Here is a 244,207-nt window from a genome sequence, read left to right as displayed (position 1 = left end):
GAAATAGATCTTAGTTATTCCGCTTAAAAGTCAAGAATCGCTAGACTGATTTTCACAATTCTAATAAATTCAGTCAGGAATGGTCAATACAATTCAAAATTGTAAGTCAAATTAAAACCAGTAAGGAAAAGTCAAAGGTCGGGTGTGGCCGACTATATAATACTCTACACCACTTTGCATATTTAGTAGAGCTTCAGTAAAAAATAATTTATTTCAAGTAGCAACCTCCTATCAACATTTGGCTTTAGATCAGTTGTAGTTTGCTATAGAGTGCATGATATCACTTCGAAAAGGATAATTTTAAAAAATATATCGGAGCCGAGTTGCACAGAATGGAAACGTACGTCCCGAAATTCACTCCAGTTGGGCTGATATTAGCCATTATTTGCACAATAAACCTGAAATCGGATTTAAGATATATATGCGACCTATATCCAAATCTAAACGAAAATTTGGCAGGTGTATTTCCGAGCTCTATAAGATATCTGGTACTAAAAATCATTGTTGTCGAATGTATATTACGAATTTAAAAGATTTAAGCACCAAATCGGATGAAACATATATATGGGAGCTATAGATATATCTGAACCGATTTTCTCCGAATTTGCTGTACTTGCTTCTAGATTGAATTCGGTCGGATGTACCAAAATTCAGGACATTTGGTGCACAATTAACCCGAAATCGGTTGAGGATATATATGGGAGTATATCCAAATCTGAACCGATCTTGACAAAATTTGATACACTTATTTCAGAGCTGTATCTGATATTTGGTACCAAAGATCATTGTTGTGGAATGCATATTACGTCTGTGAGGGACTTTAAACCCCAAACCAGGTAAAACATATATATGGGAGGTATAGCCACATCTGAACCGATTTTCTCTAAATTTGATTTGCTTGCTTCTAGACTGAATTTGGTGGAATGTAGCAAATTACAGGTCATTTGGACTTATATTAGCCATTTGTCGGATAATAAATGTAATCTTCATTTTGTTCACAAAATACATGGACGGACGGACAGAGGGATTGGCTTGCATAAATCGACTCAGAAAGTAATTCTATGAAGATCCTCAAAAGTAACTATGGGTCTATCTCACTTCCTTCTCCCTGTTACAAACAAACGCACAAAGGCATAATACCCTTACCGCTATGTGGTCTAGGGTATAAAAACCGATAAAGTGGGTGAAGCCGTTATATAGGGGCTATACCAAAACGGGAACCAATTTTATGCCACAAAGATTTTTATCCGCGAGTCCTAAATACCAAATTTGAACCAAAAATACCGAATATCGGTGGGTACCGCTATATGGAAGCTATAGTAAAACGTAGACCTACACAGGAGGTACAAACTGTACATACAAAATATGAAACCTAAATACCATATATCGATATATACGAAACGTGGACCGATATTCTCAACTATTGTTTCAAATTTCCTACGTCAAATAATGTATCGTAATTTCAACAGACAGGCAGACTTTCCTCGGTGTAGGTGTTGAAAGCACTCAAATACATCAAGTCAAACACTCCTGAAAATGTATTTTACACTAAGTAGGGTAAATATATAAGAGGAGGTGTTTAGGCCATAATTTACACTTGGTCAACGTAAACGACTGTTGTTATTTTAAGAAAATATTGTCAAGTTAAAAAAAAAATTACATTTCACTTTTTCATAGAACAAGAATTAAGCTCTAGATCACGGCACATTTACTAGTTAGTATTGTCGTTCAAGCTTAACAATATGTATAAAACAAAAACAGTTTTACAGAACAAAATAATATCGATACAACAAATTTTGCATGTATGATGCCAGGTTGTTGTAAAACAATCATAAAATTGAAATTTAAATTTTAAATTTCTATATGTTTAGCTCTTAACTAACATTTTGTTTGTCTAATTTTGATTGTTTTTATTCATAATATGAAATTATGCAAATATGAAAAACTTTTTATTTTTACTTTGCTGGGCAGTAAGCAAGACAATCGACACAGTATGCCTATACCTTTAAAACACAACTCTAATTATTTTTTTTATTTATTTATTTATTATTTATTTTTTGTATTACTGCCATTTTAAAATATACCTTTTATTGATACATCTTTTCGGACACACTGTTAAATCAGACATCAGACGCACGCAGCATTCTTAATGAGCCTAATGTCTTTTAAAACCGGCAACACCACTTTTTTAGAAAACTATGTGTCTACATACATTCATACATAACATTAATATGTTTCTGCGTTTGTGTAGGTGCATATTTATACAAAATAGCTAAAATGATTACTAAATTTTCTCTTGAATTTGCTATCCGATCAACGAAAAAATGGGTGTAGGTAGGTATATATCATTGTATGCTTTTACATACACTTGAGAAGGGCCTAGACTGATTGTCATTCAAAATTCAAGTTGCCGCTTTTGTACCATGAATTTTTGCCAGCAACACCAGGTGAATTAATAATTAGCTGATGTCGCTTTGCTATTTGGCGAGCGTCTGGGTACAACAATATCGAAGCGGCCTGTTTATATTAATCACAGAGTGCAATAGATAATACATACATACATATATGTTTATCCAATGTTTTATATTTACATATCTATTATCGAACAACAACCGCCTTGAATAAGAATTGATACATTGATACAGAATCTCCTCTATTGTTAAATTGAGAAATGATAACTTTGGGTATTTTAACTGCCATCATCAAACATACTTATAAACAAGTAAGCAAAGGCTACAGTCGAGCGGGGCCGACCGTGGAATACCCTACAACACTATAATAAACGATACAGTTTATATAGGCGAGATACTCGAAAGAATTCCACAAGATATTGTGACAAATAATAAAAGAAAACCATCAGGTTCCGTTCTCTAATTTTCGAATAATAGCAACTTAAACTAATTTGCTCATTTCGAATTTATTGGTAGATTTTGCACGTAAATGGTCTTCCTAGAACTGAAACCAATATTTCCCAAAGACCTATAATCTTTCAGAAGTGGCAAAAGATTAACATTTATTATTGGTTTTTGACTGAAACGCATCTATATGAGATACAGACATTTGACTATATTCTTCAACGAAATCAGCGTTAACGAAATAGTCAGAAGTGCGTCTTTCCTGTATTTGTGTATTCTCCAAAAAGTCACTGGAATGGACATTTTCGTATTTTGTCAACAAAAGTTTAATATTTTTGGATGGCCATCCAAAACTGCTTGGCTTTTGCAATATCCGGTAACCCCCATTCAAATGTGCGTGAGGATCGGGCGATAATAACGACCTGCTGACAATTTTGCAGTTTTTTGGTCCATTTCAACCCCTAAATATATAGCGATCATCTCCAAAAAGAGTAGGCTTCTATTCTGACCCTCATTTTATCCCCATGCAAACTTTCGTAAGGATCGGGCCATAAATGCGATCTGTATATGATATCCTGATATCCTAACTACTTAGATTTGTTAGCTGTAGAAATATTACCAAATGTTTAATTCAAAATGAAAATATGCCAAAAATATGACAAAAATTGAAAAAATATGAGAAAATTTTACAAAATCAATATTTTCATCTTTAGAGAGATATTTTTATGCGATTTTGTTAGACGTTTTTTCTTTCCTGAAAAGAGGCAAAATTAATGAGAACTATCGAAATCAGTTCAGCCGTTCTCGACACATAAGAGATTATTCAAGCATATCTTCTTTGATAAACATATATATCGCACATATTTTGCTATATATCTGATTTATTGGATGTTAACATCAATGTAAAGATCAGAAGTAACCTTGTCATGGCTTTGTGATTTCGCCGGGATTTAAAATATTCGCGGTTTAATGAAAAATTTTGAATTTTTTTCAACACAAACGAAATGGTCTATTTTACCCGCTAAATATTATCCGATGACCACCCAAATTGGTAGGCTTCTTCCCCGCCCTAAACTCTAGCTTCCGCGTCGATTGGTCTATAATTGCGACCTGTATAGCTACTGCAAAATCCGACATTTTTTCAGTATTTGGTCCATTTCAACCCCTAAACATTTGGCGATCATCTCCAAAAGAAATAGGCTTCTATTCTGACCCTAACCCCACCTTCGTGCAAAATTTCGTAAGGATCGGGCCATAATTGCGACCTATAGCGTGATTACAAATTAACATGGACAGACGGACAGACGGACGGACGGACGGACGGACATACATAGCTAGATCGACTCAGCTCGGCGAGCTAGAAAGATCCATATATACTTTCCTATGTGGGAAATCAATATTTCGAGGTGTTATATAATTTTTGGCCCAATCAAACTTATAATACCCGTGTTGTAGGGTATAAACATGCAACAACTTATTTTATAAAACAAACAAGTTAAAAACCCTCAGCCAATGCTCGATCTTTTAAATATATTTTGACTTCTGTTATGATTATTCAAATTGTTTACCCTCTTTGGAGTAGGTTCGGAAGGGATGGGCCAATATTGTCCATTTCGAATCGGTCCCAAATAAATATGATATAAATATTGCGACGTGACAGTTTTGGACTATAATAATTCCTTCACTTTGTATGAAATATGTGATAATTTTTTGATGATGTTGAAATGTGCATATATAGTCGACGGAAGTATTCCATATTCATACTTCATCTTCATATTCAGCATACTTCATCTTCATAAAATTACCAGAAAATCGAACATTTATATACAATTTTATGTGAAATCAAAAATTCCATATACATCCCAGGTGTCTGGCTGAGAGAAATATTTAGTTGAAAAGAATCGCTGACTTGTTTCACAAGTTATGTCAGATAAAAGTATAAGCAATTGTGATCCTTTGTGGGTGTCATCTTTACAACAGATCATGTGTTAGCAAAAATATTTGTATGGGTGAAATTTGAAGAGAGTTGCATGCTTATTTCGATTTATATTGAAACTTATTTGGGGGAGATACCAGAAGAAATGGTCCGATCTCTACCATCTTTATAACAGATCTTGTGCTGGTGGAAATATTGAGATACACCAAGTTTGAATGGAATCCCTTTGGACCAAATCGGATACTCCCTTCGAGAGTTATCGTGCGCACCAGCCAGCAGACAGACAGACGGACGAACATCGCTAAATTGACTCCAAATGTCCTGAAACGGATTTGGTTCAAAGAGACCTAGGGTATAAAACCGGTATTTCAATGAGGCATGTTTTCAAATGATATGTATTACCTCTGTAGCCATATGGCTGAGGGTATATTAGAGAAAAATTCCAGATTTTTCAGGTGATACAGTTTCAGCTATGATTATAAAAATGTTTTCTCATAAAAGATACCTTTGTTCTTGTACCATACTTATGAAAATTTTGACACTTCGTAAAATGATTGTTTGACCTATATCTTCAAAATCAGTTAGAATCTGCTGGCATAGATTCCTCATGCAGAATTCACAACCATCGTACACTGAATACAATATGATAGGATAGGTTTGAGTTAATAGAGACCTATCACTCGGGAGTGAAATTTGAGCAAGCGATATAGAATTTTTTTGACTTGTGTGGGAGCGCTCCCGAGTCACTCCTGTTTAAAAAAATAGAGTGGAACCAGAAACGCTCGAATTAAGAGAAGATAAGGAAAGAAGGGGGTGAGAAATACAACAATGATATGACAAAAACTAAGAGAGAGTTCGGCAAGAGTAGAATCTGCACGTTTTTTAACGAATTTTGCTCCCACTCTAAAATTAACAAAGCATGCTCGCCCTTAATCGAGCGAAACCGAAAAATTGAGTTATGCCCCTTTGTTTTTCCGTTCCAAGGAGTGCTAGCGCTCGACTTCGAAAAGGTTTTTTTAAAAGGCCTGCCTATCAGTATAGATTGCAATGCCAGAAAAGCCATAATCACATATGCAACAAGTTGTTTTGTTTATTTGATTTTTTACTAAATAAACCAAATTTCAAAAACTTGAAGGGCCAAGAATTCTTTTCAAAATCATGTTCCATATATCATTAAAAATCTCTTTCGTTAAAATATAGGTAATTTTTTCCATATATAAATTTCATTGAGCATTTTTGTTATACGTAAATGCGAATATTTTGTAAACATTTTCGTATAATTGAACAAAATGCACACACACGAACATTACATAATTTAACATGATTAGCCATAGAAATAAATAAATTGGATTTGTTGTGTAGCTATGGCATACCTTGAATTCATTGTACTATGTTCAATACTAACGAGTTTGAGGTAGGTACTAGCAACCCTCCCAATATTTACAGAAGATTAAATTAATTTTTGTTTCAGGGTTCCTACTTAAGTGTTGCGTTGCCCAAAAAAAAAAAAATACTCACCCAACCAATACGGTCTGCTGCATGGGTGTATTACGGTCTGCTGCATGGGTGCATGTTATGCTAAGTCCCTATCATGGCAGAAGAATACAGTTAGTCGCATCGACACAGCTGCTGGGACAATAAACTGTCAAACTGTCAAATCAAAAATGCATATCATAACATCCTCTGTTTATCGTCGTATAGGAAAACTACTTATTTTTGAAAAAAAAAAATAAATTTTTGTTCCCATCCGCTGATGAATCTACCTATTTTCTTCTACTATTTGAAACAAACATACAGACTGAGTTGACTAGTGAAGTGTCTATCGTTAGAGCACTCCAGCATTTAAATGAGAATAAATTTCTTGTGTCTCGTACCATCGCTCGTTACCGTGATACTGGTAGCGTAGCCCGACATCAAGGGAGTGGGCGGAAGAAAACTCCAACATCAGCAGAAATGATTCGAAAAGTAAAGAAGCGGCTTGATCGAAACTCGCGTCGCAGAGGGCGAAAAATGCTTCGCTATCGCAATATTCCATTCGGCAAATATTGAAAAATGAGCTCGGGGTAAAGCCATTGGAATTCAAAAAAGTGCAAAAACTTACACCGCAACAGAAAGAAAATAGACTCAAAAGAGCTAAAGAGTTGCTTCGCTTGGCCGAAAGTGGTAAACTGTCGAATTTGGTTTTCTCCGATGAGAGAACATTCGTTGTCCAGCAGTTTGTAAACAAACAAAATGATCGTATTTACTTGCCAAAGAGGTCAATTGAAAATGGTCACCTTCGGTTGGCCACCAGAACTCAAGTGCCGGCCATGGTGATGGTGTCGGCCACCATAACAGCCGATGGTCGCTCTCCGCTCGTATTTATCGACCGTGGCATCAGGATAAATGCCGCAGAAATATTCTGGAGGGTGTATTAAAGTCTTGGTCACGCAAACATTTTGGCCGCAGAACTTGGACATTCCAACTTGACTCAGTACCATCGCACTCAGCACGCGCCACCCAAGAATGGTTACAAAATGAGGTTCCTCGCTTCATTTCCAGCGCACAATGGCCACCAAAATCTCCGGATACCAATCCGTTGCACTAATGTGTCTGAAGTATTTTGAAAAGCAAGGTTGGCACTAAAAAATGCCAAAGTGTCGATCACCTCAAGCAAGCGCTTCGCCGGGAATGGGCCTAAATACCGCAGAGTAACATTCGGGCAGCGTGTGGTGGTTTCATTGGCCGTTTGAAGGCCATAATTCGTGCCAATTCGAACAAATCTAAATTTATTCTAAAATTTGATGCTATTTCCGAAATTTTTTGCTGTCATTCAATAAAATTAAAAAAAAAACAATTTGTAAAAATTATGGCATTAGACTTTGTTGCAGTTTTTTTATCTCACCCTGTTTGTCTTCATCCGATTTTACGTTTATTGTGCATAAAAAGTGTAATATCAGCTCAAATAGAATGGATTTTGATGAATATTGGTTCTGGCACAAATGCCTTTGTCAAATTTAGTAGAAATAATAGAAGCCTGCCATATAATAGTTTTATTTCGGCTTTAAATTATATCTGCCTTAACAATTATAGTTGGTATGTCTTAATTCTCATAAATTCCCCATAAATAAGTCTATTTGTTATATGTAGCTCTTCTATGTATGGAAAGTGGTGTAGGGTACCATAAAGTCGACCCAGTCCGACTTTGGCCTTTCTTTATTGGTTGATTATCGGTTCAGACTTGGATATAGCTGTCATATATAATTTAATCGGAATTCTTGTTTATTTTGCATTTTGAAGATCAGCTTATCAAATACAATGATATTCGGAAAAAGTTTTGTCGAAATCTTGATTTAGTCATTACGTTACGATTTTACATTAATGATGCAACAACTCCGGTTTGTTTGTCTACTTTAGATAATTTTGGATTATGCGATTAAGGTCCGACTACAGTAAATGACATTTGGTACGAGAGATCATATACAGCCTAGAAATCGATTCAGATTAACTTTTTTAAGATTTTTGGTGCAGAACGGATACAAAGTTGTGCTTTCCTCCACCTTTTTACACATAAACATTCAAAAATCGAGATCTTTTGACTTGACAATGTCATATCTTAATAAAACTCTATTAAAAGCTAATAGTATGTTGGGCGATTCAATCTCTAATTCTCTAAACACTAAGTAACTAAATGTAAATCCGCAGAAAATTTATTAAAATGGTCCAAGTAATAATAATAATATAAAACGATCAATTAAACAATATTTTCCGAAAGAAAATCTCGCAATGGAAAATATACGCACTACATATATGTGCCATTGCCCTACATTTTTACTTCAGGTGATATGATATTACCACAGCATTGGTTAGGAAATAATTATATCGACATGCATAATTAAATGTATAAAACAAATAGTGTGTATGTACATACAAATGATTGCATGTATTTGTATTTTTAATAAAGCGCCAGCTACCTGGCAAAGCGTGATTTTCGATATTCAGATACGTTGAACTCAAGCAGACAATTAACACGTTCGGTTTACGCTATTACCGTTAGCTTTCTTTTGGATTTCTTATAGCTACGATAATATGAAATTGATACAGTTAGCTATGATGCTACATATAAACAAGTCTGTCAGACAGCCGTGTCCGATGGGATTTTTCCGTTAAGTGGCACTTAATAAAAATAAGCTTGAGAAATCATTTTAACTTCTCCATAAATATTACATGGAGTTACAAGAATGATATAATGAAAAAAAAAAATATGTTCACATCAGCGGAACGAAAAGAATTCACAGGATTCGGACAATGAAAAACGAACATAATATGTATTATGAGAATTGCTTTTATGGCCATTTATAGGGGTGTCTGGGGAGGATTCTTGTTCTATGAAAATATAAAATGAAAAATATTTTCTTTAAATATTTTTATATTTTTTCTTCAAAATAGTAGTGCATGTTATGACTTTCAGAATACTTAAATATAAAATCGGATGAAACAACTTTATTGAAACAAACAAAAAAGCAGTAAGCTCGGCCGAACCGAACTTTGAATACCCTCCACCATTTGGAACGAATTTGGAAATTTTCAAACGTTAAGAATTCTTTTAAAATCTTAAAAATACCGAATATAGACCGTTATATTGGAGTCTATACGAGGTCTAGCATAGGCAACTTTTGTCATAGGCGATAAAAATATACAAATACGAAACTTGAAAAAATCCGGCAAAGAATGTCGCTAAAATCATCAAAATACAGAATATATAGAGGTATCGATATAGGGGGGCTACACGAAGACCTGGACCTGCATAGACAATTGTCTTTCACAGGCTGTAGTACATATAAGAAACTTCAAATACGATATTTGAAACAATTCCGTTGAATAATGTCGCTTAAATCATCAAAACACCGAATATATGGAGATACCGATATATGGGGGATAAACGAACACGTGGGCCTCCATTTTTTGTCATAGGCTGATGTACAACTTACGAACTCTCATTACGAAATATGAAACAATTCCGGTGAATAATGTCTCTAAAATCATCAAAATACCGAATATAGAGGGTACCGTTGTATGGGGGATATACGATATAGTGGACCTGTATATAGAAAACTCTCTTCCAGGGGGTAAACTAGACTATTCCATTGGAAGATTTGGCTACAATCATCAAAATACCGAATATCGGGGGCACCGTTATATAAGGGCTATATGATATCGTGGACCGTGCAAAATATTAGCTTTCTAGCTTAATTAGTTGTGACTCTAGCCTCTAGACGGTAAGGGCCAAATCGTCTTATCGTTTAGCGCTGATCGCGAATAAAAGTATTATTTGGATGAGTTACAAGCGGAATAACGAACTCAATATACCATCCATACTATATATGGTGGAGGGTATACAAATGTAGCGTCCTTGATGTATTATTTACATTTGGCACAGGTATTTCTGAGCTGTATCTGATATCTAGGACCAAATATCGTTGTTGTGGGGAGCATCTTACGAATGTGGTTTACTTAAACACCAAATCGGATGAAACATATATATGAAAGCTATAACTCTATAACTCAACCAATTTTCACTAAATTTAACATATTTACTTATTGGCTAAATTCGATTTCATATACTAACATTTATCAAATTATGGCTTTTATTACTCATTTAGTGCACAATAAGCCGGAAATCGGGGGTATATATATGAGAGCTATATCTGGATCGATTATCGCCAATATCAATAGCGTTCTGCCCTGGGCCAAACAAATGATCTGCTCAAAATTTCTTCACAACCGAGCAATAAATGCGACTGTATTTTGTCCACAAAAATACATGGACAGCGAACTGACATGTATGAGTCGGACAAGCGAACTGACATGTATGAGTCGATTCAGAATGTGACTCTATGAAGGCAATTAAAAAGGAACGATACCCAACAAATGTACAAAGACATAATACCCTGTACCACAATAAATCAGCATATATTTATAAAATCGCCGGTGTACAGTTATGGTTTCACTGAAACTCCCATATTTTGTACTTTATGCAGGTCATAACTTCTGTGGTGTGTTTTCGGTGATTATTCCCCCACTGGTCTTTAATTTTGAAAGCAAGTGATTGATAGAACCACGAAAGTTAGAAGTTGAAAGTTTTTTAGGTTTTCGACTGTCGAAAATGTGACAGTCAATTATAACAAATATTATTTAGGTTGTCGGAGAAGTCATAAAATTGAACTCAAGCGTTCCATTAGATGTATATGAAACCCTATGTGAATGAAATTATATTCCAAAAAACTTACTTAATTTTTGATGGAAAGATTATGATTACCTTCATGCTGCGGGTGCATTCCACTTTAAAGAAGTTCTTAATATGTTAGTTATTCCAACCAGTGATACATGTATCGAAAGGGGTTTATCCATTATGAATTATGTCAAAGCAAGGTTGGGAAATGAAATCCAACCTGATTTTTTGGATGCTCTTTTGCCAGTCAAAAATAATTTTAAATTTTTTCAAAATAATTCTTGTACAACAAAACAAGATATGTAGATATATGCTATGAAACTAAAAACAAAATAATGTAACAGATTAAGTACGGAAATTTTTACTACCTAGGCTCAAGAGCTAGAGAAACTTTCCAAATGACCACAAATATATATTTTTTGTGAATAGATTTTTCTTAAATACTCATTTAGCTAACATTTTCCACAAACATATCTTAAATTTACCGACTAACTAATTATTACGTACAGTTTCTATTCAACATGAAATTATTGACTTGTACGTAGGCGTTCCTCCGTTATGGGTGTCCGACAAAGGTTTTACTTGTTTGAAAACTGTTACAACACATAACTTTTGAACGCAGATGTAATGATGCAAGGTTTCACATTGTCTGTCAGTCCGACTGCATTCATCAAAATCGTGAAAATAGTGTCAAATAAATACAACGTTTTGCATGGCTTGGACACATCTACTCTCCTCTACAGAGTAGCATTTTATAATTTGCCTCACTATTGTACCATAGGTTAGATGGACTGACCTCCTTTAGGCTGATAGACTGCCTTTTATTAATTGTCATAGCAAATTCCAACCGTACAGGAAACGGCATTGTTGTGACTGTGGAAGAGATTCTAGGTAGCAATACATATCATTTTCACCATCGAATTGCAATTCTTATCAACCAAAATGAATACAAATTACAACAAAAAGCTTGGTCAATTTGATCCGCAAGGACAACACATCTGTAGTTATGAAGTTCTGAATGCGCTGTAAAAATGTCAAGCTACAGACCAACAGAAGATATCAATTTTGGCAGTTGAGCTACTGAGAGTTTGCAAATTCTTAGTGAAAAATGTTTTTTATACCCTCAGCCATTTGATACGGTCAAAACGAGCCTAGTCGAAATAACAGTTTAAGAACCTAGGTCTCTTTGGATCAAATCAGTTTCAGGACATTTGGAGTCGATCTAGCGATGTCCGTTCGTTCGTCTGTCTGTCTGGCTGGCTGGTGCGCACAATAACTCTCGAAGGGAGTATCCGATTTGGTACATATTTTTATTAAACTTAGGTCGATTCGGATATGGGCAATATCGATCCACTCCTTCTGGTACCTCCCCCACAAAAGGTCGAAATTTTCAAAAATATATTTTCTGCACAGAAAGCGAAAGGATAATCCGATGTTGATCCAACTTTGCAAATCCTTATATTTCCTTCAGTGCCTGGTCAGGTGCGAAAATGGTCAATTTCGGTCCACTCCATCAAGTACCTCCCCAACAAAGGGTCAAAATTACAAAATCTGATGTAAGAGTTTGGTTGTCTTAAAATTTCAAACATCGCAATATTTTTATTTAACCAATGTCTTGTGTGTAGATGGAATTTATCAGTCCACTCCGTCTGGTCCCCTTCTGGTACTTCACCCACAAAGGGCGGCAATTTTCAATTCTTATATCTATCATAAATTGCAGGCAAGCGATTCTTTACAACTTGCTATATCTAAATATTTCTCTCAACCAGAAACTCGAGATGAATATGGAATTTATGATTTTGCATAAAATTGAATATAAATGTTCGATTTTCTTGTAATTTTGCCCATATCAAAACTTTTATCTTTATTAGGTGAAGTATGCAATTTAATACTTCGGTCGACTATATCTGGTAACTCATACACATTTTAACATTTCCTAAAAATCACATATGTCATATAGAGTGAAGGAAATAGTCGCTATACAATCCAAACCTGGCACGTCACAATATTTATATCATATTTATTTAGGTCCGATGCCAAATGGGCAAGATTGGCCCATTCCTTCGGAAACTACTCTATAGAGGGTCAACAATTTGAATAGTCATAACAGAAGTCCAAAAATATTTTAATAATAGCACTTGGGCTGAGGGTATACATCTGTCGGCAAATCCGACTAATATTATAAAGTATTGTTTCAATAAAAATTATACAGTATCATCAGTTGATTTTTATACTCTCCACAATGGAAAGGAGGGTATATTAACACCTTCAAATACTCGTTGTAGACCCCATATTAGTATTTTGTCTAGGATGGTTGGTAATGAGAATGAAATATATCGGATCATGCTTTAGTATAGTACCCATGTAGCGGTTCCTCCCCATATTCGGTATTTGCTTGATTTTTACCACATTTTTATATATATTTGTTCCAAATTTGATATTAAAAGTTTGTAACGGGATCTTTCATTTAGAGACTGAAATATTTTGAAATATTGAGGTCTATGTTTTCCTACAGCCTCCGTATTAATATACCACTCGGTATTCCGGGTTCCACATTGGTATTTGTAGTTCGAAACGTTGTATATGTAGTCCCAGGTTCCTTATTCGGTATTTTTATACCCTACACCACATAGTGGTAAAGCAATTATGCCTTTGCACATTTGTTTGTAACATGGAGATAGACCCATAGTTACTTTTGAGGATCTTCATAGAATCAATTTATGCATGACAGTCCGACGGTATGTCCATCCATGTATTCTTGTGAACAAAAAGCTGGTCGCATTTATTATCCGATTGAGATGAGATTTTCCAAACAATATTTGTTTGGCCCAATGACAAATTCTATTGAAATTGATGATTATCGAATCAGATTTATATATAGCTCCTATATCTCTTCAACCGATTGCGGGTTAATTGTGCACCAATGCCAATATAAGTCCAAATGACCTGAATTTTGGCACATATAACCGTATTCAGTCTAGAAGCAAGTGCATCAAAATATTAACTATAGCTCGTATATATATGTTTCATCCGATTTGATGTTTAAGCCCCTCACATTCGTAGTATGCATTCGACAACAATGATATTTGGTACCAGATATCTTATAGAGCTAGGAAATACCTTTGCCAATTTTTGGATTTGGATATAGCTCCCACATATATCTTTAATCCGATTTCAGGTTAATTGTGGAAATAATGGCTAATATCAGCTCAAATGGAGTGAATTCCGGGACGCATGTTTCCATTTTGTGGAACTCGGCTCCGATCTATTTTTTAATATTATCCTTTTTGAAGTGATATCATGCACTCTATAGCAAGGCATATCAGAGTTGGATATGCCTTCCATATATTTGTTCCCTCTGAAACCATACAGTAACTGCTGTAAAGCCAACTGTTGATAGGTGGTATGATCTACTTCAAATAAATCCTTTTGTTACGGGAGCTTTACTAAATATGCATAGTGGTGTAGAGTATCATATAGTCGACCCCGTTCGACCTTTGACTTTTCCTTACTGTTTCGATTTTTCATTTTCTAACGGATTTGTGTAATATTTGGCATTTCTATTTCATATAACCGGTGTGAAAATGTTGTCCATATTAGTTCGCGGTTTCTAACGGTACCCAACGATTGTCGATATTGTGTTGATACCAGTCACATTTCCCCACTCGCAATAGATAACAATTCTTGTGGTATAAAATTGTCTACATAGGTTCCGTTTTGGTAGGGCCCCATATAACTGCTCTACTCAATTTATTGTTTTTTATACCCTCCACCATACATAGTATGGAGGGTATATTAAGTTCGTCATCCCATTTGTAACTCATCGAAATAATAATTAGAGACCCAACGAAGTATATATATTCATGATCAGTGTCAAATTCTAAGAAGATTTAGCCCTGTCTGCTGTAATCACGCTATAGTCAAAGCGAATTAAGATAGGTCTGTCTTTTGTCTTCAGGCTGGTCAAGTTCGAAGATGGGTTATATCGGTCCATGATATCGTATAGCCCCAGAATGTCGGGGGTATTCGGTATTGACATTCGGTTTGATGATTTTAGCCACATTTTTCGATGGAATTATCTGAAATTTTGCACAAAGAGATCTTTGTGAGTACTTTATCCCCTGGGAGAGAATTATCTATATAGGTTCACGATGTCGTATAGCCCCCATATAACGGTGCCTCCCGATATTCGATATTTTGATCATTTTAGGCACATTTTTCAACAGAATTGTCGGAAATTCTACAGAAGGAATTCTATGTGAGTACTTTACCCCCAGAAATAGAATTGTCTATATATGTCCACAATATCGTATATCCCCCATATATCGGCACCTTCCGATATTCAGTATTTTTAAGATTTTAACAGAATTTTTAATGGATTTTATTTTATTTATTTATTTATTTTATTTATTTATTTATTTTTTTTTTTTTTTTTGAAAATTTCCAAATTCGTTCAAATTGGCGCACGGTATTCAAAGATCGGCTCGGCCGAACTTACTTACTTTACTTGTTTTTTTTTTTTTTAGTTGAACTGCAATGTCCTATTAATGTATTGAGGAGTGTATCTGACGGTTTCATCATTTATCTCTTGGCTAATTTAAAATGGCAAACGTTACACTCTGCGTATGATTAATTGCTCGTCAGCAGCCTCCTATACACCCATATGTATGCCAAAATGTACGGTTGTATCAAATTTCAAAAAACGTTCTAAACAAAACATAAAAACTTTACATCAATCATAAAAAACTAGGCATCTTGTTTGAATGGGTTAAAAATAAATATTGCAATATTTTGAAATTTGGTGGTTTGAATTCAATCACATTTTTAAGTTTTGATCGACACTACAGTTTTTTTTTTCCTTTTTTATACCCTCCACCATACTATGGAGGGTATATTAATTATACCCTACAACACTATGTGTTGGGGGTATTATAAGTTTGATTGGGCCAAAAATTATGTAACACCTCGAAATATTGATTTCCCACATAGGAAAGTATATATTTATCTTTCTAGCACGCCGAGCTGAGTCGATCTAGCTGTGTATGTCCGTCCGTCCGTCTGTCCGTCTGTCCATGTTAATTTGTAATCACTCTACAGGTCGCAATTATGGCCCGATCTCCACGAAATTTAGAATGTAGGTGGGGTTAAGGTCAGAATAGAACCCTATTTCTTTTGGAGATGATCGCATAATATTTAGGGGTTGAAATGGACCAAAAACTGAAAAAATTCCTGATTTTGCAGTTGCTCTACAGGTCGCAATTATAGAACAATCGACGCGGAATTGCTCATGGGCGGGGAAGAAGCCTACCAATTTGGGTGGTCATCGGATAATATTTAGCGGGTAAAATAGACCATATCTTTTGTGTTGAAAAAATTCAAAATTTTTCATCAAACCGCGAATATTTTAAATCCCGGCGAAATCAAAAACCATGACAAGGTTACTTCTGATCTTTACATTCATGTTAACATCCATCAAATCGGATATATAGCAAAATATGTGCGATATATATGTCTATCAAAGAAGATATGCTTGAAAGATCTCTTATATGTCGAGAACGGCTGAACTGATTTCGACAGTTCTCATTAATTCAAAATAGCCTCTTGGCAGGAAAGAAGAAACGTCTAAAAAAATCGCATAAAAATATCTCTCTAAAGATGAAAATATTGATTTTCTAATATTTTCTCATATTTTTTCAATTTTGTCATATTTTTGGCATATTTTCATTTGGAATTAAACATTTGGTAATATTTCTACAGCTAACAAAACTAAGTAGTTAGGATATCAGGATATCGCATACAGATCGCATTTATGGCCCGATCCTTACGAAATTTTGCATGGGGATAAGATGAGGGTCAGAATAGAAGCCTACTCTTTTTGGAGATGATCGCCATATATTTAGGGGTTGAAATGGACCAAAAAACTGCAAAATTGTCAGCAGGTCGTAATTATCGCCCGATCCTCACACACATTTGAATGGAGGTTACCGGACATTGCAAAAGCTAAATAGTTTTGGATGGCCATCCAAAAATATTCAATGTGTGAAATAGTTTGCCAATTTTTGTAGACAAAATACGAAAATGTCCATTCCAGTGACTTTTTGGAGAATACACAAATACAGGAAAGACGCACTTCTGACTATTTCGTTAACGCTGATTTCGTTGAAGAATATAGTCAAATGTCTGTATCTCATATAGATGCGTTTCAGTCAAAAACCAATAATAAATGTTAATCTTTTGCCACTTCTGAAAGATTATAGGTCTTTGGGAAATATTGGTTTCAGTTCTAGGAAGACCATTTACGTGCAAAATCTACCAATAAATTGGAAATGAGCAAATTAGTTTAAGTTGCTATTATTCGAAAATTAGAGAACGGAACCTGATGGTTTTCTTTTATTATTTGTCACAATATCTTGTGGAATTCTTTCGAGTATCTCGCCTATATAAACTGTATCGTTTATTATAGTGTTGTAGGGTATTCAACGGTCGGCCCCGCTCGACTGTAGCCTTTGCTTACTTGTTTTGTCATTCCGTTTGTAACTCCTCGAAATATTCATGTCAGACCCAACAAAGTATATATATTCTTGATCAGCGTAAAATTCTAAGACAATTTAGCCATGTCCGTCTGTCTGTCTGTGTGTCTGTTGTAATCACGCTATCTTTCGAACAAATTGAGATAGAAGGCTAAAATTTTGCACACATGTATATTTTCCCAGTAGGCAGGTTAAGTTCGTAAATGGGCCATGTAGGTCCAAGTTATTATATAGCCCCCATATAACGGTACCTCCCGATATTCGGTATTTTGATGATTTTAGCGACATTATTCTTCGTTTCAAATTTGGTATTTGAAGTTCATAATGGATACTTCATCCAAAGTCAAAAAATGAGACATGCAGGTCCACGTCTTCATATAGCCTTATATAACGGTACCCCCGATATTCGGTATTTTAATGATTTTAGCGACATTATTTACAGGGATTGTTTCAAATTTCGCATGTGAAGTTCGTAATGGATACTTCAGCCCATGCCAGAAAATTGTCTGTGCAGGTCCACGTCTTCGTATAGCCCCCATATAACGGTACCCCCCATGTTCGGTATTTTGACGATTTTAGCTACATTATAAACAGATTTTTCTTCAAGTTTCGCATTTAAATATTGTAATAATTTATGACAAAAGTTGCCTATGCAGGCCCAGGTCGTCGTATAAGCATTCGGTATTTTTAAGATTTTAACAGAATTTTTAAGGGTTTTTTTTTTGGAAATTGCCAAATTTGTACCAAATGGTGGAGGGTATTAAAAGTTCGGCCCGGCCGAACTTACAGCTTTTTTACTTGTTGTGTTGTCATTTTGTTTCCTTAATAGATCTTATTAACTTACAAGATGTTACTGAATATTTTGTACGGGAAAAGAATACAAAGAGACAAGTTGATAAATAGATTAAAAGTAAACAAATAAAACTAACTTTTTATTGAAAACAACATATAATCACATTGCCGATTTTAAATGACGACAGGTTTGTAGTAAAATCTAACAAAACCTTCACTCGAATCCAGAAAAAATCAAATATCTCTACTCAATGGCAAATCATATCTTAAATAATTCCAAGCACGATTGTACTTGCTCAAAATAAATAGAAATAATGTATTACGAAGCGCAAGTTGATATCCTGGTTTTGAGGTATGGAAAAATACTTTTGTAGCGCGTGGTTTATCAAACAGAAAAACACTGTGTAATGGAATATATGTATGACAATAATCATACATAGATTGTAAAATCTTTATTTGAAATTACTTTTTAATTCAATTGGTGTAGAAAACTAGCCCAGGAACCCTAGTGAAAGTATGTATCTTTTTTTAAACTCACTCATTTTTTTCTTTAGATGCTAAATTTTATAAATCTCCTCAACCACGCAAAGACAAATTTTTATCACAACATTCGCTTTCTTGGGCAATAATCTTTCGTGACTTAGACAATTATTTGAGGCAACTGCAAATTTGTGGGGTAGTAGCCAACAATAATAAAAAACAACAACAGCAGCGAAACCAAATTCAAGTTTTCATTTTCAACTGAACATCTATCTGCAAGTCAACAACTTGTGTTAGTTTAACTGGCTACCATTTTACAATGCAACTCTAATCCATGGTTTATTTTTCTTTGCCTTGTTTTGCTTCTTCTTCGTCAAACCAGCCAGCCAGAATCAAGCCGTTAGACCCAGTATTTGTTTTTGTCCCATGTACCAATGTTTACTTGTCTATTGATCGGTTTGTAGTGTTGTGCTACAACGTTTGCCGTCGACTGACTGGCTTTCGATGTTGTGCGGAAACATTAGTATCTTGTGTCGGTTCCACCGTTATAGACCTATTCGAACGCGCAACACCGCTTAGACGCACACTGGCCTCGGACGAATTTGTTTCGAATTTAATCGGCATACATTCCAAAAACAAAAAAAAGATTTGATTTCAACGACCGTTTCGCAGCGTTTTTTGTTGGGGAATTTTTTTAATGACTTCTTCGTCTGCGTGTGTGTGGAAACATCCAATAAATAACGGAAAATCAGCCATACGGAAAACGAAACAAACTATCCAACCGACCAACAACAACATTTGTAGTTGGATTGCATAAATTTTACTAAAAAAATGTTAATAATACAAATTGAATAAATTGTTTTGCTGTAAAACCGAAACGCCAAATGCGACATTACATTCCCCGCTTTTGAAGTGAAAGTGAAAATACGAAAACATTTCTCATTTTCTTTGTTCAACCAGAAGAAAATATAATTGTGGGTGTGAAAGTGCGAGTTTGAAGCGAGCAACATGACATCGGATCTTCTACATATGGAAAACCCAATCCGGGCCATTCTACTCTTCCTAACTGATTTACTCATATTTTCCCTCAAATCAATATTCTATATTTTGGAATCAATATATTATGGATTAGTACCAGATCGTTTAAGAAAATTAAAGGTATGTTGAAAAAAAAGTATTAGACATTTATATTCATATCGATGAAAAAAAAGACAGCACACAGTTGATGTCTTCATGCTCAACACAATTGTGTCCTTTGCCAGGATATGTCCTATCTATTTATCAATTTGTATGTTTTTATTATTTTGCCGTAAACAAAAATATTGGGTAACTTCTTGTAAGCGAGTAAGGTCAGTTTGCTAGTCGCTAGAAAATCGTGGAAAAGGCAACATCCCTTTCAAGTTGAAAGCAAACAGCATACATACATAAAGTATTCCACATTTGGAAATTTTAGGAAACATGAAATATAGGAATATATTATCTAACGTACTTTCGGTGTTCCTTAACTGCAAAAAAGTTTCCGAAACATCGCCTTTGGCATTTTGTTAAGTACAACGGTGATTTTTTCTATTCAAATTGCCTTGCAGTGAAATTTTATATCAAAATAGGGTATACCTATTGTATATCAAGAAATGGAATTAAATCACAAAACGTCATATCGAGTTTGACACTGGTATTACTGAAGAGTCAAATCAGCTGGGACCATGGTAGAAGAATATAGGTAGGTGCATCAACGCTTGGGAACATTGATATATCAAAGGTTTTGTAAAATATAAGTAGATTTTTATATGATTTCTTATACGACGAAAATTGGAGGTTGTTATGATATGTATTTTTCAACAATTTGTACAATTTTTTTTTTCATTCAATTTCAAAATCGGTTTGACAGTTCATTGTCCCGACAACTGTGTCGACCTGTGTTCTTCTACCAATATGCTGACTATTATTCGAGGGGGAACCATTATATAGAGATGAGGCAGGTGGACGGACAGAGCTAAATCGTCTTAGAATTTTAACCTGATGAAGAGTATACTACTTTGTAGGGTCTAAATTATTATTTCGATCAGTTACAAACGGAATGATAAACATATCATTGTTCTAAAACCTGCAAGTTGCTCAACTTCGAAGAAACAAAGAAAATGCAACTCTGTCCCGGAGTCTTATAGTGTCAAATATATTATTAAACATGCCACAATTGGTTTCGTGTATTATACTTTTTTTACAAAATTAACATATTGGGAAAAGCCCATAAAATATGAATGAAATTATGGGGTTTTCTCCACAAAATTGAATCCATGATAGATGGACAATGTTGTTTTATCCCAAAATAATACACATACAAACTGTGTATATGTTTTGACAGAATAGGAGCACCAAAAGAAAACAAGTAAAAATACATTAAGTTAACTTAATAACCTCCACCATTAGGTAAAAAAAAAACTTTTTTTAAACAAATGTATCTGGATTCAAACGTGTTCCACTTTAAAGTACATATCAGAGTAATATCGGCAGTAGAATGTAGTTAGAGTTTTCAAAAAACAATATATTGGTTGAAGCCATTATATGGGGGCATAACCAAAACGGGAGCCTATAAAAACAATTTTAAGATTAAATACCAACTTTCGTGGGTAAATGTGGCTATGACTATCAAAATACCGAAAATCGGTCTAAAACGCCATAATTTTTACATTTTTTTTTAATTTTATTGAATGAAAGCAAAAAATGTCGGAAATAGCATCAAATTTTAGGATATGTTTAGATTTGTTCGAATTGGTCACCTTTGGCACGAATTATGACCTTCAAACGGACAATGAAACCGTCACACGCTGCCCGACTGTTGCTCTGCGGTATTTTGTCCCATTCCCGGCGAAGAGCTTGCTTGAGGTGATCGACAATTTAGTATTTTTTACTTACAACCTTGCTTTCCAAATTACTCCAGACACAATAGTCCAACGGATTGGTATCCGAAGATATTGGTGGCCATTGTGCGCTGGAAATGAAGCGAGGAACCTCATTTTGCAACCATTCTTGGGTGACGCATGCTGAGTGCGATGGTGCTGAGTCCTGTTGTAATGTCCAAGGACTGCGGCCAAAATGTTTGCGTGCCCAAGGCTTTAATACACCCTTCAGAATATTTTCGCGAAAATATTCGGCATTTATTTTGATGCCACGGTCGATTAATACAAGCGTCAGTCGTCAGTTCACCACTTTCGACCAAGCGAAGCAACTCTTTAGCTCTTTTGAGTCTATTTTCTTTCTGTTGCTGTGGAAGTTCTTGCAATTTGTAAGGAATTTCAATGGCTTTACCGCGTGTTCGCGGAAGAAATGTACGCACCGTTGGAATATTTTTACTACACTGAATTTATTTATTAAAAATATTTCTTAAGAACTAGTTATGATAATATGACTTAACCTAAATTATCATTAAGTGTAAATGAGAGAGAGATAGATTCTAACTGTACACATGCATATGCACCATGCCACCATAAACCTTAGGAGGAGGTCATACACACACATAGCTATCTTACATGTGGCAAGCAAACATGCTGCACTTGCTTATCAGTCTGAGTAAAGATTACATCCCATAATCTAACTCCACCATAACACATGCAGCAACTGAAAATTCTGTATTATTTATTTCTAAATCGAAGGTCTGCTCACTACAGTTTCTTATCTTATTTAAAGACCCCCACATGCTTGCCCCTTTGGTGTTTGTATTTATTTGTGGACTGTACATTTGTTAACAATAGATTTCCTTTCCACAACTTATCTCCTCTATTCAACTAAAATAATTTTATGAAATCTGTTCACTCATCCGTGAACATCTTCCCCGGGGCTTATTTACCCCCATAATTTCCATCATCTTTATAATCTACTTTCTGTTTCTTCGCGTGGTTTTAGTACATCTAAATTTATCCTAACTAATGCCCTTTTCATTTTATACTTATTTCTAATGTTTAATACTACTGCTATTAAAACGAATGTAAGTACTATAATTAATGACGCCATGCCGCTATGATGATGAAAATCCAGTCCTCTAAGGTTCAGCTTCGTCTTCTTCAACTCAGCGATTTCTTTAAGCAGTCCTTGCATGGTCTCCGTATGGTTAATCCTCATATCATTCAGTGGACCCATATTAAATGCAGTTATCTCGGTAACATTGGTGACCAACATCATCTTGTTGTCCACAATTCGCTCCGACTTCAATTGTACCGGTGCAGAAATTAAAACACCTTTGATACGCAGAGTACATCCAGGTTGCAATTCCACTATCCCTTGAAGCGGCAATTTCATTATCATTTGACCTCCTGGATTACATTGCAGATGTGCCGACGTAATGTTGAAAGAACTAACTAGCCAACTGTTTGATGCATGTAACTTTGTCCATAGATGTTCAAGCTGTGTTGTTGTAAATTGACATCTGTGGCTATTGAGAGGCTTTATCGACGACACTTCACATGAGTTGTCATTTGCGTCTATCCACGGCCATCCTCCTTGACATACATATTTATTTTCTGCTAATCGCTGACATCCGTTTAGCTCCGCTTGTGACATCAAGTGGTAAGCATCCGCATTGTAATTGTATATAAGAAACTGATTCCTCGATGTGGCTATCATCTTCGTTCCTTCAAACATAAACGGAATCGGAATAACTTTGTACAGCTGAGACACTTGGTCATTGAAGAGAGGAATAGATACAGCAATCACCAAGTCATTTTTCAACGTAGTAGCTCTGGCAGTCAACAGTTTATAAATTGTCCGCAACTGATCATCCTTCTTCCCTGGCAGCTTCAAGTGGTCTGGTATATGCTGTCTGATGTGGTTTACTGCGTCTTGCAATTGTGCTGGAGTGAGGAGCGCTGTATTCAATTTCCCGTGGTTTATATCAATCAGCAACTCAATTATTTGCGCCTGAACCTTTTCATTCTCTTCCACCATTAGCTGAAGGTCTTTTGTCACCATGAAGAATTTTATGGACTCTTTATACACGAAATAATTCTCTTTTACGGCTTCCGTAATGTTGTTGATTCTCTCAACCATCCTCTTGAAATTAACATTCACCTCTTCCGTGGTTCTTCTCAACACATTTGTAGTAGATTCGACCACTGATGTCTGCTTTTGGATCAGGAATTTCAAATCATGCTGGTTGTTTAATAGGTTCTTCATATTTTCCTCCATATGTCTTCGATCATCCGCATCCATTGTCCCAAACAACACGTTCTGCAGCGATCCTATGAACTCCAGGGGAGCTCTCTTCACTCGCTGAACTTCCCCGGGGAACAAATATTGATTTGTTTTTTCCATATTTCCCACCTGTCTTCCTATCGCGTCTAGCACGTGATCGCACTGGCTCTCAAAGTCCATTAGCTTTGGACATGATGTTCTCATATCTTTTAAAAGTAACTGTGCTCGTTGTATTAACTCAAAATACGGCTGCATATTGAAATGTACTATTACATTCCACGTTGACGCTACTACATCCACGGAGCCACTGTAGTCCAGGTATAATGCTGCTGAATTATTCAGTGGGGTTATTGTACCGCCAATTTGTGCCGCTCTACTTGAATTCACCGACGCCATCAACAACACCGACAGGAACACTCCAACTGCTGAAACTTTGTTGTCTCAATTTCAAGATTGTTACTGTTATCTGCCACCACTAGTCTATTTTCCGTTTCGTCTTTGAAACAGCTTTCATCTTCAGACTGCATACCTTCAGTTTCAGCGTTTTTCTTTCTCATCTTTTCAATTAATTTGCGGATGTCCATCACCAATTGCGGCATTGATGAGACTACTTCGCTGTTCTGGTAGTCACCGAATGTGCCAAATTGAGTTATTATAACTTCGTGATTTTTACGGAAGTTTCCATATTTTTCCTCGAGCGTCCTTTCCATGACTGCCAATCTATTAGGACGTGTTGGTTCCTCCAACTGGCTCTTCAGATCTGACAGAACGTGGTGGATATCTTTTTGGGCATCGCATAATTGTGTAAATTTCTTCATTTTATTTTATTTTTTTTAATTATTAATTTTCACTGGTTCTTTTTTTAAATTAAGGTTTCGAAGGACCAAACTGTTCGCGGAAGAAATGTACGCACCGTTGGAATATTTTTACTACACTGAATTTATTTATTAAAAATATTTCTTAAGAACTAGTTATGATAATATGACTTAACCTAAATTATCATTAAGTGTAAATGAGAGAAAGATAGATTCTAACTGTACACATGCATATGCACCATGCCACCATAAACCTTAGGAGGAGGTCATACACACACATAGCTATCTTACATGTGGCAAGCAAACATGCTGCACTTGCTTATCAGTCTGAGTAAAGATTACATCCCATAATCTAACTCCACCATAACACATGCAGCAACTGAAAATTCTGTATTATTTATTTCTAAATCGAAGGTCTGCTCACTACAGTTTCTTATCTTATTTAAAGACCCCCACATGCTTGCCCCTTTGGTGTTTGTATTTATTTGTGGACTGTACATTTGTTAACAATAGATTTCCTTTCCACAACTTATCTCCTCTATTCAACTAAAATAATTTTATGAAATCTGTTCACTCATCCGTGAACACCGCGATTTATTAATATTTGCCGAATGTAATATTGCTATATGTTAGCTCACGAGCCATTTTTCGGCCACTGCGATACGGGTTTCGATCAAGTCGCTTCTTTACTTTTCGAACCATTTCTGCTGATGTTGCTGTTTTCTTCCGTCCATTCCCTTGACGTCGTCGCGATGGTACGAGACACAAAAGATTTATTCACACTTAAATGGAGTCCTCTAACGATAGCCACTCGTGGTTTTCCAGCCAAAAATCACCAAAATGCTTTTTTTAACAGCTGTCGGACGTGTGGCTTAGAAATGACAGCAGTCTGAAGTTGTTTGCAGTTTTTTCATTTCACCCCGTATGATATAGGTAAAAGTAGAACTAGATATTCAATGTTCAGCCACCGGAGCTAGAACCCTTTACAAACTAAAAACGTGGAAAAATGTGGCAAAAATTACCAAAACACCGAATATCGGGAGGTACCGTTCTGCCAAATAATGTGGGCTTCGTCGTGGTTTTAACATACAGACATCGTTAAATCGATTTAAAATTTTATGCTGATATATATATATATATATATATATATATATATATATATATATATACATATATATATATATATATATATATATATATATATATATATATATACTTTATAGGGTCTACGACGAATATTTAGAGATGTTACAAACGGAATGACATGGATAATATACGCTCCTTTTCAAGGTGGAGGGTATAAAATTCGATTATCGTAATACCAATAATATAGTCTTCATACTATGTATGGTGGAAGGTATAGATGGCATTCCCTTTCAAAAAAAAAAAACTCACTAAAATTCGGTTTCCATGTAAATAAAAAGAATACCTCGTTTACATAAAAATTATTATCATTATCAATAAAACACATATTTATAAAAATGTACAGTGTTTCAACGTGTTACAAAAGTGTTTTTTTTTTTTTTTTTTAATTTATAAATAGGGAGATTTGTCCATAGCTTTTTTTAATGGCCTATCTACATACATTCAAGGCCACAAAAAACCAGTTAATTTCCAAATTGCCTATCAAAATTCATACGCTTTGTCGTTTGGATTAAAGTACGAAAAGGAAGATCTAGTTAACAGGTCAGCCCAAGACGCGCCGTGGTAACACGTTCAGCCGGCCGCATTCACGAAAAATACAAACAATCCAAACAAATAATAGTATTGAGAATTTTTACGGGTTAGAAAGTATTAGTCGGTTTATAGAGAAGTGTTTTTCCACAGCCAATCCCAGGGTGCAATTACTACAAGGTAGGCCATAGCTACAAATCAATTCTAATTTCTTTATTTTCGTATATAAAATTAAGTTTTGTTTGTGTGTACCATTTTCAATTATATCAATTAATTTAAAAATAGCTGTAAAATGATTATTATTACATCGTATGTGTGGAAAAGACTTTCCCATCACTTGACGAAATAAATCTTTAAAATATGATTTTTAAAAGAAATTTTGATATTTCACTCAGTTTTCGGATGTTTGTTCATTTGCTTAAAAAAATCTAATAAACAAAGCCATTTGTTGGACATGGATTTATGCTAATCCATACACGTACAGTATTGGTTTGTTCCAGAACTGCAAGAATATAAAAGTGTTTACTACGATAACCGATTTTCCCTTTATGATATCGAAACAAGTAAAAAAGACGAGGACCTTCATGTCTCATTTTTTGACTTAGGATGTAGTATCCATTACGAACTTCAAATGCCAAATTTGAAACAATTCCGGTGAATAATGTCGCTAAAATCATCATTTCCGAAGAAGCCAGCCGATGACTTAAGCCAGCCAGATAAGCGCTTTATGTATTCCCAGCTTTAAACCAGTAAAGAAAGTCTTAATGTCGGGTGGGGCCGACTTTATGATACCCTACACCACTTTGCATATTTAGCAGAGCTTCACATGACAAATAAAAGTTTTAATGGGGAATTGAATCATACAAACTATGATTATAGTAATATCTCGATAAAATTTGGCAAAGGTATTTCTGAGCTGTATTTAATATATTTCCCCGAATATCGTTACTACGGAGTCCATATTGCGGCTATGCAGGGCAAATTCAACAAATCGGATGAGCTTTAGCTATATCTGAACCGATCATACCACCATATTTTACATACTGGTATCTAGACTCAATTTGGTCGTAAGTAACAATTTCCATTCTAATTCTAATATTATAAGTTTGGTGCACAATAAAAGGCAAATTGGACGAAGATATATATGGGAGCTATATTCAAATATTAACCGATCTCGATAAAATTTAGCAAGGGTATTTCTGAGTTATATTTGATATATTTCTCCAAATATCGTTGTTACATAGTGCATATTACGGCTGCGGAGGACAAAAATAACAAGTCGGATGAACAATATATATGTGAGCTATATCTATATCTGAACCGATTTCGATCAAATTTGGCATACTTATTTTTTGGTCCAATCTGGACATACGTGCAAAATTCCATACTATTTCGGCTGATATTACAAGTTTGGTGCACAATATCAAATTGGACAAAAATATATATGGGAGTTATACGTAAATTTTGACCGATTATCTCCGATTTCAATAGCGTTCGTCCTTGGGTCAAACAAATTATTTGTGCAACATTTCATCTGAAGCGGGCAATAAATGTACCTGTACTTTGTTTACAAAATTACATGGACAGATGGACGGACATGCATAAATCGACTCAGAATGTGATTCTATGCAGATAATCAAAAGGAACTATGGGTCTATCTCGTTTCCTTTTGCCTGTTACAAACAAATGCACAAAGACATAATACCATGACCACCTTGTGGTGTAGTTGATACCCTACTTTTCATTTTGTTTCTTCAGATTTCATATATTTCATCAGATAAAAATTATTATTAGCTAAAATATATAAGCCGGAAAATTTAAAAATGTATACAAATTAGACACTAAATTACATCAAATATAAAAACTTCTATAATTTTCAGATTTCACAAAATATTTACACATTTATTTTTCAAAAAATTGGTCGAAACACGGTACTTTAATGATAGTTAAACTTGGTATTGATTTCTTTTATAGTTTTACAAGAACTTTTATCGTAAATTGTGATTGTATCGAAAAAAAATGGGATGCTTTACGAAGCATGACTAAATATTATATTTTTTAGGGGCTTTTCAAAAACAAAACAGCAACCTATAGATTAAAAGTGCAAGTTATGCTGAGTTGCCTAGCACTAATCAACACAACTTTTAGTTTTTCGATATCTCGTTTCTTAATATGCGATATTGATTTTAACGAGTATACTCTCTATAGAGACTCAAATTCCCAATGTATGACGAAAAATTTTTATTTGTTTTACAGAAATTACGGCTATTTAAAAAAATAGGGTTTTTCGAAATTGGCATATCATAAAAACGGTTCGAGATATTGAAAAAAAAAAAAAAAAAACCGCACAAATCAACACAACTTTTGTTATTTTATCCCCTCCGCCATACTATGGAGGGTATATTAACTTTGTAACTCCTCGAAATACTCATGTCAGACCCAGCGTAAAATTCTAAGTAGATTTAGCACTGTCCGTCTGTCTGTCTGTTGTAATAACGCTATATTTCGAACAAATTGAGACAGAAGGCTAAAATATGTTTATTTTGCTAGTAGCCCGGTTAAGTTCGAAAATGGGCCGTATCGGTCTACGTTTTCGTATAGGCCCCTTATAACACTACCTCCCGGTATTCGGTATTTTGACCCTTTTAGCTACATTATTCACAGGAATTGTTTCAAATTTCGTATTTGAAGTTCGTAATGCGTACTACAGCCTATGACAGAAAATTGTCTATGCAGGTCCACGTCTTCGTATAACGGTTTTAATGTATTTTTCGAAATTTTTCCAAATTTTTAATTTTCTTCCAAATGGTGGAGGATATTAAAAGTTCGGCCCGGCCGAACTTAGCTGCTTTTTTACTTGTGTTCTTAATTTGTTATTGTACACTTTCATCGAACTTAGTAGTATAAGTAGCTGAGATACTCGCACATTAATTTTGTCATTTTAAAAATGCGATATCAGGCTTGGCTTACTTTCTATCATCAATGAGTTACTACTTAGTGGGACGAAGAACAATATCGTGTTTTAACAACTAAAATAAAATAAAAATGTCAAAATTTTCCTAAATGTGAAAAAATATTGAATTCATAATACAAGAACTATGCTACTAGGAATTACGAATCGTGCCGTATGTGTTTATGCGAACAACGTAGTTTAAATTTCAATCAGAAAAATAAGTTATAAACGAAGATAAATTTAGCAACGGTTATGTTATTAAAATAAACCACTCTGAATTATTTGGAGACGATTTTTGTGAAAACTTTTTTTGTTACATATTTTTTTAAGGATTTTGTCACCGATTCTCTTTTTTTTATTTGAAAACTGCTAATTCAAGACAATTTGTCTTGTGTGTAAACACTAGATAAAAACAACGTTAGCATTTAAAATATATCACTAAGCCTTCACCCTCAAATAACTAGTTCTTTAGAAATCCCAATTTTATTTGCTCTGCCTGAAACATGTCTTGAAACTTCGTTTTGCAACATTCAACAAATTATTTTAGTGAGTTCAATTGGCAAGGTTATTGTTTAGCTCAGAGGGGCTCCGCCGATGGGAATGAAACGCCGAATGCGCCGAGCAGTGGACCGTAGGGGGAAATATTAAAAGAAATGAAACACAAGGGTTTTTCTTAATATAAGTCAACTATTTATTGCTAGTTTGGTTGGTGGTAACGATATTACCTTTGGCAACAATATGCCTCTCTATGCACAACGATATGTGCTTTGCAAACGATATTGCGGGTGTTGTCTGTCCGAATTGACAGCGAAAAACTACTTGATGTCTAAAGGAGGCGGCAAAACAAGTGACAAATAATTAGTAGTTAAAATGTCAAAGGCGCTAGCACAAGGTTGCAATAAACCGTAGCGCGTACATTTTAACGACTAATTAAGGACCAAACCAGGGGTCAATAAATAGCAATATTTTATGCAATTCTAAATTAAACATGCCGACCCCCTTGAAACATCAAAGCATGTTTCAACACAATTAACTTAATCTATATAAGATCCAGTAGTAGGTACGGGTTGTATAGTGCAGTGTGAGCTTTTTTTCCGAACTAAATGTAGGGAATGGAAACGCAGATGAATCGGCAGTAACAGATTCGGGATCCATCTCCGCTACGACTTTAATATGAAGCCGCAGATGAATCTGCAGTAACAGATTCGGACTTCAATCAAGCTATATTTATACACGAAATGTAGTACTTTGAAGCCGCAGATGAACCTGCAGTTACAGATTCGGACTTCAATCGAGCTATGTGTTTCTCGAAACGATATTCGAGGCGGGTTCCAATTGAGACCCTGTGCCAATGCCGGTATATAAACCGCCAGCTGTCGTGAGACCGATTTTACGCGAAGGTCGCTTTACAACATTGTTTTCAAATTTAAACTTCTTTTTATTATTTCCATTGAATAAATTTGTTTTTATAAATTTAATTAAGTTCTCTTTCGACATTTGGTGTAGTGATTTTAAACGAACCATTTCCGATTTTTTATTTTGGACCTCGACAGATGTGGAGAATGTACATTTTGAGGGACGAAAAGCTGGGGCTGCAGCTGACAACGAGCTTGCCTGAGCTTTTGGAGTCAAAACCGGAATCGAACTATTCGGTTTTACTGACTCGCGATGTAATAACATGTGATGACGTTGACCACATTTCAAACAACTATTTTTACTAGTACAATTTACTAGTTTATGTCCCTTTACCAAACAATTTATGCAATGGTCGTTGCGCTTTACGAATGCAAACCTATTTGCGGGGGATAAATTCTTAAACTTTGAACACAAATGAAGCCGATGAATTTTCTCACTACAAAGAGAACACGTTTTTCCAATTGAAGGGGAATACGAACATTTAGAGTTGGACTTGGTAGCGGTATTAAACGAATTTGTATCAGTCGAAGGAATCGATTTCTCTCGATAACTTTCCAAACACAAAAGCGTGTTTATCCTTTCTGAAAGAAATGTGTCTAAATCTTTCCACGAAGAAAGGGCCGATTTGTTTTTAATACCTTGTTCCCATAGAATTGTCGTTTCTTCCGGCAAGCGTTGCAGGCAAAGAAAGACAAGTATCGGATCCCATTGATCTGTGGGAACGTTATAGATCGACATAGAAAAAATGCAACTATTTATTCCCCGTCGGATCTCCTTAAGACCCACTGCAGTTTCTTTCTCAAGAATCGGAAGATTATGCAACGACTTTAGTTGTTGATGAACCAATAATCGAATATTGTTGTATTCATCATTTAATGCTTTCCATGCGAAAGCGAAACCACGATTTGTTAGAGGAAACTGCGAAACGATTTCCCGAGCTTCTCCAGAAGTTTTGTTCAGCAAATAGAACATACGTTCAACATCACTCAATCGAGAGTTATTAATGAAAACGGCACAAAACAATTCCCGAAAGGAAGGCCAAGAAGAAAAATCTCCCTCAAAAACATTAATATCAATTAGTGGCAATGTCATATTGTGAACGATATCACAACCAGAAGAAATATTTGCCGCCATATTTTCCTGCGATTCAGGAACCAAAAAAGATTGAGCCGATTGCTCTTGATTTTTATCCGCGTTTTTAATCAAATTTTTTAACACACAACGAGTTTTTATAATTTTTCTATTAATTGTGGCCATAGTGCTTGAATAAATGTTTAAAGAAGCGTTGTGTTTATTTTCTGCCAAATGCAGATGTTCTTTTGTTACATTTTCCGAATTTTCTAAGTTTCGTAACGATTTATGGACCGATTGCCATAATTTTTCTAGCTTGCTCTTCCTTTCCTCTAATATACTAATATCTAAATCGTCACCTTTTATTGCACCGATTTGTGCACCAAATTCTGTCAGAGCGTCAGATGCTCTTATGAAAGTTTGTAGAGGAGCGAAAGCCATAATTATAACACGAAACGCTGAACAGGTTTGGGGAAAAATACAAAAATAAATAAAATAACAATTTTATTTTTATTTATTTAATTAGCCAAAATGACCGCCTATAGGGTGTATTAATTTTTAAAAGATCGAAAACAACAACAAAAATTAAATACACTATAGTATTTATATTAATTTAACTTTAATAATAACGTTAAGTTTACACCCAATGCCAACTAATATAACAAACCAAAGTGACCGACCAACGTAGTGTAGCTACTCAACCTAAACGGACACGACAGAAAGAGGAATACACAAAAATATTCTTCCTTCGTTTGTTATGTTCGTTCACTGATCTAACAAAGCACAAACAACAAGCGCTGATCAGAGAACAACGACAAAGCAAGCAGTGATGTTGGTGGATGATCCAACAGTGTTGTTGTTGTTTGCGACAAACAAAACAGAAAATGAATTTGACTGTTGTTACAGCGAGAAAAAGAGAATAAATGTAACAACAACAATATGCAATATTAAAGCGGACAGACCAAACAAAAAGAATAATATTGCGATCTTTGCTTTAGGTAGTAAAGCACACCAAACTAAGAATAACAACGACGACGTTTTTGTTGGTATCAACGAAAGAAATATTGAATCTTTTGTTTTACATGAACCAAAACAAAAGAAAAAATAGCAAACGATTTTTGCAACCAATTTATTTTTGATTTTTGTTTTGATTATGATGCTGCCGAATACAAGCATCCAAATTAGAAGCCGACGATTGGCGGGAAACAAAACAAAAGGGAAAGAGGTGACGTTGTAAAACGACCTTTGTACCCAAACAAAACCGATTGTTTTGTTGGTGTCGCGGTAATTTAATAACGCGAGCTCACTTAAAAACAACACTGCACTATACGTACCTTGTAATGCAGGAGTAATGGACTGTATGTTTATGGAGGATCCAAGTATCCATACGCAAGCGATGATCCAAATCTGGCTCGAATTGACCAATGTTTAGCTCAGAGGGGCTCCGCCGATGGGAATGAAACGCCGAATGCGCCGAGCAGTGGACCGTAGGGGGAAATATTAAAAGAAATGAAACACAAGGGTTTTTCTTAATATAAGTCAACTATTTATTGCTAGTTTGGTTGGTGGTAACGATATTACCTTTGGCAACAATATGCCTCTCTATGCACAACGATATGTGCTTTGCAAACGATATTGCGGGTGTTGTCTGTCCGAATTGACAGCGAAAAACTACTTGATGTCTAAAGGAGGCGGCAAAACAAGTGACAAATAATTAGTAGTTAAAATGTCAAAGGCGCTAGCACAAGGTTGCAATAAACCGTAGCGCGTACATTTTAACGACTAATTAAGGACCAAACCAGGGGTCAATAAATAGCAATATTTTATGCAATTCTAAATTAAACAGTTATCGTACAGGCCTTATGTTTATTTAAAATACCGGCTTGTGCTACAAATTACCATGTGTTTAGCTTAATCAAAACAAGTAAAAAAGTATCGGTCGGTTTTGCCGACAGATGTATACCCTCAGCCCTCTTCACCCTATATGGAGTGGGTTTTGAAAGAATGGGTCAATATTGTTCATTTCGTATCGGACCTAAATAAATATAATGTAAATATTATTATAGCAGATGGATAAAGCAATTGTAAAGAATCGCTGAGTTGTTTCGCAATTTATGACAGATACAAATATTGAAAATTGTGTCCCTTTGTGGGTGAGGTACCAGCAGGTGTTCGCAGATATATAGCATCTTCACAACAGATCTGGTGTTAGCAAAAATGTGTGTATGTGTGAAATTTGGAGAGAGTTGGATCCTTATTTCGCTTTCTTTGAGCGTTATATTTTTCAAAATTGGATTATTGTTTTCCTTTCTATGCAGAAAATGTATATTTTTAAAATTTCGACCATTTGTGGGGGAGGTACCAGAAGAAGTGGACCGATATACTCCATCTTTACACCACACCTTGGGTTAATAATGATGATTAGGATGTGTGAAATTTGAAGACAATCGGACTCTTCCATCACATTTTATGAGAGTTGTAATTATTCAAAATTTTGACCATTTGTGGGGGAGGTATTTGAAGGAGTGAACCAATGTTGTCCATTTTCGCACCAGACCTATCACTGATGCAAATATTACGATTTGCAAAGATGGAGCAAAAGCGGATCATCGTTTCTCTTTCTGTGCAAAGAATATTATTTTTTTTTTGTAAATTCCGACCTTTTGTGGTGGAGGTACCAGAAGGAGTGGACCGGTATTGCCCATCTCCGAACTCGATCTAAGTTTTACAAAAATATAACGATGTACCAAGTTTGGGCCAAATCGGATACTCCCTTCGAGAGTTATCGTGCGCACCAGCCAGCCAGACAGACAGACAGACGGACGGACATCGCTAGATCGACTCCAAATGTTCTGAAACGGATTTGGTCCAGAGAGACCTAGGGTCTAAAACCGTTATTTCGACTAGGCACGTTTTGACCGTATCAAATGATTATACCCTCTGTAGCCATATGGCTGAGGGTATAAAAACGTTTTCCACTTACACAAACAACACGTATATACATTCATTTCTATTTATGTATATGTGTTCTTAAGTAAGAAGGACATGTTTGTTTTACGTTTTAACTACCTAATAGTTGCAATAAATGCAACAGAGTGTAAAACAACTGCTGCATTGTGCAATATCTTACAATGTTGCTATTGCTGATCTTGTCCTAAAAATATACATATGTACATACAGGGTCAGATAAAAAACTGCAACAAAGACAAACGCCATAATTTTTACATTTTTTTTAATTTTATTGAATTATGTCGGAATTAGCATCAAATTTTAGAATAAGTTTAGATTTGTTCGAATTGGCGCATGCTGAGTGCGATGATGTTGAGTCCTGTTGGAATGTCCAAGGTCTGCGGCCAAAATGTTTGCGTGCCTAGGCTTTAATACACCCTCCAGAATATTTTCGCGATAATATTCAGCATTTATTCTGATGCCACGGTCGATTAATACGAGCGGAGAGAGACCATCAGCTGTTATTGCGGCCCACACCACCACCTTGGCCGGCGCTTGAGTTCTGGTGGCCAACCGAAGATGCACGATCATTTTGTTTGTTTACAAACTGCTGGACAGCGAATGTTTTCTCATCGGAGAAAACCAAATTCGGCAGTTCACCACATTCGGCCAAGGGAAGCAACTCTTTAGCTCTTTTGAGTCTATTTACTTTCTGTTGCGGCGTAAGTTCTTGCACTTTTTGGAATTTCAATGGCTCATTTTTCAATATTTGCCGAATGGAATATGGCGATATGTTCAGCTTACGAGCCATTTTTCGGACACTGCGACGCGGGTTTCGATTAAGTCGCTGCTTTACTTTTCGAACCATTTCTGCTGATGTTGCTGTTTTCTTCCGTCGACTTCCGTGACGTCGGGCTACACTACAAGTATCACGGTAACGGGTGATGGTACGAGACACAAAAGATTTATTCACATTTAAATGCTGGAGTGCTCTAACGTTAGCCACTTGTGGTTTTCCAGCCAAATATAAAGAAATCACATTTCATCACGAATAACTTTTTTTCTGGAAAATTCTCACCAAAATGCTTTTGTACGCTTGTAGACAATAGATTGAGCTGTCACTTGAATAATTTTAACAGCTGTCGGACGAGTGGCTTAGAAATGACAGCAGTCTGAAGTTGGATGCAGTTTCTTCATCTCACCGTGTATAGCTATATAACGGTAACTTCCGATATTCGGTGCTTCGATTTTTTTTGCCACATTTTTCCACGGAATTTTCCAAAAATACCATAGCTACGGTGGCGTAACATAGTCTATATTGCTCCCGGTATTCGGTACTTTGATGATATTTGCCACATTTTCCAAGGATTTGTCTAAAAATTGGTATTTGTAGTTCGAAATGGGTTCTAGCTCCGGTGGCAGAACATTGTTCCACGTTTTCCTATAGCGCACATATGACGATACTGGTAATAACCAGAAAGAAGGACCCATGGCTCAAAAAGGAAAGAAGCAAAAATCAACTCTGCTCTGGAGTCTTATAGTGTCAAATAGACTTTTAAATATGCAACAGTTGGTTTTGTTTATTTTTTTGTTCACATTTGTTTGTGTTCACAATACATAAAGTAACAGTTCATGACAGAGGCATGTTAATATAAAAACCACAATTACAGAAACAAATAACAAATGATAGTTTGAATAATCCAAAAATGTGGTTTCAAATTTCTATTCCGTAGACCTTTCCAAAAATGTACATATTGTTTTAGCGGTTTAAATCAGTTAACATTGGTAACTATGTCGTTGTGATATCATAACAACACTGGTATCTTCACAAGGTTACCATATTTTGAATCTATCTTATACTATTTTCATCATCCCGATGAATATTTCTATCGACTCCAAATGTTCTGATACGGATTTCATGTTCCGCGTTTGAATGCCCCAGAGTTTCGAGCGGGAGTTTCAGTATTTTTTTCCAAATTGTTGTTCAAAATATTTATTTAGATTTTCGTTCATCAAATTTATTTAAATTGTCAACATGAATTTTTATTTTAAATATGGTCTGTCCCTGCAAGAATCAACGAATTTTGCAATTTTCTCCGATATCATAAAGGGAGAATGGGTTATCGTAGTAAAATCTTTTACTTTCTTGCAGTTCTGGAGCAGAACCATAACAATAATGTTGTTTTTGTTAGTTGTTGTAGCTGATGCATACAACCTTAGGCTGTTTCAGACGATATGTTTTGTACATATGTAGTATCAAATTTTACATATGTAGAAGATGCACACATTTGCACACGATTACAGCGAGCACTATTACATTATTACTATTATTATATAAAATGTGTGGTAATAAGTCATGCATAAAGTATAATAATTTTTTAGAAAATACGCATTAATCATAATGTAACCGATATACGATATTGCGGACCTATATAGACAAATTAATATTAAGGGTAAAGTGCTCACAAAGAACCCCTTGTGTAGAATTTCATATAATTCCGCTGAAAAATACCGAATATCGGAGGGTACCGTTATATGAGGGCAATTCCGTTGAAAAGTGTGGCTAAAATTATCAAAATACCGAATATCCGGGGTACCGTTATATTGGGGATAGATTATATCGTGGAGCTGCATGGACAATTATCTTTCAGGGGGTAAAGTACTCATAAAAAACTCCTTGTGTGGATTTTTAGACAATTCCGTTCAAGACTGTGGCTAAAATCATCAAAATACCGAATATCGGGGGTACCATTATATGGGGGATATACAATATCGTGGACGTATATAGACAATTCTCTTGCAGGGGGTAAATTACTCACAAGGAACTCCTTGTGTGGAATTTCAGTCAATTTCATTGAAAAATTGGGCTAAAATCCTCAAAATACCGAATATCGGGGGTACCGTTATATGGGGGCTATACGATATCGTGGACCGATATAGCCCATCTTCGAACTTGACCAGCATGCAGACAAAAGAGAGATCTGTGCAAAATTTTAGCTTCCTATATTTGATTTAGCTTCCAATTTTGAGATACACACGAAAATACACATGGATAATAAAAGTGACAGCTAATATGTAAAACCCTTATCGTCTAACAGCGTTGTATTTATAGTAATGTTACCCAAATACGTTGAGCGTAAAAATTTCAAAATTGAACATTTTCAACATTGAGAATTGTTCAATTTCTTTATTTGTGTGTTGAAAATAAAAATGAACGAAACAAAAAATGTGAATGTTTGTAATTGGAATATATAACAATATTCATCCAATTTTGAATAGCAGCTTGTTTTGGTCGTTAACTTGCCGAAACATTTCGGTTATTACGGAAATTATAAGCATTTTAATTTCACCGACTTTTGACGGTAACTCAACAATGAGTTAGAGAATCCCACAACTGAGTGATTGGTGCAAAACAACTTGCCTCATATTCTATATGCAAGTAAATTAGACCTGCTTACAAATTTGACGATTTAAGCTCCGACAAAAGTTGATTTGTTGTAATTTTCGCCATGGTACTTCAGTTATTCAAAATTAGACACAACAAGTTGTTCTCAGTATTTCTAAATTTTCTTAATTTTTACAAAAAATTAAATAGCCCAAGATTCATAAACAACCGATGTTTTCTGTCAAACATTTGATAGTAATTCAATTCACACTCAAAAAAAAAAGGTCAGTAATTTTAATAAGTGGCGCACAATGTACGCTTTCTCAAATCATCACGACGCTTTCTCAAACTTTTACATTATTGCAGTTCTGTAACAGAGCCATACGCATGGTAGAACTAAGAAGGTAATGTAATCATATGTTTACAATTTTTTTTCAAATTTATATATTTGTCACATTCAAAATCTATATTCATAAATCCATTGTATACACACAAAGCCAAAGATGGGAACTGTTTTCTATGCATTGAAGTTTGACAAGGAAAATTACAGAAAATGCAGAGTTGGGAGTGCTGATTTGAAATGAGGTTACCTTTATTTATTTGTACCATGGTCATACGCATTATTTAAAAAATTGCAAACATGTGTATTGTAGCAAAAACCTTTACATTCTTGCAGTTCTGGATTTTTCCTTTATGATTTCGAAAAACAGCAAAACTAGTAGATTCCTGCAGATTCAGGAACAGAGCATTGATTAAATGGCTTTACCTTCTTAGTTGTACCATTGGTCCGTTTCTGAACTGCAAGAATGTAAAAGTTTTTATTACGATAACCGATTTTCCCTATATGATATCAAAAAATAATTGCAAAAATGATAGATTCTTGCAGGTTCCGGAGCAGTAAAAATTTAAGCGAAAAGGAATTAATGGTATTAAACCCTATTTTTAGGATGTTTCAAACAAAGTCGTTTTGATAACTGGTGGAGGCGGCGGTGTTGGAAGACTTATAGCTCTAAACTATGCAAAACTAAATGCTCGAGTAGTAATTTGGGATATAAACCATGAGGGTATGTGAACCAATAAAAATACATGCATACATATGTATTAACCAATGATTTTTCTGTCATTTTGTTGCTTTAGCTATTAAAACCACAATTGATCTCCTGGCACAAAATGGTCTACATAACTGCAAGGGTTATGTTGTCGATATCTCCGATCGCGACGAAGTGTACCAAAAGGCAGCCCAGGTCGTTAACGACGTCGGCCATGTCGATGTTTTGATCAATAATGCTGGTATTGTGTGTTGTAAACCTTTCTGGGATTTACCCGAACGGGTTATTCAGAACACCTACAACATTAACGTTATCTCTCACTATTGGACTGTTAAGGCATTCCTGCCGCACATGATGCAAAGCAATAGCGGCCACATTGTTACTGTCGGCTCGGTAACGGGTATGCTTGGAACCTATGGCTGTTCTGATTACAGTGCCACGAAATACGCCTGTATTGGCTTCCACGAAAGCCTTTACACTGACCTCCGAACTCATGGATATGATAATATTGGAATGACATTGATTTGTCCATACTACATAAACACTGGCATGTTTTCCGGTGTCAAGCCACGCATGATTCCGATGTTGGAACCGCAATATGTGGCTGATAAAATTGTAGCCGCCATGCGAAAGAACGAAGTATGGTGTGTGCTACCGAATTCAATTAGAATGTTGACACCACTGAAATGGTAAGTAAACAAATAAGGCTATTCAATCGTGAATCAGACACGGAATGCTCTTGTGTGTAAGACAAGGAAAACCGGCTCTAATTTCGGATATATTTTAATATTCCATATGTGTTGACATTTATGTGCGGTTTCTTTATTACAGTCTGCTGCCGGCTAAAATGTGCTGGGAATTAATGTCACGCGTAGTTCGTGGTCCCGAATCAATGATGATGTTCAAAGGACGTGGTCGTGTCGCTGCTGGTTAATAAATGTACCATCGTAGAAGAATCCCTAGCAATTAAGGCCGCCACGAACAGAATATTTGCAACCTGAAAACAATGACCTTTGCGACGTAATACACTCGCAAATAATCAAAAAAAATAGTCGGCGTTTATTACAGTATAGTTTAATAGAGTTGTCAAAAATCTTAGACTAGTAATTAGACGTATCTTTGGTAGAAAGTTATTTATAGTAAATTTAAATGTGCATAATATAAATGTTTATAAATACATAATAAGAAAAATAAATGTTTATAATATATAAATGTGAAAAAGTCTCGTTTTAATTAATGGGTGGGCACACCCAAATTACTATGTTCTCCTTAACAAGCCGTTAGGGAAAATACATAAAGGGAGAACTACTATATCAGTAGTGGAATTCTCTAACTCATTTTATTAGTTATCGACAAAAGTCGGTAATTAAAAGGCTTATAATTTCGGTAATTAGCGAATTTTTTCGGTTAGCTGGCGAAGTAATCAAAGTAGTCGCTAAGACCCACCGATAAATACCAATGTTGTTAACTTTAACTACTTTTTTATGTCAAAATTTTGGCTTTCAAAGTTAGCGATTTTTCTCGGTAACTCAAATAATGAGTTAGAGAATCCCCGACAGGTCGACCAAGAAAACTACTTTTGATACAAACTTAGTATTTTTCGCACAATTGTGATTTAACTCTCTTTGAATCTTAAATCACAATATGTCATTTGACAGCAAACTTAGTTGTCAGATGGGCTTACCTGCCGTCCTTATATAGGCATAAGTCACCGGATGGCTTTTCCGTAAAACAAGTCCATAGACTAATGAATATTAGCGAACGAAAACAAACGAAACGATTAATGTGCCCCTCACACGAATACACAAACTTTCCACAAACAATAAGATTGCCTAAATGTACTTCAGCTATGAGTTCATTATTCTATGATCAGTTGTGTGATTTGCATGATTGATTCACTCGACTCCGAAAACCGTTAAATATTAATAAAGGTGAGAATACATAAAACGTTTTTTTGCCTGGCTAAAGTCATCGGTTGGCACCTTCTTCCATTCATTAGTGTATGGTAGTGTGGTGTACTCGACACATTTTTTTCAGAATTGCACCTTTTCACTTTGGTTTGCAATAAAAAAAGAAAATTTAACAATAACGAGAGTAGTTGAAAGTTACAAAATAAGCCTACAGTTATCGATATCTTATCCGTTTTACACTTAATTTATGCTAAAACGTTCTTCAAATCTCTTCAATTCAAATCATGACTAGGTTATGTTGCAAATTGCAACTAAGTCGGAATGCTATCCCGACAGATCATTTCAAAAAAAAATACATGTTCGTCGCCTTTCGAAAATGTGGCTTCGCAACTAATAACTAATTGGATTGAAACAGATTTGACTGCAAAGTGGAATTATCGATTAGTCGACAATCGGCCTGCGTATCCCTAAATTGATATCCGACTTACCTTATGCCATAAGAAGAAGAAGAGACACGTCACACACAGCAAATGTCATTCTAGTAAAAAATATTTGCAAATTGGACACATCTCGTTGGAGCATTCGAAAAAAGCTGTAATTTATTAAATGAAGAAATAGAAAGTAGTTCAACATCCATTACAATGAGTGGTCGCAAAAACGAAACAAGGGCGGAACACCGACAGTTGGAGGAACTGAGCGAGGGAAGACAAAATGAGCTTGTCTCTCAGAAAACTACTAGTGTTCACCCCAGTGGCAGCGTGGATGACTTGGTCCAGTACGTTGGACTGTATGTCCGCAACCCCCTATTTTTGAGCGGACTTATATTGCCGTTTGTTCCACTGTATTTTGGGGCATTTTATTTATGGATTGCAGTATACGGCATCGAGGAGCACTATGAAGCCGGTTTGGTTTCAGTGGCCGCTATTGCATTTGTACATATTCTAACTTTGCTGTGTTGTTATTGGAGCGTACATGTGTTGGCATTCCTAAATTGTCGTAAAGTCAAAGTGCCAAAGGCGGGTGTACTGGCCAAAGTAGTACCTACAGCCAACAACGGTTCGTCAGAATTTGTGGCGATAAAGAGCGCCAAGTATGAAGACGACCGTGAGGTATTCTATTTTTACTTTCAAAAAACCAAGTATATTTGGGACGAAGATAAAGCCACTTTCAGAGGAATAGAATTTCCAGTCAATGAACTGCTGAGTCACTACGCCAAGTCACGTGGCCTAGAGACCGATTCGTCCATAACATTGGCTGAACAAACGTACGGCAGAAATGACATGGAAATGGTTGTGCCGGAATTCTTTGATCTTTTCATTGAAAGAGCAACTGCGCCATTCTTCGTGTTCCAAATATTTTCGGTTGGTCTGTGGTGTTTAGATGAATACTGGTACTACTCGCTATTTACATTGTTCATGTTAATTGTATTTGAATGCACCCTGGTCCAGCAACAATTGCGTAATATGTCCGAAATCCGTAGAATGGGAAACAAACCGTACACACTAAATGTGTATCGATACAATAAGTGGAAAATGCTACCATCGAATCATTTGCTTCCTGGTGATTTGGTTTCCATCACACGATCTCAAAATGAGAATTTAGTGCCTTGTGATTTAGTACTGCTACGCGGAAGTTGTATCGTGGACGAAAGCATGCTAACTGGTATGTATTTGCTTGTGAACATAATGTCATTTTATTTTATATTATTACTCCATAAAATGTATATAAAACAGTGATCCCGATAGTCTAACATTTGCCTTTAAAAGAACGCTCTACTGCCACAATAAATTTAAACTCTCTCTTAATGGACTAGTAAAGTCTAAAATTGCATTTTATATTTAAATATGTGTTGTTTTTCAGGCGAATCTGTGCCACAAATGAAGGAATCATTGGAGTCTCTTGACAATTTAAATACAGAGCTTGATGTTGAGGGCGATGGAAAGTTGTTTGTGCTATTTGGTGGTACCAAAGTTGTACAGCATACACCACCAACTAAAGATGCAATGAGAGCTCCCGATGGTGGTTGCATTGGCTATGTGATACGCAATGGGTTCAGCACATCTCAAGGAAAACTGCTCCGTACAATATTATTTGGCGTTAAACGTGTAACGGAAAACAACTTGGAAACATTTGCTTTTATTGTATTTCTAATGATATTCGCAATTGCTGCCGCAGTATATGTCTGGATTAAGGGCAGCGAAGATCCCGAAAGAAACCGTTACAAATTGTTTTTGGAATGCACCCTCATTTTAACCTCAATCATACCACCCGACCTACCAATTGAATTAACCTTGGCTGTGAATACTTCCTTGATGCAACTGTCGAAATTGTTTGTATTCTGCACAGAACCATTCCGTATTCCATTTGCCGGTAAAGTTCAAATTTGTTGTTTTGACAAAACCGGTACTCTAACATCGGACAACTTAATGGTCGAGGGTGTTGCGGGACTCACAGATGATGGTGCAATTGTATCGATGGAAAAAGCAGAGGAAAATACAATACAGGTCTTGGCCACATGTCATTCGCTGGTGATGTTGGATGATGGGTTGGTTGGAGACCCACTGGAGAAGGCAACGTTGACAGCGGTGGATTGGAATTTGACCAAACAAGAAAGTGTAATTCCAAAACGTGGAAAACTAAAGCCATTGCGTATATATCAACGCTTCTATTTTTCATCAGCTCTCAAGCGTATGTCTGTTCTAGCAGGTCACCTCGGTCAGTTTAGCAATGATGTACATTACATTGGTACCGTAAAGGGAGCACCTGAAGTTTTGATGAAAATGCTAAAGGAAGTGCCTAAAAATTATGAAAAGGTATGTTAATAGCGGAACTCGAAGACTAGAAGTTATTTTCACTCATTTTTTCCTTTTAGACTTTCTTGGAATATTCTCGACGTGGAGCCCGAGTTTTGGCTTTAGGCATTAAAGATTTTGGTACACTAAGCTCACAGCAAGTTCGTGAACTAAAGCGGGAAGATGTAGAGTGTGATTTGACATTTGCCGGATTTGTCATCATCTCTTGTCCCATGAAACCGGACTCTAAGAGTGTCATTAAGGAACTTATTGAAGCATCACATAAAGTAGTTATGATCACCGGTGACAATCCTTTAACCGCTTGCCATGTTGCCAAAGAGTTGCGTTTTACGCGGAAAAAGCTCCTGATATTATCACAATCTAAAAAACAAAAGGGTACTTGGCAATGGGAATCCATTGGCGGTGAAAGTGTCTTTGATTTATCAGGCGATTTGAAGGCGACGTTGGCTGAGCATGATTTATGCATAACCGGAGAAGGTTTGCAGTACTTGAAGGACTTTGAATACAAAAAGATGTTGAAAATACTGCCACGCATTACGGTATGCGCTCGCTTTGCTCCCAAGCAGAAGGAGTATGTAATTACCACTCTTAAACATCTGGGTTTTTGTACTCTCATGTGTGGTGATGGCACAAACGATGTTGGCGCTCTTAAACATGCCAATGTTGGTGTTTCATTACTCAGTAATGCTCCTGTTAAAAAAAGTTCTTCGCCAACTGCACCTGGAGCTCCAGCTCCGATTGCTACTTCAGAGAACTCTAATACAATAGCACCATTTAATCAAAGACCAGTTGGTCGTAATGCTGGAGTTGAAAGGGCAGGAACTCGACAGAACAATCAACAACCTCTTTCGCCAAGAGATCGTGCACTGCAACAGAGACGTGAACAGTTAGCTCAAACACAAGCAAGGCTCCAATCTGTTTTGCGTGAAATCGATGAAGATCAAGTGTCCGTCGTAAAACTAGGAGATGCTAGTATCGCTGCGCCTTTTACAAGCAAATCTTCATCTATTATGTGCGGTAAGTAAATGAGGGATATACCTACTAAAAATCTGTATTAACATATGAACACTTCTTCCTAAATTATAGTCAATCATATCATAAAACAAGGTCGGTGTACATTGGTCACAACTTTGCAAATGTTTAAAATCTTGGCCCTAAACGCCCTTATATCAGCCTACTGCCAATCTGTACTTTATATTGATGGTGTGAAATTCAGTGACACGCAGGCTACGTTGCAGGGACTTTTCATTGCTGCGTGTTTCTTATTTATAACAAGATCTAAGGTAAGTACATGTTATATAAAAATCATGCTCCTTATTGCAAGCATTGCATTTGGAAAATATATAACTGATTAAATCTTTAACAATAACAAAAGATACAAACAGTTGAATGTGTGGACGATTCTTCAATTTATATAACTCGGTGAGTTCTTAGTTGAAAATGTTTTGATAGTCTGCATTATTTTGTTCTGATGATTTTTGGGAAAGGCAAAAAGTGGGTGTGATTCTTATTAACTTGCTAATGTTTGACACTTATTGAGCTTGCTTTTGACAAAAGCTGAATAATGTATGTGACCATTCCCTTCAAAGAAATGAATATCATGAGTTCATTTAGAGAACAGAAAATATTGGTTGAATCTTCAATGATCACAAAACAAACAGAGAATTGTTTTCCTTCGATTTTTTATTATTATTATTTTTTTTTTTGGTGAAAAAGAACAGGTCGTATAAAGGAACATTTGACAAATAAGTAAAAACAATTTTGAAATACAACAGGAAAGGTTGGCTGTTACGTTGTACTCCGGAAAGCAACTGTGACCAATAGAGATGCAGCTGTTTAAACCTAATCAATGCTTCTCTTGTACGTTGTTTTCCCAATTAGTATCACCATACGAACGCTTCATAAGTGAGAATCGCACGGACTAGCGCCATATATATCTATTTAATTATATGCAGTGCGTAGATGGGTTCACACGTAGGCCGTTGCCAAGAACGTCGTCAGCGTATGCCACGGCTTTTGTTACAGTTTGAAATACGAATGGACTTAAGAGTGACATTGTTAAACGCCCCTTCCAAGTCGAGAGGGGCTGCCAATGTTAAGCAACCATTCAAGTTTTCCTCGATATAACTCGACGTCATGGTGCGCTGTTTCAACAGATTTGCCTTCCGTGGCGTGTTGAGCAGTGCTGATCGAGGCCGAAGAAAATAGGAAGTGAATAACTGGGGAATGTAAGTGACGGTGACTTTCCTCCACAGTACCGGAATGTGCGATAGATGCAGACAGATCTTAAAGATGAACAGCCACCCCTACTCTACTCCAATCGGCACAATTACCGTCAATGTATGTTGTAGCATGGCGGTAATAATACCATATGATCCAAATGATTTGAACTGTTTAAAAGTGTCAATAGCCCACTTGATTTTGGGAATACTTAAAATTCTGTAAATCATCAGTAGAACGGCAATTTCGTTGATCGAGCTGTCGATCTGTTGTTGCATCTGTGCGGTTTAGGATTAGTGGTGGCTAATAGATTGAGAGTCTCTAGACCGGAGTCAGTCCACCTGCCATCTCTCGTTATAGGTTCAAGTACCATCATCTAGCTGAATGCTGTCTATGGACTTGGGATCCTTAGACAGTATTTCACTCCCTCTATAGACTCACAAAAGTTGGTTCAAAAGAGTTCCAATCAGTACAAAGTTTTGTTTAGTTTTGCTTTGCTTGTAATGTGATATCTTGGCTGCTTTTCAAAGAATAGCAAGATCTGCTGTCCATAAAATCTGTTGGGATTTTCTTCCATGGTAGGTGATTGGAAAATATGTCTCATACTTGAATATTTGAGACATCATTTACTGCTCTCGACGTTACTGTTCTCCTTGGATTCCTATAAGATTTGTAAAAATTGCGCTTCATGTGTGTTATCGGTAAGTTGTGGGATACCGCAAGGCTTAGTTCTGGGTCCCTTGTTGTTTATAATGTATAACAATGATTTGTTTAGTCGTGTTAGATGTAGAAATTGTTTGTCCATTGCATTTGCTGGTTCTATGCAGCTATTTTTATACCCTCAGCCATATTGCTAGAGAGTGTGTATATCATTTGATACGTGTCTCATCGATATAACGGGTTTTGACCCTAGGTCTCCTTGAACCAAATGGTCATTTCGAGTCGATCTCGCGGTGTCCGTCTGTCTGTCTGGCTGGTGCGCACTATAACTCTCGAAGGGAGTTTCTGCTTAATATAAAAAATGCGTATTGCATGCGCTGATAAATTCCAATATTTCTGTACTCTGTATGTTCTTAAACAAAGGAACTTGTCTATTTAACACATAAAAAGTGACAGTGCCAATTTTTATTGTATTCTCGCACCAACGTTAATAACCAATAACTATGTATTTTTTACTCTTTTTAGCCTTTGAAAACCTTGTCTAAGACCGCACCATTGCCAAACATTTTCAACTTATATACAGTTTCCACCATTCTGTGCCAATTTGCAGTTCACTTTACAGCATTGTATTATCTAACACAAGAATCTACTGCCAGGGCACCGCCAAGGTAAGAAAAATGTCATTGTCAATGTCCCTATTATTATGATTGTATGTAATCTGATATTTCAGAGAGGGCAAAGTTAAACTTTACATTGATATGGATGCTGAGGAAAAACAGAAGTTCGAGCCAAATATTATAAATAGTACCGTGTACATAATTTGCTTGGCATTACAAGTATCAACATTTGCTGTTAATTATAAGGTAAATAGAAGTTATTATACGACTGTAGTTTTTGGACTTGACGACTTTATTGTTCATAGGGCCATCCTTTCATGGAAAGTTTACGGGAGAATCGTTTGTTGCTGTATTCAATTCTAATATCAACTGGTTTAGTTTTCATGTTGGCCTTGGGTTTGTCTCCTGAGCTCACCAACACATTTGAAATCGTTGATTTTCCCAGCGAGGTAAGTTTCATTCTACGCCGCAGTTGTTGTTGATCGTTTAATTTATGTCAATTTGTTTTTGCAGTTCCGCCAAATACTATTATATGTGCTGTTAGCAGACACAATTGTGGCGTATGTGCTCGACAGAGTTTGTTCATTCCTCTTCGGCGAGACTAGAAGAAAGTCAAGTATATTGAGTTCTTGAATATCAGTTCATCCCAAAGAATTTACATTTCCCCCATTAAATAGTCAAATAGTAATGATTGACAACGGTGATGATATAAAAATTATAAATATACTTCTATTGGGAATTTAGATTTTTAATGGATTTATGGGTTATGTTACATATGAATGTGTATTAGTTTTGTATTTTAATGCAGAAAAGAATCATTTGTTATACTTTTAAATTAAAATTGAGTCGAAAAATAATAGGTTAATAAAACACATTTAATATTGAAGAAAACATCACTGGCACAATACGCTGATATTTTCTCACATACACAGAAGAAGCATTTGTACGTTAAGCAAATTCATTAATGGGAATTATTTATTTATTCAATTTTTGTTTAATGAAGCAAAGAAATGGTGTACATAGCTTACATTCAATTACTGACATACATAATTCATCTTTATAAAGAACACAAATATATGCTATTTATTTGTCTTGTCTCGCTCATTGAATTGTTTCATTCATTGCTGCTGTAGAGGCAAGTGCTGGTGTAGTAGTTGTAGTTTGTCCTCCTGAATCGTCCAATTTAGATTCTTCCAACTGTTTGAACTGTATTAGTATGACAAGATAAGTTGTAACCGCAGAGAAAATCTACGAAAATAATAAAACTCTTTAGTTATAGGAGAATAATTGTGGTATGTATATTACCTTAAAGAGAGTCGAATTGTCAATAACAAAGAAGCCATATGCTGTAAATTGCATTTCTTGTTTTATGCTTTTTGTTAGAAATTTATCAACCTGAAATTCATTTGATGAGTACATAGATTTGATCACTTTTGTGAAATGTCAGGATACATACAATATTTTGGTATTCCTTTGATTTTTCGTATACCCGCGCCAGGATCTGCGACGTTAAATTTGCCTAAAAAGTAAAATGCGATTACTTTCTCAAAATTAAATAATTAAATTTTCCTAAGCCAGCTAGATGTATTTTTAAATGTTAATTAACATTTTAATCATTACCACGAGCACGAGCTAGTACTAATCTTTTTATTAAAATGCTCTAACTGCGCTGGGGTAGGACAAGACGTCCGAAGAATCTCTTATCAGGCGTATTATTTCAGTATTGTGTTCATTACTTTACGCCTCAATTACAGAATTAATATAATTTCCACTTCTAAGGTATTTTCTTATCATATGATTTGTTTGGATTCCTCATTCTTTCATAACTCTAATGTTGCCATGTTAACACTGAATAATGAGATTTTCGAAGTTCACCAAATCGATCGGAATCTTAAAAAGATAAAACAAAAGCGATCGATGTAAAATACGGAATTCAAACCTTTCCGGTTGGAGTTTGTGGCATGCCTGATCAGCGGACGAAAAAAAAAACGAAACGAATAACGTACTGATCACACGAAGTAACAAACTTTAAATTTTTTCGGTCGTTTTGTACTCCAAACAAAATCACAAACATTTCAATGCCAGAAATACACAAACAATACGATTGCTTTAATATTCTTCGGCTGTGAGTAGCCGAGCTGTATCTTTTGCGAACGAATCGCCAAAAAACGTTTGCTGTGCGAAATGATGACTGCTATACAGGGTGAGATAAAAAAAAAACTGCAACAAAATCAAACGCCATAATTTTTATTTTTTAATTTTTATTTAATGAAAGCAAAAATTGTCGATCATATTTGAATTCACGTTTGAATTCTATCACGAATAACTTTTTTCTGGAAAATTGTCACCAAAATGCTTTTGTACATGTGTAAACAATATTGTTACGAATATAACTTTAGATTTAAGTTAATTTAGATGAATTCCGTTAATTTAAGAATTTGAATTGTAACGTAAATTTCTACTACGCAGTTTATTTGAATAACTTCACAACAACAACTACTGTATAGATTTTTCTACATCCTTCCATTTCCTCTTTCATTTTCTATTTTGTTGCTGACGTACAATTCTTGTTAAACGTCATCATTGATGATCGCTTAATTCCTCTTTCTTTGTTACCCCCTCGCCTGTGTATGTGTTGTTGTTATTGTTCACTCAATGTAAGTTTGTATGTGTTGTTGTTATTGTTCACTCAATGTAAGTTTGTATGTGTTCGTTGCATTGGTAGATTGTTCGCAATCTAGGCGTTACCAGATCGTCTAGAAACTTCTGTAGCGACAGGCGAGGCTCATATAAATAGGGGAAATGGAAAGGCAGTTAGTCAGTTGTGAATCAGATCGCGAATTGAAACCGTCGAGTAAAGTAAAGTGCAAAGTAAAGTTGTGTGAATAAAATCATTGTAATAATCGTAATCCGAAAGAACCCGCGTTTTATTTGGTACGAGCTGTATTGGGAAATAAAACAACGTCTACACGGGATTAAGTAAAATCCAAGAACGTAACAATTGGTGTCGGAAGTGAGATTACGATAATACTACGATGAAGTTTAAGGATCTACGAGTGGAAGACTTGAAGAAGGAACTTAATAAATTGGAATTGTCCTCTACTGGCAACAAGGCTGAACTACAAAAACGTCTGTTGGATGAGTTCGAGCGCCGTGGTATGAACATCGATACATATGAGTTTGACAGTAAGGATGAAGTGGATTTATCGGAAATGGGCGAATCCAACGGTGGGGAAGTCTCGTCAGTAGCTGCCAGGGGTGACGATTTCAGAGAAATGCTAGCCAAAATGTTTGAGGAAAATTTCAGAAGGTTCGAAGAAAATTCAAGAATAACGAACGAGAAACTCGAGTACATTGCAGAAGTTATTGGAAGGAGAGTGGAAACCGTGGAGGTCCAAATTAAAGAGTTGGATAAGAAAGTGCAGTCGGTTGACGAGAAATTTCTGTCCCACGACCATAGGGTTACAAATCTGGAGAAGAAAATTTCGGAACTGGAAATCAAAGGTGGTCCGGTGCGAGTTCCTGATAACACACTAAAAATCAAACCTCCTGTATTCGACGGCTCTACGTCATTCAATGTTTTCAAGTTACAGTTCGAGACAGTGGCTTCCAGAAATTCGTGGAACGACAGCGACAAAGCGGTTGCACTACTTCTGGCATTGAAGGGCAGTGCTGCTGATGTTATACAGAGTATTCCTGTCGCTTCTAGAAACAACTATGAAGATGTTATTGCTGCACTGGAACGTAAGTACGGTGGCGAACATAAACGAAACATCTACCTTATGGAATTAAGGGGAAGAGTACAGAGGGCAAACGAGACGTTACAAGACTTTGCAGCTGAGGTGGAACGTTTGGTGCTAATGACGTATCCAGGAGAGGATCACCCATTGCTGGACCGTATGAAAATCGAAACCTTGTGAATGGCATACGTGACCCTGAGATTAAGTATGCAACATATGCGTCACCAAAAGCATCATTTTCCGAAACTGTGTCGTTTGCCCTTGCCCAAGAGACGGCAAGAATAGTTGTTAAGCCCCAGACCCACAAGATTCGCCAACTGGAGACCGAAGGTTGCGAACCCAAATCTCTCGTTAACTCGATCGAAGACGCCATGAGGCGGGTAATAGAAGAGACAAAGTTAGTTGGGATGACTAAGCCCAGGGTTAGATGCTACAACTGCGATAAAGCAGGTCATATTGCGCGCGAATGCAGAGCTAAGCGCAAACGATCCAGGTCATCGTCACCACCTCCAACGAAAGATGGTAGAAGAATGGCCCAACAGTCCACCAATGAGTCACAGTTAAACGAAATCGAGCCAGTCCAGCGGGGCATGAACTGGCTCCCATCGACGATGGCCCCACAATCTCCATAGCAATAGTACAACAGGAAAGTCACAACCTAACAACAACTGGGTACATCAATGGTGATAAGCGAGTTCTGACGTTAGATACTGGCGCATCAAAGTCCATCGTAAGATCAGATCTGGTAAAGGGAAAAATAACGCAACTTAATGGAGTCAGACTGCGCACAGCAACGGGGGAGCCCGCGGCAGTACACGGCAAGATTACCCTAAGACTAACTATTGCCAATAAATCGGAGAATTACGAGTTTATAGTTGCCGATATCGTAGACGAAGTGATAATAGGCGCAGATTTTATGATTGCCTTTGGTATCAATCTGGATATGAAAGAACGTGTGATGACCTGGTCTAACGTCGAAATTCCGTTAAACGTGGGCTACGATGAAAGTACACCCATTAGACGTCTGACCACGGACCATCCAGAGATAATACCGCCCTGTGCCGAAGCAATAATATGGGTACCAATGAATGGAGATTGTGGAGCCGAGAAGTTGTGGGTGGTGGAACCAGCAGAAAACAGAAGCAGTAACATCCTAATAGCGAATGCCCTGGTGAAAAGCAACAAGGACGGATTAATTCCTGTTAGAGTTTTGAACCTGTCAAACAAGCAAGAGCAAATTTGCCAATTTTCCGATGTTGGACAATGCACACCAGCTGAAGCTGTAGTTAATTTGGAAACTAGCACCGAAAAGCCAGCTGCCATGGAGAAGAAGCACCTCGACGGCTACATAAAAGAGTGGACACACCAATTATCACCTTCCGAGAGGAACAAGGCTAAGCAGCTATTATGGAAATATGCCTCTACCTTTGCGTTGACAAAAGAGCACCAAGGAAGAACATCAGTGGTGAAGCATGAAATCAATACAGCAGACGCGAGACCCATTAAACAGCCTCCAAGAAGTGTTCCCCTGGCAAAAAGAGACGAGGTTCAGAAGCTGATAAGTGAAATGGAAAAGAGTGGTGTAATAGAACCATCGTCAAGTCCATGGTGCTCCCCAGTGGTCTTGGTCAAGAAGAAAGACGGAAGCACCCGATTTTGTGTGGACTACAGAAAGTTGAATGATGTCACCAAGAAAGACAGCTATCCGCTCCCAAGAATCGACGACACATTGGACACATTAGCCGTGACGTCATGGTTCTCCACCCTCGACCTGCAGAGTGGGTACTGGCAAGTAGAGATCGCCGAGAAAGATAAGGAGAAAACAGCGTTTGGCGTAAATGGGGGTCTCTGGCAGTTCAATGTCATGCCATTCGGACTCTGCAACGCCCCGGCTACATTTGAAAGGCTGATGGAGCGTGTGTTAAAAGGGCTGCAGTGGAAGTCGTGCCTCATATACCTGGATGACATCATAGTCATGGGACGCAACTTCGACGAACACATCAAGAACTTAAAGGATGTTCTACAGCAGCTTTCGTCTTCAGGCCTCAAGCTGAACCCAAAGAAGTGCAGTCTCTTCCAACGAGAGGTGAAGTTCCTGGGGCACCACGTGACGCCGGAGGGCATATCGACGGATAAGGAGAAAATTCAAGCCGTCAGAGATTGGCCGCAGCCCCGAAATCTCCATGAGCTGCGAAGCTTTCTGGGTCTCTGCACATACTACCGTCGATTTGTCCAAAATTTTGCCAACATCGCCGCCTTTCTACACCGTTTGACGCAAAAAGGCCAGAGGTTTCAGTGGGGCAACGACCAGGAGGAGGCATTCAGAAAGCTCAAAGACATGCTATGCAGAGCCCCCATTTTGGCATACCCTATACCTGGCGGTAAGTTTGTTCTGGACACAGACGCAAGTGCGTGCGGCATCGTCCTTTCCCAGGAAATCGACGGACAGGAAAAAGTCATCGGGTACTACAGCCGGACATTGTCGAAACCTGAGAGGAATTACTGTGTGACGAGGAGAGAGCTGCTTGCTGTCCTTGAGTGCGTTAAACACTTCCACAAATACCTATATGGCCAGCATTTCCTGCTGAGGACCGACCACGCTGCTCTCCAATGGTTGCTGCAGTTTAAGAATCCGGAAGGTCAACTAGCCCGTTGGATCGAGAGGCTCCAGAGTTATGACTTCAGAATCGAGCACAGAAAAGGCGGAAAACACGGTAATGCTGATGCCCTGTCTCGTCGGCCATGCAAAGTAGAATGCAAGCACTGCTCAAGGGCTGAGAATAAAGAGAATATCGTTGATGTCCGACTATTGCAATTTGAGTCGGGTGAAGATTGGTCGACGGAACAACGAAGAGATCCCATTCTGGGCAAAGTAATTTCGGCCATAGAAACGGGCAAACGACCTAGTCGCAAAGAAATTACCTCCGAAAGCCCTCTTTTAAAATCCTATTGGGCCCAGTGGGACAGTCTACTTATAATAGATGGTTGCCTGTATCGCAAATGGGAAAGTGAGGACGGTAAATCTCACCGGAACTTGATCGTCGTCCCAGACTCCAAAATAAGAGATGTCTTGTCGGAGTTTCACGATGGGCCAAGTGGAGGACATCTTGGCATAGCAAAAACCGCTGAAAAGGTAAAGCAGAGATTCTACTGGGTCGGCTGTCAAAAATCCATTGCCGACTGGATCGCCAATTGTGAAAGGTGCATAAGAGCTAAAGGTCCAACACGGAAGAGTCGAGGCTACATGCAGCAGTATAATTCAGGAGCCCCTTTTGAAAGAATCGCAATGGATGTAGCTGGACCGTTCCCAACAAGCGACTCTGGGAACCGGTATGTCTTAGTGGTCATGGATTACTTCAGTAAATGGCCAGAGGTTTATGCTATCCCAAATCAAGAAGCCAGGACAATTGTGGATGTGTTCAGCAGAAATTGGATTTGTCGCTATGGTGTTCCATCTGAGGTTCATTCCGATCAAGGGAGGAATTTTGAATCAGCGATCTTCAAGGAAATGTGTGACTCCTACGGAATCAAGAAAACCAGAACGACGCCCCTACATACACAATCAGATGGCATGGTGGAAAGATTCAATCGCACCCTGGAAGAACATCTACGGAAAGTGGTGGACAGTGGCCAACGAGACTGGGATGAGCATATTCCCAAGTTTTTACTGGCTTATAGATCGGCCATTCATGATTCCACATCCCGGACCCCAGCCAAAGTTCTGTTCGGAAATGAATTAAAGCTACCTGGCGATTTGATATTCGGTGCTACCCCAAACGACGATGTGAACCAAGATGAAGACAGTCAAAACTCTTTTAGTAAAGTCCACGATGCAGTCCGACATCGAATAAAAATGGTTAGCAACCGCATGAAGGCAAGGTACGATCGAGTGGCAAATACCGATGGGTTTCAAGAAGGGCAACTGGTACTATTGTTCAACCCACAACGAAAGAAAGGACTATGCCCCAAATTACAAACGCACTGGGAAGGACCCTACAAGATTGTCACGAAAATAAATGACGTCGTTTATCGCATCCAGAGGAGCGACAGTCCCAGGTCGAAGATGAAAGTTGTACATTTGGAGCGGCTGACCCCCTACGGAACGGGAACTGTGCCTATTCGGGACGAACAGGCTTAAGCGGGGGGCAATGTTACGAATATAACTTTAGATTTAAGTTAATTTAGATGAATTCCGTTAATTTAAGAATTTGAATTGTAACGTAAATTTCTACTACGCAGTTTATTTGAATAACTTCACAACAACAACTACTGTATAGATTTTTTCTACATCCTTCCATTTCCTCTTTCATTTTCTATTTTGTTGCTGACGTACAATTCTTGTTAAACGTCATCATTGATGATCGCTTAATGTGTTGTTGTTATTGTTCACTCAATGTAAGTTTGTATGTGTTCGTTGCATTGGTAGATTGTTCGCAATCTAGGCGTTACCAGATCGTCTAGAAACTTCTGTAGCGACAGGCGAGGCTCATATAAATAGGGGAAATGGAAAGGCAGTTAGTCAGTTGTGAATCAGATCGCGAATTGAAACCGTCGAGTAAAGTAAAGTGCAAAGTAAAGTTGTGTGAATAAAATCATTGTAATAATCGTAATCCGAAAGAACCCGCGTTTTATTTGGTACGAGCTGTATTGGGAAATAAAACAACGTCTACACGGGATTAAGTAAAATCCATGAACGTAACAATATAATGAGCTGTCACTGGAATATTTTTAACACCTGTCGGACGAGAGGCTTAGAAATGACAGCAGTCTGAAGTTGGTTGAGGTTTTTTTTTTTGCATGACTTTACCTCCTTGATTGTACCATGACAATAACTATATTTCTCTACCAGCATGTGAACACAAGTAAAACACATTGAAGGTGAGGGTACATAAAACGTTTTTTTTTTTTTGACTGGCTTCTTTGTAGAAGAGGCGGACCGAACCTTAAATACCCTCGACGATTGGGTAAAGAAAACATTTTTATATGAATTCAAACGCGTTTCATTTTAAATCAGTAAGGCCGTTTAGATAATTTAGTTAAACTTTTCAAAAATCCAATAAATTGGTTGGGCCGTGGGCGCCATACAAGAACCGGAACCAATTTAGACAATTTTATAATACGAGAATTGTTATCTATTGCGAGTCTTAAGTACCAAACTTGAAACAATTTCGTAGTGTTCACGGATAAGTGAACATGTTTTTATAATAAAAGAGAATAGCGGGGCTACCTAGTGTAGATGAGAGGGATTTGTTAAACTGGGATCTTCTTAATACAGTCCACATTAAATAAGATAAGAAAATGTGGTGAGCAGACCTTCGAGTTAGGAATAAATAATACAGAATTTTCAATTGCTGCATGTGTTATGGTGGAGTTAGATTATGGGATGTCTTCTTAACTCATACTGATAAGGAAGTGCAGCATGTTTGCTTGCCACAAGTGAGATAGCTACGCATATTTTATGACCTCCCCTAGAATTTATGGCGGCATGGTGCACAGGCATGTGTAGATTTGCATCTCTCTATTTCTCTCTCTCTCTCTCTCTCTCTCTTACACTTTATGCTAGACTAGGTTAAGAAAAATTATCATAAGTAGAACTTAAGAATTATTTTAAATGAATAAAAACAGTGTAGTAACAATAGTAAAACGGTGCATACAATTATTCCGCGTACACGTAGGTTAATGTGAATAGGATTATCAATACAGAATATCAGTGGGTACCGCTACATGTGCGCCATGTGAAAACGTGAACCTAGACATTTAATGTTCTGTCACCAGAGCTAGAACCCATTATGAACTACAAATACCACTTTTTACACAAATCCATGGAAAATGTTGCAAAAATATTGAAAATATCGAATATCGGGAGGTACCGTCATATGGGGGCTATACGAAAACGTGGACTTATATGTACAATGTTCCACCACCGGAGCTGGAACCCATTACGAACTACAAATTTCACTTGGACCGATATATCTCATTTTCAATGCCAACCATCCTAGGCACAATATAAATTGTTGTGTTTTGAAGCTATACGTCAAATAATGTGCACTGTATCGTGATTTCGACAAACAGACGGACATCTTTAAATTGACTTGACTTGAATTTGATGCTGATTATGAATATATACAGGGTGAGATGAAAAAACTGCAACCAATCTCAGACTGCTGTCATTCAAAGCCGCTCGTCCGACAGCTGTTTTATTCCAGTGACAGCTCATTATATTGTTTACAAGCATAAGCATTTTGAAAACACCCGAATTTGAATACTTTCTGGACAATTTTTTTTAATATTGAAAAGAATGCCCACAAATAAACAAATTAAGTTGACATATTAAGACATGAAAATAAAAAAATTGCAAGTATAGAGGTCTACCTGTTTAGTTTGCCATGTCAGAGTCAAAAACCAAATGACCAATCAAAACCAAACTAAACAACTTGTTGCATTGATTTTGAATAAATAATTGTAAACCGAAAAATCAAATCAAAAATCATGTTAAAGAGTAATAAGCATTTTGAAAACACCCGAATTTGAATGTTTTCTGAACAATTTTTTTATTATTGAAAAGAATACACACACATAAACAAATGAAGTTGACATATTAAGCCAGAAAAATAAAAAAATTAAAATCATATGGTAGTTCTGCCCTACCTTGAATTCATTGTACCACGCTCTCACTTATATACTTTGTGGAGTCTACGACGAATAATTAGGGCTGTTACAACCGGAAAGACAAAGTTAAAATGCCCTCCTTTTCAAGGTTGATGGTATATAAATATAATGAAATGAAATACAAACCACAACCGCAAGGCTGTTTTGGAAAACATTTATGTGAGTGTTTTCTAAACCCTGGAGTTGCAACAATAGCCGATCTCCCTATTTTAATATCAAAAAATTGTAGATTCTTGGAGGTTCTGGAGCAGAGCATTAGTGTCAAATTCTATACGACATTACGTGTTTTACCCTTTTTGGGTATAAATTATTTTTACACTTTTTCCACTATAAAATTTCCGGTCAGGGCAATTGTTTTCTGATAATAGCAAAAATCCTTGTTATATTTTACAGAACGTGGTAATAAAGCGACACCGAATTTGTTGATATAGTCGTATTTTTATGTTTTCTAATGAATATGTATATTTTGATTTTAATTTGAAAGGGATGTTGTTTTTTCAGGATTTTCTAGTAATTCCTTGAAGTGTTGCAAGATTTGCACCTACAGCCAAAAACTATGCATTCAAGGGAATGATATGAAAGTTTTTTTTTAAACATTTTGGGAAATGCATTTCGTATTTTCAATTCAGTAATCCAAATTTCATTTTGTACATTTTTGAAATCGAACTAATTTAAGGTGGATATAAAATGGGGCATAACTACTACTTTTAACAACAAACTTAAAGAGGGAACACCAAGGTAGATCTACCTTGGGGAACACATAGAAAAAGTTTTTTGTGCCGCATTAAATCATCGGCTAGCTTCTTCTTAATAGAACAATGGAGCGTATGGTGAATAAGTTGAAGTTGAACTAAGCATGGTAGAAGAATACAGGTAGTTGCATCGACACAGCTGCTGGGACAATGAACTGTCAAACCGATTTTGGAATTGAAAATCTTGAATGAAAAAGTATTGCAATTTGAAAAAATTGTTGAAAAATACATGTCATATATCATGTCAACATATAAAAATTTACTCGAAAGAAAAATAGTTTGACTATGTGATTTCATTTCCATCCGTAATAAAATTTCAATTTCTGGCACTACGTGTTGATAAACATATACACACGTTGAACAACATAAAAAGTGTTTTGCACGTATTTCATATCATTTCGAACGTGAGTTTAAATAAATAATGTTGCGAGATGTTGTATCTTTTACATGAATTCTCGCCTTAAAGCGAGAACACATGAACCAAGTTATTTACTGGCTTAAGTCATCGGCTGGATTGTGTGTAAAACAACAAAGGAATGTGCGGCAAACAAGTACCAATTAGGAGCCAAAATTTCCCTCCTTTGTTCGTTTACGAAGAAGCCAGCCGATGACTTAAAAGTGAAGGTACATAAGCAGCTTAGCATCATGGCTGGACATATTAAAGTAAAATTATAAGGGGAAACGACGGCAGGATTCAAGTGTGGCTCTGGAATCCCTTTATAATATGTCACAAAACATGTCATGCAAAGACTTTAAGCTGCTTATGTACCCACACCTTAAGCCATTCAGAAAAGCGTGTCTCATCTTTAAAACAGTAAAAAAAACCTTCTACCTCTTTATGTACATATGACGAATTTTCTGAATTCAGTAAATACACCACTATGAGGTTCACCGCGATAAAGGAGGTTGTACATAAGGAACGTGGCATCACATCATGCCATACTTACGTTTATAACAACCATAAATCGGTAACTTTGAAACACAAAATTCTCATATAATAGTTGATATAAACGTCACAAATGTTATGCCATGTTTACGTTAGAACTTTTTGTAGGGTTAACCTACTTTGAGAGGATTTATTTGAAGTAAAAGTATTGGATATGACAATTTAAATCCAAATCCAGTTGGTTAACCCTCATATATATAAACGTACTGTTAGGGTGGGAATATATAAAGCGTTTATCTGGCTGGCTTAAGTTATCGGGTGACTTCTTCGGAAATTAACAAAGGAGCCTAGGCCCAAAATCGAACTACGTCCTTAAACTCCTTTGTTCATCTACGAAGAAGCCAGCCGATGACTTAAGCCAGTCAAATATGCACATTATGTATTTCCACCCTCAATATTTTCTAGCAAGTTTTATAAATCAAATCACAGAAAAGTCGACAGCAAATTATCGATTAATCGTCTCGTTTTTTTTACTATAAATTCGATAGTCGACTTGCGAGTTCCTAACGGGCACGTGTTTTATTTAATGTCGTTCTCTACATTTATAACATTTATGGACGTGCTTTGCTACGTTTATTAAAAATGAAGCTAAAGTGTTTTTTCACACGCTTTTTAAATTTTTTAAACGATGGAGGAAATGGTAAGACAATTTAAAGCAAATCAAGGAGTGTTTAAAAAAATGTATTTATTGATGATAACTTTGATAGGGACATCTGATATACAATGACGATTTATCATTGTTCCAAAAATCTGAATGATAATTTAATTAATTTGTGATCTACATAAGATAAGCAACGTCTCAAATGTATTTTCTTTTTTTTTAGAATGTAGTCCCGGTGGAATTCCATGACAAGGAATTGCTATAAAATAGCAGGAATATTGGTAATTTGCTGAATAAAAATTTTCTTGGAAAAGACCAACTCTTGTTCCAAAATGGGCTGAGTAAAAGTCGGAACTGTTGCTTACCGTAGGGACATAAAAAATTTGTTTAACACATCTCAAATGCGCTTGTCGTGGGAAGGCAGGGTAAGATTTCTAACTCGTAGCAGTGAATTGTTTATAAGTGCTTTGATGATAAGCTTGATAGGGACATCTGATATACCATGACTGATTTATCATAGTTCCACTATTTCTGATATCCTCAGCTGCAATTTAAAATTATTGCTTCAATTACAATGTTCTAACAAAAATTAACTTTTTTCGTAGGAATGCTTGGACGATTACACTGTTGGGCCTGAATTAATAATATGCAAAATAAATAAAATAATGTAAGTCATGTAACCATATAACCCATAACACAATATGTACACATTGTTTGATGATACTGCTGATAGGGACATCTGATTTATCGTGATAGATTTATCATATATTCTAATAAAATTCTGAATAACGTGCTCAAAAATGTATATTCATTATTCATGGATAACGTTGAAAAGAAGATTGACATAAATTTCTTCGTTTCAGATGGATGGATCTGGAAGGGATGATGTAAAAATTTTTCTCAAAATCGGACGAGGTAGGTTTTTACGGCAATGCAAATATATTTAGAGATTTGTGATGAAAAATTTGATAGGGACATCTGATTAACAATGACAGATTTATCATGTTTACAAAACTTCTGATTTCTTTTTTTATTACTCTATTTTTGACTAATTATTATGCAACTGAAACTGATCAATTTCTTAGTTTCAGGTAGTTGATTGAAGATGGCACACGAACATGATTTAATCTTGGCATTCAAATCGTTGGATCGTAGAAATGCAAAGTGGAAATGTGTTGGTGTTGGACTTGATGTATATAACACAAGGTGAGTGAGATCTCTGTGCGACACAAAAAATATATTTTTTCTAAACAAGAATGGCTGTATGCTATTTTCGCCCTGGTAATGATGAAAATTTTGATAGGGACATCTGAAACTTAGTGAACGATTTATCTTATGTCTTAAAAATCTGATCATAAATTTCGTGATTTATGTGTAATAATTAATTTTTAGCCCAATATATTAACGTTATTTTTATTTTCAGACGATATAATCAACACTTTCATGGACGTGTTTCCCGCTATAACAAACTTAAATTATTTAATATATAATGTTATAAATATTTTCATATTCTTCGATTGTAAAAAAATGTACGCAAGATTATTCCAAAGAAATATTTAACCAAATAAACATATTGGCTTGCGAATAAAATGTTTCATTTCCTTGTTATGAATATGCAGGCATGTCACAGGAACGAATTCCAAACGAAAGTGCCTCAATTCCGTATTTAGCTTCTGCCATTTTGGTTTCAAACCATTTTGGATTTTGCAAGTGAAATTGTATTTTTTGTATCTTTTTATTTAAAATGATTAGCAAATGTAAATTGTTTCCCAATTGTAAACTAAGTATTGCTGCATCATTTTTTCTTGAAAATCGCTTTTTTTCTTCAAAAATTATTTATTTGTTAAAACTAAGCAATCTGGCCTTACGAATGATAAATTAAGCAAAGATAGATTGATATCGTCGTATTTGAGTGGAAGATCTCAGTTTGTTGTGCACAGGGGTGTTCAGTCTGATGTTTGTGCTGTGCGGTGTGGTGTCCCACAAGGATCTGTGCTTGGCCCTCTGCTTTTATTATGTTCATTAACGACGTTGTGGGGTCTGTGTCTAATTCCAGTTGTGAAGTTTTTATGTATGCGGATGACATTCATGTCTTCTTTAGAAGTGCAGATCTCTTTGAGTTGGAAAATGTGGCAAACACTACTTTGGGATTGCTTTCTATGTGGATCTCCTCTAATGGTTTGTCTGTAAATTGGAATAAAACTGAAGCTGTTCTGTTTAATAGTCCTCGTTATGTTCCTACGCCATGCATCCGTGTTGGCTCCTTTGTGGTTAATGTTGTGGATGAGATGAGATGTTTAGGTGTAGTCATTGACACCAAGCTAAATTTTTCAGCGCATGTTGATTCTTTGCTGTCTCGTGTGCGTTTTCAGATGCGGAGGCTATTTAGTCTTCCAGCTCATTTGCCTCTTAGTGTTAGGATGATGGCTGCCAGATCTTTATTAATGTCTCATGTCAACTATTGTTTGGAAGTCATCTCTGGGGCGAATGCTTGCCTAATTCTGCGCGTACGCAAACTTGTTAACTCTATTGTTAGATATGTGTTTGGGTTGCGCCGTAGTGATCGTGTAACACAGTATGTTATTAAGTTTCTTGGACTGTCCTTTGACAGATATGTTGAATATCGCCTGCTTTTGTGTCATTACAGAATTATGAGGAATGTTAATTCTCCTTTATATAATAAGTTTGTGTTTTGTAGATCATCTCGAAATCCGCAATTGCTGTTTCCAAGATTTTCGTCTGTAGTTGGTGAGAAGCCGTTTGTTGTGAGAGTTGCGAGATTGTGGAATCAGCTCCCTCTGACCCTGAGTAATATTACCTGTTGTTTTGATATGTTTTGAATATTTGTCTGTTCATTGGGTTTCTGGTTGTGGGTTATTTTTTGTTATTTCTTTTTAGTTATTGGCTGGGGGCCATTTTTATGGTTGTTTATTTTCCATGTAGTACATAATTTTATTGTTTTTTTTTTCTCTTTTTAAGAATTTTTTTCCTATACTTGTAGTAACTACATTCGCTCGGTTGGAAACGAGTGATGATTAGCGCTTAAGTGTATTGATGCCTCTTGCCTTTTTCCTCTCTACCTTGCTAAACTGTTGTTCAGCTTGGTAGAGGAGTTGTGTCTGAGGGTCTAAATTTAAATTATTATTAATTTTTTGTATGTATATTACTATTTGTTGATAATTGTTGTTATTTATTTAGTTTTTTTAGATTAATTTGGTTAAAGTCTGTTTTTATACTGTTGTATGTTAAAATAAGATTTTGGCCATGTTGGCTTATTTATATTGAATTGTATGAAATAAATGAAATGAAAAAACAAAATAAAGAAACTCAAAAAAAAGGCATAATGTGCAAAATTGTAAGTATTTTGGAGTTATAAATAACATTTTAATAATTCAGAAGGAATTTATTTATAAGTTAAAACTAAGATTGTTATTAAATGTTCACACTACAAAATTTACTTTTCGTACAAAAAACTTAAACAGAATAATTTTCACAAATTCCACTTCTCAGTTTTGAATCATGTGGCATGTTTTGATTCCTCATTCATACCATGGCTTAATAAGAAAAGTTGCTTAACTTCAAAGAAACGAGGGAAATGCAACACTGTTGCGGACTCTTATAAAATAGACACTTCAACATGCAAAAATTGGTTTTGTTTATTTAACATTTTTCACAAATTACAGTATTGGGGAAAACATGAACGGAATATTGGGTTTTCTCCACAACATTGAATCCGTGATAGAATCCATGAAAAGAGGTTCCCATCTCTGATTTCTGTGTATACAATGGATTTACATATGTACATTTTGACAATGAGAGGTTGCCAAATGAATAATTTTCAAAAAGTTGTAAAAATATGATCGCATGACTTTACCTTATTAATTCGACCATGATACGTTCTTTCATTCCTCTAATGTTGCCAAATTTACATTAAGTAATGAGATTTGCTTAGTTTACTAAATCGATCGGAAACTGAGGAATCTAAAACAAAAACTATCGATTTTGAATTACGGAATTCAAACCATTCCGATGTGACATGTAAATGTGTATTTGTTATTAAAGCGACATTTTTAAAGTTGCAAGCATAGTAAAATTAAGAAGGTAAAGTCATTTCAAATAAGCCTATCCATTTCTCTGCATTTTCTGTAATTTACCTTGTCACATTTCACTACATCTCCCATTTCTGATTTGTGTATGTACAATGGATTTGTAAATAAAAATTTTTACAATGAGATGTTGTCAAATGAATAATTTTGAAAAAAAGTGTAAACATATGATTGCATGGCCTTACCTCCTTCATTCTACCATGGTTGCAAGTTCCCATAAAAATACAATTTCACTTGCAAAATCAATAGTGGTTTAAAACCGAAAAATATTTCGAGTTTTCTTCCATATGTTAACACCGCGCAATATTAGGATTTATTTAGAATCTCCAGTATGAACTCCCGAAGATAATCATATATATTATATATTATATATATATATATATATATATATATATATATATATATATATATATATATATATATATATATATATATATATATATATATATATATATATATATATATATATATATATATATATATAAATCGACTTAAAATTTAACGCTGATCAAGAATATATATACTTTGTTGGGTCTGACATGAGTATTTCGAGGAGTTACAAACGGAATGACAAAGTTAATATACCCTTCATAGTGTGGTGGAGGGTATAAAAATCGGGTCTAAGTACACTCTAGAGTCTCGTAGACTGTACACAGATAACCTCGATTACCTCATTTTATGAATTTGTAAATTTAAAAAGGAAGACTTCCACTAAACCTAATGTTTTAAAATTCAAAAACGGAGATTATGTTAATCATAGCAAAATCGCTCAGGTTTTCAACCACTTGATCACTATCCATATCACTTATTTCGACTTGATCAAGTAAATTTTCGATATTTTCTTGATACAGATATATCTGATGGCTTGCGTAGGTTAAAATCAATAAAGATGGCATTCTTAGCATTATACTAAAATTTTGCTTTACCGCCTTAGCCTACCCCACTAACACTATTGTTTAATATTTTTTTAACATTTGCATACCTTCCCGCTCTTTCTCTGAAAGAAATCTTACTTAATTACTTTACATAAATCAGGTAGTTTATCTAACCCACCCCATTTATAGGGGAATTGCAAAATTAAGTGCAATTCCAAAGCTATTCGAAAAATTAATAAATGATATAATTTCACATAAAGTTGAGCTTATTTTATGTCCTTACCAACATGGTTTTCGGACGAGCTGTAATGGGATTTATCAATGGCATGCAAACTGATACAATCTTCACAGATTTTAGTAAAGCGTTTGATCGTCCCAAACACCAACTTTTACTATATAAACTAAATCAGCTTCAGTAATATGTTATTGTCGTGGATAGCCTCCTATTTAATAGATAGGACACAATTAGTTTTATTAGAAGGTTGTCAATCTAAATCTTTTAAAATGTCATCGGGTGTTCCACAAAACAGTCATCTGGGACCGGTCCTTTTTCTTTTATATATGTAAACGATTTGCCGACTTCAATAAAACATTCACAGTTAGTGTTACAGTAAAATATATTAATTATTATATTATATCAATGGTTAATAAAACAAATGGTGTTTTAGGATTCATAAAAAGGTGGGCTAAAGAATTCTCTGATCCAATCAATTATTTGTATCACTTGTTCGGGCAATACTAGAATATGCTTAAGTTGTATGGGACCCTAATTATGCCATCTACTTTCACAAAATTGAATCGGTGCAAAAACAATTTGTGCGTTTTGTGCTGAGAGATTTTCATTGGAACAGTGGCTTTGCAATACCGCCCTATACTAACAGAAAAGTAGACGTATTTTGTTCAATACCATAATGGCATTTAAAATCTTAAATGGTAGTGTGCCTTCGGACTCGCTTATTTCTTTTTTAAGAATTAATATCCCATTTAGATTAAGCAGGTTTTATCAGTTTTCAAACACTGAACTAATAGTTCAGTTCAATATGGGTGAAACCCATACAGGTAGTCGCATCGACACAGCTGCTGGGACAATGAACTGTCAAACCGATTTTGGAATTGAATTTTTTTAAAAATTCATATAATAACAACCACCAATTTGCGTCGTATAAGAAAACATTTAAAAATATACTTATTTTTGATAAAACATTTTAAAATGTTTGACATATCAATGTTCTCAAGCGTTGATGCATCTACCTATATTCTAGGTGAACCTATAAGTAGCATGTGTCTAGATTTAAATTTTTTGTATGGCATCGTAGATTTTGGTACTAGTATTAGGTGTGTCTGGTTACTTTTCCTGCAGGAATTGTCCAGCAACATCTTTCTGAGAGAGTAAGGTAGTTTTATTCTCTTTTGCATGGAAAATACGAGAAGTAAACAAATGGAAATTAGCAATAAAATAAAAATATGTGCAATAAAAGAAAGATAAATTTGATGTGTTCCCCGGAATCCTTTAAACGTGTTGCTAATGGCGTTTGTCTAAAAATATTGAAAATAGTCTTTTATTTTATTATTACATTTTAATATTTACGTTTTTCACATTTTTCACATTTTGTAACGTGGTTCTCCAAAAACGATTAGTCTTGCTAATCCCACAAAAATATTTTTAAATTCAAAGCACAAAAATAAATAAACAAACAATAAAAAAACACCTAATTGAATGTAGAAATTTGTCCAGCAAGAGTTTGCAACCTCTCACTGAAAGAACTGTCAAAATTTCTCTCTCCGACCGCTCTCTTTTGCAGAAGTCTCAGGTTAACAGACGACTTTCAACAACAATTTGTAACCAGACACACCTAATGTTTCCTAAATTAAAACTAACGAAAATAAAAATGAACTAACGGGTTGAAAGTAAAAATTTGTGGGTCCCTGTTTTCGGCTCTAAATTTACTTTTAAGAAAAGTTATTTATTTGTCACACTATCTAAGGAATTGGCAAACTAAAATTAGGTAAATTAACAGGCATACTTAAAGGTTAAATTGGTTTACAAGCGACTCTAGCATTCGCCGGGCTGAGAGGACAGCGAAAGTCAGATTCAAGTATTTAGAGAGCTACACCATGCAAGATCTTACCCAGATTTGACAAAAGACAGACAGTACTAAAATTTACTTTTGTGACGTAGACGCCCGAAAATTTCAAAACAATGCCGCCGAATAGAGACGTCTGTTTATTTTTTTATTTATTTATTTTCAATTAATACAGTTACCCATGGCTCAATAAGGAAGGTCGCTCAACTTCAAATAAACTAGAAAAATGCCACTCTGTGCTGGAGTCTTATAGTGTCAAATAGACTTTTAAATATGCAACAGTTGGTTTTGTTTATTTTTAATTTTTTTACAAAATGTTTGTATTGGGGAAACAAGAATGGAATTTTGGAGTTATTCCACAAAATTGAATCTAAAATGGCAGGGCAATACAGTGTTTCCCATTTACGTCGAAACTATGCTTTTATGTTGCAACCGAATTTAAAATAATTTCAAATGATTGTATTTTTTATTTAAAACAATACACAAAATATTGTTACGTTCTTGGATTTTACTTAATCCCGTGTAGACGTTGTTTTATTTCCCAGTACAGCTCGTACCAAATAAAACGCGGGTTCTTTCGGATTACGATTATTACAATGATTTTATTCACACAACTTTACTTTGCACTTTACTTTACTCGACGGTTTCAATTCGCGATCTGATTCACAACTGACTAACTGCCTTTCCATTTCCCCTATTTATATGAGCCTCGCCTGTCGCTACAGAAGTTTCTAGACGATCTGGTAACGCCTAGATTACGAACAATCTACCAATGCAACGAACACATACAAACTTACATTGAGTGAACAATAACAACAACACATACAAACTTACATTGAGTGAACAATAACAACAACACATACACAGGCGAGGGGGTAACAAAGAAAGAGGAATTAAGCGATCATCAATGATGACGTTTAACAAGAATTGTACGTCAGCAACAAAATAGAAAATGAAAGAGGAAATGGAAGGATGTAGAAAAATCTATACAGTAGTTGTTGTTGTGAAGTTATTCAAATAAACTGCGTAGTAGAAATTTACGTTACAATTCAAATTCTTAAATTAACGGAATTCATCTAAATTAACTTAAATCTAAAGTTATATTCGTAACATTGCCCCCCGTTTAAGCCTGTTCGTCCCGAATAGGCACAGTTCCCGTTCCGTAGGGGGTCAGCCGCTCCAAATGTACAACTTTCATCTTCGACCTGGGACTGTCGCTCCTCTGGATGCGATAAACGACGTCATTTATTTTCGTGACAATCTTGTAGGGTCCTTCCCAGTGCGTTTGTAATTTGGGGCATAGTCCTTTCTTTCGTTGTGGGTTGAACAATAGTACCAGTTGCCCTTCTTGAAACCCATCGGTATTTGCCGCTCGATCGTACCTTGCCTTCATGCGGTTGCTAACCATTTTTATTCGATGTCGGACTGCATCGTGGACTTTACTAAAAGAGTTTTGACTGTCTTCATCTTGGTTCACATCGTCGTTTGGGGTAGCACCGAATATCAAATCGCCAGGTAGCTTTAATTCATTTCCGAACAGAACTTTGGCTGGGGTCCGGGATGTGGAATCATGAATGGCCGATCTATAAGCCAGTAAAAACTTGGGTATATGCTCATCCCAGTCTCGTTGGCCACTGTCCACCACTTTCCGTAAATGTTCTTCTAGGGTGCGATTGAATCTTTCCACCATGCCATCTGATTGTGGATGTAGGGGCGTCGTTCTGGTTTTCTTGATTCCGTAGGAGTCACACATTTCCTTGAAGATCGCTGATTCAAAATTCCTCCCTTGATCGGAATGAACCTCAGATGGAACACCATAGCGACAAATCCAATTTCTGCTGAACACATCCACAATTGTCCTGGCTTCTTGATTTGGGATAGCATAAACCTCTGGCCATTTACTGAAGTAATCCATGACCACTAAGACATACCGGTTCCCAGAGTCGCTTGTTGGGAACGGTCCAGCTACATCCATTGCGATTCTTTCAAAAGGGGCTCCTGAATTATACTGCTGCATGTAGCCTCGACTCTTCCGTGTTGGACCTTTAGCTCTTATGCACCTTTCACAATTGGCGATCCAGTCAGCAATGGATTTTTGACAGCCGACCCAGTAGAATCTCTGCTTTACCTTTTCAGCGGTTTTTGCTATGCCAAGATGTCCTCCACTTGGCCCATCGTGAAACTCCGACAAGACATCTCTTATTTTGGAGTCTGGGACGACGATCAAGTTCCGGTGAGATTCACCGTCCTCACTTTCCCATTTGCGATATAGGCAACCATCTATTATAAGTAGACTGTCCCACTGGATTTTAAAAGAGGGCTTTCGGAGGTAATTTCTTTGCGACTAGGTCGTTTGCCCGTTTCTATGGCCGAAATTACTTTGCCCAGAATGGGATCTCTTCGTTGTTCCGTCGACCAATCTTCACCCGACTCAAATTGCAATAGTCGGACATCAACGATATTCTCTTTATTCTCAGCCCTTGAGCAGTGCTTGCATTCTACTTTGCATGGCCGACGAGACAGGGCATCAGCATTACCGTGTTTTCCGCCTTTTCTGTGCTCGATTCTGAAGTCATAACTCTGGAGCCTCTCGATCCAACGGGCTAGTTGACCTTCCGGATTCTTAAACTGCAGCAACCATTGGAGAGCAGCGTGGTCGGTCCTCAGCAGGAAATGCTGGCCATATAGGTATTTGTGGAAGTGTTTAACGCACTCAAGGACAGCAAGCAGCTCTCTCCTCGTCACACAGTAATTCCTCTCAGGTTTCGACAATGTCCGGCTGTAGTACCCGATGACTTTTTCCTGTCCGTCGATTTCCTGGGAAAGGACGCCACCGATGCCGCACGCACTTGCGTCTGTGTCCAGAACAAACTTACCGCCAGGTATAGGGTATGCCAAAATGGGGGCTCTGCATAGCATGTCTTTGAGCTTTCTGAATGCCTCCTCCTGGTCGTTGCCCCACTGAAACCTCTGGCCTTTTTGCGTCAAACGGTGTAGAAAGGCGGCGATGTTGGCAAAATTTTGGACAAATCGACGGTAGTATGTGCAGAGACCCAGAAAGCTTCGCAGCTCATGGAGATTTCGGGGCTGCGGCCAATCTCTGACGGCTTGAATTTTCTCCTTATCCGTCGATATGCCCTCCGGCGTCACGTGGTGCCCCAGGAACTTCACCTCTCGTTGGAAGAGACTGCACTTCTTTGGGTTCAGCTTGAGGCCTGAAGACGAAAGCTGCTGTAGAACATCCTTTAAGTTCTTGATGTGTTCGTCGAAGTTGCGTCCCATGACTATGATGTCATCCAGGTATATGAGGCACGACTTCCACTGCAGCCCTTTTAACACACGCTCCATCAGCCTTTCAAATGTAGCCGGGGCGTTGCAGAGTCCGAATGGCATGACATTGAACTGCCAGAGACCCCCATTTACGCCAAACGCTGTTTTCTCCTTATCTTTCTCGGCGATCTCTACTTGCCAGTACCCACTCTGCAGGTCGAGGGTGGAGAACCATGACGTCACGGCTAATGTGTCCAATGTGTCGTCGATTCTTGGGAGCGGATAGCTGTCTTTCTTGGTGACATCATTCAACTTTCTGTAGTCCACACAAAATCGGGTGCTTCCGTCTTTCTTCTTGACCAAGACCACTGGGGAGCACCATGGACTTGACGATGGTTCTATTACACCACTCTTTTCCATTTCACTTATCAGCTTCTGAACCTCGTCTCTTTTTGCCAGGGGAACACTTCTTGGAGGCTGTTTAATGGGTCTCGCGTCTGCTGTATTGATTTCATGCTTCACCACTGATGTTCTTCCTTGGTGCTCTTTTGTCAACGCAAAGGTAGAGGCATATTTCCATAATAGCTGCTTAGCCTTGTTCCTCTCGGAAGGTGATAATTGGTGTGTCCACTCTTTTATGTAGCCGTCGAGGTGCTTCTTCTCCATGGCAGCTGGCTTTTCGGTGCTAGTTTCCAAATTAACTACAGCTTCAGCTGGTGTGCATTGTCCAACATCGGAAAATTGGCAAATTTGCTCTTGCTTGTTTGACAGGTTCAAAACTCTAACAGGAATTAATCCGTCCTTGTTGCTTTTCACCAGGGCATTCGCTATTAGGATGTTACTGCTTCTGTTTTCTGCTGGTTCCACCACCCACAACTTCTCGGCTCCACAATCTCCATTCATTGGTACCCATATTATTGCTTCGGCACAGGGCGGTATTATCTCTGGATGGTCCGTGGTCAGACGTCTAATGGGTGTACTTTCATCGTAGCCCACGTTTAACGGAATTTCGACGTTAGACCAGGTCATCACACGTTCTTTCATATCCAGATTGATACCAAAGGCAATCATAAAATCTGCGCCTATTATCACTTCGTCTACGATATCGGCAACTATAAACTCGTAATTCTCCGATTTATTGGCAATAGTTAGTCTCAGGGTAATCTTGCCGTGTACTGCCGCGGGCTCCCCCGTTGCTGTGCGCAGTCTGACTCCATTAAGTTGCGTTATTTTTCCCTTTACCAGATCTGATCTTACGATGGACTTTGATGCGCCAGTATCTAACGTCAGAACTCGCTTATCACCATTGATGTACCCAGTTGTTTTTAGGTTGTGACTTTCCTGTTGTACTATTGCTATGGAGATTGTGGGGCCATCGTCGATGGGAGCCAGTTCATGTGACTCATTGGTGGACTGTTGGGCCATTCTTCTACCATCTTTCGTTGGAGGTGGTGACGATGACCTGGATCGTTTGCGCTTAGCTCTGCATTCGCGCGCAATATGACCTGCTTTATCGCAGTTGTAGCATCTAACCCTGGGCTTAGTCATCCCAACTAACTTTGTCTCTTCTATTACTCGCCTCATGGCGTCTTCGATCGAGTTAACGAGAGATTTGGGTTCGCAACCTTCGGTCTCCAGTTGGCGAATCTTGTGGGTCTGGGGCTTAACAACTATTCTTGCCGTCTCTTGGGCAAGGGCAAACGACACAGTTTCGGAAAATGATGCTTTTGGTGACGCATATGTTGCATACTTAATCTCAGGGTCACGTATGCCATTCACAAAGGTTTCGATTTTCATACGGTCCAGCAATGGGTGATCCTCTCCTGGATACGTCATTAGCACCAAACGTTCCACCTCAGCTGCAAAGTCTTGTAACGTCTCGTTTGCCCTCTGCACTCTTCCCCTTAATTTCATAAGGTAGATGTTTCGTTTATGTTCGCCACCGTACTTACGTTCCAGTGCAGCAATAACATCTTCATAGTTGTTTCTAGAAGCGACAGGAATACTCTGTATAACATCAGCAGCACTGCCCTTCAATGCCAGAAGTAGTGCAACCGCTTTGTCGCTGTCGTTCCACGAATTTCTAGAAGCCACTGTCTCGAACTGTAACTTGAAAACATTGAATGACGTAGAGCCGTCGAATACAGGAGGTTTGATTTTTAGTGTGTTATCAGGAACTCGCACCGGACCACCTTTGATTTCCAGTTCCGAAATTTTCTTCTCCAGATTTGTAACACTATGGTCGTGGGACAGAAATTTCTCGTCAACCGACTGTACTTTCTTATCCAACTCTTTAATTTGGACCTCCACGGTTTCCATTCTCCTTCCAATAACTTCTGTAATGTACTCGAGTTTCTCGTTCGTTATTCTCGAATTTTCTTCGAACCTTCTGAAATTTTCCTCAAACATTTTGGCTAGCATTTCTCTGAAATCGTCACCCCTGGCAGCTACTGACGAGACTTCCCCACCGTTGGATTCGCCCATTTCCGATAAATCCACTTCATCCTTACTGTCAAACTCATATGTATCGATGTTCATACCACGGCGCTCGAACTCATCCAACAGACGTTTTTGTAGTTCAGCCTTGTTGCCAGTAGAGGACAATTCCAATTTATTAAGTTCCTTCTTCAAGTCTTCCACTCGTAGATCCTTAAACTTCATCGTAGTATTATCGTAATCCCACTTCTGACACCAATTGTTACGTTCTTGGATTTTACTTAATCCCGTGTAGACGTTGTTTTATTTCCCAGTACAGCTCGTACCAAATAAAACGCGGGTTCTTTCGGATTACGATTATTACAATGATTTTATTCACACAACTTTACTTTGCACTTTACTTTACTCGACGGTTTCAATTCGCGATCTGATTCACAACTGAATAACTGCCTTTCCATTTCCCCTATTTATATGAGCCTCGCCTGTCGCTACAGAAGTTTCTAGACGATCTGGTAACGCCTAGATTACGAACAATCTACCAATGCAACGAACACATACAAACTTACATTGAGTGAACAACAACACATACAAACTTACATTGAGTGAACAATAACAACAACACATACACAGGCGAGGGGGTAACAAAGAAAGAGGAATTAAGCGATCATCAATGATGACGTTTAACAAGAATTGTACGTCAGCAACAAAATAGAAAATGAAAGAGGAAATGGAAGGATGTAGAAAAATCTATACAGTAGTTGTTGTTGTGAAGTTATTCAAATAAACTGCGTAGTAGAAATTTACGTTACAATTCAAATTCTTAAATTAACGGAATTCATCTAAATTAACTTAAATCTAAAGTTATATTCGTAACAATATGTATATGTTTTGAAAGGATGAGGGCACCAAAAGAAAAAAAGTTGTATTTATGGGGTAACTTTGTTCTACCTTTTGTAATTGTGCCATGCAGTTACCTATCCCATATGGCCATGGACTGTTCCAAAGACTTCTGTACATGACTATATGTGTATATATTTTTTATCTTCTAGACTACATCTTTTGTATTTAGTATTTTTGGAAAATGTGACGAATATAAACGAATAAGTGTGTATGGGACAGAAAAATAGAATAAAGTTAGTCACACCCATGGTAGAATGAAATCAGAGCCAAATTAATTTTAAATCCATTTAATTTTTTAATCCATTTATTTTTATAGATATTTTTAAATATTTTTGACATATCAATGTTGCCCAGTGTTGATATATCTACCTGTATTCTTCTACCAGGTGCAAACCATGGTAGAATTAAGCATGGTACAATAAGGAGGTAGAAAAGTTTCGTAAAACTAGAGAAATACAGCCCTGAGGCTATGATCGCTTCCTGTCGTAATTACTCAAAATTATATGCAACAAGTTGTTTTTATTTATTTCGTATTATTTGTTTATTTTTAAAATGAGTCAAATTGCGCGAAAGATGAATGAAATGATTGGATGTCCTCCAAAAAATATGATCCTAAGTGATCAGTCGATCAACTCATTAATGCGCGCCCCACAATTAAAGTTTCTTCCAATCATTGAAAACGAACGTTTGCGATTGATTTCGATCACTCATTTTGCCGGAAATATATTGTCGATCGGACTTAGCATGGCAGAAGAATACAGGTAGATGCATCAACGCTTGGGAGCATTGATATGTCAAAAAAAAATTAAATGTTTTTTCAAATATAAGTAGATTTTTATATACTTTCATATACTACGTCATTCGGAGGCTATTATAATTCGCGTTTTCAACAATTTTTACAAATTTAAATAATTTTTCATTCAACATTTTCAATTCCAAAATTGGTTTGACAGTTCATTGTCCAAACAGCTTTGTCGACGCGTCTACCTATATTCTTCTACCATGGGACTTAGGAATCTTTCTTGGCTCGTTTTGCCTCTTACAGACAAATGCATAAATCTGATACCACAATGCAGTGTAAGTTAAAAAAAAAAGTTATATATATATATGTACATACCTGGTCAGTGGCTTCGCCCGAACATCGTGACAACAGAGCCAACATAGCTGTATGGGAGAACAAGAGGGCGAAACATATCTGGAGAATATTCAATGACATCTCCAGCTGTGTTGTAATTTGAACAAAGAGGTTGTAAGTTGTTGTTGTAATCGAATAGAACGAGTATCCCATGTAGACGACCAATATTAGACTGCAACTCTCGTTGACGGATTTATAAAGGCGCAGCAACTTATTGTACATGCGAAAGGCAAAGAGAGAATCTTCCGGAAAACTGCTCATAGGAGGCGGCAATGTCGCCTGATCCTTAGTTGGTATGCGAGTACGAAATCTTCGCGTCTTCTGTTGTTCCTTGTAAGTGTAACCGTTGATAATGGAATTCAGATAGGCGAAGCGGACAGATAACAATCGCAACAATATCGACGAATAAACAATGAATATAGACGACAAGGCATTTTGAATGGAGTACACACTAATGATGACGTATGACGTGACAGTTAATGGTTCGTTTATTAGCAAAATCTTCAGGAGAACAATGTACCACTGAAAAATCAAAATAAGGATGATGAACTTAACAGCAAAGCCACAATCGTTGACAATGGTGGCCGAAAATTGTTGTTGTATTTCTTCGTCCACTTTAAGCGTTTCGTTCAGTATCTTTAGAAATGCTTTGGAGTTCTTTGAGCATACAACGACGGTGGTAGTATATGTGACGATACACAACAGAATTTCTATCCAATAGTTGATGTTGTCCGTTTCGCGATACGAATAGAAAAGTTGATTGGAGCCCCCAGTGAACAACATGTACATGTTGAAAATAGTCATCGCATGCACCATAAAATGTATTGCAATGGAATATATTCGATTTAGGATTTTAGGCGGACCCAGCTCATAGGCGGTCAATGTTACATAGAGTGGCATCAATCCAGTGGCCTTCAGGATGACGAGTATGCTTGTAATGTCATTGAGAAAAGTTTTCGATTTTGGGCTACTGCCCATGGAATCGTCCAAGACAATTTCATCGTTCTCTCTTTGTAGTGTCGGTGATTGTTTAATTTTCGATCCTTTCATGCTAACACTTAGCGGTCCGGGGCACATGATGTGTTCGGCGTAGTGAAGTATCCTTTAATGTTGAATTCAATTAACTGTCTACGTTCTAGAGATACCCTTAAGTGTAGAGTAGATTAGAATAATGTATTGTATTGGGAATTTAATAAATAATTAAATATTATTACGTGTATGTATATATGTATGAACACACACGTATGAATTAGGGTGGGTCAAATAAAATGTAGTTGAGAAAATATTCAAAAATCATGAATTATGATGAAGCAAAATTTAATACCATTTCTAATCACTTTTATAGATATAATTTGTGGGTCTAGGGATATCCAAATGAAGCATTTCATTTTTAAATGCCAAGAAGTGTATGAAAACAAGTTGCTTGAATTAACCCTGATAATAGACCAATCACAATAAATTTAAAGTATGTTATATATATTCAGTTTAATTGCGATTGGTCAATTATCAGGTTAAGCTGGGTATTGGAGGTAAATTTTAAATAAAAACGAAAATGAGAAAATGGGAAATTTCTGGAGTTATAAAACTGTTGGCAAACTGAAAGAAGTTGTTCAGGTCATTCACTATTACTCTTCTCCCTGACCATAACTCCACTTATGACAAGTGGAGTTATGGTCAGTGGAGTTATTGTCTATCAAGGTATAGCTATATAAATAAATAATTACAAGATTCATACAAAAAATAAGGGAGAATTAATTTCGAAAGCCCACCAAAACTTTCACAACCAAAGCGATGTCATTCATTTTACCTACGTGTACTTTAAAAACTTCCCAGCTAGTGATCCAACAAGTAAGAAAACGTTAAATTAAGTCGGGCTAAACAGTCAATACCAACAACAATGATGCAAAATACAACATTTATATCTTGATTGATATTGGAACGTGTTCGACTCTAAGTTTTACAATTTTTATTTGAATTTTTTTCTTTTGGTGCCCCTATTCTGTCAAAACATATACACTGCTTGTATATATGTGTGTAATGTTTTGAATAAATACAAACAACAAAATGTGTAATTCTTGGATTCAAATTTGATTTGTGGGTTTTCTCCTATACACTAATTTTGTGAAAAAAAAGTAAATGATTATTAGGGCTCCAGCACAGAGTTGCATTTTCCTAATTTCTTCAGCAACCTTTTTTATTGAGAAATGATAACATCTCTCGAAAATTATCTCATTTAGTATATAATGTTAAATATAAAGTAGAACTGCTAAATATGATTTAAACAGATTGACAACTATCTAGGCATTATAAAGCTAGCTCTTTCAAAATGAATTCGTTCCATCACCACTACCCTTCTTCAAAAAGGTAGAAAAATGCAACTCTTTACTGGAGTCAAATAGACTATTTAAGCCTAATTACACATTTTGTTGTCGGTTAACGTGGAAAATATTCACTTCTGTTGACTCTAAATTTGAAATAATTTAAAATTATTTTCAGTTCTTTTAGTTTAGGGTTTTAAATGATAAATGATGAAGATAAACAAATCGTATACGGTAATTGCAGGTAAGCATGTTATGTGTGCATTTGCTCGGCATACGATTAGGCCATCCGACTGTCACAGAGACTCCCAGGGCTAGGGATCTCAACCCGCCAATCGAATCCAACACACTAACATTGAAAGGGGACTTTACTACAATTGCTCTACTCTACGATATACAAAATAGGAGTCATCATACAGGGATCTCGGTGGATCGATCCCACACTCGCCCACCCTACCTGGATCCAGTATTTCCATTTCTTGCGTTTCTCTGAATCCCCTTGAGCCACACGCTTCGAATCACACACTTACTTCATACCACCTTCCCCCCAAGCTATACAAACTTAGCAACACATATTAGTATCTACTGTTTACAAAAGAATCATTTTTAATTTTATTAAAAAAAATAAGTTAGCTTTAAATATTTTCTTAATTTTTTTCTCTACTATTTTTTTTCTTACATTAAAATTGACAAACTGTATGGTATAAAAAAAAACAAATTAAGAATAATACCGGGCTTTCTTAAATCTATGGCTTTAATTACTCGGTAGAAACCAATATATTATCCTTTGCCTTGCTTTTCCCGCGCAATATTCACGCGTCTATACGAAATTACTAGCCACCTAAAAGAGCTCTCTTAACTGGCCTAATTGCCGCTAAAATTCCACGGCCTAAACTATCAGATCGAATCACAAGGACTCAAGATAATTTTACTGTAACACCTCCTAGCCTTTGAAAATAAACGCGGTATTTTTCCCTTACAGATTGATTATTACTTAAATCCTAAGAACTATAACCTATCTTATTACCAAATTTTTATACTGAATATTATAATTTTTTTTGTTACTCGAAATTTATGATTATTAACTCTTTTTTTTTTTCTTTTAGTTCCAAAAAAGGAGACAGCAAATTTTATGGACGTCACATATATATATATATATATCAAGGACAACACAACGGTAAGACACCTTTTACCTGAGCAGTGATTTATAACGTTATTGATTAATTCTTCTTATCTCTTCTTCCAGTTTACGCTTCTTTCCGGAGGAAACAGATTTTGAACGCCAGGCAAACCCTGAAATGAAGCTGGACTTGTTGACTGGTCCTTTTACAATGCCGGCGTTCTGGGCGGGATCAATAACAGGCACAGCAAAAAGCTCAAAGTTGCAGCTGGCCAGTTTACAATTCAAATCTCCACACCCTCAATGTAACTTTTTTTGGCTTTTTTCTCCTGTGGACAACTTGCCACTACCTTGCGTTACCAAAAAGAAAAGGCAATTTCCCGCCGTTGTGCTGACCAAAACCGGACAATTTTCGGTGCTTCCAAAAAAGCTTGATACACCACCGGGATATTCACAATAAAAAAATCGCAACACACAAATTAAATTTTTCCACTTCTTCACTGCTCTCTAGCTAAGTTTCACCGGTAACGTCTTATTCTTAACTTTCTTTTCTTATGCTCGCAGCCTTTTATACCCCTCTTCTCAGTGAATCCCGCCAGACGCTCATTTTCCACGAAACACCATTTTCCTGAGCCATTTTCAATTTTCATTCCTTTTTCTTTTCAACTGTCAATAGCCATTTTTTATTCTATTGTGAATTCTCATTTCAGCTCACCCCGGAGTAGTAGTAGGTTCCCACCTACTCAGCAATCATAGGGCTGCCTAGTCACTTCTTAGCCTGAGTCACCCTGTCATTCACTACCTTTATAATACTCTTTAACTCAACCCTGTTCGAGCCTAATTTCGTACGTAGCGAACCCTATCAAACCATTTCCGGCATTTTGATCCCATCGCCACCCAGACTACACACCCCGCAGAAATTACAAGCAAATTGAAATCTCGAAGCATCCTCACCATCCTCACTAAAAACCCAAGAAAACTGAGCAAATCCATTTGAGGACCAATTATGGGATGCACTACCAACAGAATTGGGATAATTTCTGCGGTGGTTGTGGACAGGTTTTGCCAAAAAACACGGCCCCATATATTTGTTGCCTTTTTGCGCCGCATGTGAACGGCCTGCAACAAAACTTCAACTTCGGCCACAAAATCGAGGACGGAGGTGATGTGCACGGCCGCATTACTCATTTACGTGGGGACATCCCACTCCCTGAAGGTCTCATGCCGGGCATAAGCTCCGAACAGCAGGCTGGTCAAAGCCCTCCCCCTCATGCTGGTAAATATCCCCCATCGAAATAGAACCACATAAATTAATTTATTTTTCTAATCTGTCCATCAGATCTGTGAAACATGTCTTGCTAGTTCGCCTGATAATTCTCGATCCGACACCCTGAAAATATCGTGTCACTACCAAACATCGATCGAGTTCCGAGTCCGGGAAACTCGCTGGTAATTCCCCTATAGCAGGTCAACATTTGGGAAGATCAAAAACGCTCATAAATTTTACAATACGCATTCGGTTATTTATAAAATCCCGCATTCAGTATTTCTACTAAGACAAGTTCAGAGGAACGGATGGGATTTATCGGCCCACTCCTTTGGGACCTTCACTACAAAAAGGTAAACATCCGGAACAACCCAATAATTCTACCAACCCAAGACCTTGTGTGGAGTTGGAATATATTTGTCCTCTCTGGCGGATCCACACTGGTAACACCCAACAGCTCTAAATGAAAAATTCTCCGATTTCATCAAAATTTCACACATTCTTCTTGGTTATGGATATAATCTTCAAAGTTGGAATCTATACGTACTTTGATACACAAATAATTTGATCAAATTATTGAAATCATGGTACAATAAAAAAGTAAGGTAGATCTGAAAGCTGATTACAATTTTTTTTTCCAAGTGTGCCCGACTTCTGTCATTATTGTGTATTATTTGTTTTGAAAATAAAAAAAAATATTTTCAAGGTCAATGTTTGGAAAAACGAACACTGCGTGGCCGGCGTTCAAAATATTACCCTGTTTTGTCCTGGAATTGAAGGATTAAACAGTTTTGATCACATTTTTTGAAAAAAAATCCGTGCGTTCAATAACGCATTCAAAAAAATAACAATTATCAAAACATTTTGTCGCATACAATTTTGAAGTATTTTGACAGAAAGCGGGCATAGCCCTAGGAATGTATTTCGGTACTTTTTTGTTTGTTTTGAACATTTAATAACTTTCATTCCTTAATAGGTGGTGAAACATTTTGCATGCGGAAATATTTGTGCCTATGCCTGTCTTGTCGTCGTGGTTGCCGAAGAACGGATTTTGTATGCGGTATTTGCTGATGTGATTGATAGGTAAACAAATACCATAATCGTGGTGTCTACGTGATTGTCTGGTAGAATGTAGTTTTATGTATGTTCGCTTTTTATGTATGGGAATCTTTCATTAATTTATGCCGGAATAAACCAGATTGTGCTATTTTTATCGCCACCGGGTGTGTTTGAGTAAAATTTTTTTTTTTTTTTTCAAATTTGTATGTCGCGTAGAATATTTTGTAAAAGAAATTAGACAGCTGTGATAAACGTGAAACTAGAGTCTGATTACTTTGAATTACCCAATTAGGGGAACAGATCAGCTGATATTTTTGAACCTTAATACGAATGAATTCAGTACGAAGGTGATTTTACTATCGTATTTAGTTTCATCAGACACATTTTCTATGTTTTGTTTTGATTCATTCGATTTTGAATTAAACAATTGCTGATAAATGTGATATAGAATTGGTACCAAATGTGAAATAGTTTTTGAAAGTTATTTTAGAATTCTTTTTATAAAAATTGAATTGGGAAAGGGGATTGAACAGACTTTCTTTTCCACTTATCTTTTAAGATCTTTTGCATGACAGATTCCAATCGCCTTTCCATTTAGATCTTCGAGAGAATACATATTATTTCCTATGGGCTTTACTATACGACACTTCGTAAATTTCCGGGCAAACTTAGCATTAAAATTTTTCCCAAAATCGCTAAGAACATAGTTTCTTTTATATACCTCTTGACCCGGAGAGAAAATAATCGTACGAGCCCTTGCGTTATACCTTTTTGCGCTTTGTTGATAAGCCTGATGCATATTCTGTCTAATTTTATTTCGGATTAGTTCCATCTTGTCGTTACGATCTAAATGTATAATTTCATGGTCCGCCAATGAGTGGAGCTTCCGAGCTAATTTATAATCTGAACCATGGGTGTACATACTATGACCAAACAGCGCGAAAAATGGCGTTACACCAGTTGCAGTATGAATCGATGTTCTTAAGGCGCACTCTATGTCTGTTAGATACAGGTCCCAATCTCTGTGGTCATTTTCTAGATATGCCCTAATCGCCGCCAATACTGATTGATTGACTCTCTCAGATGCATTAGACTGCGGAGCATATGGAGCTGTTTGGATATGATTGATTCCATATGTTTCAATCATGTCTTTGAAAGTTTTAGATACGAACTGTGCCCCATTGTCGGAATGTATCGTCTCGGGTACGCCAAACTTACGAAATATATCCTCAACCATAAATTTTACCACATTGGAAGCTGTTGCCTCTTTCATTGCCTTAAGAAATGTAAATTTGCTAAAGTGGTCCACCACTATAAATATAAAGGCGTTGCCACTTTTAGACCGGGGGTATTTCCCGAGGAAGTCAACGTAGAGTTTCTGGAAGGGAAGATTTGTCACGACTTCATTTCCGATCTGAGGCTGAGTATTTTCATTGGTAGGCTTTGTCTCTTTGCAAACAGTACATTTAGACACATATTGCCTAACCTGGGATACCATTAGAGGCCAGTAATATTTTTCTCTTAAACGAAAAATGGTTTTTGATATGCCTCCGTGAGCTGACGTAGTTTTATCATGGGCTTGCTCTATTAAAGAATGGGTCAAAGACTCTGGGACCCACAATTTCCACTGAAACTCTTGTGTTTCTGGGTTATAGGACTTGTGATCTCTTTTAAATACCATATTGTCGACAATCTTTAGATCGGGGAGATTCTCCTTTTTATTTGCTATAATTTCTCTAAGTTGTTTGTACGAATCACTTTCAAACTCGGTGGTCTCGAATTCAAAAACCCGATTCATGTCTATTTCGTCGGCATTGGGTAGGCGGGATAGCATATCGGCGACAACATTTTCCTTTCCTTTTCGGTGCTCGATTTTGAAGTTAAATCCCTGAAGTTGCAATGACCAGCGAGCTAAACGACCACTGAGGTCCTTTAGACTCATCAGCCATTGTAAACTAGCGTGATCTGTTATCACGGTGAATTCCATTAGCTCCACGTAAGGACGGAAAGTTTTGATAGCCATCACCGCCGCCAAGCATTCCTTCTCTGTCACGCTATAATTTCTCTGACACTTATTGAGTTTTTTCGAATAGAAAGCGATCGGATGCTCATGTCCTTCGGCATTCAGCTGAAATAGAACAGCGCCGATGCCATATTCCGAAGCATCACATTGAATAAAAAAGGGTTTGGAAAAATCTGCGTGGCGTAACACCGGTGCGGAAGTTAAGGCCCTCTTTAAGTTTTCAAATGCCTCCTTTGCCTTTTCCGTAATTACGAATTTGGGCGATTTCTTCAGGGTATCAGTAAGGGGAGCCGAAAGTGACGCGAAGTCTTTAATAAATCTTCGGTACCATCCTGCTGTACCCAGAAAACTTCTCACTTCCCTAGCACTTTTGGGAATGCTAATTTTTCGAATTGCTTCTACTTTTTCGGGGTCAGTACGCAACATGCCTTCTCCAATAATAAATCCCAAATATCTCAACTGACGAAAACAAAATTTTGACTTGGTTAACCCGATTGTTAAACTCGCTCGGTCAAGGCAATCGGCTACTTCATTCAATAGACGAAGATGCTCGTCGAAATCACTTGAAATAATCAACAGGTCGTCCAGGTACACAAAGACATTCTCCTTGAGTCGTTGGGGAATGACTTTGTCCATCAGTCGACATAACCTTTGTGCAGCATTACACAATCCAAACGGCATCACACGGAATTGATACAATGGACGACCTGGGACCGTAAAGGCGGTGTACGGCTTGCTTTCTTCGTCTAATTCGATTTGCCAGAACGCATATTTAAGATCCACACTGCTAATGTAATGAGTTTCATCAATGCGACTTAGTATTCCTTCAATGTTTTGCAGGGGGTATGCGTCCTTGACCGTGAGCTTATTTAACTTTCGAGCATCCAGACAGAAACGATTTTTTCCGGGCTTTCGTACGATAGTTGTACGATTGCTCCAAGGGCTTTCACTTTCCTCAATAACATTAAGTGCTAACATATTATCGACTTCTTGGTACGTGATAGCTTGAACCGCTGGAGACATTGGATAGTGGCGGTCTTTAACCGGTTCCGCACCTTCCACGAGCTTAATCGAATGCTTTTCTAAACTAGTACAACCTAGCCCATTTTGTTCAAAGGTCTTGAATTTTTTTACTATGCATTTTAATCGATTCTCTTGATCATTTGTTAACTCGTGAGGGTTGAGTTTGTAGTCGGGACCCGTAGCAGTCATATCCCTGAAAACTTTTTCTATATTAATTTCAGCAGCTCCTATCACATCAGGGGCTAATTCGAATGTTCGCCAGAAGTCTATTCCAAGATATAGTTCTTGTTCCAATTGAGGACATAGATACAGTGTCATAAATTTTTCCTGCTCTTGGTATTTTATGATGGCTTTAATTTTCCCTAAAACATTATACTGTGTACCTCCGGCGGTGGTTACCCTGCTGGACATTGGTATAATTGGAATGCCAAGTTCTTCTATTATCTCTCGGCAATTTTTCCCTAACATAGTAACCGAAGCGCCGGTGTCTAGGAGCCCATTCATGATTTTTCCTTGCATACTGATTTCCGAGAAAACTCTGGGATCTGAGGCAATACCAGTCACTCTCGAAATAGTTTCTATCAAATATCTTCGCTGCTCACGCCACTTCTTGGATTTTTGTCTCAATTCAATAATTTTTTTCGGGATTACAGTAAACTCTGAGTTAAAAATTCTCTCCTTGACCTTAGCATAATTTCTTTGGCGATCTTCTAATGGAATGTAATGCCTCTGACCTGCAGAAAAATTTTTCGATTCTACACTACTCTTATCTCTAAATATATTATCGTTGTTTTTTATTAAAATTCGGACGTTTTTGGGTGCTAATTCTTCCGATTCACAGGGTTCTCTGACGGGTGTGTTTCCCCTGTTACTTCCACACCCCTTCGGGAGTTTCCCTGTTGACAGACAGGACACTTTGGGGTTACTGTGTCCGGCTTCCCACACCTATAGCAGAACAATTTCCGGACTTCTACTGGACAGTCCATAAAAACATGCCCCTTTTCTCGACAGTTCCAGCAGATAATTGGAACTCTAATGTGGCTTTGTATCCGGATAGCTGACAGCTCTTCACCAATATTCTCCTCCGGTACTTCTACATGCTTTTCATAAATTTCATCATATATTTCATTTACTTGGCGGATAGGTCGCTGGGGGAACGTTACAGCTCTATTTTCGCGCCTAGGGAAATTTCTCTCAGCTTCAATACATTCTATTCGTAGCTGTTCAACCGACGAAATGGTCATCTGATATACATGTCGTTTTATATCTTCACGTATATTTCCCCTTAGGATCTTAATCATTTCGTACTCGTAAATAGGTTGAAGTAATCTAGATCGCAAAATTCCCATCTCGTGAAAATAACTATTGATGCTTTCATTTGGCCTTTGTTTCCTTTCTAACAAATCCCTGAGTATGTCGAATTTGGATTGTGGGGTTTGATACTGGCTTATCAGCGCTTCTTTAAGACCCATCCAATCGGTGTAAACATTACTTTGTCTATGCAGCCAATACCATTCTCTGGCTTGACCAGAAACCAGAAAGGCGAAATCCCTCAACACTTCAGACCATGGAATGTTATATTGAGCCTGCATGATCTCTAACCGCTTAATAAAATCCATAACTCTTAAGCCTTTCGGGTCACCACTGAAATTTAAACCAAGTTTATCAACTCGTATTCCTAGTGGTTCCACTCTAAACGTATTCGTTATCGGGCCAGTAAATTGATCTGATAATGGAGTTTGACTAGCACTCGGAAATTGGATAATTGGTGGCATATTCCTATTTACTGCGTCATTATTATTGTTTGACGTCGGATTAGCATTACTATTTGTAATAGAATTAGAGGCTATTGTAGCCGTTGGGGGTACAATTAATTGTTTACGCACAGTGTCGGATAGTTCTCTCATGCCTTTTGATAAAGAATCTATCATTTTCTTCACATCAGATATTTCTGTTTCGACCATTTTTTTAACTTTATCTTCCAATGACTTCTGGACAGACGCTGCTTCATCTTGTACTAGTCCATGTAAGTCGGAAGTAGTTGGACCATTATTATTCAAATTATCACTCACTGTTGGCACATGATTGGTGTTCTGATCTCTTCGCATTATCGTGTCTGCTAGATCGATAAATTGCAAAGCACTCATGTTCCTATCCTCATTCGCCATTTCGTCCGACCCTATTCGTCTTTGCTTACTCTGCTCTGGAAAATAAGTCGATCGGTTTAGGTCAAAATTTTCGGGTCTGTCTCTCTTATTTCTTTTACTATTGCGGGTATTGTAGATCATGACCTATACCCAAAATTTATCTTCTCATTTGTTATCAATTGAATCTCGGACGAAACCTTTTCTTGTAAGTAAGTTTTAAATTCAGTTAACCTTTTTTTTTTAAATATGAAACATTTGCAACACAAATACTTTTTATAAATACATTCAATTACAATTACACATACAAATTTTCAAATTTGATAATTACAACATAGATCTACGGGGGAAGTGTAATTTTCAGAAGCAGTGTGTGTGTGGTTTTTTTTTATTTATTTATTTTTTTATTATTATTATTATTTTTTTTTTTTTTTTTTTTTTTTTTTTTTAATAATAATTTTAGTGCCCTTTATGAGGTGTATGACTTTTCCCTTAGACATTCTTATACTTCTCATAAATTATAGTGCTTTGTTAACTTCGGACCCATGACATATCTATTACATTTCATAAATGAAAGCTCAGGGTTTTTATATGCAATACTAAGATTTTTGCATCTCTCAGATCAAAATCGCTATTGCTGCTACTCGATGTACTTATTCCTGTCTATAATTTATTTGGGTTATTTCACAAAAACAAATTTTAACAGTAGGATTCTCAATACAAATTGTTTTATTCCAGCTCGGAATTACAAGCTATTGATTACACCCTACTTAGAACAGTGGAGAAAACGTTCCCATAATATATTTGATATAGTAATATCGCACTTCGTAACCCATCTCTCTAAAGTTCGGATGCATACTAATATCACAGAATATTATTTGTCAAAAACATTTTCTTTTGTCTATTTAAAATCTACTAGCATTCTATGGCTGTGTGCGTCGATGTTACTGCACAGAGTTACTAACCTAATATCACAGTTTAACACGGCCATGTTTGAGTCGCCATTTTTGACAGTGGTATCAGGTACAATAAAGCTTTATTTTAGAATATTGGGCGCCATCTCTGTTATGTGTGCATTTGCTCGGCATACGATTAGGCCATCCGACTGTCACAGAGACTCCCAGGGCTAGGGATCTCAACCCGCCAATCGAATCCAACACACTAACATTGAAAGGGGACTTTACTACAATTGCTCTACTCTACGATATACAAAATAGGAGTCATCATACAGGGATCTCGGTGGATCGATCCCACACTCGCCCACCCTACCTGGATCCAGTATTTCCATTTCTTGCGTTTCTCTGAATCCCCTTGAGCCACACGCTTCGAATCACACACTTACTTCATACCACCTTCCCCCCAAGCTATACAAACTTAGCAACACATATTAGTATCTACTGTTTACAAAAGAATCATTTTTAATTTTATTAAAAAAAATAAGTTAGCTTTAAATATTTTCTTAATTTTTTTCTCTACTATTTTTTTTCTTACATTAAAATTGACAAACTGTATGGTATAAAAAAAAACAAATTAAGAATAATACCGGGCTTTCTTAAATCTATGGCTTTAATTACTCGGTAGAAACCAATATATTATCCTTTGCCTTGCTTTTCCCGCGCAATATTCACGCGTCTATACGAAATTACTAGCCACCTAAAAGAGCTCTCTTAACTGGCCTAATTGCCGCTAAAATTCCACGGCCTAAACTATCAGATCGAATCACAAGGACTCAAGATAATTTTACTGTAACACCTCCTAGCCTTTGAAAATAAACGCGGTATTTTTCCCTTACAGATTGATTATTACTTAAATCCTAAGAACTATAACCTATCTTATTACCAAATTTTTATACTGAATATTATAATTTTTTTTGTTACTCGAAATTTATGATTATTAACTCTTTTTTTTTTTCTTTTAGTTCCAAAAAAGGAGACAGCAAATTTTATGGACGTCACATATATATATATATATATCAAGGACAACACAACGGTAAGACACCTTTTACCTGAGCAGTGATTTATAACGTTATTGATTAATTCTTCTTATCTCTTCTTCCAGTTTACGCTTCTTTCCGGAGGAAACAGATTTTGAACGCCAGGCAAACCCTGAAATGAAGCTGGACTTGTTGACTGGTCCTTTTACAATGCCGGCGTTCTGGGCGGGATCAATAACAGGCACAGCAAAAAGCTCAAAGTTGCAGCTGGCCAGTTTACAATTCAAATCTCCACACCCTCAATGTAACTTTTTTTGGCTTTTTTCTCCTGTGGACAACTTGCCACTACCTTGCGTTACCAAAAAGAAAAGGCAATTTCCCGCCGTTGTGCTGACCAAAACCGGACAATTTTCGGTGCTTCCAAAAAAGCTTGATACACCACCGGGATATTCACAATAAAAAAATCGCAACACACAAATTAAATTTTTCCACTTCTTCACTGCTCTCTAGCTAAGTTTCACCGGTAACGTCTTATTCTTAACTTTCTTTTCTTATGCTCGCAGCCTTTTATACCCCTCTTCTCAGTGAATCCCGCCAGACGCTCATTTTCCACGAAACACCATTTTCCTGAGCCATTTTCAATTTTCATTCCTTTTTCTTTTCAACTGTCAATAGCCATTTTTTATTCTATTGTGAATTCTCATTTCAGCTCACCCCGGAGTAGTAGTAGGTTCCCACCTACTCAGCAATCATAGGGCTGCCTAGTCACTTCTTAGCCTGAGTCACCCTGTCATTCACTACCTTTATAATACTCTTTAACTCAACCCTGTTCGAGCCTAATTTCGTACGTAGCGAACCCTATCAAACCATTTCCGGCATTTTGATCCCATCGCCACCCAGACTACACACCCCGCAGAAATTACAAGCAAATTGAAATCTCGAAGCATCCTCACCATCCTCACTAAAAACCCAAGAAAACTGAGCAAATCCATTTGAGGACCAATTATGGGATGCACTACCAACAGAATTGGGATAATTTCTGCGGTGGTTGTGGACAGGTTTTGCCAAAAAACACGGCCCCATATATTTGTTGCCTTTTTGCGCCGCATGTGAACGGCCTGCAACAAGCAAATACTATTTATTGAATTAGTCTTTTAATATTAACTAAATATATGTACAGTCCAAACAATATAGTTTATGAGAGCACTACCTTACTTATTATGACACGCAACTAGTTGTTATAAAGACTGCTTTCACAAAAATAAACAAACGTTTAGATTAATTAATTTGGTATCACTTAATCTTTGACCGATGAGCCATTTCGTTACGTGACTTCATTTTGAAATTGGTTTGTTAATGTCTTTGTGTATTTGTTGAAACATTGAGAAACGCTGTAATAAATGTTTGTATGAATTGCACTGTTTTTCATGTGGATACGCGTATTTTATATTGGATTATTACTCGAACTCTCTCTCCTTAAAATAGTAAAATAGGGATATGACATGCCAAATCAAAAACAAAAGGCGCTTCCACAACCAATTTTTATTTTATTATTCCCTACACCACACTATGAAGCAAAGTATTATGACTTTGTGCATTTATTTGCAACAGACAAAATCAATCCCCACAGACCACTATTACCCTTGATAAGCTACATAGAATCACATTTCAAGTCGACTTATGAATATCCGTGCGCATAGCATTTATTCTGTAACAAACGATACAGATTAAGATATAGCTTCAACATATCAGTTTCATGGTAACAGGGTTGGGCATATTGCACTAAATTTGTAGTTCACTAAAAATGAAATAAATAAATAATAAATGGTTAGTGGTGGCGAAAAGTCAAAATTGCACTAATACTAACCATTTAGTGGTATTTAAGAAAAGTTGCACTACTCCTAAATTTCAGTGATAGTGAAATGTTAATAGCACTACCATGGTACAATGATATCAAGGTAGGACTATGATACCATATGATTTTAATTTTTTTATTTTCTTGGCTTAATATGTTTTCTTTATTTGTTTATGTATGTGTTTTCTTTTCAATAACAAAAAGTTTGTTCAGCAAATATTCAAATTCGGGTGTTTTCAAAATGTTTATTTCAACGTATGCATCGACAAAATCTAGAGTTTTTGTAACGACATAATCGTTTAGAGATATATAGTACATGATTTTGAAAAGAAGTGTTGACTTTTCATTCAGTTATCGCGTTTTTCCATTATTTATTCGAAATAAATGCAACAAGTTGTTTGATTTTTTTATTGTTTTGATACTAATTCTGACATTACAAGCCAAACAGGTAGACCTCTATACTTGCAATTTTTTCAAAGTTGACCTACCTTCTCTTCATTGTACCATGAGCACTACCACTAAGTTTAGTTTGAGAAAAAAAAAAACAAATTATAATAAAATGTGTCCATCGCACTTGCATCTGAATTGGATGTCGATAGATGTCGAACCCATCCAGTCTTCGCTTACAATGTCGGTAGATTTCGGACCCATTCGCTTACATTGTCGGTACATTTCGGACTCGTCTGACGGCCTAGGCCATCGCTGTGTAAATGTAAGTAAATGTAAGTCTACCTGTCAAAACTGTCAAACCAATTTTGAAATTGAAAATGTTGAATGAAAAATTATTTAAATTTGTAAAAATTGTTAAAAAAAAACTCGAATTATAATAACCTCCGACTGACGTCGTAAAGAAAACATTTAAAAATCTACTCATATTTGGAAAAACATTTAATTTTTTGACATACAAATGCTCCCAAGCGTTGATGCATCTACCTGTATTCTTCTGCCATGCTTTGGATGAGTCGCACCTACATTGTCGGTGGTCTCTGTTGGAAGATGTATGTGCAAAAAATCCCGCTGGTGGGTTATTGCAATTTCTCTCTCTCTCTGTATGGGGAAAGTAAACAAATTCAAAAAATGTTGATAATGTTCACTGATAACAGATTGCTCTTACAAATTATTGGGTTATTGTTTAAATCTAATGTTGCAACTTTTTAGGTAATAATTTGAACATTTTAGTGTGGAACATGTCATCGGCTAGCTTTTTAGTAAAATGTTTATGTTGATTCATGTTTAATTTAGAATTATTAGAATGTAGAAGGAAATCCACAATAAACATAGAAATTTTGAAGGAAACGTACGTTTACACTTACCCAATCGTGTGGATTTAACTGTAAATTTCATTATATACATGTCAAATTGAAGCGACATTCAGTAGATTTTATTTGACATATACGCAATGGCGTTGAAGTCGTGGAAAAGGCGTTATGTTAGATATCAGCCTTATCTAGAGTGGGGCAGGCGCCACATGGTTCGAAATAGGCATACATTTCATATGTACAAAAATCGTACTAAATAAGGGAATAAAGTTTTATGGAAAGTTGTTCGGTCGGATGAGTGGTGTGCAAATCGTTTGGTTGTCTTGTTGATGGCAGTGATATTTCATTTGTTGATGTCAATAAGAGTGTTCGTTAAATCGATAATTTGTACAAATTTGTAAAACTCTTTACTGCAAGCTGTTCGTTTACTCAAAGATGCAATAAGTGAGGGCGAAATGAGAGAGACATTTCGGCATTTGAAAACTATTTTGGCAACAAAAATGTATTACTAATTTTTAATAAAAAAAAAATATTTAAAAACAAGTAAAACGTATCAAAATATTAAGTGTGCCTGGTTACCCTAAAATTTGTAACAATTGTTGTAAATTGTTACTGGAAGTAGTCTGTTAAAACAAAAGATCCTTAAAGAGAGCGATTTGAGAGAACATTTTTGACAGTTCTATCGTTGAGAGTTTGCAAATTCTTCTTGGACAAATATTTCCTGCAATCACCTGTAACTCTTCATCTTCTTCCGTGATTAATTGCTTTGTTTTGACAAATCTGCTGATTACTTGAAAGTTTCTGCAGGGATTCCGACTGTTTACTTTTTACAGCTTTCTTGTAAAAGAGAAGAAAGAAGTTGCTGGACAATTCCTGCAGGAAAAGCATGGTAGAAGAATACAGGTAGTCGCATCGACACAGCTGCTGGGACAATGAACTGTCAAACTGATTTTGAAATTGAAAATGTTAAATGAAAAATTATTGAAATTTGTGAAAAATGTAGAAAAATCCATTTTATAGCAACCACCGATCTGCGTCGTATAAGAAAACTTACAAAAATGTACTTATTTTGAAAAAATGGGTTCGAAATCTATCGACAACCGATTCAGATGCAAGTGCGATGGACACATTTTATTATATTTTGTTTTGTTCTTTAATTCTAATATGCATTTTGTTCCACAATGTAATAGCAATACGACTAATCTAAATCGGATGCATGTTGTATGCTATAAAACACTGTTATTTCATATTTTCCTATTGCCAAAATAGCATACATTTGGATGGATATTACATTGTAATGGCCAGCGGACTGCTGGGTAATGTTTTTATACCCTTCACCATACATAGTATGGAGGGTATATTAAGTTCGTCATTCCGTTTGTAACTCATCGAAATAATCATTTTAGACCCAACAAAGTATATATATTCTTGATCAGCGTAAAATTCTAAGACTAATTAACCCTGTCTGTCCGTCCGTCTGTTGTAATCACGCTACAAGCTAAACGAATTAAGATAGAAAGCTAAAATTTTTCCCAAATCTCTCTTTTGTCTGCAGGCAGGTCAAGTTCGAATATGGGCTATATCGGTCCACGACATCGTATAGCCCCCATATAACGGTACCCCCGATATCTGGTATTTTGATGATTTTAGCCACATTTTTCAATGGAATTGTATGAAAATCCACACAAGCAGTTCTCTGAGAGCACTTTATATAGGTCCACGATATCGTATATCTCCCATATACCGGTACCCTTTGATATTCGGTATTTTGATTATTTTAGCCACATTTTTTAATGGAATTGTCTAAAATTCTACACAAGGGGTTCCTTGTGAGCACTTTACCCCCTGAAAGGGAATTGTCTATATAGGTCCAAAATATCGTATAAACCCCATATAACAGTACCCCCCGATATTCGGTATTTTGATGATTTTAGCCACATTTTTCAACGGAATTGTCTGAAATTCTACACAAGGGGTTCTTTGTGAACACTTTACCCCATGATAGGGAGTTCTCTATATAGATCCATGATATCGTATATCCCCCATATAACGGTACCCCCCCGATATTCGGTATTTTGATGAATTTAGCCACATTTTTAAGAGGAATTGTCTTAAATTCTATACAAGGAGTTATTTATGAGTACTTTATCCCTAGGTTTGTCTATATAGGTACACAATATCGTTTATCCCCCATATATCGGCACCTTTCGAGATTTTAAAAGAATTTTTAATGGATTTTATTTTTATTTTTTGAAAATGTCCTAATTCGTTCCAAATGGTGGAGGGTATCCAAAGTTCGGCCCGGCCGAACTTATTGCTTTTTTACTTGTTAATAATTCCTTTGTAGTTTAATTATTCCATTTGTTGATGTCAATGCTGTTAAGAACTCTATTTCAGAAATTGGGGAATGACGAATTCCGAGGTTTTACAAGTTTTGTGATTTTTATACCCTCCACCATACATAGTATGGAGGGTATATTAAGTTCGTCATTCCGTTTGTAACTCATCGAAATAATCATTTTAGACCCAACAAAGTATATATATTCTTGATCAGCGTAAAATTCTAAGACGATTTAGCCCTGTCCGTCCGTCCGTCTCTTGTTATCACGCTACAGTCTAAACGAATTAAGATAGGAAGCTAAAATTTTGCACAGATCTCTCTTTTGTCTGCAGGCAGGTCAAGTTCGAAGATAGGCTACATCGGTCCACGATATCGATATTTTGATAACTTTACCCACATTTTTCAACGGAATTGTCTGAAAATCCACACAAGGAGTTCCTTGTGGGTACTTTATACCTCGGCAGAGAATTATCTATATAGGTCCACGATATCGTATAGCCCCCATATAACGGTACCTCCCGCTATTCGGTATTTTGACGATTTTAGCCACATTTTTCAATGGAAGTGTCTGAAATTCCACAGAAGGAGTCCCTTGTGAGTATTCTACCCTCTGAAAACGAATTGTCTATAAAGGTCCACGATATCGTATATCCCCCAATTAACTGTACCAACTGATATTCGGTGTTTCGATGATGTTAGCCACATTTTTCAACGGAATTGTCTGAAAATCCATACAAGGAGTTCCTTATGGGTACTTTATACCTCGGAAGAGAATTATCTATATCGGTCCACGATATCGTATATCCCCCACATAACTGTACCCTCCCCCCCCCTATATTCAGTATTTTGATGGTTTTACCCACATTTTTCAACGGAATTGTCTGAAAATCCACACAAGGAGTTCCATGGGGTCACTTTATCCCTCAGCACAGAATTATCTATATAGGTCCACGATATCGTATATCCCCCATATAACTGTACCCCCCCCCCCTATATTCAGTATTTTGATGATTTTACCCACATTTTTCAACGGAATTGTCTGAAAATCCACACAAGGAGTTGCTTGTGGGTTCTTTATATCTCAGCAGAGAATTCTCTGTATAGGTACACGATATTGTGTATCCCCCATATAACAGTATCCCCCGATATTCGGTATTTTGATGATTTTACCTACATTTTTCAACGGAATTATCTGAAAATCCACACAAGGAGTTCCTTGTGGGTAGTTTATACCTCGGCAGAGAATTATCTATATAGGTCCACGATATCGTATAGCCCCCATATAACGTTACCCTCGACATTCGGTATTTTGATGATTTTACGCACATTTTTCAACGGAAATTGTACACAAGGGGTTTTTTGTGAGCACTTTACCCCCCGACAGAGAATTCTTTATATAGGTTAATGATATCGTATAGCACATATATAACGGTACCCCCGATATTCGGCATATTGATGATTTTGGCCACACTTTCAAATCGTATTGTTTGAAAATCCACACACGGAGTTCTTTTTGAGCACTTTACCCCCTGAAAAGGAATTGTCTATATAGGTCCGTAATATCGTATATCCCCCATATAACGATACGCCCCGATATTCAGTAGTTTGATGATTTTAGCCACTTTTTCAAATGGAATTATCTGAAAATCCACACAAGGAGTTCCTTGTGAGTACTTTACATCCAGACATAGATTTGTCTCTTAATAGGTCCACAATATCATATATACCCCCATATATCGGCACCTTCCTATATTAGATATTGTAAAGATTTAAAATAAAATTTAATGGATTTTTTAATGAAAAATTATTGAAATTTGTAAAAATTTTTTGAAAAATGTATATTATAACAACCTCCTATTGGCGTCGTATAAAAAAGCATTTAAAAATATACATACTTTTGATAAAACATTTGACATTTTTTGACATATCAATGTTCTCAAGCGTTGATGCATCTACCTATATTCTTCTACCATGATTAATAAGCGAAAAATCGGTTATTGTTGTAAAAACAAGCAAAGATTTTTGTAGTGTCGTTAATTAAAGATCTTCTCGGGATTTTGGTGATAGTGGAACCAATACACAATTAAACAGGAATAAACCTTTAATCATGTTTACCGAATCTTTTTATTTTTACAGCACATCATATCATGTTTCAAAAATATTTTCTTGACAAACTGTATCTCAAGCCACTGCACATACGTCTTTACTTATTAAAGCACTCCAATTTAAAGAATTTGATGTAGTCAGCTGATTATATTATCACTTGAATACTTTTTGATTGCATTTTCATAGATGCACAATAAGATGGGTACTGATGAATAAAATTGGCTGTACCTTAGACTATGTTTAAAATTAACACTTCAATACTGCATTTTGCAACTCTTGATAACCATAATCGCTTCGTTTTCGAATAAGCCACCAAAAAATTGTTATAGGTAAAATGTTTCGTTTACGTTTGTGGGCTTTCTAAACTGAACACAATTTTGACATATCAATGTTTCCAACTTTTGATGCATCTACCTATATTCTTCTACCATGCATTATATCTATATATACATAAATTGGAGAGTGAAATTTGACAAGGTAAATTGCAGAAAATGCAGATAAGGATATGCTTATTTACATTTGTCATGATTATATCATAGTAAATTAAAAAAAGAGTTTGTACAAAAATTATTTGTTTTTCGTTTATGTCGACCCACATTAATTTTCACACGTACAACATTTATTTGCGCGGTGGCGATGCAAAACCACAGTAGTATCCAAAGTATCCAATACAGAGCAAATGATGCCCGCTTCAATAGCTGTACTTTTGGGAGCATTGTCTTTGTCTAGTCTGCATCATAATAACAACGGGAATGATAACACAACCTACTATAAGTTTCCCAAATTTTGGACCAATTCTGGACTTTGTCCTCTGGGCGATATAACTCATGAGAGTATTACCAATTACCTCCTTTCGGATGCGATGCGCGGAAATCTTTTACATTTGTCAGCACTACCACGAGGCGCATTGACACATTTGAGAATACACTGGTTATTGGAACTACTGCAATTTGAACAATTTACACAATCTGGTCTTCCCATTTTTGATTTTAATCATTTGGATGAGTTTTTGGTGGATTTGGATGCAATGAATATATATCCGGTGATCGAGTTCATGGGAAACTTTTCAAATTTATTTTTAAAAAATCCCACATACAACGACGTTTTATGGGAAGATGTAATCTATCAAGTTACCAAGCGTTATTTAAGTGAGTGCGCCGCATGTTCACAGCACTAACACAACAATTTTTAAATTTTTACATCATTTCAGATATGTTTGGAGCGAAAAAGGTTTTAAACTGGCGTTTTGAAACTTGGAATGAACCCGATGTTCTGACGTACAACAAATTGAATTTCTCCTTAGAAGGTGATCATTTTATTTGAAATTATATCCGTGAATTTAAATAGAACCATTTCCATAGACTATATGATATACGTCAATTCTACTAAACATGGATTAACGAGAGCTGGAGAAAGATCAAACAATAATCTACATATTCCATTGAGAGGGCCCGCAGGTCTATTTAAAAAGCGCCTACATCATCCCCTATGTTGGGGTATTTTAGAGCACTGCAATACGAACATGCATGATTGTCCTTTTGATATACTTACATTTCACAGGAAAGGCAGTGGATCTAATTCATCTATTATACTTGAGGAATCCGAGCGTTTGCTATCTGATATATACACAACATTTCCCCATATACAAGAGTTATTATTTTCGAATGAGTATGTACCAATTTAATTGACCTTTTTTAAAAGCATCAGATTTTGTCCAATTATAGTGAAGCAGATCCAGAAGCAGGTTGGTCAACGCCGCGTGATTACCAAGAAGATGTCAGATACGCCCTGGCTTTGGCAAATATTGTTCTTAACCACTGGGAAGCTAAATTGAATGGTAAAATATTTGCAAAATTTGAAGATTTAAGCAATGATAATGCTTTCATGAGTTATCATCCATTTGAGTTTTCCCAACGTACCCTACTTGCACATTTTCGTATGAATAACTCAGATCCCCCTCACTCACAATTTATACAAAAACCGGTTTATGCTGCTATGGGAATGTTGTCACGATTAGCAAATATGGCAGCAAGTCCAACGATAATCAAAACAAATATTGGATTACCATTAAATGTTCTAAAAACTACAGCTAATAAAGGTCAACCAATGTATTTTAGTTGGTTAATAGTCCCAGTATTCGAATCTGCATATGATGACGTTATTGTGGCCGAAAAATTCCATTTGTGTGCAAATGAAGTAATTGCATTTATTATTGAAGTTATCGATCAACAACATACAAACCCTGTCCAAATTTGGCGCTCCTTTAACAGCCCTTCCTATCCAAATGCAACAGTAAGAGAAGCAATGCGTTTTCATCAAACATTAAAAGTTCATGATGACGGAATTTTGACTACACGAGATATACACATTAAGCTAACTACTCTAGTATATCCCTGGGTGCTGCTCCTAAGAATTTGTTCAAATCTGAATAGCATACTTGATCCGCCACAAAATTTGCAAATATCTCGAGTAACACAAGGTGAAGTTCTTCTGACATGGGTCGAAGCAACGATCAAGAACGTTTCTGCGCAGTGTCTGAGAACGTATGAAATATGGTTTAGGCCGAATCAACGAGGTGCATGGTCATATATATCCCTTGGTTGGCATTTGCCATTTCCTTTGTTTCAGTATGCACCGCTACAGCAGAATGATAAGAATGTTAATGGTAAGCTTGGTGTGATTGAATAACAAATTAAACAGTGCAAAAATCTGATTTTTCTTTTTTATTTGTAGGCTTTTATAAAGTACGGAGCGTCGATATTTTCAACCGGACTAGTTCCTTTTCCGAAGAAGTGCAATACATTGAAATATAAAATATTTAGGCATTAATTAAATACATTATGTTTTACATAAATTACATGGTACAATAAAAAGGTATTGCCGATTATCAATATTTCACGAAACGTTCTCTGCATATCATACATAAAAGAAATCGACAGATATTGCCATAGATTTGAATAATTAAATAGATTTGAAGAAATATTTCAAACAAGTGAGAAGAACTTGCAGAATGTATTTTAAAATAGTTCAAAAACGGAAGCCTAATGGTTGTACTTTGTAGTTTTTACAAACCTGTTTCCCCTTCTTATTGTACCATGATAAATCACAATTTATATTTAATAATCAACTATTATATTACATTATTACTTTTTGCAATAAACATAAGAAACTTCAATAAAATCAGCGTTACATAAATTATTAAGGGATAGTAAACATAAATTAAAAAAAAACAATAATATTATTAACAAAGTGTCCACACGATTATGAGTCCAATACAAGCCACTTCTCATTTAGATGTTCCATTTGTTTGGTTAAAATAGGATTGCGAACTCGTACCTTGACTTCTAACTTACCGCCGACGACTTTTCGACCATCCATAAGCTGTAAGTTATACAATTGCCGATAAAGTTGAGTTTGAATAGGTTTGAAATTTTTTTTTTTTTTGTTTGGGAAACTTACATCAAACGTATCGTGGATATCACATTTTGTTTCCAGTGGCTGCAATTTTACGGTAACTGTTCCAATTAGAATGTCCGAACGTAGAAATCCTCTGAAACAACATAGGGGCAGTTTACGACTTAGTCCACAACAGATTAAACTGCATCTAACGCATATATAGTAAATAATTTTGATAGTTGTATCCATGGTTATATGTATGATATATTCGAGTTACACAATGGACGAGTGTGCACAAAACGTGCTTAATATTTTAAAATTGACAATACAAATTATGACTTGAAAATGACAATCGAGTTAAAGGACCCAATGTGCAGGAAAGACGAATCAATGAATACAATTATCGGTAAAACGGTTCTCTAACTAATACACAATTTATTTATTTCGTATCTGTCGGTAAGGCAAAAATTTTTTAAATTCCATTCCGGTATATTTGTGAGACATTTGTAAAAATATTAATAATACAATTTGAATTGTAAGGGGCTTATCAATGGATTTTGATTGCATAAAGGTTTATTGATATAATTTAATGAATGTTGCCTATATGCTCTTGACGATGTCTACATTATATTTCATAAAATTGTAAATATATTTTTGAAATTATTAATTTGTTTTTATTTTAAAAATATATTTGCTGATAACTATTAGAAAGCATACCACGATTACACACAAGACGTTTTTAACAAGAACATTGAATGCAAATTTTTCTCAAGCCTGTCCTTTGTTGGTACTGAATTTTTAAACTAATAATGATTTGTTTAGGGAATCTGTGGTATATATTATTACTCAATTTCATTTCAGGCTGCAGCCATCAAAAAAGTTGAAAAAGTCAACAGAAGTGCATAAGACCAAATACAGAGATTAGACAAATAAAAGCAAATGTCACAGGGGCAGTGGCAGCTGGGGAAAGCTATCAATGAATTAATTTGATGAAATGAATAAAAATTGCAAAGAAAAACTTTTTATACTATTACAAAACTTTCATAAGCTTATTCTTTATTACAATACTGAAGAAGTTTTTTTGTACGCTACGTCGAACTTTAGCTACCTCTGTTACCGTAGTGATGGAGAATATTTTTGTACAACACGGCAGGAATTATTTGAATTTGTTCAATACACAACGTATCGAATCAATATAAATTTGAATAATAAAAAATGGTTTAATATTCAACTTAATTCGTAAAATCTTAGTATTTGGTATTAACAAACATGTATTGCATTAACAAACAAAAATGCGTGAACAACGTGTCAAGTGCAAGTGCTTGTAAAACCTGTATACATCGGCACACAAATACTCAACATTCAACTTACCCTCGTGAATATACTTCAAATTTAACACTCTGTCGTTTGAATATTCGTTGAAATTGCCTATTCCCTCGCATGATTTCAATTTTAAAATGTTGATTGTACTCGGGACTGTCAGTGTCTTTTACCAAAGGAGTTTTCGTTTTATATGATTCGTCCTAGAAATAGGAAATTATACATAATATCAGGGTATTTCTCATATATGTGTACGCTTCTTATACTTACATTTAACAGTGGGAACTCCACTTTAACATATGTATCCACGTCTTTTGGATTAGGAACATTATAATTGAGACCGCGCACTACAACAATTTCAAGTTCGTTGTCCGTTAAATCGGTATTGCAATGAACTATATTAAAGCTCCTTTTTTCATAGTGGAATTTTGGTAAAGGAAACTTCTTCCTTTTCGAGTAGCGCACTAAGTCCAAATCTTTCTGAACAGTCAGAGCTAGATTCTCAAAGCGATTCATTCCGGCTATGTCTCCCATTGCCTTATGATGGTCTCTTGTATTTTTACACATCATTAACTGTTTGGCAAGTTGTTCTTCAATACGTATGCCTATATCGGATATATCATCATCGGGATCACATTCCTCCGAAGAAACAATTGCAAACGAAGCCTCTAGATTATCTCGTTGAGACGGTGGGACGGGCAGCTAAACGTATATCAAAATTAATATCTAAATATATGCACAATTTTTGTCACTTACTGTATTCAAATCTACTGGTAAACCACTACTGGCAGCATTTAGGAGGGCATCGAACCCTTTGTATATTTTGAGGTATTCCTTAGCCTGCTCAATTTCGCCTGCTTTCTTCGCTTCTAATGCCGCCATCTTAAATTCTTTCTGGCGTTCAATCAATATTTTCATTTGTTGTTCGGCTAAATTATTCTTGTGTTGATTTCCTGAAGTGCGTGTAGTCAGGTCATTTTGTTGTGGCGACTTCTTTCTTTCAGGCAAAGTGGGAGTTTCCTTCGGTGAAGTTGGAGATACCGAGGGATCTAATGGTACTGGAGCTGAAGGAGCAGATGCGGGAGCTACATTTTCCACTGGTAGAGGTCCAAATCCAGGTGGCACTGGTAATTCATCATACGGCACAGTTCTTCCATTCTTATATGCCTTAATAGCATCTTCGTACTGCTTGACTATTCTTCCGAATCGTCGTGCTTTGCTGGAATTTCCTTCAGCTTTTGCGGCTTCTTCCACTGATTTATATTTTTCTAATCTCTGTTGTAATGCTTCTAACATGTTGCCACTACTTGTAGGTGGCGTTGGTTCAACTGGTGTGACTTCAGGAATGGATGCTGGTTGAGGTTCGGCTGGTTGTTCTGCAGCTGATTGCATTTTCTCAAGGAATTCCTTGAACTGCTCTGGTGGAGGCGGCATATCGCTAAGATCTACTTCTTGTCCTTCTTCACACATTTTGATAACAACATCGAATTGCTTAACTACTTTAAGAAACTGCAATGCAGTAGCTGTGTCGCCAGTTCGTTTAGATTGAAGTGCCGCAGCTTTATATTCCTGTTGGCGTTGTCGCATATTTGGAATTAAAGGATTTGTGAGCTTAGCCTGTTCCTCTTTTGAGGTATCTTGTGACACAGCGACATCCGGTTCCGGAACTGGTGGAGCTTTCCTCACCGGAGCAATAGGAACTTCTTCCGTTACAGATGTACTCCCCTCAATTGCGTCTGCATTGTTTTCACTTTTAGATTTTACACTTACCTCAGGTGGTATGTCCTCCGCTTTAATATCTTTTCCTGCATTAGCCTGTTTCAAAAGATCGTTAAGAGCTTTCAAACCCCGTCCAAAACGTCTTGCTTTGGCACTTTCGCCAGAAGTCTTAGCATTCGATTCAGCTATTCTGTACATTTCTATGCGCTGCTTAATAATATCAACAGTGCTTAAAGTTGTAGTTGGTAAAAATAATTGTGGCTCGTCGGGATTCGAAATTACGCCTTGTTGTGTATTTTGATCGTTTCCAACGTCTTCATTGTCACCCTGTTCTGATTCAATGGGCTCAGCAATTTCGTGTAATTCACCGAGGAGGTCTGTATCATTATCTACGTCGTCGTCATCCTCACTATCAATATCCTTCAAACTGTCAGCTATCATTTTATCCAGATCACTAGGAGCAACCAAAGCAGCTTTAGGCTTGGCTCTAGCCTTCGGTTTGCCTCCTCCACCAGCTATCGCTGCTAACTCGGCTTCCAAGTCACTGTCATTCTCATTATCATCACCACCATCGAATCCCAAACTAGGATCAAAATCATCTGGTATGTCTGTTAGTCCGAACTATAATAGAAGAAAATGAGTCATCTTGGCATTGTTCGTCATAATTATATTTGCTTTGTCTAAACTATATATACCTGCGACAAGTTATGATTCCGTCTCTTTGGTACATCCGGTTTTTTTCGGGCAAACATTTTCTGCTTTTAATTTAATAATTTTAATTATGTTCTGAATTAAATTTATATACAATTATATTATATTCTGATATTCTGACGCATCAACAACTGCATCAACAATGAAGAGCGAATTATGAGAGCGTTGGAAACAAAAATGAAAAACGTCCCAACGAAAGGAATATGAAGGCCACAAAGGAATACCCGATAAAAAATAAACGAAAGCAAAGACTCGGGGTACTCTATTGTTTACGAATGAGACATGAGAAAATTGAACATCTTCACTAAAGAGCGCGGAACTAGTTGCTACCACGGTACAATGAAGACAAGGTAGGCCATGGTACAATGATATCAAAGTAGGGCTATGATACCATAGTTGTGTTCCAGAACCTGCAAATTAGTACTAATTAGCACTAATTCTGCTACAACGCGTTCCCGTACTCCAAAAACTAGCAAAACTTGCAGCTCTCTCGAGAAAAAAATGGCGCTGAGTGGTGCACATTTCTGCTTGTTTTAGCTACATGAATTTGGCCGAGCAGAAATGTGCATATTGTAAATTTGACATTTAATTGGCAGGGCTAACAAGGTTGAAAAATGTATGAAACATTTCAATAAAGAAAATGATCAACTTGAAAACTAAAGAAAAACTAATATTTGTCGTGCAAATAACAAAAAGAGAAAATATGGAGCAACTGATGTATTCACTTTTGGATGATTCCAGCAGTGAAGAGGACTGGCTGAATGAGGAATCAGATTATTAATTATTATTATAAATTATTAATTTTAACTTATCGTCTTCAATACTCATTTTTTAAATGTTGGCGCTCTTTTCAGTAAGGTTTCACCAGTCCGATTTAGGTTGTTTACTTTTGCAATTTCGAATTTTGACATTTTATCGCATTTCTGCTAATTTTCCGTTCCCTTATTTTTTGAGCAAACCTAAATGAGAATGACATTTCGAACTGTTCTCTCTTCTGCTAGTTTTACTACTAAAAAAGTACTGGAACAAAACTCATATTATTTAGTTTTTTTATTTTCTTGGCTTAATATGTCATCTTTATTTGTTTATGTATGTGTTTTCTTTTCAATAACAAAAAGATGTTCAGAAAACATTCAAATTCGGGTGTTTTCAAAATGTTTATTTCAACGTATGCATCGGCAAAATCTAGAGTTTTTGTAACGACATAATCGGTTAGAGATATATGGTACATGATTTTGAAAAGAAGTGTTGACTTTTCATTCAGTTATCGCATTTTTCAATTATTTATTCAAATCAAATGCAACAAGTTGTTTGATTTTTTATTGTTTTGATACTAATTCTGACATTACAAGCCAAAAGGTAGACCTCTATACTTGCAATTTTTTCAAAGTTGACCTACCTTCTCTTTATTGTACCATGGTTGCTACTATCGTTTGCCGAACTCGACTATGGACTTGGGTGAAAACCGAGTACTCGACTATTCATAGTCGATTGTTCGACTTATGGTATGTTCCCATTGCATTTTCAATCACGTTATTCGCTCTCAGAATTAGGTAACGTTCATACGGCAAATTTTTCTTTCTACTATGAATTTTGAAATATCATAATTTATTTATTTTTTTTTTTGATAAATGCTCTCACTAGTTAGGGATGGCATACATTTCATCGTAGTTCTGAGAGTGATTTAAATGTTCGCTCAGAAAATTTTGTGTGGGGAATTAAGTAGATATTTTATAATTAATGGTCGAACGATTGTAGAAAAATATAGTTAGTCGCATCAACACAGCTGCTGGGTAATGAACTGCCAAACAAATTTTTAAAATTGAAAATTTTCAATGAAAAATTATTCAAATTCGTTAAAATTTCTGAAAAATGCATATCATTACAACCTACGATTGGCGTCGTATAAGAAAACATATAAAAGTCGACTTATTTTGGAAAAATAATTTAAACTTTAGACATATCAATGTCCCCAACAGTTGATGCATCTACCTGTATTCTACTACCATGGGTCGTACAATGAGTCAAGAGCGAGTCACGTGCCATGTGAACACAGTGTTTCAATTGGGTAACAGGTAGATGCATCAACGCTTGGGAACATTAATATGTCAAAATTTGTAGAACGTTTTGTCAAAAATAAGTAGATTTTGGTATGTTTTCTTGTACGACGCATATAGATTTTTCAACAATTTTTACAAATTTCAATAATTTTTCATTCAACATTTTCAATTCCAAAATTGGTTTGACAGCTCAATGTCACAGCAGCTGTGTCTATGCGACTACCTGTATTCTTCTACCACGGTAACTCTCATTAATTACATGTGCTTAAATTGTGTCGACTGAGTATGTCGAACTCTGTTATGCACTAACTGAAGTACACAATTTGAATAATAAATGTCTAATTCATTTATTGACACATGCCTTCAAATCCAATTACATTCAAGAACTGCAAGAATGTAACAATTTTTATTAGTAGGAGATCCTTGCAGGCTCTGGAACAGAACTAATGTTATTTCTGGAGATACACTAATCACTTGTACATATCCCCCTTGGGAGTTGACGGGGTAGAAGTGCTATATATGTATATCCACAGGTTAAAAGCTATGTACCGCATTACTTGCTAGATTTTCAAAGGTAACATTTTCATGTATAAAATTAAAAACTAACCAACATTGTTCCCATTGGTAGGTCTTAGGGACTACTTTATTTTCATCGTTAACACACCGGCAGCATTGATATTTCTACCTATATTCTTCTACCATGACTACATCGAAACTGCCAACAGATGCATATGTACCAGCGAATGATCTCCGTCGTTTCAACCTTACAGATCCCAGAGTCAATAAATTGACAATGGAGTTCAACCAGTTGGTACAGGTGCATAAGAGAAAAAAATGTATAAACCATCCAAAGTGTTGCTACATTGCAACCGATATGAATTAACTGTGGGTATGTGTTAAATTCCTCTCGACCTCTTGAAAAAAGAACAGGCACGTGTAACGACGTAACGGTGACGGAGTTACCAACACAGTTTAAGAAATTCGAGTACCTCCTTAAAGTCCCTGATATCAATGCATGATACATAATAGTGATTTCAAACATCCTGTTTGCCAGGAACATTGACTATACTACAAAAAGAGAACTGTTTGCTCAAACTTTAGAATACCAATAGCCAAAAAAATGAAATTCAATAAGTTGTTTTCATTTATTTTACATCATTCCTCATTTTTTGTAAGCGAGTAAAAAAGCGCGAGTGATAAATGAAATGGACTATCTTCCAAAAATATGATAAAATTGTTTAATATTTCAATTCCATTGCAAAACTGCTTAAAATCTTTAATACGCGCCCCACAATGTTCTTTTCATAGTAGAAATCAATCAGGTGGTCTGTTCCAGAACTGCAAGAATGTAAAAGTCTTTACTACGATAAATAAAAAGGTAAGGTTTTACTTCGATTTTCCTTTTATGATATCGAAGAAAATTGCAAAACTCGTAGAATGGAAATCCGGTGGAGATTTTGTCTCGTTTTTTCGAAACACAGATTTTTATTTTTTTATTTAATTTTTCTTAATTAGTTTATAATAGATATTCCCCATTAAAAATCGGCGTTCCTTTCCCAGTTTGTATTTTTCTATAAGTGTTTTCCCGACTGTGAGTCGGAGATCCTTTCGATTAGCGTTTAATTCTAATTCGAGCATTCCATTTGTAAATCAAAACATTTTAATTGTAATTCGAGAATTTCATTGATATTAATTCAGCGACGAATTCGGGTACGGTTAAACTGACTATAGCCTGGCTATCATTTCATAATGCTTAGCAGAGAACTTGTTGCGACGTTGTATAGAAGAGACCGGCCAAGGGTTCCATGTTTCTGCCACGGCGATGTTTTGTTAATCTGTCGACTTAGAATTATACCGACTCTGGATGAAAGGAGTAGTTCTAATTAATTTTTTTTTATTTTATCGCTCTGGAAAAAATACTGAGTTGACCCAGCTAACTTGTACATGATTTTTTGTATTAGCCAAAAGTGGGCTATACAGGAAAGCGGAAAACAGACAAGTCGGAAAGTGCGTTTCGCACAAGTGTTGGTGCAAAAAAAGAAATGAAAAATTACCAAGAGAAGTAGTGATTGTGAAACTTGTCTTTTAGAGTCATCCTTTAAACCTGGTCGGTTGCCACCTGTAACATACAAGTCTCATAATGGAAGAAGTATCTTTGACGGAAACTGAAAGTCGCTATTATGGTGATTTGTTCTTGTGCTGTGATGAAGAAAAAACTGGCAAAATACCGATGCTAAAAGCATCCGAGTTGTTTCGTTCTGCTAATCTTTCTAGTGAAAAAATACTTGAGGTACAATTTTTTAACGTCATGTAAAAGTAGACAAAATAGCACTAAATACAACTTAAATTTCTAGATTATATCTTTAGCCGGTATTCCTGATACTGCCATACATGTTTCACGAGCCCAATTCTATTCTTGCCTGAAATTAATTGCCGCATATCAGGCATCACTGCAATTACGACAGGAATTGATAGCTGCCTCTGTTCAATTACCATTACCTCGGTTTAGTTGGAACGACACTGGCAGTAAGTTGGAAGTTAACAACCACCAACCACACCATCATGCAATTCCGCCACCACCAGTCACCGATCGACGCAACTCGTTGCAACGACGAACGGAGTGGACTGATGCCAACCCAATAGGGTCCCGACGCAATTCTTCATCAACCCATCAACATAAAAGCGATATCTGTGCTGCAAGCTCTGATTTGCAAAGTACCGACTCTGAGGTGGAACAGTGTGAATCTAGTTGTGGCGGAGAAGAGGGCATTGCAGGAAATATGCATTCTAAGGTAATAAACACTATAGGTGCTTAGTGAAATCAAAAACAAAGAGTAATTAAATCCATTAAAAGTGTTCCGATATTTTGAATGAACGTTCGTTACTTTCCCATCTGTCCTAACCGAGGGAAACCGCCTAGTGATTGCCATCATTCGCTTCATGATTCTATTTACAATTCAAGAAATGCATTTGTAACTGGAATTATTCCATTTGAAATTTGAAACAAATTTCAGTTTTTTTGCATTACAAATAAAATTATTTTAATTACAAATGGAATAATTCGAACTTTAAATATAGTTTAAAGAATTAAAATTGCGAATTGCAAATGTAATTTTAAATAACGATAGAAGTGTACTTCACATTTAAAAACTGTTATACAATTGCAATGTTGTCTTGTTGTTGAATAGTTGCTTAAAAGTTATAGAATAGGCCTAATAATCTCATTCTAAAGTCTACTATATATCAAGGTTACTAACTGATTCACTCATTAAATAATTGTCTGGCAAAATTCTGTTTAATAGATTTGATTTTATCTACTATATCTAAAAGGAACTTTAATTCTAATTGCTGAGTTTGAGAATATATTTGGTTCATTGGTTTATATAGTTATTTAAAAATGATACGTAACTATTTGGTGTGTTAAGTGACAATAAGCTGATTTTATTTTTATTTGTAAAATAAATTTTTTGACGTTTTATGTCGTGATTTTTGTATAAAAATAAGTTCGCATTTAGGCTCGTTGACTTGCCTCTGTTTGTAGGAGAGAGTGGTAAGAGGAGTGCAAATGAAAAAAATGCTGGTACTGGCAATTCTTTTTGTATTTTTATATACAGGAATGAAAATTAGACTTGCCGAGTATACTTGCGAAAAATGGTATTGTTCTCTTTTTAACTTGTATCTTGCATTTGTTGACAGAACGGCATAGCAACATCGACTCCAAGTTTCCTGGAACCGATTTTGTCGAACTATTCATTTTTTTCGAAACCCGTTATTTTATTTAGTAGTTACAATAACAGGTATAAATTAAATCTTTAAATATAAATATATTGTATTATGGGCTATTCTGCCACAAAAAAAAAAAAAAAATCCACGCCATATTTCACTTTGTCTTTATATCAATCGTTAATAAGAGATAAATTAGAATTACTAATAACTTATAGAACTACTTCGAAACGCAGTAAAGGGAATAGTAGGAACTGTATTAATATTACATGGTAGGATAAGTTTAAAAATTGTGTATTTTAAAATTTAATTTCCTTTAAAGCCCATTCAGGTTAAAATTATTAAGTTATAGGTGACATTTATCATTTTTTATTTTCTTTTTGTAAAATATATTTTGTGCTATCCAGTAAGAAATGTAATTGTCAATAAACTTTCAAAAGCTTATACACAACACAAGGCAATTCCACTATTGAAAAATGTTGTTGATAATTGAACAACCGCAATGTTTGTAATATGTTTATAGCGATTTCAAAGTCAATATTGCTGAAAACTTGGATCATATTCAATAACTTTTTAATCAATTCACTCATTGTTTATTTTTCAAAAATTTTCTTTGTCTGTTTTGTTTCATTTCATTTATTTCATACAATTCAATATAAATAAGCTAACATGGCCAAAATCTTAAAACAAAAAAAAAAAAAATAATAAAAATAAGAATAAAAGTTACTGAATCGACATACTCTTATAGAATAGCTATTTTGAAAATTTTTTTCCGATATCATGAAGGGAAAATTCGTTTATCGTGATAAAAATCTTTATATTCTTGTAATTCTGGAACAGACCCTATGTCGTTAAGTGAATTACTCAAAAAAAGAAGAAATAAAAATAAATAATAAGTCAATAAATAAATTTAAAAAAGAAAAATAACGACGGTCGCTAAAATTTATTCGCCGCGGATACGTGCATCCCTCAAATTTGAGGAAAATAATGCGCCAACTGTGTTCCGACTAAAGTCTGCCAAGTTGAGCCAAATCGATTCAGATATAACTTAAACTTACGTACTTATGTGTTTTTCATCCGATTTTATATTTAAGTTTTCTGAAAGACATAATGTGCAAACTACAGCAACTATATATAGAGCAAGAGGCCACATACAGTGGCCGTTAAATTTAGTGAAAATCGGATTCAGATTGAAATGTAACTTTCATATGTTAGTTTATCTAATTTCAAACTTAAAGCCATGGTACGACTTACTTCGCACAAATGCTCAATCTTTGAAATTTAAATTTTTTCAATGCAGATAAGCGACAAAAAATATCACATATATTGAATTTTTTCTTTATTTATTTATTAGCACCATCGTGGTGGTTCTCCAGAGGCATGGAGTACCAACAGTGACAGTCCAACTCCTACACCCACAAACACTGAAAGGCCATGGGCCAAGGAAACATTATGGCAAGGTTTATTGGGCGACGAACATCGCCAGCTTTTGGGTACCGAAGAAGAATCTTCCGACCGACATAGCAGTGATGACGACGATGAAGATGATAATGAAACAGATTTGGAAGCAGTTTATCAGATAACACCGGAACAACGTGAATACTATTTTAATCAATTTAAAGCAGTACATCATGATATCAATGGTCTGTTGTCGGGGCAAGCGGCCCGGTGAGTCATCATACAGTTGGTCGATTGTTGGTATTTTCTTATTTACTTTTATACTTTTCAGAGTATTTTTCGAGAAATCTCGAATTCCCGTTGAAGAATTGCGTCATATATGGCAGTTGTGCGATGTTACCCGAGACGGGGCTTTAAGTTTGGCAGAGTTTACAGCCGCAATGCATCTAGTTGTTCTACGTAGAAACAACATACCATTACCGGCCACATTACCGCAATGTTTGCATCCAACTGTTTTAAAGCGTACAACACTTGCCAATCACATGTTGAATCCAGAACCCGCAGAGGCCGATCTTCTGCATTTGGACGAAGACGAGGAAGACAATACCGATAATACCATTGTAGGAATGAACACTGGAATGAGTTTAACTGGAAATTCGACCAGTAGTGCACGGATGCTGAATGAGAACGCGGTTATGAACTTGAGCACTCTTTCAGCATCTTCACAGGTTTGTTTTTAGGACAACTCAATTGTTCTTATTATTATTGCTATATTTTACTTTACAGGCTAGTGCAAGTTCACGGCAAGTTGCTACTACAGCCACAAAAATCCTCATTCCCTTACTCCACCAACCATACCACCGCCGCCACCTGTTAAAAATCGAAGTATTTCAAATTCTCCAAAAGTGGATCAACCCACTGCTTCTCCTCCACTTAATGTTACAAGTTCAAAACCAAGCTATAGCACAAGTAAAGATAATTCGTTGTGGTCAACAACGGTGGGCAATGAAGACCATTCTCAATTTATTACGACAACGGTAAGATAAAGGAATCATGTAAATTTTATTTTATTTGCCAGGTGTTGCAAATCACTTTAAACAAATTATCTGTGTTTTACTTTAAAAAACCATTCTTCCGCAGGACACACAGCCAAGTCAGTGGACCAAATTTAATGAATCTCCTACATCAAACGTATCTAGTCCTGGTCCAAAACCTGTAAATTTTGATATGCAGCGCACAGCACAGGCTGTTGTCTCAGATCCACAAATATTGCATCCAGTGCCATTAAGAGTAACTCCCGTCGGTTAGTTATCTTCTATGATATTTCGCTGTTAAAAATGTTGATTTAATTTTGATTTAATGCAGGTGGCGTTGTAACAACTAATGCTACCGTTGCTCCCACAATTGACAAACTCAATCACGAACCATCGGCAGATAGCGTTCTTGCCGTGCGAGAATCAAGTCCAAAATCATCAATTTTCGCAACAAATAATACTTCACAACATCGTGATTCGCTGCAGAATAATGATTTAAGAGCCATACAGCGTCCGCAAGCTAAAAAAATTCCGCCAAAAAATATTGGCGCAATCCCTCCACCTCCCCAGAGGGAACCCGCAACGGTAGCTATTGCCGCTTCCAACATGGCTTCACATGCAGCCGAAACTAGTTCCTCAAGTGGAGTGAATATTCTTTCGACGTCGATGTTAATCAGTAAAAAAGACCCTCCGCCTTTGCCGCCACCTCGTCCACATCGACATGGCCGCAGCAGTAGTTTGGACCTGAATAAATTTAAAATAGGAACACCAAGTGGAACACAGCCGGAGGTAAAATACTGAAAGTATTGTAATGTAACATTTATTGTAAACTTTTTTCTGTTTCATGGTTTTGTTTTCAAACAAAATGAAGATTATGGCACAAGCTAGTTTTGACCTGCAAACGTCTACAGGTTTCGCAGATTTTGCACATTTTCCAGACGACAATCTAACAGCAAATGTTGTAAGTTCGACGCTTGCGAAATTAATATATTAACTTACCATCTTTTTAGACAATCTAAATTTCCGTTAAAAGTCCATTTGACTATTTCGAAACAAATAATTTGTTCAAATTTTTGACTAATTGATCTAAACCTTAATAATTTTTAATTCAATATTTTAACCTATAGTTGTAGATTAATTCAGCAGTATTTCAGTGATTCAACTCAATTGTTCCCTAAATTGAAGTCGAAATTCAATCAGAATTTGTTTAGTACATTTGAAAAGATTCATCGAATTTTCCAAAGGTTTTTTTCATATTTTACTGTTGGGGCAACCCACATTAACAATATGGCATCTCATGTTGCAACATCCTATACGGCAACGCCCATATAATAGGACGCCGTGCTACCGCCATTTTAGCTTGCTCAGTCTTGTTTTGTCTGTCACTCGAGTCTGACTCACTATATTGTAACTTCTTCATTCTTTTTAAATTAGTAGCTGTGAACGCTCATCATCCAATAAATCTATACACCTTTAGTATTAACAAACATTGGCTTTTATTTCAACCATAAAAGCACAACAAAAGTGGCGACGAGGATAGTGGAAATTGATCAATAATTGCACACACAACAATCCGCAAAAATGTCTCAAGACATAATTCTACAATTGTTAACAGAGCAACAAAAAGCAATGTCGCAACAAACGCAACTGCTAAAGCATATGGCTGATCTTCTTCAAGCACAAGGAGCACCAAATTCACCACACTCACCACAAACATCAAATTCATCCAAAGCAGCACTAATGGAATCACTAGCACAGTCAATGACAGCATTCGTATACGAGCCAGAGAGCGGTCTGATATTTCAAGCGTGGTACAACAGGTTTGTGCATGTTTTCGAAAAAGAAGCAAGCTCACTCGAAGAACATGACAAAGTGGCCTTGTTATGGAGAAAAATGTCGAACCAAGTACATGAAAGATTTGCCAACTACGTATTACCAGCAAAACCTGAAGACATGACTCTAAAGGATACAGTAGAGAAACTCAAGAAACTCTTTGGTAAAACAGAAACACAAGTCTCACAAAGATACAAATGCCTTCAGCTAGCAAAAGGCGACAGCGAAGATTTCAGAGAATACGCAAGCAGAGTAAACCTACAATGCGAACTATTCAAAATGAAAGAACTGAAAATCGACCAATTCAAATGTCTCATTTTCGTCTTAGGACTCAAGTCAGCAAAGGACAACGACATAAGACTTCGCTTACTAAAGGTACTGGATGATGAAAACACTACAATGAACCTAGATCAACTAGTAGACGAAACACAACGAATTCTAGATCTCAAATCGGACAACATTCTCATTGAACATCAATCAAAAATCGTCTGTTCACTCAACAAGCACGCAAAAGACTTTAAGAAGCACAAAACACCCAATTCACCCTGTTGGTATTGCGGAGACCTTCACTACGTCAAATTTTGTCCTTTCCAGAAACATAAATGCACAACATGCAATCAAGTGGGTCATAAAAATAACTTTTGCAACATCGCTAAGACTGGTAAGAATTTCAAATCATCGTCTGAAAACAACCAGAACGAATTCAAGAAATACAGCAATTCAAGGAAATCATTCAAAACTAAGGCAGTTTTCAAAACACACAACATTAACTTCCGCGACTTAAGGAAATACACAACTGTCCTAATTAACAACAATCCTGTAAAACTTCAAATTGATACTGCATCGGACATATCAATTGTATCTATCAACACATGGAAAGCTATAGGTAAGCCTGAAGCCTACGAAACTTTTGACAACGCTAGCGACGCAAACGCAAACTCAATCAAGCTCCTAGCAGAATTTCAATGTGACGTCACAATCGACAAAACATCGAAAACATTAAAATGTTATATAACAGATATAGAAAAACTCAATATCATGGGAATCGATTGGATTCAAGCATTCAATCTATGGCAGAAACCAATAACCTCATGGTGTCATCAAATAAACTTCGTTGATGAAATAGCAGAATTGAAAACGAATTATCAATCAGTTTTGATAACAGTACCCCAGGTCTGTGCAAAACAAAAGTCAACATACAATTATTGCCAAACACAAAAGAAATATTCGTTCCCAAACGACCAGTTCCTTTCGCAGCAAGAAAGGAAATTGAAACAGAACTCCTCAGATTAGAAAACGCAGGAATAATCACACCAAATCCCAATGCACCAGAAGGTAAGTCTCCAGCAGAATCCTTCATCGGAAGAAAAATGAGAACGGTCTTCGACGTTCTAAGGAAGCAACAATCGCCTGAGTATAACGTCAATCACAAATGGAACAGCAGTACAATACCAAACACGGTACCAAAACAGAGAGTTTAGCAACGGAGAATTGGTCTATGCCAGAAACTTCAAAGGAAACAAAAGTTACTGGACAACAGGCGAAATAGTCGAGCGTAAAGGGAAAGTCATTTACAACACTCTAATCGACGTTGGGGACAGGAAAATTCTAGTACGAGCTCATACTGATCAACTTCGACATAGAGAATCGGTAGAGTCAAGCAGTCAAGAACGACAAAAACTACCATTGGACGTACTACTTGAAGAATTCGAAATCGCTTTGCCTAACCATCAAGAACATTTTGCAACTCCAACAGGTTCACCAAACTGGACACCTCAAAGAATAACAAGTCGCAGACAACCAGTCGAACCTATTTCAAGATCACCTTCTCATCTTAAGGAGGGAGATGTTGGGGCAACCCACATTAACAATATGGCATCTCATGTTGCAACATCCTATACGGCAACGCCCATATAATAGGACGCCGTGCTACCGCCATTTTAGCTTGCTCAGTCTTGTTTTGTCTGTCACTCGAGTCTGACTCACTACATTGTAACTTCTACATTCTTTTTAAATTAGTAGCTGTGAACGCTCATCATCCAATAAATCTTTACACCTTTAGTATTAACAAACATTGGCTTTTATTTCAAACTATAAAAGTACAACATTTACTTACGCCAATTCTTCGGTTATTCAAATCTTAATTACTTTCCGATTATTTCTATGGAACATACATTACTTGCGAATTAATCTACACTTTAGAATTATCTAAGGCCCTTCTCGACACACACAACATATTCTTTAATAAATATCCATTATTAATTATTTTCCCTAACTACAGAATTCTGATCCACAACAAATGTATTCCTTGCCACCACAGTCGTCAACGACTGGTCGTGGTCTTCCATCTGCTGCGGTAGCATTACCCCCGACAAGGCTTTCACTTCAGTCTAATCAACGAGTTTCGGCTTTCGAAGTTTATCGTAAACCCAATACGCCACGCAATTCTCAGTCTCCAAAACCTGTGGCTGCTCCAAATTCGCAACAAGTCCCCCCTCCGATTCCACCGCCATTTGGGTCGGGTGGTGCCACAGCATTGACAACACTTCCCAATTCGGATTTGTATGAGAAGAGAGTAAATGCAATCAGCGAAACTCTACGACATGTGTCATTCAAACAGGAAAGCAACAACAATATGACTGATGTGTTGCGACACTTGCGCGAACAGAACAATCTTCTATTGCGACTTTGTAATGATCTCAGCGACGAATTACTTACTGTACAAACGCGCAAGGAAGAAATGAGACTACAGCTAGAAGCTTCAGCCTCACTGATATGTAATGATGGAGTAATTGGATTCCCGCCATCTGCAGCTGCTACAACCACAGCATCTAACTCAAACTTGGGAGCCCCAATGGGCCTATGTGTTCGTACAGGATCTTCAATCTCGGCACCTGTTACTGCGAATGTTACCGGTGGCTCAGGCAGCTCGGGCGTCCATTCTAATGTTTAGGCAGCTTCTATTGTTATCAACAAAGATACGATGTTATAATTTGTTAGATTCGATGTTGTTTGTTAATGAAAACCGATACAAAACGTATTTTAAAAAATAATACAATTATTTAAAAACTTATATGTATGTTTACAATAATAGACTACAAATTAAATGCAACACACACACGCAAACACCCATGTAGAAACATACATCCTTTTACATACACACTACATAATCAAGAAAACACATAACTTCAAAAGTCGTTGTCATCAAGGCTCCAAAGCCTACGCAAGTTAAAATAATAAACACATATAAATACTACATATACGTTGACATGCTGGGTCATCATCATAATTACCATCGGATAATGCTTGTATACGATACGTAGTATCACAAGCCGACAAGCAAACAGGCAAGCAGCAAAAAGAACTCTACCTACGTACATGTAAATGTATAAATTGTTATTTATTCATAATTATTTATTACTGTAATATTATAAACAACTAACAACTCATGCAAAACGAAAACCTAAAGATATCTCTAAAATCAACTCAATTTATGATCCATAACAAACACACGCGCGAAGTGAATATACATACAATCATAATCTTCTTTTTACAAAACCCATTGCGCTGGTATCTCATCTGTTATAATCTGTAAAACGAAGTAGGTGAACGGAAGAATTACATTGTATTTTTCTACTATAACAACAACCAATTCAGATTCCTTATTAATATATATATATATATTTTTAGTATGTTAAAACTACTTATTAACAATCACGAAACAAAAAACTGTCGACACACTGTATTAGGTGAATAGATCTATTCATTCCGGAAATGAAGATTTTTTTTTCAAATATCCACACTTTTGATTTTTTAACTACATAAATCGTAAATGTATTTTAATTTTTTTTATGTTATTTTAATGATAAAAAATAAAGTATGCAATTAAAAACAAACCCGATGTTGTGTCAATCTTCTCACATTAACGGTCCTATTTGAATAAAATTGCGTTTTCCCACTTTAAGTAAACGATTTGTAGTGTTACTCTATACGCCTTTTGAAAGTTGCCGACAAAAAAAGGTAAAATGAGAACGCAACATTTTCGAATAAAGCAAAATAAAAGTAACCAAATTTAGCCCCAGCTGCTTGCCTATAAATTTCTTTAATTAACGAAATTTTAAGAAAATAAAAGTTTCAAGGACGCTATTAACAACCAGGCTTCATTCTGAACGTCGCATTTTCCATAAATCTGGAAAAGCCAGTTGCCAAGAATTCAGAGAATACACCAATCGTCACTTCAGAGAACTGCCCAACCCATTTGATCTTATTAGCTAGCAAATAGATGTTTCCGAGACAAACAAAGCTGCAGCGGCTCGCTACATATATCTGCTGGTCGCATACCTATCGTAAGACCTTATTTCCTAATAAGAATGAGGGAACTGACTCTGAAAATAAATATGTTATTCGTCGTGCATGTGCGGAAAAGAAGCTAGAGCATGTAAAGCATTACAATATCAGTACCGGGTCAAGTTAATTATGAGCAACGGCTATGTCACTCTTGAACCCTTGAAAAACGGATGATCTCATTTGATTTTAACCGCGAGAGACAGGTCAAGGAAGAATTCTACGTAACGTACGATCTCTGAGCCGATGAGATACCATCATAATTTACGATGGAAGATGTTGCACATATCCTCAAATTCCAATCGCTTGGTACTGACGGCATTGAGATTTTCAGATACGCAGATGATTGTACGCCCATGGCGGGACATCTGCGAGGTACATAAAACAGGCATTTTGACGCGGTCACAGACGTTATAAAGTAATACAGAGTAAATACTGTCTGAGTGGTGTAGCCGACTCAATTCGTATTTGGCTCGAATTGCCAGTAATGCGTAGCTCACTTGCCCAACGTGTGGTTCTTACATACCTCCAGTCTCGATATGGACACAGGTAATGCAGGTCTCTTTATTTTTGAACTTGGAGGTAGAAGCTGAGCCCTATTAGGTATTAAATTTTTTCACATTTCGACATTTCCGCATTTAATTCATCTATTTCTTTTCATTTATCTCTCTTTTTTCTCGAGGATTGGTCCTCGGATTTATTTTGTTATCAAATGTTTCTAATGAATTTGGTCTAATTGGCGTTGTTTCATTTGGTATTGTTAACGTGTAGACATTATTTTACGAGCCCAACGCTGGGAACTCCCACACCCTGAAGTTTTATAGCTGGGTAATCAGGTACATTTCTTAGCCTAACATAAAATATAGACAATATCAATAATTTCTAAAAATAATTAAATACAAAAGGCAAGTAAATGGAAACATGAATTTCCCTGTCTGTCTTTGGTGTGGAAATTAAGTAGATGCTTGCCCAGTAGTTCGAACAGTTTCAAGTTCGTACATATTATTACCTATTGGCATGACAATCCTACATTTCAGAAACTTGTTGCAGAATTTTGCATTAATATTATTTTTGAAATCCGACAGAACATGATTTCTCCTAAAGACTTCTTTTCCTGGTAGAATTTTCACCTGGCGTGCTCGCTGGTTATTTCTTTTGGCGCTGGTTTCATATGTCTGATGTATGTTGTTCTGTATCTGCTCGTGCATAATTTTTAGCTGATCATTTTTGTTAAGCTGCTCAATTTGGTGGTCAGTTGGGATTTTTATCTTTTAGCCTGTTTATAATCTGCCAAATAGGGCGATGAATGAGTTTGTACCAGTAGCAGAGTGTTCTCAATACTTGTTCGATTCCTCGTAAAAATAAACCGCAATCCCGGTTGTGACTTTCAACATTGTTCAAATTGCTGCCAGTACGGATTGGTTTACACACTCAGTATTTATAATTTTTGACCAAAATTATGAAAGATTTAATTTCTAAACACAGTTCCACGTTCTGAGCCATTGCCACCTCCATAGCGTGCAAAAATATAAATTTGGTGAACTGACCCACCACAATAAAGGTGTATGTGTTACCTTTTTTGACCGCGGACACTTTCCAAGAAAGTCCACATACAAGTTTTGGAAGGGTCGTTCAGTGATCAATTTCCAAAGGTAGGATTTAGATGTTGGTTTCAGGACTTTGTTTCTTTACAAATGTCGCAGTTTTTCACGTACTATCTCACTTGACCATTTTAGGCCAGTAGTGCCAGGTTCTTAATCGGTCTAGGGTTTTGTTGATGCCTTCATGTATTTTTAAAATTGTGTGCTCTTCTGCAATTCCATTCGAATTCAAACAAATTTCGATCCGTATTGGGCATTCTTTTATAAATTTTATTATCTTCGACTTTCAAATCTGCAATGCTACTTTATTTTCGAGTATACTGTCCCGAAGCTGTATATAGTCCTCGTTCTCAAAAGCTGTTGTTTCGAAGTCAAGTAAATCATTCTCAATATCCATTAACCATATCGGAGTCGACAGGAATTTGTGAATGATTGTCCGCCACTACGTTTTTTTAACCTTTTTTCATGTTCGATAGTCATTAGCCACTTAAGGCTGGCCTAGTCAGTTATGATGGTAAACTTCATAAGCTCTATATATGGTCGGAATCTTTCCACCACTAACACCGCTGCTAAGCATTCCCTTTCTGTTACTGTATAGTTTCTTTGGAAGTTGTTTAATTTTTGAGAATGTTTTTTGAAATTTTAAAAGTCAGGGTCTGTTTGAGTTTTCTAAAGGATTCGATGGCCATCGGAGTCATCGTGAATTTTTGACCTTTCTTAAAGGTATTTTCTAGTGAAGCCGATGTAGAGGCAAAATCCCTAATGAACCATCCGGCCGTGCTGATGAAGCTGCGAACTTCTCTTGGTGACTTCGATACGGGGATTTTTAATATGGTTTTGATATTCTCTGTCGGGTTTTAGGCAGCCATTCCCAATAATAAACCCAAGATACCTCAATTCTCAGAAGAGCGATTTCTTAAGGTCTATTTTTAGGTTTCCCTTTTGTAAACATTCGGATAATTCCTTCAATAATTTAATGTGATTCTCGAAATCGTCAGCTATGATCAATAAGTCGTCCAGATAGACGAAGACGTTTGACTTCAATCTCCCTGGTATCAACTTATCCATGAGCCGGCAGAAACCCGCATTACATAGACCAAACGGCATAACCCGAAATTGGTACAGCGGTCGACCTGGCACCGTGAATGCGATGAGTGGATTTGCTATTTGCCAGAAGTCATAATGGATTGGGTCTATGCGGCTCAGGATACCATCTTTGATTGTCAACGCGTTCAACTTTCGCACAACCAAGCAGAATCGATTTTTGACTGGTTTCCGAACCACACTAGTGCGGTTACTCCACGCCGAATCGCATTCTTCTATGACGTTGAGTGCTAACATGTGAGAGGGGATAGTGCTTATCTTTGGTTGTATTAGCCCTATCTACCAATTTTATGAGGTGTATTTCCAGCTTTGTGCACCCAATCCACTCTCTTCGAAAGTCGGAAAGCTCTTTATGACCTCGTTTAGTTCTATTTCCAGATCCTCGGTTAGTTTATGCCTCTTGGGATTTGTTTTTTTCGTCATCATCATGTAGTTATCTTTGCAAATTTGCACCAATTTGTTCAATTGGAAAAATGTTTGGAGCTGTTTTAAACAGTTCCCAAAAGTCTACTTCAAGATATAAGTCTTGTTCCAAATCGGGGCATTGAAAATGGAGGTGGGGATAGGGTCAGAATACAACCCTTTTGTTTTTGGAAATGATCGCAAAATATTTAGGGTTTAAAATGGACCAAAAACTGAAAAATTTCCTGATTTTGCAGTTGCTCTACAGGTCACAATTATAGACCAATCGACGCGGAAGTTAGCATGTGGCTAGAGCTTTGGGCTGGGCAGAAGCCTTCCAATTCGGATGGTCATCGCGTAATATTTAGCGGGTGAAATACACCATAACATTTGTGGTAAATAAAATTCAAATTTTCCATTAAACAGCGAATATTTTTAATCCCGGCGAAATCACAAATAGACGAACAGGTCACGTAGATGCCGATAGTAAATATATCAGATATATATAGCGAAATATATACAGGGGGATGTCAACTAGAATGCTTATATCTCAAGGATGGCCAGTCCGATTTTGACATATTTTGTAAATCCAGAATGCCATCTTGGCATAAAAGAATAAAATATGAAAAAATCGAATAAAAAGATGTCAATAATTATGCTAATATATATTTTGTAGTATTTTGTGACATTTTTTTCATTTTTTTATCGCATGCGATTTTTTCAATTTGACTTATAATATTGAAGTGAACATTTTGTAATATTTTTTCACCTTACAACACAGGTTGGGATAACTATATACAGATTGCAATTATCGTCGTTAGGCTCCCTTCTGAGCCTAACTATTGTTTTCAAAGATGTCCGCAATATATTTAGGGGTTGAGATGGACCAAAAACTAAATGTATTCCTTAATTTTGCTGCCGCTATAAAGGCCACACATAGAAACCAAAGGACACGAAATCTCGCATGAAGTTAGATTTAAGCATGGTACAACGAAGAGAAGGTTGGTCAACTTTGAAAAATTGCAAGTATAGAGGTCTACCTGTTTGGCTTGTAATGTCAGAATTAGTATCAAAACAATAAAAAATCCAACAACTTGTTGCATTTATTTTGAATAAATAATTGAAAAACGCGATAACTGAAAGAAAAGTCAACACTTCTTTTCAAAATCATGTACTATATATCTCTAACCGATTATTCCGCTACAAAAACTCTAGATTTTGTCGATGCATACGTTGAAATAAACATTTTGAAAACACCCGAATTTGAATATTTTCTGAACATTTTTTTTGTTATTGAAAAGAAAATACATACATAAACAAATAAAGATGGCATATTAAGCCAAGAAAATAAAAAAATTAAAATCATATGGTATCATAGCCCTACCTTGATATCATTGTACAATGGATTTAAGGACAGTGGGTAGAATTGACCACTATTTTTGTGTGAAATAAACCAACAGAGTTAAAGACAGGGAAGAAGTCTGGCATTTTGGATGGCCATTGGATTATATTTAGCTGTAAAATGGACCACAACAACCAACAACACGACGGAGTGCGTAAATATTGGGCAAATGTCTCTGGCCAAAAAGCTAAGGGTAATATCTGGGCCGTGTTCCGTGACATAATTTCAAAAACGAAATCTTCCAAATGGATTTTGGAAGGAAAGAAGTCTAGCATTTTGGATGACCATTGGATTATATTTGGCTGTAAAATGGACCACAACAACTAACAACACGACGGAGTGCGTAAATATTGGGCAAAAAAGCTAAGGGTAATATCTGGTTCGTGTTCCGTGACATAATTTCAAAAACGAAATCTTCCAAAATGGATTTTGACATAAGGGAGCTTCTAACATATTGTAGTGTTGTAGGGTATCACATGGTCGGCCCCGCACGACTATAGCCTTTGCTTACTTGTTTTTTGTGCTTTTCTTTAGAATTTCAGCATACTTTGAGAATCGCTTTGGCGTCTATGACCTTTTCACCAAAAATGCTAGCTTTATTTTAATATAATTTTCTTTCCTGATGATTAAGGGTAAATAGTGGCGGATTCTATGAAAATTCTTTTCATTTTTATTGGCCTGTTTTATTTTGGTGGGTGGCGGGTTGCTTGGAGGAACGATGGTTTTCCGCTGCAAACATGTTCGCCCTCCCGTTTCCCGTTCTACATTCACTACATTTCGGAGTAATGGCGTTTGGTTTCCCACATTTAAAGCAAAATATAGTTCTTTGGAACGCAGTACAGACCCGAAATACGAGCGCAGGTGTTCGACAGTTCCAACATAGTATAGATGTACTTATAGCGAATAAATCAAGAATTTCATCACTTACCTCGAATAATTTACCATCGCCATCTTCCACTTCTTACTGTATCGCGTTTATTTTATATGCTCTGTTTGCGGAATTCTATCACGGGCTTTCCAACGTTGACCTCATTAAACTGATGTTGTGAAAGAAAGCATCGATTGATTCCCCGGGTTGCTGTTTACGTTCCAATAAATCTCTCATATCTTCGAAACAGGTGCGTCGCCTTTTAAATTTTTCTAACAAACCGTGTTTTGTTTGTTGTAACCAGAACCATTTATACCATGGTCCCCATAATAATATATAAAATTTATTTAAGATGTCAGACCATGCCAACATATTGTGCCTTTGGAAATATTCTAGCCGATTAACAAAATCTTCCACTTTGACACCATCGCTACTCGATGGTATGTATTTCTAGTATTCATTTTTATGTTATTTTCCCATTTTGGGGCTTGGACTGATACGTAGGGTTATCTGAATTGTTCGGGTAATTGCTGTTCATGGGGTTATTGTCGAGCTTGAGTCTATAGGTGGACATAGGGCTATGGTCAAGAATAGCATTGTTTGGTACTATAGGGTTATTGGGTTGTATGGAGGAACAGAATTGTTGGTGGTCATATGTTGAGGTATATTGTTGGTCATGGCGTTATCTGTAGGCAGCAAATTATTTATGGGATTTGATGGATGGTCTTTCCACAACTCAATAGATAATTTTGAGACGGCCTCATTTAGTTTGCCTATAACACCGTACAACTTTCCCAGCTCTTTGGCTACAGTGTCTTGTACTAAATATTGCAGATTAGTCTGTGCGTGTTTTAAGCTTCTTGTACCAGACCTCTTACCAAATTGTCAACTTCAACTGGGTGTTTTGGTGAATTTGTTTGAGGTTAATTATTTTGTGGCAATCTAGTTGTTTCACTAGAGACAGGATTGTTATTGATAATGATATTAGATAAATTCCTAATTGATGGGTCAGTATTACCCTTAGGTTGAGGCATTTTGGAATCTCCCTGAGTTTTCTTTTGTTTAGGGAGAGGTGATGAAATAGAATCTCTGCTCAGATCAAAAAGTAATGAGCGGTCTCTCTTGCTTTTACTTTTTCTTGTTATGGCTTTTGAACTCATGAGAATTTAATATCAAATTTAAAGTTTACTTATATTTGGTGATGACGAAATTGGAAAAAATGAATAGTGGTGATTGTTTAGCTTAATAGTAAAAAGAGTTTAGACAGAATCTGACTCTAGTTTATGATTTAAAAACAAAACGAAAACACTGATACAAAAAATAAACATAAACGCATTTCATGAAAACAATACAATCTTTGTTACAATTTACGACATACCCTACTATCCTAATTTTCTAACCTACATATTGCACATTTATCACAGATTATTTTCTAAAAAGGAGCTACAATATACGCTAGCCATAAGGATAGGCGATATTCAGATTATATCTATTACAACCTACTGTCTATTGGTCTGCACTTAGGTGTTATTGCACAGAGTTATGCATGTCCTCGCCATTTTAATTTAGTGGGGATAGGTATTGTATTTTGAATATTTGGCGCCATATTGTTATGTGCCACCTATAACGGCACTCTGGTGGGGTTACGGCACACTCAGTCATGGCATTTCGTTCAGGGGGATTCTCAACCCTTAACACCAGCAGTCATAGGGGCTAAACAACTAGAGAGGGGTTGGTCATAACAAAGAACAAAACAACAACACACCACGCGACCATGACAAGGGAACTAGATGATATCTGTTGCCCGCCCAACCTTGACCCTTTGGTCCGAAAATACACGCGAAACCTACACCCTAGTATCCTCTCTCACAAGCAGAAATTCAGATCATATCAAGGTTCAAACTTAAAACAAACATTTATTTGAGACATTGTCATCGCTACATAAACTATAAACAAATAAACATTTACGATCACACAAACTGAACTACTAATACCGTGGAAACTATTCCAAGTGGTTGAGCGCCTAGCACTGCTGGTGGTAAGGGTTTGAGAATCCCCCCTGAACGAAATGCCACGACTGGGTGCGCCGGAACCCCACCAGAGTGGCTATGCATATCCACGTCTTGGTATAGGCCCCATATAACGGTATCTCCCTATATTCGGTATTTGATGATTTTAGCGACATTATTCACAGGAATTGTTTCATATTTCGTGTTTGAATTTCCTAATAGGTACTACAGTGTATGACAGGTCCAGGTCTTCATATAGCCCCTAAATATCGGTGCCTCTCGATATTCGGTATTTTGATGATTTAAGCTACATAATTCGCCTAGTCGAAATAACGGTTTTAGACCCTAGGACTCTTTGGACCAAATCCGTTTCAGAACATTTGGAGTCGATCTAGCGATGTCCGTCCGTCCGTCTGTCTGACTGGCTGGTGTGCACGATAACTCTCGAAGGAAGTATCCGATTTGGTCCAAACTAGATACATCGTAAATTTTTGTTAAACTTAGATTGAGTTCGGGGATGGGCAATATGGGTCTACTCCTTCTGGTATCTCCCCCACAAAATGTCGAAATTTTCAAAAAATAAAAATTTTTTTGCACAGAAAGAGAAAGGATAATCCGATTTTGCTCCAACTTTGCAAATCCTTATATTTGCGTCAGTGCTAGGTCAGGTGTGAAAATGGACAATATCGGTCCACTCCATCAAGTACCTCCCTCACAAATTTTGAATAATTACAACTCTCATAAAATGTGATGTATGAGTCCGATTGTCTTCAAATTTCACACATAATATTTATATTAACCCAAGGTCTGGTGTTACGATGGAAAATATCGGTTGTGAATGACCAAAACATTTATAAAATCCGGAATAAGCATCAGGTACTCTTTATATTTCACACATCCCATTATTTCCACTAAAAAAATATCCGTGTGAAGATGGGATATATCGGTCCACTTCTTCTGGTATCTCCCCCAGAAAGGCTCAAAATTTTGAATATCCAAAGATGGTAGAGATCGGACCATTTTTTTTTGCTACCTGCCCCACATAGGGTTCAAAATTTTGAAAAACACAACGATCAAAGAAAGCGAAATAAGCAATCAACACTCTTCATATTTTACACGTGCAAAAATTTTTGCTAATACAATATCTTTTGTGCAGATATTATATATCTGTGAACCTTTCTGAGACCTCACTCACAAAGGGACACAATTTTCCATACTTTTATCTGTCCTAACTTTCGAAACAAGTCAGCGATTCTTTTCAACTTGCTATATCTAAATATATCTCTCTTTGCCAGCAACCTGAGATGAATATGGAATTTATGATTTTCCATAAATTGAATATAAATGTTCGATTTTCTTGTAACATTGCCCATACCAATATTTTAATATGTATTTGATGAAGCATGAAAATTGAATACTTCAATTGACTATATCTGGTACCTCACGCACATTTTAACATTTTCTAAAAATTATCACATGTATCACGTAAAGTGAAAGAAGTAGTCGATATAAACCAAACCTAGCACGTCGCAATATTTATTTCATATGGCCAATATTGGCCCATTCCTTCAGAACCTACTGCATTGGCTGAGGGTATACATCTGTCGGCAAAACCAACAGATTCTTTTTAACTTGTTTTAAGACATAAAAAAATATATTTGATTTTTAGATATTTAATTATTAAATAATAAATAATTAAATTTATTAAATAATAAATAATTTATTAAATAATAAATAATTAAACAACAACAAAGACTTCGAGCTCGTTTTTTATTAAATTTACATTTGTAACAAAAAAATATATATTTTTTTTTTTGCTTTGAAAAAGATTTGCTAATAGAACTTGAGTCGAACTTGGCGGCTTTTTGGTATTTAATTCGCATAATCTTAGTCGCAATAAGTTCGAAATAAATACTAATTTCCGGAGAACATCCACACCAAATATGCCCAATGAGCCGTTTAACCAAAGGCAAAACGCGTCGCATAGTGGTGAGTGTGTGATATCTGGCTCTCATTTTCACTGCAAATTTCAGCTCAGTAAGCTCGTCCCGACAGAGAAATAACACATAAGTCGTAAACAAATGATCTTTGTTGCTAATTAAATTTCCAATTTGTCTTTGGATGCGACTGAACCCTTGAACCCTTGATTTAAATTAACATTATTTTTGAATAATTTTCAAGTGTTTTATTTTTGAACGGCAACTATTAAAAGCATCGAACTCAACAGTCACCTTTATTGTGATTGGTTACTTATCAGATTTAATCCGGATAAAGATTTATATGTAAACGTACTGTAATAGTGTTAATGCGTTTGTGTACCAAGTTCACAAAAAGCAATGCGCGCCGCCGGCTAATGGTTTACACCTGATAAATTGCCGCCGCCGAAAAAATTGCTCCGCTTCGTTGTCTGAGTGCGGCATAATTTTATTTTATTGCAAAAGGCAAATATTGCAAAAATCGCGTATAAAATAAGAAAATAGTGTAGCCGATTTGCGTTGTTCATCGTTGTCTTAACGTCTATATTAATTTATGTTTTTCCTCGTTTAAAGAGAATCCCCCTACTTTTTAAGGACGTCAGTAGTTTAAAACAACGCTCGACTTGGTTTTCAATCGCTTTGTTTAATATCTTCATTTATTGTCCGGGCAGAGATTTTGGAACGCTACTAGCCGATATACGAATAAGTGTGGCTTATATTGTAGATGTTGACTGCGCTTCTGGCAATAAACGCAGTTTTGGGGCAAACAGTAAAGACTAAAACTACAGAAAGGCGTGGCATTGAAACCGCTTCGACTAGGACTAAAGCTGCGAAATTTCTGTCTAACAAACTAAGTATAGCAAATCGGCTTTCTACACATAGGCAATATCCAATAAAACATCATTGTATCACCAACAAAACCATGAGTACCGGTCAGCAAAGTTCACCTGCTGCAGAGTGTGCCGAAGGCGGTCTGAAAAACAGCACCTCTATAATGTAAGGCAAATATTTACTACTGTTTTATTCAATCAAAAATAATAATATAAAATAATACAACTTCAATTATTTGACCAATTATTTCTGGTTTTCAGATCTTTTAAACCGGGCGATAAACATTGTTGTCACGATATCAGTACCAAAAATGTTAAAATTATTGCAAATCCTGGTTTACACGATCATGGATCCTCCAAAGTCAAGTTGAAAAACTTCGTCGACTACAAATGGGAAGTGAAAAATTATCCCGGTCATTTGATTGCTGTTCACATTGATGGAAAATACATAGCCTATGTTATTTACGGTAATAATTTTGCATTTGCTATATTAATATATATTAGCAGTTTGCTTTAGTATTTCTATAATGGACACTAATGTACCGTACCATTAAATAAGGATTGACTAGAAAAATGTATTTCGGGTGGATGTGTTTTGAAACAAAAGGAACCACATTCACTGCTAAAAAATTTAATTTATTAACCATGTCTTTGAACATAGCTTATATTTTAGATTACTCTAACATATTCAATACATCTAATTTGATTTGGTTTCTACTCCCTTCTTACAGTTAACAATAAGGTTTCCCGGATGGAGGGTATGATCCGTGTTGTGAATACCGCTAAAGGTTTGAGAGCTTTAATCAAGGGAATGACAGGCGAAGTGTTAGATTTGCAATTTGCCCACATTGAGAAAGAACACATACTTGCATCCATCGATGCCACTTCGCTGTGTGTTCATAAAATTGACATGCTGGAAGGATCATTATTGTGCAATTTAATAATAAAAATTGAAGACCCATTGTCGAATTATACCCCGAAATATGATAAAATATCCTGGTGTCCATTCATAGAAGTCACTGTTGACGACGACGAAGACAGCCAACTGCTAGTTTGGGCCCGCGGCTCCGTATTTCAATGCTTCAATATAAATATTATTGTTGCTGAACATGGGGTATGTTGTGTGTCGTTATCGTTAATATAATTCTAACTATATTTAATTGCAGATCGGGAAATTTCAATCAAAAGATCTGAAATCTGGATATTTAAAGCATTCCGATGAAGCTATAACTATAACCTGGGTAGCATTATCTCCTGATGGTTCAACCTTGGGAGTGGGCAGCACTGATGGTGTTATACGTTTCTATCAGGTTATATACACGACAAAGATCCAAGATGTTTGCATGCTTGGAAGCCTCATAATGGAAAACCTGTTTCTTCGTTCTTCTTCTTGGACAATTTAACGAAAAATAACGAAGCGTAAGCCTCAACGAAATAAAAACAAAATTATCTTAGTTGTTTATTATGTATTTTCTAGCCCATATTGGAAATTTGCAATCACTGGTGCCGAAAATAACACGGAATTCAAAGTTTGGGATTGTGGTACATGGAATTGCCTTCAAACCATAAATATCGCCAGTTCCACAGGAAAACCTCTAAATTTTATTGCCGAGATAGATCGCACCGCATCGTATTTAGTTTTATCCAACTTTGAAACACGCACTTGCTACGTTATGCAAATCATAAATGCAAATAACTTCATATCTGCTCTGAATGGAACCGCTGTTTGTGGTGAAAGTTCCATGAACATGGATATTAGCAGCAACAGCATCGCATCGGTATCGTCTAAATCAAACTCAAGGAATGTGGATAGTGGTGCGGTTGGTACAGTACCAACAACACTGGTCTGTGTGAAGAGTATCTCTGAATTTCCCCTCAGCTCTGGAATATTGTCATTCTCTATAGTTGATGCGGCTGTGCGGCGATATAAATGTGCTAATGAAAACTATATGTGCGATGAGTTGGATGACTATGATGAGGAAACGTCATCTTTGTATTGTGTCGTGGTACACATGTATATTGTGCAATCCAAAAGTATGCAAGAATGTAACATTTTATATCAGCCCACTGTGCAGGAAAATGCTGAAATAAAAAGTACAATGTCAAGTGAGGTTTCCAGTCAAAAGAGAGAACAAAACTCCAGCAATTTGGATATCGCTAGTGATGAGAGCAAACGCATCGATAATGTAGCCGAACGTCACGATGAGGCAGGTAAACAATCCGACGAGAGGGACAATGTAAAGAATATTCATTTAGTGGCAAAAGAAGACGCCCCTGCTTCCAATGAGAAAAATGCCTTGGAACTACTATTGGGAATAACCAATGTAACTAACAGTGGTGGCAGCAGCAATAGTCACACTAACTTGGTTTCAAATACCGGTGGCTCGAATGTAGTTTCGGTGGCAGCAGCTGCAGCCGCAGCTCCAAGTGTTATAGCAACAGAGAGTATTACCGATTCGCGCAATCCTTCGCCGAAAGTATCAGCAAATGTTTCCGCTAAGAGCTATCCCCAGGTGAATCTAATGACACCAGATGCCTTTACATCATCATCAACAAATGGTACTGAAAAAAACATGCAAACACGTAAAGAGTAGTAGACAATTTTGAATAACATTCTTTTTTCTTAGAACGAAAGACACCAGAAAATGTAAGCAGTGAAGTTCTTAATACCATATTGATGTTAGCGGCTGTAACTGGTCAAAATCCATCGGCTCCTCCGAAGCCGGATAGTATGAATCTGTTAAATTTGGTCAACAGCAGCTTAATAGAAGATCAAGAACAACAAAAGGTCCAGATGAAGAGAGACCTCGAATACCAGGAAAAGTTTAGAGGTATGAAATTACAACAAACATAAATGTATAGAAGATGATGTTTCTTTCTTATAAAGCCATCGATAGAAACCCAGGACGCAATATTGGTGAAAATTTGACTAGCGGAGGTTCAAGTCCTAGTCGTGAAGTGCAGGAAATAATGTCATTACAAGACTACGACAAGAGCTCCTTCAGTGGTGATGAATTGCTGGAAGGCAACAATGAAAATGACAACGCAAATGAAACGGATGTTGCAGAGGTGGAAGAAAATAACGTCGAAGAAATATCAGGTAACTAGTTCTACACTCACATACAAATAATTTAATTCTTTTGTTTTAATACAACTTCAATGAACCGACACTCTTCCTTTAGATAAAGATATGTCCAATTCAAATTCAAAAACCAATTGGCCAAAAGTTCCGGACGTTCCTAAGGTGTCTACAAGCAAACACTCAGCTGAACTTCAAAATGCAGCAAATTTAATATCGCAAGCTGTCAATGCCTCATCCATGTCAAATTTGAGTGGCAGCCACATCGTCCCAACTCTAGGAACCACATCCTGCAGTAACATAATGCAAAATGACAATGTCGACAATGCTGCAGGAACGGATTTAGGAGAAATCAACATGAAAATGAACGAACTCATTGGTAAGCTTAGAAAATATTTAAACGTGCATCGAATGCGTGCATCAAATGCATTCAAACGTGCATCAAATGCATTCAAACGTGCATCAAATGCATTCAAAAGCTTTAAAAATGCGCTTTACCTGACGACTTTTTCAGATTTAATAAAAATGCAGTCAGTTCAAATTAACAACCTTCAAAAGGAAATAGCTGATATGAAAAAGACAAATCCTGCAGTTGCTCAGAAGAATATGACCGAACTTGGCTTCAAACTGGAGATGCAACTGTCCAAAATGATGGAAACCTATTTGATGCGATACGAAACTGAACACAATCGGAAACTATCTACGTTCCTGATGGGAAGGTATGTGGAAATTTTTTTCGTTACAAAGATAACACGAAACGGTATTACATATTTGTTTCTTTTTTCAGAGATGTTCAGAATCGTGAATTACGGGACAGCATCATGCAAATTATGAACCAGTATGTCCTTACCCAGTTTGGCGAAATGATTTCAAAGGTACTGGCAATTGAAATACAACGTCAACTAGCTCCAATTTTGGCAGCAAAACTGGATAACATGCAACAGCAGATTCAATTAGATGTTGCACAAAAGTTGAAATCATTCGACATGATGATTAAGGAGAATATTGCACAGGCTTGCAAGAGCAAAGTAAGATATATCTCTCAATTTATAAAAGTGAGGTCGCGTGAGTGATAATAATTTTGGATTACAGAGTATTATTGATGCTTTTGGTAAATCAGTATTAGTCGGTGTTCAAAGCAGTCTGCAAGCAGCTTTTGTTGAGTCCATGTCCAGTACACTAATTCCAGCTTACGAAAAATCCTCACAGAACATGTTCAAACAATTACATGAAGCGTTCTCAGTGGGAATTAAAGAATGTATGTTTGTTGTTGTATCCACTCATCTCTAATACATATAAGTTGTTTTTGTGTCTCATTTATACAGTTATGGAACAATTTGACAACTACTTGCAACAACTACAACCCATGCATGATTCTACGGAAGAGATTATTGGCAAATTTTCAAGCTTTCGACAACATTTGGACTCAATACTTATAAAGCATAGGAATAGTGTTCAGGAAGCCATGCTGGACACGCGTAAAGATATGAAAAGTTTGGAATTGTTGCTCTCACGTCAAATCCAGGAAACGGTCCGAACTGAGGTATTGCCATAGCGTCTATCGTCCGCCTCCCATTAAAATATCGTTATTATATTTAATATTTTCGTAGATACGGAAATCGTTCGAAAGCCAGGCTGCAGTAATTCGTTCGCAAGCAAATACACCCGCCCCAATGTATGATATGAAGGAGACAATTAAACACCTTTTGCTTCAGGGACAAATCAACAAAGCCTTCAACCAAGCATTGCTGGGTAATGACTTGAGTCTCGTGGAGTATACACTGAAGTGTGCCGATCATAATGCAGTGTTCACGCCCGACTGCTGTTTGGAGCAAAAGGTTTTACTATCTCTAATTCAACAGATTTCAGCTGACATGAGCAATCACAATGAGGTCAAACAAAAGTACGTCAAGAGCATAAAATATGAACTGTATCTCAACAAATGTTTTTTTGTTTTTAATTTGAAATTTTACATTTTTAGTTATTTGGCGGAAGCATTATTAGCGATCAATCCTCATGACCCCATTACCAGAGAACATGCTCCAAAAGTATTGCAAGAGCTATTCCGTAATTGCCAAATGTTCTTGATCAACTATCCAAAAAGTCCACAGTGCAGTAACGTTCGAATGTTGATGAAAGCTGTACAGGCGTTTAAAGATCAATTCTAACCAAGAAGTTTTGCCACCCGACACTATCCTTTAAATCACAAAAGTAATGCAAACAACACCCTGCCTAAAGAACCGGGCTTCAGACATTTGTGAAGAATGAAATTCTTATGAATGGTATGACCGTGAGTTTGTGCACTTCAAATATTGTAGCGTTTTAACATTTATTCGATCTCTTATTTTAGTGCATTGTGTTAATTTCAGTACCTTCCAATTCCTTGCTTTCTTCTACATCCTATATTCCTCGAACTTTCGTGTAATGTGATTTTAAAAATGTTTGTCGACGACCATTTATGTTAAGAACTTCTGCAAAATCTCTGATGAATGAAAACGTGCAAGACTTATAAAGCAATTTTTATGAACGGACATTCTATTAAATTATTTTTTCTAATGTAATATTGATAAGTGTTTGTGGCGTAATTTATAAGATAAGTTAAAACACCATGAATGACGCTTGCAGACTTTTAAATACGACTGACTACCGTTTTTATATTAAAGAAATTATAACAGAATGAAATCAAATATGATTTTTCTTTTTTTTAACTTTATTTTTTACCTTACAACACATTTAATGAAAGGCTCTCGTAAATGTAATTTCCATATAAATAAAAAAATCTAAAAGATCTTACGTAAAATAATATATCATTGTTATGATCGTGATGTCAAGCTGACGACAATCGTGCTTAAGGAGTCGATAAATCTGAAACATTTTCTTAATCGTGAGCCACATCAACTGCTTTGAATCACCGTATGGATACGATTACGGAGCAGAAAAAAAAGTAAAAAATACATTTTGACAAATGTTATATGTATTTTATTATTTTTTTTTTCAATAAAAATTTATTTTTTTTTATTTGAATATATAATTATATACACCATTTTTCATAAAGATAGTCTTATTCACTTAAAGCGAAAATAACATTGAATCAACTCAACAATTTCATTTGAATAAAACAAGAGGAATAAAATATTAAACTGTTTCCGTGAATTCGTCTCGCAGCAACCGTAAGAGCTTTCGAAAACTCCGTTTTTTGGTTTGAGTGGATTTTATAATAGTTACTATACTCATACTCATTTTACACATTCCAAAAGAAAGTCAGTTTCTTGTAAACACTGACAGCCACAGCCAGATGCACAGACATTGTGTTTCTAAAAAGACAAGTATAAAGGATGACGGCATCAACATCCAAATTGTTAATACTTACTTCAAACCATTGCTTCATATGCATGAAATGACCACCATGGCCACACGATAGACAAGCATTGGCCGCTCCCTTAACTGGTATTCTACAGAGTGCACAAAAAAGAACAGGCCGTTGGCAAGCTCCGCAGGCGGGTGTGCGTTTTGTTTTATTGCATCCGGAACACTCAGTTACAAATTCAACGCCTTGTCGGGGACATTTGAGCATCACTGTGTGCTTTAAGATCTAATAAATTAGATTTAGTGATGAGTTATTCGAAACAAATAAAAAATGTGCCATGTTCTTACTAATGAACGTGTCGTTAACAACTGCCAGCCGTACAGAATTTCAGCATACAATTTTTTGAAGTGGTCAAATAATGGTATTTTTGAACGACGGATTAGTGATAATGACCACATTTCATTATTTGCGAATTTACTATCCACACAATCTAAGGAATCCGACCAGGAACTGCTTCGTAGTTGAATGGCGTTGGTTGTGCCTTTGTTGGAATTTGAAACGTGGGAATCAATAGGAAGCACGGTGTGATATGGTGATGTATTGGGTGTAAGTATAGGTATTTTCCCATGACCATGTGCGTTACCACTTGGTGCGCCATTAATACTGGCCACACCGGTATATCCATTTGCTACACCAGGATGAAACAAGCATGCAAGAATGACGGAAGTTTGAAGGTCTCCAACAGCTGCATAATGCATTATAAGTGATTCCAATAGAGCTTTCTTAAACGGATCCTCATTAAGAACCATTTTGCTCAGCTTTGTCTTTCTAAGAGGTACATTTGGTGTTGCAATCATCTCAGCCATGGTCCAAATTGGCAAAAGGTCATAGCGGCCCTGATTTTCACAAACAAGGCGGTTTTTTCGACAGGTCGCAATTATGTCTGTTTTGTCCAGCGAGTACTCAGAAGCCATGACTCGGCTGATATTGAGCAATTTGTTACATTCGTATATTTGAACTATGGCCGTTGAATGATTAGCTTTTTGAATTGAACGATTCTTTGAGTGCTTTGAGGTCATGCGGTCCTGCAGATAAAATGATGCATTCGAATCTCTATGTGCATAGAGCATGGGTTGTTCACCCATAACGTTACCCAGAAGTCCACCGCCGTTGGTTGCCCACAATGTTCGTGGTGTAATGTTTTGGTGGCGCAATGTCAGTCTTTTTGTATTGAGAGTTTGTGTGAAACTGCATAACATTCCCACAGAATTGAATGTGGCAGCTGAAGTTCGTGGGAAGGGTATGCAAGCGTCGTGGAGAGCTCCGCTCAAAGCTCCTTCCAATCTAGGTGATTGCAAACGTACATGAGACTTTTCAGATCCTCCACCTGACTAAAATAGTAATAAAATTATGATATCAAATTATTCGCAGGAAAATGTTTTATCTTTACCTTTTTCATTGCAGCTACTAAAGCTCTTAAGCACTGCTCTAAGCATGTACGAGATTTCTTGACACGCTGCAATGCATTCGTTCTCAGAACTTTCAACATAACTCTCGACAAAGGTTCGTGCATTGTTGTGCCGTCACAAAATTCAAATTCTGGACTATTATTTGGACTGGGGTAATCCGTGGGAAACGTTATATGCAAGACAGCCACGTGCCCTCCGGCCGAAATGTTAAACATTGCAAAACGTTTTATTGCATCTAAGGTGTCTACCTCAACATGGGGCATATTTGTATTCAGCAGTGAAAACTCGTGATGAAGTGAGCACGTGGGCTGATCGGTTAAGGATCGCGCAACTGCTGTTTCTTCTCTATATCGATGGGCAGAGGAGCGTGCGGAAGTTGCTATTAATGTTGGTGATCTTGAGATGATAGTGTTGTGCACGTTATCGGCTCTTTCGACGGGCAAAGACACGGCAACGGGCTGCGATCGGAAAACGGGCACTCTTTGAAAGGACGAGCAGTATGGAGGCTGAAATTTTGTTGGAGTTCCGACTCGAGATTGTGTACAAATGTCGTAGTTTTCATTTGTGTCATTTTCGGGTTCGCAACATTTCAGCATTTTATCATCAATTTTCCAAACTCGCAAAGTTCGATCACGAGACCATGTAACTAATTCCTGAAAGTATGTGTGCTATATATCAACTGTATGGTTAACATTAAAATAATTTTATACAATTTCCATTTGATTTTCTCGATTTGGGCGCCAAGCAAAATCTAATATAACATCAGTGTGGCCAACAAATGAGCAAACCGGATCATTTTGTTTGCTGTTGCTCCACAAAAGAAGACTATTTTCACCTCTACCCAGATGAGGTACAACAATGCTGACAAGTCCATTACCAATAGGCTGAAATGCAATTCTTACTTAATGCTAGTAGTCAAAACGGCCTTTTTTTCTATTCTCTCACCGTGTACCTAGCTCTCCACACTGGCGAAGTAGTAGTTATTATTTTTTCTGCTCTTCGGGGGTTGTTTATATCAAAATATTTAACAGTGCCATCTTGACTTGCGGTAGCAAGACATGTTTCCCTCCGATGACTCCAATTAATACCATGTACACTAAATATTTGAAACATTTTCTTTAAAAAAACATATAAACGGACGTTGAACATAAACTTCTATGCTTACCGATTTTGGTGGGCAGTTATGTAATGTATGGGACAGGAACCTTTTCGAATATCCCAAATTCGTAAATCACCGTCGTGTGCTGCTGCTAACAAGTTCCCTGAGACCCTGTTGAAGCCAACTTGAGTAGCACCGGCTTAAATATTAAATAAGTTAATTATTAAAATAAAGGACAACTTCTGGAATGCGACTGGTGTATTATATGACACCATCTTCTTTTCGATTTCACCTCACAAAGGATCACATGGATAAGAATAAAAATCTGATCGCCAATAGCCACATTAGAATTGGTGTACAAGTGTCATTGTATCTCCACTTTTATACCGCAGATATTTATCAACAGAACACACAGACGTATATACTTACACATACATACAGCGCTAAAGGATAGTGTGGGTTTCCTCGAGTCTCGTAAGTCCCAAATATGCGAAAATGTATCGATAGAACAGCTAACCAAAAGGTTCGGATTTTTACCATGCCAATCAATATCGGTCACCATACGGGTATGTCCGCGTAATGAATGAATATATCTTGGTTCGGCAGCTCCCCATGTAACCACATCAATATGCTGGCTTGTCTGAATATTAAAGACATTAATGCTGGGTAATTCTTAATGTTGCTAGTTTAATACGTTACCGCTATGGCGCACGATTCCTTGCTTTCGGGACAAATTGCGAACTCTGCCGCCGATACTTCATATTTGGAGTTCGTATTGTATTTCCTCAAGCAAACCTCATCACCGTCTTCTCCCAGACGCTGCAAAGCCAGATGTCGACGCCCCGCCAAGAGAATCCACTGTCCAGTGTAGTCAACAGTCATGGCAGTGGCCTGAGATTCCCGGTGCTCGTAAACCCTATCGCTTTGGCGAATATAGTTGCATTGTTCATTGCCGCCACCGCGGTCATTAGCACGCAAGGTGTCATTGCTCGGCATTTAGTAAAGAAATATCCAATAAATTTTAATTATATATTTTTTTGTTTATTTTTTTCGTCTGAAGAGGATCTTCTAAGATAAACAAGCGGAACGAATTTTTCGGCGACGTCGGCTCATCAGATGTAAATCAATCGGCTTTGGAATTCTATAAATTCCATCGGCAGCGAAGTTTCGGTGCAGAAGAGAAAAATTAAAAACACATACGTTTACACGTGGTTATTGTAAATAAACCAATAGGTAGACAATATGGCATTGCTGAAGAATACAGGTAGATGCATCAACGCAAGGTAAAAAATACAGGTAGATGCATCAACGCTTGGGAACATTGCTATGTCAAAAAATTTTAAATTTCTTTTCAAATATAAGTAGATTTTTACATGTTTTCTTATACAACACAAATCGTGGGTTGTAAAGATATGCATTTTTCAACAATTTTTACAAATTTAAATAATTTTATATTCAACATTTTTAATTCCAAAATTGGTTTCGCAGTTCATTGTCTCAGCAATTGCGTCGATGCGTCTACCTATATTCTTCTACCATGCATCAACGCTTGGGAGCATTGATATGTCAAAAAAAATTAAATGTTTTTCAAATAGAAGTAGATTTTTATATGTTTTCTTATACTACGTCAATTTTTACAAATTGAAATAATTTTTCATTCAACTATTTCAATTCCAAAATTGGTTTGATAGTTCATTGTCCCTGCAGCTGTGTCGACGCGACTACCTATATTCTTCTACCATGCAATATGGGCTCTTTTCCAGAACCTGCAAAAATCTACTTGTTTTGCAATATCATAAAGGGAAAATCGGTTATCGTAGTAAAAAGTGTTACATTCCTGCAGTTCTGTTATGTTAATATATAAAGGCCGGCTATTATATCTTTCCGATAGAAAAAAATTGATGTTATCGGGCAAATAATGATGATGATGTTATCGGGTTATTAAAAGTTTCATTTAAATATGATCTGTCCGATAAGCCAAAGGTCAGATCATATTTTTTTGGATTTTCTTCTTCCTTCTTGGAAGAAGACGCCAAATCAGTTAATCTTCACTTTATCTTTTAACACAAATTTACTGAATTTATGTTGCCATATTTTATATTAATAATATGACAATGACAGCAAAATTTATTTAAACAAAAAATGGATAACGCAAATCGTTTACTTTATATTAAGGAACTGAATTATAAATTTATTTCACGAAATTAATTACAATTTATATTAAATATTATTTTAAAATAAAAAAAAAAAACTGGTAGTCACTGCAACCACTTACATTTACAAAAACCTGCCATATCTATGAAAAAATGCATATATGTTAAAGGAATGATGTAATAATGAAAACCGAATAATGTAGAAAGTCCTAGGGATAAGAAAATCGGACTATAAAGAAAATATATAAAAACGTGTCATACACAACTTTTGCCAAAGTATGTATTGTTTTAATTTATATATTAATTAATTTTGAAAATTTCTAAATTCAGTTGAAAATTAGATTTATGTTTACAGCACTTTGGAAAAATATTTTATATTTTATTTTGAAAAAAAAAAAAATCAAAATATCATAGGAATCATAAAAGACTATTTCCAACATTTTTAGACAAACGCCATTAGCAACACGTTTAAAGGATTCCGGAGAACACATCAAATCTATATTTCTTTTATTGCTCATATTTTTTTTTTATAATTTCCATTTTATTTATAAAACTAGTAAAATTATTCATTTGACAAAATCTCGTTGTCAAAATATATATATTTATAAATCCATTGTATACACACAAAATCAGAGATGGAACTCTTTTTCATCCATTAAAATTTGGCAAGGTAAATTACAGAAAATGCAAAGCTTGGAATTCTGATATGAAATGAGGTTACCTTTATTTCATTGTACCATGGGCGCTTCCTTTCCTTTAATTCTTTTAATTAGGGACAAATTAGTTTGTTTTGACAAATCAGCTGATTAGTTGCAAGCTTCTGCAGGAATACCGTCTATTTACTTTTCGCATTTTCCTTGCAAAAGAGAATAAAACTACCTTACTCTCTCAGAAAGATGTTTTTGGACAATTCCTGCAGCAAAAGTAACCAGACCCACCTATTAATGACAATTGTATTTGTATTATTACGAACCTCAAATACCAAATTTTAAACAATTCCGGTGAATAATGTCGCTAAAATCATCAAAATACAGAATAGAGAGGAGGTACCGTGATCATCGTTTAAGATCTAATCTATGAACTGTGTCCTGTATAGAAATATTTTTTGTAGAAATCATTTAGTTTGATCCTTTTGTTTCGAGCTGTCACATTTTTATACCCTTCACCATACTGTGGAGGGTATATTAACTTTGTCATTCCGTTTGTAACTCCTCGAAATACTCATGTCAGACCCAACAAAGTATATATATTCTTGATCAGCGTTAAATTCTAAGTCGATTTAGCAATGTCCGTCGTTCTGTCTGTTGTAATCACGCTATCTTTCGAACGAATTGAGATATAAGGTTAAAATTTTGCGCACATGTTTATTTTTCCAGTAGGCGGGTTAAGTTCGTAAATGAGCCATGGTCCTCGTTTTCATGTAGCCCCCATATAACGGTACCCCCCGATATTCGGTATTTTAATGATTTTAGCCACATTATTCACCGGAATTGTTTTAAATTTGGTATTTGAAGCTCGAAATGGATACTACAGCCTAAGACACAAAACTGTCTCTGCAAGTCCACGTCTTCGTATAGCTCCCATATAACGGTACCCCCCGATATTCGGTATTTTGACGATTTTAACGACATTTTTAACCGGAATTGTTTAGAATTTGGTATTTGAAGTTCGTAATGGATGCTACAGTCTAAGACAGAAAATTGTCTGTGCAGGTCCACGTCTTCGTATAGCCCAAATATAACGGTACCTCCCTATCTATATTCGGTATTTTGATGATTTTAGCGTCACTATTCACCGGAATTGTTTCAAATTACGTATTTAGAGCTCGTAATGGGAACTACAGTCTGTGACAGAAAATTGTCTATGCAGGTCCAGGTCTTCGTATAGGCCCACATACCAGTACCTCCCTATTTTCGGGTACAATACCCACCGAAAATTGTGTATGCTGGTTCAGGTCTTCGCACAGTTCCGATATAACGCAACCTCTCTATATACGATATTTTGATGATTTCAGCTACATTATTCACCGTTTATTTCAAGTTTCGAATTTGAATATGGTAATGATTTTTGACAAACAATGCCCATGTAGGTCCACGTCGTATAGACAGCAATATAACGGCTTTATTCGGTATTTTTAAAATTTTAAATACTGGACCATTACCTACTCCATAGAAGGTCAACAATTTGAATAATCATAACATAAGTCAAAATATATTTAAACAAGTTAAAAAGTATCAGAAGGTTTAGCCGACAGATGCATATCATCAGCCAATGTTCCATTATCTAAATATTTTTTGACTTGTGTTATGATTATTCATATTATTGACCCTCAATGGAGTATGTTCCGAAGGATATATATATATATATATATATATATATATATATATATACTCGACGGAAGTATTCCACTTTCATTTTTCATCTAATACAGATAAAATATTGGGATGGGCAATCAAGAAAATCAAACTTGTTTCGCAAGTTATGACAATTAAAAATTTATTATATTGTGACACTTTGTGGGTGAGGTGCCAGAAGGGGATTCGCAGATAAATATTATCTCTGCAAGAGATCTTGTGTTAGCAAAAATGTTTGTATGTGTGAAATTTGAAGAGAGTTGGATAACTTTTTCGCTTTCGTTGAGCGTTTTGTTTTTCAAAATCTTGAGCATTATGCGGGGCTTACCAGAAGAAATGGTCTGATCTCTACCATTTTTATAACAGAACTTGTGTTGATAGAAATAGTAAATCGAATGTTAATTTCGCGTTTTATGAGCATCATGGGTTGACCCTTTTTGGGGGAGGCACCATTAGGTGTGGTAGAAATAATGGGATATGTGAAAAATGAAGAGAATCGGAAGCTTATTTCGGATTTTATGATCGTTTTCGTTATTCAAAACTTTGACCCTTTGTGGGGGAGGTACTTGAGGGATCTTTACCATATTTATAACAGATCTTGTGTTGATAGACATATTGCGTTGTACCAAGTCTGAAGTCGGATGTTAATATATATATTCCAATCACATATTCCATCGATATATTCCCTCTTCACATCAGGCCTTGGGTTAATAAAAATATTGTGATGTGTGTAATTTGAAGACAATCGGACACTTGCATCACATTTCATAAGAGTTTTAATTATTCAAAATGTAGACCTTTTATGGGGGGAGTACTTGAAACAGTGGACCAATATTGTCCATTTTCGCACCTGACCTTGCACTGATGTAAATATTAGGATTTAAAATATGTGTGCCAAATCGGTTTATTCTTTCTCTTTCTGTGCAGTAAATTATTTTCTTTGAAAATGTTGACATTTTGTGGGGGAGGTACCAGAAAGAGTGGACCGATATTGGCCATCCCCGAACTCGATCTAAATTTGGCAATAATATTGCAATGTACAAAGTATCGTGCGCCTCAGCTAGCCAGACAGACAAACGGACGAACATCGCTAGATCGACTCCAAATGTCCTGAAACGGATTTGGTCCGAAGAGAACTAGGGTCTAAACGTTATTTCGACTAGGCACGTTTTGACCGTATCAAATGATATATACCCTCTCTAGCCATATGGCTGAGGGTATAAAGAATAGAATTTTATAAAAGCAACAATAATGGGATTAAGCCTGACTATTTTGCAACAACAAAATACTACGGTATCCCGAACAAACATGCCAACACTGTAAAGAATAGATATATAAATGTGTGTTGTAGAAAGTAGCGAAGTAGAATACCACGTCTGTTTGTGTTCCCTTAATTTTTACTGGTTTTCCAATTACGGCACCACACATTCTAGAACAGAATGTATTGCTTTCATCTTTTTGTTATGTTGCGTTTAGGAACGCGTTTCAAACGCGTCAATTGTTACAGCAGTTGAAGATTCGTGCACATTCGGCAAGTGCCATATATTTAACAACTGGGCGCCATTCTTCACGTCAACACAACAAATAAAACAAACAAAACAATTTAATGTTTATAAGAAATTAGTTTAATGTTTAATGTCTATTAATTTCATTTCTTCAATTAATCTTAAGGCTTCAGTTACACAATTATGCTGTGAAGAAAGTCTTTATGTTTTATATGTTTCGGTACGCATGAATGTATGTATGTATGGATGTATTTATGTGTGAATGTAAATAAAACTAAGTAATGCTACGAATGCGCTTTTAAAGTCAGTTTGGATTTTTTGTTTTGTTTTTTGATTAATCTAACCCAATTTGGGTCATACAATTACGGGGACGATAGTTTCGTTTATCTGTGACAGTAACAAAACATTTTTAAGGCATAATCATCGATGCAGTAGCTCTGACTGCTGTATAGATTTATGCGGCTGATGGTACCGGTTAGGGCCGTGCCGTAATTTGTGTCCAATCGCACTGTGGACTCGAACAAACCTAGACCGGGCTTTGTTTGAAGACGCAAAGGTGATGTCGATGGTGTAGTCGCTTATACCGAGTTCTTTGACAATTTTATGATGGGGCTGGGCCACTGTGGCGTCCATGATCGAATTCAAATACAGCACTCGACATTGGGGATGGTCCTTCAAGCGATCGTTTATTAGTTTGACAATATAACGAGCGGCTCTCTGGACTCGCGCATCGTTTGTTGGCAACTCCTGACGCTGGTGACAGCTGCACCAATGCGATGCAATTCCCGCATGTTCGCAAGTGCGATTAATTGGTATGGGCAGAAAGAGGCTGATGCTACGCGGCAAATTGGCGTCCGGATCATAGAGTTCGGCTGTGCGCTTCTTAAGCCGATTCGGTTTAATTTGGCGTAAATCCAATAGATCGAACATTGTAGCGTGCAAATCGAAGGGTGTCGTCAAACGTTTCGCATTCAATTCCATGTTGGCCACTGCTTCGGGGTACTTTTGCTTGAACCACATCGGATATATGGCAATAAGAAGGGGTAGGCGCTCCTCCATCATGCCTTGATATGTTTTACGAAAGGATCCCCAACGTATACCATGGTCGCTCATCAACAGCACAATGGTACGGTTCAGCACACCGCTCGTCTCAAAAGTCGCCAGCAGTTGCTTGAGGTCTTCGTCCAGCAATATGGGCATATTGAAGAGATCGTGAGTCATTGTGACGGCCCAGAAAAAGGCGAAGAACTTTTCCCTGCTCATCAGAGGTAATAATTTACCAATATATTCGAAGAGCACATCGACAGTGCGACGGCCACCCATGCACAGTGCCACATTCACTGTTTTCTCGCTGGCAATGTAACGTTCCATTTCGAGTAGAATTGGACGCAAATAGAAATCTGTAGGTTTCTTCTTGAATCCGGATTGCTGGCGATTAAAGAGACTTAGGTAGCCGACATCTTCGCCATAGATGGTCTTGTAACCCGCCGCCTTGAAACGCTTCCATATGAGAGAGCACTTGTCATAAACACTAGAACGGCCCTTAGGCGGTCCCAGACAAGAGATGTCCAGTTCTTCAGCATCGAATCCCGTTAGGCTGGGAATTAGATTCGGATATGTATTGTCGCCAACTTTATTGTAACCCCAAAATTCTATGTAGTTAAGTTTGCGATGTATGTAGGAGGCACTTGAATGCATCTGACGCAGAAAGTTGAGATGCGATACGCTGTCTATGCCCAGCATCATCACAGAAATTGGAGTATCGCTCGACTTTTCTTCAGCTATTGTGTTGCTTTTGCTGTTGTCTGCATATAAGGGCTTTTCGTTCGCCTCCACCATATTCTCTATAGGATTTTCGGTATGTCCATGCGTAATGACTTTTGCTTGGGCGCCGCAGTCATACAAGACAAAAAAGTGGAAATCCTTGTAAATGCTCTGGAGTTCTTTGTTCCAACATTCGACCATTATGAACTCCATATTGGATTTAAGAGGTATGCTCCCATTGAATTCCAATTTAAAAGGGACGGGATCCAAGTACTTGTTTCGCTGATCGTCGATGCGCACCACCTCGCTGTAATTGCAAGTGATCTCATCTACATTTTTTACGTCATAGATATCTTGGATCTCTTTTTCGTTGACGTTCAGTTCCAGGCTATTTGTGCCCAAAGTGCGCAGTAAAGCTTTCTTACAGGTAAAATTTCTAGGTCTATACATGAACTGTATTATATTGTCATCGGTTACGGGAAAGTAAGGCATCCGACATCCCGGCAGATCAATGAAATATGCTTGGCTGATATTGTAGTCGGCATCGATGCGAGCGATAAACTCGAAACGATCTTTCAAATTTATTAGCTTCGTCTTCAAATTGAAGTCTATGAAAATGTAGGAGAAGAAGCAAAGAAGGAGTATAACGAAAATTATCTTCTTGAAGTGTTTTCGTTTCTTTGTCATGTTGTAGTAGCGATAATAAAATTGTAGATCTCTTTTTGTCATATAACGTGGATCCAATAGGTATTTTCCCCTAAAACGAAAGAGAGAAAGGGTTATGTTGAAATCTTTTTCAAAGGATTAAAATTGTGTGGAAAGAAAACGGGCATTGCGGATCATTACATTAATACATGATATTAATACCATGGTAGAATTAAGAAGGTTAAATCATTTCAAATGAGCATATACATGTCTGCATCTTCTGTAATTTACCTTGTCGAATTTAACAGCATAGGAAACATATAAAACAGGAAATGGATTTATAAATATACATTTTGACAATGGGATATTGACAATGAATAATTTAAGAAATATATAAAAATATGACTTTGTCTTCTTAATTCTACTATCATTTATGCCATGGTCTTATTGACATTTGAACAACGTAACATAAGTCTTCATGCATTCATGGTACGATATTGATATTTTGCCACCGCGCACAGTGGTCCTAAACCGTGACAAAAAATTAAAAAAAACCGAAATGCAACAAATTTTATTTTAACCTACCATATTTTATTATTCCAACAATTGGTCTGTTCCATGCCAGAACTAAGAAGGTAAAATCATGTTATCATATGTTAACATTTTTTCAAATTTATACATTTGACAACATCTCATTTTCAAAATTTATATTCATAAATCCATTGTATACACACAAAATCAGAGATGGGAACGGTTTTTTATGCATTGAAATTTGACAAGGTAAATTACAGAAAATACAGAGCTGGGAATGCTAATATGAAATTAGGTTTATATTCATAAATCCATTGTATACAGACAAAATCAGAGATGGGAACGGTTTTTTATGCATTGAAATTTGACAAGGTAAATTACAGAAAATACAGAACTGGGAATGCTAATATGAAATTAGGTTTATATTCATAAATCCATTGTATACACACAAAATCAGAGATGGGAACGGTTTTCTATGCATTGAAATATGACAAGGTAAATTACAGAAAATACAGAGCTGGGAATGCTAATATGAAATTAGGTTTATATTCATAAATCCATTGTATACACACAAAATCAGAGATGGGAACGGTTTTTTATGCATTGAAATTTGACAAGGTAAATTACAGAAAATACAGAGCTGGGAATGCTAATATGAAATTAGGTTACCTTTTTCATTGTATCATGGTCTGTTCCAGAACCTGCAAGAATCTACTAGTTTTGCAATTTTCTCCGATATCATAAAGAGAGAGCAGTTCTGGAACCGACTAAATATTTTAGTAGGATGGTTGGTATTGAAAATGAGATATATTGGTCCACGTCTTGGGATAGCCGCCATATAACGGTAACTTCCGATATTCAGTATCTTATTGATTTTCGCCACATTTTTTCACGGATTTGTCTAAAAATTGGCTTTTGTAGATCATAATGGGTTCTGGCTCCGGTCCGTATGTATAGGTCCACGTTTTGGTGTATCCCCCATATAACGGTACCTCTCGATATTCGGTTTTTGATAATGTTTGCCACATTTTTCCACGAATTTTCCCAAAAATTGATATTTATCGCTCCGGCGGCAGAACATTCAATATTTATGTCCACGTTTTCCTATAGTGCACATGTAACGATACCCACCGATATTCGCTAGTTTGATAATCATAGTCACATTTACCTACGAAATTATTTAAAATTAGGTAGTTTAGAAGATTTGATAGATGTAAATCCTTGAATTGTCTATACAGGTTCCCGTTTTGGTATGGCCCCTATATAATGGCCTAACCCATTAACTGCATTATTCGAACGGTCTTACTGGTATTCGTAGTTTAAAGTAGAACACGTTTGAATTCAAATACTTATATATAAAAATATGTATTTATTCCTTCTCTTATTTCTTTACTAAAAAGCCAGCCGATGACCTATGCCAGAAAAACAATCCTCATTAAAACCAGTGTATTCCTGCCGGGTCTGGAATATAGCAACAATAAATACCTCTGTTCTGGAAAATATTCATGTGTACAAGGTTTATGTGCACATTTTGTGAAGCATACATCAGAGTTTTCCCTTTTTTGTGGATTCCTCATAAGAGAAGACTGCAGCCTGAATCCGCCCGATATTATTACATTCGTCATGACCGATACTATCCAATTATTTGAAAAAGGTACACTTCCAGCCAACCTTCCAAATCTATTTGATTATAATTAATATTTCTCACCCAGTAGAGCATAAAGTATTCGAATTGACCGGATTTAACTGCACTATTATTTTTTACTATGTTTCTGGGGCATGGCAATAGTTTAACGTTTTCCCTGTGCACCTTCATATACTTGCAACGAAGTGTCATTGAAAATTTGGAACGCAGCCCTTGGGTATTACATTAGACCCGCGGCAATAACACCCCATTTGTCATATTTGTTTTGTATTTAAAATGCAGAGCACCAGATTTTTCATTCAAAACAGTATTAGCTAAAACAAACATACAAACATAAAAACATTTTGTGTGGTCCACGAGCTATCACTGAAAATACGGTGGAAGGGGGAAGGCCTAGGTCAAAACGTTTTTCATTCATACATATAATGCACACACAGGCCATTAAACTCATTGACGTAGAACACACCTACACACACACACACAAAGCTCCACTATATTATATAGCAATGTCAGCATCGGACAGACATAAAATCTATAAACTCTGAATAAAGGATTCAATATTTGATCTCAAAATTTTCAGATTACTTGGCACGTTTCTCATTCCATTACTGAAAAGTGATTTCCAAAGAATCCCATTAGCAAACATAAAAAATAATCCGTTGAAGAAATATGACACACACACACACAGATGCAAGCAAACTTGTTTACATACTATTGGATTCTGCACACTCTTCCACACATATACATACGTATGTACGTACATACGTAAATCAGGGCTCAAATATGCGAATAGGCATTGGTGTTCGCTTCCTGTGTCTTTACGCTTCCAGATTTACACTTACTCATAGCTTAGATTGATTTCACTGGTGCTCTTAGGTTTAGTGTGAAGCCGCATTTCACAGTTCCCAGATTTTTTGGAATATTTCGAGTTTTTTAAGTTGTTTTTTTTTTTTAAAGGTTGCAATCAGACATATTTCACGGTGCGAAGGTCGTTCTGGGGGAATGTGTGTTTGTCAAAGAAAAATTATCACTGAACTTTGGTCCTGTTTTGTTTTGACAGATGCTGTGAAAAGTCGGCGCATGCGTTAAAACGAAGGGATGCTGAATTGATGCTGGCAATAGCGTACACATATACGTATCTGAGCAGAGTTGATATAACGTACGTTAAATTTAAATAATATTATATCATAGATTAACATAAGATTAAGAGTCGATATAAAGGATTTCCCAAGCACATCAACATTTGGTCATATTTTTGCAGAGGATGATATTGAAATCTTAAATATCATTGCATAATTTTCAATACCTTTGACCTACAGATGCAATTAAAGGTGCAGATCCAATTGAGGCTTTTTTACTGGCTTTAGTCTCCGGCTGGCTTCTTCGCAAAAGAGGGGTTGTAGGTCCATACTTTGTATTTGTTCACCCTACGCACCTGTGTTATTTAACGAAGAAACCAGTAAAGAAACCTCAATCGTATCTGCACATTTACTTTGTTTCAGAATTCTCATAGACCGATATTCCTATTTCATTGTTCAGACTGTTTAAGTAAAGGTGAGAATACATGAAATGCACATTTGGCTGGCTTTAGACATCGACTGGCTTCTTCGCAAAAGAACAAAGGAGTTTTAGGTTGACTTAGTTCAATTTCGGCCCGTAATTTATACTTGTTTAGCCTACTATTTTTTCTTTTACGAAGAAGCCAGTCAAAAAAAAAAAAGTTTTATGTATTCTCTTCTACACTTAAGCGATAAAAGTATGACTGTTTCAGGCCGACTATATGATACGCTACACCACTATGCATATTTAGAAGAGCTCCCGTATCAAGGGAATTTATTTGAAGTAGATCATACCACCTATCAACATTTGGCTTTAGAGCAGTTCTAGTTTGGTTTCAGAGGGAACTAATATATGGGAGGGATATCCAATTCTGAATAGACTTTCACTAAATTAGACGGATACATTTAAATCTTTTATACCAAATAACATCGGAACCGAGTTCCACAAAATGAAAATTTATATAATTTGGGCTGATATTACCCATTATTGCACAATAAACCTGAAATCAGATTAAGGATGTATATGGGAGCTACATCCAAATCTTAGCTGTTCTCGATAAAATTTGTCAAATGTATTTCAGAGCTCTATAAGATATCTGGTACCAAATATCATTATTGTCGAATAAATATTTCGAATTTGAGGGACTTAAACACCAAATCGGATGAAAAATATATATGGGAGCTATAGCTATATCTGAACCGATTTTTACCAAATTTAATGTAGATACTTCTAGACTGAGCTTGGAGGGATGTACCAAAATTAAGGTCATTAGGACTCTTATTTACCATTTGGGGCACAATCAACCCGAAATTGGTTGAAGATATATGGAAGCTATATCTAAATCTTCGTCCTAGGGCCACACAAATATTGTTTGTCAAATTTCATCTCAATCGGATAATAAATGCTACCTGCATTTTGTTCACAAGAATACATGGATGGACTGACATGAATAAATTGACTCAGAAAGTGATACTTCGAAGATCCTTAAAAGTAACTATGGGTCTATCCCGCTTTCTTCTCCCTTTTACAATCAAATGCACAAAGACATAATATCCTTACCATTTTTTGGTGTAGGGTATAAAGATCTGTTAAGAAAATGTGGCTAAAATCACCAAAATACCAAATATTCGGAGGGAAAAGGAATAATGAGCCTACCCCAGTAGTCATTATAAACTCTACAAACTGACTTTTAAACGATTCCCCCTTAAATAAGTGGCGAAAATCATAGGATGCCAAATATAGGAAAGTATTGAAACATAAGGGGCTAGCAAAATGTGAACACATGCAGGCAATGAACTGCCACAGGAGATAGAATCCCTTACGAACCCTAAGTAGCGAATTTCGCGGGAACGTAGACCTATATAGGCAATGTTCTGCCAAAGGAGGTAAAACCCGTTGCAAACTCCAAGTATCGAATTTCTAACAATTCTGTTAGAAAATGTGACCTATATCGGCAAAATGCCGAATATCGGAAGATACAGTGGGACTATACGAAAACGTGATCCGACATAGTCTATTTATAATTGTGCAAAATGTTAGCCTTCTATATCAATACGGACGGACAGGCAGACACATAGACAGGCGGACATCGCTAAATCGACTTATCAAGAATATAAATACTTTGTAGGGTCTGAATGAATATTTCAAGTAAAAATGTCGTTTATGTCTTGAATTATTGTAAGATTTAGTGTAAAACTTGTAAAGACTGAATGTTTGTCTATTTAGTCCTGCTGTGTGATCTGTTAAATTGACCTTGATAGTGGTGTAGTGAATTTAACAGCCGAAAATAATACAGAACAATACCTTTGTTGTCCAACATTATGAAGAATAGTTTACACTCAGCCCGTTTGTTAGCTAATTTACTGGTTATTTATTACCCTACACCATAAGGTGGTCAGGGTATTATGTCTTTGTGCACTTGTTTGTAACAGGCAAAAGGAATCGAGATAGACCCATAGTTCCTATTTATGATCTGCATAAGATAACATTCTGAGTCGATTTATGCATGTCCGTCCGTCTTTTCATGTATTTTTGTAACCAATGCACAAGACGTTTGTTTGACCCAAGGAAATTGGAGATAATCAGTCAAAAATTAGATATGGCTCCAATATATATCTTCGTCCGAATTGCCTTTTATTGTACACCAAACGTGTAATATGGTAATTTAAGATAGTATGGAATTTTGCATATACGACAAAATTAAGCATGGAAATAGGTATGTCGAATTTTATAGAAATCAGATATAGCTATAGCTCTCATATATATTGTTCATCCGATTCGTTATATTTTTTATTTGTTATATGAAGCTCTACTAAATATGTAAAGGGGTGTCGGCCCGTCCAACTTTTAGACTTTCTTTAACTCGGCACCGCCCGACTTTTGTCTTTCCTTATTTAAAATAAGTTAGACCGCTAGAATATCTATTTCTGTAAAATCTGGTTGAATAAATCCTAATAATGTGGGATAATATCGCTAAAATTTTGTATATAAACCATCACTAGAATTTTTGCGAAAATGTTCACAACATTGCTGCCTAAATACACATATCGCAAATGCTGTTCCTTATATCGACACTAAATTGTCTATAACTAGTTGATTAAAAAAAATAAATCCATAATAACATATTTTTTTGTCAAAATATAGGCTCTTCAAAGAGTTTATGTTCCCAAAGATGATATATAACAAAGATGTATATTTTCGTTGCAAACTCAAAGGCATATTTAAAGGGACGGGGAATTTGCTACAAAAAATACATATTTTGTAATTAACATCAAAAGTAAATTCTGGCACAACATCATACATATGTATGTCTAATGAATAAATTATGTAAGGGTGTAATTGTTGTAGTAGGTCAACGAACACCAACTTCATACATAATACATTTGTACAAGTCAGTAATTATGTCGATTTATAACTAGAAGTTCGTGTGGATTCGAAAAACACGGCTAGAACAAGAATGTTGCATTTCCAGAAAGAGATAAACAATGTGGTACGAGTATTTTAACTGATTACTAAATCAAACCGAAATCCGAATCAAAAAAAGGGTATGAAAAAAACTTTACGATTTGAGGTGCTTTAGTGTTTAGTCCTAAGATGCTGCACTTTGGCCAAGAAGAGATAATGGGATATAAAAAAGGTATGATTATATTAAAGACTCCGCCTGGAGGAAAATTTGGGCAAATCTGAAGGAGGATGTGGTCCAGGATAAAGTATATTTCTCAGGTGGCACAGAAAGACCAGCAAGTGCTAAATAAAAACATATCTGTTCAGACAATAATAGTCCTGCATTTTAATTCAAAAAGGTTATTTTTGGTGAAAAAGAGCTCGATAAAAGATCTTGGTAGCATAAAAGTAACGGGATAGTTGTTGGGAACCAAGTCCAATATAATAAGGTAACACAGGAGCTGATATAAGGCCTTAGGATGAGAGTACACGAACGTTTTTTTGACTGGCTTGAGTTATCGGTAGATTTCTTCGTAAAAGAACAAAGCAAAGACCTAAAATGGTAAAGACTAGACAAAATGCATTCTGAGGAACTTGTTTACGACTATACTATTTTGAATAACAGCTTTGATAGAGGCATGTAAATATAAAAGATACAATTATAGAAAATAACAAGTAAAAAAACTCTTAATACCCTCCACCATTGGGCAAAGAAAACATTTTTATATAAAAGTATCTGAATTCCACTTTAAAATACAAATACCATTAAGGCCGTTTGGATAATGCTGTTAAGCTTTTCAAAGAAACATAAAGTGGGCGAGGGCGCTAAATGGTGGCCATACCAAAACGGGAACCTACATATATAGAGAATTTTATACTTCAAGGATTGTTATCTACCAAATCTTCTTAAATTTGAAACAATTTCCTGTATAAATGTGACTAGGATTATCAAAATTTCGAGTATCGGTGGGTATCGTTATATGTGCGCTATAGGAAAAGGAGAACCTAAATTTTCAATGTTCTGCCGCTGGAGCTAGAACCCATTATGAACTACAAATACCAATTTTTAAACAAATCCGTGGGAATATGTTGCAAAAATCATCAAAATACTGAATATCCGGAGATACAATCATGTGAGGGCTATACGAAAACGTGAACCTATACATTATATGTTCCGCCACAGGAGCTAGAACTCATTACGAACTATAAACACCAATTTTTGGACAAATCCGTGGAAAAATGTGGCATCAAAATACCAAATATCGGGAGGTACCGTTATATGGGGCTATACCAAAACGTGGACCTATATATACCATGTTCCGGAGCTAGAACCCATTATGACTAACAAATACCATATACTCTCTGGAGGATAAAAAGAGGTTTCGAGGCGCAGTTTTTGGTACGAAGTAACCAATTGTGTTAGAAACAAAGGTTCAAAGGTTATTTTAATGCTAGGAATCATAGTGCACCAGAACTGGTAACACTTAGCTAATGTCTTATTTGAAAGATAATTAGTTTTATCCTTCCGCTGGACGAATATGATTGTGTATACGCTTGCACAATGCTGGAAAATATTGCAAAACAAAGGTAATGTTGCAGAATGTGTGCGGAAAATTGCGTACGGATTTTGGAAGAAGGGAAACCAAAACGTGGAGTGAATGTTATTTTATTGGGCCATTTAGATCGAATTCATTTTACAAAAATTTAAAAGGAGGATATTGCCAACATTTGCATTCAACAGATGGCGCTACGTGTCACACAGCCAAAACGACACTCAATGTTCTGAGCTCTGTTTTTAAAGATCTCATTATCAGCAGCAGGCCTGATGTCGGCTAGCCACATCGGAGCTGCGATTTGACACCGATTGACTATTATTTATGCTTATGCATTAAAACGGGACCAATCGTGGGGGCTACTGCATTGTCAACCAAGCAGTCATTTTAATTCTTTCTTTTTCCATTATTAATCGGAAGGGTTGTACCATGGTACAATCATGGCACAATAACAGAAGGTAGAACAAAGCTACCCCCTAAATACAATATATTTGGTGTTCTTATTCTGTCCAAAAATATATACACACTTTGGTTTCTGTGTGTATTGTTTTGAATAAAAAATACAATTATTTGAAATTATTTCAAATACGGTTGAGAAATTAATCGTGAGATAAAAAAAAAACTGCAACAAAGTTAAGCGTCATAATTTCTACATTTTTTTAATTTTATTGAGTGAAGGCAAAAAATGTCGGACATATCATCAAATTTTGGAATAAGTTTAGATTTGTTCGAATTTGTCAACTTTGGCACGAATTATGGTCTTCAAACGGCCTATGAAACCGTCAAACGCTGCCCGAACGTTGCTCTGCGGTATTTTCACCCATTCCCGTCGAAGCGCTTGCCTGAGGTGATCGACACTTTGGTATTTTTTAAAATGGGACCAAAATACTCCAGACACAATAGTCCAACGGATTGGTATCCGGTGATTTTGGTGGCCATTGTGCGCTGAAAATGAAGCGAAGAACCTCTTTTATCCTGATGGCCAACGCTTGAGTTCTGGTGGCCAACCGAAGGTGCACATTTTCAGCTGACCTCTTTGACAAGTAAATACGATCATTTTGTTTGTTTACAAACTGTTGGACAACGAATGTTTTCTCATCGGAGAAAAGCAAATTCGGCAGTTCAGCACTTACGGCCAAGCGAAGCAACTCTTTAGCTTATTTGACTTTATTTTCTTTCTGTTGCGGTGTAAGTTCCTGCACTTTTTGGAATTTCAAGGACTTTACCCTGAGCTCATTTTTCAATATTTGCCGAATGGAATATTCCGATATGTTCAGCTCGCGATCCATTTTTCGGCCACTGCGACGCGGTTTTCGATCAAGTCGTTTTTTTATTTTTCGAACCATTTCTGCTGATGTTGCTACGCTACCAGTTTCACGGTAACGAGCGATGGTACGAGACACAAACGATATATTCACATTTAAATGCTGGAGTGCTCTAACGATAGCCACTTGTGGTTTTCCAGCCAAATATAAAGGAATCACACTATCACGCTTGAATTCCATCACGAATAACTTTTTTTTTCGGGAAAATTCTCACCAAAATGCCACTGGAATAATTTTAATAGCTGTCGGACGAGTGGCTTAGAAATGACATCAGTCTGAAATTGGTTGCAGTTTTTTTCATCTTACCCTGTGAAGACAAGGTAGGACATATCAATCGCCTGAATTCAAGTTTTTCTTTTGGCAGTCTTATATTGACATAACATGTATAAAATTTTTGCATGTGTATGTATTGTTTTGAATAATAAAGAAAATAATTAAAAAATATTAAATTTGCTGAAATTTAAATTCATAGGGTAAGTGCGCCTAAGTTCGGCATGTCCCAGTAGTCGGCAGTTTTGAAATTTAAACTTAAATAACTAAAGATCATTTTATAACTTAAAAAACATACATAATCAAGCATTTTTCTCTTATTATATTATTTAATGCCAACATTAGGAACAGAAAAAAAGAGATTTACCAGTAGTCGGCAGGGGGTGCCGATTACTAGAAAAATATAATTTTTGACCTATTTCACCAAAACTTGAGAAAAGTATTAAAAAATTATCCAAAAACTACTCAAATAAAAAAATAGTTTTGAGTCGGCAGTTGCTTTTATTTGTGCTTTTTGACCAACTTTTCTGAGTTAAGAATGTTTTTTTAAATCAGCTAATTGACGTTTTAGGAAAAAGATCAATTCACAAATTCCAAATATAAGAAAGGTACTTTCTTAATTAAATCTCATTTTTATTTTAATTGAAAATCCATACTATTCTTGATTTTCTACCTATATTTGGTGTAGAATGATAATTAAATAAAACACTATTTAAAAACGAAATTAGTTAATTAAACTGTGAATTAGTATTACAGCATCGTTTTATACTATTTGAAATAAAAAAAAATATACAAAATAATATTTTTTAATGAAATAGCATATGCCGACTACTGGCAAATAGACATGCCGAGCATTGGAAAATGGTGCCGACTACTGGCAAAAAACTACTATTTTGGTAAAATTGCAAATTTTGCCAATTTAATAAAAACAAATTCAAATGTTGTTTATTATTTCGAAAACTTAACAAAATATGGAATCTGAACAACTTTATTTTTCTGCAATTGAAAGATTTCACTCAGAATGTCGAAAGATTGAAATATTGAAGAGCCTAAAAGTGCCGACTACTGGTACACTTACCCTATTTGCTTTTTTTCAGTATCTGCAAGAATCTACTAGTTTTGGATTTTTCTCCGATATCATAAAGGGAAAACCGGTTATCGTAGTAAAAACTTTTACTTTTGTCAAGAATGTAAAAGTTTTTACTGCGATAATCGATTTTGCCTTTATGATATCGGAGAAAATTGCAAAACTAGTAGATTTTTTCAGGTTCTGGAATAGACCAATTACAACTTTTGGGAAAGCAAATGTTTTCAATTCAATTCCTGTGGACAATGTCGCTGAAATCATTAAAATACCCAATATTTGGAGGTACCGTTATATGGGGGCTATACGAAAACGTGGATCGCCATGGCCCATTTACGAATTTAAGCCAACTACATATGTGTGCAAATTTTCAATTAATTCTATATCAATTCGTTCGAAATATTATTACAACAGACAGATCAACGGATTTCACTTTATCGACTTAGAATTGTACGCTGATCCAGAATATATACTTTGTATGGTCTAACATGAGAATTTACTCTCCATAGAATAGCGGACGGTATAAAAACTGATTGTTGCATTTTTATTGTTAAATTTGAAATTGCAAGATAAGCTTCAGGGTTGTGTTTTTTAAATTTAGTCATTCGGCCCTACTTTGTAATTATTCTATCATAAATTGCACAGCTTTAAATAAAAAAGTTTTTTAAGAAAATATTCAGTGGTTTTTCTTTTTTATCGCATTTTCAAAAAAACATCATTTGGCGGACCCTGTAATTATAACGTTATGGGAACTTGTATCCTATTAAGAGTATTATTGAAATTATATTTGATTGCTTTAAGATCAAATTCCAGTTGCAATAGTGTTGTCCAATACAAAATGTTTATCTGCTTATTTTGTATATGTTGTTTGCATACTCCGTCAGTTGCAATGACGTATGCAGTTGCATATTCGCAATGTTAATCATACGCAACACATACCCAAGAGCAAAAGAATAAAAAACGCCCTACCTTTTAGTTTTAATTGCCTAACTCACAGATAATCTGCACTACTGGGAAATGTAACAGTCTCAGCAAGAAAACGAGACAAGTAAAATAGAATTTTATTTTTACCGCAAAGCTTTGTGACATGTTAATGAAAATAATCCGACATTGCTCAATATTATCTTCATTAAAATCCAGATTAAAATGTAAATTGGCAAAATGCCGAGAATCAGTTTCATTGCTGTGCTTGTTATGCGATTGAGTGCTTTAACCTTACCCACAAATCTCTAGGCGTTTCCGAGACCAAATGACATACACCCACACCCACACACACATACACAAACTCAACGTCGTATCTTGGCTGTGATGAGAAAGGTGTTACTTAATCTGACATAGCCACCAGTTGAGTGTCGTGTCACTGTGGTGGTACGATGGCTAGCTTAAGTGCTTCGGTATGTATGTCGTCTTGGCCAATAATTACAAGAACATCATTACTGAAGGATTCCTGGATACATTGCAGGACACATGGTGAACACATGTAGCTCTGTTGCTTGCAGCCGTAAAAATTGCCAATATATCAACAGACGATTCCTTCAATAACGACATCGAACCCACAAATCCGGCAAAGTAATGAAGAAAGCATTTCTTTGTAAAGTCACTAACTGCGCGGCTATGAGAACAACGACAACAACAGCAACATAAGGACATGCATGAATGACGGATTTATGGACTTGAAACATGGAAAAATAATTGAAAGTCATCAGTCGAAAATGCCAGACATTACTGGTAACGACTGTTACATATTCAAGCTATAAAAGGACCATCGGTCTACTGTTACCAATTCAGTTGTCGAAATTCCAGCATCGATTCGAAAGCCCGCTAAGCTCACATTTAACTTGCCAAATAGATAAAATGGACCACAGATCGTATCTGGTATCGGCATCAACACGGAATACGTTTTCACACTATTGGACTATATATCTGCTGTTGATAATTATTTTGCAACAAATCCAATCGAATGCTTGCAATCCTCACGAACCTCGTTGGAATTATCAAAAACAACGTTTGCCCACCGACGATGCCAGTGATTTGTTTGTCCCAAAGACGGGTGAATCTTTGCCAGCCGACAAACGCACCTTAACCTCGGCCACCGGAAATGGTGGTTCCCTCAGCCAGCCGGAAGAAATATTTAGTGTTAACGACCAATTGGAATCGAACTATGACGAATACCCAGTAAGTTAAATAAAAAATTCTGTTAGTATTATGGTATTTTTAGACTACAACACTATTTGTTGGGGGTATTATAAGTTTATACCCCCTCGAAATGTTGGTCATCGACTCAGCTGAGTCGATTTAACCATGTGTGTCCGTCGTTCCATGTTAATTTCTAATCACACCACAGGTCACAATTATGACCAGTTCGGAACGATATTTTCTATATAGTTAGGGTTTTGGCTATAATAGAAGTCACCTGTTTTTGGAGATCATGACAAAATATTTAGGGACTAAGATGAACAATAAAACTGATTTTTCCCCAGATTTTGCAGTCGCTATACAGTTCAAACTTAAAGAACAAAAGTTTAGAACAGGTCAGTCGTCTACCATTTTATATGGTCATCGAATAACATTTTGCGGAATTTCAACGGTGAAGTAGACTACAAACATGCAGCAAATATATGAATTATTCTTCTCGCTCGCTTCCTTCAGATCTGAGGATTGCTCGAACTAAGGAACATAATATTGATAACATCCGACCTCGAAAATTAATAATTAATTCATTACCTGTAACCCCTAAAAATCGAGCGAACCTTAGTATTTGAAATATTTATTTATATGTATAGTCTAATAAAGTTCTAATAATATGAGCGAATAATTCAAGGTAGTTAACAAGTTAAAAAGCAGTAAGTTCGGCCGGGCCGAACTTTGAATACCATCCACCATTTGGAACGAATTTCGAAATTTTCAAAAAATAAAATCCTTAAAAAATTCTGTTAAAATTTAAAAAAAAAAAAACAGAATATAGCCGTTATATTGGGGTCTATACGACGTGGACCTACATAAGCATTGTTTGTCATAAGTCATTACCATATTCAAATTCGAAACTTGAAATAAACGGTGAATAATTTAGCTAAAATAATCAAAATATAGTATATAGGGAGGTACCGTTATATCGGAGCTGTGCGAAGACCTGGACCAGCATAGACAATATTCTGTCATAGGCTGTAGCATCCATTACGAACTTCAAATACGACATCTTAAACAATTTCGGTGGGTATTGTACCTAAACTCGTCAAAATACCGAATATAGGGAGGTACTGATATATGGGGCCTATACGAAGACCTGGACCTGCATTGACAAGTATCTGTCACAGACTGTAGTATCCATTATGTAATGTAAGTTTATTTTATTAGCAATATCAACATTTAATGAATTCCAGATGACGAGGATAACTATATTCTAATTGCTAGGAGAAAGATTTTAATTCTCTTTTGCTTTGTTTATGAAGGACTGCGGGAGCCATTGTTAGCTAACTTCAGCCGGGTGGGGGGTTCGGGTCCACATATAACAAAACTACATGTCTACAGAAAATTATTATAGACTCCCTTTTGAATGTTACTGACAGGAAAATAAACACTAATGAAAAAACTGATACCCCACAATTGAAATAACTATTGTTGGTACATAAATATTCAAAATTCCCCATTAAAGAATATATCAGGTGATGTGCGATATTGGCCTCTTTACCCTCCCTAACCATAGTCCTGATAGGCGGAATTTATTCCAGGACCCCATCTTTCAATACCCTAGTTTTGCCTTACCACTTCAAGAAAACACTTTAAAGTTCTTAGTAATTCATTTTAATACACACCGATAATTTCAATTCAGGGCATATTTAGCAAAAACATACTTATTTATCTATGTACGAATAAATTGCAAATAGTTGGATTAATGCATAAAAATGTAAAATACTTTAGAAAAACATATTAGGTAAATAAAATTTGATACAAGTTAAAGAATTAGATATAGCTTAATTTTGAAATAATATTAAGAGACACCCTAATGTATTAATAAGGTAATAAATAAATATGAATGGAAGAACAAAAACACAAAAGCAAAAAAAAAAAAAAAAGAAATTGATTCAAATTATAATTACTTGTAAAATGTAAATATGCAAATATCAAAATCACTCTCAATTGATATGAGTACTCACCAAACTGGTTTTACGTTGAACTTGTTGGAGGCCTCGAAGAAGTTCGTCGTTTTTGTTGTGATCGCTATTTTTGATGATAATTTATTTTACGATGATAATGATGATGGGTGATGCGTTTGATAGTAATTATACTTTGCTTCATTCATAAATTCTTTTGCTTTACTTCATTCCTAATTATTATGTGCGTGCGTGGGTGCACTAAAGGGTGAATCTTAATTTTGTCTACAAATTTTAATTAAATGATTATGCAATGAAATAGCAATAGTAAAATATGATGGAAATTTGAAATTATTAATTATTACACTAACTTATCTAATTTTTGTTTCTTTTTTCTTCTTTAACGAATTTTAATTGAAACTTGAATCCTCTTAATTTTTTTTTTGTTTGAATTGTAATAGGTATCTGTTGATTGCTCACAATTTAGGGATTAGTTAGATAGTGCTTTGTTTCCTTTCAGGTGTTTCTTGGGCTACAGTCCTCAGCTAGGCAGGTATTCAGTATTGTTGTGGATGTGGGAATATCCAGGTGCGATAGTTTTATTACTTGCAACTTAACTAGATGGTATGGTATCGGGAATTTGTTGAACTGGTGCATAAAATGTGGTCCAATTGGGCGATTTGTAACCCTTTTATTAGCGGGTGTGATACCCTCGATTTCGTCTGCGTGGCTTTAGAATCGCGTTTTGTGTTCTAGGCACGGGTAAGTGGTGCTGATTTTCTCAAGATTTAACGCTGATTGATCGAAGCACGTAGTAAAACACATGAGCTAAGAGGTTGAGCCGTCTCCGTACATGTCGACCAGGGCGTAGAAAAAACACCGATGCCTTAGAAACAACCCACGTGTGGGCATATGACGGGGAGTATTTTTTTCTTTCAAGTTGCAATTTATGAAATCTTAAGGTATTTCACTGAATTCTTCTGGGAATTTATCCGATATTTCTCTGTGAAAACACGGTATTTGGTAAAAATATATATATATATATATATTTTGGGCACAATAACATTTCCATTACCTTAGCAGTATTTCAAGATGCAATAAAAATTTATTTTTTCACTCAGTATCTGCACAGATTCTCGAAATAAGTTTGGATTATAATTTTTTTAGGTTTTTCTGTCTTTTATGAAGATTTACTTAATTAGCGGTCTTTACTTTCTCGAAGGCAAAATTGAAAAGGGAAGTTGAAAGTTCTCTTTTGTCCGACGGAGCTCTGTACTAAAAATTGATTACGAAAAATCAAAGGGGATAAAGCGTAATCGTCAATTATCTCCTGTTTGATGTATCGACTAAAAGATGTACGCAAACAATTTTTAGTGTTGCCACTTAGGTTTTTGGTCGGAAATGAATGGTTTGTTTTCTGGTCTTTTTTTTTCGAAGCATATATTACAAACCAAGTAATATTGTCCTTTTAGGATACAATATTAATTGGAGATCATAATCTTAGTTTAAGGACGAATATCCTTTGCGTGGTACGTACCAACAGTTCTTCCGTCCATATCCGTCAAAATGTAATAGTTTTGACCAACTTTTTCCTTTACTATTGATTTAAGAAAGAGGGGTGACAACTTTGCATTGAATGCCTTTTCTGCAGAACTTTGTGCGAAGTTTCTGCGATAAACCTCCTGGCCAAGTGCAAATGATATTGGTCGTGCTCGTAGATTATATTGGGCTTGATTTCTTTTGTAGGCTTCAGTAATATGTTTACGGATATTGTTGCGTAGCAGTGCCAAGTTATCGTCTCGCGACAAAATTGCAGAAGGTTCATCCAACAAGTCTAATTTCCGAAGAAGTTGATATGATGTGCCATGGGTTACCATGTTGAATCCAAAAAGAGCATGGTAGGGGGAATATTTTGTAGCTTGATGCACCGAATTTCGTAATGCACAGCTGATAAGACTTAGATTTTCGTCCCATAACCGATGATCTTTCTTTAAAAAGGATCGAATTCCAGCAATTATGGAGCGGTTAACGCGCTCAGAAGCATTCGACTGAGGCGAATATATGGCTGTATAGATATGGTTTACTCCATATGAAGTTAAAAAAGCGTTAAACTCATTAGATTTGAATTGGGAGCCATTATCAGTTATCAAAGTTTCAGGCACCCCATAAACGTGAAAAATTTGTTTTAACAGATAATCTTGTATGACAGAGGTCGTGAACTTTTTGAGGGGGCAAAGCCAATGAAACTTTGACATGTGATCTAAAACAATTAATAGACCAATATTGCCGTTTTTGCTCCGTGGATACGGACCCAATATGTCAATATATATTCTCTGAAATGGACGATAAGATATTGATTCTTTACCCATTTCAGGTCTCAAATTTTGATTCGGTGCCTTTGTACATTTGCATACATCACAAGACCTTACGTATTCTCTTATCTCTTTCACCATATTCGGCCAAAAGAAGTTTCTTCGTATGAGTTCAAGAGTTTTGAACATTCCGCCATGACAAGCGACAGCTGAATCGTGAAATCTTAAGATGATGTTTCTGCGAAGTTGCTGTGGAATCCACAGTTTCCACGCTCTAGCCTCCTGTTCACAATCCCCTGTGTAATGGTCAGTTCTAATATATACATATTTATCTATTATCTTCATGTCGGGAAATTTAGATTCGTTGCCTAATATTTTGTCTTTTAAAGATTTGTAGTCTGGGTCGAAAAAGTGAGGGGAGTTCAGATCTACTTCGGGTTCTGCAAGCTCTATGGCTGAAATATCATTACAGTGAATTCTTGACAATGCGTCAGGGACGACGTTGTCTTTTCCTTTCCTATGGCTAAATGTAAATTTGAAACCCTGTAACTTAAACACCCATCTTGCAAGACGGCCGGTCAAGTCCTGCTGCTTCATCAGCCATACCAAGCTAGAATGGTCCGTAATTATTTCGAACTCTTGCAGTTCTATATAACATCGGAATTTCCGTATCGCCTCTACTGCCGCCAAGCACTCCCTTTCGGTGACACTGTAATTCCGCTGTGCGGAATTCAGCTTTTTAGACATGTAGGCAATAGGTCTCTCATCACCATTCTCATCTATCTGAACTAAAACAGCCCCGATCCCAAAATCGCTAGCATCGCAATGGATGTAGAACTTTTTGGAGAAGTCAGGGTTGATTAAAACTGGGGCGGTAGTTAACAGGTGTTTGATGGTGTTAAACGCATCATTGGCTTCTTTGGTCCAAACAAATTTCTTTTTTGTGGACAGAAGTTCCGTAATTGGGAATACTTTTGAGGAAAAATTGTCGATAAAACGACGATACCAACCCGACAAACCGAGAAAACCACGAACTTGTTTCAGGTTTTTCGGTACAGGCCAAGAAAGGATAGATTCTACTTTTTCAGGGTCTGTTTTAAGACCACCATGACCTATTAGGTATCCCAAATACTTTACTTCTGTCACACAGAATTTACTTTTGTTAAGTGTCAAATTGGCTTTCTTAAATTCATCAGCAATTCTGATAAGTACAGCTAGATGGGTAGGGAAATCCTCCGAAACGATTATTAAATCGTCTAAATACCCAAAAACACATTTCTTGAGATCGGCTGGAATCAGTTCATCGATGAGGCGACACATTGTTTGCGGGGCGTTACACAATCCGAACGGCATTACCACGAACTGGTATAGTGGCCTACCCGGAACAGTGAACGCCGTAAGTGCTTTTGCCTGATCTTCCAGACCGATCTGCCAAAATGCATCTTTTAAGTCTAGTTTAGATATAATATTGGCTTTTGGAAGACGAGCGAATATTCCCTCTATGCTTGGGAGTGGGTACGCGTCCTTCTTGGTGACAGCGTTTAATTTTCGAGCGTCCAAGCACAACCGAACCTTGTTTGGTTTCAAGACCAATCGCATGGGTGAACTCCATGATGATACGGACGGCTCTATGACACCAAGAGTCAGCATGCGATCAATTTCTTTGTACATTAGGTCTTCCACCGCAGGGGAGACGGGGTAGTATCTTTGTTTGACAGGCTTCGCACTACCAACATCAATTTCATGTTTTATTAAACTTGTTCTTCCCAGACCTTGCTTCTCAAAGTCTGGAAATAAAGCTTTAACTGCGTCTAACTGTTGAAGTTGGACTGTTGTTAGGGGATATTGGTCAGAAGCGAAATCGGACGATTCTTTCTTCGGACAGGCATCGAACTCAACAGCTGAAAATTTAAGTGGAAGTTTATCGGACGGACCTTGCATAACTATGGAATCGAAAATGTCAGGGGCCAGATTGAAAGACCTCCAAAAGTCTAACCCTAATACTAAGCGTTGACTAATAGATGGAACGATAAGGATTCGTAGTTTCTGTGTTCGATTTCTAAACATAATGTCAACATCGAGGTAACCATGGACTTTTTGATGTTTACCATCTGCGGTTTTCACAAATGATTTAAATTCTTGGAATTCTTTATAAGAGGAAAAGTCATGCCTTGCCAAATCCGATCCAAGGCAGCTAACATTTGCGCCCGTATCTAACAAACCTCGTTCTACAAAATCTAAAAAGTAAACTTTCGCATATAGTCTCTGATCCTGTGGATCATTCACTATACTTCACTATTACATATTTTGAGCACATTTTCCTATGTTTATAGTATCTACGCAGACGAATAGTTGATCTTTTACACTTTCTTGTGGTATTGTTTAAAATTGCCGAAGTTTCAAAAATCTCATTTCTCTTTTTTAAATATTCAGTCCATCGTTGATGGTAGGGACGTATGGGAGAAAGAACCGGGTTGTGGCATAAAGATGTACCACTTGTGGTCTTCCTTTGTAAAATTGAAATAGATTTAGCGTCAGATTGTTGTGGACTTACATTTGTATTGGGAAAAGATGTTGTTGCAAAAGTAGCAGCATCCTTACTGCTACTATTTAATGGTTTTTTGTAACGGAATGTTGAGTGGACATTTTCTGAGGTTGGAGCTTCATATTTGCACATCTTTCACAGTTGGGTTTATATGTGTTTTTTGCACCGCACCCATAACAAAATATGGATCTTTCCTTGAGACAATCTATCCACAGATGTCCAGGTTCATCACAATTCCAGCATTTAGATACTGCAGGGACTGTTTTAATAGCGTCGACAAAGATCTGATTATTTATGTCCGAATCATCATCTAATGGGAAATCTAATTCTGCAACACTTTTCCTCGGGAATGAAGTGTTCGTGGTTTTGTTAGTACCAGGTCTTCGATAATTATCCTCACCGAATAAATTTTCTCTCATTTGAATGAGTTTTCTTAAATGAGCCATTGAAAATATAGGTACGTACAACAATTCGTGCCTTATTTCAGGCCGCAAATTCCTTTTGATAATCTCTATCAATTCAAGTTCTTCTATTGGTGTAGACAAGCGATCTAACATGGACGAAACAGAATCATAAAATGATTCAAAGCTTTCCCCAGATTTTTGTTTTCTACTGAGAAGTTCCTCGCGAATGTCGGCATCTGTTTTGAAATCCTTATACTGATAGCGTAAAGCTGCACAAAAGTCTTCCCAGACAATAGTTTGGACTTGCTTTCTGTAGCGCCAAAACCATTCTCTGGCCTTTCCGGATAGGAGAATATGTAAATTTTTGCATATAGCCGAGTAATCATTATCGAAATTATCATCAGTTAAAGACTTCAAACGGTATATAAATTCTTCAACGTCCAAACCTTTAGTTGAACCGTCGAATTGTATATTCCAATTTTTTATAATAGATGTCATTTTGTCAGTTCCAATATAAGAATTACTAAAATGATTAGAAACAGTATTTCTATCATTTGTTGAAACACCATTATTATTGGTACGTTGCGAATCTCGTGCAACTTGACAATAAGGTTGGGTATTTGGATTGGGAAGTATGTTGTTTACATTCAAGTTTTGAAACATTCTTGAAATGGTAGACTCGATCATTTGATTAATTCTATTATAATCCACATCACTTACATTTGGCGATCTACGTTGTGGAGTAGCTGGGTTTCGAGGTGGATCTTCACTTTGAATGTGCCGATTAGGCGTTATACTGCCCTCTGTGTGATCTAATGTATTATCCATTGATTCACTTGGCTGATTATAGTCTAAAAGTAAATTTCTAATTGTGTAGTATTATATTGTTTGGCGTTTGCACCACGACCTCTACCACGAGCAGCATTTTTTGCTTTTGCTTTTTGAAGAGATAGGTTTCTCACGTCAGCTTCTACAAAATTTACACTTTGAGGATTTTCATTTTGTGTATTTAAGTTGCGTAAGTCTGATAATTCGAATGGTTTCTTACATGTTGGACATTCAGAATAAGAAGCAATACAAAGACGATGGAAAGAATGAGCGCATTGCGAAATTATTATACAATCCTGATCTTCGAGTAAAGTCTCTTTGCATGAAGAACACACTGCGGACGTAGAAGGTGTAGGAGATCTTAGCAAAGACATTTTGGTTCATTTTTTTTTTTGTTTTTGAATTTCCAACGATTTGAATTTTTGACTGTAATAATATTTACAGTAAAATTGTATTTTTCAAAGTTGTGTAGGCAATTTAAATCATAAAATATTGTGTTTTCATATTCAGTGGGGGTATACTAGGGTATATAGGGAAAATTATTGAATATCATGGGCTATGGAGATGTTGTTCAAAGATTCAGTATATTGAAGACTTGGCAAACCGAAAATGAAACCTGTAGATTGTACTGTTGGTTCCTTTGACGTAAAATGGACATTAAATACTATTAGCAATTTAATGTAGATCCTACCTAAACGCCAAGTTTCGATAACTAAGCCAAATTCAAAACTCATCATTTGTTCAATTTTAAAACAAGAAGGTTAGAAAATATGTAACAAAAAGCTTTCTAAAGAAAGTCATTAAAGATTTCTAATCGGTCAATATATTCGACTAATAGTACTCAAATAATTGAAGTCCAGAAAAGATCTATAATGTATTCTGAAGTAAGTCCTCTACTACAAAACTTTCAATTTCAACTCATTCCTTGAAATTTACATAATTATGGTATCTAAAAAAATAGGCCGTAAATGTACAAATGTTGCACAAGTTCAGCCCCACGTTGGGCGCCATTTCTGTAATGTATGTTTATTTTATTAGCAATATCAACATTTAATGAATTCCAGATGACGAGGATAACTATATTCTAATTGCTAGGAGAAAGATTTTAATTCTCTTTTGCTTTGTTTATGAAGGACTGCGTGAGCCATTGTTAGCTAACTTCAGCCGGGTGGGGGGTTCGGGTCCACATATAACAAAACTACATGTCTACAGAAAATTATTATAGACTCCCTTTTGAATGTTACTGACAGGAAAATAAACACTAATGAAAAAACTGATACCCCACAATTGAAATAACTATTGTTGGTACATAAATATTCAAAATTCCCCATTAAATTCAGGGCATATTTAGCAAAAACATACTTATTTATCTATGTACGAATAAATTGCAAATAGTTGGATTAATGCATAAAAATGTAAAATACTTTAGAAAAACATATTAGGTAAATAAAATTTGATACAAGTTAAAGAATTAGATATAGCTTAATTTTGAAATAATATTAAGAGACACCCTAATGTATTAATAAGGTAATAAATAAATATGAATGGAAGAACAAAAACACAAAAGCAAAAAAAAAAAAAAGAAATTGATTCAAATTATAATTACTTGTAAAATGTAAATATGCAAATATCAAAATCACTCTCAATTGATATGAGTACTCACCAAACTGGTTTTACGTTGAACTTGTTGGAGGCCTCGAAGAAGTTCGTCGTTTTTGTTGTGATCGCTATTTTTGATGATAATTTATTTTACGATGATAATGATGATGGGTGATGCGTTTGATAGTAATTATACTTTGCTTCATTCATAAATTCTTTTGCTTTACTTCATTCCTAATTATTATGTGCGTGCGTGGGTGCACTAAAGGGTGAATCTTAATTTTGTCTACAAATTTTAATTAAATGATTATGCAATGAAATAGCAATAGTAAAATATGATGGAAATTTTAAATTATTAATTATTACACTAACTTATCTAACTTTTGTTTCTTTTTTCTTCTTTAACGAATTTTAATTGAAACTTGAATCCTCTTAATTTTTTTTTGTTTGAATTGTAATAGGTATCTGTTGATTGCTCACAATTTAGGGATTAGTTAGATAGTGCTTTGTTTCCTTTCGGGTGTTTCTTGGGCTACAGTCCTCAGCTAGGCAGGTATTCAGTATTGTTGTGGATGTGGGAATATCCAGGTGCGATAGTTTTATTACTTGCAACTTAACTAGATGGTATGGTATCGGGAATTTGTTGAACTGGTGCATAAAATGTGGTCCAATTGGACGATTTGTAACCCTTTTATTAGCGGGTGTGATACCCTCGATTTCGTCTGCGTGGCTTTAGAATCGCGTTTTGTGTTCTAGGCACGGGTAAGTGGTGCTGATTTTCTCAAGATTTAACGCTGATTGATCGAAGCACGTAGTAAAACACATGAGCTAAGAGGTTGAGCCGTCTCCGTACATGTCGACCAGGGCGTAGAAAAAACACCGATGCCTTAGAAACAACCCACGTGTGGGCATATGACGGGGAGTATTTTTTTCTTTCAAGTTGCAATTTATGAAATCTTAAGGTATTTCACTGAATTCTTCTGGGAATTTATCCGATATTTCTCTGTGAAAACACGGTATTTGGTAAAAATATATATATATTTTTTTTTTGGGCACAATAACATTTCCATTACCTTAGCAGTATTTCAAGATGCAATAAAAATTTATTTTTTCACTCAGTATCTGCACAGATTCTCGAAATAAGTTTGGATTATAATTTTTTTAGGTTTTTCTGTCTTTTATGAAGATTTACTTAATTAGCGGTCTTCACTTTCTCGAAGGCAAAATTGAAAAGGGAAGTTGAAAGTTCTCTTTTGTCCGACGGAGCTCTGTACTAAAAATTGATTACGAAAAATCAAAGGGGATATAGCGTAATCGTCAATTATCTTCTGTTTGATGTATCGACTAAAAGATGTACGCAAACAATTTTTAGTGTTGCCACTTAGGTTTTTGGTCGGAAATGAATGGTTTGTTTTCTGGTCTTTTTTTTTCGAAGCATATATTACAATTACGAACTTCAAATACCAAAATGTAAACAATTCCGGTTAATAATGTCGCTAAAATCATCAAAATACCGAATATCGGGAAGTACCGTTATATGGGAGCTATTCGAAGACGTAGACCTGCACAGACAATTTTCTTTCTTAGGGTGTAGTATCCATTTTGAGCTTCAAGTACCAAATTTGAAACAATTCCCGTGAATAATGTCGTTAAAATCACCAAAATACCGAATATCAGGAGGTACCGTTATATGGGGGCTATACGAAGAAATGGACTTGCACAGACAATTTTCTATCTTAGACTGTAGTATTCATTACGAACTTCAAATACCAATTTTCAAACAATTCCGGTGAATAATGTCGCTAAAATCATGAAAATACCGAATATAGGGAGGTACTGATATATGGGGCCTATACGAAGACCTGGACCTGCTTGACAATTATCTGTCACAGACTGTAGTTCCCATTACGAACTTTAAATACCAAATTTGAAACAATTCCGGTGAATAATGTCGCTAAAATCATCAAAATACCGAATATCGGGAGGTACCGTTATATGGGAGCTATTCGAAGACGTGGACCTGCACAGACAATTTTCTGTCATAGGCTGTAGTATCCATTACGAACTTCAAATACCAAAATGTAAACAATTCTGGTTAATAATGTCGCTAAAATCATCAAAATACCGAATAGATAGGTACCGTTATATGGGGGCTATACGAAAACGTGGACCTGCACAGACAATTTTCTGTCTTAGGATGTAGTATCCATTAAGAACTTCAAATACCTAATTTAAAACAATTCCAGTGAATAATGTCGCTAAAATCATCAAAATACCGAATATCGGGAGATACCGTTATATGAAAACGGGGGCCATTTACGAACCTAACCTGCTTACTGGAAAAATAAACATGTGTGCAAAATTTTAGCCTTCTGTCTCAATTCGTTCGAAAGATGCGTGATTACAACAAACAGACGGACATCGCTAAATTGACTTAGAATTTGACGCTGATCAAGAATCTATATATATAAATGTAAGTTGTGTTAGTTACTACGCTTATAACTTAAGAACCGCTGGATTAATTTTAACGATTCACACAAATTCGGAGTTGTCTACTCTCCGAAAAGGATAATATCCAAAAAAAATCGCGTAAAAATGTGATATATTAACATTTTCATTTTGACTTTTCAAATGTACAATAGTAATGTTTTATTTTGCATGATTTTTTTCCATTTTGACTTACTTTTTTCTAATGTACATTTGTAGTGTTTTTTTATATTTTATTTTTGAATTCGAATATTTATACCAATTTATTTAATTGACTTGATTTCTTGAGAACTGAAATTGATGGCGGGTTACATGGAAGTGTAGTAGCGAATTATGTGGTGGCGAAACGGAACAGATGATATCGAAATAATTTAACGCGGTCACACCAAAGTTAAAAGATAATTACTTTTTCTAAATCGCTGAAAAATCATGAAAAAGAGATCTCATTGCAAAAATCAAAAAAACATTTTCAATGGAATCGAATTTTAAAGTAATAGTACATTCTATTGACAAACTTTGTAAGGAAGGATCTTAAAACATTTGCTGTAAAAAATCAGCGAAAAAGTTGAAGACTTTTTCAATTTGTTATTCTTTTTTTTGTCAATTTTTTTTTTTTCAATTTGTATTATCATATTGAATTCAGTGGATTTTTTGTGAACAAAATAAAGAATAATTTTTCACTAAAAAAATTAAATAAGTGCGAAATAGGATGTTAACTGACATCTACCTTTCAACTCCAGGGCCTACATCGTGGGTTAGCTGAAAGATGCGAACACATTTAAACAAACAAAAATGACCGAAAAAGCTTAATGGGGCTCATTTCAAAGCGTGACAATGATCCGTCCAATGAGAGCTCAAAATGCAAAATTCTTTGGGAGAATAATAAGTAATATACCAATATTGAAATAAAAGGTGCAAAATAATAGAGCGAATGGGACTTTTAGTAAGAAAAGGTTTTATATCCTTCCAGAAATTCTTCCCAAACATTCAAAATACCTAAAATCACTTTTGCAGGTCTTTATATCGATCATAACTCATGGATAAGGGAACAACCCGATTTCATATTTATATAACCATCTATGATTTAAGTTATTTTTGGGGTCTTGGCCGGCCACTTTTTTCATTTTTTGGTCCTTATTTGACATTTTTGTTTCTAAGGGGGTAGATAACCTCTTCGCATAAAATTTGAAATTTTCAGAGTAGGGCCCATATTGGTATTGACCAAATTCATCAATTGATTTGGCTAAAAAATTTTATTTATGCCACCCTGGGGTAGGGAACCATCATACAGATAATTGCCACATAGGAATTTATTTAAGTAAAGTCCCCACATTGGAGTATCCCCAAGTCCACTTTCACATCTAATGTGTGGTCAGAAAAGAAAATTTTGTATTCTATTGAATTTTTAACCCCCAAGAGAATATTAGTTGGGAACGTAGATTTGGGATGTGCATCCATATGAAATAAATTGTGGAAACATGAAGAAATTACAAATATTAGAAAGTAGCACGGGACCGAATATTTGTTTAATCATCATTGAATTATCCTATGATGAAAATATGGACTTTAAGGGGTCTCCAACTTACAATTTAAATGGCAAATAAAATTAATTCCCATCTTATCATTCTGCCCTCAATTATGAGGTGGATAAAACTATTTTTACTTATTTAAACCACGCGAAATGCTATGACATGCTATATTGTTCTGCTATATTTTTGATTTGGCCTCTATTTGTCATCTTGGATTATAAGGGGTAGAAGAAAGTTTTCAATGTAGGTCGATGTTTCGGAGTAGTGTCCATATAAAGAAGGTACCTCCTAATTTAACCACATTTCAAAGAATTTGGCTAATAATGCGTATTATCTTACACTAAAATTTCAACATATCTACAAATTTTAGAATTTTTATCCATGTTATAATACCCTCTCAAGTCCACCTTTTGGCGGACAAACAGACTGACATGGTTAGGGGGACTTATGAGGACCCTAATGCACAATCTAAGTTGCTAATGGGTTTAAAAAAGTAATTAACTTTGGCTATTCTTAAATCATTCAGCCCTCAATTATGTAGTATACAAAATACAGCAAATTCCAAATTACTGCTCATTTGACTGGAAGATTTTGCTACGATTTTTACCATATTAAAAATTAATTTGATCCCTTATATGGCGATAAGATTGATATATACTTTTTAATAGATTTGTATAGCACATCCACACAGTTGAAGCCCACGGTTTAAATATTGAAGCCCACTGGTTAAAAATGGGTACAGGTATTTTAAAACACTTTAAATCGACCTGTACGTGAACACTTATATCAGTCATATCTGTGAATAATTATGCTTGGGAATATATGCATAATAGACAAAAACTACGGGCCGGCAACGCGGACCGGGCCAGCTAGTATATATATACTTTGTTGGGTCTGACATGAGAATTTTGAGGAGTTACAAAGGGGAAGACAAAGTTAATATACCCTCATAGTATGGTGGAGAGTATAAAAAGGGTTTTACATCTACAGAAACTTTACCGTTATTTATAATGTTATAGGGTAACGCCGACAATCCCTTTCTGCGTGTAGCTTTTGCTCATGATTTTGGTTGTGACAGGGAAGAGCTATAATACAGTGGTTTCTCAGTTTTCTTCACGTCGTGTTGAGAAAAAATATGCAACAGGAAGCTGATGTGAAATTGTATAATAAAAATTATTTTTTATACCCTCCACCATACTATGGAGGGTATATTCATTTTGTCATTCCGTTTGTAACTCATCGAAATAATGATCTTAGACCCAACAAAGTATATATTCTTGATCAGCATAAAATATTCTGTATTTTGATGATTTTAGGTACATTATTCACCGTTTATTTCAAGTTTCGAATTTGTATATGGTAATGGCTTGTGAGAAACATAGGCATTGTAGGTGCACGTAGTATAGGCCCTAATATAACGGCTATATTCGGTATTTTTAAAATGTTAACAGAATTTTTGGCAAATGTTACCTTTTTCGAAAATTTTCAAATTAGGTCTAAATGGTGGAGGGTATTCAAAGTTCGGCCTGGCCGAACTTACCGCTTTTTTACTTGTTTATAATAACTATATAAGGATTTGCTACGAAAATGAAATGGAATAAATTTAATAACAGGCCTTCCTAATACAAGACGTACCGTACGAAATTACTTACCTTCCTGACTATGGTTAAATATTTAGTGCGGGTGTATTCCCCAAATACGCAAGAGATATATCCAAAAAAATAAAGGCAAGGATAACTTTAAAATGGAATATATTCTTCCAACATCAGTCTTTTTTAGTTCCAAACCTTTTCATTTTTACACTCTCCACCTTAAAAAGAAGGGTATATTAACTTTGTCATTCCATTTTTAACATCCCTAAATATTCGTCGTAGACCCATAAAGTATATACATGGTGAAACGAAAAAACTGCAACAAAGTCAATGCCATAATTTGTAAATTTTTTTTAAATTTTATTGAATGAAAGCAAAAAATGTCGGAAGTAGCATCAAATTTTAGAATAAGTTTAGATTTGTTCGAATTGGTCACCTTTGGCACGAATTATGGCCTTCAAACGGCCAATGAAACCGTCACATGCTGCCCGAATGTTGCTCTGCGGTATTTCGGCCCATTCCCGGCGCAGCGCTTGCTTGAGGTTATCGACACTTTGGTATTGTGAGCTGAAAATGAAGCGAGGAACCACATTTTGTAACCATTCTTGAGTGGCGCGTGCTGAGTCCTGTTGGAATGTCCAAGGTCTGCGGCCAAAATGTTTGTTTGCTTTAATACACCCTCCAGAATATTTTCGCGATAATATTAGGTATTTATTCTGATGCTACGGTCGATTAATACGAGCGGAGAGCGACCTCGACTGCTATGGCAGCCCACACCATCACCATGGCCGGCGCGTGATTTCTGGTGGCCAACCGAAGGTGCACATTCTCAGCTGACCTCTTTGGCAAGTAAACACTATCATTTTGTTTGTTTACAAACTGCTGGACAACGAATGTTTTCTCATCGGAGAAAACCAAATTCGGCAGTTCAGCACTTACGGCCAAGCGAAGCAACTTTTTAGCTCCTTTGACTCTATTTTCTTTCTGTTGCGGTGTAAGTTCTTGCACTTTTTGGAATTTCAAGGACTTTACCCTGAGCTCATTTTTCAAATTCGGCAGTTCACCAGTTTCGGCGAAGCGAAGCAATTCTTTAACTCTTTTTAGTCTATATTCTTTCTGTTGCGGTTTAAGTTCTTCCTTTTTTTGGAATTCAGTGTTTCAGTGGCTTTACCCCGAGCTTATTTTTCAATATTTGACAAATTGAATATTGCGATACGTTCAGCTCACGAGCCATTTTTCGGCCACAGCGACGCGGGTTTCGATCAAACCGCTTCTTTACTCTTCCAACCATTTCTGCTGACGTTGCTGTTTTCGTACCCTTGTAAACAATACAATGAGCTGTCACTGGAATAATTTTAACAGCTGTCGGACGACAGCATACAAAAAAGTAGTAAACCTTTAAACTCTTTTTTACGTCCCCGTTTTTTCATACAAATAATAAGTAAAACACACGTGACCGGGCAGTGCATTTCTACAGATCCAAATATTAATATACATTCATATACACACATCCATTCATACACACGTATGTCTTTCACTTGCTGTGCAAAACTTAGCTTGGCATTCAACAAGTGTGGGTCGATGTACGTCATTGGGAAAATATTTTAAATAAAAAAACAAGAAATCGAATACAATTCCGTCGTATTCTCAATTACAAATCGAAACGCTCTGGGACATAACTTTCTAACAATGAATGAATTAAAAGTTATAAAAGACAAACTTTCCCAGTGGATGTTGATATTTTCATTCTCTTGTTGTTTTTTTTTTTTGTAAATTTTGCGAAAAAGGAGAAAAGAAAATAACATAATAAATATCAAATGCTAGAGAAATTCTTCAATTGCCATTGGCTAAGTTCGAAATAAATGTAACAAACGTGGCACGGGAAAAATCCAATTGTTTGGAATTGAATTACAAAGAAGTGAAATGAAATGTCCGCTTGGGGGAGGGTGAAATGAAAACCATTCACCAATGTTCACATGCAAAAGTAAATGTGGTTTTACACAAGGTTAAAATTGTATTTAATGCCAGAATATTTCAAATTTTTGACAATTTTTAGATACGGATGACCACGGCTTGCCAACGCTTTTAATATATTACAAATACAAAAACAACTACGTGGAAGGGCATTTCAATGTATTTTTTTATCTTTGTAAAAAACGGGCATTTCAATTCAGATTTGGAAGCCGTCATAGCCATCGTAATCACTACTGATACAGAAGTGATTGAGCTTCTGCTCACCATTTAGAAATAATTGTAGTAATATTTCTCCAATAAAAAACACTTCATAGAAGATACCTGTCGATTCAAAGATTGTTTTTAAAAATTTTTGATGCATTTTCAAATTAGGCATAATTTCATGAATCAGGATCAGAGGATATAAACCTCCCTGCAGAATATGTTTAAACAAATGTAAATTTACCCTGCTGCAAATTTTGTAAGATAAGTCCAAATCGCGGCACACACCTATTTTTTCTTTCTCCCTGTTTTTTTCTTGGATGCAATTGAGGGTTCTTACCCCATTCGTTTTATATGACATATACGAGTGAGATGAAAAAACTGCAAACAACCTCAGACTGCTCTCATTTCTAAGCCACTTGTCCGACAGATGTCAAAATTATTCTAGTGACAGGTGATTATATTGTTTACAAGCGTACAAAAACATTTTGGTGGCTATCGTTAGAGCACTCCAGCATTTAAATGTGAATAAATCGTTTGTGTTTCGTACCATCGCTCGTTACCGTGATACTGGTAGCGTAGCGCGACATCAAGGAAGTAGACGGAAGAAAACAGCAACATCAGCAGAAATGGTTGGAAAAGTAGAGAAGCGTCGCAGTGGCCGAAAATGGCTCGTGAGCTGAACATATCACAATATTCGGTTCGGCAAATATTGTAAAATGAACCCGGGGTAAGCCATTGAAATTCCAAAAAGTGCAAGAACTTACACCACAACAGAAAGAAAATAGACTCAAATGAGCTAAAGAGTTGCTTCGCTTGGCCGACAGTGGTGAACTGCCGAATTTGGTTTTCTCCGATGAGAAAACATTTGTTGTCCAGCAGTATGTAAACAAACAAAATGATCGTGTTTACTTGCCAAAGGGGTCAGCTGAAAATGTGCACCTTCAGTTGGCCACCAGGACTCAAGCGCCGGCCATGGTGATGGTGTGGGCCGCCATAACAGCCGATGGTCGCTCTCCGCTTGTATTAATCGACCGTGGCATCAGCATAAATGCCGAATGCTGGAGGATGTACACATTTTGTCCGCAGACCTTGGACATTCCAACAGGACTCAGCACCAACGCACTCAGCACGCGCCACCCAAGAATGGTTACAAAATGAGGTTCCTCGCTCTCATACATTCAGAAGAAGAGAAGCACAGACAATCCACAGGCATACATTGAGTAGCCGATACACCCAAAACGAGTCACTGTTTGTTGTGGATTTTGGCCGAGTCATAATTTTGTAATTTTTCTTCAAAAATGAGCATGGAGTGGCCTTTCTATTTTTGGGACATGTTGTACGAATTTTTTTTTTTCCAAAAAATGAAGAGGTTTTATTGGTAACATTTGGTTTCAACAGTTTGGCGCTACGTGTTACACACACAAAACTATACCCGATTTAAAAAAAAAGAAAAATTTCCATTTTCACAACTCCTCTAAGAAATTGCAGGACAATTCCTGCAAGAAAAGTAACTAGACACACATAATTCCTGTTAGGGCAACTCTGCTCGCTGAATATAATTTAAACCAAAAGTATATTAAAATTCAATCATCTGTGTCGTTTTTGTTTTTTTAGATGGTGGTGCCGAAAAGAGCCGCTTTATTGCTGGATCGACTCATGGTGGCCTTACATCATGCCCTGGAAAAGGAACACAGCGGTAGCTCACGCCTAACAGATTTCTACAACAAATATAACAACGGCAAGAACACTCCGACAGCGGATGATGACAAGTCCGCGGTTGACGACGACGTTCACGACGCATCGGACAAAGGTGAAAGCAATCCAAAAACGAATACGATGAATAACCAACATCGTATTTTACCCCGGTTTCTTTTGTCCAATAGAATTATATTTACACTTCTATTCTCTCTCTCGTTTTGCGTATTTCAGATGTCCCCTATTTCACCATGTACAGCGATGACGATCCATCCGTTATGATGGACTACGACTTCAAAGATCTGAACTCGATCAATCGTGCCACCGGTGAAACTGTAAGTTGGATTATTAAAGCTTAGTTGCATTAGAGATTTTCGGCAAGAGTAAGACAATTTCAGTTAATGGCACAGAGCTTTCAGAGAAGAGCAAACTTGGGCTTGGATTTGGGTGGCGATATGGGAATGGATGGTGTCTCATCACTGCTGAGCGCATCGTCGTCGGGACATGGTGGCGGTGGTCTCATAAGTGGCGTGAACAGTGCTGACATTGCAGGCGTTGGCGGCGGCGGTGGTGGTGGTCGCACCAACGGTCGTATGTATTGGCGTTGTTATTTCAATGCTGTCAGTTGTTTCTAAGTCCCCACAAATACCCCCAACAAATAAAACCAACTGACAATGGACAGGTACTTGTATACACTTATCTCTTCCTCACTTCCGCCACCGAATATAAATCAACCTAAATTAACTCTAAGTCGTCCCAATACATTTTAACTTCAAATTTTGATAAAACGTACAAATCATTCAATCTCTGTGCGTGCGTGTGTGTGTGTCTGTGTGAATGTTCAATTATGTACTAAACTTACATCACAAATTAATTATAACAATAATAAACTGAATTTGATTTATTAACCAGACTCGATGACTTTTTATATCAACGATTTATGATGGGTGATTGGCGCCCAACGTCAAATGCAAAAAAGTATTACTCCTGCCTGAATCCAGTGGATGAAAATAGTTGCAAAAAATAAGTATCGTATATCTATGGATCTATGGACAACAGCCAACTAAAATATAGGAATTAATTCATTTTTATACCCTCCACCATAGTATGGAGGGTACATTAAGTTTGTCATTCCGTTTGTAACACCTCGAAATACACATTTTAGATCCCACAAAGTAGGGTAAGTGTACCAGTAGTCGGCACTTTTAGGATTTTTGCGTTTTTAATCGCTCACCATTCTGAGTGGAACATTTCAATTATTACAAAGTTAATTTATTCAGATTCGAAATTTTGTATAGTTTTTGCAATAATAAATAAAGTTTTAGTAACTTTTTTATTAAATTTCATAAATTTGTAGTTTTATTTAAACAATGCTTTTTTGCGTGTAGTCGGCACCACTTGCCAATTGTCGATATGGTATTTTCCAACAGTCGGCATACCAATTCTTTTGTAAGAATAATTAATAATAATAATAAATTAATTCATTAAAATATAATATTTTTGTTTAGTTAAACTGATTCGACGTCTTTATTGTACTTTTCTTAAGAATATGAATTGATGAGGACCTTCACAGACAAAAATTTAATTTTTATTAGAATAATTCATCTTTTCTTAGCGAAATTGTGCACAAAGATAGCTGGCAATATATTTGAAGTAAACAAAATACATTTAGTTATAATAGTTTCTCAAATGTAGTTTACTCAAATGTATGTTATGTCTGCAGGACTTTTGATATTGAAAATGGGCTATGTAGGTCCACGTTTTGGTATAACCCCCATATAACGTTACCTCCCGATATTCGGTATTTTGATGATTTTAGCGAGATTATTCACCGGAATTGTTTCAAATTTGATATTTGAAGTTCGTAATGTATACTACAGCCTAAGACTGAAAATTGTCTGTGCAGGTCCACGTCTGCGTATAGCCCCCAAATAACGGTATCTCCCGATATTCGCTATTTTTATGATTTTATCTACATTATTACAGATTTTTTTTTTAGTTTCGCATTTGAATATTGTATAGCTTATGACAAATGTTACCTATGTAGGTCCATGTCGTCGTATAGACACTAATATGACAGCTACATTCGGTATTTTTAAGATTTTAACGTATTTAATTGTTTTTGAGTTTTGCTAAATACGTTCCAAATGGTGGAGGATATTGAAAGTTCGGCCCGGCCAAACTTACAGCTTTTTTACTTGTTTTAATTCTTTATTAAATATAAATGATAAAAATTATCGGAATTTTAACAAAAACTAAAATTTTAGGAATGTTAATGGAATGCTATGTATCCCAAATGTCGGGCAAAACCTATTGTTTGTGTCAAAATCCGTTATTTCAATTGTTGTAAGAAATATAAAATAAAAAAATGTCCGTTTAAATTGCAAAAAATTGTACCTTCGAGCGAAAATGAGAAAAATATTTGAAAATTTGGGAAACAAAGGCATTGAAATGAAAATAAACAATGAGTCTGCACGTAAAATTGATAAACAGTGGTCATTTTCAGGTTAGAGTCGGCCAATACCGAATTAATGATACCTGACACCACTATATATAATAAGTAGAGCCCTTATCTAAACGATTTAACTATTTATAACCCATTACGATTTTAAATGGGCTTCATTTGGTTTGGAACTTATACAGAGTGTTTTTTATGAGATTTTTTATTATGTTCTCTGACAGCTGTTTTGACAGTTTAAAGTGACGCCTCCACTCTGTATTGTTTGGCAAATCATCATTAATATGTTAACTCCAGAACAACGCTTTCAAATCGTGGAAGTTTATTTTCAAAATCAGTGTTCAATTAAAAATGTATTTAGAGCACTTCGCGAATTCTACAAAACTGTCCGTCTGAGGACACCATAAAGAACGTAATTACCAAATTTCAGTCTACATCCATTCTTTAGGACGCCAAGCCACCGAAAAGAATGTGTACAGAAGATTATATGGCTGTCGTTGAGGCCAGTGTAGAAGGAAACGGTAATTTATCCTTATTTCTTTAAAAATAACGAAGAACAACGCATTACCATGAATAGAAATCGATATTGAATCATGATCAAGAGATTTGTTGTTGTCAAAACTTCAAGATATGGATGTAAACGAAATGTGGTTTCAACACTTGCCATACTGCGGACGAAACAATGGACTTGTTGAAATAACATTTCAACGACAACATTATTTCAAAAAACGGACCGGTGAATTGACCTCCGTGTTCGTGTGATTTGACGCCACCCGATTACTTTTGTGGGGATACGTGAAGGCATTGGTTTACATGGACTAACAAGCAACTATTGTCGCTTTGAAAACCAATATTAAACGTGTCATTGCTGAAATATGCCCTCAAATGTTTGAAAAGGTGGTCGAAAATTGGACGTCCAGAATGACCTTTTTGCAAAATAGTGCGGGTGGCCGTATGCCCGAAATTATTTTTAAATATTAAATAAGAAGAATTTATCTACGAAATAAAATGTTTCATTTGGCCATTTCATAACTTTTTAATTTCAAATCAGCAAGGAAAATCCATGTAGCATGTGACATCTCGCACCAAATATCATTGCTATAGGGAGCGTGTAATGTTAAATATAAAATCGGATGCAACAAATTAATTGGACAAACGCAGAGTCGTTGATGTATTATTTGCATCAAATTGCAAATACATGGCGCAAAAGTAAACTCCCGATATTTTTTGGCTGCAATTTAAGAAAAACAAAACTTTCATTCTTCTTGTGAATTATTTTTATTTGTTCTTTTAGTTTTTTTTTACATCAAGTCGAGAATATGATGTCATGTAAATGACCGCCGCCACAGTCTTTTGTCATTTGAGCCCTTTTAATGGCATTTTCCATCACTTTGGCCAAAACTTCCGGCGATAGGTCCTCACAGTCCTGGCAGATATTGTGTTTAAGAGCTTAAAAAGAGTCTGAAGCTTGTTGACATAAACCCGTTGATCATTGATTTGTAGCGCTCATCATTCCGTCATCACAGTAACCGTTTGGTCCGCAACGTCTTCCTCCAGCGAAAACAACACACCATACATTGACTTTCAGCGGGTGCAATGGGTTACATACGGGTTTTCAGTGTCCCAGAAGCGTAAACTTTGGTTATTTACGTACCCGCTAAGATGGAAATAGACCTCATCACTCATCACATCACATTATTTTTGATGAAAAATCATCTTATTCTTGGTGGTGAATAAGGATGGCTGGAGCGTATGTTACACGCGATTGGCGGTCAGCAGCTTACAGCTGATGCACCATTAGGACTATGTACGGAAACATCTTCTAATCTTGTTCCAAAATTCGCTGTAAAGACCGTCGACTGATATCCATTTGCGTGGCACATCGTCTGGTTGATGTAGACGCTGCTTCCCTGACATCCTCTGCTACAGCAGCAGTATTCTCAACAGAACGGATACTCCGGGGTCTGCCACGAGTGGCTAATCGACGCAGTGATTCACCAATAGGCGATAGACGGCCAGGAAATTTGCGACGAAATCCACGTTGTGCCAAAGTCACCAACCGATTGGTCAAATAAATAGTCACCAACATTCCGCGTTCTGAAGCAGTGTGGCGTAACATTGTTAATTAACGTGTATTTCACGTGCGTTTACTACAATAATGTCAATACAGAACTGACATAAAATATATAGTATTTTCTGATAGGAGGATAACTTTTGCACCACCTTGTATAAATCGGTTGAAACATACATATGGGAGCCATAGTTAAATGTCAAACTATTTTCAACAAATTTGGCATGGTTTATTATTTTTTGTTATTTTTGTTATTGTATTCTATCACTTGATTACTTAAGTCTGGAGTATTCCCCCATTGGCACATTGGTACAGAGAGCAATGTTTTTGAAAACGAAAATGTCATCTTAGCAGTAATATTTTGTTATGGTTATTTTTTCTCTGTTTCTGATTGTTGCATTTTTATTGTTTTTGATTGCATCAATAATCTCTCGAAACAAATCACCGATTTTTCTCAAACCTCGTAAGTCTTAATATTGCTACCACTCATCTGTTATGTTCTTCACAAAAGGTCAACATTTAGATTAAAAAATAATTAAAAAAAATAATTGGCCGAATCTTTTTAAATTTTGTTCATCGCAATATTATGAGGTGTGATGAGGTGTGAAAATATAAAAATTCAATATTTTCCAAAATTATGTACACCTATCTCACATGAAGTGAAGGAAGTAATTGATGTAGTCCAAAGCTAACATGACCTAATATCTTTATATCAAATGATTGCTTAACGAAAACTTGACCTTGACCTATGTATGATGTCAAGTGCGAAAACGAGACAATATTTCACCATCCTTAAGTACATATAGGGTCAACCTCATAATCGGATATAGCCTGAGGGTATACATCTGTCGTAAAAAGCTACCGATACGTACTAACTTGCTTATGTTTAAAATAGTAAACGAGAGAAATGTGAAATTTGTTTTGAAAGAATAGCTTTTATATGAAAGAGGGCGGAAAACTATTTAAAAAAAAAACATGGAAAAACTTCAAAGTCAAGGCTGGTATATGCCAATCGGAAATTGGCGATAATGCATTTTTGGTTACGATTTCTTAAATTTGATTGCATCTTATACTATATTTCGGGTTAGGGAACGGGTTTTTAATAAAATGTACGAAAATTGGCAAATGTGGAAGACTGTTGTACGTAAAGGAACAATGCTTCTATGTATTTATGTCTCTGGAATAGGGTATCATATGGTCGACTCCGCGTGACAATAGCTCTTGTGACTTGTTTAAAAGTAATATGCAATTAGTTCTAAAGTAAATCAAACTAAGTAATACCGCATTTACATTTGCTCCAATATTGGTCGGACCAAAGAGGTTCTGATTATGCAAACAACGTTCTTATTTTTTTCACATAATCATGAAAATGCAACAAAGAGCGTTTAAACGGAATGCTTGAATGTATCGATACTATTAAAAGTTGAAAAATTCGTGTTTGGCATTTGATAGACGGACGGAATGTCAAATGTGCATAACTGCCGTGTGTCCTCCATCTCTATGGCTTCTCAATAATGTTGAGCAGTGGTGCAGCTTGTAATACCTATCGATCACGTTTAATGTTTTGAAACTAATCCGACCATAACTATAACATGACAAGTTTTGCAAAAGTTCGTTGTTGGGCATTTGTGGTGGTGGGCAAAAGTGGTGAAAAATACTTTTTCCTCGGTCGTCATGTATCATTTATGCAGACCGATTGGCTGCAATATGCGGTGAAACGGAATGAATCTAAAGACAAACTGCTACAGGTTATTGCTGGCAAGGGCGGTGTAAACATAGTGCAAATCGATTGCAATTAGATTAATTGTTTAGTCATTCAGATCTGAGTCTATATATCTATAATAGAGGAAAATGTTTGTACGTTTGACTGTTTGTTTGTAACTCATAGAATCAAAAACAGCTGAACAGATTTTCCTGAAAATTTCCAGATATATTATATCATTGCCTGAAAGTAACATAGGCTAATAAATTTTTTAAAATTCACAGTCGTATGTATTTAATGGACCAATCACGATATGCATTTGCAATGTCAATGGAATTTGGAATCTGTAACGGGATTTGGTACAAAAATTGTCAACTTGCCAAATAATACTGAGATTTGTTCAGATCTGATATATAATACACCAATCACCATATGTATGTCCAATTCCAATGAAATTTGGTATCTGCAACGGAATTTGGTACAAACTGTGTTTGCCAAATTGTATTGAAATAAGTTCGGGGTTTGGATATATCTCCAATATATTTTATCGGCCAATTTCATGTATTTGATGCACCAATCCCACTATGTATGCCCAATTTCAATGAAATTTGGAATGTTTGATAGAATTCGGCCTTAAAATTTATTTGCCAATTTATATTGGAATGGGTTCAGATTTGGATATAGCTCCCATATATATTTTCGGCCGATTTCAAATGTCAATACTGAATCACTACTGATTTACTATTGACTTTGTCACCAACTCTACTGGCCAAGTATCGACGAATAATGCTTATTCCTATGAGCTTGTCATTCACTGGTGACTGTAGGCCTTAGATTCACATAAATACATTATTAGTAGAGAATTTTTGTACATTCAATTCACATTTCAGGAATTATTTACTTTATTCCATATCTGGTTGCATTTTTCAGTAAAGTAACTTTAAGGAAAGCTTTGTTAATTTGTTTCAGTTGTATATTTAACACAAAAAAAAATGTTACATTATATACCGTACAGAGCCACCAATCCTCATTAGTCCCTTTGCTTTTTGTCTAAGGATATTCTCCCCCGGAGTTATTTTAAAATTACTTCTATGACAAAAACTTTTGTGACCCAAGTGACGAGATCGTAGGCTCAATAGAAGAGGAACCAAAGAATTGAATTAAACTAAAATTATTTTGGCACTTCTTCTAAATCTTGCAACCGCACTTATGAACATTTCCATCTCTCTCCACTTGTTATGAACATGAAAGTTGGTTTTATCTGTTATTTTCTTCTTCTTCATATTTGCATTTGGTTCGACTTGTCTGCTTGATTTTTTTGCCGTTGTCTGCCGTTACACTAAAAGGTTGCAAAACATCTGGATATAAAAAGAAGAAATAGTTATAAATAATTTAGAAAGAAATCTTTATAATTTTGCCCAGCCTTGCTAACACCCTATTGGTATAAACTAGTTGTTTCTTTATAATTAGTATTAATACCTTTTATTTATTTCTCTTTTGTTCTAATCATGGTACAATAAGGAGGTCGAGCAGCTTCGAAAAACTACAGCCCTGTGTTATTCAAAATTATATGCAACAAGTTTTTTTCCATTATTGGATATTTTCCTCATTTTTATACCATACACCACAAGGTTGTCAGGGTATTATGTCTTTGTGCATTTGATGATCCGCATAGAATAACATTCTGAGTTGATTTATACATGTCCATCTGTCAATGTGTTTTTGTAAACAAAGTACAGGTCGCATTTATTGTCCGATAGGTATGAAATTTTTCACAAATCATTTGTTTGTCCCATGGATGAACCCTATTGAAATTGGAGATAATCGGTCAAAATTTATATATAGAATTGGACCTGAAAATAAGTATGACAAATTGGGCCTGAAAATAAGTATGCCAAATTTGATTGAAATCGGTTCAGATATAACTCCCATATATATTGTTTATCCGATTTGATATTTTTGTCCTCCGCAGCCACAATATGTACGCTGTATCAACGATATTTGGGGAATTATATCAAATACACCTCAGAATTACTTTTGCTAGATTTTTAATGAGATCGGCTCAGCTCCCATATATATCTTCGTCCAATTTGTCTTTTATTGTGCGCCAAACTAGTATGTAAAATTTGGTAAAAATCGGTTCAGATATAGCCATAGCTTCTATATATATTGTTCATCCGATTTATAATATTTGTTCACCACAGCCGTAATATGCACTCCGTAACAACGATTTTCAGGGAAAAATATCAAATTCAGCTCAGAAATACCTTTGCCAAATTTTATCGAGATCGGTTCAAATTTCTTTATAGCTCCTGATTTCAAGTTATTTGTGCACCAAATGGGTAATACAAGCCCGAATTGAAAGCTTTTATAAATATGCAAAGAGGTGTAGGGTATCATACAGTCGGCCCCGCCCGACTTTAATACTTTTTTACTTGTTAAAGTGTGAGTGAAATAGCGCTACAAAATAATGAAATTCTTGGATTTTCTTTCAAAGTATGATCTAAACTTTTCAATCATTCAATCATCCCGCAATGAATGCTTCTTCCAATCATTGATTTTGAAAATATTTTTTTGTCAAGAACTATAAATACTTGCACAAATACTCTGTTCCAAAACCTGTAAGAGTCTACTAGGTTTACTACAATATTCATTTGATAACATAAGGAAAAATTGGTTATCGTTGTTAAAAGTTTGCTTTTTTACTGTTCCAGAGCTGCAAGATTTTTTTCCTCTTTATAAAAATCGGAAAAAATTGCAAAGCTAGTAGATTCTTGCAGGTTCTGGAACAGAGCATATATTAGCAGAAAAATAAAGCTTGTAGACAAAGTATTGAAAAAATTAGACGAAAGCAAATCATCAGCAAATAAAATATTTCTGATATAGTTTTACAAGCGAACGTTAATAAAAAGCAAAATAACCAACAACATCAATTGCTTTGTTTCTCCGAAATCAAGAAAAAATGAAATTGATTTCACTATTTTTCAAATTGAGTAATATTTTTGGTGTCTATCAAAATTTAATCATCACGATGCATTCCACATGATTTGACGTTGAGCTTTGTATTTTGGCACAATGGTTTGTATTATATCTGGAATGGTTGGTATTAAAATGAGGTAATTCGGTCCATGTTTTCGTTTTCAAATTGGGGCATAGAAATCACCTGAATAATTTTTTTCTTAATCAGGCCTTTTAATCTCAAAACATATACACTGATTTTGTATGTGTATGCATTGTTTTACAGCAATACCTAAAATTTGACTAAGCGGACACAAATATTCAAGTTCCCCTTAGGGTAAAAATGTTGTGTACGTCCATATTATACAAACACATTAGGTCTCTGTTTTGAAGGGTTCGACCTTATCCTTTTTTAGGGTTCAGAGATTCTTAAAATAATCCTCAGGCTATTTTCTCTACGCGGTTTGCAAGAAGCATTTGAAAGCTAGAAGTAATTGTTCTTCTTTGTGGACTTATTAGTATTATTCTCTTCATTAGCTTCAATCCGCTTCAATCTTTACCAATTCGTATATGTCCCAGGCTGGTAGCTGGTATCTGTTCGCAGTGAGCTCCACAATGCTCTTACAACGCCCACAATTGTAGGAGATGGGAACGATCGCAGGATGGCGACGGGACGTGATTCGCAGACAGATCAAAGACAACCGTTGTGGGTAATTAAAGACCCGGTTCCGCCCCGACAGTGGGTAATTAAAGACCTGGTTCTGTAGCCCTTTTTATACCCTCAGCCATATGGCTACAGAGGGTATATATCATTTGATACGGTCAAAACGTGCTTAGTCGAAATAACGGTTTTAGACCCTAGGTCTCTTTGGACCAAATCCGTTTCAGAACATTTGGAGTCGATCTAGCGATGTCCGTCCGTCTGTCCGTCCGTCTGTCTGTCTGTCTGGCTGGCTGGTGCGCACGATAACTCTTGAAGGGAGTATCCGATTTGGTCCAAACTTGATACATCGTAATATTTTTGTCAAACTTAGATCGAGTTCGGAGATGGGCAATATCGGTCCACTCCTTCTGGTACCTCCCCCACAAAAGGTCGAAATTTTCAAAAAATTTATTTTTTGCACAGAAAGAGAAGCGATAAACCGATTTTGCCCCAACTTTGCAAATCTTAATATTTGCGTCAGTGTTAGGTCAAGTGTGAAAATGGACAATATCGGTCCACTCCATCAAGTACCTCCCCCACAAATGGTCAAAATTTTGAATAATTACAACTCTAATAATATGTGATGTAAGAGTCCGATTGTCTTCAAATTTCACACATGCCAATATTTATGTTAGCCCAAGGTCTGATGTTAAGATGGAATATATCGGTAAATTCCTTCTGGTACCTCCCCCACAAATGGTCGAAATTTTAACAAATATATATTTTTTGCACAGAAAGAGAAACGATAATCCGATTTTGCTCAAACTTTGCAAATCTCAATATTTGCGTAAGTGCTAGGTCAAGTGTAAAAATGGACAATATCGGTCCACTCCTTCTGGTACCTCCCCCACAAAGTGTCGAAATTTTAAATAATTACAACTCTCATAAAATGTGATGTAAGAGTCCGATTGTCTTCAAATTTCACACATCCTAATATTTATATTAACCCAAGGTCTGGTGTTAAGATGGAACATATCGGTCCACTCCTTCTGGTACCTCCCACACAAATGATCAAGATTTTCAAAAAAATAAAATATATAAAAAAATATATAAAAAAAATATTTTCTGCACAGAAAGAGAATCGATAATCCGATTTTGTTCCAACTTTGCAAATCCTGATATTTACATCAGTTCTAGGTCAGGTGCAAAAATGGATAACATAGGTCCACTCCATCAAGTACCTCCCCCACAAAAGGTCGAAATTTTGAATATTCATCACGCTCTTAAAACACTTGAACACGATTCCATTCCAAAGAATCCGAAATAAACATCCAGTTCTCTTCATATTACACACGTCCCATTATTTCTACTAACTCAAGATCTGGTGTGAAGATGGGATATATCGGTCCACTCCTTCTGGTACCTCCCCCACAAAAGGTTAAAATTATGAGTATCCATGAAGTTCATAAAACGCAAAATTATCATCCGATTCTATTCAAACTAGGATGATGTATTTTATCTGTATTAGATGAAGTGTGAAAATGGAATACTTCGGTCCGCTGTATCTGTTACCTGACGCATATTTCCATTTTCCGAAAAGGTGCACATACCTCATATAAAGTACAAGAAGTAGTCGATATAGTCCAAATCTGTCACGTTCGTAACTCAAGGCTGAGGGTATACATCTGTCGGCAAAACCGACTGATACTATTTTACTTGTTTATTTATAAACCACGAAGAATACTACATTCCCTTGGATGGGCTTAGATGGTCATACGGACCATGTTTTTTTAGAAGTCTAACAGTCTTTGATCATGCCAAGTACAAGGTCATTTTTGCATGTTCTAATATTCATATTCCCCATTTTACAATAGCTTCAAACATATGTGTAGCGAATTTTGTTTGTTCTAACACCATTTATTTCCGTTAGATAGAAAACTTGCAACTCATAGTATTTTGTTTACCATGATATCGTATCCACTTCGCAACCCTGTTCGTTACCACGTACAAATATCCCCGTTGTCCGATATGGGACACGATATATTGCATCTGCAATACGTATTGATTCATTAAAATGGTTAGAATATAAATAAAGCGTTATTATTAGAATGGATTTCAATTATCTATGGGCGTCGTAAATTAAACATCGATTACTAATGGGAAGTACCTCTGAACTGACTGCATCAGGGTGTCCGACCATTAGGTGAGCGACAAGTACACTGTCATAAAATGGTAAATCATGTGGGATTGGCGGGCTCCAGTGCCTTATCTTTTCCAAAGTTCTGTGAGAATTCAGCACTCCCGAAATAGGGGATTTAGATTAGGAAGCAAAAATGTGATTACAACGCTATTAGCCGTTAGCTGAACTACGCCTTGGACGCTGCAATTTGCGTCATGTTTTACATTCATTTATGCTGTTGACTTACATGCTAAGTAACAAGCGTAAATATGTATGAATGCTTGTGCGAGTGTATATTTGAGAGCAATTTCATACATATGTATTTGCATGGCGACACACACACACAAACATCACGCACGCACTCATACACATGTAATTCGTATGAACGGAAATCAACAAGTTGAATGGTGCACAATTTGAATGAAATTCACCACAAATTCAAACAACCTGTCTGTTGCTTCTCACAATTTCCCAGCAAACTTAATGTTAGAAGCGCAGGACTAACTTTTTGTGAATTTTAGGATTTGTTTTCTGTTGTATGTGTTCATATTTGTAGACTCTCTATTTGAGGGAAATGTCTTCATCCAATTCTTAGGCATTTGAAAAGTTATCTTGATTCTATCATGATTTGGATACAAATTATAGTCAATTATGTTTCAATTTCCGAACCAAGACGACAATTAGAATATCCCTTTAGACCAAAATCTATCTTAAACTTTAACTAACGTGGCGGTGGTAAATTTTATCCTCTCTTCACATTTTGTTGAAATTCTCTCTACTGTTTTTACTTATTGTAAATTAAAATATACAAACTAATGCCTACAAGACAAATAATTATATAAATAAAAGTATGTTATGTAAAATTAAGAGGTGTAAAAGTCACCACCACGTCATAAACTACATCCAAAAATTTCACCTTGACGTTTTATGTTGAACTTTCATCGAGGTTTCGTCACAAACAATAAACTATCACCTCTATGACTGAGATCGAACACAAATACTGTCCGAACTAGGACAATTTGGTTTGCTGGACTTGTGTTTAGGTGAAGCGGCAAATGTTGTCAACATGTTGCGCAGCACGAATACACGCTTCAAATATGTATATTGGATTCCAGCTACTTTTTCGTGTAGTGTTCGTTTGCCGATAAACATGAAACGCGCACACACACACACACACACAAACACACAAATAGAAACACTGACACCCCCGCTGTTTAATTGGCTCAAAGATATACGTACTGTGTATATTAGGCATACCTTTGCACCAGAGTTGGGTAGCCAGAATTATTTATTTGATAAAACGTAGAAATGGATTAACATTTTGTTTTACATGTTTTACCACGATTTTAGACGAACAGTACCTTTGTCAACATTATCATAAGAAATTAAAAAAAAAACTTAAAAAGAATCATATAACAATGGATGGCTAAAGAGAGAAAAACATATGACGATTTTTTCTGGATGGATGATCATTTCGCAAAAGAATTCAGGACCAAAGCAAAAAATTAACTAAGACAACAGATTCTTCTTTTTACTTCTGCTTCTACCATTTGCATTGCAACGAAGAGAATATGTTACATGTATATAAAAGAGTAGTGAAATAACTGACTGACTGAGAATCAACGAAATTTTGCACGAGGGTCATTTTTGGTGTGTAAGTGAGTGATAAGACTGGGTTTTGGAAATTGGTACTAAATGGGTAAGTATAAATGCACTAAAAATTTAATACTTTGAATGCGACAAACAAAATGAGCCAGGGCAACGAAAACTTCCAAAACTGTACTAAATTTGTAAAATGGTACCATTTGGTATTATGTGCGAGGATAGAGCTAAAAACTTGAAATTTGGTATGAGAATCAAGTTTGGAAAGTATATTTGATATATGGAGGTGGTTTTGGAAGAGTGTACTAAGTGCGCGAACTGTACTAAATGGTAATAAATTCGGAACAGTTTGGTTTAGGGTGAACTGATGAAGCTGGAATTTTTAAATTTTCTATTGGTGTCCCTGTTGGCAGTGTGTTTGTGAAAAAGAGGTGGTTTTGGATATATACTACATGTGCACGAAAAGAACGATATTTGGTACAATATGATATTGGGTGAACAGATTGTGCTTGAAATCTGAAATTTCGGTATTAGGGACGCTGTTCATGTGTAGCCTGGACATATGGAAGTGGTTTCAGAAATGTGTACTATAATTGTACGAAAACTACTCAATGGTACTCTGCTGGGTATTAGGTGAAATGAAAAAAATAAAATTATGGAACTTGATATTAAAGTCACTCTTGATAACTGAGGTTGAGATATGGATATTGTGTTCAAAATGTGTACTATAATTGTTCGAAAAGTAATAAGTGGTACTAAATTGGGTGTTGGGTGAAGGGATAGAGCTGGGATGCAGAAATTTGATATGGATGTCACTGTTGGTGTCTGGGATTGAGAGAAGGAGCTGGTTTAGGATATGCATTTTATAATTGTACGAAATGGTACTTAATTTGGAAATGAGGGAAATCCTGAAATTTGATATTGAGTCTAGGGTTTACATATGGACACGGTGAAATTGGTTTTGACAGAAATATTGGAATTGGGTCTAGAACTGGACATCCATACATCCATTCTAAAATCATCAATATAAGGAGGTACTATTATATGGGGACTATACCAAAATTTGGACCTGCACAGACAATTTTCAGCCTTAGGCTACAGTATTCATTACGAACTTCAAATACCAATTCCGATAAATAATATCGCTAAAATCATCAAAATACCGAATATAGGGAAGTATCGTCATATGGGGACATTACGAAGACGTGGACCTGCACAGACAATTTCCTGTCATAGGCTGTAGTATCCATTACGAACTTCACATACCAAATTTGAAACAATTCCGGTGAATAATGTCGCTAAAATCATCAAAATACCGAATATCGGGTGTTACCGTTACCTGTGGGCTCTACGAAGACGTGGACCTGTTAGGCTGTAGTATCCATTACAAACTTCAAATACCAAATTTGAAATAATTTCGGTGAATAATGTCGCTTAAATTATCAAAATACCGAATATCGGGTGTTACCGGCAAAAAGACGGACATCGCTAAATCGACATAGAATTTTATGCTGATCAAGAATATATATACTTTGTGGGGTCCAAAATGTATATTTCGAAGTGTTACAAACGGAACAACAAACTTAATATATCCTCCGTACTATGGAGGAGGGTATAAAAACATTTATTCATAGCTATACAATAGTTTCATATCACTCAATTGATCCTCATCGGTTTCCGCAGTTGTTTATTTGGACATATTCAACCCAGGTGCTCTGACATTCCGAAGAGCCACAAGTTTCAAAATTCCATCCCTGGCAGAACATGGTAAGTTTCAATTGCCAACAATTTTATTGCTCCTTATGTTTTGGTTACAATTTCATAATATTTTTATTGGCATTTTCTGTCCTGTTTCCAGCTAAACAACGTATCTCCCTCCTAGTAGGGAACTCGGGATGAATGAAAATATATCAACATGTTGTTGGGTGTCGGTGAAACGAATGTGTATGTACGTATGCATGGGGGATTGTTTGTTCAACTTTCGATGCTGCTGTTGTTGGTTTTTTGCTGGTGTTGGTATTGGTGTTTTGACGCTGTCGTCGTCGTTTTTTTTTTTTTTTTGTTTAGCAGAAAGGTTTTGATGAGCCAAAGATTGTATAAAAAGCAGTGGCCACTCATGAATGATGCCAAGTTAACAACTCAGTTTCCAAGTGCTTACATCAAATTACCGGTGTTGGATTTGAATTCTATTCACTACCACAAAGAATTAGTTTATCGCATAGCAGCCCAAAACAATCAACGTACGTATCACAGTGATTTTTTGATAAAAGTGATGTGTTTTTTAAAGTTTCCTACAAAAATGAACTGAAATAATTTTGAAAAATTTGAAAAACTGTATAAAGTGAGACTTCCATTAATGTTTCTGACAGAAGTGAACAAATATAAAATAACTCCTTTGCTGATTCTGCATATTGAATCATATTGCGATTCGATTCAATAAGGAAGACAGAAGTGTTATTTTTTAAATATTATTTCTATAAAGAAGACAGAAGTGTTATTTTCTAAATGTTATTCCCATAACTGACTTGATGATCTGGATTTTATATAAAATGGGAATGGAAATGGAATCCGTGTTAAAAGTCGGCTGGGGTGTTCTTGGCATGTCCTATGGGGAATCTTTAAATTGCATTAAATCAGTTCTTCTGCAATGATTTTGGGACGATAACTCCAAAACTGTGTTTCCGTATTAGATTTCAAAAATAATTTCTAAAATAATACATGAATACCAATATTTGCCGCTTCGGCTGTTAATTTCAAAACAAATAGCTCAATAATTCCAAAGCTGTAGTTCCATATTAGATTTCAAGATATAAAAACACTTGTGACCAAGATTAAAACACCAATATTTGGCTTCGGTTGGGAATTTCAATACAAATAAAATCGGCCAGTATCGCCATTGGCCAAAACATGAACCTAACTGGACAACTTTTAACAAGGGGATAATCTAACCACTTTGAACCCAAACTAGCAAAATTCTGTAAATGTGTTGGAGATTTTAGTTGAGGCTTTTGTCATACTGAAAATCAAGAGGTATTGCTATATGGAGCCTAATTAATTTGTGGATCTTCATTTTGTTTTTGAATTTTTTAACGTAACTAAAATCTAGAGGAACATAATGTTGGGCTATGCAAAATAGTGGACTAATAACGAAATTGACATTTGTTATTTAGAATTTTAAAAAGCAATTCGTATTACTTTTTGAAAATATCTATCCTAAATATGCCATTAAAATAAAATACGCTACTTACCTGTTTTGAAAAAATTACGAATTTCAAAGTTTGCGCCACGAATTGCTTGGAGTCGACTGAAAATTGGGTTTATTTCGAAATAACATAATATAGAGCATTTTTAAAACATGATATCGTTTTTGTTGTAAATATGTAGGCTTAATCCCATAATTATTGTTTTTTATAAAAAATACGTTTATCTAATAGTGGAGAAAGATGGTAATACTTTCCACGGGGTAAGGCAGGCCAAACCCTGGTTTCGGAAAGAGCCACCAATGCTCATCAATTCCCTAGGCTTTTGTCTGGGGACATTCTACCCAGAAGTTATTTGAAAATAACTCCAATACAAAAAAAAAACACTTTTTTACCCAATTGACGAGACCATAAGCTCAATGGAAGACGGACCAAAGATTTGCATTGAACTCAAATTTTTTCTTTAAGTTTGTTCAAAATTCACACTTTCGACATAACTGCAAAATATTGTCTGCTACTTGGAAGAAATTTACTAAAATTTGTTCGACCTTTGATATTTTAAATTTGAATATTCCAAATCAAAAAATGATATCCTGATTTGGCTTTTTTAGCTCCCAAATAAACTTTTTATACCAGTAAAGAAAGTCCTAAAGTCGGGCGGGGCCGATTTTATGATACCCTACACCACTTTGCTAATTTAGTTGAACTCCACTTAATAATTAAAAGTTTTTATGCGAGAATTCAATCATATAATCATACACGCTCATTCAAAGGACTAAATATGCCGAAGCATTTGTATCTTTTAAATTCGGACTTGTATTGCCCATTTGGTGCGAAATTAATTTGAAATCGGATAAACATATATATGGGAACTATATCCAAACCTGAACCGATCTCGATAAAATTTAGCAAAGGTATTTCTGAGCTGCATTTGATATATTTCCCTGAATATCGTTGTTACGGAGTGCATATTACGGCTGTGGGTAACAAATACAATAAATCGGATGAACAATATATATGGGAGCTATAACTATATCTGAACCGATCTTCACCAAATTTGGCATACTACCTTCGGTCGTATGTGCCAAGTTCCATCCCATTTGGACAAATATTAGACGTTTGGTGCACAATAAAAGGTAAATCGGACGAAGTTATATATGGGAACTATATCCAAATCTGAACCGATCTCGATAAAATTTAGCAAAGGTATTTCTGAGCTGCATTTGATATATTTCCCCAAATATTGTTGTTACAGAGTGCATATTACGGCTGCGGAGGACAAAAATAACAAATCGGATGAACAATATATATGGGAGCTATAGCTATATCCTGAACCGATTTCGATCAAATTTGACATACTTATTTTCAGTCCTAATTTGGTTGTATGTGCAAAATTCCATACTATTCGGGCTGATATTACACGTTTGGTGCACAATAAAAGGCAAATCGGACGAAGATATATATGGGAGCTATATCTAAATTTTTACCGATTATCTCCAATTTCAATAGGGTTCGTCCTTGGGCCAAACAAATGTTGTTTGCAAAATTTCATCTCAATCAGATAATAAATGCGACCTGCATTTTGTTCACAAGAATACATGGACAGACGGCCGGACGGACAGACGGACTGACATGCATAAATCAACTCAGATAGTGATTCTATGCAGATCATCAGAAGGAACTAGGGGTCTATCTCGTTTCCTTTTGCCTGTTACAAACAAATGCACAAAGACATAATACCCTGACCACCTTGTGGTGTAGGGTATAATAATAGCTAGACACCCCTGCCAATTATTGGCTTCTTAACGTAGATATCTCCGAAAGTTGAGTAGATACCAGACCAAAAATTCAGAAAGAGCATTCTCGAAAATCTGAAAAACAACATATGGAACACTTCAGAATCACACCGATGTTATATAAATAAAGAAAGCTTAAATAAATATTAATTTCTGGCAGCGAAATGTTGTTCGTGGCTTACAAAAAGAACATTGACTTTACATTTCAGTGATTGAATTGAGTTCCCCCAAGGGTAGATGGTGGTTTCGGTGTCATCAATTTTCGTTAAAAGATACACCTTGACATGTTGTGTTTTCTAGAAGTGCCCTTTGAACAACTTGTTAACGCTCACGCGCTCATGCAATAATAGTGTAATCGTCACGAAATATCAAGTAGGAATTAAGTTACGGAGGAGACAAAAACTGACATATTCCACGGGATGAGGTGACAATCAAATCAAATGAGTCAAATTGATCTATTTGTTCTTGAGTTGAGGACAATAATTTCATATCCCCGTATTTACTAGTTCATTTTGGTGGCTTGCCAAAAAACACAAATTATGCAAATTTTCATAAAAAAAAAGTTCCTCAAATAATTTTCATAGAAAAAAAATTATAAAAAGCGTAATAAATTATTTTCAAATTGGGCAACATACGTTCACAAAAGCGTAAGAAAAATTATAAAAGATTGGAAGATTTCTCCTGTGAATTGATAGTCATAGAGCCCTGCTCAAATGTTACCCTTAGCGTTTTGATCGGGGGTATTTGCTTAATATTTCCGCACTCCCTCTGGGTGTTAGTATTTAAAACAATTTCACACGAACGTTGAGGAACATTTTACAGCTAAATGTAATCCAATGGTCATCCAACATGCTGGACTTCTTGCCTGTCCTTAACTTTCTCCTCATGCAAAATTCCGTGTCGATTGGTTTTCAATTGTAACCTGTAGAGCGACTGCAAAATCAGGAAAATTTAATTAATTTTTTGGTTCATTTAAACTCCTAAATGTACATAGGCTTTACTTCTGATCCAAACTCTACCCCCATGCAAAATTTCGTGAGGATTGGACAATAATTGCGACCTGTATATAATACCCTCAATATAAAGTGTAGAAAAACTTTAGAAAAATTAAATTTCAAAATTGTAAGACAAATTGAAAAAATCGCATGCGATAAAAAATATGACAAAAATTGAAAAAAAATGTAACAAAAATATTCACTTTTTTATTGGAATATTTTTACGCGATTTTCTTAGATTTTTTCCCTTTCTGAATTGACGAAAATTGCGAAAATCAGTCTAGCGGGTCTTGACTTATAAGCGGAATAACTAACACCAATTTATTTTACATATACAGGGTGAGATAAAAATGCTGCAGCAAAGTCAAACGCCATAATTTTTACATTTTTTTTAAATTTTATTGAATGAAAGAAAAAAATTTCGGAAATAGCATCAAATTTTAGAATAAGTTTAGATTTGTTCGCATCAGTCACCTTTGGCACGAATTATGGCGTCGGACGCTACCCGAATGTTGCTCTGCGGTATTTTGGCATATTCCCAGTGAAGCGCTTGCTTGAGGTGATCGACACCTTGCTTTCCAAATTACTCCAGACACAATAGTCCAACGAATTGGTATCCGGAGATTGGGGTGGCCATTGTAACCATTCTTGGGTAGCGCGTATTGAGTGCGATGGTGCTGAGTCCTGTTGGAATGTCCAAGGTCTGCGGCCAAAGGCTTTTGCCCGTGAACACTCTCAAAAAATAAAAGAAAATAGATTTCTTTGTTTTTTTTTTTTGGTTTCGGTTGAAGTTAATTTTCCCTTTCACAAGATTGAAGATTCACAGCTTCGGGTAACTACTCGACCAAGGTTTACATTCGAACAAATGTTTGTTTGTTTGTTTGTTTACCCTCTAGCCAAATATATTTACAACGTTTATTTCCATCTCATTTGTTGTTTATTATTTCGTTGCAAATACACAAAATGGAACATAATCCATTTTAAAGCTTCCAGCTTTGATATATAATATGAAACAACAATTTTGTATGCAATTTATAGATTTAAGCCCCCCATATATCTAATGCTATCCGGCGCATCGTTACCAATATTTAGATTACTGCTAATTGAAATGTTATCAAATAAACTGCATCAATACATTTTCAACGCAAAGTGTTTTTTGGTTATGATAATTTTGACCAGTGTGGTGACGTAGTTCGTTGTATTACACCAATTACAGACGTACAATGGGAATACAGAATTATTTCATTAATTTTCATTTAATGTATCTCCAAAAATGCACACTTGCAAAATTACCATTATTAAACAATTGGTCTCCTCACTATTTTTAGTCAAAAAGGTATAAAAAATATTTCTTCTAGCTTTAGAACTCACTTTTCCACTATTTTGTTTCGTTTGCAAACCTTGAGGGTTGTTTAAAATCTCAAGCCAAAAATAGAATAAATATTTGAGGTTCCCAAATACCTTTTTTTTTTTTTTTTTTTTTTCTGGTTTTTCGTTTGGCTCGAGGTCAGAATTTAAAAAAAAAAACAGACGAATTTGTTTTTTTATATATTAATTTATTTGTCCGATATTTCGACTATCTTCGATAGTCATCATCAGGGATTTGAATTGGATTTTAACTCTTCTGTATTTTAAGTTCTCTGATGCAGCTTTTCCATCCTTTCCTTTTTACTCGAATTTTCCAACCAATTCCAACCAATAACTACTGGGCGAATTAATTTGAATTTTCGGTCCCAATTCCCCAGATATTGATTCTGTTTAGACTTTACATCAAAAATGTATATTATTTTGGTATGGTTCTCATTGTCTGCCAGCTCTGACTCTCGAACTCACAACGAACTTGTACTTGGCACACACTCTGTGCCGCCATTACCCATTATTTAATAATGAAGAAAATATTTTTTCCTACTTTGTATTTTTTTTCTTTCGAGCCTTTAAGTTACTTGTCGTGAATAGATGAAGTGCGAAAAAATCCAAAGCCAATGCGTGCTGACAAACATCATATTTGAATTGTTTCAAAGGATATACAATTCGTATTGGAAGACCTCGGCTGTCCTACTTCTAATTTCTCTCATTATACCCTCAGCCATATGGCTACAGAGGGTATATATCATTTGATACGGCCAAAACGTGCCTAGTCGAAATAACGGTTTTAGACCCTAGGTCTCTTTGGACCAAATCCGTTTCAGAACATTTGGAGTCGATCTAGCGATGTCCGTCCGTCCGTCCGTCTGTCTGTCTGTCTGGCTGGCTGGTGCGCACGATAACTCTCGAAGGGAGTATCCGATTTGGTCCAAATTGGCTACATCGTAATATTTTTGTCAAACTTAGATCCAGTTGGGAGATGGGCAATATCGGTCAACTCCTTCTGGTACCTCCCCCACAAAAGGTCGAAATTTTCAAAAAATATATTTTTTGCACAGAAAGAGAAAGGATAATCCGAATTTGCTCCAACTTTGCAAATCCTAATATTTTCGTTAGTGCTAGGTCAGGTGTGAAAATGGACAATATCGGTCCACTCCATCAAGTACCTCCCCCACAAATGGTCAACATTTTGAATAATTACAACTCTCATAAAATGTTATGTAAGAGTCCGATTGTCTTCAAATTTCACACATCCCAATATTTGTATTAACCCAAGGTCTGGTGTTAAGATGAACAATATCGGTTCACTCCTTCTGGTACCTCCCCCATAAAAGGTCGAAATTAAAAAAAAAAAAAACATATTTTTTGCATAGAAAGAGAAAGGCTAATCCGAATTTACTCCGACTTTGCAAATCGTAATATTTGCGTCAGTGCTAGGACAGGTGTGAAAATGGACAATATCGGTCCACTCCATCAAGTACCTCCCCCACAAATAGTCAAAATTTTGAATAATTACAATCTCATTAAATGTGATGTAAAAGTCCGATTGTCTTCAAATTTCACACATCCTAATATTTGTATTAACCCATGGTCTGGTGTGAAGGGGGAATACATCGGTCCACTCCTTCTGGTACCTCCCCCACAAAATATTGAAATTTTGAGTACCCATGAAGCTCATAAATCGCCAAATAACATCCGATTCCATTTAGACTTGGCACATCTGTCGAAATATTTATATCATATTTTTGGGTTCGATAGGAAATGGGCAATATTGGCCAATTCCTTCGGGATCTGCTCCATAGAGGATCAAACGTTTGAATAACCTTATCACTAGTCGAAATATATTTAGATAATCGAACATAGGCTGAGGGTATATCTCTGGCGGCAATACCGACTGATACTTTTTAACTTGTTTTTATTTAAATATAAAACATTTTCCATTTTTTAGAAAAAATATATATGTTTATGTCATTCGGATAAGAGTGAATATGTTTTGCTCGATTTAGAGCGGGAGTAATATACACTTGCCGAATGCTCTTTTGGGTTTTGTCAACCTGTTGTTTCATTTGTATATATGTGCATTTTGTCAACCCACAGCTGTAAAAAAAAAAACAAAAACAAATATATTTGTCGCCAATCTCTACCCTTCACTGTAGTATTGAGGGCATAATAAGTTCGTTATTCCTTTTGTAACACTTCGAAATATACTTTTACTATATCAGCACAAAATTCTATGTCGATTTAGAGATTCGTCTGTGGAAATCACTCTAGCTTCCGAACGAAATAAAGTCAGTCGATTAAATCTTACTCAGATGTGTTTTAGGTCTGCAGGACTGTTGGTATTGAAAATGGGCTATATAGGTCCACGATTTTGTATAGGCCCAATATAACTGTAACGACTGATTAAAGGTTTTTTGGATTTTTTAGTCCCAATTTCAACCCGAATGTGTTTCCAGTATGTCGAAAACTGTACCTCCAGATTTTCGGTATTTAAAATATTTAAAATTTGGTATTTGGAGTTCGTAGTGGGTACTACTTCTTATGGCTGATAATTGTCCATACAAATGCAAGTCTTCGTGTAGCCCCCATATAACAATACCTCTCTATATTCGGAATTTTGATGACTTTAGCTACATTTTACAACATAATAATCTCAGGGGTTCCAAATGGTGGAGGGTATTCAAAGTCTTGTTGGCTTTTGCCAATGATCATCCCCAACCCAGGACTTAATCAATACAAGTTTTCTATTAAACACGCACACGAATACACAGATTTAACTTTTGGAGTGACTTTTACTCTATTCCAAACGTTTCAAAAGTAACCCTTATTTTCCAAAACAGTGCGCTCCCACATAAAACAAAAGAGTGGAAAACTTGTACGCTTCGAGCACTCGCTCTCGTGAGTAAAATCGAGTAACACTAAATTGTTTCACATGACATTGTTTGATGGTTTATCGCAACTATTGTTGGTCTTAAAACCCCAACCATTCATGGCTATCATAACAATTTTTCCCCACGTGCAAACTTATGCTAACTTTATAAATAAATACAAGGGTACTCTTACAAGTGTTGTGTGAAAAAATCAAAACTTTTCATGTTGCAATTTTTATTGTTTATCCTCTTTCATGTGACCAAAGGGATTAAGAGATTAAATATTTTATAATTGTTAATAACATCTTCGGTGACAACTAGAAGAAATATGCAACTAGAATTGGACACGTGCCTTTTTTGAAAGTTAGAAGTGGATTAAACTACAAATGTACATTAGTGTAGATGAACGAAAATAAAGATGGAGAGGTGCTTACCTTCGAATATTTTAAGGATGTACCCAATGCAACTTTATGATGCGAAATTATCTGATTCTGATTGGACTTGCTGATGATACATTTTACGTCTTTGAAAACATAATTTTTATAGAACAAGAACTTAGTACCCGGTTACACGTGCAGCACTTGCGAAATATATTTACATGGTGTATACAGGGTGAGATAAAAAAAACTGCAACAAAGTCAAACGCCATAATTTTCACTTATTTTGTTTTTAATTCAATGAATTAAAGCAAAAAATGTGGGAAATAGCATCAAATTTTAGAATAAGTCTAGATTTGTTCGAATTGGTCACCCTTTGACACGAATTATTGCCTTCAAAGGAATATTGCGATATTTTGGCCCATTCCCGGCGAAGCGCTTGCTTGAGGTGATCGACACTTTGGTATTTTTTAGTGCTAACCTTGCTTTCCAAAATACTCCAGACACAATAGTCCAATGGATTGGTATCCGGACATTTTGGTGGCCATTGTGCGCTGGAAATGAAGCAAGGAACCTCATTTTGTAACCATTCTTGGATTGCTGAGTGCGATGGTGCTGAGTCCTGTTGGAATGTCCAAGGTCTGCGGCCTAAATGTTTGCGTGTCCAAGGCTTAAATACAACCTCCAGAATATTTTCGAGATAATATTCGGCATTTATTCTGATGCCACGGTCGACTAATAAGGGCGGAGAGCGACCATCGGCTGTTATGGCGGCCCACACCATCACCATGGCCGGCGCTTGAGTTCTGATGGCCAACCGAAGGTGCACATTCTCAGCTGACCTCTTTGGCAAGTAAACACGATCATTTTTTGTTTACAAACTGCTGGACAACGAATGTTTTCTCATCGGAGAAAACCAAATTCGGCAGTTCACCACTTTCGGCCAAGCGAAGCAACTCTTTAGCACTTTTTGGAATTTCAATGGCTTTACCCCGAGCTCATTTCTCAATATTTGGAATATTGCGATATGTTCAGCTCATGAGCCATTTTTCGGCCACTGCGACGCGGGTTTCGATCAAGTCGCTTCTTTACTTTTCGAACTACTTCTGCTGATGTTGCTATTTTCTTCCGCCCACTTCCTTGACGTCGAGCTACGCTACCAGTATCACGGTAACGAGCGACGGTAAGAGTAACAAAAGATTTATTCATATTTAAATACTGGAGTGCTCTAACGCATTTGAAGGTCTTCACCTCTTCCCACTACTTTATTGTCATTCTATCAATGTTATTTTAAAAAGGTTTTAAAACTGTTTCCAAGCTACTGTGTTGTCCATGTGAATTGTATGATTTGGCGCATATTTAAAAAAAATACATAAAAAAGAAATTTCCTATTTCCGATTGAAATTTTCGAATAATCTCCTCGTTTTCCCAACATTTAATGCGTTATGTCAGGAGATAAAAGACTACTTGCTGTTAGGGTGACGTACTTTAAGTTCAAGTGATATACCTTTAATGCACTATCTGTATGTATGTATGGATGCACGTCCTCAACAATTTTATTATGGCAATAAATTATGTTCTAGTGTTAATTAGAAATTTAATAGGAAAGAAATATAAACAGTTTAAAGTAGTTGAAATGCAAGATATAATCAGCAATATTGTGAGTACAATTATAAATTGTTTGAAAAATCGTAGTGATGGTCAAGATATAACCACGAATACTACTAAACAAATACATGTTTTGGGATTCAACAAATATTTTTTATCCTCTACCACAAGATGAGGCTATAAAAAATTTGTCAATTCGTTTGAAATATCCAGCGACAATCAGCTGATACCCCATTAGGTTTTTGATTTTTTGAATTTTCAACAGAATTTATTGTAATTTGAAATGTTGGATTCCCATTGAATGAAAATTCGATACGAAAATTGTTCGATATCGGTGCACATTTTGAACTTAACCCAATATATATTTACACCCTACATCAAAAGGCGGTCAAGGTATTATGTCTTTGTGCGTTTGTTTGTAACAGGTAAAAGGAAACGAGAACTAAACGAACTATAGGTCTATAGTTCCTTTCATTGGTCTGCATAGAATCACATTCTAAGTCGATTTATGTATGTCCGTCCGTCTGTCTATCCATGTAGTTTTGTAAACAGATCGCATTTATTGTCCGATCCATATGAAATTTTGCACAAGTCATTTGTTTGACCCAAGGACGATTCTTATTAAAATTGGACATAATCGGTCAAAATTTAGATATAGGGCCCACATATATGTTCGTCCGATTTGCCTTTTATTATGCACCAAACGTGTAATATCAGCCCAAATAGTATGAATATGCGACCAAATTGAGCCTGGAAATAAGTATGCCAAATTTGATCGAAAACGGTTCAGATATATCTATAGCTCCCATATATATTTTTCATCCGATTTGATGTTTTTGTCCTCCGCAGCCGTAATATGCACTCTGTAAGAACGATATTTGGGGACATATATCAAATACAGCACAGAAATATGTTTTTCAAATTTTATGCACGTAGGTTCTGATTTGGATATAGCTCCCTTATATATATCTTCGTCCGATTTACTTTTTATTGTGCACCCAACCTGTGATATTAGCCCAAATTGGAAGAATTTGAGCCTAGAAACAAGTATGTTTCAGTTTCAGATATAGCTATAGCTCCCATATATATTTTTCATACAATTTGTTATATTTTTTATTTGACATATGAAACTCTACTGAATATGCAAAGCGGTGTAGGGTGTCATAAAGTCGGCCCACCCGACATTTATACTTTCTTTGCTAGTTTTATTTCCTACATCTTCCTGCCGAAATGGTTGCAATGTGACAAACAATGCGCATGCAAATATTTGTAAAACTTCTACTCCATCATTGCATAATGAAGCATAATATTAGTCTGCCTCATCCATACTAGCGGAACAAGTACTCCTCAGGAAGGTAAATGACATGCATCCACTAAACACCCACCGGATATTCGGTTATCTCCTTAAAGTGTCCACTCATACCCAATGGTATGAGTGCAACATGTTCATGATACAGTATTATCAACATGTTGCTCTAGCCTGTCTAGCTGCAACATGTTCAAATGTCTTTAGTGACTGTGATTAATTACAGTGACATCAACTCCCATCCACTGGAGTTTGGGGCCTGTATTCAAAACAGTACGAAGCCCAAATCAAATTTATTTTTCACACCCAAAATCAACAGTTTTCTGCCTTCTAATGACGACATCTCTGCTAACAACTTAAAACCAAATTAAGTATATCATGTCTTCTTTCAATTTAGAAGAGGTATTAGATTTCTTTTGATGGACTCTCTTTTCGGCGTTTTTCTTTCTTAATTTTTTCTAAAGTGCAGATAGGCAACAAAGAAAAATAAATAAAAAAACAGGACTTCTTAAGCCTTGTGGCTACTTTTGTCATTTATAATGAAACAAGTAACGATGAAGTGGCCACAGCCACAGTCTTGGCCAGACATCAGACATTTGTAACATGCGTAAGCATTCCCATCAACTCCGAGATTCAATTGTGTGCGAGTGTGGGGATAATGCGACATTTAATATAGTCCTGTGCTCGGCGTATTGAAGGTGTCCAATTTCACCTGTTGGCCATTCCATCGATGTGGACAACAAAACTAAAACAAATATTGCGATGCAATTTATTTTCAAATCCCATGGGTGAGACGTGAGGGTATTGCCAATAGCCTCAAAGGTGAATTGCATTTCGTTGTTGCAATCGGTATTAAAACGTAACATATTTTGTAAATAAATATTGGTATTCATTATTGAATGCATATTGCTATGATGCATCCCGAAATGAACTTTGAAGCCATTTTGCAGAGGGGGCAACTTGCAACAATGTAAAATGTATGTCCGAAAGGTAACCATTCCTCAAATAGTTAATGTGAAAATGAAGTCATCCCATTTTTTATTAGACTGGAGCAAAGGGATCGTTACTGGCAATAATTGCTTGTATCCTGTAATTATCATCCTTTAAACGATTGCCATTTAATTAGGAGAATTTTATGTGATTAGGTCGGTGCACATTCTGCGTAATTGCAGGTAAGCAATAATCGTTTGTCGCCGTTGATGGTAATTTTTAAACTTTGCTATTCGTCTGGATCAGAATATGCTAATTACTGATGCCATGCATCGGAGCTAATTTGATTTTAATCCCAAAACCTCACAACAAAATGCAGTTACGTTGTAGTTGTTGTTGTCGTTGATGTTAATGTTTGGTACCTGTTTGCGTCAGAAATAAATACATACATACAAACATATGTATGTAACGACAACAATCAAAGGGGAAAATATGTGTGTATGTTTTTAGTTGGTGGCATGTTTTAAAATGGCCCAGTGTTAGATGGTTATATAAATCTCTTGATTAGGAAAAATGCTTGGATTTGTGTGAACTTAGTCCTCCGATATAAGAAAATCTATAGAATAATCTGGGCAATATCTGCACTACATCATACTAAAGATAATTATGTCCTTGCACCCATTGTTATTCTTTAAAAACTTAACATAATCACTTTCTAAGCCAATATTTGCATGTCCAACCGTCACATTAAGGTACAAAAAAATCACATTTTACTTGCATGACAAAAAGGCAAACTCCACAAAACTTGGTGATTATCTGCACAGATTTCATATAACTTAAACGAATCAAGATAGATTTAAGTGCACAGAGTTAAATTACTGCTAGAATTTAGTCGGTCAGATACAATCTACAAATACATCTGCCTAACTCTGATTTCGATATAGCTCCCATATAATAAGGTGAATTTCTGAAATTTTTGTATTGGACCCACATCCACATTTAAGCATCCGATTCTGATACAAGATCTGTCATAAAAAATGATATATCAGTCCATTCCTTCATGTACCACCCCCACAAAGGAGTCCAAATTTGAAATAATCAAAACTCCCATATGATGCGAAATAAGCATCCGATTCCTCACAAACTTCACATATCCCAATTTTTTTACTAACGAAAGTCAGGTGTAAGGATAATATATAAAAGGGGTCAAGATGTTCAATACTTATATCTCTCATGACTTCTGAAACAAATCAGCGATGCTTTTCAAACGTGGCATATCTAAATATTTCTTTAATCACAGATCTCACGTGAATGTGGAATATATCGGTCCACTCCTTTTCGTACCTCCTCCACAAAAGGTAACAATTTTGAATCACAATCATTCGCTTAAAATTTATGAAAATTGAAGTATCCACCACATTCAAAATCTGGCACGTTGTATTATTTATAATGGATTTAGGTCAGATACGCAATGCACAATATTTCTCATAAAGTGTCAACAGTTTCAATAATCATAACGCAAATTCAAATATATTTAAAACCAGTAAAGAAAGTCTTAAAGTCGGGCGGGCCGATTTTTTGATACCCTACATCACTTAGCTTATTAAGTAGAGCTTCACATAACAAATAAAAGTTTTTATGGGGAATTTGTGAGAATTAAATCATACCAACTACGATTATAGTTACAATTTAAAGTCCAAAGGAACAAATATATGAAAGGAATATCCTCCTCTGAATCGATTTCTACTAATATGCCGAGGCATTTGTGCCTTTTCAATTCGGGCTTGTACTACCTATTTGGTGCACAATTAACTTAAAATGGCTATATCAAAATCTGAACCGATCTCGATAAAATTTGGCAAAGGTATTAATGAGCTGTATTTGATATATTTCCCCGAATATCGTTGTTACGAAGTGCATATTAGGGCTGTGGGGGACAAAAATAACAATTCGGATGAACAATATATATCGGAGCTATAACTATATCGGAACAGATTTTCACCAAATTGAAAATAATTGCTTCTAGACTCAATTTGGTCGTATGTGCAGAATTCCATACTATTTGGGCTGATGTTAGACTTTTGGGGCACAACAAAAGGCAAATCGTTTGAAGATAGCATATATGGGAGCTATATCTAAATTTTTACCGATTTCAAAGGGTTCGTCCTTGAGCCAAAGAAATGATTTTTGCAAAAATAAATGCGACCTGTACCTTATTTACAAAAATACACGTACAGACAGATGGACGAACAAGTGGACGGACATGCATACATCGACTTAGAAGGTGATTGTATGCAGATCATCAAACGGAACTATGGGTCTATCTCGTTTCCTTTTGGCTATTACAAACAACTGCACAAAGACATAATACCCTGACAAACTTGTGGTGTAGGGTATAAAGACGGACATTGGCTGAAATTGTACATCTGTTGGCAAAGCCGGCTTATACTTTTTAACTTGTTTTCTGAGGTGGTTACTGAAAATGGTAAATAACATGTTAGTCAGCCAACCTTAACAGTTGGAACATTTATACGTCTGAAGTATAATTAATGAATCATTTAATTAATTAATGATCTTCGAAAAAGGCATCGATCCACCGAGCAGCTTGGCATCATGGCTAGGCATATTAATGTAAAATTATAAGGGAAATCAGCGGTAGAATTCGAGTGTGGCTCCGATATCCCTTTTTGACAAAATAGTCCATGCGAAGACTCCAAGCTGCTTATGTAGCCACATGTTTAGTTTTTGTCTGGGGATATTTAACAATTCCTACGAAGCTTAATGGCCAGACTAATAAATAAATTTTGTATTTAATTTTGAACAGCACCTATTCGAACTTATCTTGAATAATTGTATTTTGCTTTATTTTCATTGCAGATTAGCAAAATGATGAACGTTTCGAAAATCTTCGCTTTATTTGCCGTTTTCGCCATTGCCCTTTCAATTGCTATTGCTGAGGCCCGGCCACAGAATACAATTGAAACAACCCAGGTAAATACCTAAAATATTCAGAATGCAATAACAATTTTGATTTTTAATTCTCCTTTCTCTCCATTCCCACAGAATATGAGCTTAGACTCGGTTGATACGGATATTGATGATTTGCGTAGCCTGTACTATGATCTGCCAGTGCAACAAAACATTTATCCCAATTTGCCACTGGATCGCTTGCAAATGATGTTCGCCCAATATCGACCCACGTAAGGATGAAGAATACCTTTGGCTTTTTTTAGCATTCCTTTACCGTTTTCTTATTTTTTTCCAGTGCCTATCTGCGGTCACCAATATCCAACGACATTTACCGTTTGCCAGAAGCCAAGCGCCAAGTCAAATACAGGCAATGCTACTTCAATCCAATCTCATGCTTCAAGAAGTAAATTTCCCAGAAAACGCTCGAAATGGACCTTGTTGTAATCGCTCTGCATCTAAATCATGGGAAGATACATACAAACTCGGCGGAAAGAAAAAACCAAAATAAATACAGATTTCCAATTAAACACAGCCCTTAAACTTTCCCGAATCTGCTTCAAGAGATGTTTGCTTAAATTCAAAACTATGTTTCACCATTCAAGCCTCCACACGTCTAATACACATACATACATACTATATCCTTAGATTTAAGCCCCAATGTCAATGGAAACACTTCTTTGTTTTTAGAATTTATTTTGAAGCAACGAATATTCTTCTAATAATTTATTTTGCAAAATATTGAAAAAAAAGAAAACAACCAATCAACAAAAAGAATCAATACTTAAAAATTTAAACTTACTTGGTATGGTATGCATATGGTGTGTGATACACCTTTCTGGCACTACTTACTTATCGCCTTACCGTGAATTGTAAGTTGTACGTACATATGTATTTTAATATTTCACACATATTGCCCTACGTATACATGCATATATATGTTAAACAAAACAAAACAAAAACAAATAAATTAATGAAAAGACAACCAAAAAATATTTGTACAAAATACTTACATAGACACATGAGATCCCATCATCCAAAGTTATCAACGGAACCAAACACATACATACACACATATTGTTGTAAATTAAGTCATTCAATGGAATTACGATGTAATTATAATCATCATTAATAAAAATCATAATAAATGTTTTAAATTTTAAAAGAGTTAATTGTTTATTAATTGAAGGAGACATCATGTCGAACACATTCATAGGTCTAACACAAATATAAATATATTCTCGTTAAGGTGCTATCAAACCATGCCATACATAGAAGTTGCACCTATTGTTTGATACATATGAAGCATTTTTGGATTAGAGCGTGCCTTCTTTCAGAAAAATTCAAGGAAATCAGTAGTGAGATCCTCCAACAATAACATTTAAACGCAGAGAAATAACTAAAAGTTGAAATCATTGCATCAGACTACCGACCATCTGTCGCTAATACTTCCATTCCGTCGTTAATTTACGGACAATTTAGTTAATTACTGAAAACATAAGCAAATTGAAAGTTGATGTTATCGATAAATGTAAATTGTGTCTTTAAGTAGTTTGAAAATCGCATTACAGACTTTGGGTTTGTCTGCTGTTCTGTAAAATTTAGAGCTAACAAGCGGAACTTTGAATACTCTCCACCATTTGGAACTAATTTGGAAATAAAATCCTTAAAAAATTCTGTTAAAATTTTAAAAATATCGAATATAGCCGTTATATTGGTGTCTATACGACGTGGACCTACATAGGCATTGTTTGTCATAAGTCACTACCATATTCAAATTCGAGACTTGAAATAAAGGGTGAATAATATAGCTAAAATCATCAAAATATCGTATATAGGGAGTTACCGTTATATGGGGGCTATACGAAGACGTGGGCCTGCACAGATAATTTTCTGTCATAGGCCGTATTATCCATTTCGAACTTCAAATACCAAAGTTGAAACAATTCCGGAGAATATTGTCGCTAAAATCATCAAAATACCGAATATCGGGAGGTACCGTTGTATGGGGGCTATATGAAAACGTGGACCTACATTGCCCACTTACGAACTTAACCTGCCTACTGGCAAAATAAACATGTGTGCAAAATTTTAGCCTTCTATCTCAATTCGTTCGAAAGATAGCGTGATTACAACAGACAGACGGACATCGCTTAATCGACTTAGAATTTTACGCTGATCAAGAATAGATATACTTTGTTGGGTCTGTCATGAGTATTTCGAGGAGTCACAAACGGAATGACAAAGTTAATATAAACAAGTAAAAAAGCAGTAAGTTCGGCCGGGCCGAACTTTGAATACCTTCCACCATTTGGAACGAATTAGGAAATTTTCAAAAAAGAAAAATAAAATCCATTTACAATTATGTTAAAATCTCGGAAGGTGCCGATATATGGGGGGATAAACGATATTGTGGACCTATATAGACAAATCTATGTCTAGGGATAAAGTACTCACAAATAACTCCTTGTATAGAATTCAAGACAATTCCGTTTAAAATGTGGCTAAAATCATCAAATACCGAATATCGGGGTGTACCGTTATATGGGGGATATACGATATCATGGACCTATATAAAGAACTCCCTGTTAGGGGGTAAAGGGTTCACAAAGAACCACTTGAGTAGAATTTCAGACGATTCCGTTGAAAAATGTGGCTAAAATCGTCAACATACCGAATATCGGGGGGTACCGTTATATGTGGACTATATGATATCGTGGACCTATTTAATTCTCTTTCAATGAATAAAGTACTCACAAGGAACTCGTTGTGCGGATTTTCAGACCTTTTCGTTGGAAAATGTGGCTAAAATCGTCAAAATCCCGAATATCGGGGGATACCGTTATATGGGGTGTACAAAATACTTTGTACATACTTTTGAGTGCGGTTGAGGCACTGGGAAAAACTAGCAATAAACAATCAAAAATTACATATTTCCCAGCCGCCATAAAATACCACATGTGAACAATTCGGTGATCTTGTGCGCTGACGCATACGATAATGCGTCAGATAATAAAGGTTATGACCCACACGCACAGATATCGCTGCGCTCAGTAGATGCACAAGACCACTAGAATGAAATGACAAGCAGCCCTGCAATGTTCTCCATTCAATAATAGAATAGATCAGAATAATTGTGTGGCTGCGACTAGGCTAAGTTAGATTAGTTTCAGTAGTACTTAAGAAAAATATTTTCATAATAAAATTAGAATTGAATCAACAGCCAAACTTTTCGGTGGGTTTTCTCTTTTCATTCATTGGTCCTTCGAAAAATAAAGAATCGACGTCCTAAAATAAAATTGGTTTGAGTTATCCCCCACCAGTGGTATGAAACTCAGAAAAGCCAAAAAAGAAGTAGGTGTTCTTAAAAAGGAGAAGAACTTCTACCAAAAAATTCGGCTAAGGCATTTTATTTATTTATTTATTTATTACAAATTTAACTTATAACTAAAAAAATTACAAGCTAAATATACAGAAAGGGATATGGCCTGACAGCTAAGGTCTTAAGCCAAATGGAACATTAATGGGTATAAAGTTAATTACATTGTTAAAACATCTTAATCAGATTTGTTGTTTTAAGGAAGTTTATCAAATCCGAAACATGTTTATCCTGAAGGAAACTCAAAGTAGATGTTGGTGCAATATTTTTAAAAATAGTCCTTCGAACAGTCTCAAAAAATGAGCAATTCGATCGAAACATATTCGATATTACAAAATGAACACGTTGGTGGAATTGTCTTGTCCATATAATGTCCGTGAGTAATTCTTGTATGACCTAATCTGAGCCGAATCAGTTTGGTAATATCGACTTTATCTAAGTTTTGAAAAATATTATACTTTAGGTAGTCAAATATTGTATTTTTTCCCTCATTTACCTTTTTATAATATTCAGATGTTTTTGTAAATCCTTGTAATAAATTTGTATTCATATCTATTTTTAAGAGTTTTTAACGTCTCTATAATTAAAATTGTCAACAGTTGTTAAAGGTGAATTTAGAGCATTTTTTGCCGTTTGGTCAGCAAATTCATTACCGTTGATACCGCAATGACTAGGTATCCACATAATCTTTATTAAAGGGGCATAATTTATAAGACTACTTCTGATGTGTTTAGGGTAATAGTCATTATTGTTTATATTCTTTATGGCTTTCAATGAAGCTAACGAGTCTGTACAAATGATATATTCTTCTTTTTTCTTTTTGACATAATCAATAGCATAATAAATTGCAATTATTTCGGCAGAAAAAACTGACGAGAAATGATGTGGCAAAAAAGCATTGTATAAAACTGTATTATCTGTAGTTATAGCAAAAGCAGTAATATCGTCCTTTTTCGATCCATCAGTATAGATGAATTTAAAGTTTTTAAATCTGTTTTTAATTTCTCGAAAAGCTTGAATGAACATTTCTTTAGGGGTTGATAATTTGTTACACAGGCTAAGTTCATCTATTATGGATTCATTTAAGTATTTTAAATAATTGTTGGAACTTGGTAATTTTATAATCTTTAAAGGTAAGTCGTTTTTTTCTGCTAAAATCAATTATTCTTTTGTTTGTAGATATTATTCTATTTTCTCTTTTTCTTTTAAGGCACTTTTTAATGGAGTTAGAGTTAGGGGTTTCCCCGCTAAATATTATATTTTTGTAGAGACGTTTAATAGCATTGTCTCGGATATCTTCTAAAGTGGGAGATTTTGTTTCGAAAAGCATATTATTAATGGGAGTTGTACGAAAAGCTTTTAATGCGATTCTGATTGCGCTATTATACAAAGTTTTAATTTTATTTAAGTTTTGTTTTGAAGAAAACCCGTATATGTATATTCCGTATTCAATTTTACCGATTATTAAGGATCTAATTACTGAGAGTATGGTACAAATATTGGATTTAAATTTATTACAGCTTAAACATTTTATAATATCAAGTCGTTTGGGTAATGATGTCAAGAGGTATTCAATATGGGAAGTCCACGTATATCTTGAGTTGAAATAAACTCCAAGAATTTTCATCGATTCTGCTGTTGGTATTGCACATTCACCTGTATTAATTGACATTTTACAATCCTTTTTTCGACAAATGTGCAGATGTTTGCACTTAGTTACCGATAACGATGCACCTGAATAGTGAGACCATTGATTTATATTGCGGATAATTGGGCTCAAATTCCATTCGTGAGCATTCCGAGGAAACTGTTTTAGAATGATAAAATCATCTGCATATGCACAAAACTTTATGTCTTTGAAATTAGATAGAACATTACATAGTTTGTTGTATGAAATAAGGAATAATAAAACTGAAAGTGGCGATCCTTGTGGGATTCCATTATAAAGAGGAAATAATTTTGAAACATTGTTATTAACTCTAACCTTTATTTGTCTATTTTTCATAAAATTAAAAACATATGAAATTAAAGAGGGACCTAGTTTCCATGATTTTAATTGATCAATAATGGCATGTACGCCTATTTTGTCATAAGCTTTAGAAAAGTCCAGTGAAATTAGTGATATATGATTCCTCTTTGATATGGAATCTGTTATTAGGTTATCTACATAAAGAAGATTATCTATAACAGATCTTCCCGGCATAAATCCAATTTGTTGACTACAAAGAAGTTTATTTGTCTCTGTAAACCACCTGAGTCTATTCGCAATGATTTTATCTAAGATCTTAGAGAAACAGCAGTTGAGAGAAATTGGTCGGTAAGATTTCAATAATGTTTTATCGGTTTGAGGTTTTGAGATAGGTACAACAACACTTATTTTATAGGACTGCGGAATATTATTTCTAAAAATATTATTGAATAGGATTAAGAGTCGATTCTTAATTTCGTTTGGCATCTTTGAAATCATTTCGTAGTTAATGCGATCTTCTCCAGGTGTTTTACCCTTAAGCGAATTTAAGACAGAATTAAGTTCAAACAATGAAATGGGTTCCTCTATACTTATAGCCGAATTAGAAGGAATATAGTTGGAAGTAGGACTAGTTCTAGCTTTACTTTGTCTGAATTCTGTAGAAAAATTATCATCTTTAGAATCTTTAGACCAATATTCGGCGAAAGCATTTGCAATGTCATCCTTTTGCACTATTCTAAAATCAGTGTCACATTTTCTTATACAGTGTACATCGTGATTATTATTTAATCCATTAAATCGTCTTATATTGCTCCATATTTTTGAAACAGGAGTTAAGGGATTTATTTCAGCTGTGAATTTATTTATGCTAGACTGTTTTGATAGTTTTATCTCTCTTTTAAATATTGCATTTGATCTCTTAAACTCAATTAAATTTTCTGTTGTCATGTTACGATTGAAACTGTTCCATTTTTTATTTCGTTCCTTTTTCAGAGTCTCTAATTTTCTATTCCACCAGGGAACAGTCTTTTGTTTTCGGTTTGTTATCAAGGGAATAGATTCATTCGCAGCTTGATGTACGATTTTTCTCAAATTTGCTGATTCTTTATTGACATCTTTACTGATAGGTCGAGTACTGCTGTAATGTATGAGGCGATCTCTGAATTTGGTCCAATCTGCCTTTTTAATGTCAAATTTTGGGGGTAATTTAACGCTACCAAATGAGTTTTTAGGAAATAAAGTTATATATACAGGGAAATGGTCACTACCATGGAGGTCTTCAAATACCTTCCAATGAGAGCCAATGGCTAGTTCAGGAGATGCAAATGATAAATCAATGTGTGAGAAAGAATTATGTGTTGAAAAATGAGTGGGGGAGCCGTCATTTAGAAGAATCAAATTAGATTGATTAAAAAATTTTGCAAGCGTTTTACCTCTACCATTGCTGTATATTGAACCCCACTGCTTATGCCAACTGTTAAAGTCGCCTACAAATAACATTGGAGTGGTAATGTTTTCAACGGTTTTTGCTAACTGATCTAAACTGAATTTTACACTTGGGGATATATAGGTTGATACAATTGTAAAATTAATTTTTGATGAAATGTTTGCCGAAATAATATCAAATTCGTTCCCATTCATGTTTACACTATGTTGAATTGTTTTATGAATTAATAGGGCTGAACCACCGTATGAGTTTTCAGTGTTATTCACATTGTAGATGTTGTAATTAATAGGAATTGGAATATGTTGAATCGAACATAAATGGGTCTCTTGCAATGCTATTATATGCGGAGTATGATCTTTGATTAATAAGAGCAATTCATTGTAATTATTTATGTATCCCTTAATGTTCCATTGGATTATTTTTAAAGACATAATTATAAAAGAAAGAGAAATATTATAAAAGAGTAAAGAGAACTAAATATTAAGATTGCTCTGAAAGAAAATTAAATACAAATATTTAAAAATCATCATCTACAATATTTACATCATTATTATTTGTTATATCAATATTCTTCTTTTTACTTTTTAATTGACGTTTTAAACGATTAGAAATTTTTCTAGGTAAAATTTTAACATTTTTATTAGATTTTAAGTTAAGAGAACTTGTTTTCTTGCACGGAATATTACCATCATCCATTAAAGAGTAATCTGAGCATACACCTTTCTCTTGTTGGTTGTTGAGGGAGGATGAGTGCATTAGAGAATTATTCTCATCCGCTGATTGTAAAGTACAATGGTTTTCGTATGTTTGATCCAAACTGGTGTTTTGTGGAGACATTTGTTGTGACGAGTCTGGTGAGGAATTTGAGTTACAGTTATCAGCTATTTCTCTTTCTATGATTGGTATTTGAGTAAGGGGAGGGGAATCGTGGAGGGAAGTGATATTGTTTACATCTTCTTTTTGTTGAATAATTTGAGCAAAAGTGTTGAACGAGTTGTAATTTGTTGTTGTTCTTTTTGAAGGTAATGTTGAGGAATGGCATGTTCTTTGATTAAGTATTTGACGGGCTGTTTTTAAATCTACTTTTTGAATGGTTTTTATAGCTTGTATCTCTTTTTCTCTTATGTAAATAGGGCACTTCTTATCGAGTGAGTTATGAAGGGTGTCATCCAATTTGTAAATTTTACAGTTTGTGCAAATTGTTGTTAGAGTACATTTTTCGTTTTTTTCGATGTCAATGTGGTGTGTATAACCACAGTTTACGCATTTTTTGGTGTCTCGGCAGAATTTAGTGGGATGACCAAATTTGAAATTGAAGCAACGAAGTGGGTTAGGAATGAAGGGTCGGATTTGTAGAAGTTCATAACCTACAAATATTTCTTCTGGAGGCGAAGTAGTCCCAAATGTAAGTATTATAAGACCTGTTTCAATTATTTCTTCGTTCGCCCTTCTCTGAATTTTTCTGACTTCAATGACGTTAAAGATTTTTAATTCATTTAATATTTCTTCTTCTGGTACTCCAATTAATTCTTTTGTGAAAATAACTCCTTTGGAGTTATTTAGGAAGTTATGTTCGGTAACATCTACGACAATCGTTTGTGAAATTTTGGTTAATTGGACCAATTTTTTGGCTTGATCAACATTTTTGGTTTTAATTAGTACAAATCCACTCCTAGTTTTCTTACATAATTCCACTTCTCCGCCGCACGTTGAATCAATCACCTTTTTTAGTAGAAATGGAGAGACTTTCTGTAAGTCTCCACCAAATTTTCTCTTCATGACAAGAAACTTTGAACCTGGGGTTTTGTTTTTAAGTTCTCTCTCCTTACTAAATGATATTGGAGACTCATCTCCATTTGCTTCACAAAACATTTTTTCTGTGTTACAGTTATATCGTAGAAATAAGTTTTTTTTTTTTTGTTTATTTAACAGAAATTATTATAGATTCTTTCTTGGAAATACTTCAGAACTATTAAAAAACTTATATTATTATTGTTTTAGATCGTCTACTTTTATTAACTTTAAGGGTATTTAATGATTTAAACAGAATCGCCTTAATTAGTTTAACGCTTTCAAATATGCAACCGATCACTTCAAACGTTCGAGCAAGACTGCCCGAGGCATTTTAAATGTAAGACCATAGGGGCATTTTAAAAATAGCCGAAGGGATTAATTGAATAAAAAAGCCATTGGGCAAAAACAAAGCAAAAAAGCCACAGGGGCAAAATAAATAAAAAAGCCATAGAGGCAGAATTTAAAAAAAATATATATATACATATTTCAAAAAAAAAGACCCAAAGGGCAAAAATTACAAAACACGCCATAGGGGCAAAAACAAAAAAACAACTTAAAAAAAATAGATAAGAGGACAACATAAAAGAAAAACATACAATTTTGAAAAAAGGACATTAAAAGTCCCAACTGAAAAAAATAAAAGGAAAAAAGCCAAGAAGGCAACGTCAAAATAAACAAACAAAGAAGAAAAATATACAACAACAAAGCAAAAGATGATGCAAAAGAGTTCCAAAAACAAAAACTCCAAGAGGGGGAGCGTGAGCTTCAGAAAGCGGACAAACAACAGCGTCAGGAGGCATTGAGCTCGAAAATCCTGGCATCCTGACAGCAAAAATGCTGCAAAGTTTCGGGCGTTCCAGAGGTGATGCTGCAGGAGCAAATGAAGTCGATTATGGAAGAAATTGAGCAGATGTTCCTAATGCAACACTCCAGCAAAAATAAACAAGTAAAAAAGCAGTAAGTTCGGCCGGGCCGAACTTTAAATACCCTCCACCATTTGAAACGAATTAGAAAATTTTCAAAAAAATAAAATCCACTAAAAATTCTTTTAAAATCTTTAAAATATCTAATATAGGAAGGTGCCGATATATGGGGGGATATACGATATTGTGGACCTATAAAGACAAATCGATGTCTGCGTGTAATGTACTTACAAGGAACTCCTTGTGTGGATTTTCAGATAACTCCATTGGAAAAAGTGGCTAAAATCATCAAAATACCGAATATCGGGGGGTACAGTTATACGGGGGATATACGATATCGTGGACCTATATAGATAATTCTCTGCCGAGGTATAAAGTACCCACAAGGAACTCCTTGTGTGGAATTTCAGACAATTCCGTTGAAAAATGTGGGTAAAATCATAAAAATACCGAAAATCGGGGGTACCGTTATATAGGGGCTATACGATATCGTGGACCGATATAGCCCATCTTCGAACTTGACCTGCCTGCAGATAAAAGAGAGATCTGTGCAAAATTTTAGCTTCCTACCTTAATTCGTTTAGACTGTAGCGTGATTACAACAGACGGACGGACATGGCTAAATCGTCTTAGAATTTACGCTGATCAAGAATATATATACTTTGTTGGGTCTAAAATGATTATTTCGATGAGTTACAAACGGAATGACGAACTTAATATACCCTCCATACTTTTTTTGGTGGAGGGTATAAAAAGGGGACAAGGAACAAGAGGAAAGGCAAGTCGTCGAAGGTGAGAAAGATGACTTGTCCAAACAACTATCAAGTGTAAAAGAGGGACATAATGCTGTTCAACGAAAACAGATTCCAGTCTTGGAAAGTAATTCTGGGAATTTTTTTCCCGCCGACGAGTCCTCATTTTGAGGAACGGAAAAAAGAAGAAGAAAATTCAGCCCTGACCAATGAAGAACCCGAAAAACATAATGATATTGAAGAAAAGGAATAAAGGCGCTAAGGACAGAATGTCGCATCATTTCCAACGAATATGGGAACGAATTTATCGAAGAAGTGGGAAAATCCAAACAAAATTCTCTAGTTCCAGTTCCTTAACTATACTGCCTAAGAGAAATCAATACCAAACCTCCAATGGCCGTTATAACAGAAGATGACAAACCGGAGCCTACCATAAAGCCAATGGCAATAATTTGCTACGTGGGTGATGACGGTCTGCAGCGATGGACTACTAATTCGACAGCATGGAAAATGAAGCCGGCAGACAAAGGTGGTGGTATCGTCAAGAGAGGCTGGATAAAAAAGTGGTTCCGTTTCCTGCAAGCAGTCACCCAGGATAATTTATATAGTATAGTATAATTAGTTTTAAATCTAAATATCTAAACATTTTTATATATATATACGCATTTAAGCCGCCCGGGAGAATGTACAAAATACTTTGTACATACTTTTGAGTGCGGTTGAGGCACTGGGAAAAACTAGCAATAAACAATCAAAAATTACATATTTCCCAGCCGCCATAAAATACCACATGTGAACAATTCGGTGATCTTGTGCGCTGACGCATACGATAATGCGTCAGATAATAAAGGTTATGACCCACACGCACAGATATCGCTGCGCTCAGTAGATGCACAAGACCACTAGAATGAAATGACAAGCAGCCCTGCAATGTTTTCTCTTCTCACTAATGGGGTTTATACGATATTTTGAACCTATATAGACAATTCCCTTTCAGGGGGTAAAGTTCCCACAAAAAACTCCTCGTGTGGATTTTCAGACTATTCTATTAGAGTATCGGGGGGGGGGGGGGGGTACCGTTACATGGAGGCTATACGATATCGTGGACCTATATAGATAATTCTCTTCCAAGGAATAATTTACCCACAAGGAACTCCTTGTGTGGATTTTGAGACAATTCCGTTGAAAAATGTGACTAAAATCATCAAAATACCGAATATCGGGGGGTATCGTTATATGGGGGCTATACGATATCGTGGACCTATATGGATAATTCTCTTTCTGGGGGTTAAGTGCCCACAAAGTACTCCTCGTGTGGATTTTCAGACTATTCTATTAGAAAATGTGGCTAAAATCATCAAAATACAGAGTATCGGGGGGTACCGTTATATAGGGGCTATACGATATCGTGGACCGATATAGCCCATCTTCGAACTTGACCTGCCTGCAGATAAAAGAGAGATCTGTGCAAAATTTTAGCTTCCTACCTTAATTCGTTTAGACTGTAGCGTGATTACAACAGACGGACGGACATGGCTAAATCGTCTTAGAATTTTACGCTGATCAAGAATATATATACTTTGTTGGGTCTAAAATGATTATTTCGATGAGTTACAAACGGAATGACGAACTTAATATACCCTCCATACTTTTTTTGGTGGAGGGTATAAAAAGGGGACAAGGAACAAGAGGAAAGGCAAGTCGTCGAAGGTGAGAAAGATGACTTGTCCAAACAACTATCAAGTGTAAAAGAGGGACATAATGCTGTTCAACGAAAACAGATTCCAGTCTTGGAAAGTAATTCTGGGAATTTTTTTCCCGCCGACGAGTCCTCATTTTGAGGAACGGAAAAAAGAAGAAGAAAATTCAGCCCTGACCAATGAAGAACCCGAAAAACATAATGATATTGAAGAAAAGGAATAAAGGCGCTAAGGACAGAATGTCGCATCATTTCCAACGAATATGGGAACGAATTTATCGAAGAAGTGGGAAAATCCAAACAAAATTCTCTAGTTCCAGTTCCTTAACTATACTGCCTAAGAGAAATCAATACCAAACCTCCAATGGCCGTTATAACAGAAGATGACAAACCGGAGCCTACCATAAAGCCAATGGCAATAATTTGCTACGTGGGTGATGACGGTCTGCAGCGATGGACTACTAATTCGACAGCATGGAAAATGAAGCCGGCAGACAAAGGTGGTGGTATCGTCAAGAGAGGCTGGATAAAAAAGTGGTTCCGTTTCCTGCAAGCAGTCACCCAGGATAATTTATATAGTATAGTATAATTAGTTTTAAATCTAAATATCTAAACATTTTTATATATATATACGCATTTAAGCCGCCCGGGAGAATGTACAAAATACTTTGTACATACTTTTGAGTGCGGTTGAGGCACTGGGAAAAACTAGCAATAAACAATCAAAAATTACATATTTCCCAGCCGCCATAAAATACCACATGTGAACAATTCGGTGATCTTGTGCGCTGACGCATACGATAATGCGTCAGATAATAAAGGTTATGACCCACACGCACAGATATCGCTGCGCTCAGTAGATGCACAAGACCACTAGAATGAAATGACAAGCAGCCCTGCAATGTTTTCTCTTCTCACTAATGGGGTTTATACGATATTTTGAACCTGTTTAGCTCAGAGGGGCTCCGCCGATGGGAGTGAAACGCCGAATGCGTCGAGCAGTGGACCGTAGGGGGGAAATATAAAAAGAAATAAAACACAATAGTTTTTCTTAATATATAGAACTATTTATTGCTAGTTTGGTGGGTGGTAACGATATTACCTGTGGCAACAATATGCCTCCTATGCACAACGATATGTGCCTTGCAAACGATATTGCGGGTGTTGTCTGTCCGAATGACAGCGAAATACTCCTTGATGTCTAAAGGAGGCGGCAAAACAAGTGACAAATAATTAGTAGTTAAAATGTCAAAGGCGCTAGCACAAGGTTGCAATAAACCGTAGCGCGTACATTTTAACGACTAATTAATGACCAAACCAGGGGTCAATAAATAGCAATATTTTATGCAATTCTAAATTAAACATGCCGACCCCCTTGAAACATCAAAGCATGTTTCAACACAATTAACTTAATCTATATTAGTTCCAGTAGTAGGTACGGGTTGTATAGTGCAGTGTGAGCTTTTTTTTCGAACTAAATGTAGGGAATGGAAACGCAGATGAATCGGCAGTAACAGATTCGGGATCCATCTCCGCTACAACGATAATATGAAGCCGCAGATGAATCTGCAGTAACACATTCGGACTTCAATCAAGCATATTATTACACGAAATGTAATATTTTGAAGCCGCAGATGAACCTGCAGTTACAGATTCGGACTTCAATCGAGCTACGTGTTTCCCGAAACGATATTCGAGGGGGGTTCCAATTGAGACCCTGTGCCAATGTCGGTATATACATTGCCAGTTGTCGCGAGACCGATTTTATGTGAAGGTCGCTTTACAACATTGCTTACAAATTTACGTTTTGTTGACTGATTACCTTCCGATAAATTCACTTTTATAAACTTAATAAGGTTCCTTTTGGACATTTTGTACAACGATTTCGAACGAACAAAATTAGATTTAGGATTTTCGACTCCAACCGATGTGGAGGATGTATATTTTGAGGGACGAAAAACTGGGGCTGCAGCTGACAACAACGATTTTGACGAGCTTGCCTGAGCTTTTGGAGTCAGAACCGGAAAAGAACTATTCGGTTTTAATGACTCGCGATGTAGTAACGTGTGATGACGTTGACCACATTTCCAACAACTATTTTTACTAGTACAATTTACTAGTTTATGTCCCTTTACCAAACAATTTATACAATGTTCGTGGCGCTTGACGAATGCAAACCTTTTTGCGGGAGATAATTCCTTAAATGTTGGACACAAATGAAGGCGATGGGTATACTTATGACAAAGACGACACGATTTTCCAATAGAAGGGGGAGACGAACATTTAGATTTGCACTTTCTAGCGGTGTCAAGCGAATTTGAATCCTGCAAAGGAATGGATTTCTCTCTATAATTTTCCAAACACACAAGCGTGTTTATCCGCTCTGAAAGAAATGTGTCTAAATCTTTCCACGAAGAAAGAGCCGATTTGTTTTTGATACCTTGTTCCCACAGCAGTGTCGTTTCTTCCGGTAAGCGTTGCAGGCAAAGAAAGACAAGTATCGGATCCCATTGATCCGTGGGAACGTTATAAGTCGACATGGAGGAGATACAACGATTAATTCCAACTCTAATCTCTTTCAAACCAAAGATTGTTTCCTTATCTAGAATTGGAAGACTAAATAACGAAGACAACTGACGATGTACCAACATACGAGTATTGTCATACTCATCATTTAATGCTTTCCAAGCGAAAGCGAAACCACGATTTGTTAAAGGAAATTGGGAAACTATTTCCCTTGCATCACCAGTAGTCTTTTGCAGCAAGTAATACAAGCGCTGCACATCACTCAAGCGAGAGTTATTTATAAAAATTGCACTAAACAAATCCCGAAAGGAAGGCCAAGAAGAAAAATCTCCCTCAAAAATATCAATATCAATAGGGGGCAGTGTCATATTGTGAACGATATCACAACCAGAAGAAATACTTGCGGCAATATTTTCCTGCGATTCAGGAACCAAAAGAGATTGAGCCGATTGCTCTTGATTTTTATCCTCAATTTTATTTGAATTTCTTGTTAGGCAACTATATTTTATAATTTTTCTATTAATTGTTGCCATCATACTAGAGTAAATGTTAATAGAAACGTTATATTTACTTTCTGCCAAATGGAGATATTCTTTGGTTACATTTTCCGAATTTTCTAAGCGGCGCAACGATTTATTTACCGCTTGCCATAATTTTTCTAACTTGCTCTTCCTTTCCTCTAAAAAACTAATATCTAAATTAGTATCTTCTATTGCACCGATTTGTGCACTAAATTCTGTCAGAGCGTCCAATGCTCTAAAGAAGGTTTGTAGAGGAGCGAAGGCCATAATTAAATGAAGAATACCGAACAATTTTGGGGGAAAATGCAAAAATAAATAAAATAACTATTTTATTTTTATTTGTTTAATTTGCCAGAATTACCGTCTATAGGTTGTATTAATTTTAAAGTTTCCAAAACAACAACAAAAAATAAAATTAACTATATTATTTTATTTTAGTTTTAACTTTCCAATGTCCTATAACAAACAATGTAACTAACAAAAGTGACCGACCCACGTAGTGTAGCTACTCAACTTAAACGGACACGACAGAAAGAGGAATCAACAAAAATGTTCTTCCTTCGTTTGTTATGTTCGTTCACTGATCTAACAAAGCACAAACAACAAGTGCTGATCAGAGAACGACGACAAAGCAAGCAAGCAGCGGTGGTGGTTCAAACAGTGTTGTTGTTGTTTTGCGACAAACAAAACAGAAAATGAATTTGACTGTTGTTGCAATGAGAAAAAGAGAATAAATGTAACAACAACAATATGCAATATTAAAACGGACAGACCAAACCAAAAGAATTATATTGCAATCTTTGCTTTATGTAGTAAAGCACGCCAAACTAAGAACTAGCAACGACGATAATATTGTTGGTATCAACGAAATATTTAATGTTTTGTTGTTTTACATGAACCAAACAACAAAGCAACAATTTTATTTTTGATTTTTGTTTTGATTATGATGCTGCCGAATGCAAGAATCCAAAATAGAAGCCAACGATTGGCGGGAAACAAAACAAAAGAAAGATGTGACGTTGTAAAACTACCTTTGGACCTGAACAAAACCGAATGTTTTGTTATTGTCGCGGCAATTTACTAACGCGAGCTCACTTTAAAACACTGCACTATACGTACCTTGCAATGCAGGATTAATGGACTGTAAATTTTGGATTCCAAATGCGTTCAAGAGGGCTGGAATATCCGGTTCGATTGGACCAATGTTTAGCTCAGAGTAAAACGCCGAATGCGTGGAGCAGTGGACCGTAGGGGGATATGTAAAATAGAAATAAATAAAACACAAGGGTTTTTCTTAATATATAGAACTATTTATTCTTAGTTTGGTTGGTAACGATATTACCTCTGGCAACAATATGCCCTTCTATGCACAACGATATGTGCTGCAAACAATATTGCGGGTGATGTCTGTCCGAATGACAGCCAAATACTCCTTGATGTCTAAAGGCGGCAAAACAAGTGACAACTAATTACTCGTTAAAATGTCAAAGGCGCTAGCACAAGGTTGCAATAAACCGTAGCGCGTACATTTTAACGAATAATTAAGGACTAAACCAGGGGTCAATAAAAACCAACTTTAATGCAATTCTAAATTAAACAGAACCTATATAGACAATTCCCTTTCAGGGGGTAAAGTTCCCACAAAAAACTCCTCGTGTGGATTTTCAGACTATTCTATTAGAGTATCGGGGGGGGGGGGTACCGTTACATGGAGGCTATACGATATCGTGGACCTATATAGATAATTCTCTTCCAAGGAATAATTTACCCACAAGGAACTCCTTGTGTGGATTTTGAGACAATTCCGTTGAAAAATGTGACTAAAATCATCAAAATACCGAATATCGGGGGGTATCGTTATATGGGGGCTATACGATATCGTGGACCTATATGGATAATTCTCTTTCTGGGGGTTAAGTGCCCACAAAGTACTCCTCGTGTGGATTTTCAGACTATTCTATTAGAAAATGTGGCTAAAATCATCAAAATACAGAGTATCGGGGGGTACCGTTACATGGAGGCTATACGATATCGTGGACCTATATAGATAATTCTCTTCCAAGGGATAATTTACTCACAAGGAACTCCTTGTGTGGATTTTCAGACAATTCCTTTGAAAAATGTGACTAAAATCATCAAAATACCGAATATCTGGGGATACCGTTATATGGGGGCTATACGATATCGTGGACCGATATAGCCCATCTTCGAACTTGACCTGCCTGCAGACAAAAGAGGGATCTGTGCAAAATTTTAGCTTCCTATCTTAATTCGTTTAGACTGTAGCGTGATTACAACAGACGGACAGACGGACGGGCATGGCTAAATCGTCTTAGAATTTTACGCTGATCAAGAATATCTATACTCTGTTCTGTCTAAAATGATTATTTCGATGAATGAACGAACTTTATATACCCTCCATACTATGTATGGTGGAGGGTATAAAAAATTGGTGAATAATGTAGCTAAAATCATCAAAATACCGAATATAGAGAGGTGCCATGGGGGCTATACCAAAACGTGGACTTGCACAGACAAATTTTTGTCATAGGCTGAAGCATCTATTATGAACTTCAAATACCAAACAATTCCGGTGAATAATGTCGCTTAAATCATCAAAATAACGAACACTGGGAGGAACCATTATATGGGGGCTACACCAAAACATGTACCTTAATCGACATAGAATTTTATGCTGTTTCGAGGTGTTACAAACGGAATGACAAACTTAATATACCCTCCATACTATGTTGATTGAATACACTCCATCATTTGGGAGGAAGTTGTTAATTTTCAAAAAAAAAAAAAAAAATAAATAAATAAATAAACTGCTAAAATCATAAAAATACAGAATATAGGGTGTTACCGTTATATTGGGTCCTATACAAAGACGTGCGGCTGTATATGCAATTTTTCTCATAGGCCATTACGATATTCAAATACAAACTTGAAACAGTTCCGGTGAACAATGTTGTTAAAATCATCAAAATACCGAATATAGGGAGGTGCCGTTTTATAGGGGCTACAAGAAGACTTGGATTTGTATGGTCAATTTTCTGCCATAGGAGGTGGTGGTGGAAAACTGTGACACAAGTCATCAAAATATCGAATATTTGGAGGTACAGTAATATGGGGTCTATACGAAAATTCGAACCTGTATGTACATGCAAAGAAGTTTCCGACACACTGGAAACACATGCTGCCAATTTACTAAAACACTCAATTGTGACTAAATCACTCAAAAAACCTTAAAACTTTCGGTACAGTTATATGGGGTTTAAAACCCGAACGCGGACCTATATTGCCCATTTTCAATACCAAAAGTCCTGCAGACCTAACACAGATTTGAGTAAAATTTTATCAATCTATTTCAGCCAGGACAGCCAAATAGCAGACTGACGGACGAACGTCGCTAAATCGAAAAGAATGCTAAGGTCAGAAGTGTATATTTCGAAGTGTTACAAATGGAATGACAAACTTAATATACCCTCCATACTATGGTGAAGGGAATAAAAATCACATGGTGGTGTAGGTATAATAATTGAATGAATGCGAAGGTAAAACCTAACTTTTAATAAGTTTTTTTTAAATGTCTAAATTTGTTTAGTTCAATCAAAAATATAGTTGGAACCATGATGCAATAAGGAGGTAGAGCAGCTTCGTAAAACTACAGAAATACAGTCCTGAGGCTATGCCCGCTTCCTGTCAAATTTGCATGCCACAAGTTTTTTTCGTTTATTCAATATTTTTCCTCATTGTTAAAATCAGTTACACAGTCAGTTACATATTTCAAAAATATGATCTAAACAGTTCTATCTTTCAATTCCATGGCAAAATAGCTTTAATGCGCGTCCCGCAATTTATGAGTCTTCTAATCAATGATTTTGAAATATTTTTTATTTTTCAAAACAATAAATACATACACAAAATTGATAGAAATCGGGCACACTTAGAAAAAAATTGTAACCAACTCTACCAACCTCTTTATTGTTGGTTGGAACAAGCTGAACCCGGTGTGCGTCGCTACCCCTTTTGCTTTTATATGCATTTTATAAGCAAATATTTTGTGGTTTTTAAATAAAAATAAATAAAACAAATTCAAGAATTTAAACAAGTAAAAAACATCAAATTCGTCTGGCCCGAACTTTTAATACGCTCCACCTTAGGTCGTTATATGGGGACATACCAAAACGGCAACCTGTGCACACTAGGTCAAATGACCACTTTTTCTGTGCGAAATTAGTTACAACTAAAATATTGTACTATTTCAAACTAAAATGAAGGCAAGCGTTAAAGAAAGTGAAAAATTAGTAAATTAAATAAAAAATACATGATTTAGCATACAAAAACCCAGACTTTTCCGCCAATTTTTTAAATAGTCCTAGTGATAAATGTAGCTGCTCGAGTGGTTTTAGAATACATTGTGCAATCAGTTTGATTTTTGACATTAGTTATTAACCGATTTTTTCTACCACAACTGCATTTTAAAATATCAGCAGTCATCTCCCCCTCCTCCTTAAAATTAGTCACATAATCACCATCTTGAGTAAGTAATGAGAAAAGTACTATAATTTCAGTCTCTTAATCTACTTTCGCGGCGTAATGCATTATATTGGTCCTTTGTAAAATTATTTACCAAAAAAAAGCTAATGTCTCATCTGCAGAAAATAAAATTGGCTTTGTATTTTTTTCAGCACATATCTTTCTTATTTTTGAGGGCCTAGTTGGGCATGCTAAACTTTCTTTTAGAACGATGTTGCTGCTGCACGTACTTGTAAGTTTGTTTCGTTGTTTGTTGAGTTTGAAAGCTCGAATGCTTCTTTTATTTTTCCATATTCACTTTTGTTGCAAAATTGAGCTTTTGGGTGACCAACAGCCGAAGAATTGACTTTTGCAGTTTGCTTTTTAATTTTGAAATTAATTTTATCCGTAAGCCAAACACAGTTTTCCAATATAAATTTGTCAGCATTCTTCCTAATATTTTTCCATATATTTCGTATTTTGATGTTAAAGATTTGCAGAAAAAACGCGTTTTTTTCTTTCCAGAATTTCATCGAATCTTCGGAAATATCGTCAGCACCAATTTTGTTCACGACAAAGTTGACAACAGCTTGCTAAGCTTGTCCTTTTGCGAACATTCATGCAGTCAAACTTCAAACAACTCTCATTTTGTTATAGCATGGTAACCTAGAAAAAACGATTTTTCTTGAAAAGCGCTAAAAGGTGCGGTTTATAGTAAAGTAGAATCAATTAACTACATCTTAATTGAATCATTTCTATTTACTTTTTGTCTGCCGAAATTCGCCGAAATTTGTAAAGCTTACATGAACTCGTAATTTAAAATCACTCAAACAAATTTGAGGTTATGTAAATAAGTCACGATTTATTTTTGTAAATAAACGATATCTACACTTTTTAATACCTGGGACATAAGTACTCACTAATAATTTTGTCTTCCATTTCAAAATTTCCTTCATTTATTTCAACTGGATGAAAAACAAGCATTTGAAACTTTAGAAAATAATAGGCTGCGCAAACAGTCATTCAATAACGTGTTACATGTGTAACTTTGATTGATTGCTGTCAAGCGGTGTTTGACATTTTACAAAAACAAAGTGAAGTTTATGTTATTTTGGACTATTCCCTACATGGTGGCATCAATGATCAGTGTAAAATCGCGCTTACGAAATTCGACTTTCGCACAGAAAAAGTGGTCATTTGACCTAGTGTGCTGTGTAGAAAATGTATTCAAGGATTGTCATGTATCAAATCTTCTAAAATAGCAAATATGAAACGATTTCTTGGGTAAATAGGACTAGGTTAATCAAATAAAGAATATCAGTGGGTATCGTTATATATGAGGTAGAAAAACGTGGAAATAAATATTCAATGTTCTGCCACCGGGCTAAAACCCACTATGAACTATAAATTTCAATTGTTATCAAAACATCAAATATCGGCAGGTACTGTTATATGGTAGCTATACCAAAACGGGGACCTATACGTACAATGTTTCGCCACACGAGCTAGAACCCATTATGACCTACAAATACCAATTTTTAGAAAAATCCGTGGCAAAATAACATCAATATACCGAATATACCAATACGTGGACCGATATATCTCATTTTCAATACCAACCATCCTAGATACAATACAAATTGTTTTACTAAATGTTGACGCTCTACGACAAATAATGTGGGCTGTATGGTGATTTCAACACACAGACGGACAGTCAGACGGACATCGTTAGATCGATTTAGAATTTTATGCTGATTATGAATATAATCATCGAAATAATCATTTTAGACCCAACAAAGTATATATATTCTTTATCAGCGTAAAATTCTAAGACGATTTAGCCATGTCCGTCCGTCTGTTGTAATCACGCTATAGTCTAAACGAATTAAGATAGGAAGCTAAAATTTTGCACAGATCCCTCTTTTTGCTATATCGGTCCACGATATCGTATAGCCCCCATATAACGATACCCCCCGATATTCGGTATTTTGATTATTTTAGTCACATTTTTCAACGGAATTGTCTGAAAATCCACACAAGGAGTTCCTTGTGGGTAAATTATCCCTTGGAAGAGAATTATCTATATAGGTCCACGATATTGTATAGTCCCAATATAACGGTAACCTCTGATATTCGGTATTTTGATGATTTAAGCCACATTTTTCAACGGAATTGTCTGATGATCCACACAAGGAGATCCTTGTAGGTACTTTATGCCTTGGAAGAGAATTATCTATATAGGTCCACGATATCGTATAGCCCCCATATAACGGTACCCCCGATATTCAGTATTTTGATGATTTTACCCAAATTTTTTTAACGGAATTGTCTGAAAATCCACACAGGAGTACCTTGTGGGTACTTTATACCTCGGAAGAGAATTATTTATATAGGTCCACGATATCGCATAGCCCGCATATAACGGTACCCCCGATATTCGGTATATTGATGATTTCAGCCACATTTTTCAATGGAATTGACTGAAATTCCACACGAGGATTTCATTGTGAGTACTTTATCCCTTGGAAGAGTATTATCTATATAGGTCTACGATATCGTTTGCCTCCAATATATAACGGTACCCCCGATATTCGGTATTTTGATGATTTTAGTTACATGTTTCAACGGAATTGTCTGAAATTGTACGCAAGAGGTTCTTTGTGAGCAGTTTACCCCCTGACATATATAGGTTAACGATATCGTATATCCCCCATATAACGGTACCCCGATATTCGGTATTTTGATGATTTTAGCCATATTTTCCTATGGTATTGTCTGAAAATCCACACAAGGAGTTCTTTGTGAGCACTTTAACCCGTGAAAGGTAATTGTCTATAGGTCCACAATATCGTATATCCCCCATATATCGGCACATTCCGATATTAGATATTTTAAGGATTTTAACAGAATTTTTAATGGATTTTATTTTTTGAAAATTTTCTAATTCGTTCCAAATGGTGGAGGGTATTCAAACTTACTGCTTTTTTACTTGTTAATGTTAGGCTTGTACCATAGGAAATGTATGATCTTTGTTCCTTAATAAAATAATATCCGAATCTGAAACGTCTTAAATATAAATTGACATTCATCAAATACATTAAATCGGCCGCAAAAATATATATGGGGGCTATATCCAAATCTGAACCGATTAAAAAATAACTTTATTTTTGCACCAAATTCCGCCATTCATTCCGAATTTTATTGGAATCGGACATATATATCGGGTTTGTTACATCAAAAAATTTAAATCGGTCGAAAATATATATGAAATCTGAACCGATTTCTTATAATTTGGCAAATTAATTTTTGTACCAAATTCCGTCACTCGTTTCAAATTTCATTAGAATCGAATGTACATATCGTGTTTGGTGCACTAAATAAAACAAATCGATCGAAAATATATATGGGAGCTTTATCGAAAGCAGTACCGATTTCAATATAATTTTACAAAAATAATTTTTATACCCTCCACCATACTATGGAGGGTATTTTAACTTTGTCATTCCGTTTGTAACTCCTCGAAATACTCATGTCAGACCCAACAAAGTATATATATTCTTGATCAGCGTAAAATTCTAAGTCGATTAAGCGATGTCCGTCTGTCTGTCTGTCTGTCTGTCCGTCTGTCTGTTGTAATCACGCTATCTTTCGAATGAATTGAGATAGATGGTTAAAATTTTGCACACATGTTTATTTTTTCAGAAGGCAGGTTAAGTTCGTAAATGGGCCATGTAGGTCCACGTTTTCATATAACGGTACCTCCCTATATTCGGTATTTTGATGATTTTAGCGACATTATTCACCGGAATTGTTTCAAATTTGGTATTTGAAGTTCCAAATAGATACTACACCCTAAGATAGAAAATTGTCTGTGCAAGTCCATGTCTTCGTATAGCCCCCTATATAAAGGTACCTCCCGATATTCGGTATTTTGATGATTTTAGCGACCTTTTTCCCGGAAGTAATTTAAAAATTAGTATTTCAAGTTCAAAATGGATACTACACCCTAAGACAGAAAACGATTTTAACGACATTATTCACGGGAATTGTTTCAAATTTGGTACTTGAAGTTCAATATGGATACTACACCCGACGACAGAAAATTTTCTGTACCTCCCTATATTCAGTATTTTGATGGTTTTAGCGACATTATTCACCGGAATTGTTTCAAAATTTGTATTTGAAGTTCGTTATGGGAACTACAGTCTGTGACAGAAAACTGTCTGTGCGGGTCCAGGTCTTCGTATAGGCCCCATATATCAGTACCTCCCTATATTCGGTATTTTGACGATTTTAGGTACAATACCCACCGAAATTGTTTGAGATGTGGTATTTGAAGTTCGTAATAGATGCTACAGCCTGTGACAGAAAATTGTCTATGCTGGTCCAGGTCTTCGCACAGCTCCAATTTAACGGCACCTCCTTATATGCGATATTTTGATGATTTTAGCTCATTATTAACCGCTTATTTCAAGTTTCGAATTTGAATATGGTAATGGCTTATGACAAACAATGCCTATGTATGTCCACGTCGTATAGACCCCAATATAACGGTTATATTCGGTATTTTTAAAATTTTAAAAGAATTTTTTAAGGATTTTATTTTTTGAAAATTTCCAAATTCTTTGTAAGTGTAATACCCTCCACCATTTTCAAAGAATTTGCAAATTTTCCGAATTTACTGCTTTTTAACTTGTTGTACCAAATTCCGTCACTTATTCCAAATTTCAATATAATCAGACAAACATACAATGTTTTGTGCATCAAATATGTGAGATAGGCCGAAAATATATATAGGAGCTATATTCAAATCTGAACCGATTTCAATATCATTTGGCAAATTTATTTTTGTACCGATTTCCATATGCATTCAAAGTTCGGAGACAAAAACTAAATTTTCCGGTGTTACATCCGATTCATATGCTATATCTCCAGTTCTCAGTGGAATTTTAAAAGTTTATATAGCCTACGTTACTTTCAGGCAATGCTGTAGTATGTATGGAAATTGTCAGTATAAACGGTTTAGCAGTTTTTGAGTCTATAAATTATTTGATGTTTATTTAGAGTTAACAAGTAAAAAAGAAGCGAAGTACGGCCGGGTCGAACTTTTAATAGCCTCCAACATTTTAAAGGAGCTTGAAAATGTCCAAAAAGTTCCGTCGAAAAACACCGCTCAAAGGAAAACCGTTACATGAAGACTATACGAGGACGTGGTCCTGCATATACATTTTTTTGTCATTGACTGTAGTGCACATCACGTACTTTAAATACAACATTTCAAATAAAGTATCGCTAAAATATCGGAGGTGGTACAGTTGTATGGGGGCTATACAATATGGTGGTCTTATATAGATAATCCTCCAGGCAGCAAAGTACTAAGAAGGAACTCCTTGTGTGGATTTTCAGACAATTCCATTGAAAAATGTGGCTAAAATCGTCAATTACCGAAAATAATCACAAATCTGGTATAGAATACGCGGACGATATGCGTAAATAGTAAAATAGATATTAAGCATGAATGTATTATATATGACGATGTGAAAGGTCTGACAGGTACCTGCAACAAATTTCAAAATTACAATATCCACGAAATCAGCATGTTAGCCAATCCATCTGTCCATGCCCTTCGCTATGGAAGTACGGTTGTGTGTTCGCCTCTACAAATTCCTTGGCACTCGCTTCTGTTTATCGCTGTGACAAGAGCAGCGGAGAAATTTTTAGGAAAGAAACGATCCATGTCATCAAACCTACGGATGAATCGAATGAAACAAGTTGCAGCAGATTTTGTTTGTTGCAGTTTTTGTAATTGGTTCAGCAGCATTGAACTCAGAAGCCGAAGTCGGCGGTGCTGTGCCATGCAATTCGCAAAAAACAAGTGGCAACCATTTTTCTTTCCTTTTTAAATTATTGCTTCTGCGAAATTAAGTGCAATCTTGCAATAAATGGATGTACGGCATTAGCAAATAACATGACTGAATAAAAAACCGACCGATCGACCAACCGACCGACAGAGAAACGGGCGTACAAAGGCATCCAGCCAACAAACACACTGAAGAACAAAAACAGTTCTCGTTAGAGTACCTGACCACTTATATGGCCGGGACAGCAGGACTTGGAACAAGAATGGTGCTACGTGGCCGTTCTGGTGGTAGGTAGCAAAACTCCATTATCTGACACTAGCCTACCACAACTCATTTTCTACTGGTATTTAGAATTTGTTCGATTGGTCTGGGCCAAGGTAAAACGACTCATTCGAGAACAAAAAGATGCTGGCTCAACAACAGCAACAAGTGGATGTGACCGACAGAGCTACTGCTGGCGGAGCTCCTGTTGCAGAGGTGATGAGCTTTAATTCAAATGCAAGTCATGTCATGGCCGTAAACCGGATCACAAATGAATGGAGAGTGCAAGAGAACAAAATAAAACATTGCTCTGCTTCCATGGCATCAAGAGGGTATCCAAGGGCGGATGGGTAAAGTAGGCAAACAGCTTTGAGAGCCGTTGGAGTGCAATACGGAATTTCATATGAACCAAAGGGCCTTACTATTCATTCAATTTAAAAAGTGATGGATTACTATTGGAAAATATTGAAAATTTCTTTGATTGGAATAAAACCCATCAGAATGCCATTATTACGAACAAATCCATTGCAAATCTGACAAAATAAAAATTTCGAATACCTGGGGGTACAGTTTTAATTTTTCTAAAATTGAAATTGTATAGATATTATTGAGATATTATTGAGATTTCACTAGAATGGACATCCAAGCAAAAGTTTTCGTTACCGACAGGTCAAAAGAAAATCAGATTTTTTTTGAATAGCAATAAAATATGAACATTCAATGGTGACAATTAAATGTAGAATTAATTCCTAAATTAATTCCTTTAAAAGACATAGACTGAAGGGTACAAAAAGGCCCTTTTAGTACCGCTAATGTACCCTACGTTTCCTCCTCTCTTATCCTTTCCCATCGGTGTTATTTTTATTGTTTTTTGTTTTTAATGGGAAGTCGATAAATGTTATGATTTAATGTTCACTAAATAATGCATCGAATGTCCGGAGATGAGAAGGTCAAAAGTTAACTATTCTAGAGAGAACTTATTTCGCAATAATTAAATGAACCAAAATTTTGCAGATAATGCGGAATGGTGTGAGGGTTCTTAGGCAGATCGAAAACTGTCAGTCAAATTGTTAACATATTCTCAAATTCTTCCCGCTCTTAGCACCAACAAAATGCTCTGAGTAATGATTAATAAAGGTCATTGGAGTGTGTTGTGGTGCAGCGACCTGAAGTTACTCACCCCCTGGGCCAGAAACAAGATTTATGAAATGTTTCTTAATATTCCCCGCATACATGCATACCTCATTTCAAGCAGTCGGGTGGATCACATTCTATTGCAGTGTCTTTTCTTCCAAATGATAGGCGACCTGACGGGTCTCGAGCTGAGTACGTCTGTATGGCCAGCAATTTTGTCCAACGATTCCATGGTACTTGTCGATTTTAAAGTTCGCGCGAGTGTGTGTATGAGTGTACATTGTGCCTCGTGTAATCCAGAGCACTCCAAATCCATTCCATGCAAACTGGGTTGGGCAACTGGCATCTACGACTCACGTGATGATCGCACACACCACAGAAGCACTTGTCCTCATGGCTCATGGTGGATGCAGGAACGGCCGAGAGGATTGGATGTTTTATTTTAAGAATTTAATGAAAATGCTTTCAAACGAAGATGGATGGACTAAGGGATCATGCTCATGCACGACAGACATAGGAGCGGGGTGTCTTGTGCGGGGAACTTCTCAATGATGGCAAAGTGCATCATCCAGAAGCCAAAGAGGAAGAAATCAAAGTCTGAACTTGAAATTAAAATCTTTAAAATATTTCCAACTTGTTTCAACACATGTACACTCACACATACACAACCGGCGCATGAGGACGGCATGTAGGAACCAGTACGTACAAGTATCCTGCTCTCCTCTGAAATGAAATAAACAGAATTGAATTTGTGGTCAACTTCTTACTGGCGTTGGCTCGCTGGCAGAGTTGATTGGCCTGTACGGCCCAGGCCGGTCAGTCATTTTTTCTGGAACGCGTTTTTGCACTCATTGTAAATTACATTTTCCAAATGTTTCTTCCTTGTATGGGTAACATGTACTTGTTGATGCCACCAAACGGTCACCAACAAGCCCAACAATGTACAAACATCAGAGCGAGGCTAGCCATGAGTACTTGTAACTAGTTGTAGTCGCCGTCGCCGTCGTCGTTGTCGCTGTTATTATGCAGAGCAAAACAGTTCATCTGTGGTCCATACACCCGGGACAATTGTTAATGGCTTTGAATGACTCCATGCACAAATAGTTCAACGCCTAGTAGAGTTCGTTGAGCAGAAACTAAACTAAACTAAAGCAACTGCAACGACATACAATAACAACTCTAAACTGAATGAAAGCTGGCGAAACTGGCAACAAGATTTTCACGATAGACAAGACCAACTATTATGCGTAGGCTTTGTAAAATATACGATACCAATGGGTTTGCCTTGATTTGTCCTGGACCTCCTGTACGAGGCAATGATGTGTATGGGGAATTCTTTGACATGAGCACACACACACACACACACACGCACAATAATGCTTGCATTAGAATATAACCAGCGAACAAAACTGTCCGAGTTCGGTCCGATTTAGAGTCAAAAGAATTTTTCTATTTTAAATGCGAACCTTCTGCCCGAATGTTATTTGTAGTTTGAAGTATTTGACGACATTCGACCCCAAGCCGGATTTAACTCGCGAGGATATGAATGGGATATTTGGGAGTGAAAGAGGATATAACTACAAACAAAATTTTCTAGGATGTAATATTGAAATCTGGTACATAAACAAAATTCATAAAAATTAAATATTTGTGACACCGTCAACCGTAAACGGTGTTACGAAAGAACAATTTTTCTTAGAGTTGATGGGGTTAAGAAAATACTAATCATTGTGTAAAAGAGTGGCACCCAACGTTTTTCACTTGAAATAAGTTGATATAGGTACTCTTTAAGCCGAAAAAAGAAAAACTTGTATCAGAGTTGATGGAGTTAAGAGAACGCTAAACATAATGAGTTCCCTCAAAATATGGCGACCAGCGTTACACTAAAACAATGCTTTCTGGATATCTTTTAATAAACTTAGCCATATGGCTAATGTGGGTTTGTATCATACGGCCAAAACGTGCCTCATAAAAATAAGGATTTTAAACCCTAGGTCTCCGTTTCAGGACATTGGAGTCGATCTAGCGATGTCTGTCTGTCTAGCTGGCTGAATAACTCTCGAAGGGAGTATCTGATTTGGCCAAAATTTAACACATCGTATTTTTATTATCAAACCTAGATCGAGTTCGGAGATGGGCAATATCGGTCCACTCCTTCTGGTACCTCCCCCACAAAATGTTGACATTTTTAAAAAAAATGCGATGTAAGAGTCGGATTACACAGACCACAATATTTTTATTAACCCAAGGTCTGGTGTGAAGATGGAATATATCGGTCCACTCCTTCTGATAACTACCTGGTACAAAGGGTCAACATTTACATTATCCATGAAGCCCATCGCGAAATTAACATCCAATTCAATTAAGACTTGGCACATCTCAATATTTCTATCAGCTCAAGATCTGTTATAAAGATAGCAGAGATCGAACAATTCCTTCTGGTAGCACCCCCACAGAGGGCCAAAGTTGTGAATAAGCAAAACGATTATAACATCCGAAATAAACATCTGATTCTCTTCATATTTTACACATCCCATTATTTCTACAAACACAACACCTGTTGTGAAGGTGGTATATATCGGTCCATTTCTTCTGGTATCTTTGCCACAAAATTTTCAATATCCATAAAGCTTCAGACTTGGCACATCTCAATATTTCTATTAGCACAAGATCTGTTATAAAGTTGGTAGAAATCGAACCATTTCTTCTGGTACCTCACCACATAGTATTCAAGATTTTGAAAACCCAAACGCTCACAGAAAGCGAAATAACCCCTTCCGGTACCTCACCCACAAAGGGTTACAACATGCGAAACAAGTCAGTGATTCTTTACAACTTGCTATATCTTAATGTTTCTCGCAGTCAAAAATCTGAGATGAATATGGAATTTATGCTTTCGCATAAGATTGTTCGACTTTATTGTGATTTCGCAAATACTAACATTTTTATCTCTATGGTGTAAACATGGAATACTTCGGTCGACTATATCTGGTACCTCACGCACATTTTCTAACATTGATCACATATATCATGTAAAGTGAAGAAAGTAACCAATGTAGTCCAAACTTGGCACGTCGCAATATTTATATAATACTAGCTGGCCCGGTCCGCGTTGCCGGCCCGTAGTTTTAGTCTTTAATGCAAATTTTGCACAAATCTAGCTCATAAAGGTGAACAAATTTTAATATAAATATTGATTCGACTAAATAGAAATAAATAACTATGGAAGGAGGGCAAAATAATTTCTGAATAGTCAAAGTTAATTACGCTTTTACACCCATTACCATAGCACCTCAAATTGCGCATTAGAGTCCCCAAAAAGTCAATGTTCTTGTTCATAGTAAATTCAATGACGATTAAACAATACCCGCGTTGTTGTCCGCCAATCGGTAAACATCACTATAGATCGGCGGGCCTGGGGACTATATGGGGACTGTACCAAAATATTTACGTATGTTGACATTTAGTAATTAAGTAACCTAAATACAGCAAATAATGGCCAAATCAGTTGAAAAACGTGGCCAAGACCACGGTCACAGCTTAAATTTCAAACTTTATGCGAAGAGGTTCTCTACCTCCTTAGAAACAAAGATGCCAAATAATGGACAAAATATTAAAAAAGTGACCAAGACACCAAAAATAGCTTGAATCATACGATGGTTATACAAATATGAAATCGGGTTGTACCCTTATCCGTCAGTTATGATCGATATCATGACCTGCAAATACGATTTAAGGTATCTTGAATGTTTGGGAAGAATTTCTGGAAGGATAGAAATCCTTTCTTACTAAAAGTCCCATTCGCTCTACTATTTTCCACCCGTTATATTCGGTATTTTTCTGATTGTACATTGGACGGATTATTGTGACAGGAAAGAAGTAGTTCTACGCTTTGAAATGAGCCCCATTAGGCTTTTTTCGGTAATTTTGTTTGTTCAAATGTGTTCGCATCTTCCAGCTGAACCACGATGTCGGCCCTGGAGTTGAAAGGTAGATGTCAGTTAACATCGTATTTCCCACTTATTTCATTTTTTGGTGAAAATGTGTATATAGTGAACAATTATTCTTTATTCTGTTCACAAAAAATTTACTGAATTCAATTAGATAATACAAATTGAAAAAAATTGACAAAAGAAGAATAACAAATTGAAAAAATCTTCAACTTGTTCGCTGATTTTTACAGCAAATGTTTAAAGATCCTTATATAGTTTGTCAATAGAATGTACTTCTATTTTAAAATTCGATTCCATTAAATTATTTCGACATCATCTATTCCGTTTCGCCACCACATAATTCGGTACTACAGTTCCATGTAACTCGCCATCAATTTCATTTCTCAAGAAATCTAGTCAATTAAATAAATTGGTATTAATATTTGAATTCAAAAATAAAGTATAAAAACACTACAAATGTACATTAGAAAAAAGTAAGTCAAAATGGAAAAAAAAATCATGCAAAATAAAACATTACATTTCAAAAGTCAAATGAAAATGTTAATATATCACATTTTTAGGGGATTTTTTGGATATTATCCTTTTCGGAGAGGAGACAATTCCGAATTTGTATAGATCGTTAAATCAGTACAGGGGGTTCTTAAGTTATAAGCGTAGTAACTAACACAACTTTCTTTATATATATAGATGTAATTTTTTCCCCGATTTGAGAATTTTTGCAATGAGATCTCTTTTTTCAAGATTTTTAGAAATTTGACTTAAATTTGGTGTGACCGCGTTAAATTATTTCGATAACATCTATTTCGTTTCGCCACCACATAATTTGGTACTACACTTCAATGTAACCCGGCTTCTATTTCAGTTCTCAAGAAATCGAGTCAAAATAAATTGGTATTAATATTCGAATCAAAAAGAAAAAAAATATTATAAAAAACACTACAAATGTACATTCGAAAAAAGTAAATCAAAATAGAAAAAAAAAACATACAAAATAAAACATTACGATTGTACATTTCAGAAGTCAAAATGAAAATGTTAATATATCACATTTTTACGCGATTTTTTGAATATTATCCTTTTCGGAAAAGAGACAATTCAGAATTTGTATGAATCGTTAAAATCAGATCAGCGGTTCTTGAGTTATAAGCGTAGTAACTAACACAACTTACATTTATATATAGATTTATTTAGGTCCGATACGAATGGACAATATTTGCCTATTCCTTCGGAACCTACTGCATAGAGGGTGAATAATTTGAAAAATCATAACACAAGTCAAAATATATTTAAATAATCGAACATTGACTGAGGGTATATACAGGGTGAGATGAAAAAATTACAACCAACTTCAGACTGCTGTCATTTTCAAGCCACTCGCCCGAAGTTTATACCCGTACAAAAGTATTTTGGAGAGAATTTTCCAGAAAAAAGTTATTCGTGATGGAATTCAAGGGTGATAGTGTGATTAGTTTAAAATTTAAAAATGATGGCGTTTGACTATGTTGCAGTTTTTTTTATCTCACTCTGTAACTAACTTGTTTTAAATTTAATTGATGAATAAATGAATGCTTTGGTTTTTCTAAAGTGGTGGAACCACTGCCGACATTAGGACCGTTTTTAACCTATAGTCTGCAGGTCAGACATAATTTAAATTTTGAAGATTTCTGTTATTAAATGTGTTCTTTTGTTTGCTAATAATAAATTTTCCAGAAGGCGGCATCAGAAGAAAATGCATAGCTATAAAAAGTTTACAATAAAATTCTTATCAAAAGAGAACTCTTGGCAGTTCTTTAATGTTTTAAAAAGATCCCGCTATAAACATTGTCATTATTTACATAGTTTCGAGTCTTTTAAGTTTGACTTCTCTACTATTTATACCCTACACCACATAGTGGTAAGGGTATTATGTCTTTGTACATTTGTTTGTAACACGAAGAAGGAATCGAGATAGACTAGTAGTTACTTTGAAGGATTCTCATTCATATTCTGGGTCGATTTATGCATGTCCGTCAAAGTATTTTCCGATTGGGATTAACTTTTCTAAAGAACATTTGTTTGGTCCAATATGCAATCTACAACAATGATATGCGGTGCCACATATATCTTATAGAGCTCAGAAATATCTAGCCAAATTTTATCGGGATCTGTTTAGATTAGTATATAGCTTACATATATCTTCGTCCGATTTCAATTTGATTGGGCGCCAAATATGTTACATTTGTCCATGGTGATAATGGATGTTGGTATCATCAAATACCGAATAAAGGAGGTACCGTTATATGTAGGATATACAAAGACGTGGACCTGCATAGAAATTGTCTGTCATTGGTTGTAATACGCATTACGAATTTCAAATTTTATTCCGGTCGTTAATTTCCGGTCAAAAATGTGGCTAATATCATTAAATAACGAATATATGGAGATACCGTTATATGGGATATACGGGGATATACGGGGATATACGATATCGTGGCTACAATCAAAATACCGAATATCGGGTGGTACCGTTATATTGTGGCTATACGATATAGTGGACCAATAAAGCCCATCTTCGAACTTGACCTGACTGATCTGTGAAAAATTGTAGTTTCCTATATTTATTCGTTTTGACTCTAGTCCCAACCTACATATGGTTTGTTCCAGAACATGTAAGAATCTACTAGTATTGCGATTTTTTTTTCGATATCATAATGGGAAAATTGATTATTGTAGTAAAAAATTAAATTCCTGCAGTTCTGGAACAGTCCAACATATTTCACCACGGTTTGGATCCATGTTGCCCGTTCAGTAACCCAAATCTACGTTTTTCAGCCGTTTTATTCCTCAAATAATTATCAATCCAAAATGTAAAATTGACCCTAAATGTTATTGCATTGCCTGACACAATTTTTCGATATTAGATCGCAACAGACAAAATTCTATTCGTGTGAATTAAGCAAAAGTTATTTTCGCGGTGATCCTAATTAATGTTGAAATTATTCGAATACATACACATATTTTAAAGTTTTAAACTTTTATTTATCACAATTACAAATCAATAATATATCTAGTTTCTGGATATGCTGGATAAGGAGCAACAGCACCGTAGTAAATAGGCCTTACTGGTGGTGCATAGTAAGCACCCAGTGGTGGTGAGAGGTATTTGCCATAGCGTGGTCCATAATGTGCCTTTTATAGAATTTCGGATGTTTGAAGATTCTTGCCTGTGATCCCACTTCCTCATCCTCCTCTAGACTGTTTGATTTTCCACTTTGGAATTCTCATCACTCTGTATCGTATTTGGTCGGCCGTATACATCGACGAAGCAGATGGCAAACATCAGTGCAATCATAAGATATGCCATTGGTCGCATTTTGGTGTAGCTTGTTGATAAAAAAGCAAGAACAGAATACAAAGAGAATATGTCGAACCGACGATTTCTAGTACAATGACATAATTTCCAAACAAATGTCACTCTATAAATAGGGAAAATGACATCACTTTGTTCTACCTGTGTTTCAAGTAGACTAGTACAAAGCGGCCATTTTACCTGTAGGATAATGCGTTTTAAATCCATTCCAGGAAACCCAATTAAAAAAAAACACATCGTGCGGATAATAACACAGTAATATTTTCACATCTGTCTAATCTTTTGGAAAAATATGCACACACCATTTTTAAAATGTGTACATTTCTCTGTTGTTTTCATATTCTTAATGTAATTATACTTCAGTTTTATGACTAAAGAGGACGAGTTCTAGTATTCAAATCTAGTTGACGCGGACAGCGTTGATGGTACATAGTATTACTGTTTAATGCATATTTTTAAGATTATAATATTCTAGAAAATGACCTATTGGAGCTGCAAACAAATAACTTTTCTTTTAAAAAAAAATATTTTTTTGGTAAAAATGTTGGCTTACAGCAGAAGTCAATCTAACAAATTGCTGGTTTTCTTGGTTTGAAGTCACTGATGTTTTCCTCGTTTTTGGGTTATTGCTGTAATCTTTTCAACCTGTGCTGAATGATGGAAATTTTGCTTACATTGATCCTTATTTATGTATATCTCTAATCTTATCTCCTAACGTTCTTCGAACAAACGAGCCCTAATTTGGTATTTAAGGTTTGCAGAAAAATCTTTTTCGGAAATAGTCGTTTTATACTGCGTCACTGCGGTTCATAGCCTCCATTACCATGCATAAATAAACCGAAATAACGGTTTTAGACCCTAGATCTCTTTGCACCCAATCAGGACATTTGGAGACAATCTAATACGATAGCTGATTTAGTCCATACTTACGTCGAGTTCGGAGATGGACAATATCGATCCACTCTTTCTGGTGCCTCCCCCACAAAAGGTCAAAATGTTTACAGAAAATAATATACCAGATAGAAAAAGAAAAGATAATTCGATTTTGTGCAAATGGTGCGAAGATGGACGATATCCTCCAACTCCATCAACATCAAAATTTAGAATTATAAAAACTCCTAAAATGTGAAAGGAGAGTCGACTGTCTTCAAATGAATTCTCTAACGAGTTTTTAAGTTATCGTTAAAAACCGTTAAATTTAAACGTTTATAAATTTCGGTAATTGACCACATTTTAGGTCAGCGACCAAAATAAAGTAGTCGATAAGTTTTACCGATTACAAGCGTGCTGTCAACTTAATTTAGACTTTTCTTTAATTATTTTGCGTTTTAATTTTTTCGATATTTGCCAGTAACTCAAACAATGGATTAGATAATCCCACTACTCGTATTGAGATGGAATATATCGGCCCGCTCATCTGGTACCTTCCCCTCAACGTTTTAAAATTTCGAATAATTATATATCTCGTGACATCGCACACATTTTTATTAAAAAAAAAAAAAAAAACAGTGAAAGAAGACCTAAAGTCGGGGCGGGAGAATTTAATCATACACGCTATGATTATAATTGTAATTTAATGTTCAAAGGACTAAATATGCTGAAGCATTTGTATCTTTTAAATTCGGACTTGTATTGCCTATTTGGTGCACAATTAAAGGTAAATCGGTCGAAGTTATATATGAACCGATCTAAATAACATTTGGCAAAGATATTTCTGAACTGTATTTGAAAATATTTCCCCTGCGGAGGACAAAAATAACAAATGGGATGAACCATATATATGGGAGCTACAGCTATATCTGAACCGATTTCGATCAAATTTGGCATACTTCTTTTCAGGTTCAATCTGATCGTACATGCAAATTCCATACTATTCGGGCTGATATTACACGTTTGGTGCCAAATAAAAAGCAAATCGGACGAAGATATATGGGAGCTATATCTAAATATTTACCGATTATCTCCAATTTCAATAGGGTTCGTCCTTGGGCCAAACAATGTTGTTTGGAAATTTCATCTCACAAGATACATGGACAGACGGACTGACATGCATAAATCAACTCAGAAGTGATTCTATGGAGATCCTCGAAAGTAACTATGGTTCTATCTCGCTTCCTTCTCCATGTTACAAACAAATGAACAAAGACATAATACCCTTACCACTATGTGGTGTAGGGTATATTACCACTATGTGGTGTAGGGTATAAATATTTGGCGTGAAGATGGGTCATGTCGGCCTACCCTTCTGGTATCTTACACACAATTTTCAATATTTATATCTCTCATAACTTGCGAAACAAGTCGTGATGTTTTCAAAAGTTTGACATTTTCAT

At 36.0% G+C, this 244,207-nt stretch overlaps 11 protein-coding genes, 4 long non-coding RNA genes and 1 other non-coding gene across 19 annotated transcripts; 11 read left to right on the top strand and 5 right to left on the bottom strand.

The window, feature by feature from the left end:
• Positions 1 to 19,147: 19,147 nt before the first annotated feature.
• On the top strand, positions 19,148 to 40,489 carry LOC101900159 (short-chain dehydrogenase/reductase family 16C member 6). The gene is made up of 4 exons (XM_005186784.4): positions 19,148 to 19,962; positions 39,198 to 39,315; positions 39,389 to 39,989; positions 40,132 to 40,489. The coding sequence occupies exons 1-4, from the start codon at positions 19,813 to 19,815 to the stop codon at positions 40,232 to 40,234; spliced, it is 972 nt and encodes a 323-aa protein (XP_005186841.2). The 5' UTR covers positions 19,148 to 19,812; the 3' UTR covers positions 40,235 to 40,489.
• A 1,217-nt stretch (positions 40,490 to 41,706) lies between these two features.
• On the top strand, positions 41,707 to 48,624 carry LOC101900334 (endoplasmic reticulum transmembrane helix translocase). Its single transcript, XM_005186785.4, has 8 exons — positions 41,707 to 42,872; positions 43,071 to 44,023; positions 44,083 to 45,040; positions 45,110 to 45,306; positions 47,429 to 47,571; positions 47,634 to 47,766; positions 47,826 to 47,969; positions 48,034 to 48,624. Exons 1-8 carry the CDS (start codon positions 41,852 to 41,854, stop codon positions 48,151 to 48,153), a joined length of 3,669 nt encoding a protein of 1,222 aa, XP_005186842.2. The 5' UTR covers positions 41,707 to 41,851; the 3' UTR covers positions 48,154 to 48,624.
• Positions 48,482 to 76,221, bottom strand: LOC101887466 (gustatory and pheromone receptor 32a). Its single transcript, XM_005186796.4, has 4 exons — positions 75,017 to 76,221; positions 48,977 to 49,039; positions 48,826 to 48,915; positions 48,482 to 48,768 (listed from the first exon to the last, which is right to left on the bottom strand). Exons 1-4 carry the CDS (start codon positions 76,109 to 76,111, stop codon positions 48,622 to 48,624), a joined length of 1,395 nt encoding a protein of 464 aa, XP_005186853.2. The 5' UTR covers positions 76,112 to 76,221; the 3' UTR covers positions 48,482 to 48,621.
• LOC101900615 (uncharacterized) lies at positions 60,108 to 63,382 on the top strand. 2 transcript variants are annotated; one of them, XR_002194900.2, is made up of 6 exons: positions 60,108 to 60,267; positions 60,452 to 60,509; positions 60,834 to 60,895; positions 61,092 to 61,143; positions 61,314 to 61,434; positions 61,652 to 63,382. It is a non-coding gene; the product is annotated as an uncharacterized LOC101900615 (long non-coding RNA). The 2 variants fall into 2 exon arrangements; XR_891639.3 differs by having other exon boundaries at positions 60,452 to 60,653; positions 61,652 to 63,365.
• LOC131807110 (small nucleolar RNA Me28S-Cm2645) lies at positions 61,176 to 61,252 on the top strand. Its single transcript, XR_009344291.1, has one exon. It is a non-coding gene; the product is annotated as a small nucleolar RNA Me28S-Cm2645 (small nucleolar RNA).
• Positions 76,222 to 78,252: 2,031 nt separating the features above from the next.
• Positions 78,253 to 80,958, top strand: LOC131806594 (uncharacterized). The gene is made up of 5 exons (XR_009344099.1): positions 78,253 to 78,529; positions 78,599 to 78,996; positions 79,183 to 79,748; positions 79,812 to 80,344; positions 80,716 to 80,958. It is a non-coding gene; the product is annotated as an uncharacterized LOC131806594 (long non-coding RNA).
• Positions 80,959 to 88,008: 7,050 nt separating this feature from the next.
• LOC131806596 (uncharacterized) lies at positions 88,009 to 88,902 on the top strand. Its single transcript, XR_009344100.1, has 2 exons — positions 88,009 to 88,444; positions 88,631 to 88,902. It is a non-coding gene; the product is annotated as an uncharacterized LOC131806596 (long non-coding RNA).
• LOC131806598 (uncharacterized) lies at positions 88,800 to 90,600 on the bottom strand. The gene is made up of 2 exons (XR_009344102.1): positions 89,789 to 90,600; positions 88,800 to 89,719 (listed from the first exon to the last, which is right to left on the bottom strand). It is a non-coding gene; the product is annotated as an uncharacterized LOC131806598 (long non-coding RNA).
• A 5,129-nt stretch (positions 90,601 to 95,729) lies between these two features.
• On the top strand, positions 95,730 to 98,355 carry LOC101901034 (alpha-L-iduronidase). 2 transcript variants are annotated; one of them, XM_011295577.3, is made up of 6 exons: positions 95,730 to 95,959; positions 96,133 to 96,630; positions 96,693 to 96,788; positions 96,844 to 97,150; positions 97,207 to 98,147; positions 98,216 to 98,355. In XM_011295577.3, the coding sequence occupies exons 2-6, from the start codon at positions 96,162 to 96,164 to the stop codon at positions 98,293 to 98,295; spliced, it is 1,893 nt and encodes a 630-aa protein (XP_011293879.2). In that variant the 5' UTR covers positions 95,730 to 95,959; positions 96,133 to 96,161; the 3' UTR covers positions 98,296 to 98,355. The 2 variants fall into 2 exon arrangements, with proteins under 2 accessions (XP_011293879.2, XP_005186846.2); XM_005186789.4 differs by lacking the exon at positions 95,730 to 95,959 and having other exon boundaries at positions 96,016 to 96,630.
• Positions 98,191 to 102,808, bottom strand: LOC101900743 (coiled-coil and C2 domain-containing protein 1-like). 2 transcript variants are annotated; one of them, XM_005186787.4, is made up of 6 exons: positions 102,613 to 102,808; positions 100,955 to 102,538; positions 100,469 to 100,900; positions 100,250 to 100,401; positions 98,942 to 99,086; positions 98,191 to 98,863 (listed from the first exon to the last, which is right to left on the bottom strand). In XM_005186787.4, the coding sequence occupies exons 1-6, from the start codon at positions 102,667 to 102,669 to the stop codon at positions 98,744 to 98,746; spliced, it is 2,490 nt and encodes an 829-aa protein (XP_005186844.2). In that variant the 5' UTR covers positions 102,670 to 102,808; the 3' UTR covers positions 98,191 to 98,743. The 2 variants fall into 2 exon arrangements, with proteins under 2 accessions (XP_005186844.2, XP_005186845.2); XM_005186788.4 differs by having other exon boundaries at positions 98,942 to 99,032; positions 102,613 to 102,806.
• A 3,716-nt stretch (positions 102,809 to 106,524) lies between these two features.
• On the top strand, positions 106,525 to 116,572 carry LOC101901206 (ralBP1-associated Eps domain-containing protein 2). The gene is made up of 9 exons (XM_059132115.1): positions 106,525 to 106,978; positions 107,043 to 107,480; positions 109,766 to 110,079; positions 110,141 to 110,537; positions 110,596 to 110,846; positions 110,888 to 110,891; positions 110,950 to 111,112; positions 111,175 to 111,632; positions 114,958 to 116,572. The coding sequence occupies exons 1-9, from the start codon at positions 106,829 to 106,831 to the stop codon at positions 115,627 to 115,629; spliced, it is 2,847 nt and encodes a 948-aa protein (XP_058988098.1). The 5' UTR covers positions 106,525 to 106,828; the 3' UTR covers positions 115,630 to 116,572.
• A 10,219-nt stretch (positions 116,573 to 126,791) lies between these two features.
• Positions 126,792 to 132,978, top strand: LOC101901593 (enhancer of mRNA-decapping protein 4 homolog). The gene is given in 16 exon segments (XM_005186793.4): positions 126,792 to 127,378; positions 127,474 to 127,679; positions 127,944 to 128,326; positions 128,379 to 128,523; positions 128,526 to 128,631; positions 128,690 to 129,771; positions 129,840 to 130,043; positions 130,100 to 130,312; positions 130,395 to 130,670; positions 130,806 to 131,010; positions 131,079 to 131,319; positions 131,384 to 131,549; positions 131,617 to 131,834; positions 131,902 to 132,194; positions 132,273 to 132,573; positions 132,642 to 132,978. Coding segments are annotated over 15 exon segments (4,197 nt in total). The 5' UTR covers positions 126,792 to 127,106; the 3' UTR covers positions 132,460 to 132,573; positions 132,642 to 132,978.
• A 265-nt stretch (positions 132,979 to 133,243) lies between these two features.
• LOC101887643 (GATOR complex protein Wdr59) lies at positions 133,244 to 137,284 on the bottom strand. The gene is made up of 9 exons (XM_005186797.4): positions 136,866 to 137,284; positions 136,596 to 136,806; positions 136,233 to 136,365; positions 136,013 to 136,163; positions 135,778 to 135,951; positions 135,049 to 135,720; positions 133,946 to 134,989; positions 133,662 to 133,883; positions 133,244 to 133,605 (listed from the first exon to the last, which is right to left on the bottom strand). Exons 1-9 carry the CDS (start codon positions 137,160 to 137,162, stop codon positions 133,528 to 133,530), a joined length of 2,982 nt encoding a protein of 993 aa, XP_005186854.1. The 5' UTR covers positions 137,163 to 137,284; the 3' UTR covers positions 133,244 to 133,527.
• Positions 137,285 to 142,298: 5,014 nt separating this feature from the next.
• LOC101901763 (uncharacterized) lies at positions 142,299 to 147,806 on the bottom strand. Its single transcript, XM_011295581.3, is given in 3 exon segments — positions 142,299 to 142,732; positions 142,734 to 144,699; positions 147,606 to 147,806. Coding segments are annotated over 3 exon segments (2,190 nt in total). The 5' UTR covers positions 147,659 to 147,806; the 3' UTR covers positions 142,299 to 142,561.
• A 9,466-nt stretch (positions 147,807 to 157,272) lies between these two features.
• Positions 157,273 to 177,665, top strand: LOC101895845 (uncharacterized). Its single transcript, XM_059130904.1, has 4 exons — positions 157,273 to 157,673; positions 176,678 to 176,873; positions 176,993 to 177,093; positions 177,157 to 177,665. Exons 1-4 carry the CDS (start codon positions 157,353 to 157,355, stop codon positions 177,391 to 177,393), a joined length of 855 nt encoding a protein of 284 aa, XP_058986887.1. The 5' UTR covers positions 157,273 to 157,352; the 3' UTR covers positions 177,394 to 177,665.
• A 14,820-nt stretch (positions 177,666 to 192,485) lies between these two features.
• On the top strand, positions 192,486 to 208,952 carry LOC131805824 (uncharacterized). The gene is made up of 4 exons (XM_059129501.1): positions 192,486 to 192,611; positions 207,696 to 207,809; positions 207,882 to 208,018; positions 208,084 to 208,952. Exons 2-4 carry the CDS (start codon positions 207,705 to 207,707, stop codon positions 208,193 to 208,195), a joined length of 354 nt encoding a protein of 117 aa, XP_058985484.1. The 5' UTR covers positions 192,486 to 192,611; positions 207,696 to 207,704; the 3' UTR covers positions 208,196 to 208,952.
• The last annotated feature ends 35,255 nt before the right edge of the window (positions 208,953 to 244,207 follow it).

This window comes from Musca domestica, unplaced genomic scaffold (assembly GCF_030504385.1).
Source record: "Musca domestica strain aabys unplaced genomic scaffold, Musca_domestica.polishedcontigs.V.1.1 11, whole genome shotgun sequence".
Lineage (NCBI taxonomy): Eukaryota > Metazoa > Arthropoda > Insecta > Diptera > Muscidae > Musca > Musca domestica.
This window is presented reverse-complemented; position numbering and strand designations above follow the sequence as displayed.

What these genes read in the sequence shown, in the direction of transcription:
- LOC101901206 (XM_059132115.1), top strand. Translation starts at nt 106,829, where the DNA reads ATGGAAGAAGTATCTTTGACGGAAACTGAAAGTCGCTATTATGGTGAT. An exon ending in CAGGAAATATGCATTCTAAG is followed by an intron (nt 107,481 to 109,765) that starts GTAATAAACACT and finishes TTTATTTATTAG; the next exon opens with CACCATCGTGGTGGTTCTCC. An exon ending in TTGTCGGGGCAAGCGGCCCG is followed by an intron (nt 110,080 to 110,140) that starts GTGAGTCATCAT and finishes TATACTTTTCAG; the next exon opens with AGTATTTTTCGAGAAATCTC.
- LOC101900334 (XM_005186785.4), top strand. Translation starts at nt 41,852, where the DNA reads ATGAGTGGTCGCAAAAACGAAACAAGGGCGGAACACCGACAGTTGGAG. An exon ending in TGCCTAAAAATTATGAAAAG is followed by an intron (nt 44,024 to 44,082) that starts GTATGTTAATAG and finishes TTTTCCTTTTAG; the next exon opens with ACTTTCTTGGAATATTCTCG. An exon ending in TATTTATAACAAGATCTAAG is followed by an intron (nt 45,307 to 47,428) that starts GTAAGTACATGT and finishes TACTCTTTTTAG; the next exon opens with CCTTTGAAAACCTTGTCTAA.
- LOC101887466 (XM_005186796.4), bottom strand. Translation starts at nt 76,111, where the DNA reads ATGTGCCCCGGACCGCTAAGTGTTAGCATGAAAGGATCGAAAATTAAA. An exon ending in CGGGCGAAGCCACTGACCAG is followed by an intron (nt 49,040 to 75,016) that starts GTATGTACATAT and finishes TTTACTTTTTAG; the next exon opens with GCAAATTTAACGTCGCAGAT. An exon ending in CAAAGGAATACCAAAATATT is followed by an intron (nt 48,916 to 48,976) that starts GTATGTATCCTG and finishes AATGAATTTCAG; the next exon opens with GTTGATAAATTTCTAACAAA.
- LOC101900159 (XM_005186784.4), top strand. Translation starts at nt 19,813, where the DNA reads ATGACATCGGATCTTCTACATATGGAAAACCCAATCCGGGCCATTCTA. An exon ending in TTGGGATATAAACCATGAGG is followed by an intron (nt 39,316 to 39,388) that starts GTATGTGAACCA and finishes TTGTTGCTTTAG; the next exon opens with CTATTAAAACCACAATTGAT. An exon ending in ATGTTGACACCACTGAAATG is followed by an intron (nt 39,990 to 40,131) that starts GTAAGTAAACAA and finishes TCTTTATTACAG; the next exon opens with TCTGCTGCCGGCTAAAATGT.
- LOC101887643 (XM_005186797.4), bottom strand. Translation starts at nt 137,162, where the DNA reads ATGCCGAGCAATGACACCTTGCGTGCTAATGACCGCGGTGGCGGCAAT. An exon ending in AGGAATCGTGCGCCATAGCG is followed by an intron (nt 136,807 to 136,865) that starts GTAACGTATTAA and finishes TTTAATATTCAG; the next exon opens with ACAAGCCAGCATATTGATGT. An exon ending in ATAACTGCCCACCAAAATCG is followed by an intron (nt 136,164 to 136,232) that starts GTAAGCATAGAA and finishes TCAAATATTTAG; the next exon opens with TGTACATGGTATTAATTGGA.
- LOC131805824 (XM_059129501.1), top strand. Translation starts at nt 207,705, where the DNA reads ATGATGAACGTTTCGAAAATCTTCGCTTTATTTGCCGTTTTCGCCATT. An exon ending in ATACAATTGAAACAACCCAG is followed by an intron (nt 207,810 to 207,881) that starts GTAAATACCTAA and finishes CCATTCCCACAG; the next exon opens with AATATGAGCTTAGACTCGGT. An exon ending in TTCGCCCAATATCGACCCAC is followed by an intron (nt 208,019 to 208,083) that starts GTAAGGATGAAG and finishes ATTTTTTTCCAG; the next exon opens with TGCCTATCTGCGGTCACCAA.
- LOC101895845 (XM_059130904.1), top strand. Translation starts at nt 157,353, where the DNA reads ATGGACCACAGATCGTATCTGGTATCGGCATCAACACGGAATACGTTT. An exon ending in CGAACTATGACGAATACCCA is followed by an intron (nt 157,674 to 176,677) that starts GTAAGTTAAATA and finishes TTGTTTTTTTAG; the next exon opens with ATGGTGGTGCCGAAAAGAGC. An exon ending in TCACGACGCATCGGACAAAG is followed by an intron (nt 176,874 to 176,992) that starts GTGAAAGCAATC and finishes TGCGTATTTCAG; the next exon opens with ATGTCCCCTATTTCACCATG.
- LOC101900743 (XM_005186787.4), bottom strand. Translation starts at nt 102,669, where the DNA reads ATGTTTGCCCGAAAAAAACCGGATGTACCAAAGAGACGGAATCATAAC. An exon ending in GGAATCATAACTTGTCGCAG is followed by an intron (nt 102,539 to 102,612) that starts GTATATATAGTT and finishes CTTCTATTATAG; the next exon opens with TTCGGACTAACAGACATACC. An exon ending in TTTGAAGTATATTCACGAGG is followed by an intron (nt 99,087 to 100,249) that starts GTAAGTTGAATG and finishes TATATGCGTTAG; the next exon opens with ATGCAGTTTAATCTGTTGTG.
- LOC101901034 (XM_011295577.3), top strand. Translation starts at nt 96,162, where the DNA reads ATGATGCCCGCTTCAATAGCTGTACTTTTGGGAGCATTGTCTTTGTCT. An exon ending in AGTTACCAAGCGTTATTTAA is followed by an intron (nt 96,631 to 96,692) that starts GTGAGTGCGCCG and finishes ACATCATTTCAG; the next exon opens with ATATGTTTGGAGCGAAAAAG. An exon ending in GAATGATAAGAATGTTAATG is followed by an intron (nt 98,148 to 98,215) that starts GTAAGCTTGGTG and finishes TTTTATTTGTAG; the next exon opens with GCTTTTATAAAGTACGGAGC.